The 288,358-nt window shown below is 47.6% G+C and overlaps 2 protein-coding genes across 4 annotated transcripts in view; one reads left to right on the plus strand and one right to left on the minus strand.

Moving 5' to 3' along the window:
- The first annotated feature begins 74,874 nt into the window (after window positions 1-74,874).
- Window positions 74,875-239,923, plus strand: DNAL1 (dynein axonemal light chain 1). The gene is made up of 8 exons (XM_063947646.1): window positions 74,875-74,983; window positions 120,366-120,404; window positions 121,008-121,117; window positions 146,390-146,445; window positions 197,490-197,545; window positions 203,340-203,466; window positions 232,235-232,375; window positions 239,033-239,923. Exons 1-8 carry the CDS (start codon window positions 74,981-74,983, stop codon window positions 239,077-239,079), a joined length of 579 nt encoding a protein of 192 aa, XP_063803716.1. The 5' UTR covers window positions 74,875-74,980; the 3' UTR covers window positions 239,080-239,923.
- A 21,018-nt stretch (window positions 239,924-260,941) lies between these two features.
- The window catches only part of MIDEAS (mitotic deacetylase associated SANT domain protein), a 153,830-nt gene continuing 126,413 nt past the window's right edge, over window positions 260,942-288,358 (minus strand). For all 3 annotated transcript variants that reach the window (XM_063947648.1, XM_063947647.1, XM_063947649.1), the window contains exons 8-13: window positions 281,551-281,626; window positions 274,449-274,537; window positions 272,463-272,615; window positions 269,857-270,066; window positions 263,540-263,718; window positions 260,942-262,170 (exon numbers count right to left, since the gene is read on the minus strand). In XM_063947648.1, the coding sequence (XP_063803718.1) occupies window positions 261,930-262,170; window positions 263,540-263,718; window positions 269,857-270,066; window positions 272,463-272,615; window positions 274,449-274,537; window positions 281,551-281,626 (948 nt within the window). In that variant the 3' untranslated portion in view covers window positions 260,942-261,929. The remainder of the gene's footprint in view (window positions 262,171-263,539; window positions 263,719-269,856; window positions 270,067-272,462; window positions 272,616-274,448; window positions 274,538-281,550; window positions 281,627-288,358) is intronic.

The following is a 288,358-nucleotide window of genomic DNA, read 5'->3' on the forward strand; positions in this document are numbered from 1 at the left end:
ACATTATCACCGCATATGGCGAAAATATGTTGCGTGGTGTGAGGCCAGGAAGGCCCCAACGGAGGAATTTCAGCTGGGTCGATTTCTGCACTTCCTACAGTCGGGTGACTATGGGCCTAAAACTGGGTTCCATTAAGGTCCAGATTTCGGCTCTGTCGATTTTCTTCCAAAAAGAACTGGCTTCACTGCCTGAAGTTCAGACATTTGTTAAGGGAGTGCTGCATATTCAGCCTCCTTTTGTGCCTCCAGTGGCACCGTGGGACCTCAACGTGGTGTTGGGTTTCCTAAAGTCACATTGGTTTGAGCCACTTAAAACCGTGGATTTAAAATATCTCACGTGGAAAGTGGTCATGCTTTTGGCCTTGGCTTCGGCTAAGCGAGTGTCAGAATTGGCGGCTTTGTCATGTAAAAGCCCCTATTTGATTTTCCATATGGATAGGGCAGAATTGAGGACTCGTCCCCAGTTTCTCCCTAAAGTGGTATCAGCTTTTCACTTGAACCAACCTATTGTTGTGCCTGCGGCTACTAGGGACTTGGAGGACTCCAAGTTACTGGACGTAGTCAGGGCCTTGAAAATTTATGTTTCCAGGACGGCTGGAGTCAGGAAGACTGACTCGCTATTTATCCTGTATGCACCCAACAAGCTGGGTGCTCCTGCTTCGAAGCAGACTATTGCTCGCTGGATTTGTAGCACAATTCAGCTTGCGCATTCTGCGGCTGGCCTGCCGCAGCCTAAATCTGTAAAAGCCCATTCCACGAGGAAAGTGGGCTCTTCTTGGGCGGCTGCCCGAGGGGTCTCGGCTTTACAACTTTGCCGAGCTGCTACTTGGTCAGGGGCAAACACGTTTGCAAAATTCTACAAATTTGATACCCTGGCTGAGGAGGACCTTGAGTTCTCTCATTCGGTCCTGCAGAGTCATCCGCACTCTCCCGCCCGTTTGGGAGCTTTGGTATAATCCCCATGGTCCTTACGGAGTCCCAGCATCCACTTAGGACGTCAGAGAAAATAAGATTTTACTCACCGGTAAATTTATTTCTCGTAGTCCGTAGTGGATGCTGGGCGCCCGTCCCAAGTGCGGACTGTCTGCAATACTTGTATATAGTTATTGTTAACTAAAGGGTTATTGTTGAGCCATCTGTTGAGAGGCTCTGTTATGTTCATACTGTTAACTGGGTATAATATCACGAGTTATACGGTGTGATTGGTGTGGCTGGTATGAGTCTTACCCGGGATTCAAAATCCTTCCTTATTGTGTCAGCTCTTCCGGGCACAGTATCCTAACTGAGGTCTGGGGGAGGGTCATAGTGGGAGGAGCCAGTGCACACCAGGTAGTCCTAAAGCTTTCTTAGTTGTGCCCAGTCTCCTGCGGAGCCGCTATTCCCCATGGTCCTTACGGCGTCCCAGCATCCACTACGGACTACGAGAAATAGATTTACCGGTGAGTAAAATCTTATTTTTAGTTTTAACCATATAGCAACAAATATCTCTTGTTTCACACAGATCTATAATGACTCTAGCAATAATCAATCATTTAAATGATATGATTCAGATTGGATAGCCATCTTGCAGAACATACATTGATATAAACACCCACATAATTATAATATTGTATATATGTATCATTCACTGGTCTCCTCTGAAACTCATTTACCCATTTAGTGCTTCTAATTTGCATATCAAAACTGTGTGCTTTTGACTGCCTGTTCAAGAGGTTGTTCACTGCTAAGAAAACGCAGTTACACAGGTTAATTAACATTTCAATGGCTATTTTATAGCAAGCAGAGTTACCTAAATCCTAGAGGTAAAAGAAAAAAACAGAAAAAAACTTTGTTTTTATCTGTGTGTACTTCTTACATCAAGTATTCATCTCACTATTAACTTTCACTAGGCCCCATTGAAACTATTTGTAATTGACTATGGCATGGGTTAAATAAATGCATTGGTAACTCATAAATCGTGTTTCATGTGACCAAGGAAAGCTGATTATTCTTGAGCAGACTGAAAATCTGCCATTTAGAAAAATGACCTTCCCAAAATGGCCGCTGCTCCTCCCCCTTCCACATCCATGAGGGTTACACAAAATGGTGGACAGGCCACGTGGTTAGTCCAAAATGGAGGACAGACCATGCGGCTTCCTTTGTCACAAAGAAATCACACACCATGCAAGCACCTGAAGTTATTTTAGGCCTGAGTTAAAAATAAAAACTATATCAAAGCTATGCAGCAACTTTTAAATATACTTTTAAACCTACTTAAACAGATAAACAATCCAATCTGAATCAAACACAAAAATGACTTATTTGAACCTTGTTTTGCAACAATATAAATACATTTAGCATCTTAAATATTATGAGAAACACATTGTCCCTTAAATTTCAAATCAGCATCTTACTAATAACACAACACAATACACGTGGATGTGATTCGTCAGCATTTTGCGATGCGTCCATCATTAGCCGGTCGATCACAGCCTCGTTTGTAATGTACAGTGCATCATTAATAACGTGATATCCCGAGAGAGCCCCCATCTATGAATGTCAAATTGATTTCTCACAAATATTTAAAATGCCCGCTCTAATATATATTGTAAATGCCTGCACATCTTATTACCAAATCCCATAAATGTGCGCTGTACATCGCACAACACTGCATCCCATAAGAGAAAACAATACACCCACACATTATCTGAGTTCCAAAGCTCATTGATGTATATATTTGTTATTAAAAAGGATATGGATTCAATATATATTACAAAGTACAGTATACCTATAGTTACAACTCATACAGTAAGCAGTTAATACATAGTTACATACAATTACATACAATTTCAGATACATGCCAGCGATACAATTACCATTCCCTCCAATGTAGCTTATGTCTCCCTCTCTCTGTAAATAAATACAGGAACTGATCTGCCAGCAAGTCCATCATCGTCTGAGACCAAAAAGCAAGTCACCCTGAGCCCACAAGAGACAGGAACTACTTTCCTGTGTGACTAGTTTCTGGGGGAGGGGTTCATGATGAACATGCTCAGCCCTTGGGGACATCCAAAGGGACTGGCCTGAGTTTCCTGTTTGGAAGCTTATATTGTTTAAATAGATGTGATTTTAGCTTTTATACATGTAATCATAACTATCCGCTGCAATGTCCCACAACTTCACAACAAGTATCAAATTAATCTACACACCAATCTGCTTGTTTTAATAGTAAACATGACAGGTGTATCTGGTTCCGTTCAAATAATACACATTCATGACATTAATTCATTAGGTGATTTTAAATCACCATGATGTCTGGCGCTTGATATTATTATAATTATGTACTGTATGAAATAAGTGTCGAATCCATCTCTGTGGCATGTCCGTGTAAATGCGTGTGTTACCATATATTGCTGTGCTCGCTGCGCATATTTGCAAGTATAGCGACTTAAATGTGTGTGGTTTGTATGTTCTCTTTATGTAATATTTTTGACTTTGACAGTGGGACGGAGCAAACGGCTTCGCGGGCCTTATACGGCCCGTGGGCCGGAGGTTCCCCACCCCTGCCGTAGAGGATGCTGGGCGCCCGTCCCAAGTGCGGACTACTTCTGCGAGACTTGTATATAGTTTTGCTTACATAAGGGTTATGTTATAGTTTCATCAGTTTTGGACTGATACTAAGTTGTTTTTTCATACTGTTAACTGTTTAATGGATACACAAGTTATACGGTGTGATTGGTGTGGCTGGTATGAATCTTGCCCTTGGATTAACAAAAATCCTTTCCTCGTACTGTCCTTCTCCTCTGGGCACAGTTTCTCTAACTGAGGTCTGGAGGAGGGGCATAGAGGGAGGAGCCAGTGCACACCCATACCTAAAGTCTTTCTTAAAGTGCCCATGTCTCCTGCGGAGCCCGTCTATCCCCATGGTCCTTACGGAGTCCCCAGCATCCTCTACAGACTACGAGAAAAAGATTTACCGGTAGGTTTAAAATCTTATTTTTGACCTAATCCTGGATATAGACCAAGAGGGCACTCTGCCAGGTGTTGCGGATATTTGTATAATACAGTGTTTCCAAAATTCTCCAGGTTCTAAGTACATCTGGCTCTGCACATATGGTTAAATCATTTTGGCTGAGGTACTAATTAATGCAACTTTCAGACAGAACATGAAATCACCGGTTGAAGCAGTTCCACCCGGTAATTTCATGAAACACACGGGTCCTTTTTCTGTGTGAAAGGGTCAACCTGTGTTGTAATTCCCGGGACTACGACCTAGGAATTTACAAGGGTCGGAGACACGGGAATTGTGACATGGGTTGACCCTCTCACACAAACAAAATACCCGTGTTGATCTGCAAATAACCGGGTCGAAATTTTTGACCTGGTAATTTGCATGTCTGTGTGAAGGGGGGGGGGGGTGGGGGGGGTCAGGCATGTCCCGGCAAAATTACCCGGCCCTGAAATGCCGGGTAGTTTCCGGGACATTCAGACTTTTCTGTCTGAAAAGGTTATTAGTCACCTGTGGCCGAGCATGGATATACTTAAAACCCGCTGGTTGCGGCCCTCTGCCTTGCCTCCAGATCTGGCGTACTGATGCAGGAATAAAGAATGGTCGCCAGATTGGGTATGTGTGACCGGCGGTCACAATACAGACGGCGGGAACCCGGCTGTAAGATGGCCGGTGGGGGCAAGCGCAACAAAGCCCCTTGCAGGATCGGTGGCGAGCTGCAATCGCTGCAGGTTCTATTCCCAATCTATGGGTGTCGTGGACACCACCAAGTAGGTATAGTTCCAATTAGTCAGCATACTGTCAGGATTGTGAGGGGGGCGGGATGTAGCCGTCGGGATTGTGGGAGATTGACGATCATATAACTACATCCCTGTTACACATATGGACTGTGGTTAAGATAGGGACTTCACCAGAAAGGAACCTCAAGACAAACCAGATTGGAATCGGTATCGGTGCCAAATCAGCAGACGAGGGATGTTAGGAGTATGCTGGGTCAAGAGTCAGGATACAGGAAACAAGGAATGCTGGAGCACAGGTACTAAGTCTAATACTAATATGCACAGAACTGCTTCGTATAGCCAGAGCAAATTCAAATCTGATGCCATGATGAAGTCCGCAGTCATGTGCAGCCTGTGTTGGGGAAACTTATAGGTGTGGGGGCTTGTGGACTCTGGGCATCTACAGTATTACACTGGGGCACCCATACTTCATTCCTAGGTCCAAGGGGTTGAGTTGCAAATGAGACATTGCAGTGGTGATGCTGCGGCTGGACTGGGGCACTGACCATAGGATGGTGGGGGTGCCTAATGGACTTCCCAAAGACGTGCTCAGAAATAACCTGTAAGTTACTTTGTGCAAGCGAGTAGCTGCACAAATAAAACAAGGTGCAGCAGACTTGCCTAATTCAGACCTGATCGTAGCAAAATAATGTGTTAGCAATTGGGCAAAACCATGAGCTGACTTCAGAAAACGCACAGCAGCGGATCGGGTCTGAACTGCGCCAGCACATGCTAGACAGCCAGCAGCCTTCTCAGCCCAGCGATCGCCTCTGCCTTATTGCCAGGCAGAGGCGGTCGCTGGACCGGAGGAGGCGGGTCGGCATTTGGTCGCCGTTTTAGGGGCGCCGTCTGGCCAACTCAGGCGTCCCCAGACCGTGCGGGGGGCTGCGTGATGTCATGCAGCTGCTGCGAACCGGACAGCGATGGGTAGCTCCCTGCCAGCGCGCAGGAGCTGCACTGGTATGGAGCTACTCTTCAGGTACAAAAGCATTGCCGCCGTGCGATGCTTTTGTACCTGTGTGGCGGGGGAGGGGCCAGACATGCGGGGTGGACTATCCCTGTGCTGGGCGTCCCCCTGCATGTCTGAGTAAATGATCGTGGCCGTGCAAAACTACGATCAAGTCTGAATTAGACCCCATGTGCAGTGCAGGTGGGGCAGATATAACATGTGCAGAGAGAGTTAGATTTGAGTGGGGTGTGTTCAAACTGAAATCTAAATTGCAGTGTAAAAATAAAGCAGCCAGTATTTTCCCTGCACAGGAACAATATAACATGCAGTCAGGTCTGAATTAGGCCATGTGTCTCAGTCTGGGAAGTTCTGTGCCTGCTACACAATGGTAAGGCAACTGGTTTTTACCTGGAACTGATAAGTGAAAGGTATGTATTTCCAAAAAAGAAGAATGTCATAGGGAATGGCGCTCCTTTCCATTCTTTATGTTCCTCAAACAAAGAAAAAAGTTAAAATAACATCATAGCATAGTATGTCTCATATATAGATAGACACCATATCAGTGCCGTAACTAGACATTTCTGCAGCAGGGTACACTGGTATTCCACAGGGAGTAACATCGGGGTGTAGAGTTGGATCTTGATCCGAGGCACCAACAGGCTAAATCTTTGACTGTTCCCAGGACGCCTTGCACCGCCTCCTCTATATCCCCGCCTCCAGGCACTGGAGCTCAGTTTGTAAGTTGGTGCCTGCAGTGCAGGCAGCTAACAGGGAAGGCTGCGCTAGGCAGCCCTGAAAAGAGATTTTCTGACAAGAAAGAAGACTTTAAGGGCCACAGCACAGGCACTAGTTGCTATATGTCATGCTGACATATCGTGCTGCGGCTCCCTCACCTCCCCCAGTGGCGCTGTATACTCCTACGCCCTGGTTGCCGGGTACTTACAGCGGAGGCTCTCCGGTCCTTTCAGGCACACATACCGCTGCTGCTCTCCTGGATCGCGTGGAAGGGGTAAGAGGGTCTCCCAGGCTGGACCCGTCGAAATCGCGATCCAGCACGGTCTCCAGAGAGAGACCGCGCTGGCGTGAACACTGTGGCCGTGCAGGGACCCCACTATATCCACCAGGGCAAGGGGCACAGGTTGGATTTACTAAAATCCGTTTAGTATAGGACCCACAGTACCCGGTGGTGAAGTCCAGCTGAGGGGAGAAGGCTCTGACCTGTAGCCCCTCCCCCAGCCCCAGGCGCCATCTACAGCAGATGTTCCCGCCAGCGTTTGGGCGCCATTACACAGAGCTGCGCTGATCCTGGGACTCCTGGGCATTGTCTCCTCTGTAAAGCCGCCTGCCTCATCAGCGCTGTGCATTTACAGGACACTTAAGTATTCTACATGTCGTTTAGACAGTGTTAGTTAAGAAAAAGTGCATAACTACAGGGATATTTAGTACAAGTACCCTGTGATATATATATCCAGTATTTACTGTGCATTGTTATATCTGTATACATACATAGCTTTACTTAGTAATGCTAGTCCAGTGCAGTTTTATTGTTGTTTGTAATCATTTCTGCATTGTACATGTGACTGTGTATGCCAATAGCTGCTGCGTGGTTCCTATTCCGTGTATCTCACACATATAGCTATCCCTATATTCTGTGCCCTGACGGGGGCTAAGTGCACCAGGGTCATTTTATATATATATTGTCCAAGAGTAAATCAGTGCGCTTGTCCCAATTATGCAAAGTTCCTTACTGTCAAAGTGTAATCTACAGTCATAAATAAATTCGGTCAAGTGACCAATCCAGTAAATGATTTCTTCCCAAATTTAGTGTTTGGTTTAATTGCCAAACAGTCCACACTTTCCCCGTTTTAACGGGTGGCTGCTCAGTTCTTCAAAAAGTGCCACTAGGTATGCGTAGCCCAAAGGGAATCTGGAAATAGAGGAAGAAACAACAGAGCGCCTATAGTGTAGTATCCTTTAAATTAGTTTTTGTCACATGCAAGAAAAATACTGCGTACCGGATTACGGCTTAACTCAATGCTTATCGGTCCCCTGGTCTTTTTAGTCCACGTCTACTTGCTCCTCTCTCTTTCAGTAGTGGACCGCAGCTTCCAAATGTGTAAAAAGTCCCAGGACCTCCTCAGGATGAAAACATCTCATAATAAATTATTGCCCACACCTATCTTGTCCATTAACCTGCTCAAAACACGTGCCAGAAATCATAAAAAAAAAACGATTTCTGGCACGTGTTTTGAGCAGGTTAATGGACAAGATAGGTGTGGGCAATAATTTATTATGAGATGTTTTCATCCTGAGGAGGTCCTGGGACTTTTTACACATTTGGAAGCTGCGATCCACTACTGAAAGAGAGAGGAGCAAGTAGACGTGGACTAAAAAGACCAGGGGACCGATAAGTATTGAGTCAAGCCGTAATCCGGTACGCAGTATTTTTCTTGCATGTGACAAAAACTAATTTAAAGGATACTACACTATAGGCGCTCTGTTGTTTCTTCCTCTATTTCCATATATATATATATATATATACATACATACATACATATACACACACACACACACACACACACACACACACACACACAGTGGGGCAAAAAAGTATTTGGACAGCCACCGGTTGTGCAAGTTGGCCCACTTAAAAAGAAGAGAGAGAGGTCTGTAATTTGCATCATAGGTACACTTCAACTGTGAGAGGCAGAATCTGAAAAAAAAAAAAAAAAAACACCTAGGAAATCACATTGTATGATTTTTAAACAATTTATTTGTATATTCTTGCGGAAAATTAATTTTTGGACAATCAAAAAGTTTAACTCAATACTTTGTAATATAACCTCGGGTGGCAATTACAGAGGTCAAACGTTTCCTGTAGTTCTTGACCAGGTTTGCACACACTGTAGTAGGTATTTTGGCCCACTCTTCCATGCAGATCTTCTCTAGATCTGTCATGTTTTGGGGCTGTCGCCGGGCAACACGGACTTTCAACTCCCTCCACAGATTTTCTATTGGGTTGAGATCTGGAGACTGGCTAGGCCACTCCAGGACCTTGAAATGCTTCTTACGGAGCCACTCCATAGTTGCCCGGCCGGTGTGTTTGGGTTAATTGTCCCAGCCACGTTCCACCTTCAATGCTCTTACTGAGGGAAGAAGGTTTTTGCCCAAAATCTCATGATACATGGCCCCTATCATCCTCTCCTGAGTACAGATCAGGCGTCCTGTCCCCTTTGCAGAAAAGCAGCCCCAAAGCATGATGTTTCCACCCCCATGCTTCACAGTGGGTATGGTGTTCTTGGGATGGTGGAGTTTATACCAAAAAGTTTGATTTTGTTCTCATCTGACCACATTACATTCACCCAATCCTCTGGATCATCCAGATGGTCACTGGCAAACTTTAGATGGGCCTGGACATGTGCTGGCTTAAGCAGGGGGATCTTTCGGGCGCTGCAGGATTTCAATCCATGATGACGTAGTGTGTTACTAATGGTAACCTTTGTGACTGTAGTCCCAGCTCTCTTGAGGTCATTGACCAGGTCCCCCCCCCCCCCCCCCCCCCGTGTAGTTCTGGGCTGATTCCTCACCGTTTTCAAGATAATTGATACCCCACGAGGTGAGATCTTGCATGGAGCACCAGGTCAAGGGAGATTGTCAGTGATCTTGTATTTCTTCCATTTTTTAATAATTGCGCTAACAGTTGATCTCTTCTCACCAAGCTGCTTGCCTATTGTCGAGTAGCTCATCCCAGCCTTGTGCAGCTCTACAATTTTGTCCCCGGTGTCCTTAGACAGCTCTCTGGTCTTGGCCATGGTGGAGAGGTAGCAGTCACACTGTTTGAGGGTGTGGACAGGTGTCTTTTATACAGATAACCAGTTCAAACAGGTGCCATTAATACAGGTAACGGGTGGAGGATAGAAGAGCTTCCTAAAGAAGAAGTAACAGGTCTGTGAGAGCCAGAAATCTTGCAGCTTGGTAGGTGTCCAAATATTTATTTTCCACAAGAATATACAAGTAAATTGTTTAAAAATCATACAATGTGATTTCCTGGGTTTTTTTCTCCTTCATCCACTAGGGGCCACTGGAGTGCAGAATGGGGAAATAGTAGGCAGTAACTGGGAGCTGGCACTTTAAATTTATAACCATGTGACTAGCTCCTCCCCTACTATGTCCCCCCTCCAAGCCAGTCTTATTTTAGTGCCAGAGGGAGCTGGTCACTCTTGGGCTTTCTCTTGAAAATTTTTATTTTTTTATTTTTATTTCTCACAGACTGGCAGCTCTGCCACTGCCAGTCTGCACCGCGGAAGCTGCCAGCGGGGTCCCATCGCAGCTGCGTGCGGCTCGGGATGGGCCCCGGCTGAAAGAGACACTGAGCTCTCCAGAGACTGGCCGGACACCGCTGCGTGCGGCGCATGTCGGGCCGCTCTGTCGGCAGAAGATTCTGGCAGCTAGGCAGCGGTGAGTATAAGTGGCCGGACACAGCTGCGTGCGGCGCGTGTCGGGGCCGCTCCGTCGACAGAAGATCCTGGCGGACACCGCTGCGTGCGGCGCGTGTTGGGGCCACTCCATCATCCTGCACAGCAGAAAGTTGTGGTGAGTACAAACACTTTTCTCAAACGTCCTAGAGGATGCTGGGGACTCCGTAAGGACCATGGGGTATAGACGGGATCCGCAGGAGACATGGGCACACTATAAGACTTTTACTGGGTTTGAACTGGCTCCTCCCTCTATGCCCCTCCTCCAGACCTCCGTTAGACTCTGTGCCCAGGAGTGACTGTACACACACTATGGGAGCTCTACTGAGTTTCTCTGGAAAGACTTTATTGTTAGGTTTTTTATTTTCAGAGAGACCTGCTGGCTACAGGCTCTCTGCATCGTGGGACTGAGGGGAGAGAAGTCAGACCTACTTCTGCTTAGTTTAAGGGCTCTGCTTCTTAAGCTACTGGACACCATTAGCTCCAGAGGGTTCGATCGCTTGGTTCGCCTAGCTGCTTGTTCCCGGAGCCGCGCCGTCACCCCCCTCACAGAAGCCAGAAGAAAGAAGCCGGGTGAGTATGTGAAGAACAGAAGACTTCAGTGACGGCAGAAGACTTCAGTAACGGAGGTACAGCACGGCGGTCGCGCTGCGCTCCATGCTCCCACACACCAACGGCACTCACAGGGTGCAGGGCGCTCGGGGGGGGGGGGGGGGGAGCGCCCTGGGCAGCAAGTTACTGAGGGTCCAATCCGCTGGAGGGGATGCATATTAGGTGCCTGGGCACCGTGTACGATCCCCCGCCAGTATAAACCAGCGGCCATGCTGCGCGCCTTTGCTCACTCACACAGCGGCTTTGCAAGGCTGCAGGGCGCAGGGGGGGGCGCCCTGGGAAGCAATATAAACCTCTTTGTGGGTGTGATAAAACGTGTATACAGTGCGTGTGCACTGTATACGGACCCCCGCCAGCATAAAAAAGTATTTTAATACAGGGGCTGAAGCGTGCCGAGTAGGGGCGGGGCTTAGCCCTCACACAAAGATTAAGCGCCATTTTCTCCATGTCCCCGCCAAAACCATGTATATAGTGCACATGAGGGGATGCACAGTGTGTTAGTGCTATATAAAAGGAAATATGGCACTATGTTAGATAATGGGCATGTAATCATTATTTGTGTGCATATATCTCTGTGTGTTCCCTGTCAGATATACCCAATATAGCTTTTGAGTCAACATGTGTCGACATGCGTGAGTGTTCTGTCACAAATAGCTGTGGGGATCACTGTCGGCTTCGCGACTCCTGCTGGTGCTTGATTCAGTGCAGTATCAGCAGGTCGGTAGTTGTATGCTTGTTAAAAGTAAACACTGTTTGGGAGACACAGTAGTATGTGGGTGACCCTGTCGGCACCGACTGTTATTACTGGGTGTAAATTAACATGTTGTAACTGCCTTATACCTGTATATATGTTTATATGTATGGTACAGGTCCAGGTCCAGGTGCCTCGAACACAGATGTGGTAGTGTATGTGGGGAAGTGTTCTTAAAATTATATATGTATACTTCCCTCGGACCTCTCGGGGTTGCAGGAATGTTATTTTGCCTGGTTATTACTCCCTGCTGTCGACGAATACTAGGTTTTCTGTCGACCATAATGTTTCCTGGTAGATCCACAACTAGGGCACTCAGTACATGGTCATACACATTCAGAACACATTAATGTCAATAGGTACCCGATGGTTCCGGACAATCCGCTTATGTATGTTATGTATGTATATATATATATATATATATATATATATATATATATATATATTTAGGATATGTGCGTAATTGTGTATTACATTATGTATATTCATATTATGATTTATAATGAATGCTGAAGTAATAGTATTCCTTCTCATGTGCTGGTCGCTCTGTTGATAAAGCTCTAGGTCGGCCGTGACGAGTTGGTCTCAGATCCTCTCAAGGAGTCCGAATGTTTATTCTTTTCCCGCCTCGGATAGAATACTGTGAAAGTCAACTCCTGGTCGACACGGGGCCCTGTCAGAAAGGATCGTATACAGGAAGCTAAGTGATATTTTATTTCTATGCTTGGAGCTTATTTGCATTACATGCACATGTGGGAGTGTTTATATTCGGAAAGGCATCCGATAGAATTAACTGTTGGTTCTTCTCTATAACATTACGGCAGGCTGCCGTACGTATACAGGAGCTGTGGCCGGGGGAATGCTGGGGCTGACTCCGAGAGTTACTGGAGTTTTTCCCTGGGACTGTTTGGGGATGCCTCAGTTCAGTCAATCCTGGTAAATCTAACTTCGTGAGTTAGTCTCCTTCATAACGGTTGGTGACGCATTCTTTTGTGGGATGCAGTCGTTTTAACCGGTTCTATACCGTTCTTTTTTCCTTTTCTGTGCAGACAGTGGAAGGTGAAAAGGTAAGAGTTCTGCAGCCTTGTTAGGTTCGCAGAAGCGGATGTCATTTTTCTGTTTCCTCCACATCCATCACATGTCGTGGAGTCTATCTGGCTGGAGGCCACTCTGGTGGGTACTCGTCTACTACTTTTCAGTCAGTCCGGGAATAGACTAGGACCTGTGAGTTAATTATAGAATCCAAAGGGCGTTCTGGCGTTACAGATGTTTCCCCTCACTGATTTTTCTAATAGATCTTGGCGTTTCCCCTCTGGAAGGGGAGGTAGTACGCGACGCCATACGAAGGGTGCGTCAGGTTCAGGGCATTGTCCTGCTGTCCCTGTTTAAAAACAAACAAAAAAAGCTAGAGGTTTAAATGCTGTTCTCCGCATTCAGATTACCTGGGTGGATGTCCAGGATTGTCTTTACCATTTCACCGGAGTGATGGCAGTGGGATGGTATTCTTTCAATAGTAAAAGCCATTGTGGTTCTGTACTGGGACACTCTCCTGATTTAGGCGAGGTCAAAACACAAGTGGTGCAAATCGTTGTTTTCTCTCTGACTGTTCTTCAACACAGGGGAAGGCTGTTATTCCCAACGACGCAGGCGTCAGAGGTGGGTATCAGAGTAGATACGGAACGGTAAAAGTTCTGTGGGTTCCTGTGGAAAGAGGTCTGAGGATCTGGAGTCGGATCAGATTTGCAGTGACAATCCATCAATATGTTCCGTTGATGAAGATCGGTGCGGCCTAGGAGGCCTTTTCGGTGAGCAGGTCAAATGCCAGAGTGGTTTCCACGGGGCCAGTTGGAAATGTGGTCCGGATCTCACCTGCGCATGCGCCGGAAGATAATCCTAATGACCAGGTTTTCGCTCCTGTGGTGTCGGCTCAGTTCTCACCTCCTAGAGGGACGAAGTTCGGAATCCAGGATGAGATCCTGGTGTCCATGCATGCAGATCTCCGAGGCTGGGGAACAGTCCTTGCAAGGGAAGTATTTCCAGAGGAAAATGTCGAGCTGGAAGGCTTGTCTGCAATAAGTTTTCTTGAATTAAGAGCTATTTTCAGTGAACATATGCTTCGGGATCTGCCCGTGTTACTTCTGTCGGACGACTTGACAGCAGTGGTGTAAGTAAGCCGCTAGGGCAGAACAAGGAGCAAAGCGGCAATGGCAGATGCGAAAAAGTTTTCCACTGGGTGGAAAGACTGGTAAACGCTATATTAGCAGTCTTCGTTCCAGATGTGATCGTCTGAGAAATAGATTCCTCTGCAGACGCGATCTCCATCCGGGAGAAAAACGGTAGTCATCGAGAAGTTTTCGCTGAAGCGACAAGTTGTTGAGGAGTGCCTCAATTGGACATGTTGGCGTCTCGCCTCAACGAGAGATCTTAGAGATATTATTCCAGGTCAGAGGACACTCAAGCAATAGCAGTGGACGTCCTCAGGACACCTTGGGTGTTTTCAGTTGGTCTATGTGTCCCCTCCGGTTTCACTCTTCTGAAGGTGATAAGCGCAAGAAGAACAAAGGTTCAGGGGATCCTCATTGTTCCGGTCTAAACGAGGAGGGCTTGGTATCCAGTTCTTCAAGATCAACTCATGTGATCTATTGAAGTGGTTTCGGTGTTTCGCAGAATCCTGCCTATTTGATGCCTGTGGTTGCTTAAGCATTGGCTGATTCAAGGTCTCTCGATGTAGTCAGGGCTTTGAATATTTATGTCGCCAATTTGGCTCAGATTGGGGAATCAGAGGCTCTGTTTGTCTGGTATGCCCCAGAGTGATTGGGGACGCCTGCGTCTCTGCAGTCTGTTACAGGCTAGATCTGTGATACGATTCGGCGTGCTCGTTCTACGGCTGGATTGCCGTTACCGAAGTCGGTAGTGACCCATTCTACTAGGTAGATGGGCTTTTCTTGGGCGGATGCCCAAGGAGTCTCGCCGGCTCAACTTTCCCGAGAGGCTACTTGGTCGGGTTCAAACACTTTTGCTAAGCTCTACAAGTTTGATACCCTGGCTGATGGGGACCTCATGTTTGCTCAATCAGTACTGCAGAGTCGTACGCACTCTCCCGCCCGGTCTGGAGCTTTGGTATAAACCCCATGGTCCTTACGGAGTCCCCAGCATCCTCTAGGACGTTTGAGAAAATAGGATTTTAATACCTACCGGTAAATCCTTTTCTCTTAGTCCGTAGAGGATGCTGGGCGCCCGTCCCAGTGCGTACTGTGTCTGCAGTTATTGGTTATGGTTACACTCTTGTGTTTCTTTTCTGTCAGGCTGTTGCTGACGTTGTGCATGTCATGGCATGCGGTGTCTTATTATTGGTTGTGTTGACACACTGGTTGTGTTACATATTCTCTCAGCATGCGGCTGTGTATTGTCCATGCCGTGGGCTGGTATTCTTTTGTCTACCACGTTCTGCGGTATGTTCGAGATGTGAGCTGGTATGACACAATAAATCTTTCCTCGAAATGTCCGTCTCCCTGGGCACAGTTTTCTAACTGAGGTCTGGAGGAGGGGCATAGAGGGAGGAGCAAGTTCACACCCAGTAAAAGTCTTATAGTGTGCCCATGTCTCCTGCGGATCCCGTCTATACCCCATGGTCCTTATGGAGTCCCCAGCATCCTCTACGGACTAAGAGAAAAGGATTTACCGGTAGGTATTAAAATCCTATTTTTGTTCGTCCACCTACTCCCCCCGCTCCCAGCTTTACACTCTGTCACTGGTACAGCGTAACAGAGGCGTCTTCAGCTCTGCTCCCTCCGCTCCCCAGCCGTGGCTCACATTGCCTTTAAGCAGCATGAATGCGGGGGATGCCGGGTGAATTTAGAAATATAAAATTTAAACCCTCTCTCAGCGCTGCTCACAGAGCTGGCACGAGGATACCGCTGGTGGCGCTCTGCACTTTTAAATTTGGCGCCATTTGGGGGGGCGGAGCTAACTCCCGCTCTGTGTAGCGGGCTCAGCGCTCCCCGCTCCCCAGCCGAGGCTCACATTGCTTCTGGGCAGCATGATGTCGGGGGATGCAGGGTGAACTTGGAATGCGTCTCCCGCTTCCCCCCCGGCTCCCTCCCCCCCGCGCGACTCACAGAGCTGGCACGGGGATACCGCTGGAGGCGGTATACACTTTTGAATTTGGCGCCATTGCGGGGGGGGGGGCGGAGCTAACTCCCGCTCTGTGCAGCGGACTCAGCGCTCCCCGGCCGCGGGATGCGGGGGGTGCTCACCGCTGCAGTTACAGAAGCGGGTTAAGTTTTGAATTTACTTAAGATGCCGCGCGCTCCCACGTGCAATAATCTGGCCCCACAGGTAGCGCGGCGCCGGCCACGCCAACAGAAGGGGCTCATTCTCCATTGCAGGAGGGGGATTCAGGGCGCTCACAGCTAGGTTGGCACTGAGGTTCACTTAGTTTAAATTGGGTGCCATTAGGGGGGGCGGAGCTTATTCTCGACATAGGGCTTCAGCTCCCAGCTGCCCCTGGGGCTCTGCATGCGCTGGCTGCTGTCTCCTCCCTGCAGGGGAGACCTCATCTCATCATAGCAGTGAATTGTTTTTCAGAGTCATCTTTATAGTCTACTCAGTTAGGCTCGCTGTATAGGTCGTATATAGTGGATAGAACTATAAGCTTCCAGCGCAATTTATTATACTAACGACATTGCCACGTACAACCAGCGGAGCTTCCGAGAAACATGTACTGCACCTGTTCTTCCTAATTTAGCAGTACACTACATACAGGGCAGGTATTGCCTTCCCTTTATTATTCCCTTGTTTCACTTGGTACTAATGCTGTTTGTAATTTGGGGAATGTGTGATGGCATCAGACAAAAAGCCGCTGTGGCTCAGTACGCTAGTAGTGGGGACATCTGCACACAGAGAACGGTTGGCTGTGGCCTAATGAATACTGGAGGTCATTCCGAGTTGTTCGCTCGCAAGGCGATTTTAGCAGAGTTGCTCACGCTAAGCCGCCGCCTACTGGGAGTGAATCTTAGCATCTTAAAATTGCGAACGAAGTAATCGCAATATTGCGATTACACACCTCGTAGCAGTTTCTGAGTAGCTTCAGACTTACTCGGCATCTGCGATCAGTTCAGTGCTTGTCGTTCCTGGTTTGACGTCACAAACACACCCAGCGTTCGCCCAGACACTCCTCCGTTTCTCCGGCCACTCCTGCGTTTTTTCCGGAAACGGTAGCGTTTTTTCCCACACGCCCATAAAACGGCCTGTTTCCGCCCAGTAACACCCATTTCCTGTCAATCACATTACGATCGCCAGACCGATGAAAAAGCCGTGAGTAAAATTACTAAGTGCATAGCAAATTTACTTGGCGCAGTCGCAGTGCGGACATTGCGCATGCGCATTAAGCGGAAAATCGCTGCGATGCGAAGATTTTTACCGAGCGAACAACTCGGAATGAGGGCCCCTGTGTCCGCCCGCAATACGTGTAGCCACGGGTTCAAAACTCAGCGAGGTTGCAATTATTATTATTTTAAGGGAAACGTGTCTGTCACTGCATGTTATAGTGCAGAGAGTACATAGGATTACGCTTCTTTAACCCACCTTTTTTCATTTTACTGAACGTATCACCCGGGACAGGCAGTGAAATTCCTGTTAGGTGTGGATTGTGCGGTGGAACCATCTGCTTAGCCCTCAACGCAGCTGCAGCACGCTTCTGTTTGAACAGCTCAGCTTATACAGGTAATGTCACTATTAACCAGAGACCCCGTCCGTCATTTCTCCTCTCCAGGTTTCTAAAAGGAGCTTGTTAACCTCCATGTTACACGACTCTGCGGATGAGAGGCCTGTCTTGGGGGAGGCGAGAGATGTACAGGATACGAGGCGCATTGTACAGCAGTTTGTCTGGTGCTACAGGTAAAGGAGCGCTTCACGTTCCTCGGGGTTTGGCGCCAATGATGTGACGACAGCGACTTGTCCAGTTTCGGATAAGCTGGATGTGCTCCGGTCGGCGGCCTGGAGACATCCGAATACACAATTTCAGGTATCAAGCAATGTTTGTTTTCCTGTCCTTTACCCGCAGATAGCAGGAAACGATATCGGACCTCTCCAAGGGTATACCCCTTGATGTATTGCAGGTCCACGTAGCTGCCGGTTCCTGGGGCTACCTTGCGGAGCGAGCCATCTGAGACAAATATGCGGCAGCAGAGGTTCTACCTTGTCCGGAGCAGGTAGGTTGTAAAACAATTATCCTCTGGGTTACAGGGTTTACATCAGGATCAACTGATTCCTTGGGCAGATCAGAGTTACGATTCTGCTTTATGTTCTTTTGAGATCTCCAAGGAAGTCTGTATACTCGGAACCTGAATTTCCGCTTGAGCTGTCTTAACCCGACGACCTTTAGGGCTGCGGTAGTGACAGACAGATATTGACTCCTAATGGGCAGCAGGGGCGTGGTTCATTACGGGCCTGGTCGAGAAGGATCTTCCTGCCTGGATTTCTCAGGCCATTGGGTAAGTCCACTTTTCTTTTCCCTACTGCTGCTCCAGCTCCAAAATGGACATATGCCGGTCTTTCCTTTAGATCTTTCCGTACCCTTTCCAGGTTTCGAGTACGTGACAGGGACGGTATCTCCGTCTCCAAGGGATCTCGGAGTAAGAGGCCGAGGCAGAGGTTCAGCATCCTCAGACCAGTCGGATTGTAGGTCCTCCAACACACCCACCGCAGGTCGGACCTCCCTCCCACCTGGGAGATCCCCGGGTGGGCGCACGTCGGTGGTTTTTCTGGGAAGCCTGAGTATGCTTGGGTAAGTTTTCTCATCACGGGCGGTTGCATCCTCGATTTTGGAGTCCAACCACCTCAGTGGTCCCTCACCACGGGTCTTCCGGTTTCCGACGATAGTCGCACTGCAGGCGGTGTTCCAGATGCTTCGAACCGCAGGGGTGCTGATCCCTGTTTCCGCACATCATTGGAATCGGGGCATTTTCTCAGGCCTTTGTGTTTTCACGGCCGAAGCCAGATGGCTCGGCCAGGCCTATTCTGAACTTAGAATCCCTTCAGTCTGTGATTGCTAGTTTGGAGAAAAGAGGGTTTAGGCGTCCTTAGTCATCAGGGATGCCGGTTTACTCTTTTCTTCGATTTGTAGTACAGGATACTCATTTCCACTTTCAGACCTTTCCGTTCGGTCTCTCTTCCGCTCCCACCTTGTTCATGGAGGTCACAGGATGGCCCTACTTCAAAGGCAGGGAGTGACGTTTGTTCCCTAACTGGACGATCTACTGCTGGTAACCCACTCTGCGGATTAGGTTGCTTCTGAATATCCGGAGGATCCAGGTCTTCTGTTTCGACACGGGTCCCATTTATGCTCCTCATACTGTTTTCTGTTTTTCCTCCTTTTTTGTTACTACCTCACTTTCTGCAACGCATAAAGGGAGAATGCGCGCTAGTCCTCCCGGTACTCCAGTTTGGCCGCGCAAGACTTGGAAATCCACCCTGCACCTGTTGTCAATAGAGGACCCTTGGCTCCTACCTCTGCAGGAATGTCTACTTCAACAGGGTCCTTTTCTTTGTTCAGTCTTTCACAGGTTTCGTTTAACGGTGTGGCCGTTCACGAGACCTTCTCAGAAGGAAGGAATTCCCTAGTTCAGTTATACCTACTGGGCCCCGATTTCAGAAGTCGGTTACATCGTCTCACTTTTGCCACTTTTGGAAACTTTTTGTGGCCTGGTGTGGATGACGAGGGTTTTTCCCTTCGGTTTTTCATTTAACCGCCTTCTTTGGTTTCTCCGGGTGGTTTGCTCGGCTGCGCTTCAACTAGGTTGACCTGAGTTTCTCTTTCGGTTTTCTTCCAAAGGTAATTAGCCTGGCGGCCGGAAGTTCAGGCTTTCTTGCAGGGAGTACTCTACCGACAACCCCCCTTTCGGATAAGGTTACGGCTGAGCTTCATACTCAGCTGTCATTTCTTCCAGGGGTGATGTCCGCTTTTCATATGAATCTGACACTTGTGTTTTCGGCCCTCTCTGCGGTTTCACCGGATTCGTGTCCTTTGGATGTTGTCCGGGCTCTCCGACTCTCTGTACAGAGGTCTTCGGCTATTCAGCAAATTGATTTCTTCTTTGTTCTGTACGATGCTCCCGTCCTAAATGGCCGGGGTCCCAACAGCCATTGGGCCGTTGGTTACGTCTGACCATCAGACAGTCTTATTTGGCGGTTGCTCGAGAGCCTCTGTTTTCCATTTCGGCGCACTCCACGCGCTCTGGGGGACTTTCGGGGGCGGCTGTCCACGGGGTTTCCGTTAATGCTTTATGTTGCGATGCCGCTTAGTCGGGACATCATACTTTAGTCACATTTGAAGTGTACCTATGATGGAAATTACAGACCTCTCTCATCTTTTTAAGTGGGTCAACTTGCACAATCGGTGGCTGTCCAAATACTTTTTTGCCCCACTGTGTGTGTGTGTGTGTGTGTGTGTGTGTGTGTGTGTGTATATATATATATATATATATATATATATATATATATAAATAAATATATATATATAAATAAAACAAATAGTGAAAGCGCCAGTGTACTTGTGTGTAAATAGTCCAGCAAAGCCAACAGATGATCTGTAGGGAATCTGCACTTATAACCACGTATATCAGGGCCGCTGCTCCCCTACTCCAACTCCAGAAACCCAGGATTCATGGGTATAATTTCTAACAAAAAAGACAAAAGAAGAGGGGGCGCTCCATAGTGCATAAAAGTTTTAATTCAAACAGACAGATAAAAGACTGTAAACTCCAGAGAGATATGACTCGTACCAGAGAATAAAACACGGTGGGCTGGTTACCACACGACATATAATGTTACCATCCAGGCAATACTCGTCCCGCAGTTCAACGACTCTTCGTCAGAGGGCGTGACCTGACATGCACCAGGGCAGCCCAGTGACCTGCCCTGGTGCATGTCAGGTCACGCCCTCTGACGAAGTCTTTCAGACAAAACCGGTCAGGGTGTGATCTGACAGTGCACTCTCTATCTGCACCTCCGGCAATCCCTTACTGTGTCTACGCGATCCAGTGCAGCAGCTCACACACACGGCGGGTCCGTGTGAAGCTAAAACATCTTTTCCGGCTGGCAGCTTCATGTGGTCTGCTCTGGAGAGTCATTGAACTGCGGGACGAGTATTGCCTGGATGGTAACATTATATGTCGTGTGGTAACCAGCCCACAGTGTTTTATTCTCTGGTACGAGTCATATCTCTCTGGAGTTTACAGTCTTTTATCTGTCTGTTTGATTTAAAACTTTTATGCACTATGGAGCGCCCCCTCTTCTTTTGTCTTTTTTGTTATATATATATATATATATATATATATATATATATATATATATATAATATATTTCTCATACGTCCTAGAGGATGCTGGGGACCACATCAAGACCATGGGGGTATAGGCGGTTCCGCAGGAGCCGCAGGAGCCATGGGCACTCTTAAGACTTTTCAATGGGTGTGAACTGGCTCCTCCCCCTATTCCCCTCCTCCAGACCTCAGTTTTAGAAATGTGACCAGGCAGACTGGATGCACTCTGAGGAGCTCTACTGAGTTTCTCTGAAAAGACTTGTTAGGGTTTTTTTTGGCAACAGACTCCCTGCTTCGTGGGACTGAGGGGGCAGAAGCAGAACCAACTTCCTAAAAAGTTTCATGGCTCTGCTTCTGGCTGACAGGACACCAAGAGCTCCTGAAGGGTACTGAACGCTAGCCGTGTCTAGATGCTCACTCCCACAGCACGCCATCACCCCCCTCGCAGAGCCAGAAGTCAGAAGACAGTTGAGCATGAGAAGAAGGAACTTCTATCAAGTAAGTGACGGCTGAGGACCGGCTCGGCTGGCGGGAGCGCAGCGCACCATTGCTGCCCACACACACAGTCACTGCAGGGTGCAGGGGGCAGCAAAAATATACCTCAAAACTGGCTAAAAGGGGGCATAAGGTGCCACTGGCACAGCCCTACCCCCGTCAGTATAAATATTACTATGATAACTGAGTGTAAGGACGCGCCATTGCGGGGGCGGAGCTTCTTCCTCAGGCAGCCAGCACACTGCTCAGCGCCATTTTCTCTCCTCAGGCTGCAGAGAACACGCTGGTCCTCTCCTCCACTTGTGACAAGTACAGGGTGATATTTGGGGGGGCACAGGGCGTTGTGGTGCAGTTTTATAGTGTGATTAACTGTATAAAAGCGCTAGTTGGCTGTGGGCATTCTGTGTTCACACTCATTACAGGCGCTGGGATTGTGAACTGGCTGCTCCTATACTGTGTTCCTCTGACAGATTTCACTGTGGGTCTGTCCCCAAATAAGTCCCAGTGTGTCTGTGAGTGTGCTGTACACGTGTGAGGCATGTCTGAGGCAGGGAGTTCCTCCCCGGAGGAAGCCATTTTAGGGACACAGACTTGTAATGTGGTGGCGCTGCCGGCACACCAAGAGCCTGCATGGGTGAAAGAGATACGTGACAGTATGCATCTGATTAACCAAAGATTAGATAAGTCTGAATCTAAGGCTGCATGCTTGAGAAAATCTGTTGAAGATGTGATTTTTCAGGATTCTGTTATTCCTTATGCAGGCGGCCCCTCTGGGTCACATAAGAGACCATTTGCGAATGTTATTAACACTGATACCGACACGGAATCTGATTCCTGTGTCGACGATAGTGAATCCAGAGAGATAGATCATAAATTGGCGAAAAGTATACAATATATGATTGTGGCTATAAGGGACGTGTTGGAGGTTACAGAAACCACTCCTGTACCTCAGGAGAAGGCTTATTTTTATAAGGAAAAGAAATCCAAAGTCACGCTCCCTCCATCACACGGACTGAATGCTCTCTTTGAAGGGATGTGGGTGAATCCTGATAAGAAATTTCGTATTCCCAAAAGGATTCAGATAGCTTACCCTTTCCCGGCTGAGGACAGAAAAAAATGGGAATCACCCCCTGTGTTAGACGCACTGTCTTTCCAGGTTGACAAAGAAGGTAATGCTTCCTGCACCTGGCACGGCTTCACTTAAAGAGCCGGCAGACCGTAAAATGGAAACAACATTGAAATCCATTTATGGTGCCAATGGTACGCTGCTCAGGCCGACTATTGCCTGCGCGTGGGTGAGTCGCGCTATTGAAAAATGGTCAGAAAGCGTGTCATCAGAAATTGACACAATTGATAAAGATGAGATACTCAAGTTAGGGAATATCAAGGACGCTGCCGCCTACATGCTGGAAACAATGAAGGATATTGGACTCTTGAGTTCACAAGCCGCTACCATGGCAGTGTCGGCTAGGCGGGTGTTGTGGATTCGTCAGTGGAACGCGGATGCAGATTCCAAAATAAACATGGAGGCTCTCCCATATAAAGGTGAGGCCTTATTTGGCGATGGCCTGGATGCGTTAGTCTCAACGGCTACCGCAGGTAAGTCGATATTTTTGCCCTCTGCGCCTGCACCGGCAAAAAAGACCTATCACCTGCACATGCAGTCCTTTCGGCCCAATAAAAACAGAAAGACGAGAGGTTCCCCCTTCTTTGCAGGTAAGGGGAGGGGAAGGGGAAAGAAGTCCGCAGCAGCTCCTGGTTCCCAAGAGCAGAAGTCTACCCCTACCCCTGCCAAATCCTCAGCATGACGCTGGAACTCCCTTGCGGGAGGCTGCTCGGGTGGGGGCACGTCTCAAACTGTTCAGCCAAGGTTGGATTCTGTCTGCCTGGGTCCTTGGGTGTTGTACATAGTATCCCAGGGATACAAGCTGGAGTTTCAAGACGTTCCCCTATGCCGATTTTTCATATCGACCTTGCCAGTTTCTCCGCCAGAGAGAGAAGCAGTAACAGCGGCAATCCAAAAATTATGTCAGGACCAGGTCATAGTCCTGGTACCGTTGTCACAACAAGGACGGTGTTTCTATTCAAGCCTCTTTGTTGTTCCGAAGCCGGACGGCTCGGTCAGACCGATCCTAAACCTAAAAGATCTGAATTGCTACCTGAAAAAGTTCAAGTTCAAGATGGAATCACTTTGGGCGGTGATTTCCAGTCTGGAGGAGGGGGACTACTTGGTGTCGGTGGACATAAAGGATGCTTACCTGCATGTTCCCATTTATCCTCCTCGTATCTGAGATTCGCGGTTTAGGATTGCCATTACCAATTCGAGACGTTACCTTTTGGCCTCTCCACAGCGCCGAGGGTATTCACCAAGGTGATGGTGGAGATGATGGTCCTCTTCCGTCAGAAAGGAGTCAATATAATTCCTTATCTGGACGATCTCCTGATAAAGGCGAGATCCAGGGAGCAGTTGTTACACAACATCTCACTCTCTCTGTCGATACAACACGGGTGGATCATAAATTATCCAAAGTCACAGTTGGAACCGATGACAAGGTTGTTGTCAGGAATCTACATTCTCCATCGCATCACTTCCAGTGAACAGACGTCTCCTGGCTTCAGTCCTCTGTCCTCAGAGTATCCTGTGTGAATTGGACCTGTGGAACTACAGGTCCCAGCAGTTCCAGTCTTCAGTCTCCTGCAGCCTACAGCTCACTGTGCTCCACCTAACCAGTTCTATCTTTTGGTAATCACTGGTTTCAGCCAGCAGCCTGGAGTACACAGTGCTTCTAGTTAAACAGCATTAACTCCCGGTGCACTACTGATCCCAGCCAGCAACCAGCGGTGCATTGCATTAAATCTCTACAGAATTATTCTCCCGGTTAATCACCAGCTCCAGTTAACTCTCAGCTGATCTGGGCACCCAATCCAGGAGGGTGTGCTCACAGAGATTCATCCAATCATCACAGAGCAAGGGGTATAAACTCCAGTTCCTGGCTCATTCACATTGCCTCGGACAACGAGTCACATTTGGTGTGTCAAGTCTCCAGTGGTTCCTCGTGTTCCAGTCTCCAGTGGTTCCTCGTGTTCCAGTCTCCAGTGGTTCCTCGTGTTCCAGTCTCCAGTGGTTCCCCGTGTTCCAGTCTCCAGTGGTTCCTCTCATCATTTCATTCCACTCATCATTCTGCATTTCTCCTGCTTGTTCCAGACTCCTGCCACAGTTCATCAGCAGAAAGAGACTCTCCTCAGGTGTTATTCATTGTCTAACTTGTGCACCTTGTTACCAGCATTCCATTCTGTGCATTGCATCCAGCACTTAACAAGCATGCTGAGTTAGGACTGTCTCCTGCCTGGGCCTTGCTTGGCTAAAGAACTTTTATGTTACAGAGACTGTGTGCTTTTGCAAGTATTACCGGAGTTCTGTTTTCTAAACCATTTACATTCATTTATCAAGTTATTCCACGTTACCGGAGTTTTGCTTTGTTTCAATTATTATTTACAAATCCGTTTACATCCAGCTACCAGGTTATTTGTGTTACCAGTGACTTTATTTTGCCTAAAACCATTTGCATCCAGTTATCAAGTTATTTTCACGTTTTGTTGTCAGAGACTTTATTTGCTTTAAACCTTCTGCATTCAGCCATCAACTTATCACCAAGATATATTTGTGTTGCCAAAGACTTTTTATCATTACCTTGGATTCAGTTACCGTTTCCCATTTCATTTCTGCTACTACCATCTATTATTATTCTGTGACTTTTGTGTTTATTAAACATCAGCGCATATGCGCAGGACTTTATTCAGTCTCCACGTTTCATACACTGACCCACTAGTGCCCCCTCCGGGAACAGACTAAATCAGAATCCTGACAGCCTGACAGTTGTCTTTCCTCGGGATGATTCTGGACACGGAAGTTCAGAGAGTATTTCTTCCGGTGGAAAAGGCTCTGGAAATACAGAAAATGGTAAAACAGGTACTGAAACCATCCTGTGTGTCGATCCATCAGTGCATTCGGTTGTTGGGGAAGATGGTGGCGGCCTACAAGGCTATACGGTTTGGCAGGTTCCATGCCAGAGTATTTCAGTGGGACCTGTTGGACAAGTGGTCGGGGTCACACCTGCACATGCACCGAAAGATAATCCTGTCGTCAAAAACCAGGATTTCACTCCTGTGGTGGTTACACAGCTCTCACCTACTAGAGGGATGCAGGTTCGGTATTCAGAACTGGGTCCTGATAACTACGGATGCAAGTCTCCGAGGCTGGGGAGCTGTCACTCAGGGAGAAAACTTCCAAGGACGTTGGTCACGCCAGGAAGCCTGCCTTCACATAAACGTGCTGGAGCTGAGAGCCATTTACAACGGCCTTCAACAAGCGGTACATCTTCTTCAAGACCGTCCCGTGCAGATCCAGGCAGACAATGTAACAGCAGTCGCGTACATAAACAGGCATGGCGGAACGAAAAGCAGAGCGGCAATGGCAGAGGCGACAAAAATCCCGCTGGGCAGAAAAACATCTACGAGCTCTGTCTGCAATATTCATTCCGGGAGTAGACAACTGGGAAGCAGACTTCCTCAGCAGACACGATCTCCATCCGGGAGAGTGGGGCCTCCACCAAGAAGTCTTTGCAGAGGTGACAAGTCGTTGGGGAGTTTCTCAAGTAGACATGATGGCATCTCGCCTCAACAAGAAGCTTTAGAGATACTGTTCCAGGTCGAGAGACCCTCAAGCAGTAGCAGTGGATGCACTAGTGATCCAGTGGGTTTTCCCGTCAGTATATGTCTTCCCTCCACTTCCGCTGATCCCAAAGGTACTCAGGATCATAAGGCAAACAAGGGTTCGAGCAATCTTCATTGCCCCAGACTGGCCAAGGAGGGCTTGGTACCCGGATCTTCATGAGTTGCTCATAGAAGATCCTCGGCCTCTTCCTCTTCACGAGGACCTGCTGCAGCAGGGGCCGTGCATGTATCAAGACTTACCGCGGCTACGTTTGACGTTCTATCGGTGAGTTGTGGGTTCTACCACACACGTCGATCAATTGTGAGCGCCGGATCCTAGCCAGGAAGGGTATTCCCAAGGAAGTCATCCCCACTCTTATTCAGGCCAGGAAAGGGGTAACGTCGAAACATTACCACCGTATTTGGTGAAAATATGTGTCTTGGTGTGATCCAAGAAGGCTCCTACGGAAGAGTTTCACTTAGGACGTTTCCTCCATTTTCTACAGGCTGGTGTGGAAGCAGGCCTCCGATTGGGATCAATCAAGGTCCAGATTTCGGCCTTATCAGTGTTCTTCCAAAAACAATTGGCCTCTCTTCCAGAGGTTCAGACCTTCGTGAAAGGGGTTCTGCACATCCAGCCTCCATTCGTGCCTCCAGTGGCACCAAGGGACCTTAACGTGGTGTTGCAGTTTCTTCAATCAGATTGGTTTGAGCCTCTACAAGAGATAGAGTTGAAGTTTCTCACTTGGAAAGTGGTGATGCTTTTAGCCTTGGCATCCGCAAGGCGGGTGTCTTAGTTGGGGGCCTTGTCTCACAAGAGCCCTTACCTGATCTTCCATGAACATAGGGCAGAGTTGAGAACTCGACAACATTTTCTTCCTAAGGTGGTTTCATCGTTCCACATAAACCAACCTATTGTAGTGCCAGTAGTTACTGACCCATTCACTGAATCAAAGTCTCTAGATGTGGTTAGAGCTTTGAAAATCTATGTGGCTAGAATGGCTCGTATACGGAAAACAGAGGCACTGTTTGTCCTGTATGCTCACAACAAAAGCAGACTATTGCACGTTGGATCAGAAATACGATTCAGCAAGCTCATACTACGGCTGGATTGCCGTTACCAACGTCGGTAAAGGCCCACTCCACTAGGAAGGTGGGCTCATCCTGGGCGGCTACCCTGGGGTTGTGCTCTCTTAGTTCAGCATGTTGCTGCAATTAATTCATGCCTGTTGGCGTGTGTTATGTTAAATGCCATGTGTGCGGCACGGTTGGGGGTGTGAGTTGGTATGTATCTCACCACTAGTACTGAAGTAAGTCCTTCCCTCGAAATGTCCGTCTCCCTGGGCACAGTTCCTATAACTGAGGTCTGGAGGAGGGCATAGGGGGAGGAGCCAGTTCACACCCATTGAAAAGTCTTAAGAGTGCCCATGGCTCCTGCGGTACCGCCTATAACCCCATGGTCTTGATGTGGTCCCCAGCATCCTCTACGGACTAGGAGAAAAGGATTTACCGGTAGGTATCAAAATCTTATATATATATATATATATATATATATATACACACTGTTAAGTTCGATTTACTTACAAGGAAAAGCAATACCTAAACACACTGTGGTTCGGACAGCTGCGGCCGCTAAACGTAAACAATAACCTCTAAGATGTGTATGCACGTTGCGTATACACGCCGACACGCAGCGACACGTGTGGCCGAATACACCTTATTCCCCAAACAAGAATGGAATGCGACACCAGTAGTTAAATGTTATGTTGTGGTCCAACACATCAACAATATTTACTCAAAAAGATACAAGTAGAAAATACAACATCACAGAGAAGAGATGCAACCAATACGTTTGTTCGTCAGCGCTCCCGGATCCAGGTCTCAGTCAGTCTTAGCAAGATGACCTCCAGGGAATAGACTGATGCCTGGTCAGGGAGCCTCTCTTTTATACAATGGGTCCAAAATACAATACAAAAGGAAATGTAAGCTCTTCTTCCATAGGTCAAGGGGCAGGCCATTTACAGTACATGAGGGGTCATAGGTTGGTTTGAATAAGTGGGCGATGCTTGGTCCAGGTGTGCTTGCTGATCTCCACCACCGGGTTCCCACCAAATATCAAGAGTACAGTATCTACAGTATTGGTTAATATTACAATTCTGCGCATATCTATGCGCAGAAACATGCGATTAACTGCACATCACAATCGGAATATAGATATCAAAACATCTGGATAACAAACACTGAGTCCTAATCTTGTTCTGTCCCCTCACATCCTGTAAAGCTGGATATCTCCATTGTTCTATCCTCTGAGTAAATGTAACTTGCTGGCAATGTGTGTGTGTAGAATATGTGTAAATTGTGCACTATATGAATTGAATATTAAATATGTCTTTGTAGCTTTTCTGTGCGTATGCATATGCTACCGTACATGCTCATACCACGCGCCAATGTGCAAGGCACGTGAACCAGTGCACGTGGCGTGCGGGTATGCGTACGCACAGCAAAAACGCGCACGCACAGAGGCCACTCTGTGTGGTGTTTGCACTTGAAGTGTGTGTATAATATTTTCGACTTCGACAATATATATATATATATATATATATATATATATAGTGTCAAAGTCAGAAAAATATCTCTATGCACACTGCCATATTTGCACCTCACACAGGTCTGCGCTGCGCATGTGTGCGCTCTCCCGTGCGTGCGCATACTCGCTGTTGCGGGCACCCGCGGGCCTGCGGTATGTGCATTTACGGTAGAGTTCATGTGTTCGTAGCGTGCGACTCAATCGTTACATATTTTCACTATATAATGTATTTTGTAGATCATGGTCCCTTTGATAGATTCTGAAAGTTTGGTTAATGTAGAATGTTCATGAACAGAGAAATCCCCCTTTGTTTGATACGAAGGGTCAGACAGGAGTAATACAGTGGTGTTTAGTATCCATCGGAAGAGTATTTAATTAGCAATATTCCGGTGTTGGTTTGAAGCGGATTAATCGCTCGTGCGAATAATTATGGACATAAGAAGTTTATGTCCATTTACTATTATTTGCACTTAATTATCCATGCGGCGGGAAACCCAGTTTCCCTCCCACCTGAGCTGTTGGAAATAGTCACAGCCCACCTGTATGAATCAACCTATGACCTTTTGTTATAATGCGAGGAGGAATTCCTGTGTCCAATGAACAATGAGATTGTAGGGACCATTGAATTGTATTGTGTGTGGGGCATAAATAGACAAGCCGATCACATCCAGCTCACTCTTCAACGGTTATCATTGCTGAAAATCGGGAGCTGGATGTCCAGAGGCGCATGCGATCGTTTCCTTTGTGCGTAAGTTTTCTCCGTAATCATATTGTCTTTCCTTGTTGTTATGGGCCATATCTCTCTCTCTCTCTTCTCCTTTTTCTCTCGTAATCCCTTGAACGTAATAGTATTGTATTGTATTTCATGTATAGTTATCTGGTTAGGTAGTCTATGTTATATTGTAGTGTATGACTTGTATTGTGTTAATTCTTTTGCAAGTATATCATTCATAATATATATATATTAGGCGTTGGACCCTAAGCACGGTATCTGTGTATTTCTTATAGTGTTAAGTATTCTCAGAGCATCGGTGACGCTCAAACAGCTTTTAAGTTAATAAGGTTAGACTGTGTTGCATCTACACCCTATCTCTACACAAAGGTTTTACAGCATATTACATTGTTTATGGTTTAGATATAAAGGTTTAACATTGTGAGCGTCTGCGCCGCTCGTGATCTCCTCGTGGTCTCGAGCGTCCGCTACGCTGATAGCGTAGCATTACGGTAGTCGCTCACCTATAAGTGTGCCCGATACCAACAGCGTATTCTCGTGAGCGTCTGTATCGCTCGAGCAGCCCGCTCCCGATACAGCGTCCGTTACGCTATAGTGAACCATTACGTTAGTCGGCAGCCAATAGCGTGCCTGCCTGTGATCTCTTTGCCGTGAGCGAACGTGACGCTTGAGCGTCTCGACCACGGCTAAGCGATTGTTACGTAACGAGCGTACCCTTACGGTACTCCATACATAAATAGCGTACAGTGTTCTTAGACCTCATAAAGGGTTTTATATAAGATAAATATTTAGCTTTATCAATTGGCGGCTCGTCCTGTCCTTCACATATCTCTGCTAGGTAATTTCAGCAGACATTATCCATCAGCAAAGGGCGGGAGATCATATTCTTCGCAGTGCTGACGGGATAAGCGTCTGCTTCGCTTAGTAAAGGGTGCTGAAGGAATCCGGGAACCGGAGGTAAGAACAACACGCTAGTATCTTTTAAAACTGTTTTATTTCTGTTTTGCGTACACACGCATATAGCTGCATTTCTTTTTCGTGTATTTTCATATCACTCTCCTGTTTGCCATTTCACAATTGATAACGTGCTGAGAAAGATTTGTGCTATTGGTAGTTAAAGAGTAAAAACGATACATTAAGGGGTAATTTGTAAAACACACGCACAGCTTCGCCTGAGATACAAGGAAAGACCTGTGTGGTGCTTGGTAGATGATTACAGTTAAAGATCATCTACATTGATAAACGTGCTAATTGTATTTTTGCATGGCCAGCGTACACGTGTCTCTAACAAAAGGCTGAGACTCGCGAACGCAACACAAAGGCCGACGCACGCAGCGTATATTACGCAACGGAGCGTCTGGGTACGCCCACCGAAACTCAAATCGCACAATAGCATTGTTTTAGTGGGGGCGGTATAGCATAGCCACGTGATAATAGCACAAATTGATTTCAGTTTTTCCAAAACTTAGTTTAAATACCTTACTTTACTGTAATGCCTCTGGGGACAGCTATCAGACTACGGGAAATGATTTTTCTGATCAGAAAACTATAAGAATGATAGTGGGTTGAAAACGGTATGAGTGTATTGAATCCCGCTTTGTGAACTGAGTGATCTGGGTGATCTTTGGTGGAACGTGATGAGCACGGTCTGAGTGAAAACGTGCAACAGAGTTTTATGAGCACGGTCTGAGTGAAAACGTGCAATAGAGTGTGATAAAGTTTTCGTTGTATTACGCTTTGGCTGTTTTGGAGCACAGTAGGGAGACTCCAATGATCCTACCATTTATGGGCAACAAGTGTCTATAAGTGGTACGATTGGACCGCACGGTTGTATGTGTGACCAATAATGCAACGTGATATGAGGTAGTATATCCATACGTAAATCTAGCCCTCATACGTGTTGTAGGGAGCACATGCAAGCGTGATTTGTGTAAAGTTTCTCAGGAAAATCTCTAGAGATAGGGCCTGTAACGGTTACACGTGTCTGCTAGAAGGCGGACCGGAGATACCCGGAGCAGAAGAAGTTCAGTGGAAGAGCTTTAAGGATTTCCAACGTAGACTGTGTTTGGTGCATTTTAGGAAGTTTTTTTTTCTGTGTTAAAAGAGGTCCACAATGGAAGCCAAGTGCACAACACAGGGTTCAGACTGCAGAGGCTTGCAGACCCCGAGGGTTTGCTCGGTTAGTAATGTGGAGGAGGTATGGTCCCCACACTTTTGTGATGAATGGACACGAATGACTGCGGGGGATAAAGCACCATTTCCTGGGATAGGTAGTTTTGACTTAGAGGTATTGCATAATTTAAGGCGGAGGATCTGTCTCATAAAATCCTGGAAACAACGGGTTAAACATGATGATTGTTTGCAGTTATGGCTACAGGAAAGTGAAATGCAAAGAAATTTAACTTACATACCTAACTTTCATCTTGAGAGGAGAGACATGGCAATGGAGAGGATTATGGTTGCGGAGAAAGGCACAATGAGGTGCGATAAAAGTGCACTTAGTAACTATATTAAGAATGAATGTAACAAACGTAATAAGGTTTATAAAAATGAAAGTGTTAAATGTACAACTATTAACCCATGCAAGTCGCACCCCTTGTTAAACTTTCCTCAGGAACACCAACAAGAAAGTGAGCCCAGCACAATGTCGGAGCCTTTTCCAGCAGCCATCACACAAGACATCCAGGTGGACGCGACCAAATCGGTAAAGACTGTAATCAAACCCCCTAACGGAGGGTCAGGTGAGGTCGTGTCCACAGGTACGTATGGTATTCTACAACACGCACAAACAAATGTACCTCATATCGTGGAATCAATTCAGAATGACGTTACTGGACTTAATCCTGTCAGGGTAATTGCAGTACCAAATGGGAAAACTGACTCTTCAGGAGTCACTCCTGTCAGGAACATCGCCATGTACTGCCCCTTTTCCCGAACAGAATTAAGAACAATTCTGTCTGAATTTCCTGATCCCAGGAAAGACTTAGTTGCTTGTCAAAAATACATAAGAGTGCTAGGAAACACTGCAGAGCCAAATAACAAAGATTGGAGGACAGTTTTGAGGGCATGTTTACCCCCCGATGTTGATTCATTGAAATTTATTGCTGACTGTAAGCTAGATGAGGAAGTACCACTAACAGACAAGTATAACCAAGATAATGTAAAAAGAATCAATCTACAGTTGAAAGAATATTTTCCTACAGTAGTAAAGTGGAATAAAATCTTTACAATAAAACAAAAAGAAGGTGAATCCGCATCAGAGTATTTTCACCGGGCTCTGCAGGATATGGCTAGGTACACTGGTATAGATGACATTGAAACTAACGTACACCACAGAGAGGTAGCTGTGTCCGTATTAATGGACAGCTTAAAAGACACACTAAAAATCAGGGTACAAACCTCCATACCTCACTGGAGAGGCATCTCGGTGGCTGCATTAAGAGAGTCCGCTATCGAGCATGACCGCAATATCCAAAGAACCAGGGAAGCGCAGGGAGAACGGTTGATGGCGATGAGCATCCGAGCGTTTGAGGAGGCATCAAATCAACCAAGACTTCAGGTCATTGACACTTGGAGGAAACCAAGGATTTGTTATCATTGTAGAAGAGAAGGGCATTATGCCAGCAACTGTAATAACCCACATAAAGTTAGACCCCCTAGACCAAGAAATGAGCAAAATTATAACACACACAAACAGGGATCATATAGGAAGAATTTTGAGCCACACCCATAATGTGCAATCAGGAAAGGTGATCATTAGGACTGATGGTAAGCCTGAGGTTATAGTTAATAAATTGGGAGGTCATTCCCTGAAGACACAGGAATGACCGGGTGAAACGTTGTAAAATGTATCTGTGAAATGTTTCTTTTTCTCTCTCCCCATCTCTGACGATTATTGGTAGGATTCAAACATTGCATATATACTTGGTCTTTGCAGAAGTCTACCAAACCCCAGCATGACCTATCCGCATCAATGTATTCTGGCCAGATACAGACAGTGGAATATGGAAGTGCTGGGGGGAGGGACTGCGCAAGGAAACCATTGGACATGTAGATATGACAGCCTGATGATCTGACAATGTTTTAGAAAATGTTTATGTTTGAAAAATGTTTTTTCCCTGTTGTTGTTCTCTGTTGATTTATGTGATATATACATATATGAATTGTTCTCTCTCTCTTTTTTTTTTTTTTTGTTTTCTCTCTTCTCTCTCATGTTTTCATGTTTTAAAGATGGTATGTCACACCTCAGTTAGGCAAATGGTAATGCAAGATTTTTGCTCCTTACAGAGAGATCGCTGGTTTGGAAGGAATATTGCATCACCGGAATGTTCGTTTGGAAGACTGAGAGACAGCACCTTTGAGATGACAGCAGAACAAGAAGAACAACAAGACTAGAGAACTTAATTATCGTAACAAGTTTCTCTCCCCCTCAAACTGTTTTCCTGTACCCCCATTACAAATTTCTTCTTTTCTCCTCCTGTAAGATGGACTTGCCCCAAGAGACTGTGATCTGGATTTTCCTGTTGACCATGATGTTGACCAGAGCAGTCTGTTCCGGCGAGAGTACCAGTGAGGTCGAGAAAGGATCCAGAAAGGTTCCGATGACTGAGACGGAGGTGTAAATTTCCAATAGCAACACAACCACCAAGCAAAAGGCGAGTACCGGAAACGATCTAGCAGCCATGTTATTTGTAAACATTGTTAGCTGAAAAGAAAACTGTATCTGTAGGCTCTGTGACAATGTAGTTGAGGATGGGTGCATCAAGAAATGCCAATCCAGTTTTAATATCCACATGGACCGGCATCCATTGAGTGACTATCACTCTTTAGTGGGTAGTGTGTTAAATCAAACAGATTGTTGGGTATGCTCTCAAGTACCTCAAGGTCATAGCAAATCAGGACTAGTACCATTTCCTTTAACGGTAGGGGAGGTACTTGAGCTAAAGGGTGGGAGACCGGTGGACAGGAGGTTTAATATCTCCAGCCCTCCTAGTTTGAAGCTCCACCAATACCATGTGGATAGGTCCCTATTATGTTTTAACATCTCCAATCCCCGAAAGCCGGGAAATTGGGAAGTGTCATGGAGTAACCAAACCATGACCTTTTCGCATAGAGCAGATAGAATGCCTACAGATACAGAGCTTATACGCCACATAGCCAGTAGAGGAAAATCTTTCCGATATAGGTATACCCTAGGAAGTAGGATTACGAGAGTTGGAGAGGTATCACCAGGATACTGTGCACATATCGTACAAACTGATACGTGTACTAAGCAGATGGAAGAATTAGGGTTAGGAGATTTCACATGGAAGGTGTGTAATATGGTTATGTCCTATTCCGTCCCATATGTCCTCCCCGATGATGCATATTTCATATGCGGGAGAAAGGCGTATAAGTGGCTTGCCCCAAACTCTGAAGGATTGTGTTATATTGGAAAAGTACTGCCTGAAGTAATGACTGTATCACATGACAAAATGAAAGACATACACCGTGTTGCCCAAACTCCTTATACTCACACCCATTACGAGCACGTAGTTAAACGGCACCTGATAGAAAGAACAGAGCATCCGGCCTCTGACATGATCCATGAATCCACCGGGATTCAGTTTCTAATCGCGTTAGACATCACTCGCACCGCCAGAGGAGTGTTGAATTATAAATACATATCTGCGCTTGCAAATTTGTTAGACAATATCACAGAAATGTATGATGACACGTTTAGGTATACTGGAAGAGAACTTCAAGCTTATAAAACAGAACTGGTACAGCATAGAATGGTTCTTAAATACCTCACAGCAGTGACAGGCGGATATTGTGTCACACTGGCAACACAATACGGCGTGAAATGTTGCACATATATTACGAATAGCACCGAGGACCCGGTCGAGGTCATAGACCAAAAGATGGACGATATTCTCCAACTGAAGTGGGAATTTCGCAGGAGACACAATCTCACTCTTGCTGCTGTAGGTAATGAGCTGACTGGTTGGGTGTCATGGTTGAACCCGCGAAATTGGTTTTCTGGTTTAGGAGAATGGGCTCAAGGAGTCATAATGGATATTGGGAAGTTTCTCCTATGTATCTTAGGTGTTGTCATATCAATTGGTTTGATATTTAGATGCGGTCAGGCTTTAATGAAGTGCAATCGTCGTACTAGGGTAATGAGTTTAAGGAGTGAGGAAACTGTAATTCCCATGGATTTGATTTATGACCCAACGGTAGAAACAATGATGTAATGAAAATGCGATTATACGGTCCGTTTCTTTCACCTGTTTTTCCGTTTTTCTCCAAGGTAAAAAGACCCACTTGGACGAGGAATTTGATGAGCCGATATACAGACAACGGATGGATTAAAGAAGAAGTTTTGACAACCTGATACACAGATTTTTGATGAACTTTGCCATAGATCCCCAGTTTCCCTAGAAATTTTAAAATTACGCTAGCCCAACACTTTTGTAAATCTATGGACATTGACAAAGCTTTTGCTCGCACCTTATGGGCAAAAGCACAAAGAAGACTGCATTCAACAGACACCGAACAAGACTTCAACCGACAAATGTTCATTTACCTGACATAGAATACCACTGCATTTACCATAAGTGTTCTTTATCTTCATTTCTACAACCCTCAGGTAATGACACACATAGTCGATAGGGAATACAGGCACAGATATCAGCAATCACATATCTCCCCCATTCATGTATCATCAACTAAAATGTGCTCCCCCATTTTGTTACAACCACAGCCGAAAAGAGCTCGGTAAAGTTTGACAGCCCATCCACAGACCCGTACCGCGGGATAAGAAGGAATTCAAATGTATACTTCGCAATACCTCGAAGCTTGATTTAAAACACGTACGGCACGATGATACATGACCCCCAAGCACGGATTCATACACACATGCTTCTGCTATCTCACTAGGTCATACCCTTTTCCTACCTTCTCCTCTCCTCCCCTACCCAACCATGTAAATGTTATAACCCCTGACATATATTTTTCTCTTTTTGAAATGTTTTAGGAAGTGGCAGTTATTGTTGACTGCCAAAGGGTGGACTGTCAAAGTCAGAAAAATATCTCTATGCACACTGCCATATTTGCACCTCACACAGGTCTGCGCTGCGCATGCGTGCGCTCTCCCGTGCGTGCGCATACTCGCTGTTGCGGGCACCCGCGGGCGCGCGGTATGTGCATTTACGGTAGAGTTCATGTGTTCGTAGCGTGCGACTCAATCGTTACATATTTTCACTATATAATGTATTTTGTAGATCATGGTCCCTTTGATAGATTCTGAAAGTTTGGTTAATGTAGAATGTTCATGAACAGAGAAATCCCCCTTTGTTTGATACGAAGGGTCAGACAGGAGTAATACAGTGGTGTTTAGTATCCATCGGAAGAGTATTTAATTAGCAATATTCCGGTGTTGGTTTGAAGCGGATTAATCGCTCGTGCGAATAATTATGGACATAAGAAGTTTATGTCCATTTACTATTATTTGCACTTAATTATCCATGCGGCGGGAAACCCAGTTTCCCTCCCACCTGAGCTGTTGGAAATAGTCACAGCCCACCTGTATGAATCAACCTATGACCTTTTGTTATAATGCGAGGAGGAATTCCTGTGTCCAATGAACAATGAGATTGTAGGGACCATTGAATTGTATTGTGTGTGGGGCATAAATAGACAAGCCGATCACATCCAGCTCACTCTTCAACGGTTATCATTGCTGAAAATCGGGAGCTGGATGTCCAGAGGCGCATGCGATCGTTTCCTTTGTGCGTAAGTTTTCTCCGTAATCATATTGTCTTTCCTTGTTGTTATGGGCCATATCTCTCTCTCTCTCTTCTCCTTTTTCTCTCGTAATCCCTTGAACGTAATAGTATTGTATTGTATTTCATGTATAGTTATCTGGTTAGGTAGTCTATGTTATATTGTAGTGTATGACTTGTATTGTGTTAATTCTTTTGCAAGTATATCATTCATAATATATATATATTAGGCGTTGGACCCTAAGCACGGTATCTGTGTATTTCTTATAGTGTTAAGTATTCTCAGAGCGTCGGTGACGCTCAAACAGCTTTTAAGTTAATAAGGTTAGACTGTGTTGCATCTACACCCTATCTCTACACAAAGGTTTTACAGCATATTACATTGTTTATGGTTTAGATATAAAGGTTTAACATTGTGAGCGTCTGCGCCGCTCGTGATCTCCTCGTGGTCTCGAGCGTCCGCTACGCTGATAGCGTAGCATTACGGTAGTCGCTCACCTATAAGTGTGCCCGATACCAACAGCGTATTCTCGTGAGCGTCTGTATCGCTCGAGCAGCCCGCTCCTGATACAGCGTCCGTTACGCTATAGTGAACCATTACGTTAGTCGGCAGCCAATAGCGTGCCTGCCTGTGATCTCTTTGCCGTGAGCGAACGTGACACTTGAGCGTCTCGACCACGGCTAAGCGATTGTTACGTAACGAGCGTACCCTTACGGTACTTCATACATAAATAGCGTACAGTGTTCTTAGACCTCATAAAGGGTTTTATATAAGATAAATATTTAGCTTTATCAATAGATAGATAGAATAGATATATATATATATAGAGAGAGAGAGAGTGTGTGTGTTTAACAGGATATACTGTTTGGTATTTTTTTTAGTCAGGTACTGTGTCTGGCTATATTGTACTGTTACGCCCTAGATCTACATTCTTCAATAATGTCTGCGTCACAGGGCGGGAGATCTGTGGCTGATCCTGCGTCATGCAGCGCTGACGCCGCAGATTTATCTGAGTCAAATATTCCAGCTGAGGTTCCAGGTATTGGGGATTCTGTACCCCTCGGTCAGCCTGCAGCACTGCTGGCACACCAAAACCCACCTTGGGCTGCTTTTTCTAATTTACTGACTACGCTTGTAACGAGACTTGCACCCCCTGTGGGACCTCCTGTGCCTTTACAATCACATATTGGGGGTAATTCCAAGTTGATCGCAGCAGGAAATTTTTTAGCAGTTGGGCAAAACCATGTGCACTGCAGGGGGGCAGATATAACATTTGCAGAGAGAGTTAGATTTGGGTGGGTTATTTTGTTTCTGTGCAGGGTAAATACTGGCTGCTTTATTTTTACACTGCAATTTAGATTGCAGATTGAACACACCACACCCAAATCTAACACTCTGCACATGTTATATCTGCCTCCCCTGCAGTGCACATGGGCCCTAATTCCGAGTTGTTCGCTCGCAAGCTGCTTTTAGCAGCTTTGCACACGCTAAGCCGCCGCCTACTGGGAGTGAATCTTAGCAAAGTAGATTTGTGAACGAAAGATTAGCAGATTTGCGAATAGACAGTTCTTAGCAGTTTCTGAGTAGCTCTAGACTTACTCTGCCACTGCAATCAGTTCAGTCAGTTTCGTTCCTGGTTTGACGTCACAAACACACCCAGCGTTCGCCCAGACACTCCCCCGTTTCTCCAGCCACTCCCGCGTTTTTCCCAGAAACGGCAGCGTTTTTTCAAACACTCCCATAAAACGGACAGTTTCCGCCCAGAAACACCCACTTCCTGTCAATCACACTACGATCACCAGAACGAAGAAAAAACCTCGTAATGCCGTGAGTAAAATACCAAACTTCTTAGCAAATTTACTTGGCGCAGTCGCACTGCGGACATTGCGCATGCGCATTAGCGACTAATCGCTCCGTTGCGAAAAAAAATAACGAGCGATCAACTCGGAATGACCACCATGGTTTTGCCCAACTGCTAAAAAAGTTCCTGCTGCGAATTACCCCCATTGTCCTTGTACTAAATCCACCATGGGTGTATTCTCAGTTACAGCAGTTAAATCAGTCTTTGGTTAAACAAAAGCCTGACTCTCGCCCCCTTAGGACCAAAGGGTCATCTAAGTGGGCCATTTCTTCCTCACAATCCACACATGTTTCGGATACTTCATCCGATGAAGATGGCGTATATATACTGACCCATCAGAAACTGATGCAGATGCTTCTGATGGGGAATCTATAACACAGGTGGATGTTCCTGACCTCTTGGAGGCTATCAAACTGATTCTTCAGATTGATGATGAAACTGAACCTCCAGATACGACTAAGAAACCTGATAAATTCAAACATCAGAAGGTTACTAAATTAGTTTTGCCACATTCTGACTATTTAGTTGACATACGTCAGGAATCCTGGGAGTCTCTAGGAAAGAAAGTTTCCCTGTCTAAAAAGATGCTAGCTCGTTATCCCCTCGATGCAGAGTTAAGTAAATATTGGGAAATTGCGCCGCCGGTGGACTCACATGTTGCATTCCTGGTGGTGTCATCTACTCTGCCTGTCACTACCGTCACGTCTCTGAAGGAACCGATGGATAAGCGTGTGGAGGGTTGCTTGAAGTCTATTTACACTCTTGCTGGTGCTGTGCATAGACCTACTATAGCAGCTTCTTGGGCTACAAAAGCTATTGAAGCCTGGGTTCAAGAAGTTGAAGCGGAGCTGCCTTCTAATATTTCTGATAATGCCAGACAGTGTCTTTCATATATTACCACAGCCTCTCATTACATTCAGGAGGCGGCCTCTGATGCCGGTGTCTTGGCAGCCAAAGCATCTACTACGTCCATTCTGGCTTGCCGGATTCTGTGGTTGCGGTCCTGGTCTGTGGATCTGGACTCTAAAAAGACCTTGGAGGTGATCCCTTTTAAGGGAAACATCCTTTTTGGGGAAGATCTGAACAAGATTGTTGCGGACCTAGCGTCTGCTAAAACTGCATGTCTGCCGAGTACTAATCCTTCGGCTCCGAAGTCTAAAAGTACCACCTTTCGTTCCTTTCGACCTCCAAGTAAAGCAAAGGGTCAGGCGTACCCGAAATAGGCTTGCACCTCCAAAACCTCTAAGCACAAACCTAAACGTTCCTGGGCTGCCCGTCAGCCTGCTTCCAAACCAGACAAGCCTGCTGCATGACGGGGAGGGCCTCACCCTGGGGGACCCCAGGGTGGCAGGCCGACTTCTGCGGTTCGCCCAGGTATGGTTACAGACCACTTCAGACGCCTGGGTGAGGGAAGTCGTCACTCGCGGATACGCCATCTCTTTCAAGAAACGTCCCCCCTCGCCAGTTTTGCTCAACGAACATCCCTTCGGATCCATTGAAAGCAAAAACTCATTTGGTGGTACAATCCCTCCTGGACACAGGAGTGATGGTGCCGGTGCCTCTGGCTCAGAGAGGCAGGGAGTACTATTCAACGTTGTTCCTACTTCCGAAACCGAATTGTTCCTCCTGGCCCATTCTCAACCTCAAGTCTTTGAACAAATTTGTGCGAGTATCCAAATTCCGTATGGAAACTCTTCGCTCTATTGTTCTGGCCTTGGAGCCCAAGGACTATATGGTATCCCTGGACAGACAGGATGCTTACCTAATATATACCTATTGCCATGTCGTATCGGCAATATCTGCGGTTTGCTATTGGCAACCTACATTATCAATTCCAGGCCTTGCCTTTTGGACTGACCACGTCTCCGCGAATCTTCACCAAGGTCATGGCGGCCCTTCTCCGCCGTCAGGGTATCAGGATCCTGGCAAACTCCCCAGAGGGTCTCCTCCGTCATCTGGAACTGACGGTCCAATTACTGCAATCCCACGGGTGGCTCATCAACTGAAAGAAATCCTCACTGGTCCCTGCTCAGAGCATGGTGCACCTGGGGGCATTATTGGACACACACAAGCAACGGTTGTTCTTGTCTCCGGAGAAGGTCCTGAATCTTCAGGACAAGATAGGATGCTTCCTATCTCGCCCACGTGTGTCGATACACTCAGCGATGCAAGTACTAGGCCTCATGGTGTCGGCCTTCGACATGGCAGAGTACGCTCAATTTCATTCTCGCCCTCTGCAGCGGGTAATACTTTCCAAGTGGGACGGCCTGCCTCACCGGATCAGGTCTCAAATGATTTCCTTGACTCCGGAAGTTCGTCTGTCTCTGAGCTGGTGGCTTCAGGACCAACGTTTGAGCAGGGGTCGTCCCTTCTGGATCTCCATCTGGGTCCTCCTAATGACGGATGCCAGGCTGCGGGGTTGGGGCGCGGTGTTGGAGCAACACTCTCTTCAGGGTCGATGGACCAGGGAGGAATCTCTCCTTCCGATAAACATTCTGGAGTTGCGGGCAGTGTTCAATGATCTGAAACTGGCCCTGCTTCTAGTACAGAACAGGCCTGTTCAAGTACAGTCAGACAACGCCATGACGGTGGCGTACATAAATCATCAAGACGGCACTCGAAGCCGCATGGCAATGATGGAAGTGTAAGAAAAAACAATTTGTGTTCCCTAATGCACACTGAGTGAGTAATGGGGGTCATTCTGAGTTGTTCGCTCGTTGCCGATTTTCGCTATACTGCGATTAGTCGCTTACTGTGCATGCGCAAGGTTCACAGAGCGCATGCGCTTAGTTATTTTACACAAAAGTTAGGTATTTTACTCACGGCAGTATGAAGCTTTTTCATCGTTCTGGTGATCGGAGTGTCAAAGTCAGAAAAATATCATGATGCACACTGCCATATTTGCACCTCATATGTGTCCCCGCTGCGCATGCGTACGCTCTCCCGTGCGTGCGCATACTCGCTGTTGCGTGCACCCGCAGGCGCACGGTATGCGCATTTACGGTAGAGTTTATGTGCTCCTAGCGTGCGACTCGATCGTTACATATTTTTACCATATAATGTATTTCGTAGATTATGGTCCCTTTGATAGAATCTGAAAGTTTAGTTAATGTAGCATGTTCATAGACAAAGAGATCCCTCTTTGTTTGATACAAAGGGTCAGACAAGGGTTATACAGTGGTGTTTAGTATCCATCGGAAGAGTATTTAATTAGCAATATTCCGGTGTTGGTTTGAAGCGGATTACTCGCTCGTGCGAATAGTTATGGACATAAGAAGTTTATGGACATTTACTATTATTTGCACTTTATTATCCATGCGGCGGGAAACCTAGTTTCCCACCCACCTGAGCAGTTGGAAATAGTCACAGCCCACCTGTATGAATCAACCTATGACCTTTTGTTATAATGCGAAGACGAATTCCTGTGTCCAATGAACAATAAGAATATAGGGACCATTGTACTGTATTATGTGTAGGGTATAAAAGGACAAGCCGACCTGATCCAGCTCTCTATTCTCTTCAACAGTTCTCATTGCTGATAATCGGGAGCTGGATATCCAGAGGCGCATGCGATTGTTTCCCTTTGTGCGTAAGTTTTCTCCGCAATCATATTGTCTTTCTTGTTATTGTGAGCCATATATATCTCTCTCTCTCTTCTCCCTTTTCTCTCTCGTTTCTCTTATATTGTTATTGTACTGCTATTGTATTTCATGTGTAGTTATCTGGTTAGGTAGTCTATGTTATATTGGTAGTGTATGACTTGTATTGTATTATTCTTTTTGAACGTTCATTCATTTCCTTAAAAGGCGTTAGACCCTTAGATCGGTATTGTGTGTGTGTTCATTATATTGCAGTGGGTAATAGGAGCGTCTCTATCGCTCAAACAGCTTTAGTGTAAACAAGGTTACACTGTGTTGCATTTTCACCTTATCACTGCACAAGGGTTTACTGTATAAGTACATTGTTTATGGTATAGTTATAAAGGTTTAACATTGTGAGCGTCTGCGCCGCTGGTGATCTCCTCGTGGTCCCGAGCGTCCGCTACGCTAATAGCGTATCATTACGTTAGTCGGCAGCCTATAGCGTGCCTGCCTGTGATCTCTTGGCCGTAAGCGAACGTGACGCTCGAGCGTCTCGGCTACGGCTAAGCGATTGTTACGCAACGTGCGTACCCTTACGGTATACCATACGCCAATAGCGTACTGTGTTCTTCCACCTTTTAGAGGGTTTTAAGTAAGATAAATATTCGGCTTTATCAATTGGCGGCTCGTCCGTCCTTCACATATCTGCACTAGGTAATTTCAGCAGACATTATCCATCAGCAAAGGGCGGGAGGTCATATTCCTCGTAGTGCTGTCTGGATAAGCATCTGCTTCGCTTAGTAAAGGGTGCTGAAGGAATCCGGAACCGGAGGTAAGAACAACACGCTAGTGTCTTTTAAAACTGTTTATTTCTGTCTTGCGTACGCACGCACGCATATATCTGCATTTCTTTTCATTCGTGTATTTTCATATCACTCTCCTGTTTGCCATTTCACAATTGTTAACGGGCTAAGAAAGATTTGTTGCTATCAGTAGTTAAAGAGTAAAGGTAATACATTTAAGGGGTAATTTGTAAAGCACGCACACAGCTTTGCCTAAGATACAAGGAGAGACTTGTGTGGTGCTTGGTAGATGATCGAGGATCACCTACATTGATAAACGTGTTAATTGTGTTACGGTGGATATCTGCCTTGTGTACACGTGTCTCTAACAAAAGGCTGAGACTCGCGTACGTAACCCAAAGGCCGACGCACGCAGCGTATATTACGCAACGGAGCGTCTGGGTACGCCCACGTAACTCAAATCACACGATAGTGTTATTTTAACAGGCGAAAAGGTGGCAACGCGATAAATAGCGCAAGTCAATTTTAGTGTCTGAAATTTAAATTAATAGATCCTTCTCTAAATTTACGACTCATCTGGTCTAAAGGAAAGAAATTTCTGCGCAGAAATAGAAACAAAAGTAAAGTGTACATGTGGTGAGTGAGTGTTTGCATATATAAGTTTCTACAATTTTTTGAAGTTGAACCAAAGGAAATTCGAGTTCTCGTGAGGTACATACATGTAAGTGACGTGCATGGTGGCTAGGGAGGCATCCCTTGTTAAACATAAAATTTGAGCATTAGAGTATAGCAGACCAGGAGGTCTACTGTAGCACAGACCAGGAGGTCCAGAATTGACCAGGAGGTCCAAGTACAGCAGACAAGGAAGTCCGCTATAAATAGGTAAAGAGCACAACCCAGGGGGTTGGTGCAGAACCCATATAGGCCATTGAAGCTCAGGCTGAAGGAATTCACAGCCATAATTTTCGATTCCACTGGTCGCTCCGCACATAAGATTAGTTGCTTATGTGCAGACTGATTGTACCGCACGTAATTGTGTGCATTAGTTAGTAATTTGACCCAGTACCATTTAAACGCTATTTGTACATTCTAACGTGATTTGTGTAATTTTTTTATTTTAAGGGAGGTTCGCTGGTCACTCAGGAACTATCCAGCAACCAATAGTTACTGGAAAGAGTAAGTGCTCTGCGGATCACCCTCACATGTTCCAGTAAATAGCGGTTCAGGTCGCAGGGGCCCTGGGTCGAGTACGCCAGCGCTAAGGCAGTGTGTGGGCGTATTGGTCGGCGTGGGCGAGTGAGTGGGGTACTCGGTAAACCGCCACCGTCGGCCTATCCTGAACATCTTGGTTTTTGTAAGGGTTCGCTGAAGACCCTGATTGAAGGTCAGAGGTAGTGAAAGCAACACCTGCAAGTTATGGGGGCCAGTTGTTCAGGTAGGGGGCGATCAACCTCGGTTCGGGTTGATTCAGTAAACCGACCAATCGGGTCGGCAAGGTATGTAATGTGTGAAAAATATGGTTCACACACAGAAGTTTTATGTGATGAATGGGAAAGAATGACTGTACATGACGGGGAGAAGTTCCCAAGAGTAGGCAGCTTTAGCCCAGATGTGTTACTAAATCTAAGGAGAAGGATATGTCTCATTAAATCAACAAAGAGACGGATCAAACATTATGATTATTTACAGTTATGGCAACAGGAGGGTGAAATACAGAGAGGATTGGCTCAGGCGGCGGGATCCAACCCTATCAGGAAACTGATAGCTACGGCACCACCGCCACCTTACATAACGGGAGAGAAGTTGGTTGCGGAGAATGACGCACTAGGGTGTAATAAACAAGCACTTAGTAACTGTATAAATGTTAAGGATAATGTTAATAAGTTAACTAATGCAAATATTAACCCGTGCAAGTTGTACCCTGTTCTAAACTTTCCCCAGGAGTGTGATCAAGAGGACGAATCGACAACAATATCAGCGCTCTCTCTAGCAGCCACCATATAAGAAACAGCAGTGGGCACAGCCCAACCCATAAGATTAGTATCAAAGGCCCCTAGCGGAGGGACAGGTGAGGTCGTATCAACGGGTAAGTACGGCACCATACACTATGCTGAAACCATTTCACCACAAGCTGTAGAATCTATTCAGAAGGATGTTAGTAGACTTAATCCCGTTAGGGTAATAGCAGTGCCAAATGGGAAAACTGACACTACAGGAATCACTCCTGTCAGGAACATTGCCATGCACTGCCCGTTTTCCCGAATGGAATTAAGAACCATAGTGTCTGAATTCCCTGATCCTAGAAAAGATCTAGTTGCAAGTCAGAAATACATCAGAGACCTAGGGAACTGTTAGGGTCTCCTGCCCTGTGCTGCCACGTCGTCATGGCAACCGGGAGACAAGTGCTAGCGGAGTAACCTGAGCGCAGCTGATACTCCGGTTCGGGTCTTTTGCTGTGCAGTGGTTACAGGCAGGGGATCCGGTGCTGGTTTTTGTGCACACAGTCTGTGAGGTCTGAGGGGGGCGTGGACAGCACCTGCTTTATAAGGCCTCTTCTCAGGTTAAGCAGATGCTGCTGATTCTTTGTTGGTTAGTCAGTTCCTGAAAGTTAGCCAGTACTGTGTAGCTTTGTATTTGTTGTTGCTTACTGCAAATAGGCCTGGGGATTTGGTACTACACTCTGCCAATCCAGACCTAGCAGTAAGACTGGAGTCAGTCGTTTAGCCTGCTGAGGTTCTTTTGATATTCTGTGAACCCAGCAGGTTTGTGGCTGTACTTTCAGACCTGCCTGCTTAATCCTCTCTCACTGTGCAGGGTGTCCATGTGTCAGTTTAGTGGCAGTAAGCTGTACCTGGGCCCTGCAAGTGAGAATTAGGATTGTGGAGACTCTCCTTGTGTCTATTATTCCATCTCTGACCAAGGAGTTTACTGCCACACCCGTTGGTAACCCTTTAGGGTTTTGCTGTTGCCCTTAGCAACAGCATTTCGGGTTCTCTACGTATTAAAACACAACATCTTGCTTTTTCCATCTGAGCATTTCTAATACTAGGGAGACACCCAGTTTCTTAGCCTCTGGGCTTCTCTGTTCACTCTGTGTTGGTTTTGTTACCCTATCACCTTCTGTGTACGTTATGTCATATTTCCCAGTCTGTCTGTGAGTTCATTTGTTTTGCATCCCTCTCTGTTCAGACACCAGTACATTCCTGCAGGCACTGGTGTGCATAACATATTCAGCAGCCCAATACTCCTGTTGAAATTTTGTGGGAATATGGAGCATACCCCTCAAAATACGTTGCAACAGGTGGTCGATCAGGTGCAGGTCCTGACTCGTCAATTTAATGATTTGTCCATTAAAATGCACACCTCCCAGGCCGCTGGCGGAGCTCCCGCAGCAGCAGCACCTTCAGGGGTTAAGGAGCCGAAAGTAAATCTTCCGGATCGTTTTTCTGGAGATCACTCGCAGTTCTTTTGTTTCAAGGAGAGCTGCAAGTTATATTTCCAGCTTAGGCCTCAGTCTTCTGGGTCAGAGATTCAGCGGGTGGGCATAGTGATTTCCTTGCTACAAGGAGACCCACAGGTCTGGGCATATGGGTTGCAGCCTGACTGTCCGTCGCTTAAAAGTGTTGATGCTTTTTTTACGGCACTGGGCATGTTGTATGATGACCCTGACAAGACGGCCTCAGCCGAGGCTCAGATTTCGATCCTTAAGCAAGGGCGAAGGCCAGTTGAGGTTTACTGTACGGAGTTTCGGAGGTTGGCCCATGATACCCAGTGGAATGACCCAGCCCTGAGACACCAGTACCGAAGAGGTCTTTCTAACCAGATAAAAGATCAACTGGTACAATATCCCTTGCCTGATAGCTTGGATCAGCTCATGCAGTTATCCATCCGGGTGGATAGACGGCTGAGAGAGCGTAGGCTTGAAAGGGAGACCGAGGTTTCCCTCTTTCCCAAGGGAACCTCAGACTCTGAGGAATTTTCCGAGGAGCCTATGCAGATTGGGGCTACCCGCCTCTCCTCGCGTGAGAAGACGCGGAGGAGACAGCAGGGGTTGTGTTTGTACTGTGGGAATAAGGGTCATGTGGTAGTATCATGCCCAGAAAAGCCGGAAAACTTCAGGGCCTGAGGGTGATGGGAAATATCCTGTCAGGCCAGAAGTCAGAATTTCCCAAGAAGACTTTTATCATTCCGGTGACCTTGAAGATCCTCGGTCAAACTGTCAAGACTGGGGCCTTTGTGGACAGTGGGGCCGACGGGGTTTTTATGGACCGTCAATTCGCCCTGAAACACTCTGTTTCCTTAGTACCCTTGGCGTCGGAAATTGAGATTTGTGGGTTAAACGGGGAACCATTATCCCAGGGTAAAATTACCTCTTGCACTAGCCAGATTTCTTTGTTTATTGGAGCCACACACTCTGAAAAATTGTCCTTTTATGTGACTGTCTGTACTTTTGCCCCATTGGTGTTGGGGTTACCCTGGTTAAGGGCCCACAATCCTCAATTTGACTGGGTCTCTGGGGAGATTCTTAGTTGGGGTACTGATTGTTTCAGGAGTTGCTTGAGCCTTCCAGTCAGGCTCTCGCAGCTAAGTTTGCCAGGATTGCCAGGGTGTTATGCAGATTTTGCGGACGTGTTCTCCAAAAAAGTTGCAGAGGTACTACCTCCCCATCGCCCCTATGACTGTGCCATTGATTTGTTGCCGAATGCTAAGCTTCCCAAGAGCAGGTTGTACTCCCTGTCACGTCCTGAGACTCAGGCTATGGCAGAGTACATTCAGGAGAACTTGGCTAAAGGATTTATCAGACCTTCACAGTCTCCAGTTGGGTCGGGGTTCTTCTTCGTGGGTAAAAAGGACGGTTCATTGCGACCCTGCATCGACTTCAGGGAATTGAACCGTATCACGATTAAAAACTCATACCCACTGCCTCTCATTTCGGTCTTGTTTGACCAGCTTCGTACTGCCACCATTTTTTCTAAGATTGACCTACGCGGTGCGTACAATCTAATCCGAATAAGAGAGGGGGATGAATGGAAGACTGCCTTTAATACCCACTCAGGGCATTATGAATATTTGGTGATGCCTTTTGGGCTCTGTAATGCCCCGGCAGTCTTCCAGGATTTCATGAACGATGTGCTCAGGGAATATTTGGATAGATTCTTAGTTGTATACTTAGATGACATCCTAATCTTCTCCCATTCCCTGGAGGAACATCGGAAGCATGTACGCTTAGTCCTCCAGAAACTCAGAGACCACCGGCTTGGGGCGAAGCTGGAGAAGTGCGAATTTGAAGTTCAGCAAATCGCATTTCTAGGATATATTATCTCCCCAGAAGGTTTCCAAATGGAGGGTTCCAAGGTACAGGCAGTCCTGGATTGGGTGCAGCCCACTAGTTTGAAGGCGCTTCAGCGTTTCCTGGGCTTTGCAAATTTTTATAGACGATTTATCGCTGGATTTTCGTCTATAGTGGCGCCCTTGGTGGCACTCACTAAGAAAGGGGCGGATGTTGCTCACTGGTCTCGTGAGGCCAAAGCGGCTTTTGCCCGTCTCAAAAGGGCATTTGTCTCGGCCAAGGTGCTGCGACACCCAGATCCAGAGCGTCCTTTTGTGGTGGAGGTGGATGCCTCTGAGATGGGTATTGGGGCAGTGCTCTCTCAGATGGGAGTGTCTGATAATCGCCTTCATCCCTGTGCTTACTTTTCCCGTAAATTTTCGCCTGCCGAGATGAATTATGACGTGGGTAACCGGGAATTGTTGGCTATTAAGGATGCACTCGAGGAGTGGAGACACTGGCTTGAGGGGGCTAAGTTTGTGGTCTCAATTCTCACCGACCATAAGAATTTGGCATATTTAGAGTCAGCGAAGCGTCTCAATGCCAGGCAGGCACGATGGGCTTTGTTTTTTGCTCGCTTTAATTTTTTGATAACATATCGCCCTGGGTCAAAAAACATCAAGGCTGATGCGCTCTCGCGGAGTTTTGCTCCAATCCAGGAGACCACCGAGGAGCCGTTGCCCATTGTGTCCCCATCATGTATTAAAGTGGGCATTACCCAGGACCTCTTGTCATTAGTCCTTAGAGCACAGGAGCAGGCTCCTCCAGACCTTCCGGTAGGTCTTTTGTTTGTGCCTCCTAGGTTAAGACAGCGAGTGTTCCTGGAATTCCATGCCAAGAAGTCGGCAGGTCACCCGGGTATTGCCAGAACTCGGGAGTTGCTATCTAGGGCGGTGTGGTGGCCCTCGGTGGCTAAGGATGTTGATCAGTGGGTTCGGGCATGTGACATCTGTGCCCGAAATAAGACTCCTAGAGGGGTTCCTGTTGGCCCATTACATCCACTCTCTATTCCATCTAAGCCATGGACCCACATTTCAATGGATTTTGTTGTGGACTTGCCCAAATCCTCGGGGATGACAGCCATCTGGGTTGTCGTTGACAGGTTTTCGAAGATGGCGCACTTCGTTCCACTGGTTGGGCTGCCATCGGCCAGACGCCTGTCTGAATTATTTATGCTGCATGTTGTGCGTCTCCACGGGTTGCCACTTGATGTGGTCTCTGACCGCGGATCCCAGTTTGTGGCCAAATTCTGGAGGGCATTTTGTTCCGATCTCCAGATTTCTGTCAGCTTGTCGTCAGGCTACCATCCGCAGTCTAATGGGCAGACTGAAAGGGTGAACCAGTCCTTGGAGCAGTTCCTCAGGTGTTATGTCTCCAAGTGTCAGACTGACTGGGTTGCTCATCTGTCAATGGCGGAGTTTGCCTATAACAACGCGGCTCACTCTGCTACAGGGATCTCTCCCTTCCTTTGTGTGTATGGGCATCATCCTAAGGCCAATTCTTTTGACCCCCTGGACTCCACGCCTGGTGGTTCCTCTGTCGTTTCGGTCCTTAGAGGTATTTGGAGGAAAGTGAAAAAAGCCCTTGTGTCTGTGTCATTAGTGACCAAAAGGGTTTTTGATAAGCGGAAAAGACCCTGCAGCTTCAAATTAGGAGACTTCGTCTGGTTGTCTACCAAGAATTTGAAGTTGAGACAGCCATCTCATAAGTTAGGCCCCCGGTTCATCGGCCCTTATAAGATCACCAGGGTTATCAATCCGGTGGCATTTCAGTTAGATCTGCCCCGTTCTTTGGGTATCAATAAAACATTTCATTGTTCCCTTTTAAAACGGGCGATTAGTAATCCTTCTTCCAGAGGAAGACCTTCCCCTCTTCTGATACGTGGCCAGAGGGAGTTTGTTGTTGAAAGGATTCTTGACTCCAAGATGGTTCGGGGTCGGCTGTCATTTTTGGTGCACTGGAAGGGGTATGGCCCGGAGGAGCGGTCGTGGGTGCGCAGTTGTGATCTTCATGCCCCCAGACTGATACGCTCTTTCTTCTCGCAGTTCCCCGATAAACCCGGTGGTAGGGGTTCTTTGACCCCTCGTCAGAGGGGGGTACTGTTAGGGTCTCCTGCCCTGTGCTGCCACGTCGTCATGGCAACCGGGAGACAAGTGCTAGCGGAGTAACCTGAGCGCAGCTGATACTCCGGTTCGGGTCTTTTGCTGTGCAGTGGTTACAGGCAGGGGATCCGGTGCTGGTTTTTGTGCTCACAGTCTGTGAGGTCTGAGGGGGGCGTGGACAGCACCTGCTTTATAAGGCCTCTTCTCAGGTTAAGCAGATGCTGCTGATTCTTTGTTGGTTAGTCAGTTCCTGAAAGTTAGCCAGTACTGTGTAGCTTTGTATTTGTTGTTGCTTACTGCAAATAGGCCTGGGGATTTGGTACTACACTCTGCCAATCCAGACCTAGCAGTAAGACTGGAGTCAGTCGTTTAGCCTGCTGAGGTTCTTTTGATATTCTGTGAACCCAGCAGGTTTGTGGCTGTACTTTCAGACCTGCCTGCTTAATCCTCTCTCACTGTGCAGGGTGTCCATGTGTCAGTTTAGTGGCAGTAAGCTGTACCTGGGCCCTGCAAGTGAGAATTAGGATTGTGGAGACTCTCCTTGTGTCTATTATTCCATCTCTGACCAAGGAGTTTACTGCCACACCCGTTGGTAACCCTTTAGGGTTTTGCTGTTGCCCTTAGCAACAGCATTTCGGGTTCTCTACGTATTAAAACACAACATCTTGCTTTTTCCATCTGAGCATTTCTAATACTAGGGAGACACCCAGTTTCTTAGCCTCTGGGCTTCTCTGTTCACTCTGTGTTGGTTTTGTTACCCTATCACCTTCTGTGTACGTTATGTCATATTTCCCAGTCTGTCTGTGAGTTCATTTGTTTTGCATCCCTCTCTGTTCAGACACCAGTACATTCCTGCAGGCACTGGTGTGCATAACAGTTCAAACACCAGTACATTCCTGCAGGCACTGGTGTGCATAACAGGAACACTGTAGAGCCCAATAACAAAGACTGGCAGATATTGCTGAGGGCATGTTTACCCTCCAATGTCGACTCAGCTCAATTTTTAGCTGACTGTGGATTGGATCAGGATGTACCCCTTACGGATGTGTACAACCAAGACAATGTAAAAAGAATACATTTACAATTAAAAGAGTATTTTCCAGCTGTAGTTAAATGGAACAAAATTTTCTCCATTAAACAAAAAGAGTCAGAGACAGCTTCAGAATATTTCCACAGGGCATTACTAGAAATGGCTAAATACACAGGCATAGAAGACATTAAAACAAACATAAATCATAGAGAAGTAGCAGTATCTATGCTAATGGATGGTTTAAAAGAAGCATTAAAGACAAGGGTACAGACCACGCAACCATGTTGGTGAGGTCTGTCGGTGGCTACTTTGAGAGAGGCAGCTGTTGATCATGATCGGAATATCACCAGACACAGGGAATTACAAAGTGATAAGTTAATGTCCGTAAGTATACAGGCCCTGACCACAAGGCAACCTTTGTATAAAACACCAAACCCTGTGGGTAAGTCAAATGTGGTAACTTGTTATTTTTGTCATAGACAGGGACACATGGCACGAGACTGTAGAGCGAAAAACACACAAATATCATATCAACCCCCTAGACAACGACATGACACACGAAATTGGGATCAGGGTCCGCAGAAACGGAGTTATGAGCCACATGCAGGGGAAACAAAAAGATATCCCCCGAACAGAGACTGGCAAGCCTCTGGTAGTTCCCAGTTAACCCCCTCTCAAGTAGTTGCTGCCAGCGGGATTCAGGGAGGTCACCATACCCAATAGGGGTGTGGCCACACCTGTAATCTGCAGCCAGTAAAATTGATTGCAAGTCTTGGAAGTGAACCCGAAATTGCAATTGATGTAGCTGGTAAATCATTAAACTTTCTTGTAGATACGGGGGCGGCCAAATCAGTGATAAATTCGACAGTGGGCATGAGAACCACTGGTAAGACAATTCCAGCCATGGGAGTAACGGGAGTAGTCCAGCACTACCCTGTTAGCAAACCAGCCGAGGTTACAGTAGGGCCTTTGCATACCAAGCATTCCTTTTTGCTGGCGGCATCGGCACCGACTAATCTCCTGGGAAGAGATTTATTGTGTAAAATGGGGTGTGTCATTTATTGTACTCCTGAAGGTGTATTCTTAGACATACCTGAGAATAACGCTCAGGAAGTGCGAGACATGTTAGACTCCCCATCAAAATTAATGTCCCACACTGTTATGTTAAATAGGAATCCATCCCAGGTAGAAAAAATGACATCCCAAATACCAGAGTCACTTTGGACTAAAGATGGACAAGACACTGGATTAATGGCAAACGTAGCTCCAGTAGTTGTGCAAGTAAAAGATGGTAGGATAGCTCCAAAAAATCCCACAATACCCCCTGAAGCCAGAGGTGGAGTTAGGAGTATATCCCGTAATAGAGCGCTTGCTACAACAGGGCATTTTGGTAAGAACATCCAGCACTGCCAATAGTCCCATCTTCCCTATGAAAAAGAGTGGGGGGAGGGGTTACCGGCTAGTGCAGGATCTAAGGGGGATTAACAAAATAGTTGAGAGTCAGTTCCCCGTAGTGCCAAATCCAGCTGTCATCCTTATGCAGATCCCTCCCACTGCGAAATTTTTCACTGTTATTGACCTCTGCTCCGCTTTCTTCTCGGTACCTCTGCATCCTGACAGCCAATATTTGTTTGCATTTACATACAGAGGAGTCCAATACACATGGACTCGATTACCACAAGGTTTCATAGACAGTCCAAGTATATTTTCGCAGGCTTTGCATGATTGTTTACAGTCTTTCCAACCAGAGAGTGGATCAATATTGATACAGTACGTAGACGATTTACTACTGTGTTCAGATTCACTGGAAGCGTCCCTGAAGGATACGAAACAGCTCCTGTTTCATCTTTCAGACACAGGACACAAGGTTTCCAAAGACAAACTACAATTATGCCAGCCTAAAGTAAAATATCTGGGACACTGTCTAACACAAGGACTGAGACACCTGACCGCTGATAGAATTCAAGCAATTAGAGACATGACTCTGCCACAAACCCAGCAACAGATCAGAACGTTTTTAGGAATGTGTGGGTATTGTCGTAACTGGATCCCAGGTTTTTCCATTCTAGCATTACCTTTGCAGGAGATGGTCTCATCAAACAAACCTGATCGGATTTCGCATACAGACGAATCCGAGATGGCATTTGAGAAACTTAAACAGTGCCTAACGCAGGCGCCAGCATTAGGTATGCCAGATTATGGGAAACCCTTTGAGCTGTACGGAACAGAAAGTGCTGGTTGCGCTTCAGGCGTCCTAACCCAGAAGCACGGTGATGCCAGCAGGCCGGTAGCATACTACAGCGCTCAGCTAGATACGGTAGCGCGATCCCTCCCCACATGCTTGCGAAGCGTTGCTGCGATAGCATTGCTAGTAACAAAAAGCGAAGATGTAGTGTTAGGTCACAACCTCACAATTCATACACCACATGCAGTGTCAGCCTTGCTAAATTCTGCCCAAACCAGGCACGTCTCATCAGCGCGGTTTACAAGATGGGAATTGGCACTAATGGCCCCCGTAAACATCACCATAAGGAGATGCAGTGCATTAAATCCTGCAACATATCTCCCAGGTGTGCCTGGGCAGGCACAAAGGGTGGAGGATGAGAGTGGTGGGGAAGGAGGATTTAATACAAAGGATGACACACATGATTGTATGGAATATTTGACCCAAAATTTCACGGCAAGGCCTGACATCAGTGACAACCAACTGGAAGATGTAGATCTTACTTTCTACACTGACGGTAGTTGTCACAGACAGTCAGACTCGGGAGACTTGTGTACTGGGTACGCAGTCGTAGATGACCAAGGCACCATAGAAGCAGAACCGCTAGGCCCACCTCACTCAGCCCAGGTTGCTGAACTGGTTGCCCTAACCAGAGCATGTGAATTGGCTAAGGGAAAGTCAGCCAATATCTACACCGATTCTAGATACGCCTTCGGGGTAGTCCATGATTTCGGAGCCCTATGGCGCCTCAGAAATTTCATGACGGCAGCTGGTACACCGGTAGCGCATGCAGCTCACATCAAAAGGCTTCTAACAGCGATACAGGAACCCGACAGAGTGGCTGTTATCAAGTGTAAAGCACACACATATAGCCAGGACCCAGTATCACTTGGTAACAGCCGAGCAGACGAAGCTGCTAAGATAGCAGCTGGTACCCCCAGACAGACAGACACCACACAACTGATGGTATTTAATACCATCAACACACAGAAGTTGTGTGAAATGCAAAATTTGTGTTCCACACAGGAAAAGGCAGTCTGGAAGGCAAAAGGATATGGCCAGGAGTCCTCAGGACTCTGGACAGATGGACAGGGTAAACCAGTGGCCCCCAGAGCATATCTTCCATGTTTAGCTGAGGCAGCACACGGGCTGACTCATCTGGGCAAGGAGGGAATGTGTAAGTTGGTAAGAGCATATTGGTGCGCCCCAGGATTTTCATCTCATGCAGGTAAGAGAGCAATGTCATGCCTTACCTGTTTGAGGAAGAATATCGGAAAGGCAATACCAACAGAACCATCTCATATCCCACCTACAGGCGGCCCTTTTCAGGTAATACAGATTGACTTTATACAATTACCCCCTTGTCGAAATTTGAAATATGTACTTGTTTGTATAGATGTATTCTCAAATTGGGTCGAAGCATTTCCTGCGGCCACAAATACCGCTATGTTTACTGCTAAGAAAATTGTGCAGGAATTTGTGTGTAGATATGGTATCCCTAGAATAATTGAAAGTGATAGGGGTACCCATTTTACAGGTGATGTCTTTCAAGGAATGTGTAAGTTGATGGGAATTGATAGTAAGCTGCACACTCCATATCGCCCCCAGGCGAGTGCGAAGGTGGAAAGAGTGAACAGCACTATTAAAAATAAATTGAGCAAAGTTATGGCAGACACAGGATTGACATGGCCAGAAGCTTTACCCATTGTACTATACAGCATCAGAACCACTCCCAGGTCCCCTCTTAATCTGTCCCCCTTTGAAATCTTGTTTGGTCGACAACCGCATGTTATGATTAACCCTCAGGATGATTTGAAGTGTAACAATGAAGTGACTGTAAAATACCTGGTTAACATGAGTAAACAGCTAAGGAATCAAAATGACAATCTGAAGTTGGTGATTCCTGATTTGCCAGATAGTAATTGTCATGACATTGAACCTGGGGATTATGTAATGATACGGAATTTTCTACGCTCAGGTTGCCTTATTGACAGATGGGAAGGACCATACCAAGTCTTATTGATTAGCACGACAGCGTTGAAGGTTGCCGAGAGAGAGACTTGGGTTCATTCGTCTCATTGTAAGAAGGTTGCTGATCCAGAGAGGTCCCGTGATAAAGAACAGACGGTAGAGGAAGTTGTATCACTGGAGTGTCTGTTTCAGGAGGACTGAGACGGCACCTGAGCATTGAAAATAATAAGATCGGAGGCAGTTGTCGATCCCCTGTTCCCTTTTATTGTTTTTCTCCACTTCCCATCCCATCTCCCTCAATTATTTCTTTCCCCCTTCTCATTCTTCTCCATTTCCTCCTATAAGATGGACTTGCCCCAAGAGACTGTGATCCGGATTTTCCTGTTGACCATGATGTTGACCAGAGCAGTCTGTTCCGGCGAGAGTACCATGGAGGTCGAGAGAGGTTCTGGAATGGGTTCTGATGACAGAGATGGAGGCGTAGATTTCCAAGAACAACATAATCACCGAGTAAAGGCGAGTATCAGAAAACGATCTGGTAGCATTGACAATAGAAGGAATTGTGAAGGATTGTTAGCTGAAGAGAACTGTATCTGTAGGCTCTGTGACAGTGTAGTTGAGGATGGGTGTATCAAGAAATGCCAATCCAGTTTTAATATCCACATGGACCGGCATCCATTGAGTGACTATCACTCCTTAGTGGGTAAAGTGTTAAATCAGACAGATTGTTGGGTATGCTCTCAAGTACCTCAAGGCCATAGCAAATCAGGATTAGTGCCCTTCCCGTTAACTATAGGGGAGGTACTTGAGCTAAGTGGTGGGAGACCGGTGGACAGGAGGTTTAATATCTCCAGTCCTCCTAGTTTGAAGCTCCACCAATATCATGTGGATAGATCCCTAGTATGTTTTAACATTTCCAATCCCCGAAAGCCGGGAAATTGGGAAGTGTCATGGAATAACCAAACCATGACCTTTTCATACAGAGCCGATAGAATGCCAACAGATACAGAACTTATACGCCACATAGCCGGTAGTGGAAAATATTTCCGATATAGGTATACCCTAGGAAGTAGGACCATGAGAGTTGGAGAGGTATCACCAGGATACTGTGCACATATCATACAAACAGATACGTGTACTAGACAGATGGGAGAATTAGGGTTAGGAAATTTCATATGGAAAATGTGTAATATGGTTATGTCCTACTCCGTCCCATATGTTCTCCCCGATGATGCATATTTCATATGCGGGAGGAAGGCGTATAAGTGGCTTGCCCCAAACTCAGAAGGGTTGTGTTATATTGGAAAAGTACTGCCTGAGGTAATGACTGTATCACATACTAAAATGAAAGATATTCACCGCAGTGCCCAAGCTCCTTATACTCACACTCATTACGAGCACATCGTTAAACGGCACCTGATAGAGAGAACAGAGCATCCGGCCTCTGACCTGATCAGTGAATCCACCGGGATTCAATTCCTAATCGCGTTAGATATCACTCGTACCGCCAGAGGAGTGATAAATTATAAATATATATCTGCGCTTGCAAATTTATTAGACAATATCACTGAAATGTATGATGACACATTCAGGTATACTGGAAGGGAGCTCCAAGCTTATAAAACAGAACTGGTTCAGCATAGGATGATTCTCAATTATCTCACAGCTGTGACGGGCGGGTATTGTGTCACCCTGGCAACTCAGTATGGAATAAAGTGCTGCACGTATATCACGAATAGCACCGAGGACCCGGTCGAGGTCATAGACCAAAAGATGGACGACATTCTCCAATTAAAGTGGGAATTCCGCAGGAGACACAATCTCACCCTTGCCGCTGTGGGTAATGAGCTGACCAGTTGGGTGTCATGGTTGAACCCGCGAAATTGGTTCTCTGGTTTAGGAGAATGGGCTCAAGGAGTCATAATGGATGTAGGGAAGTTTCTTCTATGTATCCTGGGTGTTGTCATATCGATTGGCTTGATATTTAGATGCGTTCAGGCTTTAACAAAGTGTAAACGTAGCGCCCGAGTGATGAGTTTAAGGAGTGAAGATACTGTAATAACAACGACTGATGTGATTTATGACCCAACGATAGAGACAATGTTGTGATGAAAATGTGATTCCACGGTCCGTTTCTTTCACCTGTTTCTCGTTTTTCTCCAAGGTAAAAAGACCCGCATGGAAGAGGAATTTGATGACCACGTATACAGACAACAGATGGACTAAAGAAGAAGTTTTGACAACCTTGTACACAGACAACTGATGAACTATGCCATAGACCCCCTTATCCCTAGTAACGTTAAAATCTACGCTAGCCCAACACTTTTTGTAAGTCTATGGACATTGACAAAGCTTTTGCTCGCACTTTTGACAAAAGCCCAAAGAAGACTGCAGTCAACAGACACCAGACAAGACTTCAATCGGCGAAATGTAAATTAACCTCACATAATGGTATCTCTACCCCGTAACGACACTTCTTTTTTTCACCTCTACAACCTTCAGGTAATGACACACATAGTCGATAGGGAATATAGGCACAGATATCAGCATTCACATATTCCCCCATTCATGTATCATCAACTAAAATGTGCTCCCCCATTTTGTTGCAACCAAAAGCCGAAGAGAGCTCGGTAAAGTTTGACAGCCCATCCACAGACCCGTACCACGGGATAAGAAGGAATTCAAATGTATACTTCGCAATACCTCGAAGCTTGATTTAAAACACGTACGGCACGATGATACATGACCCCCCAAAACATGGATTCATACACACATGCTTCTGCTATCTCACTAGGTCATACCCTTTTCCTACCTTCTCCTCTCCTCCCCTACCCAATCATAGAAATGTATTATACATGACATATATTTTTTCTCTTTTTGAAATGTTTTAGAAAGTGGCAGTTATTGTTGACTGCCAAAGGGTGGACTGTCAAAGTCAGAAAAATATCATGATGCACACTGCCATATTTGCACCTCATATGTGTCCCCGCTGCGCATGCGTACGCTCTCCCGTGCGTGCGCATACTCGCTGTTGCGTGCACCCGCAGGCGCACGGTATGCGCATTTACGGTAGAGTTTATGTGCTCCTAGCGTGCGACTCGATCGTTACATATTTTTACCATATAATGTATTTCGTAGATTATGGTCCCTTTGATAGAATCTGAAAGTTTAGTTAATGTAGCATGTTCATAGACAAAGAGATCCCTCTTTGTTTGATACAAAGGGTCAGACAAGGGTTATACAGTGGTGTTTAGTATCCATCGGAAGAGTATTTAATTAGCAATATTCCGGTGTTGGTTTGAAGCGGATTACTCGCTCGTGCGAATAGTTATGGACATAAGAAGTTTATGGACATTTACTATTATTTGCACTTTATTATCCATGCGGCGGGAAACCTAGTTTCCCACCCACCTGAGCAGTTGGAAATAGTCACAGCCCACCTGTATGAATCAACCTATGACCTTTTGTTATAATGCGAAGACGAATTCCTGTGTCCAATGAACAATAAGAATATAGGGACCATTGTACTGTATTATGTGTAGGGTATAAAAGGACAAGCCGACCTGATCCAGCTCTCTATTCTCTTCAACGGTTCTCATTGCTGATAATCGGGAGCTGGATATCCAGAGGCGCATGCGATTGTTTCCCTTTGTGCGTAAGTTTTCTCCGCAATCATATTGTCTTTCTTGTTATTGTGAGCCATATATCTCTCTCTCTCTCTCTCTTCTCCCTTTTCTCTCTCGTTTCTCTTATATTGTTATTGTACTGCTATTGTATTTCATGTGTAGTTATCTGGTTAGGTAGTCTATGTTATATTGGTAGTGTATGACTTGTATTGTATTATTCTTTTTGAACGTTCATTCATTTCCTTAAAAGGCGTTAGACCCTTAGACCGGTATTGTGTGTGTGTTCATTATATTGCAGTGGGTAATAGGAGCGTCTCTATCGCTCAAACAGCTTTAGTGTAAACAAGGTTACACTGTGTTGCATTTTCACCTTATCACTGCACAAGGGTTTACTGTATAAGTACATTGTTTATGGTATAGTTATAAAGGTTTAACATTGTGAGCGTCTGCGCCGCTGGTGATCTCCTCGTGGTCCCGAGCGTCCGCTACGCTAATAGCGTATCATTACGTTAGTCGGCAGCCTATAGCGTGCCTGCCTGTGATCTCTTGGCCGTAAGCGAACGTGACGCTCGAGCGTCTCGACTACGGCTAAGCGATTGTTACGCAACGTGCGTACCCTTACGGTATACCATACGCCAATAGCGTACTGTGTTCTTCCACCTTTTAGAGGGTTTTAAGTAAGATAAATATTCGGCTTTATCAGGAGTGTGATTGACAGGAAGTGGGTGTTTCTGGGCGGAAACTGGACGTTTTTTGGGAGTGTGTGGAAAAACGCTGGCGTTTCTGGGAAAAACGCGGGAGTGTCTGAAGAAACGGGGGAGTGTCTGGGCGAACGCTGGGTGTGTTTGTGACGTCAAACCAGGAACGAAACTGACTGAACTGATCGCAGTGTAGGAGTAAGTCTCGAGCTACTCAGAAACTGCTAAGAAATTTCTATTCTCAATTCTGCTAATCTTTCGTTCGCAATTCTGCTAAGCTAAGATACACTCCCAGAGGGCGGCTTAGCGTGTGCAATGCTGCTAAAAGCAGCTAGCGAGCGAACAACTCGGAATCACCCCCAATAATACTACATAATAATCAGATAATACGGAGATCTTAGTTGCGTATATCTGCAGATATAGGTGGTCATTCCGAGTTGTTCGCTCGGTAAATTTCTTCGCATCGCAGCGATTTTCCGCTTAGTGCGCATGCGCAATGTCCGCACTGCGACTGCGCCAAGTAAATTTGCTATGCAGTTAGGTATTTTACTCGCGGTTTTTTCATCGTTCTGGTGATCGTAATGTGATTGACAGGAAGTGGGTGTTTCTGGGCGGAAACAGGCCGTTTTAGGGGCGTGTGAGAAAAAACGCTACCGTTTCTGGGAAAAACGCGGGAGTGGCTGAAGAAACGGAGGAGTGTCTGGGCGAACGCTGGGTGTGTTTGTGACGTCAAACCAGGAACGACAAGCACTGAACTGATCGCACTGGCAGAGTAAGTCTGGAGCTACTCAGAAACTGCACAGAGAAGTCTTTTCGCAATATTGTGAATCTTTCGTTCGCAATTTTAAGAAGCTAAGATTCACTCCCAGTAGGCGGTGGCTTAGCGTGTGCAATGCTGCTAAAAGCAGCTTGCGAGCGAACATCTCGGAATGAGGGCCATAGGGTTAAGCCCCCAGGCCGATCGACAAGGCTTCTCCGTCACTGGGGGTCCCTAATACTAGGTATGGGTCCGGGGTGCAGGACCCCATCATGCCGGCACAGGTCGGCTACCCAAGGTCAGCACACAGGTGAAAATTAAAAAGGGTTAATAAGAAGCACAGAAGTGCTATATAAGTGAAGTGTGATTAAAATACAAAAATATATACAAAGTGATAGGGAAAATCATGAGTGTTAATAAAGTGTTAGGGTGTGCCGACCTGAAGTCGCCCAGCCATACCGACACAGGGGCCACCGCATCCCAAACCCACCCCATAAATAATCACATATATGTCTGGGTCTAAATGCCCAGTGTAAGGCCACATGATAATGGCTCCTACTGCATCTGAGCGCCAGCTTACCTGGAGACACCCCTGGCTTCTCCAATGCTGACCCATCCATGCCTCTCTAAATACAATGCACAAATATTGGAAAGCTGCTCAATCAGATGTAATATCAAAAGCTGCCATAGTGTCCCAATATTATGCCAGTGTCCCTACATAATATCCCACACAAGGTCCCCCCACATTATGCAGACAGTGTCCCCACATTATGGCACACAACGTCCCCATATAATGCCACTCAGCGTCCCCACATTATGGCATACAGCGTCCCCATATAATGCCACTCAGAGTCCCCACATTATGGCACACAGCGTCCCCATATAATGCCACACAGCGTCCCCACATTATGGCACACAGCATCCCCATATTATTGCACATAGCGTACCCATATAATGCCACACAGTGTCCCCACATTATGTCACACAGTGTCCCCACATATAATGCCACACAGCATCCCCATATAATGCCACACAGTGTCCCCACATTGTGGCAAACAGCGTCCCCATCAATGCCACACAACATCCCCATATTATGGCACACAGTGTCCCCACATATAATGCCACACAGCATCCCCATATTATGGCACACAGTGTCCCCTCATATAATGCCACAGAGCATCCCCATATTATGGCACACAGTGTCCCCACATATAATGCCACACAGCATCCACATATAATGCCACACAGTGTCCCCAGATATAATGCCACACAGTATCCACATATAATGCCGCACAGTGTCCCCACATATAATGCCGCACAGCATCCACATATAATGCCACACAGTGTCCCCAGATATAATGCCACACAGTATCCACATAAAATTCCGCACAGTGTCCCCACATATAATGCCACACAGCATCCACATATAATGCCGCACAGTGTCCCCACATATAATGCCACACAGCATCCCCATATTATGGCACACAGTGTCCCCACATATGCCACAGAGCATCCCAATATTATGCCATAGTGTCCCCAACTTATACCATACACAGTGTCCCCATAAAATGTCATACAACAGTCAATGGCAGCAGCTTGATGCTTGACTGACCTCCGGGATGGTGATAATAAAGCCCCTTGTCTGGCTGCAGTATGTGGACTGACTGACTGCACCTATCTAATGGACGTGCAGAGCCAGCCTGAAGTGCAGATTCCCAACCAGCGTGTGTGTGGGGGGAGGGATTGGAGTCTCCGTAGTCAGCGTGGTCTCTGGCCGAAAGTGTAGGGTCCCGGCGGGTGGAGGGAGGGAGGCGTGGCATGCTGACAACTTCGTAGTCTGTCAGTGTGCAACTTGTATGTGCGCAGCTCCTCTTGTCCGTGATTACCAGCGGGCGGACAGAAAGTGGAGCAGATGTTTTAATTAAGCTTTAAGTCGCCCCCTAGAGTCCGGCGCCCGGGGCATGCGACTCCCTATCCCCCCCCTAGTTGCGGGCCTGCCTCCTGTGGCTCCTTGGGATTTGTCGGTTGTTCTGGATGCCCTACAAGAGTTTCCGTTTTAACCTCTTGAGTCTGTGGATCTTAAATGGCTAACACTTAAGGTCTTATTTTTGCTGGCTATTGCCTCTGCTAGAAGGGTTTCGGAGTTGGGTGCCTTATCCTGTTGGTCACCCTTTCTGATTTATCACCATGACTGTGTGGTTCTTAGAACTCGCCCTGGTTATCTGCCTAAGGTGGTGTCGTCTTTCCACCTTAACCAAGACATTGTGGTTCCAGCCTTTATCTCTCCTGATTTGTCCTCCAAAGAGTGGTCTTTGGATGTGGTACAGGCTCTCCGTATCTATGTGAAGAGAACCGCCTCCCTTAGGAGATCTGATTCTCTCTCTGTTCTTTTTGGTTTTCATAAACGTGGCTGGCCTGCGAATAAGCAAACCTATAGATGACCTCATAAATAGAGATCCAGTCCCCCTAGCGGCGCCTCAGACCTTTACACTTTGCCCGCATAAGCGTACTCTGGCCCAAATCATGCAGGCTGATACTGATGACGATACATCAGACGCAGAGGAGGGTGAGGTGGACGCTAGTGGGGGGGATGCAGCCCTGTCACAAGGAATACAGGTCCTGATAGAAGCTATTAGAGATGTCCTGCACATTCCTGACAAAGTGGCAGAGGTAGAAGAGGAGTCTTATTTTAATGTAAAAAATAAATCCTCTGCTACATTCCCAGCATCAAAGGAATTGAATGCTTTATTTGAGGAAACTTGGGCAACTCCTGACAAAAAGTTTCAGATCCCTAAGAGATTGATTGCTTCCTTCCCCTTTTCTCTGGAGGATAGGAAGAAAGGGGAAAACCCACCGGTTGTGGACGCATTGGTCTCTAGGTTGTCAGGTAAAATAGTCTTACCCGTTCCTGGGGCATCAACCTTAAAGGACATGGCTGACCGCAAGATTGAGACCACTCTCAAATCCTTATACACAGCTGCGGGGGTGGCCCAGCGACCTACTATTGCTTGTGCATGGATCACTAGGGCCATTGCAAAATGGTGTGGTAATCTAATAGATGGGTTAGATTCCTTACCCCGAGGGGAGATAATTTTGCTTCTATAGCATATTCAGGACTCTGCAAACTTTATGGTGGAGGCCATAAAAGAAATTGGTTTGCGTAACGCACGCACAACTGTGAAGGCAGTCTCAGCACACAGGGGCCTGTGGCTGCGCCAATGGACTGCGGATGCGGATTCCAGGAAACGCGTGGAAGGCCTACCGTTCAAAGGTGAGGCCCTATTTGGAGATGAATTGGATGCATGGATATCCAAGGCTACGGCGGGTAAGTCTACATACCTTCCTTCCGCAGCACCCCCAGCTAGGAAAACCTACTCTGCTCCAACTCGGCAGTCCTTTCGGACAGCGAAGTTTAAAGGCAGACCCAAAGGTTCTTCTACAGCCTTCGAAAGCAATAAAGGTAAATCCAGAAAATCAGCAGCTGCAGGTTCTCAGGAACAGACCTCCGGGTCTGCTTCCTCAAAGCCTTCAGCATGACGGTGGACCGCACTGCCTGGAAGACAGGCAGGTGGGAGCTTGGTTACGTTATTTCAGTCTCGTATGGGCAACATCTTGCCAGGATCCCTGGGTCAAAGACCTTATCGCCCAGGGATACAGACTGGAGTTTCAGGAACTCCCACATCACAGATTCTTCAAATCAGGCTTACCAGCTTCTCCAGAAGCAGGTATGACTTTGCAGGCAGCAATTCAGAAACTGGTAAAAACTCAGGGCATTGTCCCAGTTCCACTTCACCTACAAAATAAGGGTTATTACTCCAACCTGTTTGTGGTACCGAAACCTGTACAGTTCGGTGAGTCCCATTTTAAACCTCAAGTCACTGAACCCATACTTAAGGATGTTCAAGTTTAAGATGGGGTCTCTGAGAGCGGTGATCTCAGGTATGGAGGAGGGGGAACTTCTTGTGTCTCTGGACATCAAGGATGCGTACCTTCATATTCCGATTTGGCCGCCTCATCAGACTTATCTGCGGTTTGCACTGCAGGACTGTCACTACCAGTTCCAGGCCCTGCCATTTGGCCTCTCCACTGCACCAAGGGTGTTCACCAAGGTAATGGCAAAGATGATGTTTCTCCTCCGCAAACAGGGAGTGAACATAATACCGTACCTGGACGACCTGCTGATAAAAACACTATCCAGGGAGAAGTTGTTGGACAGCATTGCCCTCTCAACCCGACTACTCCAGGATCACGGGTGGAATCTGAACTTACCAAAATCCCACCTGGAACCAACACAGTGGCTTCCGTTCCTAGGGATGATACTGGATACGGAGGAACAGAAGGTATTCCTTCCGTTGGAAAAGGCATTGGTAATCCAGTCAATGGTGCGGGATGTTCTAAAACCAGCCCGGATCTCGGTACATCTATGCATTCGCCTTCTGGGGAAGATGGTAGCCTCTTACAAGGCTCTGCAATACGGAAGGTTTCATGCAAGGCCCTTCCAGCTGGATCTGTTGGAAAAATGGTCCGGATCGCATCTTCACATGCACCAGAGGATATACGTCTGTCGCCAAAAGCCAGGATTACTCTTCTGTGGTGGCTTCAGACTACTCACCTGACCGAGGGTCGAAGGTTCAGGATTCAAAATTGGATTCTGCTAACAACAGATGCAACTCTCAGAGGTTGGGGAGCGGTCACCCTGGGGGAACGGTTCCAAGGAAAATGGTCATGCCAGGAAGCCATTCTTCCGATCAACATTCTGGAACTAAGGGTCATATACAACGCCCTTCTACAGGCGTCGCATCTTCTTCAAGATCACGCCATTCAAGTTCAGTCGGACAATGTGATGGCAGTAATGTACATAAATCGACAGGGCGGAACGAAGAGCAGAGCAGCAATGTCAGAGGTAACAAGAATTCTCCTCTGGGCAGAAAGACACGCGGTGGTGCTGTCGACAATCTTCATTCTGGGAGTAGACAACTGAGAAGCGGACTTCCTCAGCAGACATAACCTCCACCCAGGAGAGTGGGGCCTTCACCCGCAGGTGTTCGAGTCCTTAACATGTCGGTGGGGAATTCCACAGATAGACATGATGGCCTCTCGTCTCAACAAGAAGCTAAAGCGGTATTGTTCCAGGTCGAGGGACCCACAAGCAGTGGCGGTGGACGCTCTGGTGACTCCATGGGTCTACCAGATGGTTTACGTGTTCCCACCTCTTCCATTGATCCCAAGAATTCTCAAAAGAATAAAAAAGGGAAAAGGTTCAAGCAATTCTTATTGCTCCGGATTGGCCAAGTAGGGCCTGGTACACGGATCTACTGGATATGCTCCTAGAGGACCGTGGCCTCTGCCTCTTCGAGAGGATCTCCTACAACAGGGGCCGTTCGTCTATGAAGACTTACCATGGCTACGTTTGACGGCATGGAAGTTGAGCGTCAAATTCTAGCCCGGAAAGGCATTCCAGACAGGGTTATTCCAACCCTGATTCAAGCCAGGAAAGGGGTAACTTCTAAACGTTACCACCGTATTGGGTAAAAATATGTCTCGTGGTGTGAAAACAGGAAATTTCCTGCAGTGGAATTTCAACTGGGACGTTTTCTCCTTTTTACAGTCAGGTGTGGATGTGGGCCTATGTTTGGGCTCCTTGAAAGTCCAAATTTCGGCATGGTCCATTTTCTTCCAGAAACAATTGGCATCCCTCCCTGAGGTTCAGACGTTCTTTGTGCCTCCCACGGCACCTTGGGATCTTAACGTGCATCCCAGCATGCACAGCGGCGGCAAGCCTATGTGGAAGGAGAGGGACAGCTGCAGCGGCGCCGCCACAAATTACAGTGCGCTGCAGCGGCTCCTTCCTCCCCCTCCTTCCCACCTGCCCCCGGAGCTGCTCCTCTCCCCGATCGGCATACAGGCGGCTTGTAATAGGTCAATTCATTACAATGCCGCTGACTTTAGGTTATACAGCCAGTTGCGCCCTCAGGGTGACTGCGCTGTGTGCCAGGCACCTGGCACACACGTAGTTACGGCCCTGCACCATATGTGAAAAAGACTCCAGCACTTGAGATGTATATAAAGAGAAAAGATGCCCATTCACAAATTTATTAGGTGGAAACACACCTTGCTAGGCTTATGAGGTTACCTGATAATTTACCCCAAAATAGATGAGGTAATAACAGCTTTGGGCTGTATTCAATAACTGTGGAAGCTGCCGTCTTGTCGGAAAGACGGCAGCTTCAGACAGAAATAGGTCGGAAGGGGTTCCGACGTATTCAATAGGGGCTGATTTTTTCCGACAAGTCGGGAATCACGTGGATCGGCGGAATAGCCGCCGATCCACGTGCTTCTGACGGAAACGGGGCCAAATTCGACAGGTTTTGGCCCCTTTTCCGACACACTCCATCCGACTTGAAAACAAGTCAGATTGAGGTGAGAAGACAAGTGGGTGCTGCGGGGAGAGCACAGATTGGCAGCCGGCGGGATGAGCTGGCTGCGGGGGGGGGGGGGGGGTGGGAGGCGCTGCAGACATGTCCCCCCACAGCCAGCTCCTCCCGCCGGCTGCCGATCTGTGCTCTGCCCGAAGGCACCTCTGTCCCTGCTGCCAGCACCTCCTGTCGCCGCCTATCTCTGCTCCCCTCTGTCGCCCAGCTTACCCTCGCCGCCGCCATCTGTGCACCTGGCCGCTACTGTCAGCGCATCTGCAGCCGCTGACAGCAGCGGCAGGACGGGTCCTTGTGTATGGCCAAATCCGACAGTCGGATTTGGCCGTGCATTGAATAGGGGTTGTCGCATCCATTCCGACAACTGCATGTCGGAATGGATCCGACTCTTATTGAATATACCCCTTAAGTGTATACTCTCCTTGTACCCAGTGGAAAAACACCTTATGGTAATACAATTACCTCTTACCGACCCCCAAACAAATTAGGTCTATACATGTAGTTGTTCCCAATGGCAATACAGGACACACCGATCTTCATTAACATCAGGCATTTTATTGTACTCGATCAAAAAAGCATGTGGAAAAGGATACTCAACATAGTGTGATACTGTATAAAAACATTTAATTAAAAAAAGTATCCAGATAAAACAGACAAAGCTTAACAAGAAAAGGATCCCAGTGAGTCAAAGCGCCTACCAGATGGCAATAGTCTCAGTGCAAAATCAGACTGAATGTTCCTCCGGATTACCGGTTACTACCAAAACAATCCAGTCCTACAGATGATCACTGAGTGGCAGGATGCAAAAGTCCACATGAAATCCTCACCGCCAGCTGTAATCCCTTTTCATGCTGAATAATTGTATACAGTGTGCATACATCAGCACTAACTAGGAAACAATCATCCAAGTTATCAAATTGGGTTAATTTTCTTAAGACACCACCACCACAAGACATTCTCAAGACATTCAAGCCTGGTGAGTGCGTTCCTTATGCTATGATTGTAACTATAATAAGATTTTACTTACCGATAAATCTATTTCTCATAGTCCGTAGTGGATGCTGGGGACTCCGTCAGGACCATGGGGAATAGCGGCTCCGCAGGAGACAGGGCACAAAAGCAAGCTTTTAGGATCACATGGTGTGTACTGGCTCCTCCCCCTATGACCCTCCTCCAAGCCTCAGTTAGGTACTGTGCCCGGACGAGCGTACACAATAAGGAAGGATCTTGAATCCCGGGTAAGACTCATACCAGCCACACCAATCACACCGTACAACTTGTGATTTGAACCCAGTTAACAGTATGATAACAATGAAGTAGCCTCTAAAAAAGATGGCTCACAACAATAATAACCCGATTTTTTGTAACAATAACTATGTACAAGTAATGCAGACAATCCGCACTTGGGATGGGCGCCCAGCATCCACTACGGACTATGAGAAATAGATTTATCGGTAAGTAAAATCTTATTTTCTCTAACGTCCTAGTGGATGCTGGGGACTCCGTCAGGACCATGGGGATTATACCAAAGCTCCCAAACGGGCGGGAGAGTGCGGATGACTCTGCAGCACCGAATGAGAGAACTCCAGGTCCTCCTCAGCCAGGGTATCAAATTTGTAGAATTTTGCAAACGTGTTTGCCCCTGACCAAGTAGCTGCTCGGCAAAGTTGTAAAGCCGAGACCCCTCGGGCAGCCGCCCAAGATGAGCCCACCTTCCTTGTGGAATGGGCATTTACAGATTTTGGCTGTGGCAGGCCTGCCACAGAATGTGCAAGCTGAATTGTACTACAAATCCAACGAGCAATAGTCTGCTTAGAAGCAGGAGCACCCAGCTTTTTGGGTGCCTACAATATAAACAGCAAGTCAGACTTTCTGACTCCAGCCGTCCTGGAATTATATATATATATATATATATTTTCAGGGCCCTGACAACGTCTAGCAACTTGGAGTCCTCCAAGTCCCTAGTAGCCGCAGGCACCACAATAGGTTGTTTCAGGTGAAACGCTGACACCACCTTAGGAAGAAACTGGGGACGAGTCCGCAGTTCTGCCCTGTCCGAATGGAAAATCAAATATGGGCTTTTGTAAGACAAAGCCGCCAATTTTGACAATCGCCTGGCCGAGGCCAGGGCCAACAGCATGGTCACTTTCCATGTGAGATATTTCAAATCCACAGATTTGAGTGGTTCAAACCAATATGATTTGAGGAATCCCAACACTACGTTGAGATCCCACGGTGCCACTGGAGGCACACAAGGGCTGTATATGCAATACTCCCTTGACAAACGTCTGGACTTCAGGAACTGAAGCCAATTCTTTCTGGAAGAAAATCTATAGGGCCGAAACTTGAACCTTAATGGACCCCAATTTGAGGCTCATAGACACTCCTGTTTGCAGGAAGTGCAGAAATCGACCTAGTTGAAATTTTTTCGTGGGGCCTTCCTGGCCTCACCCACGCAACATATTTTTACCACATGTGGTGATAACGTTGTGCGGTCACCTCCTTCCTGGCTTTGACCAGGGTAGGTATGACCTCTTCCGGAATGCCTTTTCCCTTAGGATCCGGCGTTCAAACCGCCATGCCGTCAAACGCAGTCGCGGTAAGTCTTGGAACAGACAAGGTCCCTGCTGGAGCAGGTCCTTTCTTAAAGGCCGATGCCACGGTTCCTCTTGGAACAGACATGGTACTTGCTGAAAGCAAATCCCTTCTTAGCTCCCGAGGCCATTAGTCCTCTGTGAGCATCTCTTGAAGTTCCGGTTACCAAGTCCCTCTTGGCCAATCCGGAGCCACGAGTATAGTTCTTACTCCTCTATGTCTTATAATTCTCAATACCTTAGTTATGAGAAGCAGAGGAGGGAACACATACACCGACTGTTACACCCACGGTGTTACCAGGACGTCCACAGCTATCGCCTGAAGGTCTCGTGACCTGGCGCAATACCTGTCCCATTTTTTGTTCGGGCGGGACGCCATCATGTCCACCTTTGGTCTTTCCCAACGGTTCACAATCATGCGGAAAACTTCCCGATGAAGTTCCCACTCTCCCGGGTGGAGGTCGTGCCTGCTGAGGAAGTCTGCTTCCCAGTCGTCCACTCCCGGAATGAACACTGCTGACAGTGCTATCACATGATTTTCCGCCTAGCGAAAAATCCTTGCAGTTTTGCCACTGCCCTCCTGCTTCTTGTGCCGCCCTTTCTGTTTACGTGGGCGACTGCCGTGATGTTATCCCACTGGATCAATACCGGCTGACCTTGAAGCAGAGGTCTTGCTAAGCTTAGAGCATTATAAATTTGCTCTTAGCTCCAGTATATTTATGTGGAGAGAATTCTCCAGACTTGATCACACTCCTTGTGTGACTGCTCCCCAGCCTCTCAGGCTGGCCTCCGTGGTCACCAGCATCCAATCCTGAATGCCGAATCTGCGGCCCTCTAGAAGATGAGCACTCTGTAATCACCACAGGAGAGACACCCTTGTCCTTGGATATAGGGTTATCCGCTGATGCATCTGAAGATGCGATCCGGACCATTTGTCCAGCAGATCCCACTGAAGAGTTCTTGCGTGAAATCTGCCGAATGGAAGCGCTTCGTAATAAGCCACCATTTTTACCAGGACTCTTGTGCAATGATGCACTGACACTTTTCCTGGTTTTAGGAGGATCCCGATTAGCTCGGATAACTCCCTGGCTTTCTCCTCTGGGAGAAACACCTTTTCCTGGACTGTGTCCAGAATCATCCCTAGGACCAGCAGACGTGTCGTCGGAACAACTGCGGTTTTGGAATATTTAGAATCCACCCGTGCTGTCGTAGAACTACTTGAGATAGTGCTACTCCGACCTCCAACTGTTCTCTGGACCTTGTTCTTATCAGGAGGTCGTCCATTTTCTTTGAAGACGAATCCTCCTTTCGGTCATTACCTTGGTAAGGACCCGGGGTGCCTTGGACAATCCAACGGCATCGTCTTGAAACTGATAGTGACAGTTCTGTACCACGAACCTGAGGTACCCTTGGTGAGAAAAGGCAAATTTTGGGACATGGAGGTAAGCATCCCTGATGTCCCGGGACACCATATAGTCCCCTTGTTCTTTGCTATCACTGCTCTGAGTGACTCCATCTGGATTTGAACCCTTGCAAGTGTTCAAATTTTTCAGATTTAGAATAGGTCTCACCTAGCCTTCAGTACCACCATATAGTGTGGAGTAATACCCCTTTCCTTGTTGTCGGAGGGGTAATTTTATTATCACCTGCTGGGAATACAGCTTGTGAATTGTTTTCAATACTGCCTCCCTGTCGGAGGGAGACATTGGTACAGCAGACTACAGGAACCTGCGAGGGGGGAAACCTCTCGACATTCCAATCTGTACCCCTTGGATACTACTTGTAGGATCCAGGGGTCCTGTACGGTCCCAGCGTCATGCTGAGAACTTGGTAGAAGCGGTGGAGGGCTTCTGTTCCTGGGAATGGGCTGCCTGCTGCAGTCTTCTTCCCTTTCCTCTATCCCTGGGCAGATATGACTCTTATAGGGACGAAAGGACTGAGGCTGAAAAGACGGTGTCTTTTTCTGCAGAGATGTGACTTAGGGTAAAAAACGGTGGATTTTCCAGCAGTTGCCCTGGCCACCAGGTCCCATGGACCGACCCCAAATAACTCCTCCCCTTTATACGGCAATACATCTTTGTGCCGTTTGGAATCTGCATCACCTGACCACTGTCGTGTCCATAAACATCTTCTTGCAGATATGGACATCGCATTTACTCTTGATGCCAGAGTGCAAATATCCCTCTGCGCATCTCGCATATATAGAAATGCATCCTTTAAATGCTCTATAGTCAATAAAATACTGTCCCTGTCAAAGGTATCAATATTTTTAGTCAGGGAATCCGACCAAGCCACCTCAGCTCTGCACATCCAGGCTGAGGCGATCGCTGGTCGCAGTATAACACCAGCATGTGTGTGTATACTTTTTAGGATATTTTTCAGCCTCCTATCAGCTGGCTCCTTAAGTACGGCCCTATCCGTAGATGGTACCGCCACTTGTTCTGATAAGCGTGTGAGCGCCTTATCCACCCTGAGGGGTGTTTCCCACCGCGCCTTAACTTCTGGCGGGAAAGGGTATACCGCCAATAATTTTCTATCGGGGGAAACCCACGCATCATCACACACTTCATTTAATTAATCTGATTCAGGAAAAACTACAGGTAGTTTTTTCACCTCACACATAATACCCTTTTTTGTGGTACTTGGAGTATCAGAAATATGTAACACCTCCTTCATTGCCCTTAACGTGTGGCCCTAAAAGAAAATACGTTTGTTTCTTCACCGTCGACACTGAAATCAGTGTCCGTGTCTGGGCCTGTGTCGACCGACTGAGGTAAATGGGCATTTTACAGCCCCTGACGGTGTTTGAGACGCCTGGACAGATACTAATTTGTTCGCCGGCCCTCTCATGTCGTCAACCGGCTTGCAGCGTGTTGACATTGTCACGTAATTTCCATAAATAAGCCATCCATTCCGGTGTCGACTCCCTAGAGAGTGACATCACCATTACAGGCAATTTGCTCCGCCTCCTCACCAATATTTTCCTCATACATGTCGACACACACGTACCGACATACAGCACACACATAGGGAATGCTCTGATAGAGGACAGGACCCACTAGCCCTTTGGGGAGACAGAGGGAGAGTTTTCCAGCACACACCAAAACGCTATAATTATCCAGGGACAACCTTTATATAAGTGTTCCTTTTATAGCATTTTAATATATATACATATCGCCAAATCAGTGCCCCCCCTCTCTGTTTTAACCCTGTTTCTGTAGTGCAGTGCAGGGGAGATCATGGGAGCCTTCCCACCAGCCTTTCTGTGAGGGAAAATGGCGCTGTGTGCTGAGGAGAATAGGCCCCGCCCCCTTTTCGGCGGGCTTCTTCTCCGGAGTTTTAGATATCTGGCAGGGGTTAAATACATCCATATAGCCTCAAGGGCTATATGTGATGTATTTTTCGCCATACAGGTATTATACATTGCTGCCCAGGGCGCCCCCCCCCAGCGCCCTGCACCCTCCGTGACCGCTGTGTGAAGTGTGCTGACAACAATGGCGCACAGCTGCAGTGCTGTGCGCTACCTGATGAAGACTGAGAGTCTTCTGCCGCCTGGTTCCGGACCTCTTCATCTTCAGCATCTGCAAGGGGGGTCGGCGGCGCGGCTCCGGGACGAACCCCAGGGCAAGCCCTGTGTTCCGACTCCCTCTGGAGCTATGTCCAGTAGCCTAAGAATCCAATCCATCCTGCACGCAGGTGAGTTGAAAATCTCTCCCCTAAGTCCCTCGATGCAGTGAGCCTGTTGCCAGCAGGACTCACTGAAAATAAAGAACCTAAAAACTTTTTCTAAGCAACTCTTTAAGAGAGCCACCTAGATTGCACCCTTCTCGGCCGGGCACAAAAACCTAACTGAGGCTTGGAGGAGGGTCATAGGGGGAGGAGCCAGTACACACCATGTGATCCTAAAAGCTTGCTTTTGTGCCCTGTCTCCTGCGGAGCCGCTATTCCCCATGGTCCTGACGGAGTCCCCAGCATCCACTAGGACGTTAGAGAAATGTTTTTAATAAAGCTGAAACAATAGATTTACAGGTACTTAGTTATCATTTTGGAATACAAAGTCCTAGGAGTGCCGCCTCCACACCATCCCTCAGCATATCCCACTTGCTAAGTGGGTAAGGGAGACACCCGGGCAATCATTAAGAGGGAAATCCAGTAGCAGAGCATTGTGTCCCTCCTGGACAGGGTTATGTTGGGAGGTATGTATTCATCAGTCGGGATAAGTGCGTGTTAAGGCAGCAAGTACTCACAGAGCGATGTCGTCTACATACCCTCCATTTTACACACAGAAATCGGCACAAATTCGAACGTCCCTTTTCCTATACTTTCAATGGAAAAATGGAGAGTAAAAAATCGGTACAGTCCATAGAAAAAAGGTACTGTACCTGGCAAAAAGGTACAGTTGGAAGGTATGAGTCTAGTGTGTACATCTGGACCTATATGTAATACTCAGGCTGCATTTCTGCAGTCATAGTCCAACTCCAGACAAGCATTACTGTGCACACAAAAGCCTTTCAGACTTTTTTTAATGATAAAAATGCATAAAAAGATGTAAATAACACAATCAATTCTAGTCAGTCGTATTTCAGTGTCTGACCCCTGACCTACAGTATGTTAACTTGGTTACCAACAACACCAGTTTACTTTAATACTGCAGCTAGACGTGTTTTGGCTGATTCCTTCCGGTATCTATGGATCCCTACTCTATGGTTATTTCCGGTCGGCGGCCATAACAGCCGAGTGCGCTTGCGCTGTTGGCTCAGCCGTCTCCTAGCAACCAGGAGAGCGACCGTAGCAACAGAAACATGGTAAGTGCCGGTGATAGTGACGCTGCTGGGTGCCTGTCGGTAAAAAGGCCGGTGTGAGGAGAGAGTGGCGGAAGCAGAGTGCGGCGTAATAGCGCAGGCAGTGGAGGCTGTACACAGGAGAGTGTCAGCTCTGACTCCCAGCGCAGTGCTACCCATCCTGTGTGATCTGCCACAGCTCATACATGCATTATGTCACAGAACATTGTATTGCTCTGGGAAAATGTATTGTTTGTGTGAGTCTGTGGGTAAAACCTCCGTATATGCTGCACATAACCTTACTAGGTAAATGCCATTAAATCAGGGTTCCCAAACTATGTCCTTCTGGTGCACAGATAGTGTAGTCAAAGTGACTAAGATACTAATTAAGTCACCTGTGCTTGAGCGCAGATATCCTTAAAACCTGGACTGTTTCTCCTGCAGGATAGAGTTTGGGAACCACTGCATTAAATAATATTGATTGACAAAATGCTGTGTTACTGGACTTTCTTTTATACCCCTTTTCTCTAACGTCCTTGAGGATGCTGGGACTCCGTAAGGACCATGGGGAATAGACGGGCTCCGCAGGAGATAGGGCACTTTAAGAAAGCTTTGGACTCTGGGTGTGCACTGGCTCCTCCCTCTATGACCCTCCTCCAGACCTCAGTTTTACACTGTGCCCAGAGCAAGATGGGTGCACTGCAGAGAGCTCTCCAGAGTTCTCTGCCTAGAAGCATTTTTGTTTGGATTTTTTTTTTCTTTTCTACCTTTTACTACTTTTTGACAGGGAGCACTGCTGGCAACAGGCTCCCTGCATCGAGGGACTGAGGAGAGAGGAGCAGACCTTCTTGTCAAAGATAGGCTCTGCTTCCTCGGCTACTGGACACCATTAGCTCCAGAGGGGGTGAACGCAGGTTCTTACTGGGCGTCCACCCCCGGAGCCGCGCCGCCGTTCTCCTCACAGAGCTAGAAGTACAGAAGTCGTCAGGCGGCAGAAGCCTTCAGCTTCACTGAGGTAACGCACAGCACTGCAGCTGTGCGTCATTGCTCCCATACACCTCACATACTCCGGTCACTGTAAGGGGTGCACGGCGCAGGGGGGGGGGGGCGCCCTGGGCAGCAATATAAACCTCTGCATGGCAAAAAGACTATATACATGTACAGGTGGGCTCTGTACATGTATATAAAAGAGCCCCCGCCATATTTTACTAAGTTTGATCGGGACAGAAGCCCGCCGCCGAGGGGGCGGGGCTTCTCCCTCAGCACTCACCAGCGCCATTTTCTCTCCACAGCACTGCTGAGAGGAAGCTCCCCGGACTCTCCCCTGCTTACACACGGTGAAAGGGTGCTTAAAAGAGAGGGGGGGGGGGCACATAATTGGCGGTTTACATATTATACAGCGCTGCTGGGGAAAAACATTTTTTGTTGGTCTCCAGGGTTATTGCGCTGGGGTGTGTGCTGGCATACTCTCTCTCTGTCTCTCCAAAGGGCCTTGATAGGGATACTGTCTTCAGGAAAGGGGTTCCCTGTGTGTGTGTGTGAAGTGTGTCGGTACGCGTGTGTCGACATGTTTGACGAGGAAGGCTCGCTTAATGTGGAGGGGGAGTGCTTGAATGTCAGGTCGCCGTCGACAACGGAATGGGTTGATATGCTGAATGTCTTGAATGCAAAGGTCAATCTATTGCATAAAAGATTAGACAAGGCAGAAGCTAGGGATCATGTATATAAATACAGCTGGAGATAAATCTCAAACTGTATAAATCTGGCGCTATAGATAATAGTAATAAATTAACCAACTGGTGATCGAAAATAGTGAAATTACGGCTGCTGAGCAAAACAGCTGGCTAGGCTGAAAAACACTATGAAACACAAACAAAAGAAATGCTCTGCGCTCCCAATCACTTAGAGTTAATTGACCAATCAATTAGAGGCAGTCTATCATGGAGAATAATTGACTCAATGAGGCTTGACCCTTTTTTAAAAATATTTTATCAAACAATTAGATACCACAAACACATAAAACAAACAATACATGAAAAATTGACAATTTAAAAATTCAGAGGTTAATAATACCTCTAGCATATGTAAGCAGAAACACTGTATCTATAATTATAAATGTGCTATTAAGACAGTATACAATGTAACTAAAGTGCAAAATTGAATATCTTGAGAGAGAGGCTCTCTATCAGAATGTAAATTGATTCTACCACTGGCGTCCCAGTATAAAATCATATATACTGTCCACAGAAGGCTCCGCAAAAACTAGTATGGGACTATTAAGGCAAAACAAACAATGATAGTTACCCCCGTGCTGGTTCCTGGAGTTTATCACAGGGTCCTGTATGCAAATGCACGAGGTAGATGTAATGATTTTTAGTTGATGCCTCAGTGATAATTGGAAGGCAAACTTGCTGAAGTGCTCTCACCTTCGTTAGAGAAGCCGGCAATTGACCATATGATGATATTATATTAGGAACTTCCCAACAAGGGATGTGATTGATTCAGCTGGTGATAACAGTGTGGTAAGGCAAGTCTGCTGATGGCTGATGATAAAGTGGTCTCACTGCGGAGATCCGTTCGTATCCCCAGTCGCGGCAGTTTCCAAAAATTACAATGCCGTGTAGCTGAAATCACCTTTTGCCTCACTGCGGAGGTACGGTTCCTGAAGGTCACTTGGCTGCAGTGTAAACGCCAGAAGGTGCCGGGAGCCGAGAAGCTAAGGAGCCTGTCTGCCAAATATCAGATGTCCAATAATGAACTCGTAGAAGGGGGCGTCAACGCGTTTCGTCTCCTAGCAACGGAGACTTCCTCAAGACGAAGACGTTGCTAGGAGACGAAACGCGTTGACGCCCCCTTCTACGAGTTCATTATTGGACATCTGATATTTGGCAGACAGGCTCCTTAGCTTCTCGGCTCCCGGCACCTTCTGGCGTTTACACTGCAGCCAAGTGACCTTCAGGAACCGTACCTCCGCAGTGAGGCAAAAGGTGATTTTAGCTACACGGCATTGTAATTTTTGGAAACTGCCGCGACTGGGGATACGAACGGCTCTCCGCAGTGAGACCACTTTATCATCAGCCATCAGCAGACTTGCCTTACCACACTGTTATCACCAGCTGAATCAATCACATCCCTTGTTGGGAAGTTCCTAATATAATATCATCATATGGTCAATTGCCGGCTTCTCTAACGAAGGTGAGAGCACTTCAGCAAGTTTGCCTTCCAATTATCACTGAGGCATCAACTAAAAATCATTACATCTACCTCGTGCATTTGCATACAGGACCCTGTGATAAACTCCAGGAACCAGCACGGGGGTAACTATCATTGTTTGTTTTGCCTTAATAGTCCCATACTAGTTTTTGCGGAGCCTTCTGTGGACAGTATATATGATTTTATACTGGGACACCAGTGGTAGAATCAATTTACATTCTGATAGAGAGCCTCTCTCTCAAGATATTCAATTTTGCACTTTAGTTACATTGTATACTGTCTTAATAGCACATTTATAATTAAAGATACAGTGTTTCTGCTTACATATGCTAGAGGTATTATTAACCTCTGAATTTTTAAATTGTCAATTTCTCTGACGTCCTAGTGGATGCTGGGACTCCGTCAGGACCATGGGGATTAGCGGCTCCGCAGGAGACAGGGCACAAAAATAAAAGCTTTAGGACTAGGTGGTGTGCACTGGCTCCTCCCCCTATGACCCTCCTCCAAGCCTCAGTTAGGTTTTTGTGCCCGTCCGAGCAGGGTGCAATCTAGGTGGCTCTCCTAAAGAGCTGCTTAGAAAAAGTTATTAGGTTTTTCTCTATCGTCCTAAGTGGATGCTGGGGTTCCTGAAAGGACCATGGGGAATAGCGGCTCCGCAGGAGACAGGGCACAAAAAAGTAAAGCTTTTACCAGATCAGGTGGTGTGCACTGGCTCCTCCCCCTATGACCCTCCTCCAGACTCCAGTTAGATTTTGTGCCCGAACGAGAAGGGTGCAATCTAGGTGGCTCTCCTAAAGAGCTGCTTAGAGAAAGTTTAGCTTAGGTTTTTTACTTTACAGTGAGTCCTGCTGGCAACAGGATCACTGCAACGAGGGACTTAGGGGAGAAGTAGTGAACTCACCTGCGTGCAGAGTGGATTTGCTGCTTGGCTACTGGACACTAGCTCCAGAGGGACGATCACAGGTACAGCCTGGATGGTCACCGGAGCCGCGCCGCCGGCCCCCTTGCAGACGCTGAAGAGAGAAGAGGTCCAAAATCGGCGGCTGAAGACTCCTGAGTCTTCATAAAGGTAGCGCACAGCACTGCAGCTGTGCGCCATTTTCCTCTCAGCACACTTCACACAACAGTCACTGAGGGTGCAGAGCGCTGGGGGGGGCGCTCTGAGAGGCAAATAAAAACCTTATTAGAGGCAAAAAATACCTCACATATAGCCCACAGAGGCTATATGGAGATATTTAACCCCTGCCTAACTTCAAAAATAGCGGGAGACGAGCCCGCCGAAAAAGGGGCGGGGCCTATCTCCTCAGCACACAGCGCCATTTTCTCTCACAGAAAAGCTGGAGAGAAGGCTCCCAGGCTCTCCCCTGCACTGCACTACAGAAACAGGGTTAAAACAGAGAGGGGGGGCACTGATTTTGGCGATATTGTATATATATAAAAGATGCTATAAGGGAGAAACACTTATATAAGGTTGTCCCTATATAATTATAGCGTTTTTGGTGTGTGCTGGCAGACTCTCCCTCTGTCTCCCCAAAGGGCTAGTGGGTCCTGTCCTCTGTCAGAGCATTCCCGGTGTGTGTGCTGTGTGTCGGTACGTGTGTGTCGACATGTATGAGGACGATGTTGGTGAGGAGGCGGAGAAATTGCCTGTAATGGTGATGTCACTCTCTAGGGAGTCGACACCGGAATGGATGGCTTATTTAGAGAATTACGTGAGAATGTCAACACGCTGCAAGGTCGGTTGACGACATGAGACGGCCGACAATCTATTAGGACCGGTCCAGGCGTCTCAGAAACACCGTCAGGGGTTTTAAAAACGCCCATTTACCTCAGTCGGTCGACACAGACACAGACACGGACACTGAATACAGTGTCGACGGTGAATAAACAAACGTATTTCTCATTAGGGCCACACGTTAAGGGCAATGAAGGAGGTGTTACGTGTTTCTGATACTACAAGTACCACAAGAAAGGGTATTATGTGGGAGTGAAAAGACTACCTGTAGTTTTTCCTGAATCAGATAAAATAAAATGAAGTGTGTGATGATGCATAGGGTTACCCCGATAGCAAATATTGGCGTTATACCCTTTCCCGCCAGAAATTAGGGTACGTTGGGAAACACCCCTTAGGGTGATAAGGCGCTCACACGCTTATCAAGTGGCGTTACCGTCTCCAGATACGGCCGCCCTCAAGGAGCCAGCTGATAGGAAGCTGGAAAAATATCCTAAAAAGTATATACACACATAAGGTGGTTATACTGCGACCAGCGATCGCCATCAGCCTGGAGATGCAGTGCTGGGTTGGCTTGGTCGGATTCCCTGACTGAAAATATTTTATTCATGTAGAGCATTTAATAGGATGCATTCTATATATATGTATGTGAGATGCACAGAGGGATATTTGCTCTCTGGCATCAAGATAAGTGCGTTGTCCATATCTCCCAGAAGATGTCAGGGACACGACAGTGGTCAGGTGATACAGATCCCATACGGCAGATGGAAGTATTACTGTATAAAGGGAAGGAGTTATTTGGGGGTCGGTCCATCGGACCTGGGGACCACAGCAACAGCTGGGAAATCCAACCTTTTTTACCCCAAGTTACATCTCAGCTAAAAAAGACACCGTCTTTTCAGCCTCAATCTTTCCTTTCCCATGAGGGCATGCAGGCAAAAGGCCAGTCATATCTGCCCAGACATAGAGGTAAGGGAAGTAGACTGCAGCAGGCAGCCCTTTCCCAGGAAAAGAAGCCCTCCACCGCGTCTGCCAAGTCCTCAGCATGACGCTGGGGCCGTGCAAGCGGACTCAAGGTGGGGGGGTAGTCTCAAGAGTCTCAGGGCGCAGTGGGATCACTCGCAAGTTGACCCCTAGATCGTACGAGTATTATCCCAGGGGTAAAGATTGGAGAGTCGAGACATCTTCTCCTCGCAGGTTCCTGAAGTCTGCTTTACCAACGGCTCCCTCCGACAGGGAGGCAGCATTGGAAACAATTCACAAGCTGTATATCCAGCAGGTGATAATCAAAGTACCCCTCCTACGACAAGGAAAAGGGTATTATTTTTCCACACTATATTGTGGTACTGAAGCCAGACGGCTTGGTGACACATAGTCTAAATCTAAAATGTTTTGAACACTTACATAAAAGGTTCAAATCGAGATAAAGTCACTCAGAGCAGTGATAGCGAACCGGAAAAAAGGGGACTATATGGTGTCCCTGGACATCAAGGATTACCTCCATGTCCAAATTTTGTCCTTCTCATCAAGGGTACCTCTGGTTCGTGGTACAGAACTGTCAATATCAGTTTCAGACGATGCCGTTTGAATTATCCACGGCACCCCGGGCCTTTTTACCAAGGTAATGGCCGAAAAGATGTTTCTTCAAAGAAAAAAGGCATCTAAATTATCCCTTACTTGCACGACCTAAAAAGGGCAAGTTCCAGAGAACAGTTGGGGGTCGGAAGAGCACTATCTAAAGTAGTTCTTCGACGGCACGACTGGATTCTAAATATTCCAAGAATCGCAGCTGTTTTCCGACGATACGTCTGCTGTTCCTAGGGATGATTCTGGACACGGTTCAGAAAAAGGTTTTTCTTCCCGAGGAAAAAGCCAAGGAGTTATCCGACCTGTCAGGAACCTCCTAAAACCAGGAAAGGTGTCTGTACATCAATGCACAAGAGTCCTGGGAAAAATGGTGGCTTTTTAAGAAGCAATTCCATTCGGCAGATTCCATGCAAGAATTTTCCAAAGGGATCTGTTGGACAAATGGTCAGGGTCGCATCCTCAGATGCACCTGCGAATAACCCTGTCGCCAAGGACAAGGGTATATCTTCTGTGGTGGTTGCAAAAGGCTCATCTATTGGAGGGCCGCAGATTCGGCATACAGGATTTGATCCTGGTGACCACGGACGCCAGCCTGAGAGGTTGGGGAGCAGTCACACAAGGAAGAAACTTCCAGGGGGTATGGACGAACCTGGAAAAGTCTCTTCACATAAACATTCTGGTACTAAGAGCAATCTAAAATGCTCTAAGCCAGGCGGAACCACTCCTGCAAGGAAAACCGGTGTTGATTCAGTCGGACAACATCACGGCGGTCGCCCATGTAAACAGACAGGGCGGCACAAGAAGCAGGAGTGCAATGGCAGAAGCTGCCAAGATTCTTCGCTGGGCGGAGAATCGCGTAATAGCACTGTCAGCAGTGTTCTTCCCGGGCGTGGACAACTGGGAAGCAGACTTCCTCAGCAGACACGATATTCACCCGGGAGAGGGGGGTCTTCATCCAGAAGTCTTCCACATGCTAATAAACTGTTGGGAAAGACCAATGGTAGACATGATGGCGTCTCGCCTCAACAAGAAACTGGACAAGTATTGCGCCAGGTCAAGAGATCCACAGGCAATAGCTGTGGACGCACTGGTAACACCTTGGGTGTACAAATCAGTATATGTGTTTCCTCCTCTGCCTCTCATACCAAAGGTATTGAAGATTATACGGTGAGGAGGAGTAAGAACAATACTAGTGGCTCCGGATTGGCCAAGAAGGACTTGGTACCCGGAACTTCAAGAGTTGGTCACGGACGACCCGTGCCCTCTACTTCTGAGAAGGGACCTGCTACAACAGGGTCCCTGTCTCTTTCAAGACTTACCGCGGCTGCGTTTGACGGCATGGCGGTTGAACGCCAGATCCTAAAAGGGAAAGGCATTCCAGAAGAAGTCATTCCTACCTTGATTAAGGCAAGGAAGGAAGTCACCGCGAAACATTATCACCGCATTTGGCGAAAATATGTCGCGTGGTGCGAGGATCGGAGTGTTCCGACGGAGGAATTTCAACTGGGTCGTTTCCTACATTTCCTACAATCAGGATTGTCTATGGGTCTCAAATTGAGATCTATTAAGGTTCAAATTTCGGCCCTGTCAATATTCTTCCAAAAAGAATTGGCCTCAGTTCCTGAGGTACAGACTTTTGTTAAAGGAGTACTGCATATACAGCCTCCTGTGGTGCCTCCGGTGGCACCGTGGGATCTAAATGTAGTTTTAGATTTCCTCAAATCCCATTGGTTTGAACCATTGAAAAAGGTGGATTTTAAATATCTCACATGGAAAGTGACTATGTTACTGGCCCTGGCTTCCGCCAGGAGAGTATCTGAATTGGCGGCTTTATCTTATAAAAGCCCTTATCTAATCTTCCATTCGGATAGGGCAGAACTGAGGACTCGTCCGCATTTTCTCCCTAAGGTGGTATCAGCGTTTCACCTGAACCAACCTATTGTGGTGCCTGCGGCCACTGGCGACTTGGAGGACTCCAAGTTGTTGGACGTTGTCAGAGCCTTAAAAATATACATTTCAAGGACGGCTGAAGTCAGAAAATCTGACTCGCTGTTGATACTATATGCACCCAACAAGTTGGGTGCCCCTGCTTCTAAGCAGACGATTGCTCGTTGGATTTGTAACACAATTCAACTTGCTCATTCTGTGGCAGGCCTGCCACAGCCTAAATCTGTTAAGGCCCATTCCACAAGGAAGGTGGGCTCATCTTGGGCGGCTGCCCGAGGGGTCTCGGCATTACAATTCTGCCGAGCAGCTACGTGGTCGGGGGAAAACACGTTTGTAAAATTCTACAAATTTGATACCCTGGCAAAAGAGGACTTGGAATTCTCTCATTCGGTGCTGCAGAGTCATCCGCACTCTCCCGCCCGTTTGGGAGCTTTGGTATAATCCCCATGGTCCTTTCAGGAACCCCAGCATCCACTTAGGACGATAGAGAAAATAAGAATTTACTTACCGATAATTCTATTTCTCGGAGTCCGTAGTGGATGCTGGGCGCCCATCCCAAGTGCGGATTATCTGCAATACTGTACATAGTTATTGTTAACAAATTCGGGTTATATTGTTAAGGAGCCATCTTTAAGAGGCTCTTTCTGTTATCATACTGTTAACTGGGTTTAGATCACAAGTTGTACGGTGTGATTGGTGTGGCTGGTATGAGTCTTACCCGGGATTCAAATTGCCTCCCTTATTGTGTACGCTCGTCCGGGCACAGTACCTAACTGGAGTCTGGAGGAGGGTCATAGGGGGAGGAGCCAGTGCACACCACCTGATCTGGTAAAAGCTTTACTTTTTTGTGCCCTGTCTCCTGCGGAGCCGCTATTCCCCATGGTCCTTTCAGGAACCCCAGCATCCACTACGGACTCCGAGAAATAGAATTATCGGTAAGTAAATTCTTATTTTTATTTTCAGTGAGTCCTGCTGGCAACAGGCTCACTGCAACGAGGGACTTAGGGGAGAAGAAGTGAACTCACCTGCGTGCAGGATGGATTGGCTTCTTAGGCTACTGGACACCATTAGCTCCAGAGGGATCGAACACAGGCCCAGCCATGAAGTCCGGTCCCGGAGCCGCGCCGCCGACCCCCTTGCAGATGCCGAAAAGTGAAGAGGTCCAGAAACCGGCGGCAGAAGACTTTTCAGTCTTCATGAGGTAGCGCACAGCACTGCAGCTGTGCGCCATTGTTGTCAGCACACTTCACACCAGCGGTCACTGAGGGTGCAGGGCGCTGGGGGGGGGGCGCCCTGGGCAGCAATGATAATACCTTGTTCTGGCTAAAAATACATCACATATAGCCCCTGGGGCTATATGGATGTATTTAACCCCTGCCAGGTCTCACAAACACCGGGAGAAGAGCCCGCCGAAATAGGGGGCGGGGCCTATCTCCTCAGCACACAGCGCCATTTTCCTGCACAGCTCCGCTGCGAGGAAGGCTCCCAGGACTCTCCCCTGCACTGCACTACAGAAACAGGGTAAAAAAACAGAGAGGGGGGGCACTTTTTTGGCGATATTGATATATTAAGCTGCTATAAAGGAAACAACACTTCTGTAGGGTTGTTCCTATATATTTATAGCGCTTGGGTGTGTGCTGGCAAACTCTCCCTCTGTCTCCCCAAAGGGCTAGTGGGGTCCTGTCTTCGATAAGAGCATTCCCTGTGTGTCGGTACGTGTGTGTCGACATGTATGAGGACGATGTTGGTGTGGAGGCGGAGCAATTGCCGGTAATGGTGATGTCACCCCCTAGGGAGTCGACACCGGAATGGATGGCTTTGTTTATGGAATTACGTGATAATGTCAGCACGTTACAAAAATCAGTTGACGACATGAGACGGCCGGCAAACCAGTTAGTACCTGTCCAGGCGTCTCAGACACCGTCAGGGGCTGTAAAACGCCCTTTACCTCAGTCGGTCGACACAGACCCAGACACGGACACCGAATCTAGTGTCGACGGTGAAGAAACAAACGTATTTTCCAGTAGGGCCACACGTTATATGATCACGGCAATGAAGGAGGCTTTGCATATCTCTGATACTGCAAGTACCACAAAAAGGGGTATTATGTGGGGTCTGAAAAAACTACCTGTAGTTTTTCCTGAATCAGAGGAATTGAATGAAGTGTGTGATGAAGCGTGGGTTAACCCCGATAGAAAACTGCTAATTTCAAAGAAGTTATTGGCATTATATCCTTTCCCGCCAGAGGTTAGGGCGCGCTGGGAAACACCCCCTAGGGTAGATAAGGCACTCACACGCTTATCAAAACAAGTGGCGTTACCGTCTCCTGAAACGGCCGCCCTCAAGGACCCAGCTGATAGGAGGCTGGAAACTACCCTGAAAAGTATATACACTCATACTGGTGTTATACTGCGACCAGCCATCGCCTCAGCATGGATGTGCAGTGCTGGGGTGGTTTGGTCGGATTCCCTGACTGAAAATATTGATACCCTGGATAGGGACAGTATTTTATTGACTATAGAGCAATTAAAGGATGCTTTTCTTTATATGCGAGATGCTCAGAGGGATATTTGCACTCTGGCATCGAGAGTAAGTGCGATGTCCATATCTGCCAGAAGAAGTTTATGGACGCGACAGTGGTCAGGTGATGCGGATTCCAAACGGCATATGGAAGTATTGCCGTATAAAGGGGAGGAATTATTTGGGGTCGGTCTATCGGATTTGGTGGCCACGGCAACAGCCGGGAAATCCACCTTTTTACCTCAGGTCCCCTCCCAACAGAAAAAGACACCGTCTTTTCAGCCGCAGTCCTTTCGTTCCTATAAGAACAAGCGGGCAAAAGGACAGTCATATCTGCCCCGAGGCAAAGGAAAGGGTAAGAGAGTGCACCAAGCAGCTCCCTCCCAGGAGCAGAAGCCCTCCCCGGCTTCTGCAAAGCCCTCAGCATGACGTTGGGGCTTTACAAGCGGACTCAGGGGCGGTGGGGGGTCGACTCAAGAATTTCAGCGCACAATGGGCTCACTCACAGGTGGACCCCTGGATCCTGCAGGTAGTATCTCAGGGTTACAGGTTGGAATTCGAGAAGTCTCCCCCTCGCCGGTTCCTAAAGTCTGCTCTGCCAACGTCTCCCTCAGACAGGGCGACGGTATTGGAAGCCATTCACAAGCTGTATTCTCAGCAGGTGATAGTCAAGGTACCCCTCCTACAACAGGGAAAGGGGTATTATTCCACACTATTTGTGGTACCGAAGCCGGACGGCTCGGTAAGACCTATTCTAAATCTGAAATCTTTGAACCTGTACATACAAAAATTCAAGTTCAAGATGGAGTCACTCAGAGCAGTGATAGCGAATCTGGAAGAAGGTGACTTTATGGTGTCCCTGGACATCAAGGATGCTTACCTGCATGTCCCAATTTGCCCTTCACATCAAGGGTACCTCAGGTTCGTGGTGCAAAACTGTCATTATCAGTTTCAGACGCTGCCGTTTGGATTGTCCACGGCACCTCGGGTCTTTACCAAGGTAATGGCCGAAATGATGTTTCTTCTGCGAAGAAAAGGCGTATTAATTATCCCTTACTTGGACGATCTCCTGATAAGGGCAAGGTCCAGAGAACAGCTGGAGGACGTAGTAGCACTAACCCAAGTAGTGCTGCAACAGCACGGGTGGATTCTGAATTTTCCAAAATCTCAATTGACCCCGACGACACGTCTGCTGTTCCTGGGAATGATTCTGGACACGGTTCAGAAAAAGGTGTTTCTTCCGGAGGAGAAAGCCAGGGAGTTATCCGAACTTGTCAGGAACCTCCTAAAACCAGGAAAAGTGTCTGTGCATCAATGCACAAGAGTCCTGGAAAAAATGGTGGCTTCTTACGAAGCGATTCCATTCGGCAGATTCCACGCACGAACTTTTCAGTGGGATCTGCTGGACAAATGGTCCGGATCGCATCTGCAGATGCATCAGCGGATAACTTTGTCTCCACGGACTGGGTGTCTCTTCTGTGGTGGTTGCAGAGTGCTCATCTGTTAGAGGGCCGCAGATTCGGCATACAGGACTGGGTCCTGGTGACCACGGATGCCAGTCTGAGAGGCTGGGGAGCGGTCACACAGGGAAGAAACTTCCAGGGAGTGTGGTCAAGCCTGGAGATGTCTCTTCACATAAATATACTGGAGCTAAGAGCGATTTACAATGCTCTAAGCCTGGCAAAACCCCTGCTTCAGGGTCAGCCGGTGTTGATCCAGTCGGACAACATCACGGCAGTCGCCCACGTAAACAGACAGGGCGGCACAAGAAGCAGGAGGGCAATGGCAGAAGCTGCAAGGATTCTTCGCTGGGCGGAAGATCATGTGATAGCACTGTCAGCAGTGTTCATTCCGGGAGTGGACAACTGGGAAGCGGACTTCCTCAGCAGACACGATCTACACCCGGGAGAGTGGGGACTTCATCCAGAAGTCTTCCACATGATTGTGAACCGTTGGGAAAAACCAAAGGTGGATATGATGGCGTCCCGCCTCAACAAAAAACTGGACAGGTATTGCGCCAGGTCAAGAGACCCTCAGGCAATAGCTGTGGACGCTCTGGTAACACCGTGGGTGTTCCAGTCCGTGTATGTGTTTCCTCCTCTGCCTCTCATACCAAAAGTACTGAGAATTATACGGCAAAGGGGAGTAAGAACGATACTCGTGGCTCCGGATTGGCCAAGAAGAACTTGGTACCCGGAACTTCAGGAGATGCTCACGGAAGATCCGTGGCCTCTACCTCTAAGACGGGACCTGCTTCAGCAGGGACCGTGTCTATTCCAAGACTTACCGCGGCTGCGTTTGACGGCATGGCGGTTGAACGCCGAATTCTAAGGGAAAAAGGCATTCCGGAAGAGGTCATCCCTACCCTGGTAAAAGCCAGGAAGGAGGTGACTGCACAACATTATCACCGCATTTGGAGAAAATATGTTGCGTGGTGTGAGGCCAGGAAGGGCCCGACGGAGGAATTTCAACTGGGTCGATTCCTACATTTCCTGCAAACAGGATTGTCTATGGGCCTCAAATTAGGGTCCATTAAGGTTCAAATTTCGGCCCTGTCGATTTTCTTCCAGAAAGAATTGGCTTCAGTTCCTGAAGTCCAGACTTTTGTAAAAGGAGTACTACATATACAGCCCCCGGTTGTGCCCCCAGTGGCTCCGTGGGATCTTAATGTAGTTTTGGATTTTCTCAAATCCCATTGGTTTGAGCCACTCAAATCGGTGGATTTGAAATATCTTACATGGAAAGTAACCATGCTACTGGCCCTGGCTTCAGCCAGGAGAGTGTCAGAATTGGCGGCTTTATCGTATAAAAGCCCATATCTGATTTTCCATTCGGACAGGGCAGAACTGCGGACGCGTCCTCAGTTTCTGCCTAAGGTGGTTTCAGCGTTTCACCTGAACCAGCCTATTGTGGTGCCTGCGGCTACTAGCGATTTGGAGGATTCCAAGTTGCTGGACGTTGTCAGGGCATTGAAAATATATATTTCAAGGACGGCTGGAGTCAGAAAATCTGACTCGCTGTTTATACTGTATGCACCCAACAAGCTGGGTGCTCCTGCTTCTAAGCAGACGATTGCTCGTTGGATTTGTAGCACAATTCAACTTGCACATTCTGTGGCAGGCCTGCCACAGCCTAAATCTATCAAGGCCCATTCCACAAGGAAGGTGGGCTCATCTTGGGCGGCTGCCCGAGGGGTCTCGGCATTACAACTCTGCCGAGCAGCTACGTGGTCGGGGGAGAACACGTTTGTAAAATTCTACAAATTTGATACCCTGGCTAAAGAGGACCTGGAGTTCTCTCATTCGGTGCTGCAGAGTCATCCGCACTCTCCCGCCCGTTTGGGAGCTTTGGTATAATCCCCATGGTCCTGACGGAGTCCCAGCATCCACTAGGACGTCAGAGAAAATAAGATTTTACTTACCGATAAATCTATTTCTCGTAGTCCGTAGTGGATGCTGGGCGCCCATCCCAAGTGCGGATTGTCTGCAATACTTGTACATAGTAATTGTTACAAAAAAATCGGGTTGTTATTGTTGTGAGCCGTCTGTTCAGAGGCTCCTACGTTTGTCATACTGTTAACTGGGTTCAGATCACAGGTTGTACGGTGTGATTGGTGTGGCTGGTATGAGTCTTACCCGGGATTCAAAATCCTTCCTTATTGTGTACGCTCGTCCGGGCACAGTATCCTAACTGAGGCTTGGAGGAGGGTCATAGGGGGAGGAGCCAGTGCACACCACCTAGTCCTAAAGCTTTTATTTTTGTGCCCTGTCTCCTGCGGAGCCGCTAATCCCCATGGTCCTGACGGAGTCCCAGCATCCACTACGGACTACGAGAAATAGATTTATCAGTAAGTAAAATCTTATTTTTTCATGTATTGTTTGTTTTATGTGGTATCTAATTGTTTGATAAAATATTTTTTAAAAAGGGTCAAGCCTCATTGAGTCAATTATTCTCCATGATAGACTGCCTCTAATTGATTGGTCAATTAACTCTAAGTGATTGGGAGCGCAGAGCATTTCTTTTGTTTTGTGTTTCATAGAAGCTAGGGATCAGTCAGGTAGCCAGTCCATGCCTGTCCCTGGGGCGCCAGGTCCTTCGGGGTCTCAGAAGCGCACCATATCCCAGATCGATGACACAGATACCGACACAGATACTGACTCTTGTGTCGACTATGAAGATGCAAAATTACAGCCAAAGGTGGCTAAGGGTATACGGTACATGATTATTGCCATTAAAGAGGTTTTGCATATTACTGAGGAACCCCCTGTCCCTGACACGAGGGTACACATGTATAAAGGGAAAAAGCCTGAAGTCACTTTTCCATCCTCATTTGAATTAAGTTACTTGTGTGAAAAGGCTTGGGAATCTCCGGATAGGAGACCACAAGTTCCCAAAAGGATTCTCATGGCGTATCCTTTTCCACAAACTGATAGGATACGCTGGGAATCTTCGCCAAAAGTTGACAAGGCGCTGACACGTTTGTCCAAAAAGGTGGCACTGCCTTCTCAGGATACGGCTTCCCTCAAGGAACCTGCTGATCGCAGGCAGGAAATTACCTTAAAGCACCTTTACAATCATTCCGGTACTATTGCTCGACCGGCTATGGCGTCGGCCTGGGTTTGTAGTGCGGTTGTGGCATGGGCAGATTCCTTATCTACGGAAATTGACACCTTAGATAGGGACGCCATTCAAATGACCATAGAGCATATCAGAGATGCTGCCTTGTATATGAGGGATGCTCAGAGAGACATTTGTTTATTTAGCTCCAGAATAAATGCTATGTCTATTTCTGCTAGGCGGCTCTTGTAGACCCGACAGTCGACGGGAGATGCCGATTCAAAGCGGCATATGGAGTCCTTGCCTTACAAAGGGGTGGAGTTGTTTGGAGACGGCCTCTCGGATCTTGTCTCTACAGCTACGGCTGGTAAGTCAAATTTCTTACCTTATGTCCCCCCGCAGCATACAAAAAAGGCACCTCATTATCAAATGCAGTCCTTTCGTTCCAATAAAAACAAGAAGGTACGTGGATCATCCTTTGTTGCCAGAGGGAAAGGCAGGGGAAAAAAGCTGCACACAGCTAGTTTCCAAGAGCAGAAGTCCTCCCCTGCGTCTGCAAAGTCCACCGCATGACGCTGGGGCTTTCCGAGGGGAGGCAGAACTGGTGGGGGCTCGTCTTTGGTTTTTCAGCCACGTCTGGGTTCACTCGCAGGTGGATCCCTGGGCATTAGAGATTGTTTCTCAGGGATACAGGCTTGAATTCGAAGACTTGCCTCCTCGACGATTTTTCAAATCGGCTCTGCCGGCTTCCCCGTCAGAGAGGGAGCTAGTGTTGGCAGCAATCCAAAAATTGTATATTCAACAGGTGATTGTCACAGTTCCTCATCTCCAGCAAAGAGAGGGATATTACTCAACCCTGTTTGTGGTCCCAAAACCGGACGGTTCGGTCAGACCCATTTTAAACCTGAAATTTCTGAACCTGTACTTATAGAGGTTCAAAATGGAATCACTCAGGGCGGTCATCGCCAGCCTGGAGGGGGGGGGGGGTTGGATGGTGTACTTGGACATAAAGGATGCTTACCTTCATGTTCCGATATTCCCCCCGCATCAGGCGTTCCTGAGATTTGCAGTGCAGGACTGTCACTACCAATTTCAGACGTTGCCGTTTGGGCTTTCCACGGCCCCGAGAATTTTCACCAAGGTAATGGCGGAAATGATGGTGCTCCTGCGCAGGCAGGGGGTCACAATTATCCCATACTTGGACGATCTCCTCATAAAGGCGAGATCTCGGGAGAGGTTGCTGGACAGCGTGTCTCTGTCCATGAAGACGTTGCAGATACACGGCTGGATTCTCAATATACCGAAGTCCCAGCTAGTCCCTACAACGCGTCTGACCTTTTTGGGGCTGATTCTAGACACAGACCAGAAAAAGGTTTTTCTTCCGATCGAAAAGGTTCAGGAACTCATAGCCATGGTCAGGAACCTATTAAAACAAAAAAAGGTTTCAGTGCATTATTGCACGCGGGTCCTGGGGAAGATGGTGGCTTCCTACGAGGCCATCCCTTTTGGCAGGTTCCATGCGAGGACTTTTCAATGGGACCTCTTGGACAAGTGGTCCGGGTTCCATTTACAAATGCATCAAAGGATCACCCTTTCTCCCAGGACCAGGGTATCTCTCCTGTGGTGGCTGAACAGTGCTCACCTACTTGAAGGTCGCAGGTTCGGCATTCAGGACTGGGTCCTGGTGACCACGGACGCAAGCCTCCGAGGCTGGGGAGCAGTGACACTGGGAAGAAATTTCCAAGGTCTCTGGTCAAGCCTAGAGTCTTGTCTCCACATCAACGTCCTGGAGTTGAGGGCCATATACAACGCCCTGCGTCAAGCGGAGGAATTGCTTCGGAGAAAACCGGTTCTGATTCAGTCAGACAATGTCACGGCAGTGGCTCATATAAACCGCCAAGGCGGAACAAGGAGCAGAATGGCCATGGCAGAAGCGACCAGGATTCTACGCTGGGCGGAAGGCCATGTAAGCGCGCTGTCAGCTGTGTTCATCCCGGGGGTGGACAACTGGGAGGCGGACTTCCTCAGCAGGGACGACCTGCATCCGGGAGAGTGGGGACTTCATCAAGAAGTCTTCGCACAGATCACGGATCGTTGGGGACTGCCTCAAATCGACATGATGGCATCCCGTCTCAACAAAAAGCTAAAGCGGTATTGCGCCAGGTCAAGGGACCCTCAGGCGGTAGCGGTAGACGCTCTGGTGACACCTTGGGTGTTCAGATCGGTCTATGTGTTTCCTCCTCTTCCTCTCATACCCAAGGTGTTGAGAATAATACGAAGAAGCAGGGTCAGAACAATACTCATTGTTCCGGATTGGCCACGGAGGACTTGGTATCCGGAGCTGCAAGAGTTGCTCGCAGGGTATCCGTGGCCTCTTCCTCTAAGGCAGGACCTGCTGCGGCAGGGGCCCTGTCTGTTCCAAGACTTACCGCGGCTGTTTTGACGGCATGGCGGTTGAACGCCGGATCCTAGCGGAAAAAGAGATTCCGGAGGAAATCATTCCTACCCTGATCAGGGCTAGGAAAGACGTGATGTTAAAACATTATCACCGTATATGGCGGAAATATGTTTCTTGGTGTGAGGCCAGAGCTGCTCCTACGGAGGAGTTCCATTTGGGCCGTCTACTTCACTTCCTTCAAACAGGAGTGACTTTGGGCCTAAAATTAGGGTCCATAAAGGTCCAGATTTCGGCCTTATCCATTTTCTTTCAAAGAGAATTGGCCTCTATTCCTGAAGTACAGACCTTTGTGAAGGGAGTGCTGCATATTCAGCCTCCCTTTGTGCTTCCGGTGGCGCCTTGGGATCTTAACGTGGTGTTACGTTTCCTCAAGTCACCTTGGTTTGAACCACTCAAAACTGTGGAGTTGAAATACCTCCTGTGGAAAGTGGTCATGTTGTTGGCGTTAGCTTCGGCAAGACGTGTTTCCGAATTGGCGGCTTTATCACATAAAAGCCCATACTTGGTTTATCACGTGGATAGGGCAGAGTTGAGGACTCGCCCTCACTTTCTGCCAAAAGTGGTCTCATCTTTTCATGTGAACCAACCTATTGTCGTGCCTGTGGCTACACGGGACTTGGAGGATTCCGAGTCCCTGGATGTAGTCAGGGCTTTGAAGATTTATGTGACCAGAACGGCTAGAATCAGGAAGACTGAAGCTTTGTTCATTCTGTATGCGGCCAACAAGGTTGGTGCTCCTGCTTCAAAGCAGACTATTGCTCGCTGGATCTGTAACACGATTCAGCAGGCGCATTCTACGGCAGGATTGCCGTTACCGAAATCGGTTAAGGCCCACTCCACTAAAAGTGGGCTCTTCTTGGGCGGCTGCCCGAGGGGTCTCGGCATTACAGTTGTGCCGAGCAGCTACTTGGTCGGGGACAAACACCTTTGCAAAGTTCTATAAGTTTGATACCCTGGCTGAGGAGGACCTCCTGTTTGCTCAATCGGTGCTGCAGAGTCATCCGCACTCTCCCGCCCGTTTGGGAGCTTTGGTATAATCCCCATGGTCCTAACGGAGTCCCAGCATCCTCAAGGACGTTAGAGAAAATAAGATTTTACTTACCGGTAAATCTATTTCTCTAACGTCCTAAGTGGATGCTGGGGACTCCGTAAGGACCATGGGGAATAGCGGCTCCGCAGGAGACTGGGCACAAAAGTAAAGCTTTAGAACTACCTGGTGTGCACTGGCTCCTCCCCCTATGACCCTCCTCCAAGCCTCAGTTAGATTTTTGTGCCCGAACGAGAAGGGTGCACACTAGGTGGCTCTCCTGAGCTGCTTAGTGAAAAGTTTAGTTTTAGGTTTTTTATTTTCTCTAACGTCCTAGTGGATGCTGGGGACTCCGTCAGGACCATGGGGGATAGCGGGCTCCGCAGGAGACAGGGCACATCTAAAAAAGCTTTTAGGTCACATGGTGCGTACTGGCTCCTCCCCCTATGACCCTCCTCCAAGCCTCAGTTAGGTTTTTGTGCCCGTCCGAGAGGGTGCAATCTAGGTGGCTCTCTTAAAGAGCTGTTTAGAAAAGTTTTTTTTTAGGTTTCAATCTCAGTGATTCCTGCTGGCAACAGGATCACTGCATCGAGGGACTTAGGGGAGAGATTTCCAACTCACCTGCGTGCAGGATGGATTGGAGTCTTAGGCTACTGGACACTTAGCTCCAGAGGGAGTCGGAACACAGGTCAGCCTGGGGTTCGTCCCGGAGCCGCGCCGCCGATCCCCCTTACAGACGCTGAAGAGACGGCAGAACGGAGGTCCGGAAGACAGGCGGCAGAAGACTCCACAGTCTTCATGAAGGTAGCGCACAGCACTGCAGCTGTGCGCCATTGTTGTCACACGGCTCACTGACTCAGTCACGGAGGGTGCAGGGCGCTGCTGGGGGCGCCCTGGGCAGCAATATAATTACCTTTAGTGGCAAAAAAAATACATCACATATACCCATTAAGGCTATATGTATGTATTTTGACCCAGGCCAGTTTCTTAAAAACCGGGAGAAAAATCCCGCCGAAAAAGGGGCGGAGCTTATTCTCCTCAGCACTCAGCGCCATTTTCCTGCTCAGCTCCGCTGGTGAGGAAGGCTCCCAGGACTCTCCCCTGCACTGCACTACAGAAACAGGGTAACAAAGAGAAGGGGGGCATAAATTGGCGATATTTATATATTAAGAGCGCATATATAGTAAACAACACCTTCTAGGGTTGTTTATATACATTTATAGCGCTTTTGGTGTGTGCTGGCAAACTCTCCCTCTGTCTCCCCAAAGGGCTAAGGGGTCCTGTCTTCGATTAGAGCATTCCCTGTGTGGCTGCTGTGTGTCGGTACGGGTGTGTCGACATGTATGAGGACGATGTTGGTGTGGAGGCAGAGCAATTGCCGATGATGGTAATGTCACCCCCTAGGGAGTCGACACCGGAATGGATGGCTTTAGTTATGGAATTACGTGATAATGTCAGCACACTACAAAAGTCAGTTGACGAAATGAGACGCCCGGCAAACCAGTTAGTACCGGTTCAGGCGTCTCAGACACCGTCAGGAGCTGTAAAACGTCCTTTACCTCAGTCAGTCGACACGGGTACCGACACAGATGAATCTAGTGTCGACGGTGAAGAAACAAACGTATTTTCCAATAGGGCCACACGTTATATGATCACGGCAATGAAGGAGGCGTTACAGATCTCTGATACTGCTGGTACCTCAAAAAGGGGTATTATGTGGGGGGTGAAAAAACTACCTGTATTTTTCCCAGAATCAGAGGAATTGAATGATGTGTGTGATGAAGCGTGGGTTACCCCCGATAGAAAATTGCTAATTTCAAAGAAGTTGTTGGCATTATACCCTTTCCCACCAGAGGTTAGGGCGCGCTGGGAAACACCCCCTAAGGTGGATAAGGCGCTCACACGTTTATCAAAGCAAGTGGCGTTGCCGTCTCCTGATACGGCCGCCCTCAAGGATCCAGCAGATAGGAGGCTGGAAACTACACTGAAGAGTATATACACACATACTGGTGTTATACTGCGACCGGCAATAGCCTCAGCCTGGATGTGCAGTGCTGGGGTAGTGTGGTTGGATTCTCTGACTGAAAATATTGAGACCCTGGATAGGGACAGTATTTTATTGACTCTAGAGCAATTAAAGGATGCTTTTCTTTATATGCGAGATGCTCAGAGGGATGTTTGTACTCTAGCATCAAGAGTAAGCGCGATGTCCATATCTGCCAGAAGAAGTTTATGGACGCGACAGTGGTCAGGTGATGCGGATTCCAAGAGGCATATGGAAGTATTGCCATATAAAGGAGAGGAATTGTTTGGGGTCGGTCTTTCGGACCTGGTGACCACGGCAACTGCCGGCAAGTCCACCTTTTTACCTCAGACCCCTTCACAACAGAAAAGGACACCGTCTTTTCAGCCGCAGTCCTTTCGCTCATATAAAAAGCGACCAAAAGGACAGTCTTATCTGCCGAGAGGCAGAGGAAAGGGTAAGAAAGGGCAGCACGCAGCCCCTGCCCAGGAACAGAAGCCCGCCCCGGCTTCTACAAAGCCAGCAGCATGACGCTGGGGCTTTACAAGCGGACCCAGGAACGGTGGGGGGTCGACTCAAGATTTTCAGCAATCAATGGGCTCACTCACAAGTGGACCCGTGGGTCCTGCAGATAATATCTCAGGGTTACATGCTGGAGTTCGAAAGGTTTCCCCCTCGCCGGTTCCTAAAGTCTGCTTTACCAACGTCTCCCTCAGAAAGGACGTCGGTTTTGGAAGCCATTCACAAGCTGTATTCTCAGCAGGTGATAGTCAAGGTACCCCTCCTACAACAGGGAAAGGGGTATTATTCCACACTATTTGTGGTACCGAAGCCGGACGGTTCGGTAAGACCTATTCTAAACCTGAAATCCTTGAACCTGTACATACAGAAATTCAAGTTCAAGATGGAGTCACTCAGAGCAGTGATAGCGAATCTGGAAGAAGGGGACTTCATGGTGTCCCTGGACATAGAAGATGCTTATCTGCATGTCCCAATTTACCCCTCACACCAAGGGTATCTCAGGTTCGTGATACAAGACTGTCATTATCAGTTTCAAACGCTGCCGTTTGGTTTGTCCACGGCCCCTCGGGTCTTTACCAAGGTAATGACCGAAATGATGGTTCTTCTACGAAGAAAAGGCGTATTAATTATCCCTTACTTGGACGATCTCCTGATAAGGGCAAAGTCCAGAGAACAGCTGGAAGTCGGTGTAGCACTAACCCAGGTAGTGCTTCAACAACACGGGTGGATTCTGAATCTTCCAAAATCTCAATTGTCCCCGACAACTCGTCTGCTGTTCCTAGGAATGATTCTGGACACGGTTCAGAAAAAGGTGTTTCTCCCGGAGGAGAAAGCAAGGGAGTTATCCGAACTTGTCAGGAACCTCCTAAAACCAGGAACTGTGTCAGTACATCAATGCACAAGAGTCCTGGGAAAGATGGTGGCTTCGTACGAAGCGATTCCATTCGGCAGATTCCATGCACGGACATTTCAGTGGGATCTGCTGGACAAATGGTCCGGATCGCATCTGCACATGCATCAGCGGATAACACTGTCACCGAGAACAAGGTTGTCTCTCCTGTGGTGGTTGCAGACTGCCCATCTGTTAGTGGGCCGCAGATTCGGCATACAGGACTGGGTCCTGGTGACTACGGATGCCAGCCTACGAGGTTGGGGAGCAGTCACAAAGGGAAGAAACTTCCAGGGCGTGTGGTCAAACCTGGAGACGTCTCTTCACATAAATATACTGGAGCTAAGAGCGATCTACAATGCTCTAAGTCTGGCAAAACCGCTGCTTCAGGGTCAGCCGGTGTTGATCCAATCCGACAACATCACGGCAGTAGCCCACGTAAACCGACAAGGCGGCACGAGAAGCAGGAGTGCAATGGCAGAAGCTGCAAGGATTCTGCGCTGGGCGGAGAATCATGTCATAGCACTGTCAGCAGTGTTCATCCCGGGAGTGGACAACTGGGAAGCAGATTTCCTCAGCAGACACGACCTTCACCCGGGAGAGTGGGGACTTCATCCAGAAGTTTTCCACATGATTGTGAACCGTTGGGAAAAACCAAAGGTGGACATGATGGCGTCTCGCCTCAACAAAAAATTGGACAGGTATTGCGCCAGGTCAAGAGACCCTCAGGCAATAGCTGTGGACGCTCTGGTAACACCGTGGGTGTACCAGTCAGTGTATGTGTTCCCTCCTCTGCCTCTCATACCAAAGGTACTGAGAATTATACGGAAAAGAGGAGTAAGAACGATACTGGTGGCTCCGGACTGGCCAAGAAGAACTTGGTATCCGGAACTTCAAGAGATGCTCACGGAGGATCCGTGGCCTCTACCTCTAAGACGGGATCTGCTTCAGCAGGGACCTTGTATGTTCCAAGACTTACCGCGTCTGCGTTTGACGGCATGGCGGTTGAACGCCGGATTCTAAAAGAAAAGGGCATTCCAGAGGAAGTTATTCCTACCTTGATTAAGGCTAGAAAGGAAGTGACTGTACAACATTATCACCGCATTTGGCGAAAATATGTTGCGTGGTGTGAGGCCAAGAAGGCTCCAACGGAAGAATTTCAATTGGGTCGATTCTTACATTTCCTGCAAGCAGGATTGTCTATGGGCCTAAAATTGGGGTCCATTAAAGTTCAAATTTCGGCCTTATCAATTTTCTTCCAGAAGGAATTGGCGTCAGTGCCTGAAGTACAAACTTTTGTAAAAGGTGTACTACATATACAACCCCCAATAGTGCCTCCAGTGGCACCGTGGGATTTGAACGTGGTTCTAAATTTTCTCAAATCTCATTGGTTTGAGCCGTTAAAATCGGTAGAATTAAAATACCTTACATGGAAGGTAACCATGCTGTTGGCCCTGGCTTCTGCCAGGAGAGTTTCAGAGTTGGCAGCTTTGTCATACAAGAGCCCATATCTGATATTCCATTCGGACAGGGCAGAATTGAGGACACGTCCTCAATTTCTCCCTAAGGTGGTTTCGGCATTTCACTTAAACCAGCCTATTGTGGTGCCTGCGGCTACTAGCGACTTGGAGGACTCCAAGTTACTGGACGTTGTCAGAGCATTAAAAATATATATTTCAAGGACAGCTGGAGTCAGAAAAACTGACTCGTTGTTTACATTGTATGCACCCAACAAGATGGGTGCTCCTGCGTCTAAACAGACGATTGCACGTTGGATCTGTAGCACAATCCAACTTGCACATTCTGTGGCAGGCGTGCCACAGCCTAAATCGGTAAAGGCCCACTCCACAAGGAAGGTGGGCTCATCTTGGGCGGCTGCCCGAGGGGTCTCGGCATTACAACTTTGCCGAGCAGCTACGTGGTCAGGGGAGAACACGTTTGTAAAATTTTACAAATTTGATACTCTGGCTACAGAGGACCTGGAGTTTTCTCATTCGGTGCTGCAGAGTCATCCGCACTCTCCCGCCCGTTTGGGAGCTTTGGTATAATCCCCATGGTCCTGACGGAGTCCCCAGCATCCACTAGGACGTTAGAGAAAATAAGAATTTACTTACCGATAATTCTATTTCTCATAGTCCGTAGTGGATGCTGGGCGCCCATCCCAAGTGCGGATTGTCTGCAATGCTTGTACATAGTTATTGTTACAAAATCGGGTTTTTACTGTTGTTGTGAGCCATCTTTTCAGAGGCTACTTCGTTTTGTTATCATACTGTTAACTGGGTTCAGATCACAAGTTGTACGGTGTGATTGGTGTGGCTGGTATGAGTCTTACCCGGGATTCAAGATCCTTCCTTATTGTGTACGCTCGTCCGGGCACAGTACCTAACTGAGGCTTGGAGGAGGGTCATAGGGGGAGGAGCCAGTACGCACCATGTGACCTAAAAGCTTTTTTAGATGTGCCCTGTCTCCTGCGGAGCCCGCTATCCCCCATGGTCCTGACGGAGTCCCCAGCATCCACTACGGACTATGAGAAATAGAATTATCGGTAAGTAAATTCTTATTTTCAGTGAGACCTGCTGGCAACAGGCTCACTGCATCGAGGGACTAAGGGGAGAAGAAGCGAACTCACCTGCGTGCAGAGTGGATTGGGCTTCTTAGGCTACTGGACATTAGCTCCAGAGGGACGATCACAGGCCCAGCCATGGATGGGTCCCAGAGCCGCGCCGCCGGCCCCCTTACAGAGCCAGAAGACAGAAGAGGTCCGGAAAATCGGCGGCAGAAGACGTCCTGTCTTCAACAAGGTAGCGCACAGCACTGCAGCTGTGCGCCATTGCTCTCGGCACACTTCACACTCCGGTCACTGAGGGTGCAGGGCGCTGGGGGGGGGGCGCCCTGAGACGCAATAAAAACACCTTGGATGGCAAAAAATGCATCACATATAGCTCCTGGGCTATATGGATGAATTTAACCCCTGCCAGAATACATAGAAAAATGGGAGATAGGCTCCGCCCCCTTATCGGCGGCCTTATCTCCTCAGCACACTGGCGCCATTTTCCCTCACAGCTCCGTTGGAGGGAAGCTCCCTGGCTCTCCCCTGCAGTCACTACACTACAGAAAGGGTTAAAAAAGAGAAGGGGGGCACTAATTACGCGCAGTATTAAAGATACAGCAGCTATAAGGGGAAAAACACTTATATAAGGTTATCCCTGTATGTATGTATGTATGTATATATATATATATATATATATATATATATATATATATATATATATATATATATATATATATATAGCGCTCTGGTGTGTGCTGGCAAACTCTCCCTCTGTCTCCCCAAAGGGCTAGTGGGGTCCTGTCCTCTATCAGAGCATTCCCGGTGTGTGTGCTGTATGTCGGTACGTTTGTGTCGACATGTATGAGGAGAAAAATGATGTGGAGACGGAGCAGATTGTCTGTAATAGTGATGTCACCCCCTAGGGGGTCGACACCTGAGTGGATGAACTGTTGGAAGGAATTACGTAACAGTGTCAGCTCTGTATAAAAGACAGTGGTTGACATGAGACAGCCGGCTACTCAGCTTGTGCCTGTCCAGACGTCTCATAGGCCGTCAGGGGCTCTAAAGCGCCCGTTACCTCAGATGGCAGATATAGACGCCGACACGGATACTGACTCCAGTGTCGACGGTGAAGAGACAAATGTGACTTCCAGTAGGGCCACACGTTACATGATTGAGGCAATGAAAAATGTTTTACACATTTCTGATAATACGAGTACCACCAAAAAGGGGTATTATGTTTGGTGAGGAAAAACTACCTGTAGTTTTCCTGAATCTGAGAAATTAAATGAGGTGTGTGATGATGCGTGGGTTTCCCCCGATAACAACTGATAATTTCTAAAATGTTATTGGCATTATATCCTTTCCCGCCAGAGGTTAGGGTGCGTTGGGAAACACCCCCTAGGGTGGATAAAGCGCTCACACGCTTGTAAGAACAAGGGCTCTACCCTCTCCTGAGATGGCCGCCCTTAAGGATCCTGCTGATAGAAAGCAGGAGGGTATCCTAAAAGGTATTTACACACATACTGGTGTTATACTGCGACCAGCAATCGCCTCAGCCTGGATGTGCAGTGCTGGGTTGGCGTGGTCTGATTCCCTGACTGAAAATATTGATACCCTAGATAGGGACAGTATATTATTGCCTATAGAGCATTTAAAAGATGCATTTCTATATATGCGTGATGCACAGCGGAATATTTGCCGACTGGCATCAAGTCTAAGTGCGTTGTCCATTTCTACCAGTAGAGGGTTATGGACACGACAGTGGTCAGGTGATGCGGATTCCAAACGGCATTTGGAAGTATTGCCTTATTAAGGGGAGGAGTTATTTGGGGTCGGTCTTTCAGACCTGGTGGCCACGGCAACAGCTGGGAAATCCACGTTTGTACCCCAGGTCGCCTCTCAACATGAGAAGACGCCGTATTATCAGGCGCAGTCTTTTCGTGGGCAAGCGGGCAAAAGGTTCCTCATTTCTGCCCCGTGACAGAGGGAGAGGAAAAAGGCTGCAGAAATCAGCCAGTTCCCAGGAACAGAAACCCTCTCCCGCCTCTGCCAAGCCCTCAGTATGACGCTGGGGCTTTACAAGCAGAATCAGGCACGGTGGGGGCCCGTCTCAATGAATTTCAGCGCGCAGTAGGCTCACTCGCAAGTAGACCCCTGGATCCTTCAGGTGATATCTCAGGGGTACAAATTGGAATTCGAGACGTCTCCCCCTCGCCGTTTCCTAAAGTCGGCTTTACCGATGTCTCCTTCTGACAGGGAGACAGTTTTGGAAGCCATTCACAAGCTGTATTCCCAGCAGGTGATAATCAAGGTACCCCTCCTGCAACAGGGAACGGGGTATTATTCCACACTGTTGTGGTACCGAAGCCGGACGGCTCGGTGAGACCGAATCTAAAATCTTTGAACACTTACATACAGAGGTTCAAATTCAAGATTGAGTCACTCAGAGCAGTGATTGCGAACCTGGAAGAAGAGGACTACATGATGTCTCGGTACATCAAGGATGCTTACCTTCATGTCCCAATTTACCCTTCTCACCAAGGGTACCTCAGGTTTATGGTACAGAACTGTCACTATCAGTTCAGACGCTGCCGTATGGATGGTCCACGGCACCCCGGGTCTTTACCAAGGTAATGGCCGAAATGATGATACTCCTTCGAAGGAAGGGAATTTTAGTTATCCCTTACTTGGACGATTCCCTGATAAGGGTAAGATCCAGGGAACAGTTGGAGGTCGGTGTAGCACTATCTCAGGTAGTGTTGCGGCAGCACGATTGGATTCTCAATATTCCAAAATCGCAGCTGATTCCGACGACTCGTCTTCTGTTCTTAGGGATGATCCTGGACACAGTTCAGAAAAAGGTGTTTCTCCCGGAGGAGAAAGTCAGGGAGTTATCCGAGCTAGTCGGGAACCTCCTATAACCGAGCCAAGTCTCAGTACATCAATGAGATGGTTCTGGAAAAAATGGTGGCTTCCTATGAAGCAATCCCATGCGGCAGATTCCACGCAAGAACTTTCCAGTGGGACCTGCTGGACAAATGGTCTGGGTCGCATCTTCAGATGCATCAGCGGATAACCCTGTCACCAAGCACAAGGGTGTCTCTCCTGTGGTGGTTGCAGAGTGCTCATCTTCTAGAGGGCCGCACATTCAGGACTGGGTCCTGGTGACCACGGATGCCAGCCTGCGAGGCTGGGGAGCAGTCACACAGGGAAGGAATTTCCAGAGCTTATGGTCAAGCCTGGAGACATCACTTCACATAAATATCCTGAAGCTAAGGGCCATTTACAATGCTCTAAGCTCAGCAAGACCTCTGCTTCAAGGTCACCCGGAGTTGATCCATTCGGACAACATCACGGCAGTCACCCACGTAAACAGACAGGGTGACACAAGAAGCAGAAGGGCAATGGCAGAAGCTGCAAGGATTCTTCGCTGGGCGGAAAATCATGTGATAGCACTGTCAGCAGTATTCATTCCGGGAGTGGACAACTGGGAAGCAGACTTCCTCAGCAGACACGACCTCCACCCGGGAGAGTGGGGACTTCACCCAGAAGTCTTCCACATGTTTATAAAACTCGACAAGTATTGCGCCAGGTCAAGGGACCCTCAGGCAATAGCTGTAGACGCTCTGGTAACACAGTGGGTGTACCAGTCAGTGTATGTGTTCCCTCCTCTGCCTCTCATAACCAAGGTACTGAGAATTATAAGATGGAGAGGAGTAAGCACTATATTCGTGGCTCCGGATTGGCCAAGAAGGACTTGGTAACCGGAACTTCAAGAGATGCTCACGGAGGATCCGTGGCCTCTACCTCTAAGAAGGGACCTGCTCCAGCAAGGACCCTGTCTGTTCCAAGACTTACCGCGGCTGCGTTTAACGGCAGGGCGGTTGAACGCCGGATCCTGAAGGAAAAAGGCATTCCGGATGAAGTCATCCCTATCCTGATCAAAGCCAGGAAAGATATAACCGCAAAACATTATCACCGCATTTGGGGAAAATATGTTGCGTGGTGCGAGGCCAGTAAGGCCCCGACGGAGGAATTTTCAACTAGGTCGATTCCTACATTTCCTGCAAACAGGAGTGTCTATGGGCCTGAAATGGGGGTCCATTAAGGTTCAAATTTCGGCCCTGTCAATTTTCTTCCAAAAAGAACTAGCTTCAGTCCCTGAAGTTCAGACGTTTGTGAAAGGGGTACTGTATATACAGCCTCCTTTTGTGCCTCCAGTGGCACCTTGGGATCTAAATGTAGTTTTTGGGTTCCAAAAGTCACATTGGTTTGAACCACTTAAATATGTGGAGTTAAAATATCTCACATGAAAGTGGTCATGCTGTTGGCCCTGGCCTGGGCCAGGTGCGTGTCAGAATTGGCGGCTTTATCCTGTAAAAGCCCTCATCTGATTTTCCATTCGGACAGGGCGGAATTGAGGACTTGTCCTCAGTTTCTCCCTAAGGTGGTTTTCAGCGTTTCACCTGAATCAACCTATTGTGGTGCCTGCGGCTACTAGGGACTTGGAGGACTCCAAGTTGCTAGACGTTGTCAGAGCCCTGGAAATATAGGTTTCCAGGACGGCTGGAGTCAGAAAATCTGACTCATTGTTTATTCTGTATGCACCCAACAAGCTGGGTGCTCCTGCTTCTAAGCAGACTATTGCTCGTTGGATTTGTAGTACAATTCAGCTTGCACATTCTGTGGCAGGCCTGCCACAGCCAAAATCTGTAAAAGCCCATTCCACAAGGAAGGTGGGCTCATCTTGGGCGGCTGCCCGAGGGGTCTCGGCTTTACAACTTTGCCGAGCAGCTACTTGGTCAGGAGCAAATACGTTTGTAAAATTCTACAAATTTGATACCCTGGCTGAGGAGGACCGGGAGTTCTCTCATTTGGTGCTGCAGAGTCATCCGCACTCTCCCGCCCGTTTGGGAGCTTTGGTATAATCCCCATGGTCCTTACGGAGTCCCCAGCATCCACTTAGGACGTTAGAGAAAATAAGAATTTACTTACCGATAATTCTATTTCTCGTAGTCCGTAGTGGATGCTGGGCGCCCATCCCAAGTGCGGATTGTCTGCAATACTGGTACATAGTTATTGTTACCAAAAAATCAGGTTATTGCTGTAGTGAGCCATCTTTTCTAGAGGCTCCTCTGTTATCATGCTGTTAACTGGGTTTAGATCACAAGTTATATGGTGTGATTGGTGTGGCTGGTATGAGTCTTACCCGGGATTCAAAATCCTTCCTTATTGTGTACGCTCGTCCGGGCACAGTATCCTAACTGAGGCTTGGAGGGGGGTCATAGGGTGCACACCAGGTAGTTCTAAAGCTTTACTTTTGTGCCCAGTCTCCTGCGGAGCCGCTATTCCCCATGGTCCTTACGGAGTCCCCAGAATCCACTACGGACTACGAGAAATAGAATTATCGGTAAGTAAATTCTTATTTTTCCACTGACATGAAAATCCCCTTCTCTCTTTTTTTTTTTTTTCTTTATATATACATGAATGCACAGCAACTTGGGATTTAGGTCAGTGGGGAAACAGGGTCCACCCATGTTATCACCCGGGTGCATAGCAGGGTTTAACCCAGAGAAGGTCCGAGGTGAGCTAAATTTGTAATCTGGGTTGTCCATCCCGGGACCTGGTTACAGGAGGGGCAGTGCCACCCTCCCAGCGCAAGGAGATGTCACCCGTATGCAGTGTGACTGGTGCCGGGATTAACCAACTGTGGAAATGGGACTGTCCCAGGTCTGACCTGGTTTGGAACACAGGGGCACATGTCTTAAGCCTGGAGAAGTGATAAATGCAAGGTGATAACTCACCTGCCATTCAGCTCCAATATATAAATTAACAGTTAGGAGCTGCATACGTCCCAACACGACACTCTCCAGGATGGACAGAATGCTCTGCTCCTGGACCTGCCTCTTAATTTATGACTGCCATCACCTGCAGGCCCGCCATTAAGGGGGTGCTGCGGGCACAGCTGTCCCGCCCCCGGCCTCTCTAACAGAGAGGGGAAGGCCCGAGCCGCTCATGTCGCTGCCAGCCCGCCGCCATCGGCCCCCTGTCCGCCGTCCGTCCTTTGCCCGGCTCCTTCAGGCTATTGAAAATGTCTCACTCAAGATGACCGCCGCCTCTGTGGAGACAGTTATTAAACATACTAGAGGAGGCTGTTGTATCTTTAATAACTGTCTCCTTCGAGGCGGTGGCCATTTTGGAAGGGACGGCCTATTTTGCCAAACCCAGGCCCCATAATTTCTGATGGCAGCAGAAATCACATGTGCTGAATCACATTTCTTATCCAGTAACCTGCTCAAAACAGGTGCAGGCAATCATAAATTAAGAGAAAAGTCCAGGAGCAGAGCGTTCTGTCCCTCCTGGAGAGGGTCATGTTGAGAGGTATGGAGCTGATTGGCTTGTGTGTTATCATCTTGCATTTATCACTGCTTTCTCATACGTCCTAGAGGATGCTGGGGACACCATTAGAACCATGGGGTATAGACTGCATCCGCAGGAGACATGGACACTTTAAGACTTTGAAAGGGTGTGAACAGGCTCCTCCCTCTATGCCCCTCCTCCAGACTCCAGTTTTAGAATTGTGCCCAGGGAGACTGGTCACACTAAGGGGAGCTCTACTGAATTTCTCTGTAAAGATTTTTTTGTTAGGTTTTTTATTTTCAGGGAGGCTGCTGGCAACAGTCTCCCTGCTTCGTGGGACTTAGGGGAGAGAAGTATGACCCACTTCCAGTGAGTTCAAGGGCTCTGCTTCTGGCTACAGGACACCATTAGCTCCTGAGGGTTTGATCGCTGGGTACGCTCAGATGCTCGCTCCCGCAGCCTGCCGTCACCCCCCTTACAGAGCCAGAAGTCAGAAGACAGGTGAGTAACCGAAGAAAAGAAGACTTCTCTTCAGAGACGGCATTTTCATGAGGTACCGCGCAGCGGGCAGACGCTGCGCGCCAAGCTCCCCCTCACGCAGCACTGCTGCCCAGGGCGCGGGGGGGGCGCCCTGGGCAGATAAAAACGACCTCATTTAACACACTGGCAAGAGGGGACATTAGTGCCGCGGAACTGTCCCATCCCCCGCCAGTATAAACATCTAGAAAGCGGGACAGAAGTGCGCCATTAAGGGGGCGGAGCTTCTCCCTCACAGCTCACGGCGTCATTTCCTCTCAGGCTGCAGAGACGCTGGTCCTCCACACACACTGACAAGTACCAGGGGTGAAGAATGGAGGGGGGAGGCATATAATTGGTGCAATGTATATGTGATAAAAGCGCTATAGGTCTGAGGCATTGTATTGGCAATTTTCTGACCATTTTTTCAGCGCAGGGTGTGAGCTGGCAAATTCCCTCTGTGTCTCTCTGACAGACTTTACTGTGGGTCTGTCCCCTATATGCCCGGTGTGTCTGTGGGTGTTTGGTGCACGAGTGTCGACATGTCTGGGGCTGAAGGCTCTTCCCAGGAGGAGGCTGTACTGGGGACGCAGACGGCTGCTGGGGTGACCCTGTCAGCACCGCCGACACCTGATTGGGTAAATGTGTTAAACGCCTTGAATGCTAATGTGGCTTTTATTAGTAAGAGGCTAGATAAGTCTGAAAATCTGTAGAAGATATGTTATTCCAAAGTCAGGTCCCCTCAGGGTCACAAAAACGTACGTTGGCCCAAGTGGCAGACACTGATACCGACACGGACACTGATTCTAGTGTCGACTATAGCGATTCCAGGTTAGACCCAAAAATGACAAAGAGCATTCAGTACATGATTGTGGCGATTAAAGATGTGTTACATATCACTGAGGACCCAGCTGTCCCTGATAAAAAGGTCTATATGTATAAAGGAAGGAAACTTGAGATAACGTTTCCTCCCTCTCATGAACTGAACTCGCTTTTTGAAAAAGTTTGGGAAGGTCCTGACAGGAAGTTTCAGATTCCCAAAAGAATTGGAGCAGCTTATCAGTTTCCCTCGACGGATAGGGAAAAGTGGGAGTTGCCCCCCACTGTGGACAAGGCCTTGTCTAGGTTGTCTAAAAAGGTGGCTCTCCCATCACCTGACACAGCGGCCCTGAAGGATCCTGCGGATCGTAAACAGGAAACTACATTGAAGTCCGTTTATGTGAACACAGGTACACTACTCCGACCTGTCATTGCGTCTGCGTGGGTAAGTAGTGCTATCGAAAAGTGGGCAGATAACTTGTCATCTGATATAGATACCCTAGATAGGGATAGCATCCTCTTGACGCTGGGTTATATCAAGGACGCTGCAGCATACCTTAAGGAAGATGCAAGAGATATTGGTCTTTTGGGATCAAAAGCCAATGCCATGGCTGTTTCAGCTAGGCGTGCGTTGTGGATTCACCAATGGAATGCTGATGCTGACGCCAAGAAAAGTATGGACTCTCTACCATATAAAGGTAAGGCCTTATTTGGTGATGGCCTTGATGATTTGGTATCTACGGCTACCGCGGGTAAGTCATCATTTTTACCTTATGTTCCTCCACAACAAAAGAAAACGCAACATTATCAGATGCAGTCCTTTCGGCCCAATAAATACAGAAAGGGCCGGGGTTCTTCCTTCCTTGCTACTAGAGGAAGAGGTAAACGTTCTCCTGCCTTGTCAGACTCCCAGGAGCAGAAGTCCTTCTGCCAATTCCACCGCATGACGTTGGGGCTCCTGTGCGAGAGTCCGCATTGGTGGTGGCCCGTCTATAACTCTCCAGTCAGTGTTGGGAACCTGGACCCTTGGATTTTACAAATAGTATCCCACGGGTACAAGCTGGAGTTTCAAGACAACCCCCCCCCCCCCGCAGTTTTTTCAAATCGGCCTTACCAGCTTCTCTTCCCGACAGGGAGGTAGTTTGCGACGCAATACAAAAATTGTGTCAAAATCAGGTTATCGGCAAAGTTCCCCATTCACAACAGGGGGAAGGTTTTTATTCAAGCTTGTTTGTGGTCCCGAAGCCGGACGGCTCGGTCAGACCAATCCTAAACCTGAAATCTCTGAATTTCTACCTAAGGAGATTCAAATTCAAGATGGAGTCTCTCCGAGTAGTGATCTCCAGTCTGGAGGAAGGGGATTTCATGGTGTCGGTGGACATAAAAGATGCCTACTTACATGTTCCCATTTATCCTCCACATCAGGCTTACCTGAGATTTGCAATTCAGGATTGTGATTACCAATTTCAAACGTTGCCGTTTTGGTGAAAATCCTCGGAGCCGTGGATAGACCAAAGTGATGGCGGAGATGATGGTTCTCCTGCGCAAGCAAGGAGTCACAATTATCCCATACTTGGACGATCTCCTGATAAAGGCGAGATCCAGGGACCAGTTGGTCCAAAACGTTGCAATCTCCATATCAGTTCTTCAACAACATGGTTGGCTCCTAAACTTGCCAAAATCAGTTGATACCGACGATGCGGCTGTCGTTTTTGGGAATGATATTGGACACAGAACTACAGAGAGTCTTTCTTCCTGTGGAAAAGGCTCTGGAACTTCAGAATCTGGTCAAACAAATTCTGAAACCAGCAAGAGTGTCGATCCATCAATGCATTCGGTTGCTTGGGAAGATAGTTGCGGCCTACGAGGCCATTCAGTTTGGCAGGTTCCATGCCAGGGTGTTCCAGTGGGACCTGTTGGACAAGTGGTCCGGGTCCCATCTACACATGCACCAGAGGATATCACTCTTGTGGTGGCTACACAGTTCAGGTTCGGGATACAGGACTGGATCCTGGTGACCACGGATGCAAGCCTCCGAGGCTGGGGGGCAGTCACAATGGGAAAAAGCTACCAAGGAAAATGGTCAAGACAGGAATCTTGTCTCCACATAAATGTTCTGGAGTTAAGGGCCATTTACAACGGCCTCCTACAAGCGGAACATCATCTTCGAGATCTGCCTGTACTGATCCAGTCAGACAATGTAACTGCTGTAGCGTACATAAACCGTCAGGGCGGAACGAAAAGCAGAGCGGCGATGGCAGAAGCCACAAGGATTTTCCGCTGGGCGGAAAAACATACAAGCGCTTTGTCAGCGATATTCATTCCGGGAGTGGACAACTGGGAAGCGGACTTCCTCAACAGACCATCCAGGAGAGTGGGGTCTCCACCAAGAAGTCTTCGCAGAGGTGACAAGTCGTTGGGGAGTTCCTCAAGTAGACATGATGGCATCTCGTCTCAACAAGAAGCTTCAGAGATATTGTTCCAGGTCAAGGGACCCTCAAGCAATAGCAGTGGATGCACTGGTGACACCGTGGGTGTTTCAGTCGGTGTATGTATTCCCTCCACTTCCTCTAATTCCGAAAGTTCTAAAGATCATAAGAAGAACAAAGATCCAGGCGATCGTCATTGTCCCAGACTGGCCAAGGAGGGCCTGGTATCCAGATCTTCAGGAATTACTCATAGGAGATCCATGGCCTCTAACTCTGCGAGAGGACCTGTTACGACAGGGGCCGTGCGTGTATCAGGGCTTACCGCGACTGCGTTTGACTGCATTGCGGTTGAACGCAAAATCCTAGCCAGTAAAGGGATTCCCAGTGAAGTCATTCCCACACTTATTCAGGCCAGAAAAGGGGTAACAGCTAAACATTACCACCGTATTTGGAGAAAATGTGTGTCTTGGTGTAACCAAGGGAGCTCCTACGGAAGAGTTTCGCCTAGGGCGTTTTCTCCATTTTCTACAAGCAGGTGTGGATGCGGGTCTAAAATTTGGGTTCAATCAAGGTTCAGATTTCAGCCTTATCAATCTTCTTTCGGAAACAATTGGCCTCCCTTCCAGAAGTTCAGACCTTCGTGAAAGGAGTGTTGCACATCCAACCTCCATTTGTGCCTCCGGTAGCACCATGGGACCTTAATGTGGTATTGCAGTTCCTTCAATCACGTTGGTTTGAACCTTTACAGAAGGTGGAGTTAAAATTCCTTACTTGGAATGTGGGCATTCTATTGGCCTTGGCATCTGCAAGGCGGGTGTCTGCGTTAGCGGCCTTGTCTCACAAGAGCCCTTATTTGATCTTCCATGAAGATAGAGCTGAATTGAGGACACGTCAGCAATTTTTACTGAAGGTGGTTTCCTCTTTCCACATAAACCAACCTATTGTGGTGCCTGTGACTCAGCGAAGGCGTCAGTAGCCAAAGTCTCTGGATGTGGTCAGAGCTTTGAAGATTTATGTCACCAGAACGGCTCAGATTAGGAAGACAGAGGCTCTGTTTGTCCTGTATGCTCCCAACAAGGTTGGGTGTCCTGCTTCCAAGCAGACCATTGCACGCTGGATCTGTAACACTATTTAGCAGGCCCATTCCACGGCTGGATTGCCATTTCCGGAATCAGTGAAGGCCCATTCCACTAGGAAGGTGGGCTCATCCTGGGTGGCTGCCCGGGGGGTCTCGGCATTGCAACTTTGCAGAGCAGCTACTTGGTCGGGGTCAAACACTTTTGCAAAGTTCTCCAAGTTTGACACCTTGGCCGATGAAGACCTTAAGTTCGATCAATCGGTGCTGCAGATCGTCCGCACTCTCCCGCCCGTTCTAGAGCTTTGGTATAACCCCATGATTCTAATGGTGTCCCCAGCATCCTCTAGGACGTATGAGAAAATAGGATTGTAATACCTACCGGTAAATCCTTTTCTCTTAGTCCGTAGAGAATGCTGAGCGCCCGTCCCGGTGCGTACTGTATCTGCAGTTAATAGTTATGGTTACACATGTTGTGTTACGTTATTGTCAGCCTGTTGCTGACATTGTTCATGACTCCCTGCTTCGTGGGACTGAGGGGGCAGAAGCAGAACCAACTTCCTCAGAGTTTCATGGCTCTGTTTCTGGCTGACAAGACACCATTAGCTCCTGAAGGGAACTGAACGCTAGCAGTGTCTAAATGCTCACTCCCACAGCACGCCGTCACCCCCCTCACAGAGCCAGAAGTCAGAAGACAGGTGAGTATGAAAAGAAGGAACTTCTATCAAATAAGTGACGGCTGAGGTGCGGTGCGGCTGGCGGGAGCGCAGCGCGCCATTGCTGCCCACACACACAGGCACTGCATGGTGCCGGGGGCCTGGGCAGCAAGAAAAATACCTCAAACTGGCTAAAAGGGGGCATAAGATGCCGCTGGCACAGCCCTACCCCCACAAGTATAAATATTGTCATGGATACTGAGGGGCGGAGCTTCTTCCTCAGGCAGCCAGCTCACTACTCAGCACCATTTTCTCTCTCTACTCAGGCTGCAGAGAACACGCTGGTCCTCTCCTCCACTTCTGACAAGTACAGGGTGCTATAAAGGGGGGGCACAAAGCGATTGTGGTGCATTTGATAGTGTATATTACTATTTAAAAGCGCTTTTGGGCTGTGGACATACTGTGTTCACAGGCAATACTGGCGCTGGGTTTGTGAACTGGCTGCTCCTATCCTGTGTCCCTCTGACAGATTTTACTGTGGGTCTGTCCCCAAAATAAGTCCCAGTGTGTCTGTGAGTGTGGTGTACACATGTGAGGCATGTCTGAGGCATACTTACCGACATTGTATTTCTCCCCTCCCGGAGAGGAGACGCTGCAGGTGTCTTTGGGTGGCGGTGCCGGACTGTGACATCACTAAGCCCCGCACCGGGAAATGCCGCGCTTCGCGGGTTCGCGGGAAGGGGGCGGGGCTAAAGTGAAGCAATTTGCGTCATTTTAACCCCTTCACCCGACGGACCCGCGAATGCGGGAGGTTATCTCTCCATCCTGCTCGCATCACTAGGGTGCGAGCAGGATGCGGGAGACCTGCCCACTCTTCCGGGGGTGCGGGGGGCTACCCCAAAAAACGGGAGCCTCCCACAGCTTCCGGGAGAGTAGGTAAGTATGGTCTGAGGCAGGGAGTTCCTCCCCGGAGGAAGCCATTTTAGGGACACAGAGTTGTAATGTGGTGGCGCTACCGGCACACCAAGAGCCTGCATAGGTGAAAGAGCTACGTGACAGTATGCGTCTGATTAACCGTAGATTAGATAAGTCTGAATCTAAGGCTGCATGCTGGAGAAAATATGTGGAAGATGTGATTTTTCAGGATGCTGTTATTCCTTATGCGGGCGGCCCCTCTGGGTCACATAAGATAATCAGAATCAGCTTTATTGGCCAGGTGTACTCACGTACACTAGGAATTCTTTGTGGTACAATGAATCGCCAAGCAGCAACTTGAAGGGGGAACACATAGCATATGAAGGGGGAAGAACATAACATACATTACACGTAGGAGTTGATACTGCACATTGCAACTGTACAATAGACTCAACATATTAGACATATTATACACGTAGGACTAAACACAAAGGCTGCTTGGCAGAGCAGCACCGAGGCAGCCATCCGCGGCGCCAACTAGAACTCACACAATGCACATAATACAGAAGATTTAAGTATTACATCAAAAGATAAACCGCACAGACAATAAAGACAGAAAGCATAATGCAGGGTTGGTGTAAGCATTTTGGGTAATAACCTCCAGGGGTTGTGTATTCCACCCTCACAAGGTACCAGGTGCGGCAGCCATCTTAGGCGCTCTGCGTAGGATTACCCAGGGTGGAATAGTCCACCCCTAGAAGAGAACACAAAACGGGGAGATTGCAGAGTCCTTACGTTCAGAGTAGGGTTCCAATAAAACTATCAGGTCCATGTATTTTTCATCCCATCCACAAGTTTACCAGATAAGGCAGCCATGTTGGGCGCACTACGAAGGTTACACAGTGGGAGATGAGCCATACAAGGGCCAAATGCATTCACTGGAAAACTGACACGAGTGTAGGAGTATGCTATACCCTGCTTGGAAAGATCCAAATGAATCACACCCTGCCCATGGAGGAACCATCCGAGGCAGCCATGTGAGGCGCACTGTGTAGGTTACTGCTGGCAGGGTGTGCAACCAATGGAGGTACACATTACAGGAATAGCACACAGTGGGGGGAAAGTACCCTGTAAGAAGAAAGAAGAGAGACACATTTGCAGGAAATCATTAATTTGTGAAAATGATAAATGTCCTGGTCTCATGAGAGCAGTGCGGGTGGGTGTGAGAGTGTGGGGAGCAGTGCGGGTGGGTGTAAGAATGTGGAGTGCACACTAATGTCCAATGGAACTGACCCAGCAAAATCTGGTCCTGATGCGCACGCCCCTCAGTTCCCTGCTCAGCTTGAGGGGTAGTCTTGGGGGCAGTCATGATGTTCTTGGACAGAGAAGTAGTAGGCATTGGTCCTGGTGTTCTCAAGGCAGAGGTGAGGAGAGGCCACATGATGGTCCTGAGTTGCAGTGTTTGGGGAAATTGTTTTATTCGAGATTTTAGCGTAGTCCAAATCCAGTTCAAACTCCGGTTCTAACTCCATTCTTTAACAAATGCATTCTTCACAATTGCAAGCAGGCCAAGTCCTGACTGCAGGCCTTGATAATATTGCTCTTAAATGCTCCAACTATGGCCCTCATTCCGAGTTGATCGGTCGCAAGGCGAATTTAGCAGAGTTACACACGCTAAGCCGCCGCCTACTGGGAGTGAATCTTAGCTTCTTAAAATTGCGACCGATGTATTCGCAATATTGCGATTACTAACTACTTAGCAGTTTCAGAGTAGCTTCAGACTTACTCTGCCTGTGCGATCAGTTCAGTGCTTGTCGTTCCTGGTTGACGTCACAAACACACCCAGCGTTCGCCCAGGCACTCCCACCGTTTCTCCGGCCACTCCTGCGTTTTTTCCGGAAACGGTAGCGTTTTCAGCCACACGCCCCTGAAACGCCGTGTTTCCGCCCAGTAACACCCATTTCCTGTCAATCACATTACGTTCGCCGGAGCGATGAAAAAGCCGTGAGTAAAATTACTTTCTACATAGCAAAGTTACTTGGCGCAGTCGCAGTGCGAACATTGCGCATGCGTACTAAGCGGATTTTCATTGCGATGCGATGAAAAATACCGAGCGAACAACTCGGAATGAGGGCCAATATCAGCTGGCAAAGGGGGAGGTATGCAATCAGAAGTTCAGCTAATTAACAGAGGTTATTTTGCATTGAAGAAGGATCACAGACATTTGCAGACAAACTTCCTTGGGGTGTGAAAAGTGTAGCCAGAGAGAGATGAGAGACTCAGATATACAAGCATGAAGATGGTGTTTTTACTCTGTGAAGAGAGGAGAAATGGTTTTCAGTTCCGGTTCTAACTCCATTCTTAAATCACATTCTTAACAAATGCATTCTTCACAATTGCAAGCAGGCCAAGTCCTGACAAGTCCTAACATTTGCAAATGTTGTAAACACTGATACCGACACGGATTCTGATTCTTGTGTCAACAATAGTGAATCCGGAGAGATAGATCATAAATTGGCAAAAAGTATACAATATATGATTGTGGCTATAAGGGACGTGTTGGAGGTTACAGAAACCACTCCTGTACCTCAGGAGAAAGCTTGTTTATGTAAGGAAAAGAAATCCAAAGTCACGTTCCCACCTTCACACGAACTAAATGCTCTGTTTGAAGGGATGTGGGTGAATCCTGATAAAAAATGTCGTATTCCCAAAAGGATTCACATAGCTTATCCTTTCCCGGTTGAAGACAGGAAAAAATGGGAGTCCCCCCCTGTGTTACAGTGCACTTTCCAGGTTGACAAAGAAGGTAATTTTCCCTGCTCCTGGCACGGCTTCTCTTAAAGAGCCGGCAGACCGTAAAATGGAAACTATTGAAATCCATTTATGTTACCAATGGTACGCTGCTCAGGCCCACTATTGCCTGCGCATGGGTGAGTCGCGCTATTGAAAAATGGTCAGAAAGCGTGTCATCAGAAATTGACACGATTGATAAAGATGAGATACTGCTTAAGTTAGGGAATATCAAGGACGCTGCCGCCTACATGCTGGAAGCAATGAAGGATATTGGACTCTTGAGTTCACAAGCCGCTACCATGGCAGTATCGGCTAGGCGGGCATTATGGATTCGCCAGTGGAACGCGGATGCAGATTCCAAAAGAAACATGGAGGCTCTCCCATATAAAGGTGAGGCCTTATTTGGTGATGGCCTGGATGCGTTAGTCTCGGCGGCTACCGCAGGTAAGTCAACATTTTTGCCGCCTGCACCGGCAAAAAAGACCTATCACCCGCAAATGCAGTCCTTTCGGCCCAATAAATACAAAAAGGCGAGAGGTTCCCCTTTCTTTGCAGGTAGGGGAAGGGGAAAGAAGCCCACACCGGCTCCAGGTTCCCAAGAGCAGAAGTCTACCCCTAATTCTGCCAAATCCCCAGCATGATGCTGGAACTCCCTTGCGGGAGGCCGCTCGGGTGGGGGCACGTCTCAAACTCTTCAGCCAGGATTAGATTCTGTCTGGCCTGGATCCCTGGGTGTTGCAAATAGTATCCCAGGGATACAAACTAGAGTTTCAAGACGTTCCCCCATGCCGATTTTTCAAATCGACCATGCCAGCTTCTCCGCCAGAGAGAGCAGCAGTAACAGCGGCAATCCAAAAATTATGTCAAGACCAGGTTATAGTCCTGGTACCGTTGTCACAACAAGGGCGGGCTTTTATTCAAGCCTCTTTGTTGATCCGAAGCCTGACAGCTCGGTCAGACCGATCCTAAATCTAAAAGATCTGAATTTCTTCTGAAAAGGTTCAAGTTCAAGATGGAATCACTTCGGGCGGTGATTGCCAGTCTGGAGGAGGGGGACTACTTAGTGTCGGTGGACATAAAGGATGCTTACCTGCATGTTCCCATTTATCCTCACCAGGCTTATCTGAGATTCGCGATTCAGGATTGCCATTACCAATTCCAGACGTTACCTTTCGGTCTCTCCATGGCGCCGAGGGTATTCACCAAGGTGATGGCGGAGATGATGGTCCTTGTTTGTCAGAAAGGAGTCAATATAATCCCTTATCTGGACGACCTCCTGATAAAGGCGAGATCCAGGGAGCAGTTATTACAAAACATATCCCTCTGCCTGTCAATACTCCAACAACACGGGTGGATCATAAATTACCCAAAGTCACAGTTGGAACCGACGACAAGGTTGTCTTTCCTCGGGATGATTCTAGACACAGAAGTTCAGAGAGTATTTCTTCTGCGGGAAAAGGCTTTGGAAATCCAGAAAATGGTAAAACAGATATTGAAACCATCAAGTGTGTCGATCCATCAGTGCATTCGGTTGTTGAGGAAGATGGTGGCGGCCTACGAGGCCATACAGTTTGGCAGGTTCCATGCCAGATTATTCCAGTGGGACCTGTTGGACAAGTGGTCGGGGTCACACCTACACATGCACAGAAAGATAATCCTATCATCAAAAACCAGGATTTCGTTTCTGTGGTGGTTGCACAGCTCTCACCTGCTAGAGGGACGCAGGTTCGGGATTCAGGACTGGGTCCTGGTAACCACAGATGCAAGTCTCCGAGGCTGGGGAGCTGTCTCTCAGGGAGAAAACTTCCAGGGACGTTGGTTACAACAGGAAGCCTGCCTTCACATAAACGTTCTGGAGCTAATAGCCATTTACTACGGCCTTCAACAAGCGGTACATCTTCTTCAAGACCGTCCCGTGCAGATCCAGGCGGACATTGTAACAGCAGTCGCATACATAAACAGGCAGGGCGGAACGAAAAGCAGAACGGCAATGGCAGAGGCGACAAAAATCTTCCTCTAGGCAGAAAAACATCTACAAGCTCTTTCGGCAATATTCATTCCGGGAGTAGACAACTGGGAAGCAGACTTCCTCAGCAGACACGATCTCCATCCAGGAGAGTGGGGCCTCCACCAAGAAGTCTTCGTAGAGGTGACAAGTCTTTGGGGAGTTCCTCAAATAGACATGATGGCGTCTCTCAACAAGAAGCTTCAGAGATACTGTTCCAGGTCGAGAGGCCCTCAAGCAGTAGCAGTGGATGCACTGGTGACCCAGTGGGTGTTTCCGTCAGTGTATGTTTTCCCTCCACTTCCGCTGATCCCAAAAGTACTCAGGATCATAAGAAAGACAAGGGTTCGAGCAATCTTCATTGCCCCAGACTGGCCAAGAAGGGCTTGGTACCCAGATCTTCAGCAGTTACTCATAGGAGATCCTCTGCCTCTTCCTCCTCGGGAGGACCTGCTGCAGCAGGGGCCGTGTGTGTACCAAGACTTACCGCGGCTACGTTTGACGGCATGGCTGTTGAGCGCCGTATCCTAGCTAGGAAGGGTATTCCTAAGGAGGTCATCCCCACCCTTATTCAGGCCAGAAAGGGAGTAACGTCAAAACATTACCACCGTATTTGGAGAAAATATGTGTCTTGGTGTGAATCCAATAAAGCGCCTACGGAAGAGTTTCACTTAGGAAGTTATCTCCATTTTTTGCAGGATGGTGTGGAGACGGGCCTACGATTGGGATCAATCAAGGTCCAAATTTCGGCCTTGTCAGTGTTCTTCCAAAAACAATTGGCCTCTCTTCCAGAGGTTCAGACCTTCGTGAAAGGGGTTCTGCACATCCAGCCTCCATTCGTGCCTCCAGTGGAAACATGGGACCTTAACGTGGTATTGCAGTTCCTTCAATCGGATTGGTTTGAGCCTCTACAAAAGATAGAGTTGAAGTTTCTCACTTGGAAAGTGGTGATGCTTTTGGCATTGGCATCCGCAAGGCGGGTGTCTGAATTGGGGGCCTTGTCTCACAAGAGCCCTTACCTGATTTTCCATGAAGATAGGGCAGAGTTGCGGATTTGCCAACATTTTCTTCCAAAGGTGGTTTCTGCTTTTCACATAAACCAAACTGTTGTGGTGCCAGTAGTTAGTGACACATTCACTGATTCAAAGTCTCTAGATGTGGTTAGAACTTTTGAAAATCTATGTTGCAACAGCTCGTATACGGAAAACAGAGGCTCTGTTTGTCTTGTATGATCACAACAAGATTGGCTGTCCTGCTTCCAAGCAGACTATTGCACGTTGGATTAGAAATACGATTCAGCAAGCTCATACTACGGCTGGATTGTCGTTACCGACGTCAGTAAAGGCCCACTCCACTAGGAAGGTGGGCTCATCCTGGGCGGCTGCCCGGGGGGTCTCGGCATTACAACTTTGCCGAGCAGCTACTTGGTCAGGGTCAAACACATTTGCTAAGTTCTACAAGTTTGACACCTTGGCCGATGAGGACCTAAAGTTTGGTCAATCGGTGCTGCAGGGTCATCCGCACTCTCCCTCCCATACTGGAGCTTTGGTATAGACCCCATGGTCTCGATGTCGTCCCCAGCATCCTCTAGGACGAATGAGAAAATAGGATTTTGATAACCTACTGGTAAATCCCTTTTCTCCTAGTCCGTAGAGGATGCTGGGCGCCCGTCCCAGTGCGTACTTTACCTGCAGTTTAGTTATTACAGTTACACAAGTTGTGTTATCTTGGTTTCAGCATGTTGCTGCAATTAGTTAATGCCTGTTGGCGTGTGTTATGTTGAATGCCATGTGTGCGGCATGGTTGAGGGTGTGAGTTGGTAGATATCTCACCACTAGTTAAGTAATTCCTTTCCTCGAAATGTCAGTCTCCCTGGGCAAAGTCTTTAGAGTGCCCATGTCTCCTGCGGATCCAGTCTATACCCCATGGTCTTGATGTCGTCCCCAGCATCCTCTACGGACTAGGAGAAAAGGATTTACTGGTAGGTTATCAAAATCCTATTTTTATCACTTCTCCAGGCTTAATACATGTGCCCCTATTTTCCAAATCTCGGGTCAGTCCCGGGACTTCAGTGGAAAAGACTTAATAATGTGTGATTGCTATCACCTGTTTGTTGCTGGACTTCCCTATTAATTTATCAATTGCCATAACTTGTGTTGGAACACTTTTCTTATGAATTAACTAGTTCAACACAGGTTACAGGAAGAAACAGGTGATTGCTATTATTCATTGGGTGGAATTCAAATGTTTGAAAAGTCGGTTGGGTGTCTGTTTTTTCCTGTCTATTAAATAGGAAAAAACAGACTCCTAACTGACTTTTCAAACATTTGAATCTCTCCCATTAAGAGGGAAGTCCAGGAACAATGCATGTTGTCTCTCCTGGAATGGGTCATGTGAGGCACACCAATTTGCCTTAATTTCACCTCAAAATCATATTTTTGTTTGCTACCTCAAGGGGACGAAGAGAAATATGCAATCTTGGGGCTACAGCATATGCAGCATATGCATGCAATAGACCACAGGCATCGTCCCCTTAGTGTGAATTGTTAGTAGCGCTGGTAGCAGTTAAAACCATGTGGAGAAAGCCACTCCTGAATCAACTGACACAATATGAATAAAGAAATAATAAAACGTATAGTAAAAATATGTAATCTACAATACTCCTACTCAACCTCATATAAGAATAATGCAGTCTCATTCCTCTGACTGCAAGTTATGTTATTTAAAAAAAGATTCAAGAATTAATTTTATTTAAACAAAAATGTAGACCGCATAACAGCTGATATATTCTTTTTTTTTTTGTTTTTAGGCCAAATCAACAACTATTAAAGATGCATTAGCCAAATGGGTAAGTTTCAAACCTACTTAAAAAAACAAACCAAAACGAATCCTTCACCCTGCTGAATCTGTCCGCACTTTACATAAGGTAACGAACCCTTTGTGCAAATCGGGCATTCAGACGGGTGGGCGAAGGGTGCGAGATGGGCTGCCAGTGCCGGCGTTTAAACGCTGTGGTAATGGCAATTTGCATCTTTCACCAGCAATTGAATTCCCCCTATGTATAATATGTTTCCATCTTCTGATGGCGGAAGTGGGTCAATCCCTGAACTTGAGGATGGGAAACAAGTTATATACAGTATATATAAATCAATGCTTGCAAACCCATAATTCAGTTTTTACTATTACTATCATTTGTGATTATATATATATATATATATATATATATATATATATATATATATATATATATATATATTTATCTTTTATTTAAAAGGTTTTTCAAACCTTTTTATTGGACTTATAGCTAATGGCATCCATATATCACACAAGTATTGAGGCAGTGTCCGAATCGGGGCCGCAGGTGTGGGGGCCATTACACACACAAGCTCAATTCAAAATATTGCAAACCTCCCTCAAATTCTATTACACATTTCTGTTGTCCCCTGTTTAGGAGGAAAAGTCTGGACAGAAAGCAGCTGAAGCTAAAGAAGTTAAGCTGTATGCACAGATTCCGCCCATTGAAAAGATGGATGCATCTCTGTCCACACTGGTAAACTGCGAGTAAGGAACCAAAACCCCATACATTTTTTTCCATCTAGTGCTAATATTCTAACTATTTTATGCTCAAGCAGAAATATGCTCAGGTTTTGGCTAATAAGGACAACGAGGTCATGTATAAATAAGGGAAAGGAACCTAAAAATTAGTTTTCACATTAATAAATCAAGTTTTTCCGTTCACCACTTTTAAAATGACTGTAGAGGGAGGACCAATAAAAGCCGCAGTCTAAAAGATTGTGGTCTCCTATTGGTCCGCAGAGTCACACCCACCTTTACTGTTCCACCCAGACCTCAGCTGTTAGCTGAACCATGGGGCCTTGAGGAAAATGGTTGCATAGAGAAGCAGCCAGTGAGTGGAGACCTGGTGAGGGTGATGGTTTTTCATTGTCACCTTACCTGGAACTGCTACTATAAGGTTACAACATCCCCCACCCCTTCCAACTGCTTGGAGAATTCATAGACCTGAAATCTCAGCTTCTACTATCACCAGTATGTCTCGGTATTGTCAGGCCAGATACGTACAATGGATCTTCTAAAAATAATTTCTGTATTTATGTACAAAAAGCATTGATTTTCTGGGAGATCTATGACTAACACTGACTTACCCCTTTCCAAGGCATTTTGTTTTCATGTCGACATTCAATAGTTCGATACCATGATGTTGAATGTCATAATGTTGACATGTTAAAATTACTACACCCGCAAAAATGTTGACAATAGAAATTTAAGGGTCAGGCTTAAAAATTGGTGTTGACATTTTGTCAGTCGACACTAACCTGTCAACATATCATACCTCTCGACATTATGGTGTCTATATAATGACTGCTGACATTGTGCTCTGTGTCAAAACATACTGTACAATAGCCATTTTCCAATGGGAAGTATAGTGAAGCTTCCCTGGAAGTTAGCATTCTCCATACCACTCACCAGACTATTTCCTGATGTCCCTGAGGTCAATGTCACGTAATGCTTTGTGCAGATTTGTATATCAACCACAGGAGCTGGGCTTTTATCTGCATGCTGGCAGCTTAGAATATATCAGTGCTTGCGTTTTCATAATGACTGGTGCATGCAGGCCTGAGTTCTTTCCTCCTGTTTAATATCCACTGATGTGCTTTAACTTACACAATGACTATCAAAGATATATTTAATACATTTGCAAAAATCTAAAAAAAATAAAATAATTTCTCTTACGTCCTAAAGGATGCTGGGGACCATTTAGTACCACAGGGGTATAGACGGGTCCTTTGGGAGCCACTGGCACTTTAAGAGTTTAATAGTGTGGGCTGGCCCCTCCCTCTATGCCCTTCCTACCAGACTCAGTTTATAAAATGTGCCCGGAGGAGCTGATCACAGCTAGGGGAGCTCTTAGAAGTTTTTCTAGTTTTATTATTTTTCTGAGTTAGTTAGGTACAGGCAGGCTGCTGGCAACAGCCTCCCTGCTTGATGGGACTTAGAGGGGTGGGGGGGGGGGGGGGCCTGACAGGACACTAAGCTCCTGAGGGTGCTGATCGCAAGCCCACGAGGCGACCGCTCACTCCCGCAGCACAGCAGTCACCCCGTAACAGCCAGAAGAAAGAAGAGTGGTGAGTACAGTGCCGGCGGCCAGGGAAGCGGGGTCGCTGGCGGGAATGGCAGCACAAGGGTGGGAGCGCAGCTCTGACAGGCTGCGCTCCTGAAGGCTCAGCGGCACACTGAGTACGGCACTGTGAGGGGCGTTCTGGGCCAGCGCAATCACCCTACATTGGTCACATAATGCTAACAGGGGCTAATCCCACTGTTAGTTGTTTATACTGGCCTGAGGTAAATTTGCTGCTAAGTGCAGGAAGACGCGCCATTACAGGGGGCGGGACTTCTCCTCAGAGTGGATCCAGCACTCACCAGCGCCATTTTGCCCCTGCAGATCATCAGAAGGAGATGCTGACAGGGAGCGCTGCCCTCCACATAACTCCAGCATACCTCTGCGGTACCAGGGTGTTATAGACCCTATTAAGTTACTCAGTCAGCGCCGGGCTTTTACTATATTAACTGCCTACTAGGGCGCTGTGTCGCTGGCTCCTTATACTCTGACTCTCTAAAGGTACTCTGGGGAAACTGTCTGACATTTTCCTATATGTGTGTGTGTGTGTGTATTTGTCCACATTACCATGTCTATAGGCTCTGTATCCTGTGCTGCAGAGTGTGCATCTTCTCCTGAAGAGTCTATCCCATGTACTCAGGACTGCAATGTGCTTGCCCAACCTGTCGAATCCGAACCCCCATGGGTGGATTCTTTAAGGGGAATGATATCACAGATTTCATCTAGGATGTCACATAATAAGAAAGAGACACAGTTTTTGAGAAAGTCTGTAGAGGGGTTACAGCATTCAGCTCCTACTCCCTCCCATACCCCTCCTACATACCCTAAAAAACATACACTTGCCCAAATAATGCAAGTTGACACTGATACCAACTCTGATACAGGGGACGGTAATGGGGATATGCGGGGGGGATGCAGTTGATGATTTAAGCTATTAGGGATGTTTTGCATATTACTGAGAAGGTACCTGAGCCGGAAGAGGAATCTTATTTTACAGAAAATAAGAAATCCTCTCTCACTTTCTCTGCTTCTAAAGAGCTGAACTCTTTGGGGTCGATTCTATTCTGCAACTAACGAATAGCGCCGGGAATTAGCTCCCGACGCTATTCAATTCAGCAACTAATTACCTGCAATTGTCTGGAATTCTTCTCTCATCCCCGGGGGATGAGAAGAGAAACCCGACAAAAGTGCTGCCTCGCGGCCGGCGCGAGGCTGATTCTGTCGGGAATCAGCCTCGCGCCGGGGAGTTAAGTCGGAGAATGCCCGTTCTCCCGACAATTCAACCTGTTTTGTCGGCGAGAACGGGCCATCGCCGACGTAACTAGTTGCTGAATTGAATAGCGTCGGGAGCTAATTCCCGGCGCTATTCGTTAGTTGCTGAATAGAATCGACCCCTTTATTTGAAAAATCTTGAGAAAACCCAGAGGGAAAAAATTCCAGATCCCTAAAAGAATTCTCATTGCTTTCCCTTTCCCTGAAGAGGATAGAAAGAAATGGGAAACGCCACCTATAGTAGACGCTTCTATATCCAGGTTGTCTAAATAGGTGGTTTTGCCTGTCCCTGGTTCAACCGCCCTAAAGGAGCCGGCTGACCACAAGATTGAGACTACGCTCAAATATATATACACTGCTACAGGCGTGGCTTTAAGGCCCACTACTGCTTGTGCGTGAATTTCTAAAGCCATAGTAAAGTGATCAGGCACATTACTAGAGGACTTAGCTTCTATGGATAGGTGTGACAGATTTATTTCTCTAACATCCTAGAGGATGCTGGGGACTCCGTAAGGACCATGGGGATAGACGGTCTCCGCAGGAGACATGGGCACTTTAAGAAAGACTTTGGCTCTGGGTGTGCACTGGCTCCTCCCTCTATGCCCCTCCTCCGGACCTCAGTTTGATACTGTGCCCAGTGGAGAGTCAGGGAGCTCTCCTGAGTTTCCTGTCAAAGTATTTTAGTTAGGTTTTTTATTTTCAGGGAGCCTGCTGGCAACAGACTCCCTGCATCGAGGGACTGAGGAGAGAGAAACAGACCTACTTCTCTGAGTTTCAAGGCTCTGTTTCTTAGGCTACTGGACACCATTAGCTCCAGAGGGATTGGTACGCAGGTCTCACCCTCGCCGTCCGTCCCAGAGCCGCGCCGCTGTCCTCCTCGCAGAGCCGGAAGATAGAAGCCGGGTGAGTATGAGAAGAAAAGAAGACTTCAGAGGTGGTAGAAGACATCTTGATCTTCATAGAGGTAACGCACAGCAGTGAAGCTGTGCGCCATTGCTCCCATTCACCTCACACACATCTGTCACTGTAAGGGTGCAGGACGCGGGGGGCGCCCTGGGCAGCAATATAAACCTCTCCTGTGGCAAAAGTACATATATACATGTACAGCTGGGCACTGTACATGTATATAAAGAGCCCCTGCCATGTTTTTAAGAATTTTGAGCGGGACAGAAGCCTGCCGCCGAGGGGGCGGGGCTTCTCCCTCAGCACTCACCAGCGCCATTTTCTCCACAGCACAGCGCTGAGAGGAAGCTCCCCGGACTCTCCCCTGCTTACTCACGGTGACGGAGGGTTTTCAAGATGGGGGGGGGGGCACATAATTGGCGCATATACATATAAAAGGCGCTACTGGGTAAACATTTTGTGTTTCTTCCTGGGTCATATAGCGCTGGGGTGTGTGCTGGCATACTCTCTCTCTGTCTCTCCAAAGGGCCTGGTGGGGAACCTGTCTTCAGAAAAGAGCTTCCGTGTGTGTGTGTGTGGTGTGTCGGTACGCGTGTGTCGACATGTCTCAGGTTGAAGGCTCACCTAAGGAGGAGGGGCAGTGTATGAATGTAAGGTCTCCGTCGGCAGCGCTGACACCTGACTGGATGGATATGTGGAATGTTTTAAGTGCTAATGTAAATTTATTGCACAAAAGATTAGACAAAGCTGAGGCTAGGGAACAGTCAGGGAGTCAAACCATGTCTGTCCCAATGTCGCGGGGACCTTCGGGGTCTCAGAAGCGCACACTATCCCACAGATACCGACACGGATTCAGACTCCAGTGTCGACTACGATGATGTAAAACTGCAGCCAAAAGTGGCTAAATGTATTCGATATATGATTATTGCAATAAAAGATGTTTTGCATATCACAGAGGAACCCCCTGTCCCTGACACAAGGGTTCACATGTATAAAGGAAAGAAGCCTGAGGTCACCTTTCCATCCTCACATGAGCTGATCGAATTATGCGAAAAAGCTTGGGAAACTCCAGACAAAAAACTGCAGATTCCCAAACGGATTCTTATGGCGTATCCTTTCCTGCCAAAGGACAGAATACGGTGGGAATCCTCCCCTAGGGTAGACAAAGCATTGACACGCTTATCAAAAAAGATAGCACTGCCATCCCAAGATACGGCTACCCTCAAGGATCCTGCTGACCGCAAGCAGGAGGTTACCTTGAAGTCCATTTACACACATTCTGGTACGATGCTCAGACCGACAATTGCGTCGGCCTGGGTTTGTAGTGCTGTAGCAGCATGGACAGATTCCTTATCAGCGGAAATTGAGCCCCCAGATAAGGATACCATTTTAATGACCCTAGGGCATATAAAAGATGCTGTCTTATATATGAGGGATGCTCAAAGAGACATTAGTTTACTGGGTTCCAGAGTAAACGCTATGTCTATTTCTGCTAGGCGAGTCTTATGGACCCGACAGTGGACAGGTGATGCCGACTCAAAGAGGCATATGGAGCTTTTACCTTACAAGGGTGAGGAATTATTTGGAGAAGGCCTCTCGGACCTAGTCTCCACAGCTACGGCAGGTAAATCTAATTTTTTGCCTTATGTTCCCTCACAACCTAAGAAAGCGCCTCATTATCAAATGCAGTCCTTTCGTTCAAATAAAAGCAAAAGAGTGCGTGGATCGTCCTTTCTTGCCAGAGGTAAGGGCAGAGGGAAAAAGCTGCACAACACAGCTAGTTCCCAGGAACAGAATGTCCTCCCCGGCCTCTGCAAAATCCACCGCATGACGCTGGGGCTCACATCTGGGTTCACTCACAGGTGGATCCCTGGGCAATAGAAATTGTTTCTCAGGGATACAAGCTGGAATTCGAAGAGGTGCCCCCTCGCCGGTTTTTCAAATCGGCGCTACCGACTTCACCCCTAGATAGGGAGATAGTGTTACATGCGATTCACAAATTGTGTCTTCAACAAGTGGTAGTCGAGGTTCCCCTGCTTCAAAGAGGGAAGGGATACTACTCAACTCTGTTTGTGGTCCCGAAACCGGACGGTTCGGTCAGACCCATTTTGAATTTAAAATCCCTGAACCTTTATTTAAAACGGTTCAAGTTCAAAATGGAATCGCTCAGAGCGGTCATCGCCAGCCTGGAAGGGGGAGATTTTATGGTATCTCTGGACATAAAGGATGCATACCTGCATGTTCGCATATATCCTCCTCATCAGGCGTACCTGAGATTTGCGGTACAGGATTGTCATTACCAATTTCAGACGTTGCCGTTTGGGCTTTCCACGGCCCCGAGGATTTTCACCAAGGTAATGGCGGAAATGATGGTGCTCCTGCGCAAGCAGGGTGTCACAATTATCCCATACTTGGACGATCTCCTCATAAAAGCGAGATCACGGGAGAAGTTGCTGAACAGCGTATCACTTTCACTGAAGGTGTTACAGCAACACGGCTGGATTCTCAATATTCCAAAGTCGCAGCTGAATCCTACATCTCGTTTGACCTTCTTGGGCATGATTCTGGACACAGACCAGAAAAGGGTTTTTCTTCCGACAGAAAAAGCTCAAGAACTCATGACTCTGGTCAAGAGCTTATTGAAGCCAAAACAGGTGTCAGTGCATCACTGCACTTGAGTCCTGGGAAAGATGGTGGCATCATACAAAGCCATTCCCTTCGGCAGGTTCCATGCGAGGACTTTCCAATGGGACCTACTGGACAAGTGGTCCGGGTCACATCTACAAATTCATCAGCGGATCACCCTGTCCTCCAGGGCCAGGGTATCTCTCCTGTGGTGGCTGCAGAGTGCTCACCTCCTAGAGGGCCGCAGGTTCGGCATTCAGGACTGGATCCTGGTGACCACGGACGCGAGCCTCCGAGGTTGGGGAGCAGTCACACAGGGAAGAAATTTCCAAGGTCTTTGGTCAAGTCAGGAGACTTGTCTCCACATCAACATCCTGGAACTGAGGGCCATATACAACGCCCTACGTCAAGCGGAGGCATTACTTCGCGACCAACCAGTTCTGATCCAGTCAGACAACGTCACCGCAGTAGCTCATGTAAACCGCCAAGGCGGCACAAGGAGCAGAGTGGCGATGGCGGAAGCCACCAGAATTCTTCGCTGGGCGGAGAATCATGTAAGCGCACTGTCAGCAGTGTTCATTCCGGGAGTGGACAACTGGGAAGCAGACTTCCTCAGCAGACACGACTTACATCCGGGAGAGTGGGGACTTCATCAGGAAGTGTTCGCGCAGATTGCAAGTTGGTGGGGACTGCCCCAAATAGACATGATGGCGTCCCGTCTCAACAAAAAGCTACAAAGGTATTGCGCCACGTCAAGAGACCCTCAGGCGGTAGCTGTGGACGCCCTAGTGACACCGTGGGTGTTCTGGTTGGTCTATGTATTTCCTTCTCTTCCTCTCATACCCAAGGTGTTGAGAATAATAAGAAAAAGAGGAGTGAGAACAATTCTCATTGTTCCAGATTGGCCACGAAGGACCTGGTATCCGGATCTGCAGGAGATGCTCACTGAAGATCCGTGGCCTCTTCCTCTAAGACAGGACCTGCTGCAGCAGGGGCCCTGTCTGTTCCAAGACTTACCGCGGCTGCGTTTGACGGCATGGCGGTTGAACGTCGGATCCTAGCGGAAAAAGGTATTCCGGATGAGGTCATTCCTACACTAATAAAGGCTAGGAAGGACGTGACATCAAAACATTATCACCGAATATGGCGAAAATATGTTTCTTGGTGTGTGGCCAGGAATGCTCCTACGGAAGAATTCCATCTGGGCCGTTTTCTTCACTTCCTACAAACTGGAGTGAATTTGGGCCTAAAATTAGGATCTATTAAGGTTCAGATTTCGGCCTTATCCATTTTCTGTCAAAAGGAATTGGCCTCTCTCCCAGAAGTACAGACGTTTGTGAAGGCAGTACTGCATATTCAGCCTCCTTTTGTACCTCCGGTAGCGCCTTGGGACCTTAACGTGGTGTTAAGTTTCCTTAAGTCACATTGGTTTGACCCACTTAAAACGGTGGATCTGAAATATCTCACTTGGAAGGTGGTCATGTTAGCCTTGGCTTCGGCTAGGCGAGTTTCGGAATTAGCGGCTTTATCACATAAAAGCCCCTATCTGGTTTTCCATATGGATAGGGCGGAATTGCGGACCCGTCCTCAATTCCTACCTAAAGTGGTCTCATCTTTTCATATGAACCAACCTATTGTCGTGCCCGTGGCTAAGCGTGACTTGGAGGATTCCGAGTCCCTTGATGTGGTCAGGGCTTTGAAAATTTACGTGGCCAGAACGGCTAGAGTCAGGAAGACAGAAGCACTGTTTGTCCTGTATGCAGCCAACAAGGTTAGCGCTCCATCTTCAAAGCAGGCTATTGCTCGCTGGATCTGTAACACTATTCAGCAGGCGCATTCTACGGCAGGATTGCCGTTACCAAAATCGGTTAAGGCCCATTCCACTAGGAAGGTGGGCTCTTCTTGGGCGGCTGCCCGAGGGGTCTCGGCACTACAGCTGTGCCGAGCTGCTACTTGGTCGGGGTCAAACACCTTTGCAAAGTTCTATAAGTTTGATACCCTGGCTGAGGAGGACCTCATGTTTGCTCAATCGGTTCTGCAGAGTCATCCGCACTCTCCCGCCCGTTTGGGAGCTTTGGTATAATCCCCATGGTCCTTACGGAGTCCCCAGCATCCTCTAGGACGTTAGAGAAAATAAGATCTTAAACCTACCGGTAAATCTTTTTCTCGTAGTCCGTAGAGGATGCTGGGCGCCCATCCCAAGTGCGGACTATTTCTGCAAGACTTGTATATAGTTGTTGCTTACATAAGGGTTATGTTATAGTTTCATCGGTTTTGGACCGATGCTATGTTGTTTTTTCATACTGTTAACTAGATAGTATATCACTAGTTATACGGTGTGATTGGTGTGGCTGGTATGAATCTTGCCCTTGGATTAACTAAAATCCTTTCCTCGTACTGTCCGTCTCCTCTGGGCACAGTTTCTCTTACTGAGGTCTGGAGGAGGGGCATAGAGGGAGGAGCCAGTGCACACCCAGAGCCAAAGTCTTTCTTAAAGTGCCCATGTCTCCTGCGGAGCCCGTCTATCCCCATGGTCCTTACGGAGTCCCCAGCATCCTCTACGGACTACGAGAAAAAGATTTACCGGTAGGTTTAAAATCTTATTTTTTGCGTCACATACAGGATCCTGCTGGGTTCATGGTGGAGGCCATGAAAGACCTTGGAATTCTGAATGCAAGGACTACATCCATGGCGGTATCAGCACGCAGAGGACTCTGGCTACGCCAATGGACTGCGGATGCAGAATCCAAGAAAAGTGTGGAGATCCTACCCTTCACAGGTCAGGCTCTGTTTGGGGATGCTTTGGATGCGTGGATTTCCATGGCAACTGCGGGTAAGTCAACCTTTCTCCCCTCAGCGGCTCCACCGACTAGGAAATCTTATCCTACGTCTACGCTGCAGTCCTTTCGGACCGCAAAATTTAAAATGCAAATCCCCTTCCACCTGCTTTATGGGTGGTCGGGGAAAATCCAAAAAACCTGCACCAACAGGTTCTCAGGAACAGAAATCAGATTCTGCTTCCTCAAATTCTTCAGGTTCTCCCAGCCTGGAGATTGGTCTGGTTGGAGCAAGACTAAAAAAGGCACGTGGAGGCCACACACACTACTGAGCCTCATTTTGACTTGTTTTAAGGACATTACATCAAAGTTGGATCAGCCTGTAGTGTGTTTTTCCACTTTAATTTTGAGGGTGACTCCAAATCCAGACCTCCATGGGTTAATAAATTTGATTTCCATTGATAATTTTTGTGTGATTTTGTTGTCAGCACATTCAACTATGTAAAGAACAAAGTATTTAATAAGAATATTTCATTCAGATCTAGGATGTGTTATCTTAGTGTTCCCTTTATTTTTTTTAACTGTGTGTGTGTGTGTGTGTGTGTGTGTGTGTGTGTGTGTGTGTATGTATGTATATGTGTGTGTGTGTGTGTGTGTGTGTGTATATATATATATATATATATATATATATATATATATATATATATATATATATATATATATATAAAAAATAAAAGTCTACAGACAGTAAGTGCAAAGGAGCTCCAATAAAAGATGTTTAAGCACGTTATAGTGCGATTTGTAACTCCAAAGGAGGCACTGCTGCTGATTATAAGATGAATCTTGTATTGTATTTGGTATAGCAACCAAAGTTAATATTGATAAGGCTTCTGTAATGTTTTTAGAAGCCGCAGAGACAGAGCTCCAATGTACCCTCCCCACCGCTAAAATCAATCTCACCACTGGCGTGTGGAGAACTCTGCACAGCCGGCTATGTGAAGGATCCGATGGTGCGGGATAAAAGCAGTGATACGTCCGTATTACAGGAGTGGGGAGCGCGGCTCTGAATATGCAGCGGGTATACGTAGCTTAGCAGCCTTCAATCTGTGGATGATGTAGGTGGTCGGAATCACGTAGGTGCAGTGAATGCCTTAACGCTTTTCTCCGTGCTTGTAAGACATGCGGTTTCATCGTACCTTCTGATGAAACCGCATGTCTTACAAGCACGGAGAAACGTGTGTGTGTGTATATGTGTGTGTGTATATATATATATATATATATATATATATATATATATATATATATATATATATATATATATATATATATATATATATAATATATATGTGTGTATATGTATATATATATATATATATATATATATATATATATATATATATATATATATGTACACACACACGCATATATATCTATCTATCTACATATATACACATACAAGCAAGATACCGGCACTCCTTTGCTTTCCACAGTAAATGCTGGGTGCCCTCCAGGCTTGTCACCCTCAGGTAACAACTCATACAATTGGTAGAGGCGGCACTCCCAATAAACGACAATACTGCACTGCTGTTAAAGCTACGTTTCAGCACTTTATTGCATGCTTGACAAAAGCGCAATAAAGCGCTGAAATGTTGCTTTAACAGCAGTGCAGTATTGTCGTTTATTGGGAGTGCCGCCGCTGGTAATATGGACTCTTACCTGTGCAAGTGATTATTATTTGTGTATTACACATTTTTTATCTTTATTGATTTTAGATATTATATTATATTATATACATTATTCAAAGTAATTTAATCATACCATATTTAGCGCTCCCTTGTGATATTGTATATCCTCTCTTTTGTGCTATATTAGTGAGTACTACAGAGTACTCGGTTGGGAGCAGCTTGGATTTATATGGTTGGTGGCCTATATATTATACATCCAAATTAGATATATGTGATGCCTTGAATAAGAGTATAATTGGTGGTATTGATATCAATATACTATTAATATCATTAATATACTTATACACAAGGTTTATTACTCAAACCTGTTTGTGGTGCTGAAACCGGACGGTTCGGCAAGGCCAATTTTAAACATAAAGTCATTGAACCCCTACTTGAGGGAATTCAAATTCAAGATGGAGTCTCTGAGAGCGGTGATGTCAGGTCTGGAGGAGGGGAAAATCCTAGTATACCTGATATCAAGGATGCCTACCTTCACATTCCGATCTGGCCTCCTCACCAGGCTTATCTTAGATTTGCGCTGCTGGACTGTCACTATCAGTTCTAGGCACTGCCATTTGGCCTTTCCACTGCACCAAGAGAGTGTTCACCAAGGTCATGGCAGAAATTACGCTACTCCTCCGTAGGCAAGGAGTGATTATTCCATATCTGGATGATCTCCTGATAAAAGCATTGTCCAGGGAGAGATTGTTGCAGAGTATTGCTCTCGCAACTCAACTGCTCCAGGATCATGGGTGGATCCTGAACCTTCCAAAGTCACATTTGGAACCAACAAGGAGACTGCCCTTCCTGGGGATGATACTCGACACGGAAGTGCAGAGGATTTTTCTACTGGTAGAGAAAGCGTTGGTGATCCAATCAATGGTATGGGATGTCCTCAAGCCAGCCCAAGTATCGGTTCATCAGTGCATTCGCCTTCTGGGGAAGATTGTAGCCTCCTACGAGGCTCTACAGTACGGAAGATTCCATGCAAGGTTCTTCCAACTGGATCTCCTAGACAAATGGTCGGGATCACATCTCCACATGCTCCATGATACGCCTGTCACCGAAAGCCAGAATTTCGCTCCTCTGGTGGTTGCAAACTTCTCACCTACTCAAGGGCCGCAGGTTCGGGATTCAGAATTGGATCCTTCTAACCACAGATGCAAGTCTCAGAGGTTTGGGTGCGGTCACCCAAGGGGAAAACTTCCAAGGAAGGTGGTCAAGTCTGGAATCCATACTTCCGATAAACATTTTGGAACTAAGGGCCATATACAACGGCCTTCTACAAGCTGCACATCTTCTGCAAAATCAGGCCATTCAGGTTCAGTCGGACAATGTAACGGTAGTGTCCTACATAAACAGACAGGGTGGAACAAAGAGCAGAGCGGCAATATCAGAGGTAACAAGAATCCTCCTCTGGTCAGACAAGCACGCGGTGGCGCTATCAGCAATCTTCATTCCGGGAGTGGACAACTGGGAAGCGGTCTTACTCAGCAGACATGATCTCCATCCAGGAGAATGGGGCCTCCACCCAGAGGTATTCACAGAGGTGATAAGCCGTTCGGGCGTATCTCAAATAGACATGATGGCCTCTTGCCTCAACAAGAAACTTTGCAGGTACTGTTCCAGGTCGAGAGACCCACAGGCAGTGGCGGTGGACGCACTGGTAACTCAGTGGGTGTTCCAGTCAGTGTATGTGTTCCCTCCACTTCCACTCATCCCAAGGATTCTCAGACTAATAAAAACAACAAGAGTTCAGACACTCCTCATTGTTCCGGACTGGCCAAGGAGGGCTTGGTATGTGGATCTTCTGGAATTACTCCTGGAGGACCCGAGGCCTCTTCCTCTTTGCCAGGACCTTATTCAACAGGGGCCGTTCACTTATCAAGGCTTACCGCGGTTACATTTGACGGCATGGAGGTTGAATGCCAGATCTTAGCCCGGAAGGGCATTCCGAAAAAGGTCATTCCTACCTTACTTCAGGCTAGGAAGGGAGTTGCGTCTAAACGTTACCATCGAATTTGGAAAAAATGTGTGTCTTGGTGTAAATCCAAAAAGTTTCCAACGGTGGAGTTTCAACTGGGAAGGTTTTTCCTCTTTCTTCAGGCGGGTGTGGATGTGGGCTTACGCTTGGGCTCCATAAAAATCCAGATTTCAGCCTTGTCCATTTTCTTCCAGAAACAATTGGCTGCCCTCCCTGAGGTTCAGACATTCTTGAAAGGGGTTGTGCACATCCAACCACCCTTTGGCACCTTGGGATCTTAATGTGGTGCTGCAGGTCTTGCGATTGTATTGGTTCGAACCTTTGCAGGAGGTGGACGTCAAGTTTCTTACTTGGAAGGCGGTCACACTGTTGGCATTGGCATCTGCTAGACGTGTGTCAGAATTAGGGGCATGGTCATACAAGAGCCCCTATTTGATTTTCCATGAAGATAGGGCTGAGCTCAGAACGCGTCAGCAGTTCCTTCCAAAGGTTGTCAGCTTTTCATATCAACCAACCTATTGTGGTGCCAGTGGCTACTGACTCCTCTATTACCTCAAAGTACTTGGATGTGGTGAGGGCTTTGAAGATTTATGTGAAGAGAACCTCTCGTCACAGGAAGTTGGACGCTTTATTTGTCCTTCATGATCCCAACAAGGTTGGGTGTCCTGCTTCTAAGCAGATGATTTCTCGTTGGATCAGGTTTACTATCCAGCATGCTTATTCTACGGCAGGCTTGCCGTCCCCAAAATTTGTTAAGACCCACTCTACTCGTAAAGTGGGTTTTCCTGGTCGGCTGCCCGGGGTGTCTCGGCTTTACAACTTTGTAGAGCAGCTACTTGGTCTGGGTCGAACACGTTTGCCAAGTTCTACAAGTTCGATACTTTGGCCTCTGAGGACCTAAAGTTTGGTCAATGTGTTCTGCAGGAACCTCAGCACTCTCCCTCTCGTACTGGGAGCTTTGGTACATCCCCATGGTACTAAATGGACCCCAGCATCCTCTAGGACGTAAGAGAAAATAGGATTTTAATTACCTACCGGTAAATTCTTTTCTTGTAGTCCGTAGAGGTTACTGGGCACCCGCCCAGTGCTTCATATTCCTGCATTGTTACTTGGTTCAGTATTGTTTCAGCCGTTGCTGAATTGTTCCAAGTTGGTTAGCTTGGCTTTCCTTTTTGTTATGTGAGAGCTGGTGTGAATCTCATCTCATCTCTATCTGTGTATTTCCTTCTCTCAAAGTATGTCCATCTCCTCGGGCACAGTTTCTAGACTGAGTCTAGTAGGAGGGGCATAGAGGGAGGGGCCAGCGAACACTATTAAACTCTTAAAGTGCCAGTGACTCCCAAAGGACCAGTCTATACCCCTATGGTACTAAATGGACCCCAGCATCCTCTACGGAGAAAAGGATTTACCATAGGTAAATTAAAATCCAATTTTCAAGATGTCATTATGGGGTATTGTGTGTAAAATGTTGAGTGAAAAAAAAAAAAGAATTTATTCCATGTTGGAATAATGCTGTAACATAACAAAATGTGGAAAAAGTGAAGCACTGTGAATACTTTCTGGATGCACTGTATCACTTTTAGTGTGCTTTATAAAGAAATGACAGCAATGTAGTAAACATAGTGATAATAATTGATTACATCAATTACCATTGTAAAAACGTGGTATACAGGCAAGTTTAGAACACTTTCTTACTATATGCTCTATACTGTCTAGGCTGACCATATTATCCCTTTAACCTGGGACTCTCATGAATTACACAGGTTCTGTGGCTGGCTGATTACAAGCCTGCATTTCACTTGGTTTTAAGCAGCCACAGAACCTGTGTAATTAATCAGTGTCCCAGGTTAAAGGGATAAAATGTTCAGCCTAATACTGTCTTTATTTTATTTTACCCCAATGCACCATTTCTCTCGTTATACATTGATATGGCCCTTGAGTCAAGAAACTAATGAAATCTACTTTCAAAGATTTGTACCTTCAAGACAGTTTTGATATGTTCCGCTGAGATATGTGTCTTCAGTATGATTGTACCTACACAGCAGATAGGTTGTTGTGTGGAATAACAGAATGAAAACAAGTTTGCCAAGTGAATACAATTATCTGATGGTTTCTTTATTAGTTGTTAACAATAGTTTAGAATTTCCACAATTACAGCAAAATTCTTCTGAAATAATTCCATTAAAATACTTCCAACCTGCAAGAACTTTTAGTGAAGAGGGCAATCGCTTGCTTCCAACTTGTATCTTGTCTGTTATTGTGAACAAGAAAATTGATCGCATTGTTGGAGACATCGAAATTTCACTTTCAACCTGGTAAAACTTTCTGGACACCGATTAAACATTGACTGAGCATACTGTAACATACGTTTCTCTAGCATCCATAAGGGATATTGGGGGAAACTAGTACGATGGGGAATAGACGGGGTCCAAAAGAGCCAGTGCACTTTCAATTTCTTCAACTGAGTGTGCTGGCTCCTCCCCTCTATGCCCCCTCCCACAGGAAGTTTTGAAAACAGAGAGGGTGCACATCTCTGCAGCTCCAGAGAGTTTTCTTCATTTTCTTTTCAACCATATTTCTCATACTTCCTAGAGGATGCTGGGGACGACATCAAGACCATGGGGTATAGACGGGATCTGCAGGAGACATGGGCACTCTAAAGACTTTTCACTGGGTGTGAACTGGCTCCTCCCTCTATGCCCCTCCTCCAGACCTCAGTTTTAGAAATGTGCCCAGGTCGACTTGATGCACTCTGAGGAGCTGTACTGAGTTTCTCTGAAAAGACTTATGTTAGGTTTTTTATTTTCAGGGAGATCTGCTGGCATCAGACTCCCTGCTTCGTGGGGCTGAGGGGGCAAAAGCAGAACCAACTTCCTCAGAGTTTCATGGCTCTGCTTCTGGCTGACAGGACACCATTAGCTCCTGAAGGGAACTGGACGTTAGCCGTGTCTAGATGCTCACTCCCACAGCACGCCGTCACCCCCTCACAGAGCCAGAAGTCAGAAGACAGGTGAGTATGAGAAGAATGATCTTCTATCAAGTAAGTGACGGCTGAGGTGCGGCGCGGCTGGCGGGAGCGCAGCGCGCCATTGCTGCCCACACACACAGGCACTGCAGGGGGGGGGGGGGCTGGGCAGCAAGAAAAATACCTCAAACTGGCTAAAAGGGGGCATAAGATGCCCAGGCACAGCCCTACTCCTGCCAGTATAAATATTATGAAAAGTTTCTGAGGTAAAAAGGGTGGAGCTTCTTCCTCAGGCAGCCAGCACACTACTCAGCACCATTTTCTCTGTCTCATCAGGCTGCAGAGAACACGCTGGTCCTCTCCTCCACTTCTGACAAGTACAGAGTGCTATAAAGGGGGGGCACAAAGCGATTGTGGTGCATTTGATAGTGTATATTACTATTTAAAAGCGCTTTTGGGATGTGGACATACTGTGTTCACAGGCAATACTGGCGCTGGGTTTGTGAACTGGCTGCTCCTATCCTGTGTCCCTCTGACAGATTTTACTGTGGGTCTGTCCCCAAAATAAGTCCCAGTGTGTCTGTGGTGTACACGTATGAGGCATGTCTGAGGCAGGGAGTTCCATCCCGGAGGAAGCCATTTTAGGCACACAGAGTTGTAATGTGGTGGCGCTACCGGCACACCAAGAGCCTGCATGGGTGAAAGAGCTACGTGACAGCATATGCATCTGATTAACCGTAGATTGGATAAGTCTGAATCTAAGGCTGCATGCTGGAGAAAATCTGTGGAAGATGTGATTTTTCAGGATGCTGTTATTCCTTATGCGGGCGGCCCCTCTGGGTCACATAAGAGACCATTTGCAAATGTTGTAAACACTGATACCGACACGGATTCTGATTATTGTGTCGACAATAGTGAATCCAGAGAAATAGATCATAAATTGGCAAAAAGTATTCAATATATGATTGTGGCTATAAGGGACGTGTTGGAGGTTACAGAAAGCACTCCTCAGGAGAAAGCTTATTTATGTAAGGAAAAGAAATCCAAAGTCACGTTCCCACCTTCACACGAACTAAATGCTCTGTTTGAAAGGATGTGGGTGAATCCTGATAAAAAATTTCGTATTCCCAAAAGGATTCACATAGCTTATCCTTTCCCGGTTGAAGACAGGAAAAAATGTGAGTCACCCCCTGTGTTAGACAGTGCACTTTCCAGGTTGACAAAGAAGGTAATTTTCCCTGCTCCTGGCACGGCTTCTCTTAAAGAGCCGGCAGACCGCAAAATGGAAACGATATTGAAATCCATTTATGTTACCAATGGTACACTGGTGCTCAGGCCCACTATTGCCTGCGCATGGGTGAGTCGCGCTATTGAAAAATGGTCAGAAAGCGTGTCATCAGAAATTGACACGATTGATAAAGATGAGATACTCCTTAAGTTAGGGAATACCAAGGACGCTGCCGCCTACATGCTGAAAGCAATGAAGGATATTGGACTCTTGAGTTCACAAGCCGCTACCATGGCAGTATCGGCTAGGTGGGCGTTATGGATTCGCCAGTGGAACGCGGATGCAGATTCCAAAAGAAACATGGCGGCTCTCCCATATAAAGGTGAGGCCTTATTTGGCGATGGCCTGGATGCGTTAGTCTCGGCGGCTACTGCAGGTAAGTCAACATTTTTGCCCTCTGCGCCTGCACCGGCAAAAAAGACCTATCACCCGCAAATGCAGTCCTTTCTTCCCAATAAATACAAAAAGACGAGAGGTTCCCCTTATTTGCAGGAAGGGGAAGGGGAAAGAAGCTCACACCGGTTCCAGGTTCCCAAGAGCAAAAGTCTACCCCTAATTCTGCCAAATCCCCAGCATGATGCTGGAACTCCCTTGCGGGAGGCCACTCGGGTGGGGTCACGTCTCAAACTCTTCAGCCAGGATTGGATTCTGTCTGGCCTGGACCCCTGGGTGTTGCAAATAGTATCCCAGGGATACAAACTAGAGTTTCAAGACGTTCCCCATGCCGATTTTTCAAATCGACCTTGCCAGCTTCTCCGCCAGAGAGAGAAGCAGTAACAGCAGCAATCCAAAAAATTATGTCAAGACCAGGTCATAGTCCTGGTACCGTTGTCACAACAAGGACGGGGTTTTTATTCAAGCCTTTTTGTTGTTCCGAAGCCGGGCGGTTCGGTCAAACCGATCCTAAATCTAAAAAAATCAGAATTTCTTCCTGAAAAGGTTCAAGTTCAAGATGGAATCACTTCGGGCGGTGATTGCCAGTCTGGAGGAGGGGGACTACTTGGTGTCGGTGGACATAAAGGATGCTTACCTGCATGTTCCCATTTATCCTCCTCACCAGGCTTATCTGAGATTCGCGATTCAGGATTGCCATTACCAATTCCAGACGTTACCTTTTGGTCTCTCCATGGCACCGAGGGTATTCACCAAGGTGATGGCGGAGATGATGGTCCTCCTTCGTCAGAAAGGAGTCAATATAATCCCTTATCTGGACGACCTCCTGATAAAGGTGAGTTCCAGGGAGCAGTTATTACAAAACATATCCCTCTCCCTGTCAATACTCCAACAACACGAGTGGATAATAAATTACCCAAAGTCACAGTTGGAACCGACAACAAGGTTGTCTTTCCTCGGGATGATTCTGGACACAGAAGTTCAGAGACTATTCCGCTGGAAAAGGCTTTGGAAATCCAGAAAATGGTAAAACAGATATTGAAGCCATCAAGTGTGTCGATCCATCAGTGCATTCGGTTGTTGAGGAAGATGGTGGCGGCCTACGAGGCCATACAGTTTGGCAGGTTCCATGCCAGAGTATTCCAGTGGGACCTGTTGGACAAATGGTCGGGGTCACACCTACACATGCACAGAAAGATAATCGTGTCGTCAAAAACCAGGATTTCGCTCCTGTGGTGGTTGCACAGCTCTCACCTGCTAGAGGGACGCAGGTTCGGCATTCAGGACTGGGTCCTAGTAACCACGGATGCAAGTCTCCGAGTCTGGGGAGCAGTCTCTCAGGGAGAAAACGTCCAGGGACGTTGGTCACATCAGGAAGCCTGCCTTCACATAAACGTGCTGGAGCTAAGAGCAATTTACAATGGCCTTCAACAAGCGGTACATCTTCTTCAAGACCGTCCCGTGCAGATCCAGGCGGACAATGTAACAGCAGTCGCATACATAAACAGGCAGGGCGGAACGAAAAGCAGAGCGGCAATGTCAGAGGCGACAAAAATCCTCCGCTGGGCAGAAAAACATCTACAAGCTCTTTCGGCAATATTCATTCCGGGAGTAGACAACTGGGAAGCAGACTTCCTCAGCAGACACGATCTCCATCCAGGAGAGTGGGGCCTCCACCAAGAAGTTTTCGCAGAGGTGTCAAGTCTTTGGGGAGTTCCTCAAATAGACATGATGGCGTCTCGTCTCAACAAGAATCTTCAGAGATACTGTTCCAGGTCGAGAGACCCTCAAGCTGTAGCAGTGGATGCACTGGTGACCCAGTGGGTGTTTTTGTCAGTGTATGTTTTCCCTCCACTTCCGCTGATCCCAAAAGTACTCAGGATCATAAGAAAGACAAGGGTTTGAGCAATCTTCATTGCCCCAGAGTGGCCAAGAAGGGCTTGGTACCCAGATCTTCAGCAGTTACTCATAGGAGATCCTCGGCCTCTTCCTCCTCGGGAGGACCTACTGCAGCAGGGGCCGTGTGTGTACCAAGACTTACCGCGGCTACGTTTGACGGCATGGCTATTGAGCGCCGTATCCTAGCCAGGAAGGGTATTCCTAAGGAGGTCATCCCCACCCCTATTCAGGCCAGAAAGGGAGTAACGTCAAAACATTACCACCGTATTTGGAGAAAATATGTGTCTTGGTGTGAATCCAAGAAAGCTCCTATGGAAGAGTTTCACTTAGGACGTTTTCTCCATTTTTTGCAGGATGGTGTGGAGACGGGCCTACGATTGGGATCAATCAAGGTCCAAATTTCGGCCTTGTTAGTGTTCTTCCAAAAACAATTGGCCTCTCTTCCAGAGGTTCAGACCTTCGTGAAAGGGGTTCTGCACATCCAGCCTCCATTCGTGCCTCCAGTGGAAACATGGGACCTTAACGTGGTATTGCAGTTCCTTCAATCGGATTGGTTTGAGCCTCTACAAAAGATAGAGTTGAAGTTTCTCACTTGGAAAGTGGTGATGCTTTTGGCATTGGCATCCGCAAGGCGGGTGTCTGAATTGGGGGCCTTGTCTCACAAGAGCCCTTACCTGATTTTCCATGAAGATAGGGCAGAGTTGCGGACTCGCCAACATTTTCTTCCAAAGGTGGTTTCTGCTTTTCACATAAACCAAACTGTTGTGGTGCCAGTAGTTAGTGACACATTCACTGATTCAAAGTCTCTAGATGTGGTTAGAACTTTGAAAATCTATGTTGCTAGAACAGCTCTATACGGAAAACAGAGGCTCTGTTTGTCCTGTAAGATCACAACAAGATTAGCTGTCCTGCTTCCAAGCAGACTATTGCACGTTGGATTAGAAATACGATTCAGCAAGCTCATACTACGGCTGGATTGCCGTTACCGACGTCAGTAAAGGCCCACTCCACTAGGAAGGTGGGCTCATCCTGGGCGGCTGCCCAGGGGGTCTCGGCATTACAACTTTGCCTAGCAGCTACTTGGTCAGGTTCAAACACATTTGCCAAGTTCTACAAGTTTGACACCTTGGTCGATGAGGACCTAAAGTTTGGTCAATCGGTGCTGCAGGGTCATCCGCACTCTCCCGCCCGTACTGGAGCTTTGGTATAGACCCCATGGTCTTGATGTTATCCTCAGCATCCTCTAGGACGTATGAGAAAATAGAATTTTGATAACCTACTGGTAAATCCTTTTCTCCTAGTCCGTAGAGGATACTGGGCGCCCGTCCCAGTGCGTACTTTACCTGCAGTTTAGTTATTACAGTTACACAAGTTGTGTTATCTTGGTTTCAGCATGTTGCTGCAATTAGTTCATGCCTGTTGGCGTGTTATGTTGAATGCCATGTGTGCGGCATGGTTGAGGGTGTGAGTTGGTAGATATCTCACCACTAGTTAAGTAATTCCTTCTCCTCGAAATGTCAGTCTCCCTGGGCACAGTTCCTACAACTGAGGTCTGGAGGAGGGGCATAGAGGGAGGAGCCAGTTCACACCCAATGAAAAGTCTTTAGAGTGCCCATGTCTCCTGCAGATCCCGTCTATACCCCATGGTCTTGATGTCGTCCCCAGCATCATCTACGGACTAGGAGAAAAGGATTTACCGGTAGGTTATCAAAATCCTATTTTTTCGGTATGCTGTCTGGGCAACAGTATACCTGCACCGTGGGTGTTAGGAGGTGGGGTCAATGGCTTTACGAGGTGCAGAGATGCTTTCCCGCTGTGTTGTTGTTCACACGGGATGTGTTAAAGCTCCCTCTAGAGGACGCTGCATCACAGCAGTCATTTTTCTTTACAGAAAACAAGCCTAGTGTCACTTTCCCTGATTCTGCAGAGTTAGATGACCTTTTTTAATTAGCCTGTAAAAATCCAGACAAACAATACCAAGTGTCAAAATGATTTTTGCACACTTTCCCATATGCTCCTGAAGGTAGGAAATTCTGGGAAGAGCCCCCGGGAGTTGATGTCTCAGTCTTTCAACTGTCAAAAAAGGCAGTGCTGCTTGCCCCAGGCTCCTTTACCATAAAAGACTCTGTGGACAGAAAGATAGACTTTAGTGTAGTCTATCTACACAGCAGAAGGTGTATCGCAAAGGCCAGTCATAGCGGGTTGCTGGATGACCCATGCCATTCATACGTGGGCTACTCAGATTCAGGAGGGCCTCTCCGGGGATATGCCTCTGCTCACTACGGTGACTCGCCTCAAGCACATTCAGGACACTGCACGTGTCCTGTGTGACTCGCTCAAGGAGATGGCCGATATTAATGCTAGGACTTCGGCCATGGCAATGTCGGCGCGTAGGGCCTTGTGGTTGCGTCAGTGGACAGCGGACGCCGAATCTAAGCGCAGTGTGGAGTCCCTCCCCTTCTCTATGGAATGTCTCTTTGGGATTGAGTTGGATGCGTGAATTTCCAAAGTCACTGCAGGGAAATCCACGTTTCTCCCCTCTGGAGCCCCGCCAGCCTTTCGGTCTAATAGATTTCGTTCTAGGGCCAGAGGTGCCTCCACTGCGACTAGAGGCACCAGAGAAGAGACTGGAAACCCATCCGTCGCAGATTCTCTGGAGAGCACCAGTTCTGCTTCTACTGAGGCCTCGGCATGACGGTTCCCACCCACCCAGAGGGAATCTCGAGGTGGGAGCTCAACTGTGTCACTTCCACCGCGTCTGGGAGAGCTCCTGCCAGGATACCTGGGTAAAAAGCCTCACCTCTGAGGGCTACAAGCTGGAGTTCGACGTCGCTTTTCCCCAAACGCGTGCTACGCGGCAACAGGCAGTCCAAAAATTGGTCCAGTCTCAAGTCATTGTTCCTGTGCCACTGCAACAACAGGGAAAGGGTTACTACTCCAACCTGTTTGTGGTACTGACATTGGACGTTCAGTAAGGCCCTTTTTGGATCTAAAATCCTTGAACCCTTGCCTAAAGGTTATCAAGTTCTGGGGGGAATAATTGCGAGCAGTGCTTGCAGGCCTGGAAGACTGGAAGCTTTTATTGCTCCATTTAGACCGCACTATCCAACTTCTGTCATGCAATGGGTGGATCCTCAACTTACAGAAGTCCCACTTGGAGCCATCTCAGAGGCTCCTGTTCCTGGGGATGTTGCTGGATACTGTGGCCCAGAAGGTGTTTCTACCAGAGGACATGGCGAAAACACTTCAGGAGATGGTCTGCATGGTGCTTCGACCTACTCGAGTGTCCGTACATCTTTGCATAAGATGGTTAGGAAAGATGGTTGCCTCATACGAGGCGATCCAGTATGTGCGGTTCCATGCCAGAACGTTTCAGTTGGATCTCCTGAGCAAGTGGTCCGGCTCACATCTACAGATGCACTGGATGATTCAGCTGTCACCTCAGGCCAGGATTTCCCTCCTGTGGTGGCTACAGTCCTCCAATCTCCTGGAAGGCCAGAGTTTCGGGATTCAGGATTGGACCCTCCTCACGACGGATGTGAGTCTGAGAGGATGGGGAGCTGTCCCCCAAGGGGCGCAGTTCCAGGGCAGGTGGTCAGCCCACAAAAGCCTCCTTTCAATCAACATTCTGGAACTTCGGGCGATCTACAAAGCTCTGCTTCAAGGATCACGCAATCCAGGTACAGTCGGACAACGCCACGGCGGAGGCATATATCAATCGACAAGGGGGGAAAGAATAAACAGAACCTGCATGCGAGAGGTGTCAAAGATATTCCTCTGGGCAGAAAAAAATGCAAGAGCCATGCCGGCAATCTTCGTTCCGGGTGTTGGCAACTGGGAGGCGGACTTCCTGAGCCGTCATGATCTCCACCCGGGGGAGTGGGGGCTCCACCATCTGGTGTTCCAGCAGATCGACTGGTGGGGTTGCCCACAAATAGACATGATGGCTTCTCGTCTCAACAAGAAACTTCCCTGCTATTGCTCACGAACCAGGGACCCTCAGGCGAGGGCAGTGGACGCATTGGCGTCTCCTTGGCCGTACCGGCTAGTATACCTGTTTCCTCCGATCCCATTGCTCCCAAGGGTGCTATAGCGAATCAGGAATCAAGATGTCCAGGCAATTCTGATTGCCCCGGATTGGCCTCGGAGGGCGTGGTATGCGGATCCTCTGGACATGTCCATCGAAGACTTTTGTCCTCTACCACTCAACAAGGACCGTTCGTCTACCCGGACTTATGGCGACTTTGTTTGATGGCATGTAGGTTATGCGGAACATCCTAGCTCACAAGGGCCTTACCTAAAAGGTTATTGCTACCATGGTTCAGGCCAGGAAACCTGTGACGTCAAAACACTTTCATATCTGGAGGAGATATGTCTCTTGATGCGAGGAACACACATATCCTCCTGCAGAGTTTCACTTGGGACGTTTCTTACATTTCCTGCAGGCTGGTGTGGATGAGGGCTTACGTCCGGGTTCCATTAAGGTCCAGATTTCAGCTCTCTCAATTTTCTTTCAGAAGAAATTGACAGTGTTGCCAGAAGTTCAGACCTTCTTGCAAGGGGTACTCCACATACAACCTCCTTTTGTGCTGCCTACTGCACCCTGGGATTTGGATGTAGTGTTAGAATTTCTACAGTCCTCCTGGTTTGAACGTCTGATGACGGTAGAAGACAAGTACCTCACGTGGAAGACAGTGATGTTACTGGCCCTGGCCTCTGCTCGATGTGTCTCGGAATTCGGGGCCTTATCGTGTAAAAGTCTGTACTTGGTCTTTTACGAGGACAGAGCGGAGCTCCGGACTTGACAGCAGTTCCTTCCCGAAGGTGGTCTCCGCGTTTCACTTCAATCAACCTATTGTAATTCCGTCCAGTTCTGGCGCTTCTGCTGCTCCAGAGGCTTTGTATGGTGTGCGTGCCTTGAGGATCTATGTCAAGCGCACGGCTCAGGTCAGAAGAACGGATTCCTTGTTCATGCTCTATGATGCGCAGAAAAAGGGTTGCCCTGCTTCAAAGCAGTCCATTGCTCGTTGGATTAGGCTTACTATCCAACAGGCCTATGTCTCGGCAGCCTTACTTGTTCCTAAGTCTCTGAAGGCCCACTCTACAAGATCAGTGGGCTCTTCCTGGGTGGCTGCCCGTGGAGTCTCGGCCTTGCAACTTTGCCGAGCTGCTACCTGGTCGGGGAAGAACCCCTTTGTGAAGTTCTACAAGTTTGATACCCTGGCCAACGAGGATACCCAGTTTGGGCAGGCGGTGCTGCAGCAGTCTCTGCACTTTCCTGCCTGTTCTGGAAGCTTTGTGATGTCCCCATCATACTAGTTTCCCCCAATATCCCTTATGGATGCTAGAGAAAATAGGATTTTAATACCTACCGGCAAATCCTTTTCTCGTAGTCCATAAGGGATATTGGGCTCCCACCTCAGTGCGTTGACTTTTCTGCAGGTTCTTGTTCTATAGTTACCTGTTCAGCTGTTGTTGTTGCCAGCCGTTGCTAGTTGTTCTATGTTAGTAGTGTGCTGGTATGTAAATCTCGCCAACTTTTGTTCCCATGATCTTTCTCTTATATATGTCCTTTCTCCTTCGAGCATGGTTTTTACCTATAACTGCCTGTGGGAGCATAGAAGGGAGGAGCCAGCACATCCTGTTGAAGAAATTTAAAGTGCACTGGCTCCTTTGGACCCAGTTTATACCCCATCGTACTAGTTTCCCCCAATATCCCTTATGGAATACGAGAAAGGGATTTACCGGTAGGTATTAAAATCCTATTTTTAGCACTAGTATAGGACACTTTTGAAGTCACCTATAAATTGTTAGCCTGTGTGTCTTAAACATCTGAAATATTTTTTTCTCTCTCTTTCCTAAGGAAGTTATCCCTTTCCACCAACTGCATTGAAAAAATAGCCAACCTGAATGGATTGAGTAAGTGCAACATTTCCTGCCTATCTTTCCTGAATGATTAAACTTCTACATCTACAAATTACAGGTCGACAGGCATAATGTCAACATGGTCAAAAGGTCGACTTTTCAATGGTCGACAGTAAAAGGTCAAAATTACTTAACAAACAAACAAAAAAAACGTATTTTAATTTTTACATGCCTTACTTTACGATCCATGTGGACTACGATTGGGAATAGTAACCTGTGCCGAGCACTACAGTAGTGGAGAAAGGCACCTTGTGAGGGGACGCGGTGCACTGATTGGGGTTCTTGGTCACTTTATGGAATAAATCGCACCAAAACAACAAAATAAACCTCATGTCGAACTTATCTTTGTCAACATTTTTGCTGTGTCTACCTTTTTTGGGTGTCGACCTTGTGCCTGTTGACCTTTTTGGGGGGTCGATCTAGACACTGGAACTTAGACAGCCATGCCCCAAATAACATGCCTGATGTTGTCAGTAATCCATTCTGTAGAGGCATTGCTTTCTAAGACCAAAATAAATTGTATTCGCTTTATATGAGCATTGTCCAAGATTCAGAGATATATGCAAAAAATTGGCTTTGCATACATCTTTGTGATGTTTTGAGACCTGGGCTGGACCTGTGCTACACATGTGCAGATCTGTGGCAGCATGATTGTCATGCTGCAGCAGTTAAAAGGTGTCAACAGCCAGCGAAATGCACGTTTTCTGGGGGCTACGTCCTTGGATGCAACTTCAGTGGCCCTGGCTGGGTGAAAATACTGGCCACCATAATTACCCCGAGGGTTACTCGGATGCCCGATGTTCACACAGATGACACGTTGCTGCGTTTTTGTATGCAGTAGCAGATCAAAGGAACCGGCAAGAGGCGGCGTTACACAAGACTCCTTCCTGTGGCATTAGCATATTTTAGCTTGTTATTGGCCAGAAGTGGAATAGTTCTCTTAAACCAGTTTCTGACTAGCAAAAATTTCCCAGATTATTGCACATGAACGCGCATCAACCCGGCAAGGGAATTACCAAAACACAAGTTTACAATGAATATGGATCACCAATAATGCAAAATAGAAAATTATGTTCCTAGTATAAAAGAGGGAATACTTATTGTAATTGTATGTATGTAAACACTAGAAGCCTAAAGACCCATATAGACGGGCCGATGTGGGAGAGATGTGTGCTGAGCGAATCGCTCACCACAGCGCGTTCTGTGCTGAGCGTGCGGGGGGAGACGGGGGGGCGCTCACTTCACCCAGCGGGTGAAGTGAGCAACCTGCTAGATTGGTCTGCCGTGCAGGCCAATCTAGCACCAGCGATAGCGATGCGCGGGTGTCACAACTGAGGGTTTTGGCTGACAGGAGAAAGCCTCAGTTGTAGGGGCTGAGAGGAACTTAAACCGGGGAGGTTTAATCAGACCCCTGGACATGTAAGTGTTAAAAGGAAACCCGAAGGTGTGACCATGACAACCAGGTAAAAGTCAAAATAAAAGTTTATTAACAGACTCCGTGTAAACAAACAGCATTCAAGGTAAATAATGGCAATGATAAATAATATGATTCCTGGAGCACTCTGACCATGAAATGGTTTCACAGGACACTGGTAGGTTAAGAACAGCTGTTACAGTCCTTAGATGGAATAACCTTACCAGGCCTGGCTGTAGTAGTGAAGATATCCAAGGAACATGCCAGTAGATGGAACAGATGAAGTTGGTAACTTGAATCAGCTGTTGTATTTGCTGGATGGAACCAGCCAGATGGTAAGACACGGAGTGGATGCGGAGTAGAATCAGCCAGATGATAAAGTCACTGAATAAATGCTGGGTAGAACCAGCCAGGTGATGAAACACGGATTGAATATAGTAAGATGCTAGGAAGCGTGGAAACAGAGGAGTTGAAGGATGATTACCGGTGGTAGTGGATACTGCTGGAAGCAGATGAAAATAGCTGGAAGCTGGAAACTCGATCAGCCACGGAGGACTGCAGAGTCAGGCTGCACCGCAGGATGGTAGGCAGGTGCGGGTCTCTTTAGTGGATGCTGGAGACAGGAGCTGGAACCTGGAAACACAACCACAGGAGAGAGACTGGAACAAGGTATGACAAACAAAGCACTGACCATTTCCTGGCCCAGGCACAGGATACTTATACCTGCAGCAATGCAGGCATTGGCTGGGCAATTATGCAGATTTCCAGGCAGTGGATTGGAGGAACTGAAGCATGTGATTAGATCCAACATGGCTGCGCCCATGTTAGAACTTGGAGGGAAACTGGCTTGGGAAACCATGTGGAAACATAACTGTAATGGCGGCGCCGGCCACAGAGGACAGGAGACGCCAGACTGACAGATGTATGCTGAGACTCGTGGATGACAGCGGAGGCCGCGGCAGGCATGGAACACCACACTGACAACCTGCACTTATAACACAAGAGCGGCGGCGGAGGCCGCGGAGGACAGGAGACGCCATGCAGGATTCAAACATGGCGCCGCTGTGACAGCGTCTCAGCGTGACAGGAGGGATATGCAGTATGTGGATACAGATGATATCCGGCCTTGGAACGCTGAGCCAGCTTCAGGAGACATCTGAAAGGCAAGTAATGGCGTCCAGATACCCGGATCGTGACAGCGGGGCTGCGCATCGCTATCGCTGTAGGGGGCAGACACGGAGCGATAATGCTTTAATTCTAAGCAATCTAGTCAAATTGCTTAGAATATCGCTCCGTGAGTACCCCCCTTTACAGGGAAAAAGGGGGAACTAGAAGTCCTCACAGCAAACAAACAGTACAATATTATACTGGTGAAACTCAGAAAATTAGAATAGCGTGCAAAAGTTCATTTATTTCAGTAATCCAACGTAAAAGGTGAAACTAATATTATATAGACATATTACATGCAAAGTGAGATATTTCAAGCCTTTATTTGTTATAATTTTGATGATTGTGGCTCACAGCTTAAGAAAACCCCAAATCCAAAATCTCAGAAAATTAGACTATTACATAAAATCAATAAAAAAGGATTTTAAATACAGAAATATCGGCCCTCTGAAAAGTATAATCATGCACATGTACTCAGTTTGGGCCCCTTTTGCATGAATTACTGCCTCAATGCGGCGTGGCATGGATTCTATCAGGCTGTGGCACTGCTGAGGTGTGATGGATGACCAGCATGCTTCAATAGCGGCCTTCAGCTCTTCTGCATTGTTCGATCTCATGTCTCATCTTTCTCTTGGCAATGCCCCATAGATAATTTTTTTCTTTATCCCAGGTAAGACACTTCTGATGATGTTTGTTGTTCAGGAACGGCTTGACAAGAGGAATACGACATTTGAAGCCCATGGCTAAGATCTGTGTGTGTGGTGGCTCTTGATGCACTAACTCCAGCCTCAGTCCACTCCGTGAAGCTCCCCCACACTTTGAATGGCCTTTCTTTTTCATCCACTAGGGGTCACTGGAGTACTCTTGGGGATATGGACGGCTTCTGCAGGAACAAGGCACTGAATAATTAAATTTAGAACTCTCCTCCCCTCCATATCCCAGAGTACCTCAGTGTTTTTTCTGCGCTCATTGTAGCAACAAGGCTTGTGGAGCTTATCCACACTACTTTTGAATATTTTTATTTTTATTTTGGGCGAAGTAGACCAGCAGTCAGATAGTGACGATTTTGACAGCCGGGGCATTGATAATCTCATCAGAGCAGTGCGTCAGTCTCTGAAGTTTACAGAAACTGAGGAGCCTCTGGCAAATGATGAAGTCGTCTTTACTAAACGACAGAGAACTCCAATGTGTTTTCCTGTTTCGGAATCTCTTAATAAGATGTTACTAGAAACAGGAAAGAATCCGGATAAACGGTTTTCTATACCTTGCAGATTTAAGTCTAGTTACCCGTTTCCAGAGTCTGTGACAGCTACATGGGAGAATCCGCCATTGGTGGATTCGTCTGTGTCTAAACTTACAAAGAAATTAACCATACCAGTACCAACTGCTACTACTCTTAAAGACCCTTCGGATCGTAAAATAGAAGCTATGCTAAAGTCCATGTATATAGCAGCAGGAGTGTTGCTTAGGCCTGGGTTGGTTGGCATTTGGGTAACTAAGGCGCTAATGGTATGGATAACAGAACTCAAGTCTGCCTTACGTGACGATCACCTTATACTTCTCGCTGATCAAATCTGGGAAGCTGCTGATTATCTATGTACAGCTTCTACTGACGTCTGTCAGCTCACTTCTCGCCTTTCATCGTCACTAGTTACAGCACGACGAGCACTCTGGTTGCGTTCTTGGCAAGCGGAGGCGGAGGTCAAAAGAGGTATAGAGGCGTTACCTTACGGTGGCGAGAAGTTGTTTGGTCCTGAATTGGACAAATGGATTTCTGAGGCCACGGGAGGGAAGTCTGTTTTCTTATCATTGCCTCCAACAGTACCTAGACGGAGATACTCTGGACCTGCGTTCAAAGCCTTTATACCTCAGTCCTTTTTTGGGGGCGTGGCAGAGGAACAGCCATGCCTGGTAGACGAGGTCAAGGACGTGGTTTCCAACAAACTAACACCAGTCGTCAGGACGCTAAGGTCACCGACAAGCCAGTGGCATGACGGGCTCCTAGCCCATATCGAATCTCCAATTGTGGGAGCACGCCTTCAGACGTTCCAGTTGGCGTGGCTCCAGACGTCCACAGATGGGTGGATCCGCAATTTAGTGTTAAAAGGTTACAAAATAGAGTTCGACTGTCTCCCGCCACTGCGGTTTTTCAAGACAGGACTGCCTGTGTCGGACGACAAGAGGGCGGTTCTGCAAATTGCCATTCAGTTTCTGCTGGATGCAGCAGTTTTGATTCCGGTCCCTGTACACCAACAAGGTCAGAGTTATTATTCCAGTCTGTTTGTGGTACCAAAGCTGGATGGCTCGGTCAGGCCAATATTAAACTTAAAGGGTCTCAATCAGTACGTCACTTACTACAGATTCAAGATGGAATCTCTGCGGTCAGTAATTGCAGGTTTAGAGCCGCATGAATTCATGATTGCACTGGATCTCAAGGATGCGTACTTACTCATTCCGATTTGGCCACCTCATCAGAGGTTCTTGCGGTTTGCAATACGGCAGAACCATTACCAGTTTCAGGCTCTACCGTTTGCCCTCTCGTCAGTGCCTCGGGTATTCACCAGGGTGATGTCTGTGATGATAGCTCATCTCAGATCCCTGGGAGTGATAATAGTTCCGTACTTGGACGATTTGCACATCAAAGCTCCGTCTCAACAGATGCTCCTCCAACATGCGTTGCTAATGTACAATGTACTGGTTCAGCACGGTTGGATTGTCAACTTCAAGAAATCACATCTGATTCCGTCTCAATGACTTCAATTCCTAGGTATGATTCTCGATACGGTAAATCAAAGAATTTACCTACCAGAACAGAAAGTACAGGTTATTCATCATCTGGTACAATTAGTGCTCAAGCCACGCACAGTCTCGGTACATTTGTGCATTCGCCTCTTAGGCACAATGGTGGCGGCTTTCGAAGCGCTTCAGTTCGGGAGATTTCACTCACGTCCTTTTCAACTGGATGTGCTCGCACAGTGGTCGGGCTCGCATCTGCAGATTCACCACAGGGTGAGGTTGTCTCTACTCTGGTGGCTCAAGGTACACAATCTAACCGCAGGGAAATGGTTCGGCACCTGGAATTGGATAATTCTAACGACGGACGCGAGTCTCAGAGGTTGGGGAGCTGTAGTTCAAAATTGTCAGCTCCAGGGTCTCTGGGCGGATCACGAAAGATTGCTGTCTATAAATGTCCTGGAACTCCGGGCAATTTACAATGCGCTACGACAAGCAGTGCACATGCTTCGGTCTCAGACTGTTCAGGTGCAGTCAGACAATACGACGGCGGTCGCATACATCAACAAACAAGGAGGAACGAGAAGCCGCATGGCAATGCGGGAAGTAGCTTGAATCCTCAATTGGGTCGAGCATCACCAAGTGATATTGTCGGCAGTGTTCATTCCGGGAGTGGACAACTGGGAGGCGGATTATCTCAGCCGTCGGGATTTTCATCCAGGAGAATGGGCATTAAATCCAGAAGTGTTTCACATGTTGGTCCAGAGGTGGGGTTACCCTCAAGTGGACCTGATGGCATCTCGCCACAATCACCAAACGCCCCAGTATGTGTCCAGAACGCGAGATCCAAAGGCAGTGACGGTGGATGCTCTCACCATCGCGTGGCCGTACAGCCTCGTGTATCTGTTTCCACCGTTTCTGCTGCTCCCTCTGTTGCTAAAACGGATCAAAAGAGAGTCCGTCACAGTCATACTAGTGGCGCCTCATTGGCCTCTGAGAGCTTGGTTCTCGGATCTCCGCGGACTACTCGCAGACGATCCTTGGCCGCTCCCACTACGTACGGACCTGTTACAACAGGGTCCGTTCCTTTACCCCGATTTAGCTCGGCTGCGTTTGACGGGGTGGCTGTTGAGACCGCCCTCTTAAGAAGAGAGGGCATTCCAGAATCGGTTATTCCAACCATGTTACGAGCTAGGAAGCCGGTTACGGCAGCTCATTATTCCAGAATTTGGCGTCTATATAGCTTGGTGTGAAGATCGGAAGTTTCCGACATCATCTTTCAAGTTATCCCATCTTTTGTTATTTCTACAGATGGGGTTAGATGGAGGACTGCGTTTATCTACACTAAAGGTGCAGGTATCTGCGTTGTCAATTTACTTTCAAAGACTATTGGCTCTATTGCCGTCGGTACACACTTTTCTGCAAGGTGTCCTCAGAGTACAGCCTCCATTCATTCCACCTACAGCGCTATGGGACTTGAATCTGGTTTTAGATTTATTACAGTCTTCATATTTTGAACCCTTACAACAAGTGGATCTTAAGTTTCTCACTTGGAAAACAATTTTTCTACTAGCCTTAGCTTCAGCAAGGTGTGTTTCAGATTTGGTTGCCTTGTCATGCAAGCCACCGTATTTGGTGTTTCATGATGACAGAGCGGAACTTCGGATGAATCCCGCTTTCTTACCAAAGGTAGTGTCTTCTTTTCACATCAATCAGCCAATAGTAGTTCCTGTGTTGACAGGAAATTCTGGAACCTTGGATGTGGTTCGCGCATTACGCGTTTATGTATCCCGAACTTCTACAGTTCGTAAGACGGATACGTTGTTCTCTATGATGCTGCCAAGACGGGTTGGCCAGCTTCTAAGCAGACTTTATCCAGATGGATTAAACTGACCATTCGTCAGGCTTACCTTCATGCTAGGTTACAGCCGCCTACATCAGTAACAGCTCATTCCACACGTTCTGTGGGAACTTCGTGGGCAGCTGGTCGTGGGGCTTCTACGACGCAGCTTTGCCGTGCAGCTACGTGGTCATCAGTGCACACGTTTGTGCGCTTTTATAAGTTTGATACGTTTGCGGCATCAGCATCTAGCTTTGGCCGCCTAGTGTTACAGGTGCCAAACAGCTCTCCCGCCCACGGGGGAAGCTTTGGTACGTCCCAAGAGTACTCCAGTGACCCCTAGTGGATGAAAAGGAAAATAGGATTTTGGTACTTACCAGGTAAATCCTTTTCTTTGAATCCATAGGGGGCACTGATCGCCCACCCAGAGCAGTTTTACCTGGTTTGTGGTAAGTTCAGAGGATCTTATGGTAACACATTCTCACCGACTGGTTCAAAGTTTCAAGTTCTAGCGGTTATAGTGCCAACTGTTTAGTTGTCAGTCACGTTATGTGTCAACTTTATTGTTGTCCGTTACGTTATATGTAATTCTCCATTGTCAACCTCTCTATAGCTCCTGTTCGGCTCAGTAAAAAACACTGAGGTACTTTGGGATATGGAGGGGAGGAGAGTTCTAAATTTATTTATTCAGTGCCTTGTTCCTGCGGAAGCCGTCCATATCCCCAAGAGTACTCCAGTGCCCCCTATGGATTCAAAGAAAAGGATTTACCTGGTAAGTACCAAAATCCTATTTTTCCTCACAAGAAAAAAAAAAAACTGGTCTGTTGCTCAGTGGTCCAAAGTCCTCTTTTTTTCTGATACAAGCAAATTTTGCATCTCATTTGGAAACCAATGTCCCAGAGTATGGAGGAAGAATGGAGAGGCACACAATCCAAGATGCTTGAAGTCCAGTGTGAAGTTTCCACAGTCTGTGTTGATTTGGGGAGCCATGCTGCTGGTGTTGGTCCACTGTGCTTTATTAAGTCCGGAGTCAACGCAGCCGTCTAGGACATTTTAGAGCACTTCATGCTTACTTCAGCAGACAAGCTTCATGGAGATGCTGACTTCATTTTCCAGCAGGACTTGGCACCTGCCCACACTGTCAAACGTACCAAAACCTGGGTCAATGACCGTGGGATTATTGTGCTGGATTGGCCAGCAAACTCACCTGACCTGAACCCCATAGAGAATCTATGGGGAATTGCCAAGAGAAAGATGAGAGACATGAGACCGAACAATGCAGAAGAGCTGAAGGCCGCTATTGAAGCATCTTGGGCTTCCATAACACCTCAGCAGTTCCACAAGCTGATAGAATCCATGCCATTCCGCATTGAGGCAGTAATTCATGCAAAAGGGGCCCAAACCAAGTACTGAGTACAAAAAAGTTTGTGTGTTCTGGCGCAGTGTACAGGTATCGGCCCAATCTCACTCCTCGTGATCCGCCCAACCCCGGATCACACAAAATGGTATCAAGCAAAAGGGTGATGAGGAGAGATCAAAGGCGCTACTCAACAAAATACAATGATAAAAATATTAAATATACATCACATGAGTTCTTTGTGTGAATTTCTCTTTCACCAATGTCAAAGATGATTTTTCTTTTTTTGGTTTTCAATTCAGCAACTCCCAGATGTTACATGCATAGAGAAAACAACAGAAACACAGAATGTGTAGTATTGTTTGCCACAGTATAATGATTAAAATGTCCCGTGACTTCCTCCAATGGAAACAGAGCCCTGTATGGTGGGGATCTTGATAGTAGAGAAAAGGATAGTTCCCCACACCTCCTCATATCAACGTAAACGTACCAAGACTCACTTAAAGGGATATAACATCATGTCTATCAAGGTATCCTTTATGTTTCTTAATGGCACCAGCAAAATAGAATTAGATTCGTTCAAATTGAACGTACCACACTCACGTTCTTGGTAGATGGATATCCACACGTAGCGGTTTCTTTGGAATGGATGCCAAAGAACTTTTCGCCAAAAAATTATTTATTATCATAAATACATCAGTTATACAAGGTAAAAAATTCTCCTTAAAAGATTCCACAAAATGGTATAAACAAATACTGTGGGTCAGATGTAAAAAGACTGCCACAGGTGAATTCCGGACTAGCACCTATTGTACCACACATGAGATATACCTTGGGAACTTTTGAAGATAAAAAACACGAATGGATCACTGTCTGGAAGCACCAACGCCGTTTCGACACAAGGTCTTTTTGAAAAAAGAAGTCTTTTTCAAGAAAAGACCTTGAAAAAGACCTTGTGTCGAAACGGCGTTGGTGCTTCCAGACAGTGATCCATTCGTGTTTATCTTCAAAAGTTCCCAAGGTATATCTCATGTGTGGTACAATAGGTGCTAGTCCGGAATTCACCTGTGGCAGTCTTTTTACATCTGACCCACAGTATTTGTTTATACCATTTTGTGGAATCATTTAAGGAGAATTTTTTACCTTGTATAACTGATGTATTTATGATAATAAATTATTTTTTGGAGAAAAGTTCTTTTGCATCCATTCCAAAGAAACCGCTACGTGTGGATATCCATCTACCAAGAACGTGAGTGTGGTACGTTCAATTTGAACGAATCTAATTCTATTTTGCTGGTGCCATTAAGAAACATAAAAGATACCTTGATAGACATGATGTTATATCCCTTTAAGTGAGTCTTGGTACGTTTACGTTGATATGAGGAGGTGGTGAGGAACTATCCTTTTCTCTACTATCAAGATCCCCACCATACAGGGCTCTGTTTCCATTGGAGGAAGTCACGGGACATTTTAATCATTATACTGTGGCAAACAATACTACACATTCTGTGTTTCTGTTGTTTTCTCTATGCATGTAACATCTGGGAGTTGCTGAATTGAAAACAAAAAAAAGAAAAATCATCTTTGACATTGGTGAAAGAGAAATTCACACAAAGAACTCATGTGATGTATATTTAATATTTTTATCATTGTATTTTGTTGAGTAGCGCCTTTGATCTCTCCTCATCACCCTTTTGCTTGATACCAAGTACTGAGTACATATACATGATTATACTTTTCAGAGAGCTGACATTTCTGTATTTAAAATCCTTTTTTTATTTTATGTAATATTCAAATTTTCTGACATTTTGGATTTAGGGTTTTAAGCTGTGAGCCACAATCAAAGTTATAACAAATAAAGGCTTGAAATGTCACTTTGCATGAAATGAGTCTATAATATTAGTTTCACCTTTTAAGTTGAATAACTGAAATAAATGAACTTTTCACCTGTAGGTATTACTGAAACTTTTTTTTAATTCAATAAGTTTTTATTGGTTTTTTCAATGCTTTAACATTTAAACATTGCCTGAGGCAAACATAACGTACATACATCTACTAGACTAAAACTCTTAACCAGGTAGAGTGTAATATAATCAACAACATGCTTACGGTATTATATAGAAAGCTTAGTGTGATGTGGTGCTAGGTATCCCATTCATAATCATAAATAGCAATAAAGCAGTGGTGATCCGCATTTCCTTTATATTAAACACACATTGTATTTTCTTTTGTCATGGCATTATCGTGCTTTTGGATCCGGCCGACCACGGGCCACTCATCCCAGAGATCCCACACAGAGACCACTCATATCAGACAGAAAAAATAAAAAAAAATAAAAAAACCCCTAGGGTTCAGCAGAATTCAGCCGTGAAGCAAAATAGCGAGAGCTCATCCACTTTCCCCATATAGCAATAAACTTTTTTTCCGCATTCCTGGGGTATTACTGAAACTTGGTGGGATGAAACTCATGATTGGACAGTCAACTTGGAGGGTTATACGCTGTTCAGGAGAGACAGATTAAATAAATGGGGTGGAGGAGTAATGCCTTTTTTAAAAGCTGATGAAGGGAAACATTTGCAATAGGAATGAAAAAACTGGAGACCTTATGGATAGAAACTGCATGCGGAGGAAAGGGAACAGAAAGCTACTAATTGGAATATGCTACAAGCCACCTGATATTTAGGTGCCTGATGAGGAATTATTACTGAAGAAAATAGAAAAAGAGGCAGGATTAGGAGACGTAATAGCGTTGGGAGATTTTAACTATCCAGAGATTAATTTGTCAAATGATTCATGTGATACTGCTAGGGGTAATAGATTTTTAAAGACATTAAACAATCACTACTTACTTCAATTGACAAACCAACTAGGTGCAATGCAATCTTAGACCTGGTTTTAACAAACAAAGGGAATTTTATATAAAATATTATAGTAGGGGAGCCCATGGGAAACAGCGACCACAATATGGTCACATTCAATATCAGTTTTCACAAGCAGTCCTATACAGGCTCAACAAAAACTCTAAACTTTTGCAAAGCCAACTTTTGCCATGACGAGGGAGGCTTTAAGGGATATTGACTGGGAAATTTTGTTTCTAAGCAAGAATACTAGAGAAATGGGATGTTTTAAAAACGTTGCTCACTAGTTGTACTCGTAAGTTCATTCCCATGGGCAGCAAACGAAGGAGTAATAATTCAAACCAATGTGGCTCACTAAAAATATTAAGGAACTAATGGCCATAAAGAGGCGAGCATTTAAAAAGTATAAATCTGACGGGAGGGTGGAGTTATTCCAGTACTATAAGGATTGTAACAAACTATGCAAAAAAGAAATCAGAGTCTAAAAGAGAAACTGAAAAGCTAATAGCAAAAAAAAGTAAATCAAATTTTTTTTTTTATAAAACAACGAAAGATTAAAGAAAGAGAGTATAGGCCCTTTAAAAGGCAATCTGGGTGCCCTAATCAAAGACGACCATGACATAGTGGAGAAATTAAACAAGTTTTTCTCATCTGTATTCACAAGAAAGGACCAGATAGCAGGATTGCAGCATAACCTCAGCAATGATAATGCTTTATTTAAGTGAGGAAGTAGTCTGTGACCGATTAAGAAAAATTAATATTAAATAAGTCACATGGTCCCAACAGAATTCACCCAAGGGTTCTCATGGAGCGCCACTCCGAATTAGCAAGACCCCTATACTTGATTTTCATTGACTCACTTATATCAGGCATTGTCCCTAAAGACAGGCGTATAGCGGAAGTAGTTTGGATATTTAAAAAGGGAAGTAAATCTGAACCGGGTAATTATAAACCAATAAGTCTTACATCCATAGTGGGGAAAGTACTGGAAGGTATTTTAAGGAATAGAATACAGGAATGCCTTGAAACCATTAAGGTTATTAATAGGAACCAACATGGATTTGTGAAGGCTAGATCATGTCAAACTAACTTAATAGGCTTTTATGAAACAGTTAGTGCGAACCTTGATCAGGGCAAAGAGGTGGACGTAATCTTTTTAGACTTTGGTAAAGCTTTCGATACAGTACCTTACGTGAGACTTATCTACAAATTAAGAGAACTTGGGCTAGGGAGCACAATATGCACCTGGGTTAGAAACTGGTTGGATAAAAGGGAGCAGCATTAAATGTAACTTTTTTAAATTGGATTGAAGTACTAAGTGGTGTGCCACAAGGGTCTGTACTTGGATCACTATTGTTCAACATTTTCCAGAAAATTATCTGATAGTAGGTCTAGAGAGCAGAGTGTCTTTTTGCAGACGATACCAAACTGTGTAAGGTCATAAATTCGGAGGGGAATGCCGAGTCTCTTTAGAACAACTTATTTAAACTGGAAACATGGGCGGCAAAATGGAGAATGATGTTCAATGTAGACAAATGCAAAGTAATGTACTTTGGTAGCAAGACTAATAATACTTCCTACATACTAAATGGGGTAAAACTAGGGGATCCTGTACTAGAAAAAAGATTTAGGTGTTCACATACAGTAGATAACAAACTTAGCAGTAGTACCAAAAGTAGGAATGCAGCAAACAAGGTATTAGCATGCATAATGCGGGGAATTGAAGCAAGGGTTGAGTGTGTTATACTCCCATTATATAAATCACTAGTGAGACCACATCTGGAATACTGTGCCAATTTTGGGCACCGTACTACAAAAAGGATATCCTGGGACTAGAAAAGGTTCAGAGACGGGCAACCAAATTGATTAAGCAGATGGAGATGCTAGAATACGAGGAAAGGCTTGCTGGGCTTGGCATGTTTACACTGGAAAAATAGAGATTAAGAGGGCACATGATTAACATTTACAAATATATATAAGGGGTCAATACACAGAGCTAGCGGGGAAATTGTTTATGGCAAGATCATCACAAAGGACACGCGGATACCCACTTAGGTTAGAGGAGAGGAGATTTCACACACAGAGACTGAAAGGTTTCTTCATAGTAACGACCATATGTATTTGGAATTCCCTGCCTGAGAGAATAGTAATGGCGGACTTGGTCGTTGCCTTTTAAGAATGGGCTAGATAAATTCCTAATGGATAAGGATATACAGGGTTATGGTGGTTAAATCATGCAATATAGTATTAAAATAAAATAGAAAAAAAAAATAAGGAATTGACATAACGGCTAAACATTTACCACAGTTAAATTAGTCTTAAACATATTCCAGTGTAGGAGAGCACTAACAGGTTGAACTCGATGGACAAATTGTCTTTTTTCAACTTTAGAAACTATGTTACTATGTAAGTATTATATTTGGTCTTCCTCCACTAGTGGTCAAAGGGAGGACCAATGAGGGTATCCGGATGATAAATAGACAGTGTCTAGTTAGACAGTTAGTAGATAGACACCATATGTTAGACAAACATCAGGTCGACAGGGTCAAAAGGTCGAAATGAAATGGTCGACCTAAAAAAGGTAGACACAAGGTTTTTTTCAATTTGACATGTATTTGGACTTTGTCATACCTTCTCTATCCATGTCTGCATAGAGTTGGTTATAAACCTTGTGGCGAGTGCAGCGAGCCACCGAGCCCAAAGCGTGGCGAGGGTATGCCTTTCTATAATTGGGGGTCCCAGATGAGAAAACTATCCACACAAACCCCCAAAATGAAAAATAAAAATAAAAAAAAATTGTCGTCTACTTTTTTCATGTCGACCTTTTGACCATGTCGACTTTTTGTACTGTCTACTTTTTTTCAGGTCTACCTTTTGACCCTGTCGAGCTATTGACTGTCTAACTAGACACTGTCTATCTGGTATACCACACCCGACAATGAGGTATAGCCTGGAGAGTAGTCTTTGCACCAAATAGCTAATTATTTTTTCCCCAGCAACCCTCTATTCTCTATACCCTGCCCCAAGCCACCAGCTAGCAAGTTTTAAGTTTTGGTGCTGGCAGGAGCGGGCAATGTTTAGAGGTGGACTACTTTTAGTGGTCTTCCATTTCTCTTATTTAATTTGTTTAACTTTTTGACAGAGCCGACCGTGAAAGGTGCCCTATAGGACGCCCACACTGCCGCTCCAATGACCCCAGCGGCGGCAGCACTAGCAACCTGGCAAGGGGACTTCCGGCGCAGAATCCAGGAGGGACACAGCTCACTCATCTCCCAGAGCACGCAGTCGGATGCAAGGAGCCAGTTAAGCGCAGAGCCGCGTAGCAGCAGCGGTTCACTGTGCTGGTTGCGTAGGCCTGGGTGTCCCGCCTCGACAAGCTAGACCACCAGGGCACTTTTGGAATGGGTCCCCGCTGATAGTGGTGACGCCCATTGTCCAGGGTTTTTATACCAGAGGGGGAGGCATGCTCCTCCTGTTTGCCCTCACCAAGCCTTCGCCTCGCTCCCTCATAGTAAACAGTACGCCTCAGGCAGACTCCTCTTTCTCCACTCCTTTAGAATGATGGGCAGACATTTTAGCTGTATTGCTTGCCTAAGCATAGCAAGGAGAGAAGCTTGGGCTCTTGTCCCCCCATAAACCTTGCTCCTAGCGGCCAGATTAATTATATTTCTCTGACGTCCTAGTGGATGCTGGGAACTCCGTAAGGACCATGGGGAATAGCGGCTCCGCAGGAGACAGGGCACATCTAAAGAAAGCTTTAGGATCACCTGGTGTGCACTGGCTCCTCCCCCTATGACCCTCCTCCAAGCCTCAGTTAGATTTTCTGTGCCCGACGAGAAGGGTGCACACTAGGGGCTCTCCTGAGCTCTTTGTGAAAGTTTTAGTTTAGATTTATTATTTTCAGTGAGACCTGCTGGCAACAGGCTCACTGCATCGAGGGACTAAGGGGAGAAGAAGCGAACTCACCTGCGTGCAGAGTGGATTGGGCTTCTTAGGCTACTGGACATTAGCTCCAGAGGGACGATCACAGGTTCAGCCTGGATGGGTCACCGGAGCCGCGCCGCCGGCCCCCTTACAGAGCCAGAAGAGCGAAGAGGTCCGGAAAAATCGGCGGCAGAAGACTTTCCTGTCTTCAGATAAAGGTAGGCGCACAGCACCGCAGCTGTGCGCCATTGCTCTCAGCACACTTCACACTCCGGTCACTGAGGGTGCAGGGCGCTGGGGGGGCAGCGCCCTGAGACGCAATAAATCGATAGAAAACCTTTTATGGCTAAAATAAATGCATCACATATAACTCCTGGGCTATATGGATGCATTTAACCCCTGCCAAAACATACAAGAAAACGGATGATAAGGACGCCGAGAAAGGGGCGGAGCCTATCTCCTCAGCACACTGGCGCCATTTTCCCTCACAGCTCAGTTGGAGGGAAGCTCCCTGGCTCTCCCCTGCAGTCACTACACTACAGAAAGGGGTTAAAAAAGAGAGGGGGGCACAAATTAGGCGCAGTATAAACAATACAGCAGCTATAAAGGGAAAAACACTTATATAAGGTTATCCCTGTATATATATATATATAGCGCTCTGGTGTGTGCTGGCAAACTCTCCCTCTGTCTCCCCAAAGGGCTAGTGGGGTCCTGTCCTCTATCAGAGCATTCCCTGTGTGTGTGCTGTGTGTCGGTACGTTTGTGTCGACATGTATGAGGAGAAAAATTATGAGGAGACGGAGTAGAGTGTCTGTAATAGTGTTGTCACCCCCTGGGGGGTCGACACCTGAGTGGATGTACTGTTGAAATTGCGTGACAGTGTCAGCTTTGTATAAAAGACAGTGGTTGACATGAGACAGCCGGCTACTCAGCTTGTGCATGTCCAGACGTCTCATACAGGGGCTCTAAAGCGCCCGTTACCTCAGATACAGACGCCGACACGGATACTGACTCCTGTGTCGACGGTGAAGAGACAACCGTGATTTCCAATAGGGCCACACATTGCATGATTGAGGCAATGGAAAAAGTTTACACTCTTCTGATAATATAAATACCACCAAAAAAAGGGGTATTATGTTTGGTGAGGAAAAACTTCCTGTAGTTTTCCTGAATCTGAGAAATAAAATGAGGTGTGTGATGATGCGTGGGTTTCCCCCCGATAACAATTGATAATTTCTAAAAAGTTATTGGCAGTATACCTTTTCCCGCCAGAGGTTAGGGTGCGTTGGGAAACACCCCCTAGGGGGGATAAGGCGCTCACACGCTTGTACAAGGGCTCTACCCTCTCTGGAGATGGCCGCCCTTAAGGATCCTGCTGATAGAAAGCAGGAGGGTATCCTAAAATGTATTTACACACATACTGGTGTTATACTGCGACCAGCAATCGCCTCAGCCTGGATGTGCAGTGCTGGGTTGGCGTGGTCGGATTCCCTGACTGGAAATATGATATCCTAGATAAGGACAGTATATTATTGCCTATAGAGCAATTAAAAGATGCATTTCTATATATGCATGATGCACAGCGGAATATTTGCCGACTGGCATCAAGTATAAGTGCGTTGTCCAATTATACCAGTAAAGTGGTCAGGTGATGCGGATTCCAAACGGCATTTGGAAGTATTGCCTTAAAAGAGGGGATGTACCCCAGGTCGCCTCTCAAAATAAGACGCCGTATTATCAGGCGCAGGCCTGGTTGGCAAGCGGACAAAAGGGTTCCTCTTTTCTGCTCGTGACAGAGGGAGAGGAAAATGGCTGCAGAGATCAGCCAGTTCCAAGGAACAGAAACTCTTTTCCGCCTCTGCCAAGCCCTCAGTATGACGCTAGGGCTTTACAAGTTCAGGCACGGTGGGGTCCCGTTCTCAATGAATTTCATTGCGCAGTGGGCTCACTCGCAAGTAGACCCCTGGATCCTTCTGGTAATATTTCAGGGGTACAAATTGAAATTCGAGACGTATCCCCCTCGCCGTTTCCAAAGGTCTGTTTTACCGACGTCTCCCGCTGACAGGGAGGCAAGTTTGGAAACCATTCACAAGCTGTATTCCCAGCAGGTGATAATCAAGGTACCCCTCCTGCAACAGGGAACGGGGTATTATTCCACACTATTGTGGTACCGAAGCCAGACGGCTCGGGAGACCGATTTTAAAATCTAAAATCTTTGAACACTTGCATACAGAGGTTCAAATTCAAAATTGAGTCACTCAGAGCAGTGATTGCAAACCTGGAAGAAGGGGACTACATGATGTCTCGGGACATCAAGGATGCTTACCTTCAGGTCAAAATTTACCCTTCTCACCAAGGGTATTTCAGGTTATGGTACAGAACTGTCACTATCAGTTCGGACGCTGCCGTAGGGATGGTCCACGGCACCCCGGGTCTTTACTGAAGTAATGACCGTAATGATGATATTCCTTCGAAGGAAGGGAATTTTAGTTATCCGTTACTTGGACGATTCCCTGATAAGGGTAAGATCCAGGGAACAGTTGGAGATCGGTGTAACACTATCTCAGGTAGTGTTGCGGCAGCACGATTGGATTCTCAATATTCCAAAATCGCAGCTGGTTCCGACGTCTTGTCTTCTGTTCCTAGGGATGATCCTGGACACAGTCCAGAAAGAAGGTGTTTCTCCCGGAGGAGAAAGCCAGGGAGTTATCCGAGCTAGTCAGGAACCTCCTAAAACCGAACCAAGTCTCAGTGCATCAATGCACAAGGGTTCTGGGTAAAAATGGTGGCTTCCTACAAAGCAATCCCATTCGGCAGATTCCACGCAAGACTTTCCAGTGGAACCTACTGGACAAATGGTCCGGGTCGCATCTTCAGATGCTTCAGCGGATAACCCTGTCACCGGGGACAAGGGTATCCCTCCTGTGGTGGTTGCAGAGTGCTCATCTTCTAGAGCAGGCTTTTTCAACCAGTGTGCCGTGGCACACTAGTGTGCCGCGACCAGTTGCAAGGTGTGCCGCGGAGTCAGAGCCACTTCCTCACCTTCAGAGCAATCTCTTGGCCTGGGCTCTTTTTAGAGGATCAGTCGTGCCACGGTCGTGACCTATGCCTTGAAGATACGCAGTGTGACATCATAGGTCACAGCCACCATGTCTCACCACCCAGCTAGCCCACTAGCCTGCATACAATTCTTCCAGTTCCCACCCGTATACAAAACTTTCCTTGCCCACCACATCCACTCCTGCCTGACCGCCCGCTGCTCAGTATTCGCTCTCCACTATGAACAACCTCTGCAACTGAAGGACAGGGAGGAGGACAGCTGACAGATAGGGGCTAATATTAGTTATCTTATTTCTCCTTTGGGGAGCAAAAGGATTTATGTGGGGAGCAAAAGGATTTATGGGGTGAACAATGTGAATAATTTAATAGGATTTATTTGGGGAGCAATGTGATTTTTTTCTGTGTAGGCCAATGTATTTGTGGATTTTTTTTTTACTGTGAGGGCCAATGTGTGTGTGTTTTTTCCGTGGGGAACTGATGGTGTGCCTTGGCAATTTTAAAATATTGTTCGGTGTGCCGCGAGTTAAAAAAGGTTGAAAATCACTGTTCTAGAGGGCCGCAGATTCGGCATTCGGGACTGGGTCCTGGTGGCCACGGATGCCAGCCTGCGAGGCTGGGGAGCAGTCACACAGGGAAGGAATTTCCAGGGCTTATGGTCAAGCCTGGAGACATCTCTTCATATAAACATTCTGGAACTAAGGGCCATTTACAATGCCCTAAGTCAAGCGAAACCCCTGCTTCAGGGTCAGGCGGTATTGATCCAATCGGACAACATCACGTCAGTCACCCACGTAAACAGACAGGGCGGCACGGGAAGCAGGGGGGCAATGGCAGAAGCTGCAAGGATTCTTCGCTGGGCGGAAAATCATGTGATAGCACTGTCAGCAGTGTTCATTCCGGGAGTGGACAACTGGGAAGCAGACTTCCTCAGCAGACACGACCTTCACCCGGGAGAGTGGGGACTTCACCCAGAAGTCTTCCACCTGATTGTAAACCGTTGGGAAAAACCAAAGGTGGACATAATGGCGTCCCGTCTAAACAAAAAACTAGACAGATATTGCGCCAGGTCAGGGGACCCTCAGGCAATAGCGGTGGACGCTCTGGTAACACCGTGGGTGTACCAGTCAGTGTATGTGTTCCCTCCTCTGCCTCTCATACCAAAAGTACTGAGAATCATAAGAAGGAGAGGAGTAAGAACTATACTCGTGGTTCCGGATTGGCCAAGAAGGACTTGGTATCCGGAACTTCAAGAGATGCTCACGGACGAACCGTGGCCTCTACCTCTAAGAAAGGACCTGCTCCAGCAGGGGCCTTGTCTGTTCCAAGACTTACCGCGGCTGCGTTTGACGGCTTGGCGGTTGAACGCCGGATCCTGAAGGAAAAAGGCATTCCAGATGAAGTCATCCCTACCCTGGTCAAGGCCAGGAAGGACGTAACCGCAAAACATTATCACCGCATTTGGCGAAAATATGTTGCGTGGTGGGAGGCCAAGAAGGCCCCTACAGAGGAATTTCAACTGGGTCGTTTCCTCCATTTCCTGCAAACAGGACTGTCTATGGGCCTAAGATTAGGGCCCATTAAGGTTCAAATTTCGGCCCTGTCGATTTTCTTCCAAAAGGAACTGGCTTCAGTGCCTGAAGTTCAGACATTTGTAAAAGGGGTACTGCATATACAGCCTCCTTTTGTGCCTCCAGTGGCACCTTGGGATCTCAATGTTGTGTTGAGTTTCCTAAAGTCACATTGGTTTGAACTACTCACCACTGTGGACTTAAAATATCTCACATGGAAGGTGACGATGCTGTTAGCCCTGGCTTCAGCCAGGCGTGTGTCAGAACTGGCGGCTTTATCATATAAAAGCCCTTATTTAATATTTCATTCTGACAGGGCAGAATTGAGGACTTGTCCTCAATTTCTACCTAAGGTGGTTTCTGCATTCCACATGAAGCAACCTATTGTGGTACCTGCGGCTACTAAGGACTTGGAGGATTCCAAGTTGCTTGACGTGGTCAGGGCCCTGAAAATATATGTTTCCAGGACGGCTGGAGTCAGAAAATCTGACTCGCTGTTTATCCTGTATGCACCCAACAAACTGGGTGCTCCTGCTTCTAAGCAGACGATTGCTCGTTGGATTTGTAGTACAATTCAGCTTGCACGTTCTGTGGCAGGCCTGCCACAGCCAACAAATCTTAAAATGCCCACTCCACAAGGAAGGTGGGCTCATTTTGGGCAGCTGCCCGAGGGGTCTCGGCTTTACAACTTTGCCGAGCAGTTACTTCGTCAGGAGCAAATACGTTTGTAAACTTCTACAAATTTGATACCCTGGCTGAGGAGGACCTGGAGTTCTCTCATTCGGTGCTGCAGAGTCATCCGCACTCTCCCGCCCGTTTGGGAGCTTTGGTATAATCCCCATGGTCCTTACGGAGTTCCCAGCATCCACTAGGACGTCAGAGAAAATAAGAATTTACTTACCGATAATTCTATTTCTCGTAGTCCGTAGTGGATGCTGGGCGCCCATCCCAAGTGCGGATTGTCTGCAATACTGGTACATAATTATTGTTACCAAAAAATTCGGGTTATTGTTGTAGTGAGCCATCTTTTATAGAGGTTTCTCTATTATCATGCTGTTAACTGGGTTCAGATCACAAGTTGTACAGTGTGATTGGTGTGGCTGGTGTCACAATCTTGACTGTAATTCTCATATTTGGTGACTTACCCCTGCTTTCTGTCCTGGATCCTATGTCTTTTCACTCACGGAGTTAAACAGCTTGTCAGCACTGAGTTTCCTGAGTTCTCTGCCTGAGAGGTAATCAGCTCCACCTGTGGTGATCTCCTGTGTGAGGCTGAATTCAGTAATCTAAAAGCAAGCATCCTGTGTTTTGCAGAAGTCCAGGCTTCAGTGTTCTCTTGGCCTGCTAGGCCTCATTCTACATCACAGCCTTGGCTAGAGTAGTCACATGACAGTGACATCACCTAATCCTGCCCACCAATCATCAAGGACCAGGAAGTATAAATCAGGAGGCTGAGTTGGAATCTGGGCCAGTTCCTCGTGTCACATACAGCCTTGTGAGAGTCTTTATGCTGAGCTCCCTTAAGGTAACCATTGTACCTAAGTTCCTGTGGAAACTCTGTTCCCTTGTTCCTGTATGGTTACTTGTGTGTTGCCATTTGATTTCACCATTTCCCTGAGTCTCAATGTAAAGGCACAGCTGCAATGTTTCGTCTTAAAGGCACAGTACTGAATTCCATGTTCTCCACTGAAAACCACAGCTGTCGTGTTTCAGTTTTACTACTGTTGTAGTTGGGATCTCCAGAGCTCAGTACTTCCGTGCTTCCAACACCTCCGTGCCTCCGTGCTTCCAGCACCTCCGTGACTCAGGATCTCCGTGCCTCAGCACCTCAGTACCTCCGTGCCTCAGTACCTCCGTGCCTCAGGACCTCCGTGCCTCAGGACCTCCGTGCCTCAGGACCTCCGTGCCTCAGGACCTCCGTGCCTCAGGACCTCCGTGCTTCCAGCACCTCCGTGCCTCCGTGCTTCCAGCACCTCCGTGACTCAGCATCTCCGTGCCTCAGCACCTCCGTGCCTCAGTACCTCCGTGCTTCCAGCACCTCCGTGCCTCCGTGCTTCCAGCATCTCCGCACCTCCGTGCCTCAGCACCTCCGTGCCTCAGTACCTCCGTGCTTCCAGCACCTCCGTGCCTCAGCACCCCAGTGTCTCTACGCACTCCAGTGTCTCTACGCACCCCAGTGTCTTCACGCACCTCAGTGTCTCTACGCACCTCAGTGCCTCTACGCACCTCAGTGCCTCTACGCACCTCAGTGCCTCTACGCACCTCAGTGTCTCCAAGTACCTCAGTGTCTCCAAGTACCTCAGTGTCTCCAAGTACCTCAGTGTCTCCAAGTACCTCAGTGTCTCTACGCACCTCAGTGTCTCTACGCACTTCAGTGCCTCTACGCACCTCAGTGCCTCTACGTACCTCAGTGCCTCTACGTACCTCAGTGTCTCCAAGCACCTCAGTGTCTCCAAGCACCTCAGTGTCTCCAAGCACCTCAGTGTCTCCAAGCACCTCAGTGTCCCCAAGCACCCCGTGCCCTTTAGCACAGTTGTACCTGTTATTCTTCACTGATTCATCAGCGCCTTTCCAGTTCTGTCTTTCAGGAGACCTTCAGCGCCCACACGTGCTTCCTGTCTGCCGACCTCATCCTGCATGAGGAGAACCTGGATTCGGCCATCTCTGCCGCGGTTCCTCTTCCCAGTCACCGGAAGAGACCCCGAGTCCACAACACTTCCAAAACCAGGTCAGTGGTGGTATTCGTGTAGTCCTCCAGTCGCCCGCGCAGACTTCGCTAGCACCGGGTTCACAAAAACCTTAGTCATGACAGTAGGAACTGGCCCCATGGACCCGGCCGAAAGTGTTTGTCTGACGCAGGACCTCCTAAGCAATATTGCAGGACGCTTGGAAGGTCTGGAGTCGACTCAGCATCAATTGGCACAGTGTCTGCAGCGGAATTCTTTCTCCAGAGATTCTCTGACCTTCTGCTCTAAGACTCCTGACCAACTGCAGATATTCTACCAGATGTTATTACAGTTACAAGAACTTTTGCCTAGTATTCTCTCTGTAATGCCTGATCTCCTCAGGAATACTACCAACGTTGTTGATCCTGTTTTGTCCCAACCAGTTAATAGAGTCTCTTCCTCTGTGCAAGGAAAAGTTGTTCATCAGAGCTATCCACGGCCCAAGCTCTCTGAAGCTGAACGTCAGCGGCGTAGGGAGCTACACCTCTGTCTTTACTGTGGAAATTCCGGTCATTTTGTTAAAGACTGCATTCTTCGCAAGCCAGGGAATGGTGACAAATCGCAGTATCACAGTGCTCATGTCTACAAGTCATCCACAGTAGCCGATCCTGCTACTGCTGACGGGGGTATCAAGATGGCTACTCGGAAAGAGACTCAAATTTATGACTGGGGTCCGGTGATTAAAAGACCTTATCCCAAGTTGGGTGTCCAGAGAAGAATATTCAAGCCATTTAGAGTCACAGAGGAGTCAGAGTGTCCAGCCCCAGGGGGGGCGTCCGTGTCTTCAGCCCCAGGAGGGGCGTCTTCAGAGTGTCCAGCCCCAGGAGGGGCGTCTTCAGAGTGTCCAGCCCCAGGAGGGGCGTCTTCAGAGTGTCCAGCCCAAGGAGGGGCGTCTTCAGAGTGTCCAGCCCCAGGAGGGGCGTCTTCAGAGTGTCCAGCCCCAGGAGGGGCGTCTTCAGAGTGTCCAGCCCCAGGAGGGGCGTCTTCAGAGTGTCCAGCCCCAGGAGGGGCGTCTTCAGAGTGTCTAGCCCCAGGAGGGGCGTCTTCAGAGTGTCTAGCCCCAGGAGGGGCGTCTTCAAAGTGTCCAGCCCCAGGAGGGGTTCTTCAGAGCGTCCAGCCCCAGTGAGGGGTTCAGAGCGTCCAGCCCCAGTGAGGGGTTCAGAGCGTCCAGCCCCAGTGAGGGGTTCAGAGCGTCCAGCCCCAGGAGGGGGTTCTTCAGAGGGCACAGCCCCAGGAGGGGGTTCTTCAGAGGGTCCAGCCCCAGGAGGGGGTTCCGAGGGTACAGCCCCAGGAAGGGGATCCGAGGGTCCAGAGCCAGAGGGTCTACAGAGTGCTGCCCAGCCAGAGGGTCTACAGAGTGCTGCCCAGCCAGAGGGTCTACAGAGTGCTGCCCAGCCAGAGGGTCTACAGAGCGCTGCCCAGCCAGAGAGCCTTCAGAGCGCTGCCCAGCCAGAGAGCCCTCAGAGCGCTGCCCAGCCAGAGAGCCTTCAGAGCGCTGCCCAGCCAGAGAGCCTTCAGAGCGCTGCCCAGCCAGAGAGCCTTCAGAGCGCTGCCCAGCCAGAGAGCCTTCAGAGCGCAGCCCAGCCCCGTGAAGTGGGGGCTCTTGCCTCAGCCCAGCCCCGTGAAGTGGGGGCTCCTGCCTTGGTTCAGCCCCGTGAAGAAAGGACTCAGTCCGTCCCGGTTCCAGCCGGTCCAGCAATACTCCAGGCCCAGCCTGGTCAGTCCGTCCCGGTTCCAGCCGGTCCAGCAATACTTCAGGCCCAGCTTGGCCAGTCCGTTCCGGTTCCAGCCGGTCCAGCAATACTCCAGGCTCCGCCTGGTCAGTTCGTTCCGGTTCCAGCCGGTCCAGTGTTACTCCAGGACCAGCCTGGTCAGTCTCCTTTGGTTCCAGCCAATTCAAGCATCCCCGGATCCAATCCAGTCCTACTCGTCCAGTCAAAGATTTCTCCAGTTTCAGCCTCTAAGCTTTCGTCTGATGGTTTACCACCTATTTACTTCGATGGAGATTTACTGCAATATGCCGCTTTGGTTGAACAATTTCTGTCTCGGATGGAGTCTGATCCTTCAGGTGCAGTAACTCCTTCCAACGTTACTCGATATCTGTTCCTGGCATTCAGAGGAAGAGCTTTGGAGTGGGCCAACATGCTTTTTGAGAGTAATGATCCTGTGTTCCATGACTTACAGAATTTTAGTAATGCTGTGGTTAAAGAATTTGGTCCTAAACCTATGGAATCTGACTCGGTAAAGAAATCAGGCTCTAAAGGGAATGCAGAAGGAAGTTTGTGCTGTCCTCCCAGGGATAATCTAAGAATCTCCTTCAGTAAGAATCCGACCATTAAAATTGCTCATGTTGGAGTCTCTCCTAGCCCAGAGAATTTAAATCTCCAGTGCACCTCATTTTCATCTGCAAACTGTATCTATGGGAGATTCATATCTTCCATTAGACTTGGACTCAGACTCTGAATTTGATCCAGTCCATGATGCTACTCCTTTCTTGGGAGCCCCCATGTTTTCTAAGGAAGGTTTTTCTTTACAGGAGATCCCGCGGTCCTTGGTCAAAACCAAACGTTCCCATAAGAAGAAGAGGCATCAACGAAGGTCCTAAATTCTTCTGTATGAATTTCTCAAGTTCCCCTAAGATTAGATGGGTGTCCGGAGTCCACCCTCGAAGAGGGGGATACTGTCACAATCTTGACTGTAATTCTCATATTTGGTGACTTACCCCTGCTTTCTGTCCTGGATCCTGTGTCTTTTCACTCACGGAGTTAAACAGCTTGTCAGCACTGAGTTTCCTGAGTTCTCTGCCTGAGAGGTAATCAGCTCCACCTGTGGTGATCTCCTGTGTGAGGCTGAATTCAGTAATCTAAAAGCAAGCATCCTGTGTTTTGCAGAAGTCCAGGCTTCAGTGTTCTCTTGGCCTGCTAGGCCTCATTCTACATCACAGCCTTGGCTAGAGTAGTCACATGACAGTGACATCACCTAATCCTGCCCACCAATCATCAAGGACCAGGAAGTATAAATCAGGAGGCTGAGTTGGAATCTGGGCCAGTTCCTCGTGTCACATACAGCCTTGTGAGAGTCTTTATGCTGAGCTCCCTTAAGGTAACCATTGTACCTAAGTTCCTGTGGAAACTCTGTTCCCTTGTTCCTGTATGGTTACTTGTGTGTTGCCATTTGATTTCACCATTTCCCTGAGTCTCAATGTAAAGGCACAGCTGCAATGTTTCGTCTTAAAGGCACAGTACTGAATTCCATGTTCTCCACTGAAAACCACAGCTGTCGTGTTTCAGTTTTACTACTGTTGTAGTTGGGATCTCCAGAGCTCAGTACTTCCGTGCTTCCAACACCTCCGTGCCTCCGTGCTTCCAGCACCTCCGTGACTCAGCATCTCCGTGCCTCAGCACCTCAGTACCTCCGTGCCTCAGTACCTCCGTGCCTCAGGACCTCCGTGCCTCAGTACCTCCGTGCTTCCAGCACCTCCGTGCCTCCGTGCTTCCAGCATCTCCGTGACTCAGCATCTCCGTGCCTCAGCACCTCCGTGCCTCAGTACCTCCGTGCTTCCAGCACCTCCGTGCCTCCGTGCTTCCAGCATCTCCGTGCCTCAGCACCTCCGTGCCTCAGTACCTCCGTGCTTCCAGCACCTCCGTGCCTCAGCACCCCAGTGTCTCTACGCACTCCAGTGTCTCTACGCACCCCAGTGTCTTCACGCACCTCAGTGTCTCTACGCACCTCAGTGCCTCTACGCACCTCAGTGCCTCTACGCACCTCAGTGCCTCTACGCACCTCAGTGCCTCTACGTACCTCAGTGTCTCCAAGTACCTCAGTGTCTCCAAGTACCTCAGTGTCTCCAAGTACCTCAGTGTCTCTACGCACCTCAGTGCCTCTACGCACTTCAGTGCCTCTACGCACTTCAGTGCCTCTACGCACCTCAGTGCCTCTACGCACCTCAGTGCCTCTACGCACCTCAGTGCCTCTACGCACCTCAGTGCCTCTACGTACCTCAGTGCCTCTACGTACCTCAGTGTCTCCAAGTACCTCAGTGTCTCCAAGTACCTCAGTGTCTCCAAGTACCTCAGTGTCTCCAAGCACCTCAGTGTCTCCAAGCACCTCAGTGTCTCCAAGCACCTCAGTGTCTCCAAGCACCTCAGTGTCTCCAAGCACCTCAGTGTCCCCAAGCACCCCGTGCCCTTTAGCACAGTTGTACCTGTTATTCTTCACTGATTCATCAGCGCCTTTCCAGTTCTGTCTTTCAGGAGACCTTCAGCGCCCACACGTGCTTCCTGTCTGCCGACCTCATCCTGCATGAGGAGAACCTGGATTCGGCCATCTCTGCCGCGGTTCCTCTTCCCAGTCACCGGAAGAGACCCCGAGTCCACAACACTTCCAAAACCAGGTCAGTGGTGGTATTCGTGTAGTCCTCCAGTCGCCCGCGCAGACTTCGCTAGCACCGGGTTCACAAAAACCTTAGTCATGACAGCTGGTATGAGTCTTACCCGGGATTCAAAATCCTTCCTTATTGTGTACGCTCGTCCGGGCACAGTATCCTAACTGAGGCTTGGAGGAGGGTCATAGGGGGAGGAGCCAGTGCACACCAGGTGATCCTAAAGCTTTCTTTAGATGTGCCCTGTCTCCTGCGGAGCCGCTATTCCCCATGGTCCTTACGGAGTTCCCAGCATCCACTACGGACTACGAGAAATAGAATTATCGGTAAGTAAATTCTTATTATTTAAGCCCCTTCCTGCTACTAAAGCTGGATTGTTGAGCAGTACTTGTCTACTTTGTCTCTGCAATGAGTGATTCTGTGTGCATGTGATTTACAGTGCTTTCTGCTTGTGTCCTTCTGCTGATTACTGGCTAAGGATATCCCGAAGGTCAGTTAGTGCTTATACTCTAATTTGATATATTTTTCAGCCCCACTTCTTGTACACTGCTCAAAAAAATAAAGGGAACACTTAAACAACACAATGTAACTCCAAGTCAATCACACTTCTGTGAAATCAAACTGTCCACTTAGGAAGCAACACTGATTGACAATCAATTTCACATGCTGTTGTGCAAATGGAATAGACAACAGGTGGAAATTATAGGCAATTAGCAAGACACCCCCAATAAAGGAGTTGTTCTGCAGGTGGTGACCACAGACCACGACTCAGCTCCTATGCTTTCTGGCTGATGTTTTGGTCACTTTTGAACGCTGTCGGTGCTTTCACTCTAGTGGTAGCATGAGACGGAGTCTACAACCCACACAAGTGGCTCAGGTAGTGCAGCTCATCCAGGATGGCACATCGATGCAAGCTGTGGCAAGAAGGTTTGCTGTGTCTGTCAGCATAGTGTCCAGAGCACGGAGGCGCTACCAGGAGACAGGCCAGTACATCAGGAGATGTGGAGGAGGCCTTAGGAGGGCAATAACCCAGCAGCAGGACCGCTACCTCCGCCTTTGTGCAAGGAGGAACAGGAGGAGCACTGCCAGAGCCCTGCAAAATGACCTCCAGCAAGCCACAAATGTTCATGTGTCTACTCAAACGATCAGAAACAGACTCTATGAGGGTGGTATGAGGGCCCGACGTCCACAGGTGGGGGTTGTGCTTACAGCCCAACACCGTGCAGGACGTTTGGCATTTGCCAGAGAACACCAAGATTGGCAAATTAGCCACTGGCGCCCTGTGCTCTTCACAGATGAAAGCAGGTTCTCACTGAGCACATGTGACAGACGTGACAGATTCTGGAGACGCCAAGGAGAACGTTCTGCTACCTGCAACATACTCCAGCATGACCGGTTTGGCAGTGGGTCAGTAATGGTGTGGGGTTGCATTTCTTTGGGGGGCCGCACAGCCCTCCATGTGCTCGCCAAAGGTAGCCTGACTGCCATTAGGTACCGAGATGAGATCCTCAGACCCCTTGTGAGACCATATGCTGGTGCGGTTGGCCCTGGGTTCCTTCTAATGCAAGACAATGCTAGACCTCATGTGGCTGGAGTGTGTCAGCAGTTCCTGCAAGACAAAGGCATTGATGCTATGGACTGGCCCGCCCGTTCCCCAGACCTGAATCCAATTGAGTACACCTGGGACATCCTGTCTCGCTCCATCCAACAACGCCACATTGCACCACTGTCCAGGAGTTGGCAGATGCTTTAGTACAGGTCTGGGAGGAGATCCCTCAGGAGACATCCGCCACCTCATCAGGAGCATGCCCAGGCGTTGTAGGGAGGTCATAAAGGCACGTGGAGGCCACACACACTACTGAGCCTCATTTTTACTTGTTTTAAGGACATTACATCAAGGTTGGATCAGCCTGTAGTGTGTTTTTCCACTTTCATTTTGAGTGTGACTCCAAATCCAGACCTCCATGGGTTAATAAATTTGATTTCCATTGATCATTTTTGTGTGATTTTGTTGTCAGCACATTTAACTATGTAAAGAACAAAGTATTTAATAAGAATATTTAATTCATTCAGATCTAGGATGTGTTATTTTAGGGTTCCCTTTATTTTTTTGAGCAGTGTATATTGGGCCCACTTGCCACTCTTTGCACTCCCCTGTCAGTACATACCAATGCACCAGCTTTTGTGGGGTAACTGTTGGATTGTATTACAATGTCTTCCAAGAACAAAGCTCCCAAGGAAGTGGGTGTTCCCATGCTGCAAAGTTGTAGAGCCTGTGGTAACGTAATTACTTCCCAGGGCCCGGACAACGATGGCCTTTGCTTTATAACGTCACTGTGGGAGGCTCCTTCTGCCATGGCGTCCAGTCAGGAACTGGCCCTGGCTTTGGTGTTGACGCAGATATCATGTCTACGTTAGTTAACAAGCTTGCAGCTACCCCCTGCTAGCCTAGATACAGGTGCGCTCCCTATTACCCACATTTTGCTTGCTCAGACTGCTCAGCTGTCTACCGCAGAGACACAGTGGATGCAGTCATTTACACAGTCCATGCAGGGGTTGGCGCATGCGTCGGCATCTTTTTAGCAGATGGTAGACAAGGATAATACATCCAAGCACATGTCTTCCAGAAGAGGGAATTCTATGCCCCATCTGGTGGCGAATATGATTCTAAGTTTTCTTCAGAGCTCGAGAATGGAGTCTCTGCCTTCTCTGATGTAAAGACTTCCTTGGTGCCTGAGGATTCTACCTCACAAGTAGATGTTGAGGATCTGATCAGGGCAGTTAGGTCAGTACTCCAGATCAAGGATTCCACACAGACTCCGAGGTCCAAGAGCCCGGTATTCAAGTGTCAAAAAGGGTGTTGACTGAGTTCCCATCTTCTGGGCAGCTGGAGGATCATGCGGCCCAGGCTAGCATAAGACTCTTAATTTCAGGGCCATGTGTTTGTGCCCCATGTTGGGCGCCAGCCCCCATAGCCCACCTCATTAGATATTCTATTCTTCCTATTTACAGTACAGCTTTGCTTAGGGATCCCATGGATAGGAAGCTGGAGAACTTCCTAAGACAGCCTATCCCAATGTGGGTGCTATTGCCATCCTGCCCTGGCGTCAGGTTGGGTGGTTAAGGCCATTGTCTGTTGGGCAGAGGCACTTCAGGACAGCTTCAGCTCTGGTACAAGCAAAAGAGTTATCTCTAGTGGGGCACATCAAGGAAACAGGTTCCTACCTGGGTGAGGCAGCCACTGACACTGGGGTTATTAACCTCTAAGGTATTGGCATCTACTGTGGCAGCCAGAAAAGCACTCTGGCTGCATTCCTGGTGCACGGATACTGGTTCAAAGAAAGTGTTAGCGGCACTCCCATATTCAGGAGCTAGACAGCATCCAAGACAGCCTTCCTTAAGCAGCACATCCCTAGGACTGAACACAGCGGAAGGCCAAAGGTCAGGTGTCTTTTAGATTCCAGGGTTCCTCCTCCAAGGGATCTAAGCCCCAAACGTAAGCAGTCTTGGGCCACCAGACAACCTGCTCCCAAGCCTGCCTCATGAAGCGGCGAGGCTCCACCTGGGGGACCCAAGTGTGGGAAACCAGCTTCTGCCTTTTGTCATTGTTTGGAAGGGGACCACGACAGACGCTTGGTTCCGAGGTGTTTTATCTTGTTGCTCACACTTTCTGAACTTCTCTTCAGATCGGGTCTTTCTGATGATGCGCTTGGACATGTCTTGGTTCCAGATAAACCATGAGATTGTGGTACCGGTTTTCAATGTTCCAGACTCTTCACTGAAGGAAGCCTCTCTGAATGTGGTGAGGGCTCTTCGGATTCATGTAGACAGGACCAAAGATCTCTACAGATCGGATTCTCTGTTTACTATGTATGATTTCCATAAACGGGGCAGGCCAGCTTCTAATCAGACTATAAGCCAGGTGGCTCTATTTGACTTTCAACCACTTCTTCTCTGCAGCAGATCTTCCTGCTCCTGCCATGGTTTCTGCTCATTCCAACCAGTCAATGGGGACCTGGGGTGGCGCAACGTAGACTCAGCCTTCGGGTGAAGGGTTCTCAGTGCAGATCAGATTCATCCCCTCCCATAGGGGGACAGCTTTGGGACATTCCACCATCCTCCCTATGCTTTCTAGTAGAGAAAGAAAAGGAGATTTATGTTCTTACCTGATAAATACTTTTCTTTGAATCCATAGGAAGCACAGGGCGCTCACCCTGACTAACCTGGCTTTCGGGGTTTAGTTTCTATGGTACAGGTTCTCTGCACACCCTTTCCTCTGTGTGTGCTCTCTCTCTCTCTCTCTCTCTCTCTCTCTCTCTCTCTCTCTCTGTGGCTGGGGGCAGAATATAGATGAGAGGGAGTCCTGGGCTGCTGGGAAAAATGAATTAACTATTTGATACGCAGACTCCTCTCCAGGCTAAACAAAATACTTTGAAAATACCATACCCAGGTCTTAAAATACGGGCCTGTACCCGGAGCACGGATTCAAAGCATGCCCGGATTCCTATCACACCTGCAACCTGACACCAAAAAGGGAGGGGCAGCAATCCTGTTTGCCCGCCACATATCATTCAGATTGACAGACTACTTTAAAGATAAAAGCAATCATCAATTGCATGCTTGTTTAAAAGTAAGAATCTTTTTAATGTATTATCAATATCAGTGTCATGTTCTACTGCCACAGATGATGTGGTAATAGTCATTAATTCATGATTATAGTTTCATTTTATTTCTTCTTTACATTTTAGATGTTCATATGTATGTACATGCATTGATGTATGTACATTCATTTTGTTCTAAGGAATTGATACAGGTGTTTTAATGCTGTAATTCGCTATACGGTGAAATGGCCTCTTTAGAAAAGTCTAATAACAGTGCCTACTAAATGTTTGCAATCATGGTGATTATTCTAATTTAATCAATTACAACTGGTTTCACCTGTATAGTGGGTATAAATATTAGATACTCCCACATCCTTTTATACCTGCCTTTGGAAAAAGACGCCCTGCTGGCGTTGAAACGCGTTAGGATACAGGTGTTTATCATTGTCAACACCACTTGGAGTTTGGCTCAGCCTGAGCCCGTGTAGGAGACCAACTCTTCCATCATTGCTGTTAATACGGCATACCACCGACCAGCCGCTGTTAGAGTGTTGATTCGTCTTTTATATACGCCGGTGACCGCAGGGAGGCTCAATCGGAGCTGCCCGTGGGAGCATAGGTCAGCCGCCTTTTGTTGAGAGCTCGTCTACACCGTGCCACGTAAGATAACATCCAGCCGTTCGGATACTGCAGCCGCTTTCTAGCCTTGCACAGCCGTATTCCATCCAGCCCGGCGGCTACACCAGTCACTGCTCTCCATCTCCCGTGCAGGGGTCAGCGGCTGACCGCAGCAACATCGCTCCGGGCTCTCCCTCCCGTCACTAAGACAGCGGCCTGAGGTTTCCGATACAGTGCATCTGCTCATATCATCATTCATTTGAGCATCATTCTATTGTTACAAGGGTCCCTTTCATTCTAGGACCATTGGAATTAATACTCAGTTATATACACTCAGGACTGTTCGGGACTTTCATGGACCAAGTGAGTTACATGTATGTAAATACAGACTTTTAATCCATTTTGTAACAGTTACTAATCACTGCTGCTGTTACATATAAAACGACACCTCTGGGGTATATGTTTTGGAATAACAGGAATACTCATTCTAGTCAAAAGAAGAGCATCAATCATTTAGGCATAGAGATAAGGTATTCTTATGTCGTATTGTTATAATTATACTCCCGGGAGATTTGTTGTAACCATTATTACATTATATGTACTAAAATAAATGTTTCTTACTGTTGATTGTTGAGCGCAACTTGGTACTTTTTTTTTTACATACTTTTAAAGATAAGGGAGATAGCTTCCAGATATTAGTAGGCAAACTAAACACTATGCAATGTACTATAGTAACGCTTGTGCTCCTAACTAAAACCAACACACACTTTTTAACAAATTAGATAAGCTCACCTCGTAATCTCTTATGTAAAAGATGAGATCAACACATCTAATTTGCAGTGTTAAGTAATATCTCAGACAGGTCCACTCCTGGTGGCCGCTACTTCCGACAAATCAGGCATGTAAAATTCAAAGGGGTATATTTACTAAAGTGCAGGTTTTCAAATGTGGAAATGTTGCCCATAGCAGCCAATTAAATTCTAATTATTTGTCTGCCACCTTCTTGAAGATATTAGCCAGAATCTGTCACTCTGTATATACTCTTATATACTAGTGATCCTGATCTGCCATAACCTAGCCTTAAACCTCAGATTATCCTGGTCCATCTGCTTATCTGTTCTGATCATGCCCCTATAGCCATCAACTATAACAGACCTAACTCATAGTTCCAATCCTTTGACATGGTGCAGATGTATTAAGCCTGTATTAAGTGATAAAGCAGTGATAAGTGTAAGGGGATAACGCACCAGCCAGTCAGCTCCAAACTGTCATTTTTCAAATCCGTAATGATTGGTTGGTACGTTTATCACCTTCCACTTATCACTGCTTTATCACATCTTTATCCCTTCTCCAGGTTAATACATCTGCCCCAATGAGACAATTGCCCTACCGGTATCAGAGAAGCCGTGAAGTGGACCGGTGGCTTACCATGTATTTGCAAATGCATGCAACAAATATCTCTGAATTTCTATTACCATATAGTTTTGTCAAGTATAGTTGCAAGTACTATTTAGTGTGCTGGGGACAACGCCCCTTTGTTTGGTATGACCCCTCTGCTTCATGCACCTGAAAAGTAATGCCAGATTGATTTGAGCAACTTCCACTTTCTCTTACGTCCTAGAGGATGCTGGGGTCCATTTTAGTGCAATGGGGTATAGACTGTTCCGCAGGAGCCTTCTGCACTTTAAGACTTTTCAACAGTGTGAACTGGCTCCTCCCTCTATGCCCCTCCTCCAGACCTCAGTTTAGAAAATGTGCCCAGGAGACTGGACGCACTCTAGTGGAGCTCTTCAGAGCTTTGCTGGAAAAGACTTTGATAGGTTTTTTATTTTACAGGGAAGCTGCTGGCAACAGCTTCCCTGCTTCGTGGGACTTAGGGGGGAAGTTAGAACCAACTTCTCAATTAGTTAATGGTTCTACTTTCGCTGACAGGACACCAATAGCTCCTGAGGGTACTGAACACAGCTCAAGCCTGGCCAGCATTCACTCCCGCAGCACTGCTGCCACCCCCTAACAAAGTCAGAAGAAAGAAGGTGGGTATGTTACTGGAGTCCCTACAGAGAGAGAGGGTCCTCCGGTCATCGTTAGCGGTTTTCAGATACAGCGCATCGATGCTGCGCGCCATTGTCTCAGCAGCGGGTGCAGAGCGTGGGGGGGGGGGTGTGCGCTCTTAGCGGCATGGTATACCCGACTCTCACTGGTAAATTAGGGCACATCCCCGCTTCTAGAGGACGTGCTGCTCCCGGGACCAGTATAAATAATTCCCACTGAGTGTGTGAATTGCGCCATTGCACCCTTGAAACAACCATTGTCTCAAGACATGGCTGTTTCAAGTACCAGGGTGTTATAGAGGGGGAAGGAGTGTAATAGTTATTAGGTCTACGGGCCTATAATTGGTATATGCGCTGAAATTGTGTATTGCACATTCTTATAGGGCGCAGGGTGTGAGCTGGCAAATCCATCTGTGTCTCTCTGACAGACATCAGTGTGTGTCTGTCCCCGATAGCTCTCCTGTGTGACGTGTGTGTGTGTGTGTGTGTGTGTGTGTGTGTGTGTGTGTGGCTGTACACGTGTGTAACATGTCAGACATGGGGGGGACTCTTCCCTGGAGGAACCCATTTTTGGAGGCACAAGTGGCTAATATGGTGGCTCTTCCATCTCAGAAGGAGCTGGAGTGGGTGTGGAAATTGCAATATAATATTTCCATGCTTGCACAAAAATTCTCAGAGTCTGAGCAACAGACTGTTTCTTGGAGACAGTCTATAGAGGATGCACTGTTTGCTGATCTCTCCATCTCATCTACTCGGGTCCCACACAGTTCCCAAAAAAGGTCTCTGGCCCAGGTAATGCAGGGGGACACAGACACAGATTCCGACACGGAAGCCGACACTGGGGATTTGAGAGGGGTAGACCCAAAATTGGCATAGAGCATACAATGTATGATAGTCGCTATAAAAGAGGTGTTAGAGTTTACCGATACAACACCTGCACCTGAGGGAAAGGATTATTTTAGATTAAATAAGAAACAGGTGGTGACTTTTCCTCCGTCAAAGGATTTGAATGCTTTCTTTGAGGAAGCCTGGTCTAACCCAGAAAGAAAATGTACTATTCCCAGACGGATACGTGTAACGTACCCTTTCCCTGAGGAAGACAGGCGCAAGTGGGAGACACCCCCCTATGATAGACACCTCGGTTTCTAGACTGTCTAAGAAAATAGTTTTACCTGCCCCAGGATCAGCTTCTTTGAAGGACCCTGCTAACCGTAAATTAGAGACATTAAAATCTATATATACCGCTAATGGTATGTTACTCCGGCCCACCATTGCTTGTGCGTGGGTGGGTAACGCTGTGGAGAAGTGGGCAGACAACTTGATAGTTAATACTGACACGTTTGATAAGGATGACATAGTCCTAATTCTCAGCCATATCAAATATGCTGCAGGTTACATTGTTGAGGCTATGAAGGATATTGGTTTGCTGAGTTCAAGAGCCTCAGCTATTGCGATTTCAGGCCACAGGGCGTTATGGATTCGCCAATGGAATGCTGATGCGGAATCAAAGAGAAATATTGAGGCGCTCCCTTACAATGGGGAGGCACTCTTTGGTGATAAACTGGATGCCATGATTTCCACGACTACATCAGGTAAGTCTGCATTTTTGCCTTCCGCAGCTGTTTTCCCTAAGAAAGGGTATCATTCTCATAACATGCAGTCTTTCCGCCCAACAGGTACATAAAGGCAAAAGGTACCCCCTTCTTCGCAGGAAGAGGTCGGGGTTTAAGTAGAAAACCTACTACACCAACAGGTTCACAGGAGCAGAAGCCAACAGCTGCTTCTGCTAAAACCTCAGCATGACGCTGGGGCTCCCATGCGAAGTACGATCGGGTGGGGGCACGTCTACTGCTTTTCAGCCAGGTCTGGCTTTGCTCAGATCTGGATCCTTGGGTATTACAGATAGTGTCCCAAGGTTACAGATTGGAATTTCAAGATCTTCCCCATGCCGATATTTCAAATCAGCCTTGCCAGTTTCTGTCCAAGACAGATCAAAAGTACTGAACGCCATACAGAAGTTATGTCAAGACAAGGTAGTTTCCTTGGTTCCCGAGATATAGCAGGGAAAAGGTTTTTATTCCAGCCTGTTTGTAGTACCGAAGCCGGATGGCTCGGTCAGACCGATTCTGAATCTAAAGTCTCTAAATCTGTTTTTCAAACAGTTCAAGATGGAATCCCTAAGAGCGGTGATCTCCAGCTTGGAGAAGGAATTTCTGGTGCCAGTGGACATCAAGGATGCTTATCTCCATGTTCCCATCTACCCTCCGCATCAAGCATACCTGCGGTTTGTGGTCCAGGACAGCCACTACCAGTTCCAAACGTTACCTTTCGGACTCTCCACGGCTCCGAGGGTGTTCACCAAGGTGATGACAGAGATGATGGTGCTCCTTTGCAAGAAAGGGGTCAACATAATTCTTAACCTGGACGATCTCCTCATAAAGGCAAGGTCTATGGAGAAGTTAGAGCAAAACCTTGCGCTATCCCTGACGATCCTTCAACAGCACGGTTGGATCTTAAACCTTCCAAAATCACAATTGGAACCGACAATGAGGTTATCTTTTCTGGGAATGATTCTGGACACCGAGGTACAGAAAGTATTCCTTCCGGTGGAAAAGGCTCTGGAGATCCAGAAGATGGTCAGACTAGTTTTGAAACCAGCATGCGTGTCAGTTCATCAATGCATCCGCCTGCTGGGGAAGATGATGGCGGCCTATGAGGCTGTGCAATTTGGCCGATTTCATGCCAGGGTGTTCCAGTGGGACCTCCTGGACAAGTGGTCCGGATCGCATCTACACATGCATCAGAGGATAGTCCTGTCTGCAAAAGCCACAGTTTCACTCCTGTGGTGGCTTCAAAGTTCTCACCTCCTGGAAGAACGCAGGTTCGGGATTCAAGACTGGATCCTAGTAACCACGGATGCAAGTCTCCGAGGTTGGGGAGCAGTCACGCAAGGGGAAAGTTTCCAAGGAAGATGGTCACGTCGAGAAACACTTCTTCACATAAACATTGTGGAGTTGAGAGCCGTGTACAACTGCCTTCAACAAGCGGCACATCTTCTTCAAGATAGGCCCATACAGATCCAGTCAGACAGTGTAACAGCAGTGGCTTACATAAACCGTCAGGGGGGAACGAAAAGCAGAGCGGCAATGGCAGAGGTGACGAAAATACTCCTCTGGGCAGAAAGACATGCAAGAGCTCTGTCGGCAATCTTCATTCCGGGAGTGGACAACTGGGAAGCTGACTTCCTCAGCAGACACGATTTCCATCCAGGAGAATGGAGCCTCCACCCAGAGGTCTTTGCGGAGGTAACAAGTCGTTGGGGCGTTCCTCAAGTAAACATGATGGCATCTCGTCTTAACAAGAAGCTTCCAACATATTGTTCCAAGTCGAGAGACCCACAAGCAATAGCAGTGGATGCACTGGTGACCCAGTGGATGTTCCGATCGGTGTATCTGTTCCCTCCACTTCCACTAATACCAAGAATTCTGAAGCTCGTCAGAAGAACAAGGGTTCGGGCAATTCTCATTGCCCCAGACTGGCCAAGGCGGCCTTGGTATCCGAATCCTCAGGAGTTACTACTGGGATATCCTTGGCCTCTTCCTCTTCGCAAGGACCTGCTTCAGCAGGGGCCATTGGTTTATCAAGACTTACTGCGGCTACGTTTGATGGCATGGCTGTTGAGCGCCAGATCCTAGCCCGTAAGGGTATTCCCAAAGAAGTAATTCCCACACTTATTCTGGCCAGGAAAGGGGTAACGTCCGAACATTACCATCGTATTTGGAGAAAATATGTTTCTTGGTGTGAATCCAAGAAGTCTCCTGTGGTGGAGTTTAAATTAGGACGTCTTCTATTTCTGCAGGCGGGTGTGGATGCTGGCTTGCGGTTAGGGTCGATCAAGGTCCAAATTTCGTCTTTGTCCATTATCTTTCAGAAACTATTGGCTTCCCTACCTGAGGTTCAGACGTTCGTGAAGGGTGTTCTGCGCATCCAACCTCCCTTTGTGCCTCCTGCTGCGCCATGGGATCTTAATGTGGTGTTGCAGTTCCTAAAGTCGGACTGGTTTGAGCCTCTGCAAGAGGTGGAGTTGAAGTTTCTCACTTGGAAAGTGGTCATGCTGTTGGCCTTGGCCTCAGGCAGACGAGTGTCTGAGTTAGGAGCTCTGTCTCACAAGAGTCCTTATTTGATTTTTCATGAAGATAGGGCTGAGCTGCGGACGCGCCAGCAATTTCTTCCGAAGGTTGTGTCTTCTTTTCATTGCAACCAACCGGTGGTGGTGCCAGTGGCTTCTGACACCTCAGCCGTCTTAGTCCTTGGATGTCGTCAGGGCATTGAGGACTTATGTTGCAAGAACGGCCCGGATTAGGAAAACAGAGGCTTTGTTTGTCCTTTATGATCCCAACAAGATTGGGTGTCCTGCTTCTAAGCAGACTATTGCGCGCTGAATCAGAGGTACGATTCAGCACGCTCATTCCACGGCAGGATTGCCGTTACCGAGTTCGGTAAAGGCCCACTCTACAAGGAAGGTGGGTTCGTCCTGGGCGGCTGCCCGGGGGGTCGCGGCATTGCAGATTTGCCGAGCTGCTACTTGGTCAGGTGCAAACACGTTTGCTAAGTTTTACAGGTTTGACACCTCGGCTGCTGACGACCTTCAGTTTGGTCAGTCAGTTCTGCAGGAACATTAGCACTTTCCCGCCTGTACTGGGAGCTTTGGTACATCCCCATGGTACTAAAATGGACCCCAGCATCCTCTAGGACGTAAGAGAAAATAGGATTTTAATAACCTACCGGTAAATCATTTTCTCATAGTCCGTAGAGGATGCTGGGCGCCCGCTCAGTGCTCATTTTTCCTGCAAAGTTAAGTTTGTCTTTTTACACAGGTTCTCATGTGTTCAGAGAGTTTGCAGCAGTTGCTGTTATGTTATGCATGCACGTTGGTATGGGTTATGTTAATCGCCATGTTAGGCGGCATGTTGGCATGGTGTGAGCTGGTATGAATCTCGCCACTACTTAATGTAAATTCTTCTTTCGAAGTTGTCCGTCTCCTAGGGCACAGTTTCTATACTGAGGTCTGGAGGAGGGGCATAGAGGGAGGCACCAGTTCACACTAAAATGGACCCCAGCATCCTCTACGGACTACGAGAAAAGGATTTACCGGTAGGTTATTAAAATCCTATTTTTTGTTTGCTGTTGTGAAACTACAAGGCCCAGCATGCTTTACCAGCTATCACATTTCTAAGACAGTTTCCATTAAAATACATTTCTCTTACGTCCTAGAGGATACTGGGGTTCCATTTAGTACCATGGGGTATAGCCGGGTCCACTAGAGCCTTGGGCACTTCAAGAATTTGATAGTGTGGGCTGGCTCCTCCCTCTATGCCCCTCTTGCCAGACTCATTTTAGAAAACGTGCCCGGAGGAGCCGGTCACGCTTATGGAAGCTCTTGAAGAGTTTTCTGCATTTATTTTATTTGTCTGTTATTTTCAGGCAGGACTGGATGATGGCAGCAGCCTTCCTGCTTCGTGGGAATTAGGAGGGGGGCATGGGGAGGGGGGGGGGGGTGGTGACGGCCCAACCTATTTAATGGTTTAATGGTCCCATTCCCCTCTGACAAGACACTGAGCTCCTGAGGGAACTATTCACAAGCTCCACCACGGTGAGCACATTTTCCCGCAGCACCCCTAACAGAGCCTGAAGAGTGGGGAGTACCATTATAGCGGCATGAGGGTACGGAGACGTACAGCTTCTAACCGGGGCCGTCTGCGTCTCCAGACACAGTACACAGCTGCGTCTCAGTACACTGTACCCACACTGGCAAAAACAGCCTTAAAACATTTTTTTTCTCCATTTTAAGCACCAGATTACCTCAGCATAACTGTGTCTCCCTGAAGGGCTCTTTGTGGGTTAATGGTGCTTAACCTTTTCCTGTGTGTGTGTTGTCACATTTACATTATGTCGGGTAAAGAGTGTGTTTCTTGTACAGCGGAGTGTTTCTCTTCACCAGGGGGCTCACTACTAGGTACTCAGGGCAGCGCACCTTTCCAGAATAGCGGGGCTGAACCGGAGTGGGTAAATTCCATTAAGGGAATGATCTCCAATATTTCTACGAAATTATTCCGCAATGAGAAAGAGATGCAACACTTAAGACAGGCTGTGGATGAGTGTATGAATAGAGACTCACTCCCCAAACCAGCATCTCAAGCCCCTCCCATTTGTCCGCAAAAACAATCTCTGGCCCATATACTGCAGTCTGACTCTGACGGGTCAGACATGGAGGAGGGCGAGGTGGATTTGGGGGGGGGGGGGGGGGTTGATGCTACTCTGTCACAAGGAATAGAGGCTCTTAGAGATGTTCTACAAATTCCTTATAAGGTGTCAGAGGAGTGTGAGGAATCTTATTTTAATGTAAAAAAGTCCTCAGTCACTTTTCTCTAACGTCCTAGTGGATGCTGGGGACTCCGTAAGGACCATGGGGAATAGACGGGCTCCGCAGGAGACAGGGCACTTTAAGAAAGAATTAGGACTACTGGTGTGCACTGGCTCCTCCCTCTATGTCCCTCCTCCAGACCTCAGTTTGAATCTGTGCCCGGACGAGCTGGGTGCACCTTAGTGAGCTCTACTGAGCTTGCTAAATAGAAAGTATTTTGTTAGGATTTTTTTATTTTCAGAGAGATCTGCTGGCAACAGACTCTCTGCTATGTGGGACTGAGGGGAGAGAAGCAGCCCTACTCACTGTGGATAGGTCATGCTTCTTAGGCTACTGGACACCATTAGCTCCAGAGGGATCGAACACAGGAACGCACCCTTGGTCGTCCGATCCCAGAGCCGCGCCGCCGTCCCCCTCGCAGAGCCAGAAGCTGGCGTGAGAAGCAAGAAGACTTCAAAAGCGGCGGCAGAAGACTCCAGTCTTCATATGAGGTAGCGCACAGCACTGCAGCTGTGCGCCATTGCTCCCACATTAAACCCACACACTCCGGTCACTGTAGGGTGCAGGGCGCAGGGGGGGGCGCCCTGGGCAGCAAAAACCTCTTGGCAAAGTGGGCATATATGCAGTCGGGCACTGTATATATGCATGAGCCCCCGCCATTATTTTACACAAAATCGCGGGACAGAAGCCCGCCGCTGAGGGGGCGGGGCTTCTTCCTCAGCACTCACCAGCGCTATTTTCTCTCCACAGCTCCGCTGAGAGCAAGCTCCCCAGGCTCTCCCCTGCAGATTCACGGTAGAAAGAGGGTAAAAAGAGAGGGGGGGCACATAAATTTAGCGCAAAATCAGTATATACAGCAGCTACTGGGTAAACACTAAGTTACTGTGTAATTCCTGGGTCATATAGCGCTGGGGTGTGTGCTGGCATACTCTCTCTCTGTCTCTCCAAAAGGCCTTGTGGGGGTTCTGTCCTCAAGTAGAGCATCCCCTGTGTGTGTGGTGTGTCGGTACGCTTGTGTCGGCATGTTTGACGAGGAAGGCTATGTGGAAGCAGAGCAGGTACAAATGAATGTGGGATCGCCGCCGACGCCCGATTGGATGGATATGTGGAAGGTTTTAAATGATAATGTTAATTCCTTGCATAAAAAGTTGGATAAAGCTGAAGCCTTGGGACAGTCAGGGTCTCAACCCATGCCTGATCCTACAGCGCAGAGGCCGTCAGGGTCTCAGAAGCGCCCACTATCCCAAATTGTTGACACAGATATCGACACGGATTCTGACTCCAGTGTCGATGGCGATGATGCAAAGTTGCAACCTAAAATGGCTAAAGCCATCCGCTACATGATTATAGCAATGAAGGATGTATTGCACATCTCAGAGGAAAACCCAGTCCCTGACAAGAGGGTTTATATGTTTGGGGAAAAAAGGCAAGAGGTGACCTTTCCCCCTTCACATGAGTTAAATGAGTTATGTGAAAAAGCTTGGGAATCTCCAGATAGAAAAATGCAGATTTCCAAATGGTTGCTTATGGCGTATCCTTTCCCTCCAACGGACAGGTTACGCTGGGAATCCTCCCCTAGGGTAGACAAAGCTTTGACACGCTTATCTAAGAAGGTAGCCCTGCCGTCACAGGATACGGCCACCCTAAAAGATCCTGCGGATAGAAAGCAGGAAGGTATCCTGAAGTCCGTTTATACACATTCAGGTACCCTACTAAGGCCGGCAATTGCGTCGGCCTGGATGTGTAGTGCTGTAGCAGCATGGACAGATACTTTATCTGAGGAACTTGGTACCTTGGACAAGGATACTATATTGCTGACCCTGGGGCATATAAAAGACGCTGTCCTATATATGAGAGATGCCCAGAGAGACATTAGCCTACTGGGCTCTAGAATAAATGCAATGTCGATTTCTGCCAGAAGGGTCCTGTGGACTCGGCAATGGACAGGTGATGCCGACTCAAAAAGACACATGGAGGTTTTACCTTATAAGGGTGAGGAATTATTTGGGGACGGTCTCTCGGACCTAGTTTCCACAGCTACGGCTGAGAAGTCAAATTTTTTGCCATATATTCCCTCACAACCTAAGAAAGCACCATATTACCAAATGCAGTCCTTTCGATCACAAAGAGGCAAGAAAGTCCGAGGTGCGTCCTTTCTTGCCAGAGGCAGGGGTAGAGGAAAGAAGCTGCACAATACAGCTAGTTCCCAGGAACAGAAGTCCTCCCCGGCTTCCACTAAATCCACCGCATGACGCTGGGGCTCCACAGGTGGAGCCAGGATCGGTGGGGGCGCGTCTCCTAAATTTCATCCACCAGTGGGTTCGCTCACGGGTGGATCCCTGGGCTATACAGATTGTATCTCAGGGATACAAGCTGGAATTCGAAGTGATGCCCCCTCACAGTTACCTCAAATCGGCCCTGCCAGCTTCCCCCATAGAGAGGGAAATAGTGTTAGCGGCAATTCACAAATTATATCTCCAGCAGGTGGTGGTAAAGGTTCCCCTCCTTCAACAGGAAAGGGGTTACTATTCCACAATGTTTGTGGTACCGAAACCGGACGGTTCGGTCAGACCCATATTGAATTTAAAATCCCTGAACATTTACCTGAAAAGGTTCAAGTTCAAAATGGAATCGCTCAGAGCGGTCATTGCAAGCCTGGAAGAGGGGGATTTTATGGTGTCTCTGGACATAAAGGATGCTTACCTGCATGTCCCCATTTATCCACCTCATCAGGAGTACCTCAGATTTGTGGTACAGGACTGTCATTACCATTTCCAGACGTTGCCTTTTGTCTGTCCACGGCACCGAGAATATTTACCAAGGTAATGGCAGAAATGATGGTGCTTCTACGAAAGCAAGGAGTCACAATTATCCCATACTTGGACGATCTCCTCATAAAGGTGAGGTCCAGAGAGCAGTTGCTGATCAGCGTAGCACACTCTCGGGAAGTGTTGCAACAACACGGGTGGATCCTGAATATTCCAAAGTCGCAGCTGATCCCTACGACGCGTCTGCCCTTCCTGGGCATGATTCTGGACACAGACCAGAAGGTGGTGTTTCTCCCGGCGGAGAAGGCTCAGGAGCTCGTGACTCTGGTCAGAGACCTCCTAAAACCGAAACAGGTGTCGGTGCAATCAATGCACGCGAGTCCTGGGAAAGATGGTGGCGTCATACGAAGCCATTCCCTTTGGCAGGTTCCATGCGAGGACCTTTCAGTGGGATCTGTTGGACAAGTGGTCCGGATCGCATCTTCAGATGCAGCGGCTGATCACCCTATCCCCCAGGGCCAGGGTGTCTCTTCTGTGGTGGCTGCAGAGTGCTCACCTTCTCAAGGGTCGCAGGTTCGGCATTCAGGACTGGGTCCTGGTGACCACGGATGCAAGCCTCCGAGGATGGGGGGCAGTCACACAGGGAAGAAATTTCCAGGGTCTGTGGTCAAGTCAGGAGACTTGTCTGCACATCAATATCCTGGAACTAAGGGCCATATACAACGCCCTAAGTCAAGCGGAGCCTCTGCTTCACAACCAACCGGTGCTGATTCAGTCAGACAACATAACCGCAGTGTCTCATGTAAACCGCCAAGGCGGCACAAGGAGCAGGGTGGTGATGGCGGAAGCCACCAGAATTCTTCGCTGGGCGGAGAATCACGTAAAAGCACTGTCAGCAGTGTTCATTCCGGGAGTGGACAACTGGGAAGCAGACTTCCTCAGCAGGCACGACCTCCACCCGGGAGAGTGGGGACTTCATCAAGAAGTCTTCACACAGATTACAAGTTGTTGGGAACTGCCACAGGTGGACATGATGGCATCCCGCCTCAACAAAAAGCTAGAAATGTATTGCGCCAGGTCAAGAGACCCTCAGGCGATAGCTGTGGACGCACTAGTGACACCGTGGGTGTTCCAGTTGGTTTATGTGTTTCCTCCTCTTCCTCTCATACCCAAGGTGCTGAGAATCGTAAGAAAAAGAGGAGTGAGAACAATACTCATTGTTCCGGATTGGCTAAGAAGGACTTGGTATCTGGAACTGCAAGAAATGCTCAGAGGACCCATGGCCTCTGCCTCTCAGACAGGATCTGTTGCAACAGGGGCCCTGTCTGTTCCAAGACTTATCGCGGCTGCGTTTGACGGCATGGCGGTTGAACGCAGGATCCTAGCAGAAAAAGGCATTCCGGATGAGGTTATTCCTACGCTAATAAAGGCTAGGAAGGACGTGACGGCTGAACATTATCACCGTATATGGCGAAAATATGTTGCTTGGTGTGAGGCCAGGAATGCCCCTACAGAGGAATTCCAGCTGGGCCGTTTCCTTCACTTCCTACAGTCGGGAGTGACTATGGGCTTAAAATTGGGGTCCATTAAGGTCCAGATTTCAGCCCTATCCATTTTCTTTCAAAAGGAACTGGCTTCTCTTCCTGAAGTTCAGACGTTTGTAAAGGGAGTGCTGCATATTCAGCCCCCTTTTGTGCCACCAGTGGCACCTTGGGATCTTAACGTGGTGTTGAGTTTCCTGAAATCACACTGGTTTGAGCCACTTAAAACCGTGGAGTTAAAATATCTCACGTGGAAGGTGGTCATGCTATTGGCCTTAGCTTTCGGCTAGGCGTGTGTCAGAATTGGCGGCTTTGTCACATAAAAGCCCCTATCTGGTTTTCCATATGAACAGGGCAGAATTACGGACTCGTCCGCAATTTCTGCTAAAAGTGGTGTCATCTTTTCATTTGAACCAAGCTATTGTGGTGCCTGCGGCTACTCGTGACTTGGAGGATTCCAAGTTACTAGATGTAGTCGGGGCTTTGAAGGTTTATGTAGCCAGAACGGCTGGAGTCAGGAAAACTGAGTCGCTGTTTATCCTGTATGCATCCAACAAGCTGGGTGCTCCTGCTTCAAAGCAAACTATTGCTCGCTGGATCTGTAACACGATTCAGCAGGCTCATTCTGCGGCTGGATTGCCGCCTCCGAAATCAGTAAAAGCCCATTCCACAAGGAAGGTGGGCTCTTCTTGGGCGGCTGCCTGAGGGGTCTCTGCATTACAGCTTTGCCGAGCAGCTACTTGGTCGGGTTCAAACACTTTTGCAAAGTTCTACAAGTTTGATACCATGGCTGAGGAGGACCTTGTGTTTGCTCATTCAGTACTGCAGAGTCATCCGCACTCTCCCGTCTGTTTGGGAGCTTTGGTATAATCCCCATGGTCCTTACGGAGTCCCCAGCATCCACTAGGACGTTAGAGAAAATAAGATTTTACTTACCGGTAAATCTATTTCTCGTAGTCCGTAGTGGATGCTGGGCGCCCGTCCCAAGTGCGGACTTCTTCTGCAATACTTGTATATAGTTATTGCTTAAATAAGGGTTATGTTATGGTTGCATCAGGTTTATCTGATGCTCTGTTGTTGTACATACTGTTAACTGGGTAATTTTATCACGAGTTATACGGTGTGGCTGGTATGAGTCTTACCCTGGATTCCAAAATCCTTTCCTTGTACTGTCAGCTCTTCCGGGCACAGTTTCCTTAACTGAGGCCTGGAGGAGGGACATAGAGGGAGGAGCCAGTGCACACCAGTAGTCCTAATTCTTTCTTAAAGTGCCCTGTCTCCTGCGGAGCCCGTCTATTCCCCATGGTCCTTACGGAGTCCCCAGCATCCACTACGAACTACAAGAAATAGATTTACCGGTAAGTAAAATCTTATTTTCCTAAGTCAAAGGAATTGAATACCCTGTTTGAAGAACCGTGGGTTAATCCTGATATTTTACATTAAAACAATTCCATTGTTTCAGATGCCTAAAAGGTTGCTCTCATCTTTTCCTTTTCCTCTGGAGGATAGGACAAAATGGGAAAATCCACAGATAGTGGACGCATCAGTCTCTAGGCTGTCAAGAAAAATTGTATTGCCTGTTCCTGGTGCAGCCTCCCAAAAAGACATGGCTGATCGTAAAAATTGAGACTACAATTAAATCATTGTATATAGCTGCTGGGGTGGCCCAGTGACCCACTATAGCAGGGCTGGCCAAACCGGTCCTCGAGAGCTACCAACAGTTCATGTTTTCCAGTCCTCCTGGAGATCTGTAGAATTGTCAGTTAGGAATGAATGCAGCACATCTTAATTAGTGATGACTACACCTGTGCACCAGCTAGGTGGTCTGGAAAATGTGTACTGTTGGTAGATCTCGAGGACTGGTTTGGCCAGCCCTGCGCTATAGCATGTGCGTGGATTACTAAGGCCATTGCTAAATGGTCAGGTACCCTAATTGAGGGGTTAGATTCCTTGTCGGGGGGGGGGGGGGGGGGGGGGGATGATGTTGTTTTCCTTTTGCAGCAGGACTCTGCAAACTTTATGGTGAAAGCCATAAAAGCGGTTTGCTTACTGCATCCACCACCTCTATGGCAGTGTCAGCACGCAGGGGCTTGTGGCTATGCCAGTGGACTGCCGACGCGGACTCGAGGAAAGGTGTGGAAGACCTACCCTTCACAGGGGAGGCATTGTTTGTAGACAAACTAGACAAATGGATCTCCAAAGCTACTGCGGCTTAGTCTACGTATCTTCCTTCCGTCAGCTTCCCCAGCCAGGAAAGCTTATTCAGCTTCTAAGTTACAGTCCTTTCGGACGGCCAAGTTTAAAGGTAAATCCAGAGGTACTTCTACAGCCTCCAGAGGCGCAAGAGGTAAACCACACAAACCAGCAACTGCTTAGGCTCTGCTTCCTCAAATCCTTCAGCATGACGGTGGACCGCGATGCCTGGAGGACTGTCGGGTGGGACCCCAACTAAAATGCTTCAGTTACATCTGGTAAAGTTCGTGCCGGGATCCCTGGGTCATAGATCTTATTTCCCAGGGCTACAGACTGGAGTTCCAGGAGCTCCCACCTCACAGATCCTTCAAATCAGGCTTACCAGCTTCACAAGAGGCAAGTTAACTTTACAGCATGCCATCCAAACACTGGTACAGACTCAAGTCATTGTTCCAGTTCCACCTCATCTGCACAACAAGGGGTACTATTCCAACTTGTTTGTAGTACCGAAACCAAACGGTTCGGTACGACTGATTCTGAACCTCAAGTCCTTGAACCCGTTCTTAAGTGTTCAAGTTCAAGATGGAGTTTGAGAGCGGTGTTCTCAGGTCTGCAGGAAGGGGAATTCCTAGTGTCTCTGGATATCAAGGATGCGTATCTTCATATTCCGATCTGTCCGCCTCATCAGGCTTATCTCGGGTTTGCACTGCAGGACTGTCACTACCAGTTCTAGACCCTGCCATTTGGTCTCTCCACGGCACCGAGGGTATTCAAAGTGATGGCAGAGATGTTTATACTCCGCAAACAGGGAGTGAATATAGTTCCGTACCTGGACGATCTTCTGATAAAGGAGTCGTCCAGGGAGAGGTTGCTGGACAGCATTGGTCTCTCAACCAAACCTCTCCAGGATCACTGGTGGATTCTGAACCTTCCGAAATCTCACCTAGAGCCAACACGGAGGCTCCCATTCCTGGGAATAATACTGGAAACGGAGTCGCAGAAAGTGTTCCATCCGTTGGAAAAGGCACTGGTAATCCAGTCGATGGTTTGGGATGTCCTGAAGCCAACCCGGATATCGGTGCATCTATGCATTCGCCTTCTGGGGAAGATGGTGGCCTCTTATGAGGCGCTTCAGTACGGAAGGTTTCACACAAGACCCTTCCAGCTCGATCTGTTGGACAAATGGTCCGGATCGCATCTTCACATGCACCAGAGGATCAGCCTGTCGCCAAAAGCCAGGATCTCCTTCCTGTGGTGGCTACAGATTTCTCACCTCGTCGAGGGTCGGAGGTTCAGAATTCAGGACTGGATCCTGTTAACCACGGACACAAGCCTCAGAGGCTGGGGAGAAGTCACCCAGGGGATGCAGTTTCAAGGAAGATGGTCAAGTCAGGAAGTCATACTTCCGATCAACATTCTGGAACTCGGGGCCATATACAGTGCCCTTCTGCAGGCCTCATATCTTCAAGATCGGGCCATTCAGGTCCAGTCGGACAATGTGACGGCAGTGACTTACATAACCGACAGGGCAGAACGAAAAGCAGAGAAGCAATGTCAGAGGTGTAAAGAATTCTCCTCTAGGCGGAAAAAAATGCTGTGGCGCTGTCAGTGGTCTTCATTCTGGGAGTAGACAACTGGGAAGCAGACTCTCAACAGACTATGACCTGCACCCAGGAGAGTGGGGCCTTCACCTGGAGGTGTTCAGGTGCTTGACACATCGATTGGGATATCCACAAATCGACATGATGGCCTCTCGTCTCAACAAGAAGCTCAAGCGGTATTGTACCAGGTCGAGAGGCCCACAGACAGTGGCGGTAGATGCTCTGACAACTCCATGGGTCTATCAGATGGTGTACGTCAGGCATGTCCAAACTGCGGCCCTCCAGCTGTTGAGAAACTACACATCCCAGTATGCCCTGACACAGCTTTAGCATTCTCTGACAGCAAAACAGTGTCAGGGCATGCTGGGATGTGTAGTTTCTCAACAACTGGAGGGCCGCAGTTTGGACATGCCTGGTGTATTTGTTTCCTCCATTTTCTCTTATCCCAAGAATTCTAAAAAGAATAAAAAGAGAAAAGGTTCCAGCAATACTTCTTGCTCCGGACTGGCCAAGAAGGGCCTGGTATGCGGACCTTCTGGAGATGCTCCTCGAAGATCTGTGGCCTCTACCTCTTCGCGGGGATCTTCTGCAACAGGGCCCGTTCGTATATCAGGACTTACCGCGGCTACGTTTGACGGCATGGAAGTTGAACGGTAGATTCTAGCCAGAAGAGGGATCCCTAACAAAAGTTATCCCAACTATGATCCAAGCCAGAAAGGGAGTAACGTCTAAGCATTACCACCATATTTGGAAGAAATACGTCTCTTGGTGTGAGAGTAGAAACTTTTCTGCGGTGGAATTTCATCTGGGACGTTTCCTACAGGCAGGTGTGGATGATATTGGCCTACGTCTGGGCTCCATAAAAGTCCAGATTTCGGCCTTGTCCATTTTCTTTCAAAAACAATTGGCTTCTCTCCCTGAGGTTCAGACTTTCTTGAAAGGTGTTCTGCACATCCAACCTCCCTTTGTGCCTCCCACGGCACCTTGGGATCTCAATTTGGTGCTGCAGTTCATCCAATCGGACTGGTTTGAACCGTTACAGGAGGTGGACGTAAAATATCTTGCATGGAAGACAGTCATGGCATGGCAAGACGTGTGTCGGAGCTGGGGGCTTTGTCTCACAAGAGCCCCTATTTAATTTTCCATGAGGACAGAGCTGAACTCAGAACTCGTCAGCAATTTTTTCCTGAGGTGGTGTCTGCATTTCACATTAATTAACCTATTGTGGTTCCGGTTATCACCGACACTTCTACTACTTCAAAGTCTTTGGATGTTGTGAGGGCTTTGAAGGTATACGTAAAGAGGACAGCTCGTCACAGGAAATCTAACTCGCTGTTCGTTCTCTATGATCCCAATAAAATTGGGTGTCCTGCTTCAAAGCAGACAATTGCATGCTGGATCAGGCTCACTATCCAGCATGCTTATTCCACGGCAGGTTTGTCGGTTCCAAAATCTGTACAGGCTCACTTTACTAGGTCGGTGGCTTCTTCCTGGGTGCTTCCCGGCGTGTCTCAGTTTTACAGCTCTGCCGAGCGGCTACTTGGTCTGGTTCGAACACAATTGCTAAGTTCAACAAGTATGATCCTTGGCCTCTGAGGGCCTTCAGTTTAGTCAATCTGTTCTGCAGGACCCTCAGCACTCTCCCACCCAGTTTGGGAGCTTTGGTACATCCCCATGGTACTAAATGGAACCCCAGTATCCTCTAGGACGTAAGAGAAAATAGGATTTTAATTACCTACCGTAAATCTTTTTCTCGTAGTCTGTAGAGGATACTGGGTACCCGCCCGGTGCTTCGTTCTTCCTGCACTGTTACTTGGTTAAGTATTGTTGGTTCAGTTGTTGCTGTTTAAAGTCGGATTAGCATCGTTTTCCTCTGGTTTGTGTGTGCTGGTTCGGAATCTTACCACTATCCTTATATCCTTCTCTCAAAGTATGTCCGTCTCCTCGGGCACAGTTTCCTAGGCTGAGTCTGGTAGGACGGGCATAGAGGGAGGAACCAGCGCACACTATCAATTTCTTAAAGGACCCATGGCTCCTAGTGGACTGGTCTATACCCCATGGTACAGAATGGATTCCCAGTATCCTCTACGGACTACGAGAAAAGGATTTACCGGTAGGTAATTAAAATCCTATAATTTTAAGAGCATCATTATTAAATACAAAAAAAAGACAGTCACAGCAATATAAACACCATAAAATATTTTCTCTTTCAGAAAATCTCAGAATATTGTCGTTAGGAAGGAATAACATAAAGAATTTAAATGGATTGGTAAGTCTTTTGTTTTGGTTTTCTCTCCGTTAAATGAAATGTGTAATTGCTGTAAAGGTCACAACTGTACAGTTACCTAGCAGATGATCTGGCTGGTTGGAATGAAAATCTGGTAATGGATGAAAGCAAATGACAATCAAACACTGGAAAATGGCCAAAACCTGCTGTTCAGACAAATTGGTTAAATCACAGACAGGCCCAACATCAGATAAAGGAGCAATTCAGTTCTCGTCAATGTCCGGCAGCGCACTAAATGGAGTGTCACGGTACCCCAACATGTGCACCTGTATGGAGTGCGAGTGAAAATATTACTGGCCGTGAGGTGCAGGCGTTCCAAAGATTTCTCCATCACTACTAACTGAATTGCCCCTATGTTTGAGTATTTAAACACTTTCTTTCTTAGTTCTCTAAAACCTATAATTTGCTGTAAAACAGATTATAAATGGAAATAAGAATGGTACCCTTCCCTACATCTTGCTGTAGGTCTGGATGGCCATCTAAGTGTAGGGTGGAGTCACTATTAAACCTGTGTAGAGTATGGTATGTTTTAGCTGATTAGTAAAGGGGGCTGCCGGCGACATAAAAACCAATGTCCAATAAAGATCTATATTTTTCCCTCTAAATTAAAAACTATAAAAAAAAGTTTCAGAATTAGTTTTTTCTCCTCTTCTAAGCATTTACTTATATAGTGACAGAATATGTTCTTACACAGATTTACTTTATTTCTCTGTCTCAGTTTAAATATACTTGCGCTTGATGGGAGGCTAAAGGTCTGTATATCACATATAATAAAACATTAGCCTTTGTTTCTGAACTCTGGTAACACATTCTGTCAGATATGGCAATAGTAGGTAAGCAACCACAATAAGTACATTAAAGGACTTGCAACTCACCTGTCTTGAAGTTTTTGGCACACAGTTAGACAGTCCAAAATTAATAGACAGTGGGGTAGATACAGTATATAGCAGACAAGGAGCAGGCAGAAGGGTAATCCAATAACAAGTCAAAGTTCTGTACACAGCAGAGCAAGTATTTTGTAGACCAGGAACAGAAGGGCAATCCAAACAGCAGAGTAGACAATCCAGCAGCTAAGTAAAGTCAGGAGACATTGTCACGTTTAAAGGTTTGCGGAGTGTGTACAGTTGCAGAGCAGTCACCTAGCATTAGGAGGTTGAGATTCCTGCACATACAGGCTGAATGGCTGTATATGTACATTTGTATTAACACCATGCCAGGACTTGGAAACTGGTTTCAACTTGTGAGCAATGCTTCCAAAAACTTGTGAACCAGCTAATTAAAGTAAGCCTAACAGTAAACAGTAAAAGGGAATGACTCCTACACCGGATGAACGCCACTGGGCTTATCCTACAATCTTGTCCCTATACCTGGTCTTGCTAATGCATGTACAAAGTTTTACACCTAGGCCAGTATATTTCATTATCAATAAAAGGTTCAATTTAAAGGATAATTCACAATGCACTCTACAGTTATCTTGTTCCATGTATGCGGAAAATATACAGCACACGGAGTATACGTACCAACCCAGGTATACAAATTCCAATACTGGTCATCCGGGCATTTCAGTCTCCAAATATCATCTGGCGTTCATCTGATACAATCCGGGAGATCAATAGAGTTCTATATGTTTGGAGAGCTATTCTCACATTTCTCAATAGTAACCATTCTAGACCATAGGTCTGCAAACTCGGTCCTCATTACCCCACACAGTGCATGTTTTGCAGGTAACCCAGCAGGTGCACAGGTGTATTAATTATTCACAGACACATTTTAAAAGGTCCGCAGGTGGAGTTAATTATTTTACTTGCGCTTCTGTGAGGAGACTTGCAAAACATGCACTGTGTGGGGTAATGAGGACCGAGTTTGCAGACCTATGATCTAGACCAGTGGTTCTCAAACTCGGTCCTCGGGACCCCACACAGTGCATGTTTTGCAGGTAACCCAGCAGGTGCACAGGTGTATTAATTACTCACTGACACGTTTTAAAAGGTCCACAGGTGGAGCTAATTATTTCACTTGCGATTCTGTGAGGAGACCTGCAAAACATGCACTGTGTGGGGTCCTGAGGACCGAGTTTGAGAACCTGTGATCTAGACCATAGGTCCTCAAACTTGGTCCTCGGGACCCCATACAGTGCATGTTTTGCAGGTCTCCTCACAGAATCACAAGTGAAATAATTAGCTCCACCTGTGGGCCTTTTAAAATGTGTCTGTGAGCAATTAATACACCTGTGCACCTGCTGGGTTACTTGCAAAACATGCACTGTGTGGGGTCCTGAGGACCGAATTTGAGAAACTGTGTTCTAGACAGCCAATTGGAAGCTGTAACCCCAGTCCGTCGTGCCAGTCTCCCAAGTTTTACAAGGGCTTCGGAGCACTGACTTTTTTTTTTTTTTTTTTTATCCTTTGGTGACCATTGTGTGGGTAACTGGGTACTAGAGAGGTAGCTTGCCTCTTCGGCTGTCTGGATTGTGTCATGAATGCCGGCTTTTGAAGATCCGAATTGGGACCCTTGGGCTTAGCTGGATAAGTAGACAAGTGGTTGAAGCTGGATGCATTGTGGAAGCTGTTGCTCATCTGGGACTTACTTGGACGAGTGACAAGGCTTCTGTGGGTTCTGGAGGCATGAGACATGAATCTCTGACCTGGAATCTGAACCAGAGAAAACAGGTGCACAGACCTGAAACCTGCTACAGGGAACTCAGAGCTGGAACAAACAACAGGAAACGCAGGCCTGGCACCTGATGAAGCAGCCAAGAGGAGACTGAACCCACAGTAGAGTGTGTGAGATGGATGCAGGAGGAGAATGCCATGGACAGGACTAGTGGCACCTTGGTACAGCTTACAGGAGGATCTACATCAGCCAGGAACCATCTACTTGGTAATGCTGGTAAGAGATACTCCAATCAGGATCAGAGCCAGGAGACCTTCACCTAAAGAATGAGAGTTGTTTTAGCAGTGTGAAACCAGCAGTTTCTGGTTTAAGTAGAGCAACCGGTGCACCAATAGGCTGCCTGAATCACGTGACCGGAGTTGCTGGAGATTAGTTTGTTAAAATGGATCATGTGATGCAATTGAAGATGGTGGCCACACCCAGGGGCGTAATTTTATAGTAGACTCCCGGAGACAAAATAGATGATGGTGCCCCCCCCTTCAACACAGCCACATATACACACACATGTATACAAATACACATACAGCATCCATATATACACACACACACACACACACACACATAAATACATAGACACACACACATACACCCCAATCACATATATACATATACACACACAGCCACATATGTACTGTGCAAATGCGCACACACACACATACATTTACACGCACACAGCCATTGTCCCGACCCGCCAGTCATCGGTCCCTTCTTCTCCCAGTTTCTCCCCACATTGCAGCAGCTCCTGGACAGTGGAGGGGAGTTAGCTGGTTCCGCAGATGGTAGCCGGACAGCTGCGGTGTCAGCGGGAGCCTGTGTGTCTGCGGGAGGGTGCCGGGTAGCCGCGGTGTCAGCGGGAGCCTGTGTGTCTGCGGAAGCAAGCCGGGCAGCCGCGGTGTCGGGACGGGAGCTGGAGTGTCAGTGGGTGGGAGCCGGCCAGCGGCGGTATCTGGGCGGGAGCCGGGGGTCATGGGGCGAGAGTCGGGCAGCATGGGAGTCAGCAGGAGAGAGCCCATCAGCACGCAGAGTCTGGGGGCGGGACACGGGAGCTGGGGTGTCGGTCGGGACGGGCGCTAGCAAACCCCACATCCCCTTTACTCATACAGTGGAAGTTGCTGGTGCACAGTGATGGTAGTGCACCACAGGCAATGGAGAAGGTGCCCCCTTCACTGCTGGAGCCCGGCGGCAGCCGACTCCATTGCCTCCGGTACTTCCGCCACTGGCCACACCCATATAGCAGAACAGCAGGGAGTGTTTGTTTACACACAGTGCTATATTCGACCAAGAAGGACACGGATGCCTGTGAGGTAACACTACCAGACCAGGTAAGTGGGGCTAAGACCCTGATGTGTTACAGATTGTTTTAGCTCCTGGGTGTAGATTCAGGCCAAGCCTCTTCCTCACATTTTGCAGGATCTCATACCTGAGAAGGTTCCCCCAAGTCTGCACTTTAGAGGAATGCACATTAGATATTGAACTTGTACAACAAAGGGTCTATCATAGAAGATAATACCGACAATCAGTCTCCTTGTGGACAATGCGCACACGCATCGGACGTCTACAACGGGCGTCAGCGATCAGCGACTGGGTGGTGCAAAGAATCCGTTTGCGCGGGCATGTGCAAGGTGATTAACAGAAGGAGGCCGTTTGTGGGTGGCAACTGACCGTTTTTAGGGAGTGTCCAGAAAAACGCAGACGGGCTCAAGCGTTTGCAGGGAGGGTGTCTGACATCAGCTCTGGCCCTGATCAGCAGGATTCAATCGCACTGGAAGAGTAAGTCCTAGGCTGCTCAGAGACTGCACAAACTGATTTTGAGCAGCTCAGCTACACATAGGAATGCACACTTGCACAGCGAAAATACACTCCCCCTGTAGGTGGCGACTATCTGATCGCAGGACAGCAAAAAAAGCAGCCCAGCGATCAGATCTGAATTAGGCCCTTGTTTTTTAGTGTTTTGTAGCTTTGGCATGACTCATTTACGGTCTAATATGACCAACTGATTAAGTACAAAGGGCCTGATTCAGATTTGTGTGCAACCTGATAGTGGGGTAACCGCTCATGTGCAGGACCCGTTCTGCGTGAACGCTTGCAGTGCCCCCTTAGCAGCAGCATGTCAAGGTGGGCAGACCGGGGGAGACGGGACCATTCTACAAGGTGGGGGCAGGTCTCCCCGATATGTAGGCGTGTTATGCCCAAACGCAGACTTCCTGGACCCAGCAGAGGGGTGCCGACAACCAGTCTGAGGAAGCTTTGGCTTATGCAGTTACCCAAGGGCTGCGACCAGGTGAGCCGATGCTGTCTACGCATGCAGCACTCAGATCGCATTTGCTGGTAGGAGGCGTCTCTTTCCTACAGACACCTCCTGCTGCATTAGAAAATGTATTGTGCAGTATTACATGGCTGCTTTCTCCCTGCTGCTGTGCAAAACCAACCAGGGGCCAGATGTAAAAGCTTTGTTTTGCTTTTAAAAAAAACGGCCAAGTTCAGCTGGCAACCCGCACATTTAGCGAACTTCGTTGTTATTTCATCCGGACCCATAGCTGAAAAAGGACCCAAAGTCACAGTACAGGCAGTAGTAACAGTCAGCACCTATCGTGGCTAAAGTAGGAAGCTTTGTGTAAGTCCTTAATGAGCATGAACCAAGGGGTGGTCTTCAGTATGCCGGCTGTCGGGATCCCGACAGCCGGCATACCGACACTTATTCTCCCTCGTGGGGGTCCACGACCCCCCTGGAGAGAGAATTAAATAGCGTGGCGCGCGTAGCGAGCCCGCAAGGGGCTCATTTGCGCTTGCCACACAGTCGGTAAGCCGGCGGTCGGGCTCCCGGCGCCGCTATGCTGGTCGCCGGGAGCCCGACCGCCGGCATACCATACCACACCCGAACCAAGAGTTCCTAATGTTCATGTTTTGCACGCAACTTGTGACCATCAAAATTGCAGATTTTTCCTTGCACCTCAAAGAGGTCTGAGATGATCGGCTGCTGTAATTCTGAGTGAAGATATACCTCCCTGCAATTGCATATATGTGTTGTACAAATGAGAGAGGGGCATTTCACTATACAATTACTTGCCCACCTCGTACAGTAATCTATATTGTTCATCTCTAGGAAGCAGTTGGTGAAACACTAGAAGAGCTATGGATCTCGTACAATTTAATTGAGAAGTTGAGAGGAATGCATGTAATGAAGAAGTTAAAAGTTCTCTATATGTCCAATAATGCAGTGAAAGACTGGGGTAAGTACATTATTATAAGTGTCCCCAGTTATTCCATTAACCATTATCTGCCAGTCACCTGGAACAGCTGGAAAACATAAGCTGCAGCTGAATTGTTGTCCCCAGTAGAAACAAACAATACATCAGAATGTTACTCATTGTTGTGATTCTTACCTTAGAGTCTTAAAGATTGCCAGCGATTTGTTTCTTCATTGTTATTTGATTCCTGCAATTTTATCCCACCTCACCAGTTCACCATCTTATTTCTTTTTTTCTCTTACGTCCTAGAGGATGCTGGGGTCCACATTAGTACCATGGGGTATAGACTAGTCCACCAGGAGCCATTGGCGCTTGAAGAGTTTGAGAGTATGGACTGGCTCCTCCCTCTATGCTCCTCCTACCAGACTCAGTTTAGAAAATGTGCCCAGAGGAGCCGGTCACAGCTAGGGGAGCTCTCCAGAGTTTCTCTAGTAAAGTGTATTTTACAGTTTATTATTTTACAGGGAGGCTGCTGGCAACAGTCTCCCTGCTTCGTGGGACTAAGGGGGAGAGTAGTGTCCGCCCTGCGGGGTCTGAGCCACTATCTCCGCTGACAGGACACTGAGCTCCTTTGGGGATATATTGTTCCCCGCCAAAGAGGATCGCTCACCCCAGCAGCATGCCACCATCCCCTTACAGAGCTGAAGATCAGTGGCGAGTAAGTCACCGACCCCCCCCCCCCCCCCCCCCCCCCCCCCTCCACTGCGCTCCTGAGGCTCAGCGGTACATAGTGCAGCACTGTGAGGGGCGCCCTGAGCCAGCACCTACACTGGTCACACACCCTGTCGGGGACCCTGGATCACAGCCAGCATAAATCCTCAGGCCGGGAAGACAGCGTCATTTGGGGTGCGGAGCTTCTCCTCAAAGCGGACCCAGCAGCATTCAGCGCCATTTTCCTGCCTGCACAGCGCTGGCCAGGAAGAGCAAGTCCCTCCACAGCAACTCCAGCTATCTCTTATGGTACCAGGAGGTTGTAGAAGGGGGGGAGGCTGTGTAGAGACTGTGTAACCTATTAAGGTGCACAGTCAGCGCGGATAAGGCTCTCCCTTGATATTAGGAGCGCTGTGTGTGGGTTGGCTCCAATCTCTGTGTCTCTCTTGCCATTCTTTAGGGTGAAACTCTGTGTGTGTGTGTGTGTGTGTGTGTGTGTGTGTGTGTGTGTGTGTGTGTGTGTGTGTGTGTGTGTGTGTGTGTGTGGTGTTTATGGTCTCCATTAAGCAATGTCCAGGGATTCTGTGTCATATGCTGCAGAGGATATGTCCTCTCAGGATGATCCCATTCCATGTAATCAGGATTGCACTGGTTTAGCACAGATTCCAGCAAGGGAGCCTGAGTGGTTATCCTCTATCAAATCTATGATTTCTCAGATTTCAAATAGGGTTGCACAAAATGAATCTGCAACTCAGGCTCTACAGAACTCTGTGGCAGTCTGGCCCAGTTCTGGTACCTCAGGGCTCCCCGCTGTATAGTCACATAAACGTGCTCTTGCACAGATCATGCAGGATGATACCGATACCAATTATGATACTGCAGACGATGACGGGGATGTGTTTCGGGGGGCTGCATCTCTTGCAAAAGGGGTGCAGTTGATAATAGAGACTATTAGGGATGTGTTGAATATTGCTGATACAACACCCGAGCATGTTGAGGAGGCTTACTTCACTGAAAATAAGAAAGCCTCGCTAACCTTCCCTGCGTCAAAGGAATTAAATGGTATCTTTGAAAAAGCTTGGGAAAACCCGGATAAAAAAATCCAGATACCTAAAAGGGTTCTGGTAGCGTTTCCTTTCCCGGTAGAGGATAGAAAAAAATGGGAAGACTCGCCTATTGTTGACGCCTCAGTATCCAGACTCTCAAAGAAGGTGGTTTTACCTGTTCCAGGATCTACCGCCTTGAAAGAGCCAGCTGATCGTAAAATTGATGATACGTTCAAATCCATGTACACGGCTTCTGGGGCAATACTGCGTCCCACTATTGCCAGGGCTTGGATTGCCAAAGCTATAGTAAAGTGGTCAGGCACGTTACTTGAGGACTTGGATACTATGGAAAAATGTGATGTTGAATTGTTTTTACGTTACATGCAGGATTTCTGGTAGAATCCATGAAAGACCTGGGTTACATGGCTTGCGGGATTTCTTCCATGTCTATCAGCTCGTCGAGGACTGTGGTTGCGCCAGTGGTCTGCTGACACGGAATCCAGGAGAAGTGTGTAGACCCTACCCTACACAGGTCAGGCTCTCTTTGGGGAAGCTTAGATGCGTGGATCTCCACGGCTACGGCTGGTAAGTCACATTTTCTTCCCTCCGCTACACATGCTCCGAAGAAAGCCTTTTCTTCAGCTACATCACAGCCCTTTCGGTCTACCAAGCCCAGAAAGGCCAAGCCATCCCACACCTTCTTTCGGGGAGGTCGGCCCAAGTCCAAGAAACCTGCTGCTGCAGGTTCCCAGGAACAGAAACCTGCTTCAGATACACCAAAGTCCTCCGCATGACGGTGGACTGCACGCCCCGGAGGTGGGGCCGGTGGGAGAGAGACTCAGGCATTTCAGTCATGTCTGGGTGTTATCCGGCCTGGACCCCTGGGTGCAAGATATTGTGTCTCAGGGGAACAGGCTGGAATTTCAAAATCTCCCTCACCTATTTTTCAAATCAGGCTTGCCAGCTCTGCTGGCGGACAGGACTGTCCTGCGAGAAGCAGTCCAGAAGTTGGTGGAGGCACAGGTCATTGTGCCAGTACTACCTCATATGCAAAACAAAGGTTTCTATTCAAACCTTTTTGTGGTACCGAAACTGGATGGTTCGGTCAGGCCCATTCTGAACTTAAAATCACTAAACCCCTTTCTGAGGGAGTTCAAGTTCAAAATGGAGTCTCAAAGGGCAGTGATAACAGGTCTGGAGGAGGGGAATTCCTGGTATCCCTGGATATCAAGGATGCGTACCTCCACATTCCAATTTGGCTGCCGCATCAAGCTCATCTTCGATTCGCACTGTTGGACTGTTGTTTTCAGTTCCAGGCCCTGACATTCGGCCTGTCCACAGCACTGAGGGTATTCACCAAGGTGATGGCGGAAATGATGATTCTCATCCGCAGACAGGGGGTGAACATAATTCCATATCTGGACGATCTGCTGACAAAAGCATAATCCAAGGAGAAGCTGTTACGGTCCATAGCTCTCACGACCCAGCTTCTCAGGGAACATGGTTGGTTCCTGAATCTTCCAAAATCACATTTGGAACCAACCAGGAGGTTGTCCTTTCTGGGAATGATCCTTGACACGGAAGTGCAGAGGGTGTTTCTTCCAGAGGAAAAAGCATTTGTGATACACACAATGGTCCGGGATGTCCTGAAGCCAACCTTGGTGTCTGTTCATCAGTGCATTCGCCTTCTGTGAAAAATGGTGACCTCTTACGAGGCCGTGCAGTATGGGAGGTTTCACGTTCGGTCCTTCCAACTGTATCTCTTGGACAAGTGGTCGGGATCCCATCTACACATGCACCAGAGAATACGTCTGTCACCAATGGCCAGGATTTCACTCCTCTGGTGGCTGCAACTGCCTCACCTTCTGCAGGGCCGCAGGTTCGGGATTCAGGACTGGATCCTTCTAACCACAGATGCAAGTGTCCGGGGCTGGGGCGCAGTCACTCAAGGGGAAACCTTCCAAGGAAGGTGGTCAAGTCTGGAAGCCGGCCTGCCGATAAACATTCTGGAACTAAGAGCAGTATACAACAGTCTTCTCCAAGCGGCCCATCTTCTGAGAAATCGAGCCATTCAAGTGCAGTCGGACAATGTGACAACAGTGGCTTACATAAACCGACAGGGCGGAATGAAGAGCAGAGCTGCAATGTCAGCGGTAACAAGAATCATCCTCTGGGCAGAAAAACACGCGTTGGCACTGTCAGCAATCTTCATTCCGGGAGTAGACCACTGGGAAGCGGACTTCCTCAGCAGACACAATCTCCATCCAGGGGAGTGGGGTCTCCATCCGGAGGTGTTCAAGGAGGTAACAGATCTTTGGGGCGTACCCCAGATCGACATGATGGCCTCTTGTCTCAACAAGAAGCTTCGCCGGAATTGTTCCAGGTCGAGGGACCCGCAAGCAGTGGCGGTGGATGCCCTAGTGACTCCATGGGTGTTCCAGTCGGTGTACGTGTTTCCTCCACTTCCACTCATCCCAAGATTTCTAAAGCTCATAAGGAGAACAGGGGTTCAGGTGATCCTCATTGCTCCAGACTGGCCAAGAAGGGCTTGGTACGCGGAACTTCTGGATCTACTGCAAGAAGAAAGAAAAATGGTACTTGGTACCTCCTGGCGCCAATTTTAATGCTCAGTAATTTAAATAACAGTCTGGCTGCAGCTCTCTTAAATTAGAGGGACCACCACGCCCTCCACAGGTGAACAAGACAAAAAGAAAAAAACTAAAAAAGCGCTGACAAACTGATCAATACTAAAAGTCAATTACTTTTATTAAAATATGTAAAATACATAAAAAGACTGTCCCTAGACCACCTTTATTAGCTATATTGATAAAGTGATCCTAATAAATCCCTATCGTTATATAAACAAACAAATATTCCCCACTCACAACACTAATTAATTAGTGTATTTTGTAGCAGAAAAGAAATATATAATAGACATAAGCAGCAATATTAGTACACTCAATACAGCAGGATGTTTAAATTAGCAACAAAGTAGATGGATAATCCTTATAGTGATAACTGTTGCAATATTTGTTTTCTGCAGCACAAATAGTTACAAGTTCACGAGGTTATCTCCAAATAGTGTAACAAAAGTCCCAATGGCTAGTTGTTAATTTGCCAAGCAGATGGAATTAATATGCATGTAAAATTGAGCTGTATTGCAGAGTTGTAATTAATAATCTCTATTAGGCATGGCCATGCTTTAAATATCAGTTTGTTTTTACCGCGACCTCCCTCTGATAGACGGGTTCCAGTCCACTCCCGGCTCTGGTGCTCCACGACCTTGTATCAAGCCTTATCCAGAGTTGTAGACTGTCCCAAAAACAATGGAGGGTACAGCACGGTACAGAGACAGAAGACCAGTGCGGGTCTCGGGTCACAGTCAGTATGAGACGCGTTTCCCCGCCTTAAAGCAATTCAGGATCGGCGGCTTCATCAGTCAATTAATTATTTCTTTGTTTCTTGCTAAAAGATATATTTGGTAACTAAAGCAGAGTGCTGACCACTGTTTGTTTCTTGCTAAAAGATATATTTGGTAACTAAAGCAGAGTGCTGACCACTGTTTGTTTCTTGCTAAAAGATATATTTGGTAACTAAAGCAGAGTGCTGACCACTGTTTGTTTCTTGCTAAAAGATATATTTGGTAATTTTTTTTTAAGTGGATTAATATCTGTAGTCAGCAAAAACTTTATGATTGACTGGGGTTTAGTGACCTCATATTTGGTAGTTGATTAACACCTTTTGGTGGAGGGTTGCTGTGTGGGGGAGGGGGTATTAATCACAAAGAACATGTGTTTGTAGATTTACTTATTCAGTATAGTATAGGACGCCAGGCCTATTAGGACGCTGCAGTGGCTAGTGTATGAAGTGGCTAGTTATTAAGTGGCAGCTAATATCAATAGCAGTGTTATACCTGTGTTTAACCGAAGGAAAACAGAAGGCAAACAAACTTACAAATTAACAGAAGGACTGCATTACAACCTAAAAACTCTGGAACTTTATGTGGCCTCTCCTCGCCTCAAACATGAAAACACCAAGACCAGGCTTACCACCTCTCTGGCTGAGAACATCAATTATCTATTGCTGTATTACTAAAATCCTCTGTATCATGTGTATTGTTTTTGATGTCTGTAAAGCGCCTTGAGTCCTGTTGGAGAAAGAGCGCTATATAAATAAAATTATTATTATTATTATCCCAAGAAAATTTGGTGTCCTGCTTGATGATCTCTCGCTGGATCAGGTTCACTATCCAGCATGCGTATTCTACGGCAGGATTGCCGTGTCCTACTACTGTTAAGGCCCACTCTACTCGTAAGGTGGGGTCTTCCTGGGCGGCTGCCCAGGGTGTCTCGGCGTTACAACGTTGCAGAGCTGCAACTTGGTCTGGGTCAAACACGTTTGCAAAGTTCTACAAGTTCGATACTTTGGCCTCTTGAGGACCTGAAGTTCGGTCTATCAGTTCTGCAGGAGCCTCCACGCTCTCCCTCCCGTTCTGGGAGCTTTGGTACATCCCCATGGTACTAATGTGGACCCCAGCATCCTCTAGGACGTAAGAGAATTATTGGTTATAGGATTTTGGTTACCTACCGGTAAATCCTTTTCTCGTAGTCTGTAGAGGATGCTGGGCGCCCGCCCAGTGCTTCGTTTTTCTGCTATCGTTTTTTGGTTCAGTACAACTTTGTTTTAGCTGAGTACTGCATTGTTACTTGGTAAGTAATGTTTCAGCAGTTGCTGAGTTTTCAAGCTAAGTTAGCTTGATGTGCCTTGTATGTGTGAGTTGGTATAATTCTCGCCATTATCTGTGTTAAATCCTTCTCTCGAAGATGTCCGTCTCCTCTGGCACAGTTTCTAGACTGAGTCTGGTAGGAGGAGCATAGAGGGAGGAGCCAGCTCACACGCTCAAACTTTAAAAGTGCCAATGGCTCCTGGTGGACCCGTCTATACCCCATGGTACTATTGTGGACCCCAGCATCCTCTACGGACTACGAGAAAAGGATTTACCGGTAGGTAACCAAAATCCTATATATATATATATATATTTTTTTAATATTACATTTTTATTGAAGTTTTACACTACCAACAGAATAAAAACAGTAGGTTGGTGCAGAAAAACAAAACAAAAAACTATGACACAGGGAGGGGAGGGGGACATATCAGGTAAGCAATAGTACGTCAACAGAGTTAGGATACGGTAAACAATAGCCACATAAAGCCTTCAATGTTTAAAAATCCGGAGTCGAGTCCGACCTGGGAGATCTTAGCACAGCTAAATCTACAGGAGCACTATAAATAAAGGATTGGCCTGACCTCACTTTGTATAAGGTCCACTTATGTCATTTCATGTGGATAGAAGAAGCCAACGAAGAATATTTACATTTTGCCGTTTCAAAAACGAAATGTTTATGGATCTTATTTTCAATCATCAATGTGGTGGGAATTGTGGCAGACTTTCACATTTGAGCAATAAAGGCATTAGAGGCTATAAGAATATGTCCCATAAGGTATTTATCACAACTAGACATCTCACCGGGATAATATATATATATTTCTCTGACGTCCTAGTGGATGCTGGGAACTCCGTAAGGACCAAGGGGAATAGCGGGCTCCGAAGGAGGCTGGGCACTCTAGAAAGATCTTAGACTACCTGGTGTGCACTGGCTCCTCCCACTATGACCCTCCTCCAAGCCTCAGTTAGATTTCGTGCCCGGCCGAGGTTGGATGCACACTAGGGGCTCTCCTGAGCTCTTAGAAAGTTATAGTCTTAGATTTTGTTATTTTCAGTGAGACCTGCTGGCAACAGGCTCACTGCAGCGAGGGACTAAGGGGAGAAGAAGCGAACTCGCCTGCTTGCAGCCGGATTGGGCTTCTTAGGCTACTGGACACCATTAGCTCCAGAGGGATCGACCGCAGGCCCAGCCTTGATGTTCGGTCCCGGAGCCGCGCCGCCGTCCCCCTTACAGAGCCAGAAGCAAGAAGATGGTCCGGAAAATCGGCGGCATGAAGACATCCTGTCTTCACCAAGGTAGCGCACAGCACTGCAGCTGTGCGCCATTGCTCCTCATACACACTTCACACTCCGGTCACTGAGGGTGCAGGGCGCTGGGGGGGGGGGCACCCTGAGGCAGCAATAAAAACACCTTGGCTGGCTAAAATACCTCAATATATAGCCCCTGGGGCTATATATGAGGTAAATACCCCTGCCAGAATTCCATAAAAAACGGGAGAATAGGCCGCGAAAAAGGGGCGGAGCCTATCTCCTCAGCACACTGGCGCCATTTTCCCTCACAGCTCCGCTGGAAGGAAGCTCCCTAGCTCTCCCCTGCAGTCTACACTACAGAAAAGGGTTAAAAAAGAGAGGGGGGGCACTAAATTTAGGCGCAATATATATATTATATAAAAACAGCAGCTATAGGGGACATAACTCAGTTAGTCCCTGCATTATATAGCGCTCTGGTGTGTGCTGGCATACTCTCACTCTGTCCCCCAAAGGGCTTTTGTGGGTCCTGTCCTCGTTTAGAGCATTCCCTGTGTGTCTGCGGTGTGTCGGTACGGCTGTGTCGACATGTTGAATGAGGAGGCTTATATGGTGACGGAGCAGAGGCCGCTATATGTGATGTCGCCCCCTGGGGGCCGACACCAGAGTGGATGGATAGGTGAAAGGTATTAACCGACAGTGTCAACTCCTTACATAAAAGGGGGGATGACGTGACAGCTGTGGGACAGCCGGCTTCGCAGCCCGCGCCTGCCCAGGCGTCTCAAATGCCATCAGGGGCTCAAAAACGCCCGCTCTCTCAGATGGCAGACACAGATGTCGACACGGAGTCTGACTCCAGTGTCGACAAGGTGGAGACATATACACAATCCACTAGGAACATCCGTGACTGGATCCCGAGAATAAAAAATGTGTTATACATTTCTGACATTAACCTAAGCACCTCTAAAAATGGGTTTTAGGTTTGGGGAGAAAAAAACAGGCAGTGTTTTGTTCCCCCATCAGATGAATAAATGAAGTGTGTGAAAAGCGTGGGTTCCCCCGTTAAGAAACTGGTAATTTATAAAAAGTTACTGATGGCGTACCCTTTCCCGCCAGGAGGATAAGTTACGCTGGGAGATATCCCCTAGGGTGGATAAGGCGCTCACACGTTTGTCAAAAAAGGTGGCACTGCCGTCTTAGGATACGGCCACTTTAATAGGTACCTGTTGATAAAAAACAGGAGGCTGTCCTGAAGTCTGTATTTACACACTCAGGTACTAGACTGAGACCTGCAGATAGTGCTGCTGCAGCGTGGTCGGTGACCCTGTCAAACAGGGATACTAGTTGGCAAACATAAAAACATATTAAAGACGTCGTCTTATATATGAGGGATGCACAGAGGGATATTTTGCCGGCTGGCATCCAAAAGAAATGTAATGTCCATTCTGTCAGGAGGGTATTAGAGACCTGTCACTGGACAGGTGAGGCTGACTTAAAAAGCGCATAGAGAGCCTTATAAGGGTGAGGAATTATTTGGGGATGGTCCCTGGGACCTCGTATCCACAGCAACTGCTGGGAAGAAATAATTTTACCTCAGGTTTCCTCACAGACAAAGGTACAGTCCTTTCGGCTTCAGAAAAGCAAGCGGGTCAAAGGGCGCTTCCTTTCTGTACAGAGACAAGGGTAGAGGGAAAAAGCTGCACCAGTCAGCCTGTTCCCAGAATCAAGATTCTTCCCCCGCCTCCTGTGAGTCCACACCATGACGCGGGTGCTCCACAGGTGTAGCCAGGTACGGTGGGAGGCCGTCTCAAAAATTTCAGCAATTAGTGGGCTCGCTCACAGGTGGATCCCTGTTTCTTTCAAGTAGTATTTCAGGGGTACAAGCTGGAACTCGAGATGTCTCCCCCCCAGCCGTTTCCTAAAATATGCCTTGCTGACGACTCCCTCAGGCAGGGAGGCTGTGCTAGAGGCAATTAATAAGCGGTATTCCCAGCAGGTAATACTCAGGGGGCCCCTACTTCAACAAGGACGGGGTTACTATTCCACACGGGTTGGGGTACCGAAACCGCATGGTTCGGTGTGACCCATTTTATATTTAAAATCCTTGAACATAAAAAAATTCAAGTTCAAGATGGAATCGCTCAGGGCGGTTATTGCAAGCCTGGATGAGGGGGATTACATGGTATCCCGGGACATCAAGGATGCTTACCTGCATGTCCCCATTTACCATCCTTGCCAGGAGTACCTCAGATTTGTGGTACAGAATTACCATTACCAAGTCCAGACACTGCCGTTTGGACTGTACATGGCACCGAGGGTGTTTTATCAAGGTAATGGCCGAAATGATGATACTCCTTCGAAAAAAGGGAGTTGTAATTATCCCGTACTTGGACAATCTCTTTATAAGGGCCAGGTCCAAGGAGCAGTTGGTAGTCGGGGTAGCACTATTTTGGAAAGTGCTACAACAGCACGGTTGGATTCTAAACAGTCCAAAGTCACAGCTGGTTCCTATGACACGTCTACTGTTCCTGGGGATGGTTCTGGACATAAACCAGAAATAGTGTTTCTCCCGGAGGAGAAAGCCAAGGAGTTGTCATCTCTAGTCAGAGACCTCCTGAAGCCAAAATAGGTAGCGGTGCATCATTGCACGCGAGTCCTGGGAAAAATTGTAGCTTCCTACGAAGCAATCCCATTAGGCAGGTTCCGTACAAGAACTTTTCAGAGGGACCTGTTGGACAAGTGGTCCAGATCGCATATTCCGATGCATAGACTGATAACCCTGGCTCCAAGGACCAGGGTATCTCTACTGTGGTGGCTGCAGAGTGCCCATCTTCAAGAGGGCCGCAGGTTCGACATACAGAACTAGGTCCTAGTGACCATGGATACCAGCCTTTGAGGCTTGGGGGGCAGTCACACAGGGAAGAAACTTCCAGGGACTTTGGTCAAGTCAGGTTATTTCCCTACACATAAATATTCTGGACCTGAGGGCCATTTACAATGCCCTGAGGCCGGCAAGGCCTCTGCTTCAAAACCAGCCGGTACTGATCCAATCAGACAACATCACGGCAGTCGCCCATGTAAACCAACAAGGCGGCACAAGAAGCAGGATGGCGATGGCAGAAGCCACAAGGATTCTCCGATAGGCGGAAAATCATGTGTTAGCAATGTCAGCAGTGTTCATTCCCGGAGTGGACAACTGGGAAGCAGATCTTCTCAACAGACGCGACCTCCACCCGGGAGAATGGGGACTTCCTCCAGAAGTCTTCCAATAGGATTGTACACCATTGGGAAAGGCCACAGGTGGACATGATGGCGTCCCGCTTAAACAAAAAACTAGAGAGATATTGCGCCAGGTCAAGAGACCCTCAGGCGATAGCGGTGGACGCTCTGGTAACACCGTGGGTGTACCAGTCAGTTTATGTGTTCCCTCCTCTGCCGCTCATACCAAAGGTATTGAGAATAATAAGAAAGCGAGGAGTAAACACAATTCTCGTGGTTCCGGATTGGCCAAGAAGAGCGTGGTACCCAGAACTTCAAGAGATGATCTCAGAGGACCCGTGGCCTCTGCCACTCAGACAAGACCTGCTACAGCAGGGGCCCTGTCTGTTCCAAGACTTACCGCGGTTGCGTTTAACGGCATGGCGGTTGAACACCGGATCCTGAAGGAAAAGGGCATTCCGGAGGAAGTCATTCCTACGCTTATTAAAGCCAGGAAAGAGGCTACAGCAAATCATTATCACCGCATATGGCGGAAATATGTTGCATGGTGTGAGGCCGAAAAGGCCCCAACAGAGGAATTTCAACTAGGTCGATTTCTGCATTTCCTGCAAGCAGGAGTGAATATGGGCCTAAAACTGGGCTCCATTAAGGTACAGATCTCGGCTCTGTCGATTTTCTTTCAGAAAGAACTAGCTTCAGTACCTGAAGTTCAGACATTTGTAAAGGGAGTGCTGCATATTCAGCCCCCGTTTGTGCCTCCTGTGGCACCTTGGGATCTCAACGTGGTGTTGAGTTTCTTAAAATCACATTGGTTTGAACCACTAAAAACCGTGGATCTGAAATATCTCACGTGGAAGGTGGTTATGTTATTGGCCTTGGCTTCTGCCAGGCGAGTATCAGAATTGGCGGCTTTGTCTTGTAAAAGCCCTTATCTGATTTTCCATATGGATAGGGCAGAATTGAGGACTCGTCCCCAGTTTCTCCCTAAGGTGGTGTCAGCGTTTCACCTGAATCAGCCTATTATGGTGCCTGCGGCTACTAGGGACTTGGAGGACTCCAAGTTGTTAGACGTGGTCAGGGCCCTGAAAATATATGTTTCCAGAACGGCTGGAGTCAGAAAATCTGACTCGTTGTTTATCCTATATGCGCCCAACAAGCTGGGTGCTCCTGCTTCTAAGCAGACTATTGCTCGTTGGATTTGTAGTACAATTCAGCTTGCGCATTCTGTGGCAGGCCTGCCACAGCCAAAATCTGTCAATGCCCATTCCACAAGGAAGGTGGGCTCATCTTGGGCGGCTGCCCGAGGGGTCTCGGCTTTACAACTTTGCCGAGCTGCTACTTGGTCAGGGGCAAACACATTTGCAAAATTCTATAAATTTGATACCCTGGCTGAGGAGGACCTGGAGTTCTCTCATTCGGTGTTGCAGAGTCATCCGCACTCTCCCGCCCGTTTGGGAGCTTTGGTATAATCCCCATGGTCCTTACGGAGTTCCCAGCATCCACTAGGACGTTAGAGAAAATAAGAATTTACTCACCGGTAATTCTATTTCTCGTAGTCCGTAGTGGATGCTGGGCGCCCATCCCAAGTGCGGTTTATCTGCAATACTTGTACATAGTTATTGTTAACTAAATCGGGTTATTGTTGAGCCATCTGTTGAGAGGCTCTATTGTTTCATACTGTTAACTGTGTTTCATATCACGAGTTGTACGGTGTGATTGGTGTGGCTGGTATGAGTCTTACCCGGGATTCAAAATCCTTCCTTATTGTGTACGCTCGTCCGGGCACAGTACCTAACTGAGGCTTGGAGGAGGGTCATAGTGGGAGGAGCCAGTGCACACCAGGTAGTCTAAGATCTTTCTAGAGTGCCCAGCCTCCTTCGGAGCCCGCTATTCCCCATGGTCCTTACGGAGTTCCCAGCATCCACTACGGACTACGAGAAATAGAATTACCGGTGAGTAAATTCTTATTTTTTTTTATTACCAGTTACTTATATAGCGCACACATATTCCTCAGCGCTTTACAGAAAATAATTGTCCATTCACATCAATCCCTGCCCCAGTGGAGCTTACAATCTATGTTCCCTACCACATGTACACCCACATACATTCACACTAGGGTTAATTTTGTTGGGTGCTAATTAACCTACCAGTATATTTTTGGTTTGTGGGAGGAAACCAGAGAAAACCCACGCAAGTAGTGGAGAATATAAAAACTCCACACAGTTAGGGCCTTGGGCCATAATAATGGAAATGTGCTGAGAGGGGGTCAGCTGAAACAACCACTCCCAATAATTTTGAAATAATAAGGAACACATCTCAACAAAGTGGCAGTATCACTGGACATAACGAAAGGATATGTAAGATATCACCCACCATCCCGCAGTTCCTCCAACAGGTAGACGAAACATCAGGCCAAATCCTATGTAGTCGCTCCGGTGTAAAATACACTCTGTGAACTAACTTGTAGTACATTTCGGAATGATTTATACATTTGGAGATTTTAAAACAGGAGCGAAAGATGTCTTTCCAAATAGCTTCTGTAAATGCATTAGGAAGGTCTTTTTCCCATTTGGTCTGCGAGGGAAACACCCCACTTCGCGATCCTATAATCAGATGCTGGTACCATCTAGAAATACCACCTCTATTGGTTTGGGACGTTAGAAGGGATGTCAATATTTTAGAGAGACCAATTTGGTGAGGATGCTTGGGGAGGCATCCGTGGAGCTAATGTCGCAGTTGGAGCTATTTATAAAAGTCTTGTTTAGGTATGTTAAATTTCGTTTGAAGAAGGGAAAAGGGGACTAAATTACCTCCTGAGATGACATCCTGTAGATTCGAGAGACCTAGTTCATGCCATGTAGTCAATTATAAGTCAAGGATCATAAGAGCTATAGCACGGAGAGACAACTGTGGGGAGTGTAGAGCGACATTGGGGATGAACTGCTTTACAGTTAGCAACTCTTGAAAAAATGAAAGGGGTGGACAACCAAAGCAAGTCCGGTCAAGATAAGGAGAACACAGCATTCTGCTCTATAGACACCCATGGTTTTAAGTGTGCCCTGTGAGAACCAGTCCCTGCCCTGACTAAGTATACATTTCGAATGATATTTCTCCAAATCAGGATATGCCACCCCTCCTGCACATTTCATAGCAGTCAAAGTAGTTCTTGCTATTTTCGGCTTCGCTCCCCCTCAAACACAATTAGATAATAACTGATTAAATTTATTACAAACAACTTTATGGAAAGGCCGGGGGATAGTACGAAAGAGGTACATCATTTTTGGTAAAAGAACCATTTTCGCAGCTGCCACCTGACCCACCCATGATACTTTTTGCATCATCCATTCCTTAGTAAGCATTTCAAACGCTCGAAAAAGTGGGTCGTTGCATCCTAATAAATCACACTCTCTTGAGAGGTTAACTCCCAAATCTTAGTTGCCACACGTATTTGTATTTATCTTTCAAGAACTTAAGCATACTGTCAAAGATATTCAGAGGGAGGGCCTCAGACTTTGTGGTGTTCAGCTTGTACTAAGAAATTTCCGCATATGAATCGAGGACAGTGTGTGTGTTAGAGAAGATTCAGGGTCTAGAAGGCATAACAATATGTTGTCAGCAAAGAGACAGACCTTATGGCGCATCCCTCCTATAATGAGACCAACAATCGATTCTAAAGACCTAATTCGCTCAGCCAGAGGCTCTACAGCCAAAACAAAAATCAGAGGTGATAATGGACAGCCTTGGCGAGTACCATTAGTAATATTAAACTTATAAGAATTACAGCCATTGGTGAAAACCGAAGCAGACGGTGGGGAGTACAAAGACAGAATGGAATTATGTATTCTGCCTGCAAAGCCAAATCGTCATAAAGTAGCCTAGAAATAAGCCCAGTGGAGCCTATCGAAGGCTTTTTCTGCATCCAAGGAAAGGACTAATAGAGGCTTACCCCATAACTGGCAGTGTTTAATGATATTAATAACTCTGTGTGTTGTCTGACGCCTGTCAGCCCAGTACAAAGCCCACTTGATCATGATTGATTAGACTATCTGTGGCCGGAGAGACTAACCAGCCACACGTGTAATGGCGGCCGTGGCACTGAAGGGGTTAATCCTCAGCTGCCAGGCACCATTTGGACAATAGGCGCTTGGCGTCGCTGTTAAACGTACTTACGGCGCTGGGCGCGGACTGTTTACAAGTATGTTTAATGATGTGTTTTAACATGTCATATGTAGTGCTCTGTGCACATTTGTAGGATTGCATGTTTAACTGTATTTATATTCAAGATATGGTCACCTGTATTTTAAAGGGGAAAATGCACTTATTATATCTGCTTTGAATAAGGATCCTCTGGAAATAGGAAGTGGCATGCTAATCGCCTCTGCTTGCAGAGAGGTGTGAATGACAAAACCTTTTGATGTGTAAGTTCCTTAGAGAAAGATGTTACTCACGGGGGATCTCCTTATCCCATATATAAAGTCTATGGGCTTGGAACCTGTTTCATGTAGCTAATTTAATTGATATACGAATCCTGAATGGTAGATGCAGGAAGCAAGACTGTTTGTTTGTGTTGCAGCCTTTCCTGTTGTAATCCCAAACACTGGGATTGCATGGAGATGTGAATGAGACAGAAACATTTGTATTTTGAAGCTATGTGGTAAATTTATCAATAGTGAATGTTAAACTGATACCAAACGTCTGTGTGACAGGAAGGAGGATATTGTTTTATTGCACTTATCTCCTTTTGAAATGTAATTTATTTATTTGTATTTTGTAAGATATCCTGATTGGATAGAAAGGGCTCAGGGAGGACATGACCCCCTGTTGTACTGTGTGGAAAATGGACATAAAAAGGAGGCCTGCATGCATCCAGTGGGTATTATACCAACTACTTTCTGCTGTGAACATCTTGCTGTATGCTGTTTCCCCTAGCAATAGGGAAGAGTTCTCTTTAGAACTATTTGTTGGCATTAAAACATCATCTGCCTCAAGAAGATTGCGTCATCTTGTGACCTGCAGGTCTATGCAAAACATAGCCCCGTTCACCGGCTGTCTAGGGCAGGCATGTTCAAACTGCGGCCCTCCAGCTGTTGTGAAACTACATATCCCAGCATGCCCTGACACAGTTTTGCTGTCAGAGAATGCTAAAGCTGTGTCAGGGAATGCTGGGATGTGTAGTTTCTCAACAGCTGGAGGGCCGCAGTTTGGGCATGCCTGGTCTAGGGTGAATCGGCGTCTTCAAGTTCCGCCTTCCGCCAGCTACCGGTAGAGGACTAGTGGGGATTCGTCAATACCACACGGGTGTGGTAAGGCAGTGTGTCGGCACATACAGAGCAGAACCGTGGTTCCAAACGCCACGGCAGGTTAGGAGTTTGGTGGTGGCAGCATAAACCCGCCCACAGCGCAGTGGGTGGAGTCAGTAACGGGCGGTTACTGACTGTAAGCGGATATCCCCTATGTGGTCAGGTCCCGTGTGACCTAAGCATCCATTCTGTGTACTGGGGACGAGACCGTCCGGTCACACTATCATTTTAGCAAACAGTTTGATATCCATGTTCAGCAACGCTATTAAGCGATAGTTCTGAACCGCTGTGGGTGATTTACCTGGTTTAGGGATAGTAACAATTCGGGCCTCTAACATTTACCTTTGGGAAGGAGGTGGCGTTGGATGCTTCATTAAAGACTGATAGCAGGACCGGAGCAAGGTTAAATTTAAACTTTTTGAAGAAATTGGAGGGGTAGCCATCTGGGCCAGGTGGTTTATCTAGGGAGAAGAATCTATGGCTGCTTCAACCTCTCCTAGCGTCCAGGGACCGCTAAGGGAATCACAGATCTCGGTGTCAATAGCGGGGAGGGATAACCAGTCTAAAAGCCTATTAATATCCGCCAAAGACGGTTGAGGGGTACTGAGGTCATCTTTTAAATCAGAGGTTCCTAAACTGTGTGCCGTGGCTCCCTGGGGTGCCTCGGGACACTTGCAGGGGTGCCCTGGGTTGGTGGTCCAGGACCAATTTAAATTATTCATGGTCAATATAATAGGCAAAACCAGTGCTGATGGCTGCCAGTCATAAAATATGTGGCCAAACAGAAGCAAATCTTGTCCCTCACAACTGACCCTAAGGATGACATATAAACGCGATCTACTTAATGTAATATTTCTTTCTAAATTTCTCAATAAGAAATTTTTGGCCTAGGGGTGCCGTGAAAAAAATTCTGATATTCTAGGGCGCCGTGATTCAAAAAATTGTGAATAATATTCAGCGAATGCATTAGCTATCTCAATCGGATCAGTAACCTTGACACCGTTAGTTGTATGAACTGCATGTAGACGTTCTTTAGCTCTACGCCCCCTCAGTTTACGTGCCAATAAACGTCCCGCTCTATTTCCAAGAGTATAATACTTTTGATTGAGCCACTGTAGATTAGTATCAAGATATAAATCTAGAGACCTCAGGATAGCCTAATGAGCCTCGGCTGAGCAAGAAGGTGTACGCCAATTCTCCAAGAACACGGGGGAACCACTCGGTTACTAACATCCCAAACAAGCGAAAGAGGAGAGTGGTCTGACTAAGATATCGGTAGTATATCAATCTTGCTTATGGAACCTAGCGTCCATCTATCTACTAATGCCAAATCAATTCTAGAGTATGAACTATGCACATGGGAATAGAAAGTATAGTCCCTTACTGCGGGATGCTTGGACCGCCATGCGTAAAATAAGGCATATTCAGCCATCAATTGACGAAACTTACTAGAGGGGTCCTGGGGTTGACTCTGACGAAGGACTCGTGTGGGGCGAGACCGATTAATACAGGGGTCCAAGACCATATTAAAGTCTCCGAGAATCAAGAGCACACCTCTCAAGTGATCTTGGAGAGTTCTACAGAAGGTCCTAAAAAAGGAAATTTGTTTAGTATTTGGGGCTTAGCAAGAGACCAAGGTAGTCTCAACATCTGGAAGATAAAACAAACGGGCAGTGCTGCGCTATAAGAAGAACCACTTCGGCCTGATTAGTGGGCCCGTTACCCGTGTAGCAATGAGGATATCTAGAATTAGTAAAAAGGGGAGGATTTTGACTTTGAAAGCGTGTTTCCTCTACAGCCACCACATGTGCTTTAAGCTTATGGAAATCATTTTGAGCTAATTTCCATTTTGGGGGGAAGTTGAGTCCCTTAGCATTAATAGAAACGGTGTACCATATTTCACAGTGAATAGGGCTTTTACTATATGGCCAAACAAGTATACGGACAGATGCACCTGATAAATGGAGGATAGCAAACAAAAAAAAAAACAGTAGTGAAAACAGAGGGAAAGTAGAAAAAACAAAACTAAACTGATCTCTCTTGAGACCACAACCAGTCGCCATAGTGGGGCGGCTGTGTACACTAAAGGGGGGGTAGTGATGAATCTCCTACCCTCCACCCTATACGTATAATCAAGAACAATAGATACGAGAACATACTAGAAATACGAAAACACATAATCAGACATATTAAAACTTAAACATTGTAAGCGAAAGAAGCGAAACCAAATGTAACAGTACAGTATCACCACATAGTAATCATAACTGCATATTTCATCCAGTGCCTCTCAACACATATCAAAATGCCCCAAAGAGAGAGGAAAAAAAGCATTGTCAATATTATAAAGAGCCGTGAGGGCTATGGCAACAAAACAGCAATGTCATGAGAGGCACTAGACAAACCTAAGCAGAGACGCATGAAGAAAAAAAAATGTGAAAGATGAACCATTAATACAGCAAACCACGAAAACAGAGAATCAGACACATAAAAACCTGAACAGTTTGGATAAGAGGAAAAACCAGGCATGACAGCATAGCATCATCACATAGTAGTCAAAACTGTAAATTATAACTAGCATCTCTCAATACGTACCATGTCCCTCAAAAACAAAATGAAAGGATAAAGGCATGGACGATAATAGATAAAGTTGTGGGTACTATGGCAACAAAACGGCTATATCATGAGAGTACTTGGTAAATCCAGGCAGAGACTCATCGAAAAGGGCAAATGAACCATTAATACTGCAAATCCCAGAGGTTATATCCTCTACCCCACCGTGGACCAGTCCTGCTGTAGTCGCTGGTGGGGGGAGGCGCCTGAAGTAGAACCTGCAATGTTCCACGATTTAAGTAGTTTCGCTCCCTCATCTGTGTTAGGAATGGAAACAGTGGAACCTTCACGGGAAACCAACAATTTAGTAGGGAAACCCCAGCGATAGGGGATATTTGCCTTTTGGAGGGCAGAAGTAATGAAATGATCATTGTTTAAGGAGAGTTGCTGCAGTCCCCAAAGAGTTGTAGCTGTAAAGATTCCTTGATGTGAAAATAGTGCATCCTCATCAGGACATCTCTAGGGGCTTTGTCAGGAGCCGCTATAGCCTTGGGTAACTGATGAATCCGATCAATAAGCAAATCCGCAAAGGAAACTGAGGCAAAAAGTCTTGAATAAGGCCATTGCGTAATCATGCAAACTACTATTCGACAGACTCGGGAATCCCATGCAATTTGTGGTTATTGCGGCGCGATCTGTCTTCCATATCCGTGACCTTGTTTTGTAAGAGCTGCACCTCCGCCTCAAGCGCGTCATGAGTCTATCAGGCCATTATGTGATCCAACAACTTCCTCCATTTTAGTTTCCAGATGGTTATTGCGGCCACCAAGTTCATCTATAGATTGTTGACAAGCCATTAGGGTGGTACGGAATTCGGCTGCAACCTCATCCTTAAAACAGGACAAAAGTAGCTTCATAGTACCCACAGTAAGGAATAGTACCCTCAGTAAGGGCATCATCATCCCTGACTTGTTCCAAGGCCGAAGTGGCAGCAGATGCAGAAGGAGCGGCCGCCATGGGAGTAGAAATCTGAAAGACTGGATCAGTAGTAGGGGTCCCAGTATTTTTAGGTCGAGAAGGTTGCGGAGACAACTTGAAAAGTGAAAGCTGCGAGACTGTTTTAGAGGGCTTGCTCAGTTTTAAAGGCATAATAAGGCACAGAGAAAACAGCACAGGGTTCCCAATTCCATGAAATAAACAAAGGCTCCACTGTCAGTAGCACTATCAATACATCTCGTCGATAATGAAAAAGGATAGGAGAGAATATGCGTATTAGGTTGGCATTGGCAGAGTCAACCAAGCCAGGGGCTATCCAGCATCGAGTATGTCAGCCAGTGACTCAAAAGCTGTAATCCACAGGGGAATATAGTAGAAGTCAGACTGTGTGGCCAATCAAGGTGAGGGAAGGCCCAACAAATAAAGATTGTGGCCCTAGCAGTCCTTGCAGCGGTCAGCAGCAGCTCCAGGGGCAAAGGGATGCAGGCTCACCTGAGTCAGATAGCTGAGGGATCTCCAGGCAGATGCAGGCACCACTTCTCACACACTAAGCCGCGCCTGCAGCTTGGCTCTGTGCGGCGCCGGGCTCTACAGGAGGCCAGTGACAATAAGGGAGCTCCAGAGGCAGATGGCAGGCGATCCAGCCTGATCAGGCAGCCAGGGAGGTCTCAGGAGGACAGCTAATGAAGGCAGAACTTGCGGCCACCGAGCAGGCTGCATCCGCGGCCAGGCACAGTCAGGCGGCAGGTCTCAGGAGGCTACCGGGGTGCAAGCAGTTGCGGGGATAACATAGGGATGACCGCGCTGGATCAAGCAGCCGGAGAGACCTCAGGGGGGCAGTGGAGGCTCCTCCTCTCTCTGGGCTGCGTCCGCAGCCCGGCAACTTCCGGCGTCCAGGCTGAGGAAGCCGGAGCAGAGGGCTGAAGGAGAAAGCAGCAATTCTGAGATGTTTTTTGTTTAGTTTTTTACTTTAAACTTCGAATAAGTTGGCAGTGTGGCCGGAAATCACAGCATAAACTCAGAGGATCCAGGATCCAAGATGGCCGCCGTGAGCTGCTGCCCCAGACAGGGAGTCCCTCCAGGCAGCCACAGCTGCGTCTGGTCATAGCTCTCCCACCTGCCAGTGATCAGAGGCCAGGCACCGCAGGTCCCAGGAGGGGTGAGTGCCGCAGTAACAGCGCCGCACCGGCCATTGTGTCCTGACTTCTGGTCCGTGGCTCCCGGAGGTCCGTTTGACGCACACAGCTGCGACTTTGCGCAGCTCCTCCGCCGGTCAGCAAACAGGAGCCGGGCCCCGCAGGGCACAGCAGCGGGTGGGGAGTGGAGCCGCGATATTAATGCCGCATCGGCCGCCGGGTCCACACATTTCCCGTCCACAGCTCCTGGAAGCCTGTCCCGGCCACACTCCAAAATCGAGCTCCCGGCTTCAAGGGGGCAGGGAGGCCGGAGTCCGGAAAAAGTGCATGAAAAGGTCCCAGGTCACTATAGGCTGAACTAGTGTCCTAGAACTGCTAGATAAGGCAGCGGCATTACAAGGACACCCCTCGGTTAGAAAATATTGGTCTATTTAGACCTAATGCAGTGGTAGCTCAGACAGAGCACCTCTTCCTCCTTTGCCTGTCAGGCCACGCCCTACCATCTTATTTCTGATTCAGCCACCATTACTTCCTCCTTCGTGCCTCTTCTTACTGCCCTGCACCCATGGACTGTTGAACTCCCCGCCCCGCCTCAGCCACTGTTCCATGCCTACGATTTCTCACTCTCCGCTCTCATTCCTCCCCGCTTCGTTACCTCACCTGTCATATCTTGCTAGGCACCTACGCACCTCTCCTCAGCCTCTGTGAGCTATCACCCTCCCACATCTTGCCCATGCTCTGGTTCTTGTGGTTCCTCCCACCTTACCTCTCTCCTGCTCAGTGACTTACCCTATATTCTTTCTCCCTCTCACCTTTATTGCTAGAGCATTCTCATCTTCCACATCTTCTCTCCGCCCCCTCTGACTTTCTTCCTTTCGACATTCACTTTCCCTATCTCTCCAACCTTCTCACTTACTACTTCTTACTCTATGGTGCCGAACATCTTACTAGATATCTCACACACTCTACCCCACTCCCCATTGTTCTTTCCTTGTTACAAACCCTCCTCCCTATCTTTCTTCTACCTTCACCCCTCACTCGCATTTCTCTCATTGTGCTCCTTCCCTGACCATCAGAGACCTCTTCGCTAACTTTGGGCCCAATCCTAGCCCCCACTTTTTGTTTCAACACATCCTTTGTCCAAAGTCCTGCCCTACTTGTTCACCAGCAATTCTGTCATCCTTACCACATCTCCCCATTTCCTTTTCTCCATCTCGTGAGCTCTGTAGAATGCTGGATATCTTAAATTCCACCATCTTTTAATTTCCACCCTCTTCACCATCACTAGTTCTCTCCTGACACCACATCTGCTGCTGCTGCTGCTGCTGCTGCTGCTTTTTATAAAGATGTGGAGCTCCCACTTGTTCATATTTAAGTTCATTCCCTATGAACCCTTTCTTTCTCCACCATTTGATTCTACATAGTCCATCTTTCTGTCAGTTATGTCTTATCCTCCTGGTCCTGCCTCCAAATTATTTTTATAATAATTTAGCTGCCTGGCTTGCCCACTAATTATCTGTGGACCTTCCCTCCCTCATCCTGGATGACTTCAGTATCCCTAATGATAACACATTAGTTGCTGCCACCTCCCTCTTTCATCCTTTGGCTTTACACTACGGCCTCCTCTTTACCCTCATGGCTGCAGCCTTGGTGTAATCATTGAATTCCCTGTATTTCACTACTCTTATCTAGTCTCCCTCCAAATTCTGGGGGTCATTCCGAGTTGATCGCTCGCCAGCTAGTTTTAGTAGCTGCGCAAGGGCTATGCCGCCGCCCACTGGGGAGTGTATTTTAGTTTAGCAGAAGTGCGAACGCTTGTGCAGCCGAACTCTGCAAAAACAGTTTGTGCAGTTTCAGAGTAGCTTTGAACCTACTCAGCGCTTGCGATCACTTCAGCTTATTCATGTCCGGATTTGACGTCATACACCTGCCCAGCGAACGCCCAGCCACGCCTGCGTTTTTGCAAACACTCCCTGAAAATGGTCAATTGACACCCAAAAACACCCCCTTACTGTCAATCTTCTTGCGGCCATCAGTGCGACTGAAAACTTAAACCTGTGCACAACCACAACGGCCTTTGTACCCGTACGACACGTGTGCGCATTGCGGCCCATACGCACGTGCAGAAATGCCAATTTTTTCATGAAAATCGGCAGCGAGTGATCAACTCGGAATGACCCCCTCTGTCACTTACACTATTGGATTAGACTCTTCCCCACCCTATACTTTCTCTACATCAATCCACAGCAAGAATGACTTTCCACTGTAGCTGCTCTGCTTTCCACCTTTGACAATCCCTACACTGACCTCCCAAACTCCTTAGCTTCAAGTGCAAAGGCCTCTACATCTTCCCCCTTCCATCTCAAACATCATTACTTTGCACATCCTCTCTGCTATGCCAGTCACTGCTGCCTCATTAATAAACACCTTACACTACCACATCCAATACAACACCTTACACTATCACTGCTCTACGCTAACTCATTCTGTGTCACCGTCGTCTGTGCCAGCCCCTACCCTCTATCATTGTAATCACTTATGGGCAGGTTCCTCTGGTCTGTTCCCATGTCATCCACCTGTTCTTCCCTGACCCTTACTTCCTGTATGTCCTCTATTATCCTCCACACCTTTGTTTTATACTCCCTGTATCTCTGTCATCTTATACTGTCCAAGCCCTACTTCCCGATTATTCGATGCCGCCGATTTGTGTGACCTTAGAAACTATGATGATAAAGGTTCTTTTGTACTGTAAGTGGGACAGCTGTCAGAATGATCATGATTTATATTACTGGGACTCTTAATTGATTAGAGATTTTCTCATACGTCCTAGAGGATGCTGGGGACTCCAAAAGGACCATGGGGTATAGACGGGATCCGCAGGAGACATGGGCACTTTAAGACTTTAAATGGGTGTGAACTGGCTCCTCCCTCTATGCCCCTCCTCCAGACCTCAGTTAGATTCTGTGCCCAGAGAGACTGGACACACAACAGGGGAGCTCTCCTGAGTTTCTCTGGAAAAGACTTTATTTAGGTTTATTATTTTCAGGGAGCATTGCTGGCAACAGGCTCCCTGCTTCGTGGGACTGAGGGGAGAGAAGCAGACCTACTTCTGTGAGTTAAAGGCTACTGGACACCATTAGCTCCAGAGGGTCTGATCATTTGGTATAGCCTAGCTGCTCGTTCCCGGACCCGCGCCGTCGTCCCCGGACCCGCGCCGTCGTCCCCCTCACAGAGCCAGGAGAAAGAAGACGGGTGAGTAACTGAAGTACAGAAGACTTCAGTAAAGACGGCAGAAGACTTCAGTCTCAGAGGTACCGCGCAGCGCGCCATTGCTCCCACACACAAGCGGCACTACATGGGTGCAGGGCGCGGGGGGGGGGGGGGGGGCGGCGCCCTGGGCAGCAATAAAACCTCAATTTCAGTCTGGCAAAAGTGATATACAGTGCATAGGCACTGTATACAGACCCCCGCTAGTATAAAAAATAGCGGGACATAAGCGCGCCATTAAGGGGGCGGGGCTTGGTCCTCCCAGCTCTAATCAGCGCCATTTTCTCTTCACAGTGTGCTGCAGAGACGCTGGTCCTGGCCTCCTACACTTCTTTCATAAGTAACAGGGTGCTAAACGGGGGTGGGGGGGCCACAGCAGATTTGATGTTGAATTATTATATATAAGAAGCGCTGACAGGTCTGGGGCATTATATATATACTTTTAGACCGGGATAGGCGCTGGGTGTGAGCTGGCAAACTCCCTCTGTGTTTCTCTAATAGGCCTTATTGTGGGTCTATCCCCTATAGCCCAGTGTGATAGTGGTGTCGGTTCGAGTGTGTCGACATGTCTGAGGCTGAAGGCTCTTCCCAGGAGGAGGCTGGAGTGGGGACAGAACAGAGTGGGGGAGCGAATCTGTCGGCACCGCCGACTGCTGATTGGCTAAATATGTTGAGTGCCTTGAATGCAAATGTGGCTTTATTAAATAAGAGATTGGATAAATCTGAGGCTCAGAACCAAACATGGAGACAATCCATGGAAGATGCTTTATCCCAAACGCAGACTCCCTCAGGGTCACAGAAACTGCCGTTTACCCAAATAGCAGACACAGATACCGACACGGATTCAGATTCCAGTGTCGACTATAGTGATGCCAGGTTGAATCCTAAACTTGCTAAGAGCATTCAGTACATGATTGTGGGAATAAAAGACGTGTTACATATCACGGAAGACCCTGCTGTTCCTGAGACAAGGGTCTGTATGTTTAAAGGAAAGAAACCTGTGGTAACGTTTCCTCCCTCTCATGAACTGAACACTCTTTTTGAAAAGGCTTGGGAAATTCCTGACAAAAAGTTGCTGATTCCCAAGAGAATTATTATGGCATACCCGTTCCCCTCTGCGGATATGAAAAAGTGGGAGACAGCCCCCAATGTGGACAAGGCTCTAGCACGGCTGTCCAAGAAGGCGGCGCTTCCGTCCCCTGACACGGCGGCCCTAAAGGATCCTGCGGATCGTAAGCAGGAAACTACTTTGAAATCTATTTATGACACTACGGGTACGCGGATCAGACCTGCCATGGCATCGGCATGGGTGAGTAGTGCAATTGAAAAGTGGGCGGATAACTTATCATCTGACTTGGACACCCTGAAAGGGATAGCGTTCTTTTGACACTGCCTACTTACATGTCCCAATATATCCTCCACATCAAGCTTACCTGAGGTTTGCTGTTCAGGATTGTCATTACCAGTTTCAGACGTTGCCGTTTGGTGAAAATCCTCGGAGCCGTGGAAAGACCAAAGTAATGGCGGAAATGATGGTGCTCCTGTGCAAGCAGGGTGTCACAATTATCCCGTACTTGGACGATCTCCTGATAAAGGCGAGATCAAAGGAGCAGTTTCTAAGAAACGTTGTGCTCTCCCTGACAGTCCTGCAACAATATGGTTGGCTCCTAAATTTGCCAAAGTCACAGTTGGTTCCGACAACACTGCAGAGAGTGTTTCTCCCAGTGGAAAAAGCTCTGGAAATCCAGAACATGGTCAAGAAGATTCTGAAACCGGCAAGAGTGTCGATTCATCAATGCACTCGGGGGTGCTGGGGAAGATGGTGGCAGCATACGAAGCCATTCCGTTTGGCAGGTTCCATGCCATGGTGTTTCAGTGGGACCTGTTGGACAAGTGGTCCGGGTCTCACCTGCACATGCACTGGAAAATAAGCCTATCTTCCAGGACCAGAGTATCTCTCCTGTGGTGGCTCCAAAGTTCTCACCTCCTAGAGGGACGCAGGTTTGGGATCCAGGACTGGGTCCTGGTGACTACGGATGCAAGTCTCCGAGGCTCGAGAGCAGTCACACAGGTGGAAAATTTCCAGGGAAAATGGTCAAGCCAGGAAGCTTGTCTGCACATAAACATTCTGGAATTAAGAGCCATCTACAACGGCCTTCTACAAGCGGAACATCTTCTTCGCGGTCTGCCCGTCCTGATTCAGTCGGACAACATAACAGCAGTGGCGTACATAAATACATAAACCGCCAGGGTGGAACAAAGAGCAGAGCGGCGATGGCGGAGGCCACAAAAGTTCTCCGCACGGTGGAAAAACATGCAAGCGCTCTGTCAGCGGTCTTCATTCCGGGCGTGGACAACTGGGAAGCAGACTTCCTCAGCAGACATGATCTCCATCCAGGAGAGTGGGGTCTTTATCAAGAGGTTTTTGCAGAAGTGACAAGTCATTGGGGAATTCCTTAAATAGACATGATGGCGTCTCGCCTCAACAAAAAGCTTCAGAGATATTGTTTCGGGTCGAGGGACTCTTAAGCCAGTGCAATGTACGCCCTGGTGACACCGTGGGTGTTTCAGTCGGTATATGTGTTCCCTCCACTTCCACTCATTCCAAAGGTGATAAGGATCATAAGAAGAACAAGGGTTCAGGCGATACTCATTGTTCCAGATTGGCCACGGAGGGCCTGGTATCTGGATCTTCAGGAATTACTCATAGGAGATCCCTGGCATCTTCCTCTAAGAGAGGACCTGTTACAGCGAGGGCCGTGCGTGTTCCAGGACTTACCGCGGTTGCGTTTGATGGCGTTGAGGTTGAACGCCAAATCCTAGCTCGAAAGGGTATTCCCGGTGAAGTCATCCCCACTCTACTTAAAGCTAGAAAGGAAGTAAGGGCAAAGCATTATCACCGTATTTGGAGAAAATGTGTGTCTTGGTGTGAATCCAAGAAGGCTCCTACGGAAGAATTTCAGCTGGGTCGTTTTCTCTATTTTTTTGCAAGCAGGTGTGGATGCGGGCCTAAAGTTAGGCTCCATTAAAGTGCAGATTTTGGCCTTATCGATTTTCTTTCAAAAAGAATTGCCCGCCCTTCCAGAGGTTCAGACTTTCGTGAAAGGAGTGCTGCACATCCAACCTCCATTTGTGCCCCCAGTGGCACCATGGGACATTAACGTGATGTTGCAGTTTTTTATGTCACACTGGTTTGAACCTTTACGAAAGGTTGAGTTAAAATTTCTCACTTGGAAAGTGGTCATGCTTTTGGCTTTGGCGTCCGCAAGGCGGGTGTCGGAATTAGCGGCTTTGTCTCACAAGAGCCCCTATTTGATCTTCCATGTGGATAGAGCGGAATTGAGAACTCGTCAACAATTTCTGCCAAAGGTGGTTTCTTCGTTTCACATGAACCAACCTATTGTGGTGCCTGTGGCTACTGAAGCCTTGGCTGATTCAAAGTCTCTCGATGTAGTCATGCTTCCAACAAAATTGGGGCTCCTGCTTCTAAGCAGACTATTGCACGCTGGATCTGTAATACGATTCGGCATGCTCATTCTACGGCTGGATTGCCGTTACCGGAGTCAGTGAAGGCCCATTCTACCAGGAAGGTGGGCTCATCTTGTGCGGCTGCCCGAGGAGTCTCGGCGGTTCAACTTTGCCGAGCAGCTACTTGGTCGGGTTCAAACACTTTTGCTAAGTTCTACAAGTTTGATACCCTGGCTGATGAGGACCTCATGTTTGCTCAATCAGTGCTGCAGAGTCGTCCGCACTCTCCCGCCCGGTCTGGAGCTTTGGTATAAACCCAATGGTCCTTTTGGAGTCCCCAGCATCCTCTAGGACGTGTGAGAAAATAGGATTTTAATACCTACCGGTAAATCCTTTTCTCTTAGTCCGTAGAGGATGCTGGGCGCCCGTCCCAGTGCGGACTCTATCTGCAGTACTTGTTGATAGTTATTGCTTTGGTTACACAAAGGTTGTGTTTTGATTATGTTCAGCCTGTTGCTGTTTTTGGTTCATGCTGTTAACTGGTATTTTCTTAAAAGCCATGTTATACGGCGTGCTTGAGGTGTGAGCTGGTATGTATTTCACCCTTAGTTTAACAAAAATCCTTTTCCTCGAAATGTCCGTCTCCCTGGGCACAGTTCCTATAACTGAGGTCTGGAGGAGGGGCATAGAGGGAGGAGCCAGTTCACACCCATTTAAAGTCTTAAAGTGCCCATGTCTCCTGCGGATCCCGTCTATACCCCATGGTCCTTTGGAGTCCCCAGCATCCTCTACGGACTAAGAGAAAAGGATTTACCGGTAGGTATTAAAATCCTATTTTTTTTGTTACCACATATCAGTCATAGACCCCATAAATGTTTGAATATATGATCTACTTACGTGTCTATAAAAAAAACCTTGCACATGCTTTAACTTCTCAAAAGCAATTCTGTGACTAAACTGTGGCGCTTACACTCCAAGAAACTAGATCTTAAGCGTTGATTACGTTAATCACTTCAGAGATGATGTCAATGTGCATGCAATAGGTTATGTCACCCTCAGTGACGTGGGTACTGCGATTTCCTTCTTCTATAACTTACATGAAGCACAATTAGAATCTTTCTGAAAGCCCTGTGTTCCTCTCAGCGGAGTTCGGGAAGCTGGCTGACCTGCCATGCTTGGAGGATCTTGTGTTTGTGGGAAATCCTCTGGAGGAAAAGCACACGCTAGAAAGCAACTGGGTAGAGGAGGCAACTAAACGTCTTCCTAAACTGAAGAAGCTGGATGGTGAGTGTTGGCTGCCATAATATAATGTATGTTAGGCAAGACCTAATGATTTATGTATTATATACCAGTTTCGATTCATCCAGTTAAGGGTGACAGACAATGGGTTCAACACCCTATATCAAAGGGGAAAACGCCCCAGGATTAGTATTCTGTCCTAACAATGCTGTTATTGCATCTCATTAGAAATAAAACATGATGATCCTTTTAGTTCTGTGCGAACTTCAGTTTTTCTCGAACGTCCTAGTGGATGCTGGGGACTCCGTAAGGACCATGGGGAATAGACGGGCTCTGCAGGAGACTGGGCACTCTAAGAAAGATTTAGTACTACTGGTGTGCACTGGCTCCTCCCTCTATGCCCCTCCTCCAGACCTCAGTTAGAATCTGTGCCCGGACAGAGCTGGGTGCTCCTAGTGGGCTCTCCTGAGCTTACTAATAAGAAAGTATTTTAGTTAGGTTTTTTATTTTCAGAGAGCTTCTGCTGGCAACAGACTCTGCTACGTGGGACTGAGGGGAGAGAAGCAAACCTACTAACTGCGGCTAGGTTGCGCTTCTTAGGCTACTGGACACCATTAGCTCCAGAGGGATCGAACACAGGAACCTAACCTTGGTCGTCCGTTCCCGGAGCCGCGCCGCCGTCCCTCTCGCAGAGCCAGAAGACAGAAGCCGGCGGGTTGAAGCAAGAAGACGTCAAAATCGGCAGCAGAAGACTCCGGTCTTCATATGAGGTAGCACACAGCACTGCAGCTGTGCGCCATTGCGCCCACACTAACCCACACACTCCGGTCACTGTAAGGTGCAGGGCGCAGGGGGGGGCGCCCTGGGCAGCAATTGATTACCTCCTGGCAAGAAAGCAGCATATATACAGCTAGGCACTGTAATATGCATGAGCCCCCGCCATTAATTTTACACAAAATCGCGGGACAGAAGCCCGCCGCTGAGGGGGCGGGGTCTTCTTCCTCAGCACTCACCAACGCCATTTTCTCTCCACAGCTCTGCTGAGAGGAAGCTCCCCAGGCTCTCCCCTGCAGACTCACGGTAGAAAGAGGGTAAAAAGAGAGGGGGGGTACATAAATGTAGCGCATTAATCATATATACAGCAGCTACTGGGTAAACACTAAGTTACTGTGTGATTCCTGGGTCATATAGCGCTGGGGTGTGTGCTGGCATACTCTCTCTCTCTGTCTCTCCAAAAGGCCTTGTGGGGGACCTGTCCTCATATAGAGCATCCCCTGTGTGTGTGGTGTGTCGGTACGCGTGTGTCGACATGTTTGACGAGGAGGGCTATGTGGAGGCAGAGCAGGTGCAGATGAATGACGTGTCTCCGCCGACACCTGATTGGATGGATATGTGGAAGGTGTTAAATGATAATGTAAACTCCTTGCATAAAAGGTTGGATAAAGCTGATGCCTTGGGACAGTCGGGGTCTCAGCCCATGCCTGATCCTACAGCGCAGAGGCCGTCAGGGTCTCAGAAGCGCCCACTATCCAAAATTGTTGACACAGATATCGACACGGATTCTGACTCCAGTGTCGATGACGATGATGCAAAATTGCAGCCTAAAATGGCTAAAGCCATCCGCTACATGATTATAGCAATGAAGGATGTATTGCACATATCAGAGGTAAACCCTGTCCCTGACAAGAGGGTTTATATGTATGGGGAGAAAAAGCAAGAGGTGACTTTTCCCCCTTCACATGAGTTAAATGAGTTATGTGAAAAAGCGTGGGATTCCCCCGATAAGAAAGTGCTGATTTCCAAAAGGTTACTTATGGCGTACCCTTTCCCGCCAACGGACAGGATGCGCTGGGAATCCTCCCCTAGGGTAGATAAAGCTCTGACACGCTTATCTAAGAAGGTGGCCCTGCCATCACAGGATACGGCCTCCCTAAAGGATCCTGCCGATAGGAAGCAGGAAAGTATCCTGAAGTCTGTTTATACACATTCAGGTACTCTACTGAGGCCGGCAATTGCGTCGGCCTGGATGTGTAGTGCTGTAGCAGCATGGACAGATAATCTGTCTGAGGAACTGGATACCTTAGACAAGGATACCATTTTACTGACCCTGGGGCACATAAAAGACGCTGTCCTATATATGAGGGATGCCCAGAGGGACATTTGCCTACTGGGCTCTAGAATAAATGCAATGTCAATTTCTGCCAGAAGGGTCCTGTGGACTCGGCAATGGACAGGTGATGCCGACTCCAAAAAGCACATGGAGGTTTTACCTTATAAGGGTGAGGAATTGTTTGGGGACGGTCTCTCGGACCTAGTTTCCACAGCTACGGCTGGGAAGTCAATTTTTTTGCCATATATTCCCTCACAGCCTAAGAAAGCACTGTATTACCAAATGCAGTCCTTTCGATCACAAAGAAGCAAGAAGGTCAGAGGTGCATCCTTTCTTGCCAGAGGCAGGGGTAGAGGAAAGAAGCTGCACCATACAGCTAGTTCCCAGGAACAGAAGTCCTCCCCGGCTTCCACTAAATCCACCGCATGACGCTGGGGCTCCACAGGTGGAGCCAGGAGCGGTGGGGGCGCGTCTCCGAAATTTCAGCCACCAGTGGGTTTGCTCACAGGTGGATCCCTGGGCTATACAGATTGTGTCTCAGGGATACAAGCTGGAATTCGAAGTGATGCCCCCTCACCGTTACCTCAAATCGGCCCTGCCAGCTTCCCCCATGGAAAGGGAAGTAGTGTTAGCGGCAATTCACAAGTTATATCTCCAGCAGGTGGTGGTAAAGGTTCCCCTCCTTCAACAGGGAAGGGGATACTATTCCACAATGTTTGTGGTACCGAAACCGGACGGTTCGGTCAGACCCATATTGAATTTAAAGTCCCTGAACATTTATCTGAAAAGATTCAAGTTCAAAATGGAATCGCTCAGAGCGGTCATTGCAAGCCTGGAAGAGGGGGATTTTATGGTGTCTCTGGACATCAAGGATGCTTACTTGCATGTCCCCATTTATCCACCTCATCAGGAGTACCTCAGATTTGTGGTACAGGACTGTCATTACCAATTCCAGACGTTGCCGTTTGGGCTCTCCACGGCACCGAGAATATTTACCAAGGTAATGGCGGAAATGATGGTGATCCTGAGAAAGCAAGGAGTCACAGTTATCCCATACTTGGACGATCTCCTCATAAAGGCGAGGTCCAGAGAGCAGTTGCTGATCAGCGTAGCACACTCTCAGGAAGTGTTGCAGCAGCACGGCTGGATTCTGAATATCCCAAAATCGCAGCTGATTCCTACGACGCGTCTGCCCTTTCTGGGCATGATTCTGGACACAGACCAGAAGAAGGTGTTTCTCCCGGCGGAGAAGGCTCAGGAGCTCGTGACTCTAGTCAGAGACCTCTTAAAACCGAAACAGGTGTCGGTGCATCACTGCACGCGAGTCCTGGGAAAGATGGTGGCATCGTACGAAGCCATTCCCTTCGGCAGTTTCCATGCGAGGATCTTTCAGTGGGATCTGTTGGACAAGTGGTCCGGATCGCATCTTCAGATGCATCGGCTGATCACCCTGTCCCCGAGGGCCAGGGTGTCTCTTCTGTGGTGGCTGCAGAGTGCTCACCTTCTCGAGGGCCGCAGGTTCGGCATACAGGACTGGGTCCTGGTGACCACGGATGCGAGCCTCCAAGGATGGGGGGCAGTCACTCAGGGAAGAAACGGGTTGTGGTCAAGTCAGGAGGCTTGTCTGCACATAAATATCCTGGAACTAAGGGCCATATACAACGCCCTGAGTCAAGCGGAGCCTCTGCTTCGCAACCAACCGGTGCTGATTCAGTCAGACAACATCACCGCAGTGGCTCATGTAAACCGCCAGGGCGGCACAAGAAGCAGAGTGGCGATGGCGGAAGCCACCAGGATTCTTCGTTGGGCGGAGAATCACGTGCAAGCACTGTCAGCAGTGTTCATTCCGGGAGTGGGAAGCAGACTTCCTCAGCAGGCACGACCTCCACCCGGGAGAGTGGGGACTTCATCACGAAGTCTTCACTCAGATTACAAATCGATGGGAACTGCCACAGGTGGACATGATGGCATCCCGTCTCAACAAAAAGCTACAAAGGTATTGCGCCAGGTCAAGAGACCCTCAGGCGATAGCTGTGGACGCACTAGCAACACCGTGGGTGTTCCAGTCGGTCTATGTGTTTCCTCCTCTTCCTCTCATACCCAAGGTGTTGAGAATCGTAAGAAAAAGAGGAGTGAGAACAATACTCATTGTTCCAGATTGGCCAAGAAGGACTTGGTACCCGGAACTGCAAGAAATGCTCACAGAGGACCCATGGCCTCTGCCTCTCAGACAGGACCTGTTGCAACAGGGGCCCTGTCTATTCCAAGACTTACCGCGGCTGCGTTTGACGGCATGGCGGTTGAACGCAGGATTCTAGCGGAAAAAGGCATTCCGGATGAAGTTATTCCTACGCTGATATAGGCTAGGAAGGACGTAACAGCAAAACACTATCACCGTATATGGCGAAAATATGTTGCCTGGTGTGAGGCCAGGAAGGCCCCTACAGAGGAATTCCAGCTGGGCCGGTTCCTGCACTTCCTACAGTCTGGAGTGACTATGGGCTTGAAGTTGGGGTCCATAAAGGTCCAGATTTCGGCCCTATCCATTTTTTTTCAAAAGGAACTGGCTTCTCTTCCTGAAGTTCAGACGTTTGTTAAGGGAGTGCTGCATATTCAGCCCCCTTTTGTGCCTCCAGTGGCACCTTGGGATTTCAAAGTGGTGTTGGGTTTCCTGAAATCCCACTGGTTTGAGCCACTTAAGACCGTGGAGCTAAAGTATCTCACGTGGAAGGTGGTCATGCTATTGGCCTTAGCTTCGGCTAGGCGTGTGTCAGAATTGGCGGCTTTGTCATGTAAAAGTCCCTATCTGGTTTTCCATATGGATAGGGCAGAATTACGGACTCGTCCGCAATTTCTGCCGAAGGTGGTGTCATCTTTTCATTTGAACCAACCTATTGTGGTGCCTGCGGCTACTCGTGACTTGGAGGATTCCAAGTTGCTTGATGTAGTCAGGGCTTTGAAGATCTATGTAGCCAGGACGGCTGGAGTCAGGAAGACTGACTCGCTGTTTATCCTGTATGCATCCAACAAGCTGGGTGCTTCTGCTTCAAAGCAAACTATTGCTCGCTGGATCTGTAACACGATTCAGCAGGCTCATTCTGCGTCTGGATTGCCGCATCCAAAATCAGTGAAAGCCCATTCCACAAGGAAAGTGGGCTCTTCTTGGGCGGCTGCCCGAGGGGTCTCGGCATTACAGCTTTGCCGAGCAGCTACTTGGTCGGGTTCAAACACATTTGCTAAGTTCTACAAGTTTGACACCCTGGCTGAGGAGGACCTGGTGTTTGCCCATTCGGTGCTGCAGAGTCATCCGCACTCTCCCGCCCGTTTGGGAGCTTTGGTATAATCCCCATGGTCCTTACGGAGTCCCCAGCATCCACTAGGACGTTAGAGAAAATGAGATTTTACTCACCGGTAAATCTATTTCTCGTAGTCCATAGTGGATGCTGGGCGCCCGTCCCAAGTGCGGACTTTCTGCAATACGTGTATATAGTTACTGCTTAATAAAGGGTTATGTTATGTTGGCATCCATTGTTTGATGCTCTGTTGTTGTTCATACTGTTGACTGGGTAAGTTTATCACAAGTTGTACAGTGTGATTGGTGTGGCTGGTATGAGTCTTACCCTGGATTCCAAAATCCTTTCCTTGTAATGTCAGCTCTTCCGGGCACAGTTTCCTTAACTGAGGTCTGGAGGAGGGGCATAGAGGGAGGAGCCAGTGCACACCAGATAGTACTAAATCTTTCTTAGAGTGCCCAGTCTCCTGCGGAGCCCGTCTATTCCCCATGGCCCTTACGGAGTCCCCAGCATCCACTACGGACTACGAGAAATAGATTTACCGGTGAGTAAAATCTTATTTTTTTCCCCCCTTTATTTAATTTCCTGTGTAAGGTTTAATGCTTACCGTTATGTGTACACAATGGCTTCCTCCGTCAGGTGGACATATTTCCCAGTAGTAAGATAAACTGCCAGCTTAGCCCAGGGGTTTTGTGCCTTCACTCACTGCGAGTGAGGATAGGCTGAGGAGATCAGCCTCCACTCTCCAGTAACTGCCGTGCTGGTATTAAGTGGACAGCTCCACAGTAATAGGGAAATATTGCCTGCATACCTCACTGTAATGATTTTCCCATAAGGGTGCGCCAGGGAATCACGCAGTGCAATTTCATACTAGCAGATATGCCCTGACTGCTTCTCTATGCTGTCCTAATCTTACTGGGAGCTGTTAACGCAGTGAGTCCCAACCACACATGACCAGATCTCCTCAGGACACACCAACAGTCCAAGTTCTAGTGATAATCAATGCTTGTGCACAGATGGGTTAAATAAATAACAGGTACTAATTAAGTCACCTCTACTGAAGCAGGGCTATCCTTAAAACCTGGACTGTTAGCGTGCCTTAAGGACAGTGTTTGAGAACCCGTGTTTGCAGGATGCAGATAAAGAACGGACAAATAATAATCTAAATAGGAAATTGCGATGAACAATTTTTAATTTATTCCAGTGCAACATTTGTAGCGTCTGCTGTAATTGACATGGTCCTGCCATCCAGGAGTACAGGAACAGTCTAACCCTTCCATTACAACTCTTCTGTTTCAGGAAATCCAGTCATTAAGCAGGAGGATGAAGAGGGAGACGACGCCTAAGCTTTCAGAGTGTCTTTATCCTTTTAACTTATTTAAACCATTTTAGAAAAACAAAAAAATACTTTTTATAAATGTTCTTTGTATTTATAATGTTTGAAAATGGTTTCCTTTTTTTATATGGTAAAGTATCTTTGTGGATTAAAACAGATTGTAATCGGAATTCCAGTGTCTGGATGAATCAGGGTCTATATCGGCTTTCTTTATTCGCACAAAATGGAGGATGAATTTAAGGAAGCACAAGTTTTTTAACAGTATAATTTTACAATTAAAGGGTGTTGCAACAAGTTATAAAAGGTATACATTCCGTAATGTGCGCCTGTCAGAGAAGCACAGAGGAGACAGCCATTTTGTGGGCAGGGCCAATATCCTCATTGTAAATTAAATAGGAAATGTAGTGGCTGCATTCACATAAATATTGGTGGAACCCATCAAAATGGCCGCTATTTCTTTCAGTAACTGAGGGGGTACATTTTAAATATATACTCAAAGTGCACAAATAACTTTATATTTGGTGTATAAGTATAAAATGTGTCATAGAATACTATAGAAAGGAATCCTAAAGGTTATTTTTATGCTTACAGAAAGCGGAATAAAGAAAGTATTCCCAGTCTTGGCAGCAGTAGTGGCATCTGTATAATCACAGGTATTTTGGTTACTGAATAAGAGAGACTGAAGGTGCTGGTCTGTTACATTTCTACCCAGCTGCACCGTCCAGCATTAAATACCCCTCCCCATCTTTTATACACTTCAGTTATGTAAAAGAAAAATTTGGGTGCAATCTTTTCATAAATGATCAGAAATATGAAAACTGAGATTATGTGTGTTAAATAAAGTGTTAAAAATAGTTTTCTCGCCTTAATTGATATTGAACAGCATGTTTCTTTACTTTCAAGCGTGTTTGATTTTCTGCCTGTTACTGCAGTGGTAGCACTGAGTGAGCAGACTGTCCTGCTAAATGATAATAATGGCTACTAACCATTTTACAGAAGGATGTTATTGTGCAGTTGTGCAGATGTCCACTTATCAACCTTGTGTCGTCTTGCAAAATGTATATATATATTGAAAAAAAAGTGTTCTGTTAGCCACACAAGTAGATGGGTCGTCGTCATCAGTGTGCACTTGTACCTGCCCTATATATACACACTAGGTATAAAAGATGTATTCATGCATCAGACTTAACTGGGAGCCCTGATCTAAAACTAATGTTCATGGGTCACACTGGAAGGTGATTAGTGCTCTGTGTCAGATATGTTTAGATCATGGGTCTTCAAGCTGCATCCCCCCAGCTGCTGTGGAACTACACTTCACAGTATGCCCTGCCTCAGTTTTAGCATACCTTAAGGGCCCCATACAATTATGCGACCGCATGTCGCAGGCGATCACCCCGGCAGCCTCCCGGGGGACAGGATCGCCCAAGACACATCGTATGCTCTCCTTTTGCATACGATGTATCCTGGGCGATCCCAGCCATGCCCCCAGATCGGACCTGATTGAATGTGCAGCACATATTGGGGCAGATGTATTAACCTGGAGAAGGCATAAGGAAGTGATAAACCAGTGATATGTGCAAGGTGATAACGCACCAGCCAATCAGTTCCAATATGTAAATTAACAGTTAGGATCTGATTGGCTGGTGTGTTTATCACCTTGCACATATCACTGGTTTATCACTTCCTTATGCCTTCTCCAGGTTAATACATCTGCCCCTCAATCTGGAGGATCCGATCCGATGCTCACGGGAACGCGCATCGGATCAGAAATCCCTCAAAAAGACCCAATTTCATCCGATATATCGGGCCGAATGCCTGAAATCGGATGAAATCGTCCATTATCGCTCTAGTGTATGGGGCCCTTAAGTAGCAAACCTGTTGCAGGGCATGCTGGGATGTGTAGTTTCAGAGCGGCTGAAGGGCCACAGGTTAAAGACCCATGGTTTAGATCATCTGACAGCTGTGAAGTCCCCATAACAATATTATTGGCAACAGGAGATTTGTACAGAATATGTAACTATAGTTACCCAACTGCAGAACACACTTGAATTAATTAGTCTACAAAAGACGAAATACTCCATTTGTGGTGATAATTAACAGACCTTTTATAATAGCCATAAAAAAATAATTAACAAATAATAAGATTTTACTTACCGATAAATCTATTTCTCGTAGTCCGTAGTGGATGCTGGGACTCCGTAAGGACCATGGGGATATAGCGGCTCCGCAGGAGACAGGGCACAAAATAAAAGCTTAAGGATCAGGTGGTGTGCACTGGCTCCTCCCCCTATGACCCTCCTCCAAGCCTCAGTTAGGATACTGTGCCCGGACGAGCGTACATAATAAGGAAGGATATTGAATCCCGGGTAAGACTCATACCAGCCACACCAATCACACCGTACAACTTGTGATCTGAACCCAGTTAACAGTATGATAAACGCAAAGGAGCCTCTGAAAAGATGGCTCACAACAATAATAACCCGAATTTTTGTAACAATAACTATATACAAGTATTGCAGACAATCCGCACTAGGGATGGGCGCCCAGCATCCACTACGGACTACGAGAAATAGATTTATCGGTAAGTAAAATCTTATTTTCTCTGACGTCCTAGTGGATGCTGGGACTCCGTAAGGACCATGGGGATTATACCAAAGCTCCCAAACGGGCGGGAGAGTGCGGATGACTCTGCAGCACCGAATGAGAGAACTCCAGGTCCTCCTCAGCCAGGGTATCAAATTTGTAGAATTTAGCAAACGTGTTTGCCCCTGACCAAATAGCTGCTCGGCAAAGTTGTAAAGCCGAGACCCCTCGGGCAGCCGCCCAAGATGAGCCCACCTTCCTTGTGGAATGGGCTTTTACTGATTTTGGCTGTGGCAATCCTGCCACAGAATGTGCAAGCTGAATTGTACTACAAATCCAACGAGCAATCGTCTGCTTAGAAGCAGGAGCACCCAGCTTGTTGGGTGCATACAGGATAAACAGCGAGTCAGATTTTCTGACTCCAGCCGTCCTGGAAACATATATTTTCAAGGCCCTGACAACGTCAAGCAACTTAGAGTCCTCTAAGTCCCTGGTAGCCGCAGGTACCACAATAGGTTGGTTCATGTGAAATGCAGAAACCACCTTAGGTAGAAATTGAGGACGAGTCCTCAATTCCGCCCTGTCAGAATGAAATATCAAGTAAGGGCTTTTATATGATAAAGCCGCCAATTCTGACACACGCCTGGCTGAAGCCAAGGCTAACAGCATCGACACCTTCCATGTGAGATATTTTAAGTCCACAGTGGAAAGTGGTTCAAACCAATGTGACTTTAGAAAACTCAACACCACATTGAGATCCCAAGGTGCCACTGGAGGCACAAAAGGAGGCTGTATGTGCAGCACCCCTTTTGAAGGAAACGACCCAGTTGAAATTCCTCTGTAGGGGCCTTCTTGGCCTCACACCACGCAACATATTTACGCCAAATGCGGTGATAATGTTTTGCGGTTACGTCCTTCCTGGCTTTGACCAGAGTAGGGATGACTTCTTCTGGAATGCCTTTTTCCCTCAGGATCCGGCGTTCAACCGCCATGCCGTCAAACGCAGCCGCGGTAAGTCTTAGAACAGACAAGGCCCCTGCAGTAGCAGGTCCTTTCTTAGAGGTAGAGGCCACGGTTCGTCCGTGAGCATCTCTTGAAGTTCCGGGTACCAAGTCCGTCTTGGCCAATCCGGAACCACGAGTATAGTTCTTACTCCTCTCCTTCTTATGATTCTCAGTACTTTTGGTATGAGAGGCAGAGGAGGGAACACATACACTGACTGGTACACCCACGGCGTTACCAGAGCGTCCACTGCTATTGCCTGAGGGTCCCTTGACCTGGCGCAATATCTGTCCAGTTTTTTGTTTAGACGTGACGCCATCATGTCCACCTTTGGTTTTTCCCAACGGTTTACAATCAGGTGGAAGACTTCTGGGTGAAGTCCCCACTCTCCCGGGTGAAGGTCGTGTCTGCTGAGGAAGTCTGCTTCCCAGTTGTCCACTCCCGGAATGAATACTGCTGACAGTGCTATCACATGATTTTCCGCCCAGCGAAGAATCCTTGCAGCTTCTGCCATTGCCCTCCTGCTTCTCGTGCCGCCCTGTCTGTTTACGTGGGCGACTGACGTGATGTTGTCCAATTGGATCAACACCGCCTGACCCTGAAGCAGAGGTTTTGCTTGACTTAGGGCATTGTAAATGGCCCTTAGTTCCAGAATGTTTATATGAAGAGACGTTTCCAAGCTTGACCACAGGCCCTGGAAATTCCTTCCCTGTGTGACTGCTCCCCAGCCTCTCAGGCTGGCATCCGTGGTTACCAGGATCCAATCCTGAATGCCAAATCTGCGGCCCTCTAGTAGATGAGCACTCTGCAGCCACCACAGGAGAGACAACCTTGTCCTTGGCGACAGGGTTATCCGCTGATGCATCTGCAGATGCGATCCGGACCATTTGTCCAGTAGATCCCACTGAAATGTTCTTGCATGGAATCTTCCGAATGGAATCGCTTCGTAAGAAGCCACCATTTTCCCCAGGACCCTCGTGCACTGATGCACTGAGACCTGTCCTGGTTTTAGGAGGTTCCTGACTAGCTCGGATAACTCCCTGGCCTTCTCCTCCGGGAGAAACACCTTCTTCTGGACTGTGTCCAGAATCATTCCTAGGAACAGTAGACGTGTCGTTGGAATCAGCTGCGATTTTGGAATATTTAGAATCCACCCGTGCTGACGTAACACTACCTGAGATAGTGCTACTCCGACTTCTAACTGTTCCCTGGATCTTGCCCTTATCAGGAGATCGTCCAAGTAAGGGATAATTGAAATGCCTTTTCTTCGTAGAAGAATCATCATTTCGGCCATTACCTTGGTAAAGACCCGAGGTGCCGTGGACAATCCAAACGGCAGCGTCTGAAACTGATAATGACAGTTTTGTACTACAAACCTGAGGTACCCTTGGTGAGAAGGGTATATCGGGACGTGGAGATAAGCATCTTTGATGTCCAGAGACACCATATAGTCCCCTTCTTCCAGGTTCGCTATCACTGCTCTGAGTGACTCCATCTTGAATTTGAACCTTTTTATGTAAGTGTTCAAGGATTTCAGATTTAAAATTGGTCTCACCGAGCCGTCCGGCTTCGGTACCACAAACAGCGTGGAATAATACCCCTTTCCTTGTTGCAGGAGGGGTACCTTGATTATCACCTGCTGGGAATACAGCTTGTGAATGGCTTCTAGAACTGCCTCCCTGTCGGAGGGAGACTTTGGTAAAGCAGACTTCAGGAAACGATGAGGGGGAAACGCCTCGAATTCCAGTTTGTACCCCTGCGATACTACCTGTAGAATCCAGGGATCCACTTGCGAGTGAGCCCACTGCGCGTTGAAATTTTTGAGACGGGCCCCCACCATATCTGAGTCTGCTTGTAAAGCCCCAGCGTCATGCTGAAGACTTGGCAGAAGCAGGGGAGGGCTTCTGCTCTTGGGAAGCGGCTGCATGGTGCAGTCTTTTTCCTCTTCCTCTGCCCCGGGGCAGAAAGGAGTGGCCTTTTGCTCGCTTGTACTTATGGGAACGAAAGGACTGAGATTGAAAAGACGGTGTCTTTTTCTGCTGATGTGGAGTGACCTGGGGTAAAAAGGTGGATTTTCCAGCCGTTGCCGTGGCCACCAGGTCCGATAGACCAGCCCCAAATAACTCCTCCCCTTTATACGGCAATACTTCCATGTGCCGTTTGGAATCCGCATCCCCTGACCACTGTCGCGTCCACAACGCTCTTCTGGCAGAGATGGACATAGCACTTACTCTTGATGCCAGGGTGCAAATATCCCTCTGTGCATCACGCATATATAATAATGCATCCTTTAAATGTTCTATAGTTAACAAAATATTGTCCCTATCCAGGGTATCAATATTCTCAGTCAGGGAATCCGACCATGCGACTCCAGCACTGCACATCCAGGCTGAGGCGATTGCTGGTCGCAGTATAACACCAGTATGTGTGTATATACTTTTTAGGATATTTTCCAGCCTTCTATCAGCTGGTTCTTTGAGGGTAGCCGTATCAGGAGACGGTAACGCTACTTATTTAGATAAACGTGTGAGCGCCTTATCTACCCTAGGGGGTGTTTCCCAACGCGCCCTAACCTCTGGCGGGAAAGGATATAATGCTAATAATTTTTTAGAAATTAGCTGTTTTTTATCGGGAGAAACCCACGCTTTTTCACACACCTCATTTATTTCCTCTGACTCAGGAAAAAATATTGGTAGTTTTTTCTCACCCCACATAATACCCTTCTTTGTGGTACTTGTAGTGTCAGAAAGGTTCAATGCCTCTTTCATTGCCGTGATCATGTAACGTGTGGCCCTACTGGACATTACGTTTGTCTCGTCACCGTCGACACTAGACTCAGTATCTGTGTCAGGGTCTGTGTCGACCCACTGAGGTAACGGGCGTTTTAGCGCCCCTGACGGTGTCTGAGACGCCTGGACAGGCACTAACTGATTTGCCGGCTGTCTCATGTCGTCAACAGTTTTTTGCAAATTGCTGACATTATCACTTAATTGTTTAAATACAATCATCCAGTCAGGTGTCGACTCCCTAGGGGGTGACATCACCAACGCAGGCAACTGCTCCGCCTCCACATAATTTTCCTCCTCATACATGTCGACACGCGTACCGACACACAGCACACACACACCGGGAATGCTCTGATAGAGGACAGGACCCCACTTAGCCCTTTGGAGAGACAGAGGGAGAGTCTGCCAGCACACACCCAGCGCTATATATATATATATATATACAGGGATAACCTTATATAAGTGTTATTCCCTTATAGCTGCTGTTAATTATTGTTATTTGCTGCCAACAATGCCCCCCCTTCTCTTTTTTACCCTGATTCTGAAGCAGGACTGCAGGGGAGAGTCAGGGAGCCGTCCTTCCAGCGGAGCTGTGAGGGAAAATGGCGCTTGTGTGCTGAGGAGATAGGCTCCGCCCCTTCACGACGTCCTTATCTCCCGCTTTTTTGTGTAAAATGGCAGGGGATTAAAATACATCCATATAGCCCAGGAGCTATATGTGATGTATTCTGTTTTGCCACCTAAGGTATTCTGTTATATTGCGTCTCAGGGCGCTCCCCCCCCCCAGCGCCCTGCACCCTCAGTGACCGGAGTGTGAAGTGTGCTGAGAGCAATGACGCACAGCTGCGGTGCTGTGCGCTACCTTAGTCTGAAGACAGGATGTCTTCTGCCGCCGATTTCACCGGACCTCTTCGTCTCTTCTGGCTCTGTAAGGGGGACGGCGGCGCGGCTCCGGTGACCCATCCAGGCTGAACCTGTGATCGTCCCTCTGGAGCTAGTGTCCAGTAGCCTAAGAAACCCGATCCACTCTGCACTCAGGTGAGTCAGTTTCTTCTCCCCTTAGTCCCACGATGCAGTGAGCCTGTTGCCAGCAGGACTCACTGAAAATAAAAAAACCTAACTAAACTTTTATTCTAAGCAGCTCAGGAGAGCCACCTAGATTGCACCCTTCTCGGCCGGGCACAAAAATCTAACTGAGGCTTGGAGGAGGGTCATAGGGGGAGGAGCCAGTGCACACCACCTGATCCTTAAGCTTTTATTTTGTGCCCTGTCTCCTGCGGAGCCGCTATATCCCCATGGTCCTTACGGAGTCCCAGCATCCACTAGGACGTCAGAGAAATATTGTATTCAAGTAGCACACAGTATACAGGTTTGTAATCCAACATTCTTCAATGCACTCATCCAAAAGAAATTTCAAAACAAATAATTTTGGGACTTTAAAAGAGATGACCCCTCATTCATTTCATTCATACACCCCAAAACATGGTATTTTGCAAACACTGTTTTTCACATTTCTGCTGCTTTCTGGAATTAAATTAGCATTTTACCTTACAGCAGCAATTAGGGTCATCTGGCATTAGGCTTTTTTGCTATCATGCAACAACATTATTTCAACAAAGTGACAAACTACCAGTTACACCATGTTGAGTGGTGGGGATGTGTGCGTTTGTTCCTGATAGTCAGCCAGGTAGCAGGGTCGGCTTAACAGCATTGTAAGTAGACCCTGGGCAAAGCAATGCACTGAGGCCCCTACACACCAATTCACGGGAACCAAAATAATTGATGACATGCCCCCCCCCTTCCCCACCTCTACCCTACTTCCATACAGTGGCGGTCAGCATTCCGATTGGTGGATAGCTCCTGCCATCCACCAATCAGCATGCTGGCAGCCATTCCCTTGCAGGCTGATAGGCAAGTAAAGTGCTGCCTGGCTGCTCTGATTTTGTGACCACTGCCCAACCCTGCTCAGAGGCCCCTAGAATTGTGGGGCTCTGGGCAGTTGCCCACTATGCCTATACATTAAGATGGTCCCTCCAAGTAGGCAGGTTAGATTCAACATCTTACAATTTAAGACCGCAGAACGGGTTTCAACAATAATAGAAGTATCATATTACTAGTGGAACAGACATGTTTTTCATTTTGGGTGAAGTTCCCTTTTAGCCTTTATTTTTATTATATATGTAAAGTTTTATGACGCTGGCAGCACAAATATTATACTATAGACGAGGTAAATCAGGACTCACCTCTGCACATATTACAGAAGATATGGGACAGTGAGTGTAGAGAGTTCCTGACCTCTTTTACATTAGTATGTACCTCTACAGCGTGGCTACAAAACCACTACAGAGAAATAGCATTTCTGCTGTGGGGTACACTGGGCTCCACAAGGATAGACACAGGGGTGTAGAGTAGGATCTTGATCCGAGGCACCAACAGGCTGAAAAGCTTTGACTGTTCCCAGAATGCATAGCGCCGCCTCCTCTATAACCCGGCCTACCTACACAGGAGCTCAGTTTTGTAGTTGGTGCCGCAGATAGCAGGCACATAACAGAGGGGCTGCGCTAGGCAGCCCTGAGAAGAGCTTTTTTAGAAGAAAAGTGAAGACTTCAAGGGCTGCAGCAGTGTGTATATGTCTTGTGACATTCACTGCTGCAGCTCCATCTCTCCCCAGCGGCGCTGTACACTCCCGAGCCCTGGTTGCCGGGTAACTACAGCAGGAGGCTCCGGTTTTCTTCCATGGTCAGGCACACACGGGGGATCGCGTGGCTGCGCTTCGGGAGGTGGTGAGTGGGTCCCGCTTGCGAGACCCGTACTTTATCGCGATCAGTAGGAGGCAGGCTGCGCGCGCTGGTGGTGGACACTGTGGCAGTACAGGCGATCCCACTAGATCACCAGGGCATGGGTGCAGGTCAGGGTTTCCCTTAAAACCATTTTAATAGTAGCCCACAGTACCCGGTGGTTTTGCCAGCAGGGGGATAAGGCTTAGACCTGGAGCCCCTCCCCCAGCCCCAGGGCGCAATTTCCCGCAAATGTTCCCGCCCTGGAGCTGCATATCTGTCTCTTCCTCACTCCCTGTCAGTGTCTGGGCGCCATTTCTCTCAGCTACACTGTTCCTGGGACTGCTTGGGCAAATCCTCCTGTGTAAAGCCGCTTGGTTGTCAGCGCTGTGACTTTACATGACACTTAAGTATTCTACCTGCCTATTAAACAGTGTTAGTTAAGATAGAGTGCATTTAGTCAGGGTTTTCTAGTACAGTTACCCTGTGATATACATCCAGTTCTTACTGTGCAGTGTTATATCTATTGACTACATAGCTATATCAGCTGGTCCAGTGCAGTATTATTGTTAGTAATAACCTCTACATTGTACAACTGTGACTATCTGTGTGTGCATTAGCTTGCTGAGTGGTGCCCATTTCGGGTCTCTAACTCAACTTGCTATCCCTATATTCTATAACCTGAGGGGCTTGGTGTGTCAGGTTTTATATTTATATAGGATTATCACAAGATATACTGTAATACATATTTTTCTCTGTGATTTTAGTCACCATATCTCTGCTTGTGCTGACTACACTGCGCAGGGGTTTGGGTGAGGGGTATTGTGCTACTGCCAATTGTACTGTGTTACCTGATTCTGCAAGTTATATCATGTCTGCTTCTGAAGGTAATGGTTCTGGGGCGGAACACACTGCAGGTGTTGCTGAAGCCACAGATCCTTATGAGGAGAATATAGCAGCTGTGGGCTCTGGTTGCGGGGGCTCCTTGCCCACCAGTGGGACTGTGGCAATGGAGGTACATAATGACCCACCGTGGGCTGCTTTTTCCACGCTTCTGCATACGCTAGTTAATAAACTAACACCCCCTATGCCGGTGCAACCGTATGTGGTCCCTGCAACTAACCCGCTGTGGGCGGGCAATTTTTCTGCTCAACTGAAGAAGTTGAACCAGTCCCTGACTACTAAAAAGTCTGACCCTCGCTCACCTAAGACCAAGGGGTCCTCTAAGCGAGCTCTTATCTCCTCACAATCCACTGCGGTCACTGACACCTCGTCTGATGAAGATGGCACTTACACTGACCCCACAGATTCTGACACAGATACTGCTGATGGGGACGGTGGTTCACATGTGGATGTTCCTGATCTTTTGGAGACTATTAAGTTGATGTTACAGATTACGGATGATCCCGAGCCATTCGTCCCTCCTAATAGGCCCTACACACTGGCCGATTTTTTTGAAAGATATGAACGATCTCGTTCATAAATGAACGAGAACTCGTTCATATCTTTCAGTGTGGAGACTCCAGCGATGAACGATGCGCGGCCCCTAGCTCGTTCATCGCTGGTCTCCCGTCGGCTGTGCATGCAGGCCAATATGGACGATCTCGTCCATATTTGCCTGCACTTCAATGCAGCCGCGTGACGGGGGAGTGAAGAAACTTCACTCCCCCCGTCACTGCCCCCCCGCCGCCGGGTCGCTTGTCGGCCGTATCCGCCGTCGGGCAGCTCGGCGGCGGGTCGGCCAGTGAGTAGGGCCCCTAAGAAACCAGATAGGTTCAAGCGTCAGAAGGTGGTTAAACAAGTTTTCTCTAACGTCCTAGTGGATGCTGGGGACTCTGTAAGGACCATGGGGAATAGACGGGCTCCGCAGGAGACAGGGCACTTTAAGAAAGAATTAGGACTACTGGTGTGCACTGGCTCCTCCCTCTATGCCCCTCCTCCAGACCTCAGTTAGAATCTGTGCCCGGCCGAGCTGGGTGCACTTTAGTGAGCTCTCCTGAGCTTGCTAATAAGAAAGTATTTTGTTAGGATTTTTTATTTTCAGAGAGATCTGCTGGCAACAGGCTCTCTGCTACGTGGGACTGAGGGGAGAGAAGCAGACCTACTAACTGCGGATAGGTCATGCTTCTTAGGCTACTGGACACCATTAGCTCCAGAGGGATCGAACACAGGAACGCACCCTTGGTCGTCCGATCCCGGAGCCGCGCCGCTGTCCCCCTCGCAGAGCCAGAAGCCGGCGTGTCAAGCAAGAAGACGTCAAAAGCGGCGGCAGAAGACTCCAGTCTTCATATGAGGTAGCGCACAGCACTGCAGCTGTGCGCCATTGCTCCCACATCAAACCCACACACTGTGGTCACTGTAGGGTGCAGAGGGGGGGGGGGGGGGCGCCCTGGGCAGCAATTAAGTACCTCTTGGCATAAAAGAGCATATATACAGTTGGGCACTGTATATATGCATGAGCCCCCGCCATTATTTTACACAAAATCGCGGGACAGAAGCCCGCCGCTGACGGGGCAGGGCTTCTTCCTCAGCACTCACCAGCGCCATTTTCTCTCCACAGCTCCGCTGAGAGGAAGCTCCCCGGGCTCTCCCCTGCAGATTCACGGTAGAAAGAGGGTAAAAAGAGAGGGGGGGCACATAAATTTAGCGCAATATCAGTATATACAGCAGCTACTGGGTAAACACTAAGTTACTGTGTAATTCCTGGGTCATATAACGCTGGGGTGTGTGCTGGCATACTCTCTGTCTCTCCAAAAGGCCTTGTGGGGGTTCTGTCCTCAAATAGAGCATCCCCTGTGTGTGTGGTATGTCGGTACGCTTGTGTCGACATGTTTGACAAGGAAGGCTATGTGGAAGCAGAGCAGGTGCAGATGAATGTGTTGTCAGCGCCGACACCTGATTGGATGGATATGTGGAAGGTGTTAAATGATAATGTAAACTCCTTGCATAAAAGGTTGGATAAAGCTGATGCCTTGGGACAGTCAGGGTCCCAACCCATGCCTGATCCTACAGCGCAGAGGCCGTCAGGGTCTCAGAAGCGCCCACTATCCCAAATTGTTGACACGGATATCGACACGGATTCTGAGTCCAGTGTCGATGGCGATGATGCAAAGTTGCAGCCTAAAATGGCTAAAGCCATCCGCTACATGATTATAGCAATGAAGGATGTATTGCACATCTCAGAGGAAAACACTGTCCCTGCCAAGAGGGTTTATATGTTTGGGGAGAAAAGGCAAGAAGTGACTTTTCCCCCTTCACATGAGTTAAATGAGTTATGTGAAAAAGCTTGGGATTCTCCTGATAAGAAAATGCAGATTTCCAAACGGTTACTTATGGCGTATCCTTTCCAGCCAACGGACAGGTTACGCTGGGAATCCTCCCCTAGGGTAGACAAAGCTTTGACACGCTTATCTAAGAAGGTAGCCCTGCCATCACAGGATACGGCCGCCCTAAAAGATCCTGCCGAAAGAAAGCAGGAAGGTATCCTGAAGTCCGTTTATACACATTCAGGTACCCTACTAAGGCCGGCAATTGCGTCGGCCTGGATGTGTAGTGCTGTAGCAGCATGGACAGATACTCTGTCTGAGGAGCTTGATACCTTGGACAAGGATACTATATTGCTGACCCTGGGGCATATAAAAGACACTGTCCTATACATGAGGGATGCCCAGAGAGACATTTGCCTACTGGGCTCTAGAATAAATGCAATGTCAATTTCTGCCAGAAGGGTCCTGTGGACTCGGCAATGGACAGGTGATGCCGACTCAAAAAAGCACATGGAGGTTTTACCTTATAAGGGTGAGGAATTGTTTGGGGACGGTCTCTCGGACCTAGTTTCCACAGCTACGGCTGGGAAGTAAAAATTTTTGCCATATATTCCCTCACAACCTAAGAAAGCACCGTATTACCAAATGCAGTCCTTTCGATCACAAAGAGGCAAGAAAGTCAGAGGTGCGTCCTTTCTTGCCAGAGGCAGGGGTAGAGGAAAGAAGCTGCACAATACAGCTAGTTCCCAGGAACAGAAGACCTCCCCGGCTTCCACTAAATCCACTGCATGACGCTGGGGCTCCACAGGTGGAGCCAGGAGCGGTGGGGGCGCGTCTCCGAAATTTCAGCCACCAGTGGGTTCGCTCACGGGTGGATCCCTGGGCTATACAGATTGTGTCTCAGGGATACAAGCTGGAATTCGAAGTGATGCCCCCTCGCAGTTACCTCAAATCGGCCCTGCCAGCTTCCCCCATAGAAAGGGAAGTAGTGTTAGCAAATTATATCTCCAGCAGGTGGTGGTAAAGGTTCCCCTCCCACAACAGGGAAGGGGTTACTATTCCACAATGTTTGTGGTTCCGAAACCGGACGGTTCAGTCAGACCCATATTGAATTTAAAATCCCTGAACATTTACCTGAAAAGGTTCAAGTTCAAGATGGAATCGCTCAGGGCGGTCATTGCAAGCCTGGAAGAGGGGGATTTTATGGTGTCTCTGCACATAAAGGATGCTTACCTGCATGTCCCCATTTATCCACCTCATCAGGAGTACCTCAGATTTGTGGTACAGGACTGTCATTACCAATTCTAGACGTTGCCGTTTGGTCTGTACACGGCCCGGAGTATATTTACCAAGGTAATGGCAGAAATGATGGTGCTTCTGCGAAAGCAAGGAGTTACAATTATCCCATACTTGGACGATGTCCTCATAAAGGCGAGGTCCAGAGAGCAGTTGCTGATCAGCGTAGCACACTCTCGGGAGGTGTTACAGCAGCACGGCTGGATTCTGAATATTCCAAAGTCGCAGCTGATTCCTACGACGAGTCTGCCCTTCCTGGGCATGATTCTGGACACAGACTAGAAGAAGGTGTTTCTCCCGGAGGAGAAGGCCCAGGAGCTCGTGACTCTGGTCAGAGACCTCTTAAAACCAAAACAGGTGTCGGTGCATCTATGCACGCGAGTCCTGGGAAAGATGGTGGCATCATACGAAACCATTCCCTTCGGCAGGTTCCATGCGAGGACCTTTCAGTGGGATCTGTTGGACAAGTGGTCCGGATCGCATCTTCAGATGCATCGGCTGATCACCCTATCCCCCAGGGCCAGGGTGTCTCTTCTGTGGTTGCTGCAGAGTGCTCACCTTCTCGAGGGCCGCAGGTTCGGCATACAGGACTGGGTCCTGGTGACCACGGATGCAAGCCTCCGAGGGTGGGGGGCAGTCACTCAGGGAAGAAATTTCCAGGGGCTGTGGTCAAGTCAAGAGACTTGTCTGCACATCAATATCCTGGAACTAAGGGCCATATACAACGCCCTGAGTCAAGCGGAGCCTCTGCTTCGCAACCAACCGGTGCTGATTCAGTCAGACAACATCACCGCAGTGGCTCATGGGTGGCAATGGCAGAAGCCACCAGAATTCTTCGCCGGGCGGAGAATCACGTGCAAGCACTGTCAGCAGTGTTCATTCCGGGAGTGGACAACTGGGAAGCAGACTTCCTCAGCAGGCACGACCTCCACCCGGGAGAGTGGGGACTTCATCAAGAAGTCTTCACACAGATTACAAATCGATGGGAACTGCCACAGGTGGACATGATGGCATCCTGCCTCAACAAAGAGCTACAAAGGTATTGCGCCAGGCGATAGCTGTGGACGCACTAGTAACACCGTGGGTGTTCCAGTCGGTTTATGTGTTTCCTCCTCTTCCTCTCATACACAAGGTGCTGAGAATCGTAAGAAAAAGAGGAGTGAGAACAATACTCATTGTTCCGGATTGGCCAAGAAGGGCTTGGTATCCGGAACTGCTAGAAATGCTCACAGAGGACCCATGGCCTCTGCCTCTCAGACAGGATCTGTTGCAACAGGGGCCCTGTCTGTTCCAAGACTTACCGCGGCTGCGTTTGACGGCATGGCGGTTGAACGCCGGATCCTAGCGGAAAAAGGCATTCCGGATGAAGTTATTCCTACGCTGATAAAGGCTAGGAAGGACGCGACAGCAAAACATTATCACCGTATATGGCGAAAATATGTTGCTTGGTGTGAGGCCAGGTAGGCCCCTACAGAGGCATTCCAACTGCGCCGTTTCCTTCACTTCCTACAGGCGGGAGTGACTATGGGCTTAAAATTAGGGTCCATTAAGATCCAGATTTCGGCCCTATCCATTTTCTTTCAAAAGGAACTGGCTTCTCTTCCTGAAGTTCAGACGTTTGTAAAGGGAGTGCTGCATATTCAGCCCCCTTTTGTGCCACCAGTGGCACCTTGGGATCTTAACGTGGTGTTGAGTTTCCTGAAATCTCACTGGTTTGAGCCACTTAAAACCGTGGAGTTAAAATATCTCACGTGGAAGGTGGTCATGCTATTGGCCTTAGCTTCGGCTAGGCGTGTGTCTGAATTGGCGGCTTTGTCATGTAAAAGCCCCTATCTGGTTTTCCATATGGACAGGGCAGAGTTACGGACTCGTCCGCAATTTCTGCCGAAGGTGGTGTCATCCTTTCATTTGAACCAACCTATTGTGGTGCCTGCGGCTACTCGTGACTTGGAGGATTCCAAGTTACTAGATGTAGTCAGGGCTTTGAAGATTTATGTAGCCAGAAGGGCTGGAGTCAGGAAAACTGACTCGCTGTTTACCCTGTATGCATCCAACAAGCTGGGTGCTCCTGCTTCAAAGCAAACTATTGCTCGCTGGATCTGTAACACGATTCAGCAGGCTCATTCTGCGGCTGGATTGCCGCATCCAAAATCAGTAAAAGCCCATTCCACAAGGAAGGTGGGCTCTTCTTGGGTGGCTGCCCGAGGGGTCTCGGCATTACAGCTTTGCCGAGCAGCTACTTGGTCGGGTTCAAACACCTTTGCAAAGTTCTACAAGTTTGATACCCTGGCTGAGGAGGACCTTGTGTTTGCTCATTCGGTGCTGCAGAGTCATCCGCACTCTCTCGCCCGTTTGGGTGCTTTGGTATAATCCCCATGGTCCTTACGGAGTCCCCAGCATCCACTAAGACGTTAGAGAAAATAAGATTTTACTTACCGGTAAATCTATTTCTCGTAGTCCGTAGTGGATGCTGGGCGCCCGTCCCAAGTGCGGACTTCTTCTGCAATACTTGTATATAGTTATTGCTTAAATAAGGGTTATGTTATGGTTGCATCAGGTTTGTCTGATGCTCTGTTGTTGTTCATACTGTTAACTGGGTAAGTTTATCACGAGTTATACTGTGTGATTGGTGTGGCTGGTATGAGTCTTACCCTGGATTCCAAAATCCTTTCCTTGTACTGTCAGCTCTTCCGGGCACAGTTTCCTTAACTGAGGTCTGGAGGAGGGGCATAGAGGGAGGAGCCAGTGCACACCAGTAGTCCCAATTCTTTCTTAAAGTGCCCTGTCTCCCGCGGAGCCCGTCTATTCCCCATGGTCCTTACGGAGTCCCCAGCATCCACTACGGACTACGAGAAATAGATTTACCGGTAAGTAAAATCTTATTTTACCTCACTCTGACCAGCTAGTGGATATACGTCAGGAACCCTGGGGAAACCCGGGTACGAAGTTTGTGCCTCAAAAGAAGATGCTGGCTCGCTATCCCCTCGCGCCAGAGCCGTCTAAAAATTGGGAAACGCCTACTCCAGTAGACTCACATGTGGCTAGGATGGTGGTTTCCTCAGCTCTACGTGTCACTACCGTCACGTCTCTAAAAGAGCCTACGGATAAACGTGTGGAGGGTTGTCTAAAAGCGATTTACACCCTCACGGGTGCTGCACAAAGGCCCACTATTGCAGCAACATGGGCTGCAGAGTCTATTGAAGCATGGTCCTTGGAGTTAGAAGCTGAAATCTCTTCTGACCATGCTAGACAATGCTCGTCATATATTGTCACAGCTTCTCACTATATTAGAGGCGGCTTCTGATGCCGGTATTCTAGCAGCCAAGGCCTCTACTACATCAGTCCTGGCTCGCCGGATATTGTGGCTGAGATCCTGGTCTGTGGATCTGGACTCTAGAATAACCCTGGAGGTACTCCCTTTCAAGGGAGATAATTCTGTTTGGGGAGGACTTAAATAAGATTGTGGCTGACTTGGCTTCTGCCAAAACTGCCTGTCTGCCAAGTACCGCTCCTTCTGTGTCGAAGGCTAAGGGTACTTCCTTTCGCCCCTTTCGTCCTTCAGGTAGAGCAAAAGGTCAGGCGTACAATAAGGAGGCCCGCACTTCCAAACCTGGTAAGCCAAAGCCCAAAAGAGCCTGGGCGGCCCGTCAGCCAGCTTCCAAGACCGATAAGCCTGCCGCATGACGGGGCGGGCCTCCCCCTGGGGGATCCCAGGGTGGGGGGCCGGTTTCTAGGGTATACCCAGGAATGGTTGAAGACCACTTCAGATGCCTAGGTACGGGAAGTCGTCACTCGAGGTTACGCCATAGCCTTCAAAAACCGACCCCCTCATCGATTTTGCTGGACCAGACAAAGGCAAACGCTTTACATTCGGTGGTACAGACCCTTCTGGATACAGGAGTCGTAGTACAGGTGCCTCCTCCGCAGAGGAGTCGGGGGTACTATTCTCCGCTGTTTCTAGTCCCGAAACCGAATGGGTCCTCCCGGCCCATTCTCAACCTCAAGGCATTGAACAGGTTTGTGAAGGTTTCCAAGTTCCATATGGAAACCCTTCACTCTATGGTTCTGGCCTTGGAACCTGGGGACTACATGGTCTCCCTGGATTATACAGGATGCTTACCTGCATATTCCTATAGCAGCGTCACATCAGCAATACCTGAGGTTTGCAATTGGCAACCTCCATTACCAGTTTCGGGCGTTACCTTTTGGTTTAACCACGGCTCCGCGAGTCTTCACCAAAGTTATGGCGGTGTTGACGGTGGTACTCCGTCGTCAAGGGGTCAGGATACTGCCGTATCTGGACGACTTGTTAATCCTGGCAAATTCCCCAGAACTTCTCCTAAGTCATCTGAATATGACTGTCCGGTTTCTACAACCCCACTGGTCCCTGCTCAGAGCATGCTGCACCTGGGAGCGCTATTGGACACTCACGACCAGAGGTTGTTCTTGTCTCAGGAGAAAGTCTTGAAGCTCCAGGACAGGATTTTGTTGCTTCCTTTCTCGCAATTGTCGATACATTTGGCGATGCAGGTGCTGGGCCTCATGGTGTCAGCATTCAACATGGTGGAGTATACTTAATTCCACTCTCGCACCCTACAGAAGCTGATTCTAGCCAAGTGGGACGGCCTGCCTCACCGGATCAGGTCTCACATGATCTCATTGACTCCGGAGGTCTGTCTGTCGCTGCTCTGGTGGCTCCAGGACCGACAATTGTGCAGGGGCCGTCCCTTCTGGATATCCGACTGGGTCCTGTTGATGACAGATACCAGTCTAAGAGGTTGCGGCGCGGTGCTAGAGCAACACTCCCTTCAGGGTCGGTGGACCAAGGAGGAATCCCTCCTCTCAAATCAACATTCTGGAATTACGGGCGGTCTTCAATGCGTTGACCCAGCATTTAATTCAGAACTGTCCTGTTCAAGTATAGTCGGACAACGCCACCACAGTGGCTTACATAAATCATCAAGGCGGCACTCTAAGCTGTTCGGCAATGAAGGAAGTCTCACGGATTCTACATTGGGCGGAACGCCATCTACCGGCCATATCGGCAATATTCATTCCGGGAGTCCTGAATTGGGAAGCAGACTTTCTCGGTCGTCAGGACGTACATGCCAGCGAGTGGGGCCTCCATCCAGAAGTGTTTCAACTCCTAGTGGAAAAGTGGGGCCGTCCAGATGTAGATCTGATAGCGTCTCGACACAATCACAAGGTTCCGGTCTTCGGAGCAAAGACCACGGATCCTCAAGCAGCATTCGTGGATGCGCTGGCGGTGCCGTGGAGGTTTCGTCTGCCGTACGTGTTCTCTCCGGTGTCACTCCTGCCCAGGGTAATTTGGAAGTTCAAGCAAGAAAAAGGAATTCTGCTCCTCATAGCTCCAGCGTGGCCCAGACGGCACTGGTTCGCAGACCTGCAAGGCCTATCGTCAGAGCGTCCAATTCTACTTCCACAATGCCCAGACCTCCTCGTTCAGGGCCCCTGTGTCTACCAGGACCTAGCCCGGCTGTCTTTGACGGCGTGGCTCTTGAAGTTTCCGTCTTAAGGGCTAAAGGGTTTTCTAAGGCAGTCATTCAAACTATGTTGCGGGCCCGGAAACCGGCTTCGGCTCGGATTTACTATAGGGTCTGGCATTCTTACTTTGTTTGGTGCGCATCTAACAATTATGACGCTTCCAAGTTTAGTATAGCCAAGTTGTTGACTTTTCTTCAGCAGGGCCTGGACTTAGGCCTGCGTCTGGCCTCCCTCAAGGTTCACATCTGCCTTGTCGGTGTGGTTTCAGAGAAAGATTGCGACCTTACCTGATGTGCATACCTTTACTCAGGGTGTGTTGCGTATCCAACCTCCCTATGTCCCGCCTGTGGCTCCTTGAGACTTGTCGGTGGTTTTGGAGGCGTTACAAGAGTCTCCGTTTGAACCTCTTGGTTCAGCTGATCTTAAGTGGCTTTCCCTTAAGGTGGTGTTTCTGCTGGCTATTGCTTCAGCTAGAAGAATGTCGGATTTGGGGGCCTTGTCCTGTAGTTCCCCATATCTGATATTTCACCGTGACCGGGCGGTTCTTAGGACTCGTCCCGGATATTTACCTAAGGTGGTTTCTTCGTTCCACCTTAACCAGGAGATTGTGGTGCCGGCACTTGTTTCTCCTGATCTGTCTCCCAAAGAGCGGTCTTTGGATGTGGTACGGGCTCTCCGTATCTATGTGAAGAGAACTGCTTCTATTAGAAAATCTGATTCTCTCTTTGTGCTGTTTGGATTTCACAAACGTGGCTGGCCTGCTCACAAGCAAACTTTGGCCAGATGGATTAGAATGGTGATTGCACATGCTTATGTGAGGGCTGGTCTCTCGGCTCCTGCTCACATTACGGCACATTCTACTCGGTCTGTTGGACCTTCTTGGGCGGCCCGCCGTGGTGCGACCCTTGAACAATTGTGCAAGGCGGCTACGTTGTCCTCTGTGAACACGTTCATAAGGTTCTATGCCTTCGATACTGCTGCTTCCCAGTATGCTTCCTTTGGACGCAGGGTTCTTGAGCCCGCTACAGTGCGTCCCCTCCCATAAGGAACTGCTTTAGGACATCCCCTATGTCTATCCTTGTGGAGCCCAGTGTACCCCGCAGCAGAAAATGAGTTTTATGGTAAGAACTTACCTTTGTTAAAACTCTTTCTGCGAGGTAAAACTGGGCTCCACAAGGCGCCCACCCTGACGCACTTAGCTTCTTTGGGTTGGTATGGCATTAGCTGCTGACACTTCTCCTGTCGTGAGAGTGTGGTGTATGTGGCTACTAACCGTTGTCGTCTCTTTTCCTGCTACTGCATTGGCTGGTTAACTAAAAACTGAGCTCCTGTGCAGGGAGGCGGGGTTATAGAGGAGGCGGCGCTATGCATCCTGGGAACAGTCAAAGCTTTTCAGCCTGTTGGTGCCTCGGAGCAAGATCCTACTCTACACCCCTATGTCTATCCTTGTGGAGCCCAGTGTACCTCGCAGAAAGAGTTTTAACAAAGGTAAGTTCTTACCATAAAACTCGTTTTTGCGGCCAGTGGTTGGAAATGTGATGGTTACATTATGTAATTTCAGGGTTTTGCATGTCATGTTAATATAATGCCCTATTTGTAACCTGCGTAGGCCAGGCCTGGACAGCTCAAGTATGCTATGCCTGCTGCTAACAGGCAGCTTATGCTGGGACTGTAGTTTCACAGCACCCAGACAGACACAAGTTGTCCAGGTATGGCATATATACAAACAGCACACAGTATGCTTTTACAGCTAATTGTAGAAAACAAAGCAGGGCCCTACATTTCAGATTCATTATGATAATTTGATTGTTCCACTGAATATCAATTAGGAATTCCCATGCCCTAAAACTATACACTTTGATTGCCCAGGGCAGACAAATCCCATTTTCTGTTTGAAGGGGGAGATATCAAACTTTTCAGAAAGCTAAAGTGGAGAATGTTACCCATAGCAACCAGCTTTTACCAATGATGTATCTAGCGCAATCTATAAAACATATCAGATTGGGTGCTACAGACAACTACTGCACCGTCTCTCTCTCTCTCTCTCTAAGGCTTGATACATCTCACCCTAAATATGAAAACCTTTGTGCAGAACAGCAGTGAACCAGGAGAAAGGCAAACGTGTGACATTATAGAAACATAGAATGTGACGGCAGATAAGAACTACTTGGACCATCTGGTCTGCCCATGTACACACACACACAGACACTTACACACTAGGGTTTGTTTTTTAGCGGGAGCCAATTAACCCATCAGTATATTTTTGGATTGTGTACTAAAGTACATGTAGGAAACCCACGCAAGCATGGGGAGAACATACAAACTCCAGTTAGGGCCATGGTGGGAATTGAACCCATGTGCTGTGAGGCAATAATGCTAACCATTACACCATCCATACATTATGATTATTATTATCACTTATGTTCTGTGACAACATCCAAATTATCCGTTACAGGGAACAATTGCTTTACGTGTGCTCTACCGAAAAACCAAATTAAAATAGAATCTTCAGACTTCATGGATATTAGGAACATATCTTACACTCTATTGCTTTGAGCAGCTATTAAGCATGTAGAATAATTTAGAATAGTTGTATAGGCCATCATTACCACCTATTAAATCTTCAGTTCATGCGTTTATAATGAGAAGACGTCAAGTTTAAAATAAAAAATTATAATTAGGCAGTGAACAGTAAGACAGGGTATCAGTCACTCTCCAAAACTTTTAACATATAAAGATTGTCTGTTAAGCAATATAAAGATTTTTTTTTTTACAAAACAAAGTATATGTAAGCTGTTTTACATATAGTGTATATACAGGTTATTTGAATTGTCATTTCCCCTATTGTAGATACATAAAAAATTAATTGTGACTTGTATGCAAGTCTGTGCCACACATTATTTACACAATGGTGATCTCTCGCCATTATAAGTTATTATTTTCATCTAGCTGTATTAAAGAGCCGTTTACCTGAGGAACCACTGACCTCTCTGAACCACTAACGAGGCTGTGTTTCTAGTGAATGGATAGGCTGCAATGGGAGTACAGCCTGCCTACAACATTGACGCTTCCTGTGTGCAGGCAACAAGCTCTTTAAGCTACAGATGAAAACTAAAGTTCTATGACAGGGATGGAAAATCTTCAGTACTCCGTTCCTGCAGACCTGCACGATGCACAACACATGTAGGTCAACAACCGCAGGGGCGCCGACTACTGGTATATCTGTAGTATTGCACTCATGAGTTTGTGTAAAATTCCACATTATCCAGTGTACACAGTGACAGAAAACCAAGTAAGGTCCACAAAATACAGGTTTCGTCTCATCAGAAGAAATGCTCCTTTTTGTAGCTTTCAGAAGGAAAGACGACAAGTGCTGTCTCTATGCAAGTTGTCTTTACAGGCACGTGTGTAGGATAAAAATATCTCTGTGCTCTCCGAAACACATGATCATGATAAGATTGTTTTCCCAATAAATAGTTAATTTAAAAAGATAAAAAGTCCCAAGCCCACTATAAGTCTTTCATGTATTTGATCCTTGCAGAAACCGAGAACATTGAAATTTTAACTTAAAAAAAAAAGGGGGGGGGGGGAGTGGGTAGTGAAAGGAGCGAGGGTCCAGCCTCACTGCAGCATCTGAGTGTCTGCTTATATCTCTCCGTCATCGGAACTATCACAGCTCTCGCTGCTGCTACTACTGCTACCGTCACTGCTGCTCCTGCTGTCACTACTTTCCATCCGGTGAGATATGGTAAGTAAAGCGGCTTGTGCTGCGGCTGCAGCAGCTGCTGCTGCTGCCGCCTCCTTTTGCTTCTTGGCTGCTGCTTTCTTCTCCTGTTCCGCGTGGCTCTTCATGTGCGCACTGCGACTTTTCACTTTGAGGAAGACCCTGGAGGAAGGAAAAACTTCAGGTCATCTTTTTGCTTGACCAAAATAAATGTAAATAATAATAAAAGAACCCTCTAAGCCTTTCTTTTCTAACTGAATATGATATTGGGGTCTTTCAGTATTACTGAGCTCTAGTCTTCAGTTGTATTTTACAAACGGCAAAGCTGGTTTCACGGCTCGTTTTTATAGATGTTTTTCCATTTGTTGTATTATTTTGTAGACTTTATGGTTTTGTACATTTTCTTATGCTCTAGTAACAATTTTAGCATTTGCAATTTGAAAAGAATAAAATAAAGCAAAATACATCTAAAAAGTGCCAAACCTTATGTGCTGGGAGAAGTAAGAAAAAATAATAATGGGACTACATAATAATAAAAGCTGCATATGCTCTCACAATCTCCTCTAGGGGTTGGGGCTGGGAGAATGGCAGTCAGCATACCGACCCCGGGATCCCGGCAGCAGAATGCCGGGAGGGGGTAACGGGGGGTGGCGAGCGCAACAAAGCCCCTTGTGGGTTTGGTGGCTTGCCTCAGGTTTTATTCCCACTCATGCCGACTGCCGGGCTGATAAGTGGGGGGGGATCCCGATGGCGGCATGATGACCGCCAGGATCCCAAGTGGCGGTCACATGACCGGATCTCTCCTCTAGTCATCCATCTTCTAATACACTATAAAACGGGTGAAAACCGCTCCCTGGCAGTGTATACAGGCGACTCACTGGAAGTGTATACAGACGCCATCACTGCAAGACTACTCCCCTTTCATAGTAGAAACAGTAGCATGGAGGATGCACCTCTTTTTACATCAATGGGGAATGGAGAAGGCACAAGGACCTCCTAAACAAGGTGTATTCATGGGTCGGCAGTCCCTGTGTAGGTACCAGAAAGTGGACGCCGGGATCCAGACATGGTAAAATGCTACTTACAGCATGTTACTTGTGCAAGCACTATAACTTTACATGCCGCTGTACCATGCCGGTATCCCGGAGCCAGCTTTCTTGTGCCTGCACAGTGTGTAGTGTGTGACTGTACCTCTTATTCACCAGCTTTTACTATTGAACTTTACATTCAGATTTGGTATATCTGCATTTAACACCACGTTTACAATGCATGTATTACAATCTGATGTTGTCCAGCGGATTTTCCTTTTATTAAATTGTGATTTTTTCACAACATTACATTAATAGGTTTTGTTTTTTTAATTTGAATTCTTTTTCATTGATACTGTGACTAATAGATGACACACCATTATTATACTAGTCTCTCCATACCTCTGCACCTTCATACATACCCCTATATGAGTTTTAGTGGAACAGGAATCCCCATTTCCCCCCTGATCTGCAATGGCCGTGTGCCTTGTCTTGTTACCTACCTGCCACATTTTTTACATGGGAAACTGCCCTCTTGCTGTGGGGCCTTGATTTTACTCTCTGGTTTCTGGGTGTCATCTGGGGGAACTTTCGCCCGCGGACGCCGACCCCTCGGCTTGGAAACCTTTTCTGTTATCGACGTATCAGGAATTTGATTTCTTAGGATCAGTGTGTCATTTGGCTGAGGAAAAACACAGACATTAGTCAGATGGACTAAAACAGCTGGACAGGATACAATTCCTTAAAAAAAAAAAAAAAAGACCCCAGTGAAGCAGCTGGTAATGTGCACTCTTCTGGCTTTTAGTTTACGTACAGGTCTTGGTTCATACCTATAATACACGTACATTTTTTTTTTACAAGGATTGCATAGGGACGCCCAGATGTAACACGGCAGACATCTCTTGTGCGTATTCACACCTAGGATGCTACTGATCATCAGGACATCCACACAGGATCGTGGTCATCTAACTGCAATTCCCAATAATGTGCAACATTGTCCCAAGTGACCAATATTAAACCTGTGCACCAGAAGATATCCTAAGGCTTACAGAAATATATTTTCTCATACGTCCTAGAGGATGCTGGGGTCCACTTATTGACCATGGGGTATAGACTGTGCCGCAGGACCAATGGACACTCTTAAGACTTTTCAATGGGTGTGAACTGGCTCCCCCCTCTATGCCCCTCCTCCAGACTTCAGTTTTAGAAATGTGCCCAGGCAGACTGGATGCACTCTGGGGAGCTCTACTGAGTTTCTCTGAAAAGACTTGTTAGGTTTTTTATTTTCAGGGAGAACCGTGGGACTGAGGGGGCAGAAGTAGGAACCAACTTCCTGAAGAGTTTCATGGCTCTGCTTCTGGCTGACAGGACACCATTAGCTCCTGAAGGGAAATGAACGCTAGCCGTGCCTAGATGCTCACTCCCACACCACGCCGTCACCCCCCTCACAGAGCCAGAAGTCTGAAGACAGGCGAGTATGAGAAGAAGATCTTCTAGCAAAGTAAAGTGACGGCTGAGGTACGGCGCGGCTGGCGGGAGCGCAACGCGCCATTGCTGCCCACACACACAGAGCACTGCAGGGGGGGGGGGGGGTTGGCCTGGGCAGCAAATACCTAAAAACTGGCGCAAATGGGGGCATAAGATGCCGCTGGCACAGCCCTACCCCCGCCAGTATAAATATTACAATCATTGCTGAGTGAAAAACGCGCCATTTGCGGGGGCGGAGCTTCTTCCTCAGGCAGCCAACACACTGCTCAGCGCCATTTCCTCTCTCTCCTCAGGCTGCAGAGACAAGGCTGGTCCTTTCCTCCACTTCTGACACAAGTACAGGGTGCAAATAAGGGGGGCACTAAGCGTTTTGTGGTGCATTACAAGTGTGAATTACTGTGTAAAAGCGCTGTTGTCTGTGGGCATTCTGTGTTCACAGACATTACATACTGGCGCTGGGGTTGTGAACTGGCTGCTCCTATACTGTGTCCCTCTGACAGATTTTGCTGTGAGTCTGTCCCCTTATAAGTCCCAGTGTGTCTGTGAGTGTGTGCTGTACATGTGTAAGGCATGTCTGAGGCAGGGAGTTCCTCCCCGGAGGAAGGCATTTTAGGGACACAGAGTTGTAATGTGGTGGCGCTGCCGGCAGACCAAGAGCCTGCATGGGTGAAAGAAATACATGACAGTATGCATCTTATTAACAGGAGGTTAGATAAGTCTGAATCTCAGGCTAAATGCTGGAGAAAATCTGTGGAAGATGTGATTTTTCAGGACTTCCTTCTGCAGGCGGCCCCTCTGGGTCACATAAGAAACCATTTGTGAATACTGATACCGACACAGACTCTGATTCTTGTGTCAACGATAGTGACTCTAGAGAAATAGATCATAAATTGGCAATAAATATACAATATATGATTGTGGCTATAAGGGACGTGTTAGAAGTTACAGAAGCCTCGCCTGTACCTCAGGAGAAGGCTTATTTATGTAAGGAAAAGAAATCCAAAGTCACGTTCCCTCCTTCCCACGAGCTAAATGCTCTCTTTGCAGGGATGTGGGTGAATCCTGAGAAAAAAATTCATATTCCTAAGCGGATTCAGGTAGCTTACCCTTTCCCAGCAGAGGACAGGAAAAAATGGGAATCGTCCCCTGTGTTAGACAGTGCACTATCCAGGTTGACAAAGAAGATAATTCTTACTGCACCTGGCACGGCTCCACTAAAAGAGCCAGCAGACCGTAAGATGGAAACTACATTGAAATCCATTTATGTTGCCAATGGTACACTGCTCAGACCAACTATTGCCTGCGCGTGGGTCAGTCGCGCTATTGGAAAATGGTCAAACAGCGTGTCATCAGAAATTGACACGGCTGATAAAGATGAGACACTCCTTAAGTTAGGCTGCCGCCTACATGCTAGAAGCGATGAAAGATATTGGACTCTTGAGTTCACAAGCCGCTACCATGGCGGTATCAGCTAGGCGGGCATTGTGGATTCGCCAGTGGAACGCGGATTCCAAAAGAAACATGGAGGCTCTCCCATATAGAGGTGAGACCTTGTTTGGCGATGGTCTGGATGCGTTTGTCTCGGCGGCTACCGCAGGTAAGTCAACGTTTTTGCCCTCTGCATCGGCAAAAAAGACCTATCACACACACACACACACATGCAGTCCTTTCGGCCCAATAAAAATACAAAAGAGCGAGAGGTTCCCCCTTCTTTGCAGGAAGGGGGAGAGGAAGGGGAAAGAAGCCCACAGCGGCTCCAGGTTCCCAGGAGCAGAAGTCTACCCCTACTTCTGCCAAATCTTCAGCATGACGCTGGAACTCCGTTGCAGGAGGCCGCTCGGGTGGGGGCACGTCTCAAACTGTTCAGCCAAGGTTGGATTCTGTCTGGCCTGGATCCCTGGGTATTGCAAATAGTATCCCAGGGATACAAGCTGGAGTTTCAAGGCGTTGCAAGTTTGATTTGAAAAATCGTCATGGGGCCAGTTTCTCTCCAAGAGAGAGAAGCAGTAACAGCGGCAATCCAAAAATTATGTCAGGATCAGGTCGTAGTCCTAGTACCTTTGCCGCAACAAGGGGAGGGGTTTTATTCAAGCCTCTTTGTAGTTCCGAAGCCGAAAGGCTCGGTCAGACCGATCCTGAACCTAAAAAGGTTGAATCTCTACTTGAAACGGTTCAAGTTCAAGATGGAATCACTGAGGGCAGTGATTTCCAGTCTGGAGGAGGGGCATTACATGGTGTCGGTAGACATCAAGGATGCTTACCTGCATGTTCCCATTTATCCTCCTCACCAGGCTTATCTGAGATTTGCGGTTCAGGATTGCCATTACCAGTTTCAGACGTTACCTTTCAGTCTCTCCACAGCGCCGAGGGTATTCACCAAGGTTGATGGCGGAGATGATGGTCCTCCTTCGTCAAAAGGGAGTCCATAGAATTCCTTATCTGGACGATCTCCTGATAAAGGCGAGATCCAGGGAGCAGTTGCTAAAAAACATTGCGATCTCCTGATAAAGGCGAGATCCAGGGAGCAGTTGCTAAAAAACATTGCACTCTCCCTGTCGATACTCCAACAACACGGTTGGATCATAAATTATCCAAAGTCAAAATTGGAACAGACAACAAGATTGTGTTTTCTCAGGATGATTCTGGACACGGAAGTTCAGAGAGTATTTCTTCTGGTGGAAAAGGCTCTGGAAATCCAGAAAATGGTAAAACAGTTATTGAAACCATCCGTGTGTCGATCCATCGGTGCATTCGGTTGTTGGGGAAGATGGTGGCGGCCTACGAGGCCATACAGTTTGGCAGGTTCCATGCCAGAGTATTCCAGTGGGACCTGTTGGACAAGTGGTCGGGATCCCACCTTCACATGCACCGAAAAATTGTCCTGTCGTCAAAAGCCAGGAATTCACTCCTGTGGTGGCTACACAGTCCGCAACTACTAGAGGGACGCAGATTTGGGATTCAGGACTGGGTCCTGGTAACCACGGATGCGAGTCTCCGAGGCTGGGGAGCTGTCACTCAGGGGGAAAGCTTCCAAGGAAAATGGTCAAGTCAGGAAGCCTGCCTTCACATAAACGTGCTGGAATTGAAAGCCATTTACAACGGCCTTCGACAAGCGGTACATCTTCATCAAGATCATCCCGTGCAAATCCAGTCGGACAATGTAACAGCAGTCGCGTACATAAACAGGCAGGGCGGAACGAAAAGCAGAGCAACAATAGCAGAGGTGACAAAGATCCTCCTCTGGGCAGAAAGGCATGCAAAAGCTCTGTCAGCAATTTTCATTCCGGGAGTGGACAACTGGGAAGCAGACTTCCTCAGCAGACACGATCTCCATCCAGGAGAGTGGGGCCTCCACCAAGAAGTCTTCGCGGAGGTGACAAGTCTTTGGGGAGTTCCTCAAGTAGACATGATGGCATCTCATCTCAACAAGAAGCTTCAGAAATATTGTTCCAGGTCGAGAGACCCTCAAGCAATAGCGGTGGATGCGCAGTGGGTATTCCGGTCAGTGTATGTCTTCCCTCCACTTCCGCTGATCCCAAAAGTTCTCAGGATCATAAGAAGAACAAGGGTTCGAGCAATCTTCATTGCCCCAGACTGGCCAAAGAGAGCTTGGTACCCAGGTCTTCAGGAGTTGCTCATAGAAGATCCTCGGCCTCTTCCTCTTCGCGAGGACCTGCTGCAGCAGGAGCCGTGCGTGTATCAGGACTTACCGCGGCTACGTTTGACGGCATGGCTGTTGAGCGCCGGATCTTAGCCCGTAAAGATATTCCAAAAGAAGTCATTCCCAGGCTTATTCAGGCCAGGAAAGGAGTAACGTCGAAACATTACCACCGTATTTGGAGAAAATTGTGTGTCTTGGTGTGAATCCAAGAAGACTCCTACGGAAGAGTTTCACTTGGGACGTTTTCTCCATTTTCTGCAGGCTGGTGTGGAGGCGGGCCTCAGATTGGGGTCAATCAAGGTCCAGATTTCGGCCTTGTCAGTGTTCTTCCAAAAACAATTGGCCTCCCTTCCAGAGGTTCAGACCTTCGTGAAAGGCGTTCTGCACATCCAGCCACCATTTGTGCCTCCGGTGGCACCAAGGGACCTTAATGTGGTGTTGCAGTTCCTTCAATCGGATTGGTTTGAGCCTCTACGAGAGATAGAGTTGAAGTTTCTCACTTGGAAAGTGGTGATGCTTTTGGCATTGGCATCCGCACGGCGGGGTGTCGGAATTGGGGGCCTTGTCTCACAAGAGCCCTTACCTGATCTTCCATGAAGATAGGCCAGAGTTGCAAACTCGCCAACATTTTCTTCCTAAGGTGGTTTCTTCTTTCCACATAAACCAACCTATTGTGGTGCCAGTGGTTACTGACACGTTCAAAGTCTCTAGATGTGGTTAGAGCTTTGAAATTTTATGTCGCTAGAACAGTTTGAATTCGCAAAACAGAGTCTTTGTCCGGTATGCTCCCAACAAGATTGGGTGTCCTGCTTCCAAGCAGACTATTGCGCGTTGGATCAGAGATACGATTCAGCAAGCTCATTCTACGGCTGGATTGCCGTTACCGAAGTCGGTGAAGGCCCATTCCACTAGGAAGGTGGGCTCATCTTGGGCGGCTGCCCGGGGGGTCTCGGCATTACAGCTTTGCCGAGCAGCTACTTGGTCGGGGTCAAACACGTTTGCAAAATTCTATAAGTTTGATACCTTGGCAGATGAAGACCTCAAGTCCGGTCAATCGGTGCTGCAGGGTCACCCGCACTCTCCTGCCCGTACTGGAGCTTTGGTATAAACCCCATGGTCAATAAGTGGACCCCAGCATCCTCTAGGACGTATGAGAAAACAGGATTTTAATACCTACCGGTAAATCCTTTTCTCCTAGTCCGTAGAGGATGCTGGGAGCCCCTCCCAGTGCGTACTCTACCTGCAGTTTAGTTATACACAAGTTGTGTTATGTTACTTTCAGCTTGTTGCTGCAATTGGTTCATGCCTGTTGGCGTGTGTTATGTTGATTGCCATGTGTGCGGCATGGTTGAGGTGTGAGTTGGTATGTATCTCACCACTAGTATTAAAGTAAATCCTTTCCTCGAAATGTCCGTCTCCCTGGGCACAGGTCCTATAACTGAGGTCTGGAGGAGGGGCATAGAGGGAGGAGCCAGTTCACACCCATTGAAAAGTCTTAAGAGTGCCCATGGCTCCTGCGGAACCGTCTATACCCCCCATGGTCAATAAGTGGACCCCAGCATCCTCTACAGACTAGGAGATAAGGATTTACCGGTAGCTATTAAAATCCTGTTATATAATAAGAGTTTGCAGCAAAGCATATTGTGCAGAAGAGTCACATATAACACTTACCATTTCACTGGCCTGTAGCGTTTGTGTGACCTTCGTCTGGGAAAGCATCTTCATCTTTTCATCATCATTTTCTTCCTTTTCGTCTTCTTTTTCCAGTTTCACTTGCACTGTACACGCCTCCATCTTCTTCTCCAATTCAGGATCTTCTGTGCGGATTTCTTTCGGCGACTCTCTTTGGGGAGGGATAACTGGTGCAAGTCGCTGAGAACTCTAACAGAAAGAAGTAATTGTTAAAGTCAACTCAATAAAATACTGCAGGTGCAATGGTAATTCCTTCTAATATGCCATTTATTCACAACACTATTCGGAGTTATAGAAATACCTATGTCTTTGACTGATCACCAGTTCCTGGGCTAATTCCCTTGCAATGGCCTTGTTTGGCAAGCCGAATTGGCACAGTGATGATACAGTATGTAGAAAGAAGAAACCCACCAAACTGTACAGAGACTTAGTAAGACTGGAACCAAAATGATCCCCTTAAGTGCGCATGTGCTTGCAAACTTGTTACAGGTTGAGGATCCCATATCCAAATATTACCAAATATGGAATTTTTTGTGTGAGAGTGAAATAGTGAAACCTTTGTTTTCTGATGGCTCAATGTACACAAACTTTGTTTAATACACCAAGGAGTGGAACATATTGTTTTAAATGACCTTCAGGCTGTGTGTATAAGGTGTATATGAAACAGGGGGAAACTCCCAGTTGGCCCCAGCTCCTCATCTAGGAATCAGGTTCCAGAGTGTATACTTGAATTACACGTTACCTTATACTGCTAGGGTTTTTGGTGTATATTCTACAGTGCATTGCTGTTATTAATCTAGTACATTAGCATGCATGCACTATCAGTATTTACTATATATTTATCAAGGGGCCCAGACCATGCACTGTCGGTTACTTATGCCTCTATGGAGACTGAACACACCCCGGCACTGCATTCCGCCAGTGGGCCCATCATGCTCCAGTTTGACACTGGCCAGTCCCAGAGCAGTGCATGCGCACTGATGTCACTTTTTAAAAAACAAACTTGCCCAATATTGCCCAGAGATGGGTGAAGGGAATTTAAGTCCCTCTATCCCCCCAATCCTGGCACCTAGAGAGATGGGATGGGGGATTACCATGATTACTGCATGGTGGGCTGTGTGATCACCATGCAAAAACCCCTGCACTACAGAACACTCACGGAATCCAGGGATGAGAGAAGGCCTCGACCTAACCTGACCTCCATGGAATCAGGGGTACCCATTTTAGAGAGAAGGGGGTTTCCTCTTTCAAATGATGGGGCCCCTTTAGCACTTACTGTCTGGTTATCACTGGATAATATTACACTGTGCTATGGAAAACCTATGTTTTCCATATAACGAGGGAGTGCACTATCTCCCCCATCTTGTGCTAAATATCATACTCTTCCTACACATAGGAAGTGTTTAACCAGAGACAGCAGAAACGTAAAAGAAAAGAAACTAAAAAAATATTTTAATTAAAATGCAAAACAAAAACATAGATTCCTACTTCTTACTATATTGGAAAGGTGGATTATTGGCGAAACAAGAACGAGGAAGTTTCTTTGTGGTGCTTAAAAGCAAACGTGATTTTTTTTTTCATCTTATGTTTCCCCTTTCTTAAAGTTTTAAAAGAACGTATGCAACTGTCTTTTTTCCCCCCCCCCCCAATTTCAGTTCCATTTTTATGGATGTGTCAGAGCGAGTAAAATGCCTCATAGTATTTTCTGGAAAATACAAAGTCTACTGAAAAAACAAAAAAAACAAAGTGGATACCAAGTTAAAAAATAATTGGTATTGTTGGAATGTGACGGACACCAATGTAAAAAAAATTACCTCAGCACAAGGGTGAGAAACCTCAGCAGCGTAAGGGTTAACACAACTTGCCGACTCTTAAAAGCAAATCGGACGTAATGACTCTGGTACAGCTGTACTGTTGCATTCTGGGAGTACGGCAAAGGGAACTTGCACTGTGGTTGGCTGACATGTGAGTGATGACCATGCTACGGTAATAATTTTTTGAAGCAAATAAGTTAATAGTCCAATCATTACGTTCAATCTTCCGATTGCACAATAGCTGGAGTGCTGCAGCTTGTATAAAGCCTGTATCAATCACTACAACATACAGAGAAGGTAACACGCACTTTGCACAGGCTGGAAACGACTGGTTGATTTTGGAATCTCCCTGTTAAAGATTTCCCGGAGTTAGCTGCTCAGCAATTACAGAAGGTACAGCTACTAACACCAGCCTGGCACTGACCTGGGAGCAGATGTGACCTAGGAGGTCCTCATGCCCTTCACACACAGGCTATTCTGGCAGACACTCCCATCTCTCCACTACAAGTCATATACAACAGCTGACATCTACGGGTCCTCCCAGCTGGAATCCGCCCAGAGCTATTACTACGCTGGATACCTTTTGTAGACTGAATATCTGGGCGGCGGCTGATTCCTAGAACATCACGTTCCCTGTACTGTTCAATCTAAGAAAAGGTTAAAGCGGCCTTTAGAGAACGAGACTACTACAACTCTCCTACTCATGTGTTAGTACAGTAACATATGCTCTGATGCAGCTCCTTGTGGGGAAGAAATAATACTTAGCAATACCTTAATATCGATCTCTGAGTCCTCTCTGGGGTTTTTCTCATCTGCCGCGGCCTCAACATCTCCGTAAATCAACATCCCATTGCGCCCTATCTTCACCTGCTTCTTGTAGGTGTAGTAGAACTCCACGCACTGAGCCACAGTTTTTGTTTTAATCTAGAACCGGCAGCAAGAGAAGGGGGTTAGTTCTCCAGTAGGGACGTCTGGATGTTTACACATGTTACTTCTTTATACATGTTAGCACGATATAAATGTAAACCAACTGCAATCTAGCCAACATAAAACACTATACACATACCCTGCACATTATCGCAAGTCTCTGTTTGTAATGGGAAATTGTATTGGATCTTAAACAGGACAAGACATGTACCTACGCATATTTGTACTCTATCAGTGAATGGGAGCTCCACCTGTTACTCTGAAAATCTTTCCATAGACAGTAAAACTACAGTGCTCCCGACCTAGAAACCATCTAGTACAAGTAAGCCTTTCTCAGACACAGGAGAGCCCATGTTATACTTGCCAAACAAACACAGAAATGTATATAATTTCTCCCTTGCCTCTGATGTGTTGTGCCTACGTCCTTGTTAACAGATAAGCCGCAATCTCATGAACATTGATTCAGCCCAAACAATGTCACTATGTGTGCCGGCTTCATGTACAGCAAGTCAGCAGAACATGGAATAACCGACACATGAAATATTTCTGCCGGAGTGCAACTCAGTCCTATGTGCAGTCGTCTCATTTAATAAGGTCTCGTATACAGGAAGTACGAGTATGCACTAGCAGGCCCGGCTGAGCGGCTGGCGCTGGTCTTCCTGCTGTGATGGGGTGGCCGTGGTGTCTCAGTAGGGATTCGGACTACAGCAGCCAGGTGCAATGAGGAGGTGTTGGCAGCTAGGAGCAAGTGTAATGAAAGCATGGGGTAGAAACTTTTGCTTATTCGTCTTACTGGTACTTTAAGAGCGTACAGATATATTTCTGAATGTGCTGGACGGCCCAGCAGAACACATTGACACATGTAAGAACAGATTCATTCATTCAGCAGGATCTACACTTACAGGAGCAATAGCGGCCTGGTTTCAGCTGAGATGGATTAACTACACGGCAGCCGGAGTGGTCGCCCAGGGGCCCCCACCCATAGCTACGTCACTATCATGAGAACACTGTGGTATGTGTGATCTGGGGTTTCTTTGTGGTAGAATGTGAACGGGGGGCACTACAGTGTGTGGTGTCGGGAGTACAGGTAGAGTATCCCTTATCCGAAATGCTTGGAACCAGCTTACCTAAAGTTTCACATTTTGGAGCATTTCGGATTAAGGATACCCAACCTGTACTTACATATTGTCATTTTCAATAACATCACCAGCAAATCTTATTAACAATACAGGGCCTAATTCAGACCTGATCGCTCCTCTGCAAATTTGCAGAGGTCTGCGATCAGATAGTCGCCACCCATTGAGTGAAAACCAGCCCTGTGCAAGTGTGCGAATGCATGCGTACGCCGTGCGAAAACTTCGCCAGACAGCGGACATCTGAAAATCCGTTCGCAACTCACCATCGAATGATTTTTCCATAATGTGCAGTGTGCGAGTAGCCCAGGACTTACTCCTACAGTGCTGATCGGGGCCGGATCTGACGTCACACGCCCTCTGTGAAAGCGCTTGGGCACGCCTGCGTTTTTCCTGACACTTCCAAACAACGGCCAGTTACCACCCACAAACGTCCATTTCCTGTCAATCACCTTGCGTATGCCTAGTGATCGAAAGTTTCACACCATTCTGTCACTGTTTGGGCTCGCACCTGCGCATTGCGGTGCATATGCATGCGCAGTCATTCGATAATAGTCCGCTGTGCGATTTCACATGACAGTGATCAGGTCTGAATCAGGCCCATAATTGGTAGGAGCCCGCACGCTCCTCAATCCAGCCCTAAACCGCAGCATAGTGTGTATGTATCATTATTCAGACTGCCCAGAGTGTTACATACCAGTTTCTGAACCAGCAGAAAATCCTTCTTATAGATGGCCATTCCCTTGTTGAAAAGTCTCTTCTCATTAAGAGACCACTTGTCTGACCCTGGAAGAAAAATGCAGAGTGTCTGGATTAAAATAAGATTTTACTCACCGGTAAATCTATTTCTCGTAGTCCGTAGTGGATGCAGGGGACTCCGTAAGGACCATGGGGAATAGACGGCTCCGCAGGAGACTGGGCACATCTAAAGCTTTAGGACTATCTGGTGTGCACTGGCTCCTCCCCCTATGACCCTCCTCCAAGCCTCAGTTAGGACACTGTGCCCGGAAGAGCTGACACAATAAGGAAGGATTTTGAATCCCGGGTAAGACTCATACCAGCCACACCAATCACACCATATAACTCGTGATAGGAACCCCGGTTAACAGTATGATAACAATGGAACCTCTGAATAGATGGTTCGCAATAACAACCCGATTTGTGTAACAATAACTATTTACAAGTATTGCAGACAATCCGCACTAGGGATGGGCGCCCAGCATCCACTACGGACTACGAGAAATAGATTTACCGGTGAGTAAAATCTTATTTTCTCTGACGTCCTAGTGGATGCTGGGGACTCCGTAAGGACCATGGGGATTATACCAAAGCTCCCAAACGGGCGGGAGAGAGCGGATGACTCTGCAGCACCGAATGAGAGAACTCAAGGTCCTTCTCAGCCAGGGTATCAAAATTTGTAGAATTTTGCAACGTGTTTGCCCCTGACCAAGTAGCAGCTCGGCCAAGTTGTAAAGCCGAGACCCCACGGGCAGCCGCCCAAGATGAGCCCCCTTCCATGTGGAATGGGCTTTTACAGATTTAGGCTGCGGTAGTCCCACCGCAGAATGCGCAAGCTGAATAGTGCTACAAATCCAGCGCGCTCTAGTCTGTTCAGAAGCAGGAGCACCCAGCATGTTGGGTGCATCTAGGATAAACAGCGAGTCAGTTTTCCTGACTCCAGCCGTCCTGGAAATATAATTTTTCAGGGCCCTGACTACGTCCAGTAACTTGGAATCCTCCAGGTCCCTAGTAGCCGCAGGCACCACAATAGGTTGGTACAAGTGAAAACCGGATACCACCTTCGGGAGAAAGTGAGGACGAGTCCTCAACTCTGCCCTATCCATATGGAAAGTCAGGTAAGGGCTTTTTTATGACAAAGCCGCCAATTCTGACACATGCCTGGCCGAAGCCAGAGCCAACACATGACCACTTTTCATGTGAGATATTTCAAATCCACGGTTTTAAGTGGCTCAAACCAATGTGATTCCAGGAACTTCAAAACCACATTGAGATCCCAAGGTGCCACTGGGGCACAAAAAAGGGGCTGAACATGCAGCACTCCCTTACAACGTCTGAACTTCAGGCTGACATCCTTCCTGGCTTTGATCAGGATAAGAATGACTTCCTCCGGAATGCCTTTTTCACTCAGGATCCGGTGTTCAACCGCCATGCCGTCAATGCAGCCGCGGTAAGTCTGAACAGACAGGGCCCCTGCTGCAGCAGATCCTGTCTGAGTGGCAGAGGCCATGGGTCCTCTGAGATCAACTCCTGAAGTTCCAGGTACCAAGCCCTTCTTGGCCAATCCGGAACAATGAGTATAGTTCTTACTCCTCTTTTCCTTATTATCCTCAGTACCTTGGGTATGAGAGGGAGAGGAGGGAACACATAAACCGACTGGTACACCCGCGGTGTCACTAGAGCGTCCACAGCGATCGCCTGAGGTTCCCTAGACCTGGCGCAATATCTTTTTTATTGAGGCGGGACGCCAGCATGTCCACCTGTGGTCTTTCCCAACGGTTTACCAGCATTTGGAAGACTTCTGGATGAAGTCCCTATTCTCCCGGGTGGAGTCTGCTGCGGAAGTCTGCTTCCCAGTTGTCCACTCCCGGAATGAACACTGCTGCCAGTGCTACCACATGATTTTCCGCCCAACGGGGAATCCTTGTGGCTTCTGCCATTGCCCTCCTGCTTCTTGTGCCGCCCTGCCTGTTTACATGGGCGAGCGCCGTGATGTTGTCTGATTGGATCAGTACGGCTGGTTTTGAAGCAGGGGCCTTGTTTGGCTTACGGCCTTGTAAAGGGCTCTTAGCTCCAGAAAATTTATGTGAAGTGAAATCTCCTGTTTGGACCACAGTCCTTGGAATTTTACTCCCTGTGTGACTGCACCCCAGCCCCGAAGGCTGGCATCCGTGTTTACCAGGACCCAGTCCTGTATTCCGAATCTGCGGCCCTCTAGTAGATGAGCCCTCTGTAGCCACCACCGCAGCGACACCCTGGTTCTTGCCGACCGGGTTATCCGCTGCTGTATCTGGAGATGGGACCCGGACCATTTGTCCAACAGGTCCCACTGGAAAATCCTTGCGTGGAACTTTCCGAATGGAATTTCTTCGTACGAAGCTACCATTTTTCCCAGGACTCGTGTGCATTGATGTACAGACGCCTGTCCCGGTCTTAGGAGGTTTCTGACTAGAGATGACAACTCCTCGGCTTTTTCCATTGGAAGAAACACTTTTTTCTGGTCTGTTTCCAGAATCATTCCCAGGAACAGAAGACGTGTCGTCGGGACCAGCTGTGACTTTGGAATTGAGAATCCAGTCCTGCTGTTGCAGCACTTCCCGAGAAAGTGCTACCCCCTTACCAACTGTTCCTTGGACCTCGCCTGTATCAGGAGATCGTCCAAGTACGGGATAATTAAAACTCCCTTCTTGCGAAGGAGTATCATCATTTCGGTCATTACCCATGGTAAAGACCCTCGGTGCCGTGGATAATCCAAACGGCAGCGTCTGGAACTGATAGTGACAGTCCGGTACCACAATCTTGAGGTACTCCTGGTGAGGAGGGTAAATGGGGACATGCAGGTAAGTATCCTTGATGTCCAGAGAGACCCTGTAATCCCCCTCGTCCAGGATCGCAATAATCGCCCTGAGCGATTCCATCTTGAACTTGAATCTTTTGTTATATGTGTTCAAGGATTTTAAATTTAAGATGGGTCTCACCGAACCGTCCGGTTTCGGTACCACAAACATTGTGGAAAAGTAACCCTTTTCCTGTTGAAGGAGGGGTACCTTGATAATCACTTGCTGTGAATACAGTTTTTTGGATAGCCACCAACACTGCCTCCCTGGCAGAGGGAGTTGCCGGTAAGGCAGATTTTAGGAAACGGCGGGGGAGAGACGTCTCGAATTCCAGCCTGTACCTCTGAGATACTGTTTGAAGAACCCAGGGATCCACCTGTGAGAGAGCCCACTGTGCGCTGAAAATTTCTGAGACGGGCCCCCACCGTACCCGGGTCCGCCTGAGCAGCCCCAGCGTCATGCTGTGGACTTACCGGACGCAGGGGAGGACTTCTGCTCCCGAGAACTAGCTGTGTGCTGCAGCTTTTTCCCTCTACCTTTTCCTCTTGGCAGAAAAGATGAGCCTCTAGCCCTCTACTTTTCTGGGGCCGAAGGGACTGTACCTGATAATACAGTGCTTACTTTTGCTGTGGGGTAGCTTGTGGCAAAAGTTTTGATTTCCCAGCCGTAGCTGTGGAAACGAGGTCTGAAAGACCATCCCCAAACAGTTCCACCCCCTTCTAGGGCAAACTTCCATGTGCCGTTTTGAATCGGCATCGCCCGACCATTGCCGAGTCCATAACCCCCGTCTGGCGGCAATGGTTTTACATAGCGCTTATTAGTGATGCCAGTCGGCAAATATCCCTCTGTGCATCACGCATGTATAAGACAGCGTCTTTTATATGCTCTATTTTCAGCAAAATATTGTCCCTATCTATAGTATAAATATTATCCGACAGGGAATCTGACCACGCAGCTGCCGCACTGCACATCCATGCCGAGGCAATAGCAGGTCTCAATATAATGCCCGTGTGTGTGTATATAGCTTTAAGGGTAGTTTTCTGCTTTCTATCAGCAGGTCCTTCAGGGCGGCCGTATCCGTGACGGTAGTGCCACCTTTTTTAATAAGCGTGTAACCGCTTTATCTACCCTAGGGGTTATTTCCCAACGTGACCTATCCTCTGGCGGAAAAGGGTACGCTGCTTAGAAATTATCAATTTCTTATCGGGGGAAGTCCACGCTTCCTCACACACCTCATATCAATTCCTCAGATGCAGGAAAACTACTGGTAGTTTTCTGTCACCAAACATAATACCCTTTTTTGTGGTATCTGGGGTATTATCAGAAATGTGTAATACATTTTTCATTGCCTCAATCATGTAACGGTGGCCCTATTGGAAGGTACACTAGTCTCATCGTCGTCGACACTGGAGTCGGTATCCGTGTCAACATCTGTGTCTGCCATCTGAGGTAGCGGGCGTTTTAGAGCCCCTGATGACATGTGAGACGCTTGGACAGGCACAAGCTGAGCAGCCAGCTGTCCTATGTCGTCAAACCTTTTATGTAAGGAGTTGACACTGTCACGTAATTCCTTCCATAAGTCCATCCACACCGGTGTCGACCCCGCAGGGGGTGACATCCCATTCACAGGCATTTGCTCCGCCTCCACATCATTACCCTCATCATACATGTCGACACAGCAGTACCGACACACAGCACACACACAGGGAATGCTCTGACAGAGGACAGGACCCCACAAAGCCCTTTGGGGAGACAGAGGGAGAGTATGCCAGCACACACCAGAGCGCTATATATCACAGGGATATCACCTATAGAGAGTGTTTTCCCTTATAGCTGCATAATATATATATATACTGCGCCTAATTTGTGCCCCCCCTCTCTTTTTAACCCTTTTCTGTAGTGCAGGACTGCAGGGGAGAGTCAGGGAGCGATCCCTCCAGCAGAGCTGTGAGGGAAAATGGCGCCAGTGTGCTGAGGGAGATGGCTCCGCCCCTTTTTCGGCGGGCTTTCTCCCGCTATTGTAAAAGTTCTGGCAGGGGTTAATAAACACCTATATAGCCCCTGGGGCTATATATGGTGTCAGTTCGCCAGCTAAGGTGTTAATATTGCTGCTCAGGGCGCCCCCCCCCCCCAGCGCCCTGCACCCATCAGTGACCGCAGTGTGTGGTGTGCATGAGGAGCAATGGCGCACAGCTGCAGTGCTGTGCGCTACCTTGGAGAAGACAGAAGTCTTCAGCCGCCGATTTTCCGGACCACCTTCTTGCTTCTGGCTCTGTAAGGGGGACGGCGGCGCGGCTCCGGGAACGGACGACGAGGTCGGGTCCTGTGTTTGATCCCTCTGGAGCTAATGGTGTCCAGTAGCCTAAGAAGCCCAAGCTACCACCACTTAGGTAGGTTCGCTTCTTCTCCCCTTAGTCCCTCGGTGCAGTGAGCCTGTTGCCAGCAGGTCTCACTGAAAATAAAAAACCTAACATATACTTTCTTCCTAGGAGCTCAGGAGAGCCCCTAGTGTGCATCCAGCTCAGCCGGGCACAGAAATCTAACTGAGGCTTGGAGGAGGGTCATAGGGGGAGGAGCCAGTGCACACCAGATAGTCCTAAAGCTTTCTTTAGATGTGCCCAGTCTCCTGCGGAGCCGTCTATTCCCCATGGTCCTTACGGAGTCCCCAGCATCCACTAGGACGTCAGAGAAATATGAAAATCTCATGGTCTCCAAAGTTATGGGGACGTCAGAGATCATAATAAGTCGGCGTTTGTGCTGCATTTTTGGGCAAGGTAAAACAAACACTAGCCTTGGAAGATGATGTTGGAATTCCAGTTCCTGTCATGGTACACCGAGTAATCTGGGAGCGGTTTTCCCGTTTGAGAATGACCACATATCCCCCCCGAGTTCATGTCAGCTCTTGGGGGTAATTCAGAGTTGATCGCAGCAGCAAATTTGTTAGCAGTTGGGCAAAACCATGTGCACTGCAGGGGGGGGGCAGATATAACATGTGCAGAGAGAGTTAGATTTGGGTGGGTTATATCGTTTCTGGGCACTGGCTGCTTTATTTTTACACTGCAATTTAGATTTCAGTTTGAACACACCCCACCCAAATCTAACTCTCTCTGCACGTGTTATATCTGCCCCCCCCCCCCCCCCCCCCTGCACTGCACATGGTTTTGCCCAACTGCTAACAAATTTGCTGCTGCGATCAACTCTGAATTAGGCCCCTCTTCTCCTCTCTTTAGCTAGTGCAATGACTGTGGTTCTTTTTTTCGTGTCTTATTCATTTTAATAAATGCTATTTGACTTAGGAGGTTTGTTTCCTTTATGTATGTACTAGTCTGCTATAGCCGTACTTTTTATTTCCATTGCTCTAGGATGCAACACAAATCTGCTTGGTGGATTTAATGCTATGGTATCCAGGCAGCAGCTGTTCTGTATCCCGGGTTGATGAAAATAAACAGCTCTGCTGAGATCGTATAGAGACACTGCTGAAAAGATAAGACGAGTAAACCAATGTATGTAGATAATGTTGCAGGAGCACATATCTGAACAGTGACTAGTGGAGATCTAAATGTGAGTAATGTGTTTACCTATACAGAACTGATTGGTGCATTACTCTATAGAAACACTGGACTACAATAATACAGAGCCTCACAAACCTGAGGACCCACAAATAATTTACCGATACTCAAGTAATACAAGCCAGCAAAAGAAATTATTTGAATACTTCTAAAAATGTCCTCCAACAACCCTCATCGTTTATATAATGAATACAAGTTTCAGTTAAAGGGACAATAATATTAAAATGAAAGTACTTAGTAAAGTTCTTATTCCTGAATAAAACAAAGGTTAGATCACTGGGGACACATTATTAGTATATAGTGAAACAGTGGCTTTGTGATGTCCATAACAATGTATCAGTTGTTTCTGTAGCGTAGCTTACGTAACACCACTGTTTTCCTGTGTCACACTTTACCATACTACCATATATTACGGTCATTTGCCCTCTAGGTCTATGGCTGATATCCCAAGCTTAACGCCAACTGCCCCTTGGAGAGCCCACAGAGAAATAAGGTTCTTTCTGCCGTCTCGTTTAGGACAGTATTTTTTGTTAGCATTTATAGAAATAAAAAGTAGACATTAGTCATGACCGTGATATAGATCGGTTTTTCCCTTTAATCATTTTTGTTAAAAGAATGCAACAAGAAACCATGTTATCTTCAGTGTTGGCCTTACCAGAGTAATGATAGCTTGCCAAGGGATGGCCTCTGTGCAGTTTCGGTTTCTTCAATAGCAGCTTAGTGAGCGCAGCCTGTTCACAATAAATGAAAGCACAGTTTAATATAATGATGATAGGCTGTCATTTTACGCAATGCAAACAATAATCCTGATCCTCTGACTGGCTGCTGTAATAACAGATGGTACATAAACCACTGGAAAATAGTTGCAGATTATATTATAGCAAATATCATGTGCAGAGTAATTCCCTGCCAAGCAAGCAGCAATTGCCAGCAGTGTCTGGTGGTGAAAGGAAGAAAACCCTACACTCCAAGAACTCTGTAAAAGAAATGTGCCATTATCCTGTCTTTAGGGCGGTCGCGCTTTGTACTCATTATTCTATAATATTACATCGCTATTCCCCACTTGTCACTCTTTACCATAGGAGTGACAAGTGGGCATGACTTACAGTACCACAACAATACATCACATTCATAGACTATATACAGGTTGAGTATCCCATATCCAAAATGCTTGGGACCAGAGGTATTTTGGATATCGGATTTTTCCGTATTTTGGAATAATTGCATACCATAATGAGATATCGTGGATGTGGGACCTAAGTCTAAGCACAGAATGCATTTATGTTTTATATACACCTTATACACACAGCCTGACGGTCATTTTAGCCAATATTTTTTATAACTTTGTGCATTAAACAAAGTGTGTGTACATTCACACAATTCATTTATGTTTCATATACACCTTATACACACAGCCTGAAGGTCATTTAATACAATATTTTTTAATAACTTTGTGTATTAAACAAAGTTTGTGTACATTGAGCCATCAAAAAAATAGAATTATCGGTATTCTCATAGTCCGTAGTGGATGCTGGGGACTCCGAAAGGACCATGGGAATAGCGGCTCCGCAGGAGACTGGGCACAAAGTAAAAGCTTTAGGACTAGCTGGTGTGCACTGGCTCCTCCCCCTATGACCCTCCTCCAAGCCTCAGTTAGGATACTGTGCCCGGACGAGCGTACACAATAAGGAAGGATTTTGAATCCCGGGTAAGACTCATACCAGCCACACCAATCACACCGTACAACTTGTGATCTGAACCCAGTTAACAGCATGATAACAGAAGGAGCCTCTGAAAAGATGGCTCACAACAACAATAACCCGATTTTTGTAACAATAACTATGTACAAGTAATGCAGACAATCCGCACTTGGGATGGGCGCCCAGCATCCACTACGGACTATGAGAAATAGAATTATCGGTAAGTAAATTCTTATTTTCTCTAACGTCCTAGTGGATGCTGGGGACTCCGTCAGGACCATGGGGATTATACCAAAGCTCCCAAACGGGCGGGAGAGTGCGGATGACTCTGCAGCACCGAATGAGAGAACTCCAGGTCCTCCTCAGCCAGGGTATCAAATTTGTAGAATTTAGCAAACGTGTTTGCCCCTGACCAAGTAGCTGCTCGGCAAAGTTGTAAAGCCGAGACCCCTCGGGCAGCCGCCCAAGATGAGCCCACTTTCCGTGTGGAATGGGCTTTTACAGATTTTGGCTGTGGCAGGCCTGCCACAGAATGTGCAAGCTGAATTGTACTACAAATCCAACGAGCAATCGTCTGCTTAGAAGCAGGAGCACCCAGCTTGTTGGGTGCATACAGGATAAACAGCGAGTCAGATTTTCTGACTCCAGCCGTCCTGGAAACATATATTTTCAGGGCCCTGACTACATCCAGCAACTTGGAATCCTCCAAGACCCTAGTAGCCGCAGGCACCACAATAGGTTGGTTTAAGTGAAATGCTGAAACCACCTTAGGGAGAAATTGAGGACGAGTCCTCAATTCTGCCCTGTCCGTATGAAAAATTAGGTAAGGGCTTTTATAGGATAAAGCCGCCAATTCTGATAAACGCCTGGCTGAAGCCAGGGCTAACAGCATTACCACTTTCCAATATTTCAAATCTACCGATTTGAGTGGCTCAAACCAATGGGATTTGAGAAAATCCAAAACTACATTGAGATCCCACGGTGCCACTGGGGGCACAACCGGGGGCTGTATATGTAGTACTCCTTTTACAAAAGTCTGGACTTCAGGAACAGAAGCTAGTTCTTTTTGGAAGAATATCGACAGGGCCGAAATTTGAACCTTAATGGACCCTAATTTGAGGCCCATAGACAGTCCTGTTTGCAGGAAATGCAGGAATCGACCCAGTTGAAATTCCTCCGTAGGGGCCTTCCTGGCCTCGCACCACGCAACATATTTACGCCAAATACGGTGATAATGTTGTACGGTTACATCCTTCCTGGCTTTGATCAGGGTAGGGATGACTTCATCCGGAATGCCTTTTTCCTTCAGGATCCGGCGTTCAACCGCCATGCCGTCAAACGCAGCCGCGGTAAGTCTTGGAACAGACATGGTCCCTGCTGGAGCAGGTCCTGTCTTAGAGGTAGAGGCCACGGGTCTTCCGTGAGCATCTCTTGAATTTCCGGGTACCAAGTCCTTCTTGGCCAATCCGGAGCCACGAGTATAGTCTTTACTCCTCTCCTTCTTATGATTCTCAGTACTTTTGGTATGAGAGGAAGAGGAGGGAACACATACACTGACCGGTACACCCACGGTGTTACCAGAGCGTCCACAGCTATTGCCTGAGGATCCCTTGACCTGGAGCAATATCTGTCCAGTTTTTTGTTGAGGCGAGACGCCATCATGTCCACCTTTGGTTTTTCCCAACGGTTTACAATCATGTGGAAGACTTCTGGGTGAAGTCCCCACTCCCCCGGGTGAAGATCGTGTCTGCTGAGGAAGTCTGCTTCCCAGTTGTCCACTCCCGGAATGAACACTGCTGACAGTGCTATCACATGATTTTCCGCCCAGCGAAGAATCCTTGCCACTTCCGTCATTGCCTTCCTGCTTCTTGTGCCGCCCTGTCTGTTTACGTGGGCGACTGCCGTGATGTTGTCCGACTGGATCAATACAGGCTGACCCTGAAGCAGAGGCCTTGCCTGACTTAGGGCATTGTAAATGGCCCTTAGTTCCAGGATATTTATGTGAAGTGACGTTTCCATGCTTGACCACAAGCCCTGGAAATTTTTTCCCTGTGTGACTGCTCCCCAGCCTCTCAGGCTGGCATCCGTGGTCACCAGGACCCAATCCTGAATGCCGAATCTGCGGCCCTCTAGGAGATGAGCACTCTGTAACCACCACAGGAGAGACACCCTTGTCCTTGGAGACAGGGTTATCCGCTGATGCATTTGAAGATGCGATCCGGACCATTTGTCTAGCAGATCCAACTGAAAAGTTCTTGCGTGGAATCTGCCGAATGGAATCACTTCGTAAGAAGCCACCATCTTTCCCAGGACCCTTGTGCACTGATGCACTGACACCTGGCCTGGTCTTAGGAGTTTCCTGACTAGGTCGGATAACTCCCTGGCTTTCTCTTCCGGGAGAAACACCTTTTTCTGTACTGTGTCCAGAATCATCCCTAGGAACAGCAGACGTGTCGTCGGAATCAGCTGCGATTTTGGAATATTTAGAATCCATCCGTGCTGTCGTAGTACTATTTGAGATAGTGCTACTCCGACCTCTAACTGTTCTCTGGACCGTGCCCTTATCAGGAGATCGTCCAAGTAAGGGATAATTAAGACGCCTTTTCTTCGAAGAAGAATCATCATTTCGGCCATTACCTTGGTAAAGACCCGGGGTGCCGTGGACAATCCAAACGGCAGCGTCTGAAACGGATAGTGACAGTTCTGTACCACAAACCTGAGGTACCCTTGGTGAGAAGGGCAAATTGGGACATGGAGGTAAGCATCCTTGATGTCCAGAGACACCATGTAGTCCCCTTCTTCCAGGTTCGCTATCACTGCTCTGAGTGACTCCATCTTGAACTTGAACCTTTTTATGTAAGTGTTCAAGGCTTTCAGATTTAAAATGGGTCTCACCGAGCCGTCCGGCTTCGGTACCACAAACAGCGTGGAGTAATACCCCTTTCCCTGTTGTAGGAGGGGTACCTTGATTATCACTTGCTGGGAATACAGCTTGTGAATGGCTTCCAATACCGCCTCCCTGTCGGGGGTAGACGTTGGTAAAGCAGACTTCAGGAACCGGCGAGGGGGAGACGTCTCGAATTCCAATTTGTACCCCTGAGATACTACCTGCAGGATCCAGGGGTCCACTTGCGAGTGAGCCCACTGCGCGCTGAAATTCTTGAGACGGGCCCCCACCGTGCCTGAGTCCGCTTGTAAGGCCCCAGCGTCATGCTGAGGACTTGGCAGAAGCGGGGGAAGGCTTCTGTTCGTGGGAAGAAGCTGTCTGTTGCAGTCTTTTTCCCCTTCCTCTGCCCCGGGGCAGATATGAGTGGCCTTTTGCCCGCTTGCCCTTATGGGGACGAAAGGACTGAGCCTGAAAAGACGGTATCTTTTTCTGCTGCGAGGTGACTTGGGGTAAAAAGGTGGATTTCCCAGCCGTTGCCGTGGCCACCAGGTCCGATAGACCGCCCACAAATAACTCTTCCCCTTTATACGGCAATACTTCCATATGCCGTTTGGAATCCGCATCCCCTGACCACTGTCGCGTCCATAATCCTCTTCTGGCAGAAATGGACATCGCACTTACTCTTGATGCCAGAGTGCAAATGTCTCTCTGTGCATCTCGCATATATAGGAATGCATCCTTTAAATGCTCTATAGTCAATAATATATTGTCCCTGTCCAGGGTATCAATATTTTCAGTCAGGGAATCCGACCAAGCCACCCCAGCACTGCACATCCAGGCTGAGGCGATTGCTGGTCGCAGTATAACACCAGTATGTGTGTATATACTTTTAAGGATATTTTCCAGCCTCCTATCTGCTGGCTCCTTAAGGGCGGCCGTTTCTGGAGACGGTAACGCCACTTGTTTTGATAAGCGTGTGAGCGCCTTATCCACCCTAGGGGGTGTTTCCCAACGAGCCCTAACCTCTGGTGGGAAGGGATATAGTGCCAATAATTTTTTAGAAATTAGCAGTTTTTTGTCGGGGGTAACCCACACTTCATTCAATTCATCTGATTCAGGAAAAACTACGGGTAGTTTTTTCACACCCCACATAATACCCCTTTTTGTGGTACTTGCAGTATCAGAGATGTGCAAAACCTCCTTCATTGCCGTGATCATGTAACGTGTGGCCCTACTGGAAAATACGTTTGTTTCTTCACCGTCGACACTGGAGTCAGTGTCTGTGTCTGGGTCCGTGTCGACCCACTGAGGTAACGGGCGTTTAATAGCCCCTGACGGTGTTTGAGACGCCTGGACAGGCACTAACTGAGCTGCCGGCTGTCTCATGTCGTCAACAGTTTTCTGTAACGTGCCGACACTGTCACGTAATTCCTTAATTACGGCCATCCATTCAGGTGTCGACTCCCTAGGGGGTGACATCACCATTATAGGCAATTGCTCCGCCTCCACATCATTTTCCTCCTCATACATGTCGACACACACGTACCGACACCCAGCACACACACAGGGAATGCTCTGATAGAGGACAGGACCCACTTAGCCCCTTGGGGAGACAGAGGGAGAGTTTGCCAGCACACACCAGAGCGCTATATATGTATAGGGACAACCTTACAATAAGTGTCTATGCCTTATAGCTGCTTATATCTGTTATTTTGCCAAATAAGTGCCCCCCTCTCTTTTTTACCCTGTTTCTGTAGTTGCAGGATGCAGGGGAGATTCTGGGAGCCTTCCTACCAGCGGAGCTGTGTGGGAAAAATGGCGCTGTGTGCTGAGGAGATAGGCCCCGCCCCCTTCACGGCGGGTTCTTCTCCCGCTTTTTTCTGGAAAACTGGCAGGGGTTAAATACATCCATATAGCCCAGGAGCTATATGTGATGTATTTTTTGCCAAATAAGGTAAATTCATTGCTTCCCAGGGCGCCCCCCCCCAGCGCCCTGCACCCTCAGTGACCGAAGTGTGAAGTGTGCTGAGAGCAATGGCGCACAGCTGCAGTGCTGTGCGCTACCTTATGAAGACAGGAAAGTCTTCTGCCGCCGATTTATGGACCTCTTCTTGCTTCAGCATCTGTAAGGGGGCCGGCGGCGCGGCTCCGGGACCCATCCATGGCTGGGCCTGTGATCGTCCCTCTGGAGCTAATGTCCAGTAGCCTAAGAAGCCCAATCCACTCTGCACGCAGGTGAGTTCGCTTCTTCTCCCCTTAGTCCCTCGATGCAGTGAGCCTGTTGCCAGCAGGTCTCACTGAAAATAAAAAACCTATTTAAACTTTTACTCTAAGCAGCTCAGGAGAGCCACCTAGATTGCACCCTTCTCGTTCGGGCACAAAATCTTAACTGAGGCTTGGAGGAGGGTCATAGGGGGAGGAGCCAGTGCACACCAGCTAGTCCTAAAGCTTTTACTTTGTGCCCAGTCTCCTGCGGAGCCGCTATTCCCATGGTCCTTTCGGAGTCCCCAGCATCCACTAGGACGTTAGAGAAACAAAGGTTTCACTATCTCACTCTCACTCAGAAAATTCCGTATTTCGGAATATTCCGTATTTCGGAATATTTGGATATGGGATACTCAACCTGTATTGCGTAGTCACCTTTAATGGGGGTTTATATCCTATGACACTTGTTCTTCCCAATTTCTAAGCTGTGGCTCTGAGTAACTAGACATGCCATCTCATATCAGACACAAAGGGGAAGTTCTCTCCTAGATATATATCGCCATGCATCATAGTGACGTGCAGGGATGGAAGACAGACAGTAAATAGATAAGACAGTCCATAGGTTGACAGAATCAAAAGATCAACAGTTAAATGGTCAAAACAAAAAAGGT

This window comes from Pseudophryne corroboree, chromosome 12, assembly GCF_028390025.1.
Source record: "Pseudophryne corroboree isolate aPseCor3 chromosome 12, aPseCor3.hap2, whole genome shotgun sequence".
Taxonomy (NCBI): domain Eukaryota; kingdom Metazoa; phylum Chordata; class Amphibia; order Anura; family Myobatrachidae; genus Pseudophryne; species Pseudophryne corroboree.

Bases quoted from the DNA above. Each gene is read 5' to 3' on its own strand.
- DNAL1 (XM_063947646.1), top strand. The intron at 121,118-146,389 runs GTAAGGAACCAA...CTCTTTCCTAAG, and splicing joins TCCACACTGGTAAACTGCGA to GAAGTTATCCCTTTCCACCA. The intron at 197,546-203,339 runs GTAAGTCTTTTG...GTTCATCTCTAG, and splicing joins TAAAGAATTTAAATGGATTG to GAAGCAGTTGGTGAAACACT.